The sequence below is a fragment of the Columba livia genome, chromosome 25 (genome assembly GCF_036013475.1).
Source record: "Columba livia isolate bColLiv1 breed racing homer chromosome 25, bColLiv1.pat.W.v2, whole genome shotgun sequence".
In the NCBI taxonomy this organism is placed as follows: Eukaryota; Metazoa; Chordata; class Aves; order Columbiformes; family Columbidae; genus Columba; species Columba livia.
This window is the reverse complement of record NC_088626.1, coordinates 2,647,287-2,935,644: the sequence shown is the minus strand read 5'-3', so window position 1 is coordinate 2,935,644 and position 288,358 is coordinate 2,647,287. Positions and strand designations below refer to the sequence as shown.

The 288,358-nt window shown below is 43.5% G+C and overlaps 5 protein-coding genes and 1 long non-coding RNA gene across 20 annotated transcripts in view; 2 read left to right on the top strand and 4 right to left on the bottom strand.

Annotated features, from left to right (window-relative positions):
* Window positions 1–141,661, bottom strand: part of LOC135576353 (uncharacterized) — a 148,784-nt gene extending 7,123 nt beyond the window's left edge. Inside the window, exons 1-18 of the mRNA XM_065041051.1 lie at window positions 141,475–141,661; window positions 135,692–135,748; window positions 133,359–133,544; window positions 132,366–132,489; window positions 130,689–130,945; window positions 124,427–124,584; window positions 115,000–115,127; window positions 113,359–113,592; window positions 101,238–101,399; window positions 97,401–97,537; window positions 96,364–96,575; window positions 95,396–95,522; window positions 92,169–93,607; window positions 89,369–89,491; window positions 51,264–51,415; window positions 50,204–50,306; window positions 46,322–46,426; window positions 28,355–28,472 (exon numbers count right to left, since the gene is read on the bottom strand). Of these exons, the coding sequence (XP_064897123.1) occupies window positions 28,355–28,472; window positions 46,322–46,426; window positions 50,204–50,306; window positions 51,264–51,415; window positions 89,369–89,430 (540 nt within the window). The 5' untranslated portion in view covers window positions 89,431–89,491; window positions 92,169–93,607; window positions 95,396–95,522; ... (9 more) ...; window positions 135,692–135,748; window positions 141,475–141,661. The remainder of the gene's footprint in view (window positions 1–28,354; window positions 28,473–46,321; window positions 46,427–50,203; window positions 50,307–51,263; window positions 51,416–89,368; window positions 89,492–92,168; window positions 93,608–95,395; window positions 95,523–96,363; window positions 96,576–97,400; window positions 97,538–101,237; window positions 101,400–113,358; window positions 113,593–114,999; window positions 115,128–124,426; window positions 124,585–130,688; window positions 130,946–132,365; window positions 132,490–133,358; window positions 133,545–135,691; window positions 135,749–141,474) is intronic.
* Window positions 126,226–146,810, top strand: ADRA1A (adrenoceptor alpha 1A). 2 transcript variants are annotated; one of them, XM_021280943.2, is made up of 4 exons: window positions 126,226–126,685; window positions 127,987–128,268; window positions 128,639–129,636; window positions 140,441–146,810. In XM_021280943.2, exons 3-4 carry the CDS (start codon window positions 128,754–128,756, stop codon window positions 140,950–140,952), a joined length of 1,395 nt encoding a protein of 464 aa, XP_021136618.1. In that variant the 5' UTR covers window positions 126,226–126,685; window positions 127,987–128,268; window positions 128,639–128,753; the 3' UTR covers window positions 140,953–146,810. The 2 variants fall into 2 exon arrangements, with proteins under 2 accessions (XP_021136618.1, XP_021136620.1); XM_021280945.2 differs by having other exon boundaries at window positions 126,230–126,685; window positions 129,004–129,636.
* Window positions 146,811–164,301: 17,491 nt separating this feature from the next.
* DPYSL2 (dihydropyrimidinase like 2) lies at window positions 164,302–230,776 on the bottom strand. Of its 9 annotated transcripts, XM_065041038.1 has the most exons (17): window positions 212,751–213,006; window positions 212,273–212,397; window positions 211,906–212,184; window positions 211,042–211,408; window positions 199,328–199,416; window positions 197,877–198,061; window positions 181,369–181,533; window positions 180,192–180,253; window positions 179,425–179,505; window positions 178,496–178,564; window positions 175,406–175,526; window positions 172,443–172,599; window positions 172,146–172,287; window positions 171,754–171,924; window positions 169,244–169,423; window positions 167,699–167,864; window positions 164,302–167,094 (listed from the first exon to the last, which is right to left on the bottom strand). In XM_065041038.1, the coding sequence occupies exons 4-17, from the start codon at window positions 211,387–211,389 to the stop codon at window positions 167,003–167,005; spliced, it is 2,028 nt and encodes a 675-aa protein (XP_064897110.1). In that variant the 5' UTR covers window positions 211,390–211,408; window positions 211,906–212,184; window positions 212,273–212,397; window positions 212,751–213,006; the 3' UTR covers window positions 164,302–167,002. The 9 variants fall into 9 exon arrangements, with proteins under 9 accessions (XP_064897110.1, XP_064897112.1, XP_064897111.1 ...); XM_065041040.1 differs by lacking the exons at window positions 212,273–212,397; window positions 212,751–213,006 and adding an exon at window positions 230,705–230,776; XM_065041039.1 differs by lacking the exons at window positions 212,273–212,397; window positions 212,751–213,006 and adding an exon at window positions 223,940–224,305.
* A 3,702-nt stretch (window positions 230,777–234,478) lies between these two features.
* On the bottom strand, window positions 234,479–247,579 carry BNIP3L (BCL2 interacting protein 3 like). 2 transcript variants are annotated; one of them, XM_065041052.1, is made up of 6 exons: window positions 247,362–247,579; window positions 242,751–242,937; window positions 241,157–241,229; window positions 239,636–239,739; window positions 238,737–238,886; window positions 234,479–237,227 (listed from the first exon to the last, which is right to left on the bottom strand). In XM_065041052.1, exons 1-6 carry the CDS (start codon window positions 247,444–247,446, stop codon window positions 237,179–237,181), a joined length of 648 nt encoding a protein of 215 aa, XP_064897124.1. In that variant the 5' UTR covers window positions 247,447–247,579; the 3' UTR covers window positions 234,479–237,178. The 2 variants fall into 2 exon arrangements, with proteins under 2 accessions (XP_064897124.1, XP_064897125.1); XM_065041053.1 differs by lacking the exon at window positions 247,362–247,579 and adding an exon at window positions 246,826–247,073.
* A 124-nt stretch (window positions 247,580–247,703) lies between these two features.
* Window positions 247,704–252,379, top strand: LOC135576356 (uncharacterized). Its single transcript, XR_010468058.1, has 2 exons — window positions 247,704–247,931; window positions 249,155–252,379. It is a non-coding gene; the product is annotated as an uncharacterized LOC135576356 (long non-coding RNA).
* Window positions 252,380–252,413: 34 nt separating this feature from the next.
* On the bottom strand, window positions 252,414–286,117 carry PPP2R2A (protein phosphatase 2 regulatory subunit Balpha). Of its 5 annotated transcripts, XM_021280902.2 has the most exons (11): window positions 286,092–286,117; window positions 282,905–282,968; window positions 279,411–279,485; window positions 260,926–261,023; window positions 257,775–257,940; window positions 257,128–257,240; window positions 256,693–256,870; window positions 255,691–255,855; window positions 255,012–255,181; window positions 254,233–254,324; window positions 252,514–253,509 (listed from the first exon to the last, which is right to left on the bottom strand). In XM_021280902.2, exons 1-11 carry the CDS (start codon window positions 286,098–286,100, stop codon window positions 253,230–253,232), a joined length of 1,410 nt encoding a protein of 469 aa, XP_021136577.1. In that variant the 5' UTR covers window positions 286,101–286,117; the 3' UTR covers window positions 252,514–253,229. The 5 variants fall into 5 exon arrangements, with proteins under 5 accessions (XP_013226273.1, XP_064897121.1, XP_064897122.1 ...); XM_013370819.3 differs by lacking the exons at window positions 282,905–282,968; window positions 286,092–286,117 and adding an exon at window positions 281,989–282,295 and having other exon boundaries at window positions 252,414–253,509; XM_065041049.1 differs by lacking the exons at window positions 282,905–282,968; window positions 286,092–286,117 and adding an exon at window positions 281,572–281,778 and having other exon boundaries at window positions 252,414–253,509.
* Window positions 286,118–288,358: the final 2,241 nt, after the last annotated feature.

Genomic DNA, 288,358 nt, shown 5'->3' with positions numbered 1-288,358 from the left:
CTCTGGGACAATTGGCATAAATTTAAACGAGCTTTTTCTCTCCACTGAGGTTTAAAGTATCATTTGATACAAATTGCCCTGACATTTTCGCCCTTTTCAGCAAGGTTTTAGAAGCTTAAGTGACTGCAGGATAACCAGCATTGAACCAAGAATGAGTCTGATAAATAGTTGTTCTCAAAAATTAATGAACAATGTCCCTATAACTATGCAATTTATTCAGAATGACACTGCTTCTCCTACTCCTACACTGTGCATTCTTGATACATTATTTAAAAATCAATTTTGGCTAAGAAAGTCCAGTTTACCCATTAATTTTAAAAAAGATTACAAATACTTAAGTTTCCTATTATAGCCAATTTAATTTATTACAAAAAAAAGCAACATCATATGATTTTGATCTATCATAGGTACCAAGAGATAATGGAATGCTAGAGAATATTATGACCATGAAACATGAGGGGAAAGAAGTTATTTCCATTTATAGTGGAAAGTAAATATTTGAGATAATAAACTGGCCAATGTAACTAGTATTAGAATTAGAAATGGAATAGAAGAAGGGATTCCATTTTTAAAGGCCTATTGGTTATTTACGCTCACGCTATAACTACAAGTTATAAAAGGAAGAAAAACAATCTTGTGATAAAAGCTGCTTATTGGAACTAAATCTGAATTCAGATTCTGCCTGCTCCTATATGAGATTGTGTAAGTTCTTCCAACTGCCTGTGCTAAAACTTCCCAGCCGTAAAATGGGAACAATATTTCTTTCCTGGCCTAACTTCTGTTTCTCTGGCCTATTTAAATCTGACACCTTGCACAAAAGAAGAAAAGACTCGTGCTTTCCATGAAGACAAAATAACGACATCCCAGTCTTTGGGGAAGAATTTTGCATCTCGTATGAAATGCTCTGTGCGCACAAGCACAGGCACGTCGCACGAAGAGCCAGAGGCCACGAACGCATTGCAAAGAGCAAGTTTTATTTTGGTTACCTGCCTACCGGGGGTTCTCCGTAGCTGCACCTGAGCTCCCAGGCAGAGGTGGTGGAAGTGGGGACGCAGGCGCTGGTAAGTTTAGCCCTGCTGGAAGATCGTTAGGCCGGCTACGCTCGCCTATATTTAAAGGCTTAGAGCAGATGCAGCCTCTCCTCTTGCTGTGCTCTGCTCTTTCTCCAAATAAAGCAGGAATCTCAGCCAGGATAAGGTACCGTAGGGTTTCTCTCAGGCCTATGTTATCTCACACAAAGGTTCTACTTGTCAAGCACACAAGGTCAGTAGAACAATTAGCGTGATGTATGTGCTTTCTTTATACCCCAGCTGCGGGTCACTTGAGCGCGTTTACCTTTCTCCTCCTCGCCCAATCTTCCGCAATTTGCATACATGCTCATTTGTTTCTTTTAGCAATTAACAAATGATGGTTCTCCCCAGTTTACTGCCAGTGTCTATTTAGAGCTTTTTAAAAAAATTCTCAAATAATTCCACTAGACATCAGGACAAGGCATTTCTAAGCTGGCGTCTGGTGAAGGATGAGGCCCATGGTAAACCGTCCTCCCTTTCGAGTCTTAGATTCTGTTTTGCTTTCCTCCCGTATCAATTATCGAGCTATTTTTGCTATTTGTTCTTAAATAGCTACTTCAACTCAGCTTAGAGAAAAGGATGAGTTCTATTGTGTAATCCAACACCAGGCAATTGACAAGTCATAAAAAAATATGTTCTTTGAATCAAACCACAAAGCCGAATTGAAGCCAACAGCTGTAGCAATGAAGAGAAGCTGAAAACCATTATACAATTTACCAGGCATCACTGAGCAGGCTACAACTCGGTACCGCACTCCAGCAGCTTCTTTTTTATGTTAAAAAATTCAGTGCTTCATTGCTGATGATCCAAAAATGGCAATTTGCTTTGCCTTTCTTTAAAAATTACATACTGCAAATGAAGTGGGGCAAGAAGTCAAAGACAATATCTAAATGATTGTTACAGTGGAACTAAGGAAACATCCTGTAAGCCTATTCTTCCTGATGGGTTTTCAATTAAATACAGAGCTCTGCTTATCATGGTTAATGCTCAGCCACGCTGACCAGCACCGGGCTGAAATACAATAAAACATTTATCTTGATATATTTATGTTTCTGAGTTAATTCTGTTACTGTCTAGACTTTCAAAAACATTTCTGTTCTGAACTTTAGGCTTTGAAGTAGTCTTCCGGTAGGAAAATTGGACTATTCACCCCCTTTAAGGACTCTGCATGATTGGAATATTTGAGTTATGTCATTTTAATATTATTGCCTTTCTGGATTATTACTTGGACACAGACGCCTTGTCAGTTTGAGGCTGCAAAGCACCAGGAGCTGTACAAATACAAAACAGATCAACAAGACAAATTCAGGAGCAAAGCGCTTCTAATTTTTTTTTTTTCAAGGTCATGTGGTTAAAAACTGATGGATCCCAGAAAGTCAGGGGTTGGAAGGGACCGGGAAAGCTCATCCAGTGCAATCCCCCCATGGAGCAGGAACACCCAGATGAGGTTACACAGGAAGGTGTCCAGGCGGGTTGGAATGTCTGCACAGAAGGAGACTCCACAACCCCCTGGGCAGCCTGGGCCAGGCTCTGCCACCCTCACCCCCAACAAGTTTCTTCTCAAATTTCAGTGGAACCTCCTGTGTTCCAGTTTGAACCCATCACCCCTTGTCCTGTCACTGGTTGTCACCGAGAAGAGCCTGGCTCCATCCTCCTGACACTCCCCCTTTAGATATCTGGAAACATGAATGAGTCCCCCCTCAGTCTCCTCTTGTCCAGCTCCAGAGCCCCAGCTCCCTCAGCCTTTCCTCACCCGGGAGATGCTCCACTCCCTTCAGCATCTTTGTTGCCCTGCGCTGGACTCTCTGCAGCAGTTCCCTGTCCTGCTGGAACTGAGGGGCCACAGCTGGACACAATATTCCAGATGTGGTCTCCCCAGGGCAGAGCAGAGGGGCAGGAGAACCTCTCTGACCTACTGACAACCCCATCCCCCTTTGAGTCTAGTTTAAAGCTCTCCAAATGAGCCCTGCTAATTCCTGTCCCAGCATCCTTTTGCCCCTGCAAGAGAAACCTTTCCCACGTATCACTGTTTGGACTGGTGTCTTGTAAAACCAGCCGTTACCAAAGAACCCAAAGCCCTGCCTGTAGCACCAGTCCTGTAGCCAATCGTTTACCGACTGAATTTTTCTATTCCCTCCCATATCATCACCCAAAACTGGAAGGAGGGCAGAGAAAATCACTTGAGCCCCAGACTCTTTCACCATCCATCAAGGCCTTGAAATCTCAAACCCCACTTCCACATCTCAACCATAAAAGCATCAATCCTATATGGTATTAATGGTAACAACATTATAGTTGCTTCAGTTCATTCAGCAATGAAAGGATTATGTGATTTCCGTGGATTCCGAATACAAACCCTTTGACTTCTGCAACCCTAAAATGAGACCCAGGGCCAATTGTAATCCAGGAGATGTGACACCAGAGCTGCTCTGCACAACCTCCAGCAGAAACAGATTGTCTTTGAACATCCTATGGGCTGATATTTCAATATTCCAGCTTCAATATCCATCCCCCAAGGGGTGCAAGGGCTTTCCTGAATGGAAAAGTACGTAACAATGAACCTGATTCATGACTTAGTCTGCAAAGTGCTGGAATACTGACGGTAGCTCCCTCCTCTAATAGCATGTATTTATTCAGATAAGCTGATGTTAGCATCTTCTGGGCAAGCAATCCACAGAGAATCAATACATCAAAAAAATGAATTCTTTATTTATGCAGTACAGCTTACCATAGGAGATTAATTTGACATCTCCACCTGCCATTTAAGTTAACATAACTGCACAATAATGCTGATGTCATTATCTGAAACACTAGTACTTTAGCCCTTTTTTCTATACCGTTGAAGATAATTTAGTCAATATGTTTGCTTACAGAGGGCAATTTTCCAGAGCAGGCAGAGAAATTAACCTAAAGCCAAATGTCATTCTGTAATTGTTTACATATTGTAAAACACCCATTTATTTTGTTGGCTCTTTGCGGTCCAGCCAATTTTATCATTGCCAGTTTACAGGGCCAGGTTGTCGGCAAAAATTAAGTATCTGACCAGCTGCGTTTTTTCTCCTTAAAACACTCTGACAGGTCTTTTTTTTAAAGGCAGTGACCCTTTGCCCATCCATTAATTCCACAGCAAAACAGGTTGTGGAACATTAGATGTGATATTTTGCTGTTGGTTGGACACCCTGGGGTATGAAGAGCCCGAAGGCTGCCAAGCTCTCCTCATGGGCTTCATCCAAATCCATTTTATGATCCAAGAGAGATGCAGCTTTCCATGTTGAATAGTGTCTAGCAGAACAGTAGCTGGAGCATCTAACCATTAAAATCATGATCTGTCTGTGCACGTCCCACGAGCAGAGAGCACAGAATTATTTCTCCTTCTTTAATAAGCAGCTTGGGAGTCTGTTTATCTGGACAAGCTCCTGGGAAGCATCTGAAATTATTCATCTACTCTATTAATGCCACTTGAAGAATCTTCTTTCCAGGTTCTTATGGAGTTTTTCAAGTGAACACAATCATCATTTCCTGGATCTCGGCTTTTCAAACCAGCAAACGTTCTCCTGCCAATTCAAATGAACACAACCGAGCAGCTCCCACATGGAAAACCCCCAACCCCTGGTCTGCAGACATCTCAGCTGTCATCACTTGAGGCTTTTTAATGAAACACAAATATGGAACTCAGAGATGACATCAAAATAAGGCACTGAGGTGCAAACTCTCCCGTAGCAACTCTAAGCCCTTAAAACTTATTTTCCAGTGTCATTTTAGTGATCAAACTTCAGACATGGGGGAAGAACGCAGCCAGAGGGAACCTTCACTAAATTCCACTCAGTAGCTGCAAGCAGCAGCTCCGTTTCTGACTTCCAACAGAGATTATATCAGACATTGATTTTAACTCACGCAAGAAAGTACGTGTTGAGATGCCTGCAACAAAGGCAGCTGATTGTACCTTTCGAAAAAATACCACTTGAAAGGGAGAGAGAAGAGCTTGACTTCTCAGAGACACAAGTTGTATCTATCACGCTATTAACTTAAAAGATGGAAAAATCATCTTATTGCAAAGTCGCCAACTTTAATCTTTCTGAATTGGTTGGAAATACATCTTTACAGTGAAATGAAATACGTAGCTTTGAGTATAGTAATTTCTGGACTGGGGACGGTTTCCTCCTTTCTTTGCCTTTTTTTTTTTCCCCCAATTGAACTCATTTCTGGCAATTTCCTACCGTCTCATGATTGCTGTATAAAGGGCACATCACAACATTTGCTGAGCAACCGCAATTCCGAAGAATTAAGTGCTAAAGATTTCTAAATTGTGTCTGTTTTTATCAATCACCTGTAGCTTGAATACACTGAATTGAAATGACTGCACAACATACACCAAAATTCTCCAGAAGGGCTGTGAAGATGTTATTTTACCATATAAGCCAAGGATAAGTGAGGAGGAGAGAAATAAAAACAACAGCAACACTAAGGACGGCAATGTTATACATATATGTATAGCAATATTTTCTTTTTAAACTCAAGGTATGAAAAAAGGCTACATATAGTTTCATGATCATATGGCTTGCAACACTATTGGCTATGTTCTCCATATGGATTTTTATTTAAAAAAACAAAAGCACAGATTAACATTTTAAAGTCTCAAACACCGAGCAGCAGCTGAAAAGTAATTTTGCCTAAAGCCTGTATCTTATTGATATTTTAAAATGTCGTTCAGAACCCGCACAACACATATGGAAAAATATGTGAAAGCAGGTTTTCTATTCTGGAGAAAGTAACCTAAATAAAACAAAGCAAAGGTTTTGATGATCTACTCCGTTATTTCCTCACACATAGCAGAGTTTTTTGGAACACTGACTGGCACATGCAGTAAATGGGCTTTTCTTAATTTTGCTTTTCTTGGCAATACATTAAATCCCTGATATATCCAAGTGGTCCACTAGCAGAGACCAGAGATGCTCTAATTTGGGCAGCAAGGCTCTGTGGTACCTCTGTGTTAACAGGGACATGGGGATCTTCCCATCCCAACCTGTCACCTAAGGTCCCCTCCCGCAACAACGTCATCTTCCTTCCACCTGCTTCTCACACCAGTGTTATGGATGTGGAAACTGAAGCAATTGTATCTATTGAACTGATTGCCTTCAAATTCACCAGTAGCAAAAATATGGGCAGTAACTGCTATTCTGCAGCAGCTGTTCCTAAATAAGACTTCTTTTTTGTTAAGCCCTATATGAATGTCAAATCTGCCCAAAAGATTCTTAATTTACTAACACTGGAACTAAGAAAACTCCATTTATTTACATATTTAGTGCGCTGGTTATTCTCAAAGCAAAGAAGGAAGACCAGGAAAAATTTTGCCTTGTTTTTGATGTCGAAATATCAGATCCCAAGATTTTGCTATTTCACTTTTGCTGCTGCCCTGGGAAAGGTGCCGGTTGCCATGGCAACGCCCGTCTCCATGGCGATGCACCACGCACAAGACATCGCGGTGTCAGCACCCACACGGAGCACGACGTGAAGCGAACACCCCGTGGGGCTCCGTGGAAACCACCGGGACATCTGCTGAGAAACACACCACAGGGTTCATCGGGCTCAGTCGGAAGGGCGGGATGGGATAGGAAGAAGGTGCAGTCAATAAAGCAAGGAGCCAATATATCTGCTTCCTCTCCTGCATAGTACAGATGTTCTCTTTAAATTCCAACCAATTATTTCCTTGTTTCTGCACTCCCACATCAACTGTTTGTCTCTCCTGTTCTCCTTTTCTCTTTCTTGTCCATTCCATCCCGGGCAATCTCGTTCAGAAGTACAAACCCAGCTGTGCTGTCAGCTTGCAGATCTGCCTGGGCTTCTGCCTCTCCCCTCAATGAAAATCACATTGGCTCTAAATACTAAATCACTTTTGGGATGGGATATTCAAACCTGCTTGGAAATAGATGAGCAGACACTTCCCTGCCTGTCATCCATTCCCATGTATAAATTACTAAGACTTGTTTTAAATAAATGGCTGGTAAGTACTTAATATGCAATGTAAAACCACCTGTGACATGATTCATGACTTATTAATCACCAAGCCCTAGAAATATGGACCAATTAATTTTACGAAGAGCACCTTGCATAATTTTTGTCAATTCTGAGTCTACAGACTGCATAGAAAAAAAAATTAAGATCCCCTATATATCGTGCACAAATTTGAATAAATCTAATCTCTTTCCAATACTATTTCTCTTTCTAGGCAAGGGTGACATTTATTCGCTTAAATATCGCTTGCGTTACCAGGTACCTGGCCGGTATTAGATCACAAATATAAATAAAAGTCTATGTAACATACTGCTGGAAAACACCAATAAATCTGCCATTGACTTATAACTGAGAACCATGCAGTAGAATATTGTTTTCTCCTTACATATGGAAAATCTGTTGGAACAGAGTAAGCAGGAACCAAAGGGATTAACAGAAGTTATAGAGTTCAGAAAGAAGGTGAAAGAAGATTAAAACTTGGAGGGCAGCATTTATCTTTCTTCAACATGTTAAGGAATATCATATTCATGTCCACTGTTATCATCCCTGTTGAATCAGGACAGGATTTCACCACACAACACAGAATGTGATTAATTCTACAGGCATCGAAAACAAATTGCCAAATTTAGCCTTTATTGCCTTTCTTTTCTGCATGGTAGAGCCTGCAAAAGCTACTTGAGAGGTCATAATAAAATAGTATAAAACTGAAACAGCCTAGATTTGAAGTGGTATTCAGCTTTAGATATAGACAGAAAACCTCTACATGGACTATCCTGTAGCTAACGAGTGTAACACACCCTGGTAGCATCAGGGGAGAGGATGAGTCTGGACGATGGACGAGACATGATCATCACGTTGCACCAAGTTTCCCAGGTCGTACAGACTCCCAGCTGCTTCTTAACACAGGGCAGCAGAACAGCTGGGACACTGCCAGGAGAACGGCCCTTCCTGCTGACACACCAGCTCGGTATTGAAACGGCATTAACGGCAGTGACACCGTCATTTAGCTTTCCAAGGAGGGAGACGACACAAATACCTCTTCTTGCTTCCCACTGCACTACTGCATTCTTTGAAGTTTCTCTGCTGAATGAGTCTCTATATTCAGAGCAAATATCATTGGAGGCTAATGAGCATTTGCCTGGAAAAAGGTTCAAACACCTGGGTTACTGAATTATTGGACACTGTGTTATGACTGCAACAAGGGGCCTAATTAGTGCCAATTGTAATGCCAGGCTTTGTAACTTGGACAATTGTCCAGTCGGAACTGAACTGGGGCCAAGCTCCTGACGGTCAACTACACATAATCAGGTCTGTGAACTTCACTGAAGTCTGTTCCTTGAATCCAGCCTTAGTTACACCGGCAATAAGCTGCAGTGGCAGAATGAATTTAAACCTCACTTGGCTATTTCACAAACAGAACAAGGACAAACATCCATCTAATTGAGCAGAGATACATGCATGCCCAGAATAACCAACCAGCTTTTCTGAGTTCAGACTAAACAGCACCAAGCCAGCTCCTGCGCCTACAATATTCCACTTCGGCACTACCTTGGCGGTGCAACCACCTCATATATCGCATTTTCCTATTTATTTTCACCGCTAAAGAAAATGTTTATTATTACCGTGCGAATAATCGACCCAGAAGAAGCGGAAAATAACTGCTAAAAAGAAGCAAGCAAAGTTTCCCTATAGGCCACTAACAAATGGTGTGTTAGATTTGTGATACTTCGAGGCAAATATGTGGGATTCCTGCCGGCCTTCGCACTAATTTTCAGATGCAACAGGCCTCTAGATACTTAAAATTAGATTAAAAACATGCACACATTTGAAAGTGTCCTTGTAAACATCCGCAAACCCCTCAAAATAAACGACCCAGGATGGGGAGCACAGTTCACATTTCACAGCAGCTAAAGGTACAAGTTACTATTCAACTGAAAAAAGCAATGGGAAAAGCAGCATTCAAAATTAATTCAAAAGGAGTGAGCCTAAGATTTAATCCAGTGCTTTTTACTCTCTGGAAGCTCTCAGCACACCCATGGTCTGTCTTACAGGGAATATTTTCTTACAATTTGAGGAAGCGCTGAAAATAAACACGAATATTGTGGCAGAGCTGCACTCACGCAGCACTAGAATCCGCTGCAGCCTCCGCTTTTCCCCTCAGAAGCTATTTTATCCGCAGAGCCACACGTCAATATCTGTATTTCAGTCCCTGGCTCCAGGGGTCCGTTTATTGTTTCAACATCAATCAAGTTTCTTCTCAAAAAAAAGTTAAAGCAGCTCCTGCCTCCTTATTTCTGTTTTCTCAAGCGCGCTTTCTCCCCGCTGTTCCAGCCAGAGCTCCCCAGCATCCCTCTGCTCCGCGAGCTCATTTCGGCTTCTCCAGGAGAGAAGCGGCTGATTAATCACAGCCGGTGCTGCATCCCCCTCCTCTAAACAACTACAATATGACCTGGACCAACCTGAACCACGAGGGCTGAGGAACCTTCTCCTGCAGGCGAGCTTTTACAAAACCAGCTATTGCTGCTTTCTTTGATCACTGATCAAATATCAGACTGCAGAAATCACTGGTTTCACCCAACTTTTATCCAGTACAATGTAACAAAACAACACCCTCTTTCCTTTGGGTTTGTTTTCTCCATTTCTTCCTAGGTGGCCTCTGTATTGTTTCTTTGACTTGTACACCCTGCTCAGTATTTCATGATGTACAGTTTACAACTTTTCCTCCCATTCCAGGGAACACCGATCCACTGGAAATCAGCAAGTTTGCTGATGACACCAAGCTGGGAGGAGTGGCTGACACGCCAGAGGCTGTGCTGCCAACAAGGCCTGGACAGGCTGGAGAGTTGGGCAGGGAAACATTTAATGAAATAGAACAAGGGCAAGTGTAGAGTCTTGAATCTGGGTAGAAACAACCCCAGGGTCCAGTATAAGTTGGGGAATGACCTATTAGAGAGCAGCGTAGGGGAAAGGGACCTGGGGGTCCTGGGGACAGCAGGGTGACCATGAGCCAGCACTGGGCCCTTGTGGCCAGGAAGCCAATGGTACCTGGGGTGGGTTAGAAGGGGGTGGTCAGTAGGTCAGAGAGGTTCTCCTGCCCCTCTGCTCTGCCCTGAGGAGACCACACCTGGAATATTGTGTCCAGCTGTGGCCCCTCAGTTCCAGCAGGACAGGGAACTGCTGCAGAGAGTCCAGCGCAGGGCAACAAAGATGCTGAAGGGAGTGGAGCATCTCCCGGGTGAGGAAAGGCTGAGGGAGCTGGGGCTCTGGAGCTGGACAAGAGGAGACTGAGGGGGGACTCATTCATGTTTCCAGATATCTAAAGGGGGAGTGTCAGGAGGATGGAGCCAGGCTCTTCTCGGTGACAACCAGTGACAGGACAAGGGGTAATGGGTTCAAACTGGAACACAAGAGGTTCCACTTAAATATGAGAAGAAACTTGTTCCTGGTGAGGGTGGCAGAGCCTGGCCCAGGCTGCCCAGGGGGTTGTGGAGTCTCCTTCTGTGCAGACATTCCAACCCGCCTGGACACCTTCCTGTGTAACCTCATCTGGGTGTTCCTGCTCCATGGGGGGATTGCACTGGATGAGCTTGCCAGGGCCCTTCCACCCCTGACATTCTGGGATTCTGTGAAAGCTTTCAGCCCACGTTGCAGCCGTGTCAATAGGAGGGAAAATTATAAATACTGAGAGAGTAAATCTACCTTTCAGGCTTAAGGGAGTCAACCCTTTGGTACCTTTTGAAGCCCCATGCTTTGAATTGTGAATTTAGAGCTCAAAAATCCATAGCTGAAAGATCCCAACAATAAAATTTCATAAGCAAATGGGTGAAATTGAAATAGTGCTATTAAATCTTATTACACCCCAGGTGCTTTGTGACTCAAATGGATTCTGACCCAGTGTCATATATTTACAGGACATGTCAAATATTTATTATACTTTGTCACTCAGCTTCTGCCAGGTACCACTTACACACTTCTGAGCATAACACTTTAATCACTAGTTGTTTGGTTTCATTTCCATAAACCATTCAGCATAATCTACTGCCGATGTCAGAGTAACACAAATACAAATTATAAAGGATTTCTTTTTCTTCCTTATGTACCTCCCTGTCACATACTTGAGCTTCAGAAATCTGTCCACAATTTAAATCGCTGCATCTTAAGACTGTATTAGCAAGAAGAAGCACTTTGATCCTGTAAACGTCAAGCACCCACATCTCCCTATGGCTCTTTCAAGTCAGTAAAAGAGGAAAATGAGAAAAACGCAGCTATACTTCAATATTAGATAGTCACCATTCTCTTATTTCTGTTCTGAAGTGCTGGATAGCGTAACGCCCTATGGATGGATTGACCAAAGTGACACAGGTTTCCTGCTGCACAGTAGTAGGTCCACAAGGTTTGAGGTTTGTAGGGTTTTTTTGTTTTAACCTCGGAGAATGGAGACCTTCAATTTTTACTGGAGTAAATTACAGTGGAATTTTGCATTTAAATTGCAAACCCGACATTTGATGAAATAATGTATATGCACTATAAAAAACCTAAGCAGTACAAGGCATAATTGGCATCCGGGAGTCAATTACTTTGCTCATGAAGTGGTTGGTTCTATAAAGTTAGTGACATAATTCAGGCTACAAATCAGTTACACTGCTAATCCTTGACAAGTCTCACCTGCATTATTTGGTTCAATAACTTTTATTTATTTATTTTCTAAGTGGTTTTAAAGTCAATTTCAATTAGTTCCCTACCCGGGAAATACAAACGAGGAAATGAAGAACTGGTGGGTATTCCCAAGATTTTAAAGATGTAATAAAGACATGGATTAGCAGCCTTGATCAAGTATCAGGCTCTGAAAAGGCATCAAAGCATTTTTCACAGCAGCTTTCTGAAATATTTGATGCACACAGGAGCATCCACAGACTTTTCCATGGAGACAGAAAAAGCGAGGAGTAACTCCAGCCAGCTCCGACTTACAAAGCTGAGCCCAGCCCTAAGTCTACACGATGCTCAGACTGATTTTGTAAAATAAAGTTAGTCCCACAAAGTCATTAAGCCAGTGGTTAAGCCTGAAATGGAAGAATTCTGGTACCATGCAGGTTTTCAGGCTGGTCCCATAAGGGAACATCCATTCAAATACCTGTTAGGGCACCAAGAAGCTGCGACAGTCCCGCAGTTTTAATTGTCTCCCTTCTCAATGTGCTGAGAGCAGCAGCCGCCACATGACAAAGTGCTTGTTCTGATAATTAAATTATAACAAAGAGTCGACAGATACTTGCGAAATTTACATTTTTATATCAAATATGACATTTGATAGCGACGATCCAAATGCCTGGAAATCTGTCTTTTCAGCTCTAATGACTCCTACAGTAATAAACACCTTGTGCTGTGACCCTTGCCAGGCTCTTTGTAAAGTTGAGGGGACGTTTATTGCTATGTATATGCCCATTCTATTAAAGTTATTGCCGAAAATAACCATATTCCTTCAGTTGCCTTGGTGGATTTATCCAAGTTTTCCGATTTTATACCTTTGTGGCGGAGAGACTGCTTGCATGAAAATTTAGTATGCTATATAACTCCCCATGAAAAGAGATCTTGGAACATCTGCAGATACATAACACGGAGCTTATTAGTAACACTCCTGTAGCTAAAGGCTACAGACAAAATTAGAGACCAAAATATCCAGTATTTTGCACATACGTAAGGATACTAAACAGCCATTCCTGGATATTATGCTTTTTGCTAAATTAGTTATCTGCATCATTGAGTAAGGAAAAAAGCAAAACAAGCTACGTACACACAGACAGGTCCTTATTTAAGTACATATTTCTTTTGGAAAACTGTTCCAGGAGAGAACAGAAGAATAAACTAATAACTAATAAGCCTGTTCCCAACCTCCATTCCTCAACCAATTACTACTTGGATATGAATTACTGAAAGCAATGGGATTTGGGACAAAAAGAAAGGGTAAGCCACCTAGCTTGCTAAATTCATTCTTTGCAGCCAGAGCTTTCCTGCATGTCTCTGGTGTTGTTTCTTTGCAAATCTCATGTGAAATCTCATCAAGGCGCTGAGGTTTTATTTAAGGGTGCAGGGGAAATGTGCTTAAGGACAGAGGAGCGGAGAAGGGGCGGGCATGAGGGCCAATGAACCATCAAGAAAAGGTTGTCGAGAATGGAACAAGAAAGAAATTTACTCAGAGAGCCTTAAGAAAAGGAAATAAAAACATGTCAGAAACATTACCCCAAACTGTGAAATACATAATGTCAGCAAAAGGCAGATGAGGCGGTGTTACTGTAACTGAGCCTTTATTAGTGCCGCTAGGAAAAACAAGAAATTCCACATCGGAGCACATTATTTTTCCATTGACCTTGATCATTCAATCTTAAGCTATTAGCAAATCCCATGACAAGAGCCTGATGAGCAAAAGAGCCTGGTGCAAGAGAGCCTGGGCAGCTGGGTGCTAATAAATACATTGAGAGAAAAGACTTTTTGGCAAAGCCATGAAAATAGAACATGTCAACGCACGAGGATTTGGAGTGTGGGGAGAGGAAAGCAGAGCAGAATCTCAAAAGCTGTGGTTTTTCTCCTTTCCTCACTCTTGACAGCTCCTTCTCAGTCATTTCTGTCTTCCCCATGCTTGAGCTTTGGGGAAAGAGAAAGGGATGACATGAAATTACAGCAGTTGTCTGCTGAGCCATTTCTACTGAATCTCATAGCTTCACCAGAAGCTGAGCTCTTGGCATCTTGTTGCACCAGCCGCCAAGCTTATCTTTCTTCCCATAATTTGAAATCAAGCCTAGAAAAGCCAGCGGAAAGGCCACAGCAACACCCTGAGCACCGTGTCCGTCTAGGGAATGTCAACCAGGACACCACCCTATGATACTTTTCCTTTACAACACGAAAGAAATACAATAATATAGGAAAGAAATAACAATAGGCAAAGAGCCATCACCTTTAGTTTCAATATCACACTGTCACAGCTCAAATTCTCCTGAGCTTAAAACAAATACTCCCGGGCAGAAATCAATAAAATCAAACGCAAACAGTCAACAAGGCTGATGAACACCTGTACTTCATAAGTTCTCTGTCTTATTTATTTAGCATCCAGCTAAAGCCTTTCTTCCTGAGGAAAATCAAATGGCAGAGCATTGCCCATGGGAGGTGGACTTTTTTCTCTTGCTTATGAAATATCCAACATTGCTTACACTACACAAGGAGGCATCTGTCTGTGTTACTTTTATTGACACCAATTAGTCCTTTATTACATTTCCTGAGATTTGTTATGTGCAGTAATTAATATACCAGGCTACCAATCAAATCAGCATTTGCCAATAAGGTTGGCCAGCATAAAATACATGCAGGGTTTTTCGAGTTTTTAGCCATGTAATTACTGAGCTCCAAATTACCTAATGGAAGAAAATGATCTGAAATTGTATTAACATATACATATTCTGCTGCTTTTGAAATAACTCCTGAAAATGGTTATATCTTTTCTTCCATGAGAACTGTAAACTCAGAGTGCTATTTCTCATCCATCTCTTAGATTCTGGCCTTATATACCATATACATATTTTCATGGATGACTAAATGCCTTTTAATATTCTCCATGAATAAAGCATTAAAAGCTTACTGAAATTAAGACTATTCAAGAAAGCACTGACACTTAAATGGTGAGCAGTGTTTTAAAGGTGCTTAATTACAAATTGGAAATACGTATGATAACAGAACCATTCATACTGCATATAAAAAAGATTTTGTTATGCACAGGTTCTCTCAAGCAATCGAACAGAGTCATTAAAGAACTCCCATATTTAAAGCAATGTTTTCTTAATGGAAGAAGAAATCATTATGTAACGGTTTGTTTGCCTTTTTTATTTGAATCCTAAGGCCCTGACTCTCTTCTCAATTGAGATTAAAATTCACATTTCACTTAAACACCCTACCACAATTCAATGCGAGTTTTATCTGATTTTTAAGGAATCACAGAATCCCAGAACGTCAGGGATTGGAAGGGACCTCGAAAGCTCATCCAGTGCAATCCCCCCATGGAGCAGGAACACCCAGATGCCATTGGCTTCCTGCCCACAAGGGCCCAGTGCTGGCTCATGGTCACCCTGCTGCCCCCAGGACCCCCAGGTCCCTTTCCCCTACGCTGCTCTCTAATAGGTCATTCCCCAACTTATACTGGAACCTGGGGTTGTTCCTACTCAGATTCAAGACTCTACACTTGCCCTTGTTCTATTTCATTAAATGTTTCCCTGCCCAACTCTCCAGCCTGTCCAGGTCTCTGATGGCAGCACAGCCTCTGGCGTGTCACCACTCCTCCCAGCTTGGTGTCATCAGCAAACTTGCTGACAGTCACTCTATTCCCTCGTCCAAATCATGGATGAATATATTGAATAACAGCGGCCCCAGCACTGCCCCCTGAGGCACTGCACTAGATCCAGGCCTCAACTGGACTCTGCCCATTGACCACGACTCTCTGGCTTCTTCCCTTCAGCCAGTTCGCAGTCACCTCACTACCCGCTCATCCAGACCACACTCCCTCAGTTTAGCTGTGAGGATGCTGTGGGAGACTGTGTCAAATGCCTTACTGGAGTCAAGACAGACCACATCCACCCGCCCTGCCATCATCCATCCAGCTGGCTCAGATTCCTGCATGACAAAACCTCTTTCCCCTTCAAAAACATTTTCCTTTTCCAACTCTCAGACACCTCAACCTCCTTTTGGGATGATTTAACTTACCCAAATCTCCTTTGGGGATGATTTAACTTCAATGGAGAGAGGGGAGGACAATTCTACTACTCCAGTACTCCAGACACCGCGGTAAAAGGGGCTGTGTGGCTATAGAAAGAGGGATGGTTTAGATGACCAGCCAAGCTGTTCACAGGACTTCTAAGAGCAAAGTGAACAACAGGAGTGAGAGAACACCCAAACCAGCTCCTGCATTTGCTCCTTGCAGAGCTGGTTCAGCTTGCACAGAAACAGCAGGTTCCTCACAGCTTGTTTGCTTCAAATGTTTTGCACTTTCTGGACCAAGCCTGCTGCAAGATGCAGGAATGGAACTGCTAAACGTGCTGCTTTGCAGAACGCCGTGTGTGGCCTAGCAAAACTGCAAGAAAAACTAAACCTTTATACATGTAGTTTGCTAGAAAACATAAATGTCTTCCCTGCAATTTATTCCCCTTTTCCCACTTTTAATGGCAAAATGAAGCGTTCGCCCATGTTTTCTTCATGAAAGATAAAACCCTTGCTCTTTTTGTCTGAAAAGCTGAAATTTGAAAAAAGCATCAACACAAAAATCACATAAGAGTAGCAGAAAATTAATACTGTTATCACATGCCAAAGAATAAAACACACTTAGAGTAGCTGCCAAACCATTTGCTGAGATGCAAACAATCCTGCTGCCCGCCTTTAGTGGGCTCTTTCAGCAATTTTACAGAATTGTAAACATATTCACTTAAATTGCGTTGCTTCCGATTCTGAATGGTATCACTAAAACCCCAAAGTCAGAGGAGAATACTGTTTTCTGACAGAATCTCAATTTCCTGAAAGAGAGAGAATACAAACAGCTTCATTGTGTCTCTGCCAGAGGTTCCCTTCACAAAGAGGTAAATGACTCCACTTCCTTACCTTTGGTGTTTGTGTCACCATTACTTATCTGCAAGTTTATTATTTTATATCTAGAAACAACAACTTGCCACTGTATCTTTGCCTAAATACATTCGAGCGAGATAAGAATAAGCCCACTCTAGGTGATGAAAATAAACTTGCGCATTATACTAAACAATAACATCTATGAAAAGAGAATTAAGCACATTGTGTGTATGGTAATTAACACTTGCAGCATGAAGTTAATAGCTGTAATCTTCTGACCTGTGCTATGTGGGAGGCCCAACTGTTACATTGTGTCTTTATAGACTTTATTTCACATTATACAAAGGAGAACAAACTAAACTCACTTCCCATAAACCTGAATACAGAGTGTTATTGCGAGAAAGTTCAGTGTGGTGCACACTCAATGACCAGCACACATGCAGGCTCCAGTTTTGCTAAGAATAAAATTTCTGGTGAAAACAAGGCGAAAAAGGGAAAATACCAATTGGTGCATTGGCCATCAGTAACCAGACAATTCCCCTAGCACATGAAATACAAGCAACACTTGCTACTTCTGTCCTTTCCACAGTCATTTACCACGTCCAGGTCACAGCCATGAACCAGCAGCTTATTTTCCTTTACTGGACCTCCACAACCATTTGAAGAACAAGAAGTGGAGCCTATGAAAACTCAGTGACCAAATATATTCCATCCACACCTACATGTGAACCCGGTTAAATTCAGCACATCCTGAGCCACATCCACCGCTCTGCCATCATCCATCCATCTTGTTACGTTCTCATAAAAGTCAATGAGGTTGGTCAAGCACAACTTCCCCTTGGTGAAGCCATGTTGACTGCCCCTAATGACCCTCTTATCCCTGATCTGCCTTGAGATGGCACCAAGGAGAAGTCGTTCCATCAGTTTCCCAGGGATGGAGGTGAGGCTGACCGGTCTAGAGTTACCCGGGTCCTCCCTCTTGCCCTTTTTGAAGACCGGAGTGACATTTGCTTTCCTCCAGTCCTCAGGCACCTCTCCTGTTTCCCAAGATTGGCAAAGATGATGATGCCCAGCAAGGGGATGGAAATCCCAACTTTTAATTTCTGTTAAAAGTTCCTTTTTAAGAGAAATAATCTTTGTGGTTACAATAGACAGAAACAAATTAGAACGGCTTTCTGTAAAGTATTTCAAAAAAAGCGAATCTCCCAGGTTTTATCCTCATTTCCATGATGTGATTCTTCTTCATAACTTGCATTTATTGTTGTAAGCCTGTGTCTTCCAGTATTAACATTCTCCAGGACCCATGAGGGCTGCTGGTGTCACTGAATGTATCAGAAAGAGATGGATGCCAGACAAATTATTTCTGCTCTGGGCGTCTGTACGCCAGCCACTGCCTCCTTGCAGGGATCATCGTAAGCAGAAATCTATACGAGCTGAGCTGCCAGAACCCGAACCGGCATCACGTCCAGGAGCCAAACCAAGTGACTGAAGCCCTGAGATAACATTCAGGAAGGGATCGCTCTGCTTGTTCCAAATAGGATTTGTTTGGAGGGTGTACGTGTGAGGTGAGGATTAGCTTACATTGCTTTCATGTTTATACTGTTAGGAGAGAAAAGAGAAAACAAGGAATACAAAGGGAAGCAGCAGGTGAGATGAGATCAACAAGCAGATGAAGGAGGCTGAGGACAGAGTGGAAACAATTGCAGAGAATATACTTTTGCATTCCAGCAGCACCCCCAGACCTCCAACGGGAGGAGGAATGGCCTTGTATTAAACAATCATCTTCGCCCCAATAATTAGCAGAGCCCATTCATAAGCAACAATGGAAATACTGTTAATTGCATGTGAAATTTCTTATGCCAGCCTGCGCGACCACGTTCCCCAGCAGCTGGAGACCATCCACCCTGCACAGATGGATCCTCGCTGTGCAACCAGGATAAGAGGGATCTTCAGCTTACATGTATTGCTTCCTGATATTAAAATCAGAAGCTCCCCAGTTTGTGGCAATGAAATAAGAATAGGCATAATGGCTCTGGGTGAAAAGCTGAAAGCACTATCCTCCCTCTCCAAGGCGTGTTATTTTAGTTCACATGGTGTAAAAGGGAAAGCTGGGACGAGGCAGTGGAAAACACAACCGTATCACTGGCAACCTGCTCCTCAAAGACACAGTATTCCTTCTTGGCAGCAAGTGCTTCCTACCCAACACTGCACTTAAAATTCCCTCAATATCAATGGGATGACTAGAGAATTAAAGACTTGAAGAAAAAAAGCCAAATTTACTCCCTTATTCAATTAAAAAAAAGAAAAAAAAGGCATAACATACAACATTCAGGTCCAAATTTTTAAGTGCAGCATACTCATAGCTCAGAGTAGATTTTTCACAGCTTGTTATCAATAGACTCCAGCTCTTTAATTCCAATCCTGAAGCAGAACTGAGCTCTATAGAAGCCTTGTCCAAATGTTCATTCATTTTTCATTTTCCATATTTTTCATATCAGTCAGAACCCAAGTCAGGTAAAAACAGCACATCAGTTGAAGTTACAGGGAACAAGGATAAAAACTAACTTCCAAGGCTTAAAGCCTGTTTAACCATAAAGAGATGTTTCTTGACCCCAAAAGTGAGACTAAGCCTCAGAGGGCTACCCAAATGGAATCTCGAGATGCCCTCATGATTTTCCAAACACTTTTCTAGCCAGGTTTTCTCCTCAAAAAAAAAAACCCAATCCCAGAGGTCTAAGCCTGCACTGAAGACACTGCCCATCACATAGTGATGTCTGTATCCTGTTACCTCGGCACTGGTTCTTGATGACTGCAAACTGTATTAATCAGACGGCTGCACCACAGCCAGGCATCGTATCGAAGAAATAATTAGTAATCAAAAGCTGGAAATAGAAACCGGGACATTTGAGGCAGGCTGAGAAGAAATCTCAGGACAATCGACTCTGTAATCACCTGAAATGGAGAGAGACTGAGTCTGAAAGGCTTTTTCACTTTTCTGTTCCAATGAAAAGCGAAGCGCAGAGACAAACTTGGACAAGCAGGTAAAGCCAAGAAGCTGCAGCCTGGCAGAAATAAGAACAGGAGAAACGAGGGACAATCCTGGGTTGCAGAAAGCCTCCTAAACCTGGAGGCTCTGGGACAGTAACCGAGGCAACATGCGTAGATGTCACCAGATAAGACTGCTGGCACGCAACTGCAAAGCAACTATTAATACTGTAACTTTAATAATTAACCACTTAATTGTAACAATGACAATAGTGGTGGGCATGAGCACAGACAGATGGGAACACAAGTGTCTATTCTATATGTACGAACTGACACGGGAAAGGCATCAGCAGAGTCCAGCACCAAGTTCATGGTTCCTGGCTCCAAACAGCTCCTTAATCACTCTCTCAGCAGTTATAAAGAGAGGAAAATGGCACTATGCTTAAAGCACGCAACTGGAAATACAGGAATGCCCTCTCCTGATTTGAGAATTTTATAAACACCTGGAGCTCCTACTGATTTAGGTACCTCTGGAAATCAAAACATCCCTATATTATATTCTCTCTCCTCACTCTCCTTTCCTTCTAATCTCCCTCCTTTCCAGCTCCCATAAATAACTAATCTCTTTTTCACATTTATAAAGATTTTTTTTTCCTCTTACAAAGCATGACAGCCTCTGGGATATTTCTGCTGCTAGTCCTGTAATGATGCATGACTTCCATACATCATCAAAACAATAGCACATAAATGATGTATTACGGCCATGGATTACCCAAATGATGGCAGCCTGACGACAGAATTCCACGGTGTTCATCAAGCAGCGTTGGCAGGAATATTGTGGGTGTGCCATGAGAGTTACACTTGGGTCAAAACAAGGATTAATTTTGTGATGAGGGAACGAGCTCAGAGGGGAAAAGGAATGTGGTTACAGCACACCAAACAATTACTGTACTTAGCAGGGTAATGAAATTACAATGTCTGTGTTTGCTTGGAAAATATATCACCATTGCTCCGTGCCTGGGTGCTAAGAGATAACATTGCTCAGTCACCAGTGACAACTGCTTGAAGTTTATTGGCTTAATATGTCATAGTTTGGGTTTTTTTAAAAAAAATAGCTGGAGTAAACTAATATCCAAATTTGTCGGTTTAAAGCTACAGAAGCCTACAGATTACATGCATATGTAGAGATAAAATGATAGCCTGATTCTTATCTCACTCATTTAATAGCTGTTACATTTGTCTAACATTAATGCCTTAATCTATTTTCCCAGCATTACACCACTGTAATTAAGACTACAATTAGTCCTGTCATTTATAACATTTATAACACTGTAATGGTGACTACTCACTGATTTCTTTCAGCCCATCTTTCACCTCCACGCAACTGCTGCTGTTTACGTGGCAGCGCCACGTCACCACATTTTCACTTCAGAACCTCCGATTCCAACGTAATTAGGAACTGGTGTATTGTATTAACCAGTCAAGTGGAATTTCCAGTGATCTGCACACCACAGACCCCAAGGTTTTGCTGTTTAATTCCTTTGATTCTCTCAAACAATTTAAAACATTCTTGCCACTGGAAAACCACCCAGACAAGCTCTTTTAAAGCCCTTTTAAACACTGTGCACAGGGACGGGGGTTGTTCGGTTTCTAATATTTCTAGTGCCACGTTTCAGGCATATTTTTCTCCCTACGCAGACTTCAGGTCTTTTGCTATAATAGTTTATTCTTTCCTATCCGAACAGCATGGTCTCCTCGCACAGACCCATGGACGTACCAGCTTTCTGCACTCACATTTTCGTGCTGTTGCAGCATCAATTCCGAGCACCCAACTGCCCTGGTTTTCTTGGGTGCTTTTCTCTATGGCAGCCTCTAATACCTCACCCTCTATTTTCCCCTGAAACATGCAATTTTCCAGGCTCTGCTGTCAGCTTTTAAAAAGCACAAAGATCAGAGTTCACCAAACCAGCTTTTCTGCCAAGACTACGCTGGGGAAGAACAGAACACGTACAATCAGGATTGTCTCGAGTAATCCGTGACTAACACAAAGAGAAAATAACACGGCCAAGACACTATAGTTGGAGAACAAACTGATGGTTAGAAAGGAGAAAGGCTTTCTGACTTCTGCTCACAGCAGGAGGGGTTTGGGAAGAAGCAAAATATTACAAGTAGAGATGAAATTAATGTGGAAATCAAGAATTTTGGTCTCCATTTCAGCACCCCTGGGTTACACCAAACAGGGAGCAGAGGGGCTGGGAATTGTGCAGACCCGTCACATGGATTTGGAGTCTGTCATCTGGCTGCTGGTCAAAGTATTAACGGTGGTGTTAAACGGATTTTTGCAGCTTGCTTCAGGGCATGCCTGACTTTTGATTTATGCACAGCTAAGAACAGTGCTACTACTTATTTCCAGAGAATAAAGTCACGACGGAAATGTATTTGTGAGCCTGTATCAACTCTTCCATTGCCTTCAGTTATCTTCCTTTGAACTTCTGGATTTTTCTGATAAATGGGTTGCTCAGATAAGAACTAATTCCTGACATTTAAGCAGCTGAGATGAAAAATCCTTAGCACTGCATGTTGGTTTCAGGTTTTAAAAAAAGAAAAAGAGATTTAATTCCACTATGCAAGCTTCACTTTCAGAGTTCCAGCCCCCAAGTCATCTCAAATCACTTTACAAGCTTTAATAAAGGCACAATGCTAAAGAGACTTCATCTACTCTAATTATTTTAAAATCCATTTTTACACAAAACACTTTCAATTTTGTAACCTAGTTTTTCCTCTTCCCGTCCCTTTTTAAACTTTCATTATAAGCTATTACTCAATTTGCTTTTTTGTATGCCTGCAAAGGTCTTTTCCTTTTGGCAAATCAATTTTCAAGGAAAACGGTGAAATTATTCCCAGCCATAAATTTTGTCATATACAGAACTAGAGAAAAATTGGCCGGCAATTTTATATTACAACTCAAATTTTATTAAAACTTTATGTGAGATTCTTAATGGGAGTTGTTGAGTACTAAGCACCTAGGCCCTAAATCCATTTGCTATCTCCTCATCTAAAATGATGAAAGTGATCCTTTATTTCTTCCATATACAGTCCGATTTTGCTCATTTTTAGTATCTGAGACAGGAACAATGTCACTCTGCAGTTCTGTACCATTTCCAGTATGGCAGACCTCTGATTTATTTTATTTATCTAGATGTATATATTAGTTATCATTTCCCACAGTTCAGGTGCATGTCTGCTCACTCACACACTGGGACACCAAAATCCTTGCAGCTTGTGCCACTGACCCAAAAAATGACATTTTAACTTCGCTAATTGAGTCAGATGCAAAGTGAAAGAATGAGTTAATGATGTGTTCTCGGAGCAGCTCTCTGGAGTCGCCGAGCGGTCTCATTCCTCCCCAAACAACCCCAAGCCGAGTCCATGTGTCCAGTCATGCCCCTTCTCCTTATTTACCAGCCACCTCCCCACGCAGCTGCTGAGTTCAAAAGACAAAGACAAGGAGAGACGGCCAATTGAACCAAAAGCCCTCACCTTCAATTTTCAGAGAACTGGAGACTAGCAAAAGCTTCTTGTCCTCCCAAGCTGGTTTTGCATCTCAGGATTACAGTCCTTTCATTTAACCAAACTCAGTCCTTGAAGCAAGAGACAGAAAGCACGTTCTCCTCTTTCATGGGAGCCTCCAAAACATCGCTACTTTTGGGAACAATTACTTACCGTAATATAGCTGATCTGTACCATGATATAGTTTATCTGCACTGGCATTGTGTATATATATATATTTATATATAGAGAGACAACTCTGCGTGAAAATTACACTGCATTATTTATGGCATGCTTGGAGTGAACAAAACACTCTGCATTATTGCTTTCAGCAACACCTGTATAAAACATGCTTTAATATAACACCATCACTCAACGGTTTACAGTCTTCTGGACTGTTTCTTATAATTGTAGATATAGTGGAAAATAAATTTGCAAAGCTAGTGGAAACCTGGAGCATCCTAGGTGACTTCACCACTAGCACAATGGCACAGAGATGGATTGTGAATGACCTTTTTAGCAAAACTTATTCAAGAAAACGCTACTTAATAAAGGAATATTAACACAGCAGAGACTAACAGACTGCGCAGAGCTTCGGGAATTGAACAGTACTTTACTCTAGATTTAAATTTAGCAATTGCCAATGCAGTCATGGAAAACTGTAATTTAACTTTCTAACACCATCTGTACGAGAGGTGCTTATAACCAAAGCCTGATAAAAGCTGACGCTGAGAAGCAACAGTAACACACATGCCTAATTTTATGTCTGAAGGAAAGGAGACCACTCAAGTTAATGACACAAATAAGTAAACACAGAAATGTTTACAGAATGGAGATCAATATTAGAATTATTTTGCATAATGATTCAGGTGGAGGGAAACTTGGCTCGGTCCCCCCTGTGCAGCGCTAAGGGAACAAGGAGCCAAGGGACAAATGGATTAAGCCAGGAAATAAAAAGCAGATCTCCCGAGCCACAGACCAACGCTCAATGTAAAGACTTTCTTACTTCCTCACAAGCTTACACAACCAGTAAGACTGAACACAACGCACCAAGCAAACAAAACCCTGCCAACACCTCTCCGACTGCTTCATGAATCAGGAAAGCGTTTTTCTGACAAAGTTTGAACGGAACCCAGCTTGCTAAAGCTGGAGAATCACCAACTTCAATAAGCATAACGTACATTATTAAGTTTGCTAACTGCTGTTGCATAGAAACCACTGGATGCTATTTATATTGGGGTACTATGGAAACAATAGTTACTGGGTTTTCTGTTTTTCCTACTAGTAAAGCCAGTATTATACATATTCACAATGCAGGTACTTGCTCAATACCCGGCTGTACAGATTCAATCACTTTAAGTCCAGAAGGGGTCACATCCTTCTGCTCTCCTGTAAAACACACTTATATTCAGCTCTTTGTCCTTAGTTTTTCACAGCATTTTCAGAGTCTCTCTTCTGCAGAAGCACTACATTAAGTGATCTGTCCTGCAGTCTTTCTTCCTGGGCGTATCATATCCCATCTAGCTATATTAAACACAGTAGTGTCTGGGCAAGGCAGAGGGAAGCTGGCACCTTGGTGTCGCATTCTGACAACTGTGTGACACACATCAGTCACAGGCTGGTGAAGCAACGTCCTAATTCTGTTCTCCAGTCCAGTCGAAATAACAAAAAGCACCTTGCGGGATGAAGCCTTAATACAGGAGATAACAACTGCACCCAGGATGGTTGATGCAGTCGACTGCAAAGAATCTTTCGACCTGGGCATCTAAATCAGCTTGTCACACTGGATGGTGCTGGAAATAGGACTGTGCATTTGGGCAACTTGTGTTCATCACTTTCCAAACAACCGTGACCTGAATGTTTCAGGTCAGAGAAATGAAAGACAAAGTAGTTCAGCATCAGAAAAGCAAGTTCAAGAGAGCAGGGAGACAATGCAGCTCAAGTCATCACGCTAAAGCGGTTGTGTCTCTTCAGGATACTATTACAACTGGCAGAAGCAGCTTTTGTACATGGTCATCCTTTCAGAAGTCCTGCATGAAGAACAGGATCTTTGGCTATCACAGTTCAAGTGAGCCCATCACAGTAACACACAGGTGTTACAAATCTGTAGAACCCCACTATTTCTGCTAGTAGTTTGCAAAAGACCTGTAATTTGGTTTGCAAGCATGACCTAACAGGTAAAAAAAAAGATCATCCAATAGTCACATTCCTCCTTTCTTTGATCATAGCAGCACTGTGAGACACTTGACTGTTAACACGCTGCTCTTCTGACTGGTCTTGAAAATGTCCATTTTAGCCCCCTCAGTCGGGTAAGCATCTGCATTGCTGCTCTGGTCTCACACCAAATCTGAACACTCCCTTCCGTAAAATATTAAAGCATTCATGTTTCCAACATCTGTATGTTGCAAAGAGAGAACGGAGGCAAAAAAATTATATAAAGAATGTACCTGATGCATAAAAATATTCAGCAAGGCTGAAGATTGTTTTGAGGCCACCTGTGATTTAGCGATATACCTGGAATAGAAGATTGCTCTTCTCCCATAATGCAAATGAAGAAAACCACATAATCGCACTGCAATTTTATTCAAGCCTGGCCACAGTCATTCCTCACTGCCACTACGTTTTATTCTTTTTCCTCTTCAGAACAAAAAGAAACATATATTGGGATTAAAAGGGGTAAACATTGCAAACCACATGCAGATAAACTATTCCTTAACCAGCTTTCCTGCTCTGGGACATACGACAGGACAAACCTCAACAAAGCGATGTCACTGCAGCAAGCGGGGATAAAATACCACAGTCGAGCACAACAGAGCAATGAAAAACGCCCTTTCCAGCCCACACCAACACACGCTTCCCACAGCAAAAATGAGATGATTTAAACTGATTTAACCACCACTGAAAGTAGATTAAATCAACCTGAATTACCCTGTACTCCATATGAATGGGACCATGAAACCACATATCAATTGATGCACAATAAGTTATTGCCCTGTGGGGTTTTGATCAAGTGTCGGTGCTTTGAGTCTGAAATGCATTAAAGGCCCCTTCCATCATGCCAAGGTGCCAAATACTCTTCCTCGCTACCAGATCCCAGTGCTAAACATGGAAAAGTGGGTGAAAATCTTACTATATGCTATTCTCACCTCCAGGATGGCGCCAAACTGACAAATTAAGTGAGACCCCTGCACCCTTCAAGACACCCTTCCTATAAAGCAAGAAAGTTCTTGGCATTCCCCGAGCCGCCAGCACTTCTTTTTTGCCTCTAAAATAAACAATCTACATTCATTTCTGGTTCTCTCCCCAGGGACAATGTGACGGTGTAATTAGACAAATGTGCCCACCCCAATGAAGTTGCAATACTAGTAAGCTGGAAATTAAGCATGCCCTGTTTTAACGATGGTTGGTCTCTCTGGAGATGTACACAAATCAAGTGCTGACTTCGAAAGGGGCACGGGCAGCAGATTTCATTCTAGGCATCCCATTGTGTTCAGGAGGCAAGCCGAGTTGTTAGCATCTTATTTCCTACAGGGTAAGTTTAATTAAAATATAAAATGTCAAAAGCCAGGATAAAAGATGATATCCCTGTGGGCCCTGGGAGTGAATTAAAGCATATCAGCAACTGCAGAGTGGGCTGCAACCCTCTATTTGAAGAAAAGATTTAAAGTCCTAGTCACTTGTAGCTAGAGGACGACTGTTTGCTGAGCCTTGTATCTGACTGCACTCGTCAGCCTTTTCTGTTGCATACAAGATGGAGTAATCATGTCTCTCTGTACTTTAAATGCAACCTGCAGGTCTCACACACGTGTCTATTACACCATTTCCAAACCCCTTATTTGCAGTGCTTTTCTGCATGACTATTTAGCCTCAAATCTAGCTAAAGATTTTTGTTGTTTGGAAGGGAAAACATCACTTACTGATATTGATTACTCACACGGAAAAGGAAATGCAATTAAAAGAATGGCAGAGATCCACACAATCAATGCAGTCCTATTAAGGAAAACACTTTTCAGAGTTTTTGCATGTTCCAGTGAGACTCATGGGAAACCTTTTACTGCACTAGCTGAAATCAAGCAAGCCAGAGGAGGCTGCCTTCCCCGCCTGCCCTTTCTCAGAAAGGCTCTGTGCAGGGTGATACGTTAGAAGACTAAAATACTCCAAAACGCGGTACAAAGAGCCATACGTGTGCCCTCCAGCTTGACAGGGAGAGATACTACTGCAAGTACCAAGTTCTAAAACCTTTGAGCTTTTAGCTTGAGGTTTGAAGCTCGGTCGTATCAGAGTGTAGCTTCCACTTTGAGAATTGCTGGCGTGTCTTTTAAGTTATCGGTATTTCTGGGCTCTGAGCGAGGAGGCTGGTTTGAATACAGCCGGGATCCTCACGGTCTATGTCACACAGAGCATGAACACAGCTAAGGCAATGTCAAACCCTAAATGATGTTAACTTGCATTCCCATTTTGGGTGATGGATGCTGACAGAGAAAAACCTTATTGTCTTTAGTGTTCTGGTGACCTTCTTCATCAAGCGCACAGGAAGACAGCATGGGGAGATACGCCACGCTTCAGAGCAGCACTGCAAAAGTCTACAAAGGATGCTTTTTATTTTCACATTTAGGGGTGTTTTTTAAGTAGAAAGACGCCACTCACGCGAGAAACGCAGAGGGATTGTGTGACACCTATTCTGTTGCTGTTCAGAGCAGTGAATTCCCACTAGAGAGAGCTGCAGAAAACCACAAATTAATCCAGGAGAGTAATCCCAGTGAAGCCAACGGCGTTATTGGATTAATTTAACACATTGTTTCTGTAAGCATAATACTTGATTGTCCTTTTATTTATAGTGCTGTACACTGGGGGAATGCCATCAAATCAACCAAGCGACATGGCTGCTGAGGAGAGGATAATCAACCCCTCTGCAACGTCCCATTTCTCCTTCCAAAACCCCATAGGGAACATGTAAGAGTCTCAAAGGGCACGGACAAATATTGTGATATGTAGTGTATTGTGTCGCTGAACTATTTAGTAAAAAGTCTTTTATGCTGATACCCTGTGACATAATTGTAGCTTCCAAACAATACATCATTAACATCTGAATACATAACACAGATAAAGAATGAAATACTGCTTTACATCTGCATAACACCACTCACCAGAGCCCCGTTCAAACGTCTCTGCAGCCTGAAAATAGCCAGACAAATGCTGTTGGAATTGTTGTGATTTGGAGAGAAGCAGCCAAAGGACAGACTCCCACATCCATACTGTATCCATCTGAAACCACAGAAGGAATTTAAAATACATAGCATGTAATTATGCAGATGTGATTTTAATGAGGGCTTCCCGACCATGTTTATTTTCAGATCTTGTAAGGTTGAAACCTAAGAAAAGGACCTTCATCCAGACTCAGTTCACTTGGGCTAGTGGCATCATAGTCTGCTCCGTGGTTGCCATGACACAACAGACCAGTTAACACCTGAATTCTCATCACTGCCAAGCTGAATTTAATTCACATTTATAATATCCTACCAGCAATCCACTAGCACCTCTGCAGAGAATAACTGACATCGCTTAACACAAAAAGAATAAGAAAAAAAATCAAATTACTCTTTAGAACTGTCTAATTCCATGGGATAAAGTATGTAAAGATGGATACATCTGACATCCATTTTATTAATCAGGCTATTTTAGTAGATAAAGCAGTCAGAAAACCAGCAGGAGTTTAATAAAATATACATTAGTAGAACAATTATGGAGAAGTTGCAGCAGACTGTTCCCTCTGATAGCGAGCAGTAGGAAACATTGTTCAGTTGGCACACAAGACAGCAATGCAGTATTTAAGTGAATAATACATTTCATGGAGAGTTAGCCCCTAGGTTATATTCTACAAAGCAGGTTTAGAAAAAGTTAAGGAATATCTGATATATCTCCATTTTCCACCCGCCCTTTCAATAGCACATTGAGCAGAAAGATCTCAAAAATCAACAGGTTTATAATCTTATGGCTGTATAAGTATTAATATATGTACTTTACAGACAGGGATACAGTCCGGATTTTAGGACTTAGTCAAGTAAAGCCAAAGCCAGGAACTAAGCCTGTACTTCCAGAGCTCCTTTCCTCCTATACAAACAGCCCCGACTCTACACTGAAGTTTAAGTGCCCCAGCTGACAGCAGTTCAAGAGAATAAAAACACAAAAGAATACATCAAGCATTTTTTTCAGATGCAAAATAGACCACTACATACACATCTGAAAGTCCATTTCAATATTCTATCCATTTTTACCTACTAAAGTACTAACAGAGCCACCCAATCCGTAGAAATACTGAATATGTGATAGACACCCTAGATAACTTACGTTTAAGAAACTCGTGGAAATGAGGTGCTTCCACCTTCCAAATTACAAACTGAGCCCAGGCTGAAAGTTTGAATAAATCTGCTGTTAATCCAGAAGCCCCTAAAGATAATAAATCTCCTTTCATCACATCAGCTGGTGCTGGATCAGTCCCTATGAACTCAAGTGTTAACAGATGCACAAAATGACTGTAAGAGACGAAACAAAACAGAGCTGCTCTGGCTATGACATCTCACTTTATTCCCCTTTGTCTGTACATTTTGGTAACCGCTCCCTATAATTATTGAAGCACATAAAAAATAAATTCTATACAGTAACATGCTGGCTACCACGTTTTGTTTCAAAATAACTTATGGGTACTGTATTTCCCCACTGCAATATTAGTTCATTGCAGTAATAAAGTTGTCACACACACTATGTGACAGACCACTCTGCATTGCTCTAACTGCCTTTTTTTGGGTTCATAACCGTTTGCAACTTCACGTCATCTTCCTAAACATGATCAATAGCAACAATAAAGTTACAAGACAGCTTATATTTTTTCCCCACGACCCCAAGAGTTACTTTAGTATTGGTGGCAGCTCTACTTCAATTCTCTTCTCCTCATTTTTCACTGTTGTGCTGAACTTCACACAGATCTCCCCTCAGGGTTTTGCTGCTCACAAAGCACCAAGGGGCAGAGTCTCGCCGGCCTCCTCCCCACGACACATTTGGATAAAATGCTCTATCTGTATTTGCGTAGGAAATAAAAAGCATACTTGCATTTGTTGTTGAATCAGGGCTGTAAAATTTCCCTCATAACGTTGCGCTTGAGGCCACCATGTGTGACCCTGTCACGTGGTGCCCGTCATGACACAAAATGGCCGCCCGGCCAGTTCCTGTTCCTCGGGGTCAACACAAAATGGCCGCCGCTGGTAATGGCGGAGCCTCCGCAGCAGAAAATTCAGTAAAGGAAGGAACTATGTCTATTCATACCCGTCAAAACAGTGACCAAATAGCTACACAATCCATAATTTAGAGTGGTAACTGTGCAACTGGTCTCTATCTGCTAGAGGAAAAGTTAACAACCCATAGACAGTTTGAAAAAGGAAGAAGGGGTTTGAGCAAATGAATCCATCTAACGTCTGAGGCAGACGGTAAAACTGAAGCTGAACATGTATGACTAGTTAGGCTAATCAACGCAGGTATTGCTATAACTTGAGCATTTTGAAGTTAAAGAAGCAGCATCACAGACTTGACCAAATACACGCATGTTAAAATAAACTTAAAAATGGAGAAAAAATACCTTTGGGTTTTATTTTACGTACCATTTTCTTAAATACTTTGTATAAACCACATAGTTTGGTGAACTGGAAGTGGAAAAACCTCATTTCCAACCTGCAGGTCTGTATTTATTATTCTAATGTGGGGTTGTCCTGTGCAGGGACAGGAGTTGGACTCAATGATGCTTTTGGGTCCCTCCAGCTCAGGACATTCTGGGATTTTATGATTCTATTCCAAGCACAGGAACGTTGACAGACCTGAACCATCACGGCTACAGCGCCGTGCAGCACAACACCACGAGCAATTCGGTCTTGGAAAGATCTATTGTCGTGGTGCCGCCGGCGGATGGATGGCTGCGTCTGAAAGTTCACAGGTACTTTGAGATAGTTCCTATACTGTCAGGGCTATCTGCCTCACTGTCAGTTAACCTCGATGTATGGATATATACCTTCCTAGCTGCATCCTCCTGCCTCCCTGCTCGGCTACGTGACCCTTGCTGATGAAAGCGCAGGCATCCCAAATGGCTGAGCAATCAAAGCGACATTAGGAGCTGGACATGTCAGCCTCCACATCCCCCATACGGCTTTAGCTGATCTATAACAGTTACAAATCAGTCCTGGTCCTTTAGCTCCACAACATTTCATTCGGTGTATCCTTACTGTGACCCGTTTTTCCCTGCTCCATTTTTTTCCCCAAGGCATTGAATGCTCAGTTGAAAGGTGACCCTGTTGCTCTCCTCAAAAGCAGCACATTCTCCCTGTTTTTACCATCCTTGCTTTCTTCCCCCTCCTTCTACTTTCACAATGAGTCCTTAACGAAACTGTGTTCATTATACACGCTCTGCTCATCCTGATTTGTATGGCAGCTTCTCAGAACTGAGCACCAGGGTGCATCAGCAGAAAGAAAGCTAACTGCTTCTTCAGACAAATGCTATTATTAATAAGGATTTTTTGCAATTTTCCATATATAACTCTGTCTCCCTAGGTGATGGCTGAAATGCAGCCTGTGGGTTTAATCAGATTTATGCAAAACTTGCCTTTCCACAGGTTTACGTGTACCTTGACTCAACTGGTGTTTTTAAAACAAATTTGCCAGTGTTCACATGGAGGTTTTGTGAGAGATTAGAAGAATTGTGAAAGGATACGGTGGTGCTTCATAGAAACAAAAAACAGACCAATCTTCACCCAACCACTAAATCTATTCTCCCCAAATTTACAGAAATTAAACTTTATTAGCAGCTATGGATCCCAATAAATCTGTAAGAGCTGGAGAGGTGGCCAAATGACTATAGAAAAATAGACTTGACAGAAAAGGTCTTATATAAATACTCCAAAAACATAAAAGGAAACTACAGCAAAAGGGAAAGTCACGTAGTGACAGTGTGATGGATGAGGAAAAAAACCCTTGCAGTGATCACTTTGATAATAAGGAATTTCTGAGTGCTGGGCATCAACAGCAAGTAATGTTAATTTAAGGCACAGCGTAACCTTGCCGCATGCGGGCTGACAGCACCGACTCAAGTGACAGCCCTGCAGAGCGTGGCTGTCGTTGTACTGACACCGTGAAATATAGATAATGGCAGAGCACCTTGAGCTATGGGAGAGCTGCTGAGGGCTGTTTGGCTGATGAGGGGGAAAAAAAACGAGAGAACCCACAACACAACAAGGCTCACCTACATCAAGTCAACTGTTGCTGTTATTAAAATGCAATACTTAGGTTCCAAACATGTATCAATCTTAAATGCAGGGCTGCATGGCGGGGAGAAGACAAACTACAAGGTGATTGAATTTAATTAATCATGCATGTCTAGTCCCACACTTGTTTATCCTGAAGAGCCTTTCCTGGAGACCTTCCCTGCCACAAGGATTTCCAAGGCCAAATAGTTCTGTGCAAAGCAAAAGACAAATTTGTATGCAAGTTGTTGTAATGGAGGAAGGGAATATCTACTAATTAAATGTAACCACTGCAATCAGAGTTATTTGAAAATATAGGGAAAGAAGAAAAATCTGGCTTTGGCACTTAAACTGGATTTGCAGCTTCTCCTGTCTGGTAATATAGAACCACCTTGGGTTTAGAGCAGGAGATGAGATACAAGGAGCAGAAGTGACTTCTCTAAGCTCACACAGGGATTCTATCACAGGCAGAAAATTCAACACAAAACTTTCTTGCAGGGCATCTATTCTGCCTGGGCTGGGTTGCATTCAGGTTACTATCCCAAATTTCTTCTCATTTTTGACACGGAGTCATTTTTACTGATCTCTGCCCACAGGCAGAGGATAGAGACTGCAATTATCTTCATATCTCTATTTGCCCAGTAATAATGCCATTACAGACTGTTCATTTTAATAGCAAATATTGCTGTTGTTCGGGTCATCTTTGCAGGCCACAGGAAGCATGTGTTAAGTGTTCTCCTGTGTCCCATCTAAACACGGCGTTGGTCTCAGATTGCAGCCACTCGTGCTTCTCAGATCACAAGAGCAGAACGAGTTTCCATCGTTTCATGGTGTGATGACAACGGAGCCTGTGGGGGACAGAGGTTCCACTGGGAGCCCGTGAGGTGCGTGTTGGACAAATTTGGACTAGCAATCCAAGGATAGGCAAGAAGTCATTGCAAGGAAGGGAGCAGATATTAACAAAAGGCAATTAAGAGCACAATTGAAAGCCACAGCTGCCTGGATATATGGGTCAGGTTGACCTTTTTAATGTCTTGAAAAGCAAGACCAGACCAGCCAAGACTATGGCCATGTACCTTTTCAAAGCGGCTGCTTGCCCAAAACCTGTGCCCAGTCCTTTGAGCACACTCAGATGGAGTTGTAGCTTTCTTGTGAAGTCTCTTAGTGGGACCTTTTAAAGATTTCTATAAAACATTCTATTGAACAGCTAGGAAAAATTAGCTATTAGACCACCAATGAGGGTACATGAGCAGCCTTATCGCCTTGCAGAGACCAAAGAATTGTGTCCTAAGAACACACATGCTAAAGAAAAGAAGCGCTTTGAGTTCTATATTCTCAGCTAGGTATCAAAAGAGCATTCTCCCATCACTCACGCCCAAGTTTCAAACCAGTGAACATGTGCAAGTACTTTGAAGAGGAAGAAACTGCAAGGGACCAGAAACAAATGGAAAATAGGACAATGAAGATTTTGGTTACGTGGTTTGTAAAGATGACTGCTTGGTGATGTAATTACTCACATGCACAAGACACAAAAATCAAAATAACTATGAATCAAGAGTGTGGAAGAGCTGGAAGAACCTGAACGATAAACTACTATGGAGATACATAATTTGTCAGATCTCCAGCTCTTTAAGGGAGAGTGACTGATGGACACGGTAACATCTATGTGATCAAGGTATCAAGGAATCCACCACTGTCACAGTTTGAATCAAAATGAATACTGATTATTAAAAGGTTTAGAGCTGTTAGAAGTGAAAATTATCTGACTAAAAAGCTACCAAAACAAACAGCTACAACTGTGGCACAAATCTAAATTCATCAACCGCGTGTATTCATTCTGCAAATCCTGGCTCAGAAGAGGTGAAGGGTCATGTTTAGTCGTTGAAAGAGCCCCTTCTTGAACATAATTAAGACAACAATCTTAAAATCACTACTGATTAAAACGAACTTAAAAATTGCTAATAACCTTTTAATTGTTTCTACCTCCCTGAGCTTTTTGCTTTAGAATAGAGATGCTTCACTAGGCATAACACTTGCTTTTCCAAGCAGATGTGAAGCACTAGAAAGGAAGACATTGCATTTGACCCGCAGAGATTGTGAAGATGAAGGAAAAATACTTTCTTTTTAAAATAACAATAAAAAGGACTACAAATATGGGAGCAAATTGATAGAATAATCCGCAAGCTATAATTTAGGAGAGAGCTACGTGTTTCACACTTGTCATTTAAGAGAGACAATTACGGAGCGAAGGAGCCCTGGTGCTGTGGGAGTGTGCCTTAAACTGCAAATTTATGCTTGTTTCATATGTATTAAAATGTATATGAGAGACAAACACTCTTGAGGATTTGTTGATGCCATAAATGCTTTGATGACATTTAAGAAAACAGGCTATTTACCTCAAAACATTTGTATTGCAACACATGCAGTTGCCGTCTACATTTCTGTCCGAAAACATCCTCTAAGCCTTTAGAGAAAATAAATGGAGTTTCTCTAAGTTGTAGCTGCTCTTAATAAAAGAAATTCTGCTGTGCAGTGAGCAAGACCACAAATATCTATAATTAGCATGCTTCACCGAAGTAATTAAACACTTGAATTTTCAATTTGCATAGTCTAAAATGCTCCCACATTCTCTTACCAAGGCAGAGCAGGAATAGAGCTGCATTGTACAGTAAAATGTTATAAACTTGTTATTTTACTTTACAAAAAAGTAAATGTTGTAAACTTGTTATTTCTCCCCATACTGATTTAAAATACAGAGTCTGTTTTTAAGGAGGTGCTGGGCCAAGAGAGACAATGCCTGTGTAAAATGGATCAAACCGGCAAAGGCTTTATGTCTACTTTGCTTTAGAGATCGTGGACAAAATATGGTACATGACTATGGCACGCAGGATGGCTTAGAGATGTCAGGAAGCGAGTCCTGCTCAATGAGAGCATCAGATGCGATTTTTTTAATGTAATTTGAAGTGGTTTGGCTTAAGGCTTAATGAATTAGGTGGCCTTTCAAATACCTTGGGGAAAATGCAATTACCTTTTAGAAAATATTTCTTTTATTCCATCAGCTTTAGAGATAAAGGGAAGACATAAAAAACGCAGTAATAGCCAGCAGCTGTTCTGTACAAGTCTGACTGGCTTATAATCCCCTTTTATACTCCTCTTTGTGTAAAGCAGCAAGAACAACACTATTCCAAATCGTTACCTTGTCTCTAAGACTCTAAGCACAAGGACCAGAGTCTTCAGAAAAAGGTGAAAGGATTTCCAGTCTTGTAACATTACTCCAGAGACAGCACCAGCATGCACAAGCAAACTTACCGCATTTAAGCAACTCAAGTTGGTCTTTTTTGCCAAATAGCAGAAGATACTAAATTAAGAAGAGACTTTCTTTCTCCAGTGATATTTTCTCAATTCCTCTTTCTCCAGACTAGCCGCATAATTAAGAAACGGCAAATGAAGCTCACAGTAATCACTGATGGTGCTTTTAAAGGCACTGATGCACCTTCTGGGAGGTGCAACTATTGAAGACAAAGTGAAAATTGACAAAAGCCCCAAGTGGATTATAAGTAAGATCAATATAATTACAAACAGGTGAGGCTGAAGTTGGCTGCAATTTGTGACTGTGTTATGTAATTAAGGAACAATGCCAAGGTCAGATAAATTGAGCGAAGGTTTAGTATGTACATCACAAAGAGCCAACTTAATTTATGGGCTACTTTCATATCTGAATGAGGAACTTAGGGAGAGGACTGACAGCCATCATCAGCAAATCCCAGGAAAAAATAAAGACACTTTACATTCCATGCCATAATTTTACTAGTTCTTGAATATTTGCTGCTTTTCCTCCTATCTTATTCAGAAAATTTCCTTTTACAGAAGCAGTTACACTTGTGTTTAGTGTCTCAATAAGGTGAGAGAGCTGTAACAGGGGCCGCGCTTCTGAGACCTGCTCTGAAAATAAACTCCGTAGGGAGTGCAACTGTCCTCCTCATTTCCGCCGAATTCTCTTTCAGGCAAAAGGACCTGAGCCATTTCTGCTGAACGCCGGTGCCGTCCCCTCCGCAAGCCTTCCTGTCACTGCACTTCACGCAGCTTTATTGTCCTCGCAGGGACAGGTACGATAACTCTTGAATTTTGTTAAGAGGTTAACGTCTGCCGCGCCTGCGGTGATGACAGCGCGTTCATATACATCCACATCCTTCTGTCCAAGGCTGCTGACGAGCAAATCTCCGTACAACACCTTGGGGTAGGGAAATAAGATCTTTTAATTCCTTTCTTTCCTGCCCATGACACAACACTGAGGAATATTTTAAGCATGCGCACTGGTTTTAACATCCCATGTTCTGGGAGACTGGTATAGGAACTCAATGATTATAAAAGATACAGCAGAGCCCCAAAACCATTTTTCTAATATATTTCATGCTTCCTTTTGCTGCTTGTTTGCACTACTCTGCATATCTAATGAACTGTCCTCAGGTTAACCCCAGACACAGTTGGTAATTACTTCAGGTGTCACATTCTGGCTGGGTTGAACATTTCTTATTGTGATCACCGTGTGCACGTTCACCAAGGAAAGAGGCGTTTTGACAGCAGCAAACCCTGAAATCCAATTTTACTGTCACACTGATGCTACCAAAGTTCAGTCTCAAAAGCAGAGCGCATGGGAATGAAAATTTGCCTACCAGCTGTGATACTGGAGATTCATAAAAATGACTCAAAAAAACTAGCAAATTTAGTTGATCTAGTTTTCTTTGATCAAATTGTATGGTTGAATTATATCTCTACTATAGAAATCAAAGAAATCTTGGTCTTCCTTTTAGGTACTGCAGTACACAATCTCTTCCCCAGCTACCCAATTCTGCCAGCTGGCATTGAAACGCACACTCCATTCACACTAACCAAATGAAATAAATCATTTTTCACTTTAAGTATTCAAACAAGTCCCCAAACAAAAAGCTATTCTGAGGTTGCTTGAAAAATGTTGAGTCCGTGCCTGAAGGAAAGGCAGCAGGAAAAAAAAATCCCATAGTGTTCATCTTAAATTTTGCAATTTAAAACAGAAAAGTAAATAATATATTACAGATTAAGATCCCTAGCTGGTAACCAGACCAGTTAGCTTATAACAGCCAGAGTAAAAAGACAGGAGTGTAGCTCATTTGGCTAAGTTGGGGATGGCATCTGCCATGGTGAGAAAAGGGCTTGAAGGCTCAGGTTTCTCACATCTTCCAAAAGGTGTAATTATGTCCCAAGAAATAGGCTCTCTATTCCCATCTATCCATCACAGAATCCCACAATGTCAGGGGTTGAAGGGACCTGGCAAGCTCATCCAGTGCAATCCCCCCATGGAGCAGGAACACCCAGATGAGGTTACACAGGAAGGTGTCCAGGCGGGTTGGAATGTCTGCACAGAAGGAGACTCCACAACCCCCTGGGCAGCCTGGGCCAGGCTCTGCCACCCTCACCAGGAACAAGTTTCTTCTCAAATTTAAGTGGAACCTCTTGTGTTCCAGTTTGAACCCATTACCCCTTGTCCTGTCACTGGTTGTCACCCAGAAGAGCCTGGCTCCATCCTCCTGACACTCCCCCTTTAGATATCTGGAAACATGAATGAGTCCCCCCTCAGTCTCCTCTTGTCCAGCTCCAGAGCCCCAGCTCCCTCAGCCTTTCCTCACCCGGGAGATGCTCCACTCCCTTCAGCATCTTTGTTGCCCTGCGCTGGACTCTCTGCAGCAGTTCCCTGTCCTGCTGGAACTGAGAGGCCACAACTGGACACAATATTCCAGGTGTGGTCTCCCCAGGGCAGAGCAGAGGGGCAGGAGAACCTCTCTGACCTACTGACCAACCCACTTCTAATACACCCAACTCTCCAGCCTGTCCAGGTCTCTGATGGCAGCACAGCCTCTGGCGTGTCAGCCACTCCTCCCAGCTTGGTGTCATCAGCAAACTTGCTGACAGTCACTCTATTCCCTCGTCCAAATCATTGATGAATATATTGAATAATACAGGCCCCAGCACTGCCCCCTGAGGCACTGCACTAGATACAGGCCTCAACTGGACTCCGCCTCATTGACCCCATTACTCAGTGTCCTCCTTTCCTAAAGAAAAAGGCTCCTGAATTCAGAGGCACTCAGGTCTCCACGTAATTGATTGTCTAAGAGGATTTTAAGTATTTTTTCCTCACATAAAGACATGCAGCTGCCTCAGTGTACTAGCTGATAAGAATTTCTGGTTTTCCTTAGAACTATATTTCCTTACACTCGCTTTAAAGCTCCACATTTTTAATCATACTCTAACAGGCAAGAAGCATTTGAGAAGGTTTTCAAAACCTTAGTGGCAGCTTGTGTGTCATCCTGTCACCCAGGTCTAGTTCAAAAAGAGCTCCCATTAAACTTAAGATTTTGATGACACCGCACACCAGTCGTACCAATTGTTGGGATAAAACTGACTCTAGCGAACTAGCAGCTTGATTAAAATCAATCCCAACACACCTCACTATCAAGTGTGTTAAGAATTCTGGCTGGAGATGTAGGATATCAGAGTTTGATGTTTATTTCCGTGTCACTGATACCCAGATGTGCCAGACGGGGCTGTGCTGGGTCCGTGAGGATTTCTTACAGGCAGGGCAGCTCTTGTGCTTATCTGCCGTGGCTCCCAGCAACCAGGTTTTTAATTGAATTTCATTCCCTAGTCCTCATCTTTGGATGAAAATATATAGATTAATTTCCTGTATTTATGGCAGAGCTGTGAATAACCACATGGGAACAGGTGGCATAAAACCTCAGCAACTTCCAAGCATGGTATAATACTCTGAGCAGTAATATCTCAGTGGCAGAATAACCTCAGCCTTCCTCCCCCTCCTGGCCAAGATTTAGCTATAAAAACGCTATTGTGTATTGTTTCCTTTGGGAAGGTGATGGGTTGAGAAGACTAAAAGGGATATAAACTCCCCCTATTCACAGCGTGAACCAATTATTGGAAGATAAAAAGGAAAATCTGCAGATAATTCGCCCATACCTCATCCATATAACACATGTAAAAACTGCTGCTCTTGCTGGCTTAGTATTAAAAGGACAAATACACTATATTTTTGGGGGTGTGAGTAACAGAGGCAACTTTTTTGCATTCCGTTGAATCAATTTGGTTTGGAGTGATGTTTTTTAATCACTCACCATTTGAGAGCTGACAATGCAACATTGCAGGCTGGTTTCAGGACTAACTATGGCAGATTTACAAGAGAGATACCGACGAGATCCTAACTATAAAATTGTTAATGTATTGCTACAGTAACCCCAGAAACACTGAGTGATTTTTATTGGAACACACATATTTCTTCAAGACGGTTCATGACATTTTATCAAATTTGCTTCTGTAAAGAAAGTTTTCATATTATAACTAAACCATTTTACTGTTGCTGTGGTAACTACAGTACCAGTTAAAAAAGGTAACCGCAAAATAAACGCAATTGCTATGTAAAACTCATAGCCAAGTTTTCTTTATAATGTAACCAGTCATCCTCATCTTGTTAAATCAGGAACTGGAAGAACAACTGAGACAAAATATCACATTTGAGAAGGTGCATGAGAGCGAAAAGACCCACGATCTTTCTCTAAGGACCGATTGTTTTTTGGTATGGTCTTGGCAGAAGTAAAAGGGATGGGGGTGAATGGGTAGGAGGATTGGAATGGTGACAGGCAGAGCTATCCTCTTAGAAAACCTCAAATCAGACCTAGAAGCATTTCATAATCACGCCTGCTCTCACTCAGCAAAATTCCTACTGTGGCATTAAGTTTGAGGCAGGAAAGCTGTTGAACAGCATCACCCTCCGGAACGAACATCATCTCCTTTAATCAAGGAAAATAACATTCATAAATCATTTGGTATTTTAACTTATTCGACAATGATGGTTACAGTCAGTGCATGCGGCTTTACAGCCTCCATTGACTCTCATATGCAAACGATGTTTTCTTGGAGCACATGACAATAAATATTGCATATTGAAATGAGCTATCGAACACGCTTATGCACTAATATCTGCACAACAAAGCCCTCAGGACAAATAACGTTACGTGCAAAATTCAGCCCCAGCTTTCTGTTTTCAGCCTGCCAAGAAGTTGTCATTTTCCCTTCGGTTCTGCAGGACTTCCCTGGAAGGGTTTGCACACACGTACAGTAATGACACAATTTAATTGCACAGTCTGAAATAATGCATGTGTCTCAGGGAATGAGACCCCGGAAAGGTCACAGGCTCCCTCATTATCTCTTTGCTTCCTTTTGTTTCTGTGCTCTGCCCTTTTTCATCCTGAGAAAACGCTTCTGAATGTTAATGTCACGGTGCTTGGCATCCTCTTCACCAGTCATGTCAACATAATTAATTAGGATGGTAGAACAAACACCATCTCGCACAGGTCAGGTAAACCCATTTTGACACCAAAGGAAGAGGAGACACTGCAGGATGATGCAAAGGACCTAAACACATTGCCAGGACTCAGTAAACAGTAAAATATAACAGCTGGAACTAACAGGATGAAGCAAAGAGAAGCGCAGCCTGCCTGTTGCTGGAAATGTGTTGTACCGCAGAGTCACGTCCCGCGAAAGATGTTGGAAACCAGAATAACCGGAGGTTTGAAGCTCTCCGTAGGCAAAGTGAGACCTTGCCTTTAGGCACAATGTGAGCACAGAGTAGGCTCTGAAAGCATTTATGTCTCATTTTCCCCTTTTCCTTCTGTCTTGCTGACTGTCAGCAAGATTGGCACTGAAATATTTTCCTACTGGTCTGATTGCTCCTAGACCTTATTGCCTGCAATTCTCAGTTAACTAGAACGGAAGTGTTCATTTGTTTCTCTTCATCCTTTTACACGTATGCACGTAGCCATATTGCAAAAAGGTCGTTAGAAATAATATAGCCTTTAATATTTTACAGGTGATTTTTTGCATCTCCAGTGAAGCAGTTGTGCCCCTCAAGCAGAACCTCACACACACGCCACCCGCTCTGTGATTAATCCCACGCCGCTGAGGCTACAACCTCGGAGGCAAGAAGCGTGCTGGTTCTGACAAACAGGAGCAAAACGTTATCACTGCTGACAAGATGTTTGTCATGCTGAGACGCCAGGATCCCTCCTCAGTTAACACAGGTGCCTACGAGAGCTGCCGCTGCCATAGTTTGGGCTTATAAATACAAGGAAACACTCCTCGAAGTCAGAAGTCACCCTGACAATCAGTCAGTTGCCCTGATGGGAGGATTCAGAGCAATATTCATGCAGAAAAACCTTCCCCGGTGTCTATCCAGCCATGCCGTTAGCTTGTTCTTACTGCAGTTAAGCTTAATTAAAACAGATCTTCCCCAAGACTCCACACCTTGCTCAATTTGGGTGTCAAATGGGCCATCGCTGGGACCAAGGGTAAAACACATAATAAGGAAAAGTGCCTCACCACTCTATACACACTCACCCCGGTGTTTCTTCACTATTTGCAAAGTCATTTACATTCAAGCACAACCGACTTAAAATGCTTTTAATTTGGCAGCAGTACAGATGCTCAGCGTACTAGCCCAAAACATATGGTGCCAAAGAATAACTGGTTTAAATGCAGGGTTATAAGCAACACATGAGTTTCAAGAGCTAACCTAAGGGCCAAAACCACCTCCCCAGCATGGACATAAGATTTATTTTGTCAATCTCCCTGCAGAGGGAAGGAAAATTGTTCTCACTGTATGGAAAAAGAAGCCACTAATACAAATTTCAGGTTCTCAAACGTTCTCGTTGTTAGGGGGAGGAATGCTAATTTCTGCCTATCTCATATGCCTGATCAAATCTAATTTTTTTCAATAGAAACTGTAAAATAAACAACTTCAAATGTCAAAATGTTTGCTTTGTGGGTTTAATATATTGATTCTTACATCCTCTGACACATGAAGAACGTGATTCCATTGACAGAGTGGAAAAGTACATTTCTAATTATTTTAAATGTCAATACGGTCAAAAGGCTACATCTGATGTCATGCCAAGGAAAGACATGATATTCCCTTCCCGTGCATCAAAACCAGATTGTACGTATGTAGGGGAAGGGAATACCTGCTCTTGAGACCAGCCGAAGGAAACATCTGAAACGCGGAAGCCTGAAGAGACAGCTCGGAATTCCATTGTCATTCGTTCGCTGCCTGTCGGCCTTTAACAAGTGAGGCTGAACTCGGAGCCCAAGTCCTTCAGGAGAACGAAATTGAGATTGAAGCAGAGAATGGACAAACTCGGAACTAAATTCTATTAACCCAGGGGACAACCTAAGAGAAAGGAGGAGTTAATCCTTGCAGATGGACAGAATGTTAGCGAGGGAGAGAGCTCAGTGATTTCTGCCTGCAGAGGGGTGCAGAGCAACAACAGGTGAAACCCGCCTGCTTCAACTGGCCATACGGCAAATACCAAACCCCACCATAGCTATTGGCACTCCAATTTTTAATATTGAGAGATTAATTTTGATTTTGAGCGTCAACTTTAAACACACTCATAGATCTCCCTTGGAAATCCATTATGATGTGGAGAACCTGCCAAGTATCCATGGAGTGTGCAGACACAGAATTCATGCTGCAGAACTGGAGATATTTCCATTAGCAATTGTCTTTGCTGCCGTTTCTAATGCCCTTGTTGCAGAAGTCCACGTCTCTATTTTCCACAGCTCTAACCCAGCTTCTCAATAAGCCGAGCTGCTTCCCACAAGCTCGATGGGAATTTATTTCTTCCTCTCTAAAAAGCTGCTTTTCGGTTTCAAACAAAAATGGGTTTGTCAACTGGATGGATTTGATAGTTAGATAAATGTGTTTTATCAACGGAATGGATTAGGCTGTTTGCATTTTGTCACCACAATCTCAATCCATCCTGCCAATAAAACATATTTCATCAAAGCTTTAGGCCACCATGCTAACAGAATGTGTTTTGTCAACAGCCTAAATCCATCCTGTCAACAAAATCCATTCAGAGGGAAAATAACTCAATCTCTTCTGTCAACATCAGGAGTAAAAACTTGGTTGATAGTGTATGAAAAAGAAAACCAAACACCACAGTTAACTGTCCGTATTTTCAGGCCAAAGTAAGAAAAACACAAAAGTATCCATCAACTTAGCATATATAAGTGACAACAGTGGGGAAAATTAAATAATGAGTTAATATTTCCTGGTGTGATTGGAGTGTGATCAAGCTATGGAAGCATCGAGGCTGAAACCTGAGGTTTCTCCTGCCCAGACCTCAAAATTGAATCGAACATGCAGAGATGCTGGATGCTGAGTCTCTATTTATTAAGACGATGACTCGGTACGCAAAGAATAACTGGTTTGAAAGCAGGGCTATAAGCAACACACATTTCCACTACACTGCAGCAATATGAGGGCACACAGTCCAGTTTCCTGTCCCAAATCTTGATGCGAATACAAATAAAAAGAGTAAGACCCATGTTGTGAAAGGTGCTTTTGAGTTCTGCACACTCAATGAGAAATTCATCTTGCTCAACAGAATGTCACACAGATCACTCCCCGTTAAGGCAAGGCTTGTGTCATCAAATTAACTCAATTTCTTCAGCGTTTCTCTACTTCAGGTGAAATTCCTGCTATTTAAAACTGGATTCAGCCTCTTGTTAAAAGGAGTCTTCCCTTCCTCCATATGGTCTATACTAATTATCAGCCTTTTGAACGGCGCTGTTTTGGGATCTATTGTGCAGAAAAAGCATTCATTTTAATCACACAAAGCCGAATAATAAAATGATCTCCATGTGGAATTCCACAACGGGTTTTTGCACCTACAAATCGACTTAAGCATTTGATGATTTATTGATGTCATTACTTTGGCTTCCTAAGCTTTTTAATTTTGTTTCATCTGCATACGGTCTTCCAGACCCTTGATTACACCACTCACCTTGATCATGTACAACTTCAGATCAGCTTAGCAGGCTCTTCCCCAGCTCTGTTTCATAACACTTGCCAAACAAATATCAACAACAGCAGTAGGGATTTATTTTTCCTATTAATAGAGGGCTTAGATCTTGCATTGTGACCCCTGCAAATGGGATGCTGTACCTTTAGCAGTAACAAGACTAAGTTATTTGGGACAAGGATCATCTATTAATTACCTGCACAGAAATTCATACCACTGCAGAAATGTTGTGTTCATCTGATCAAAATAAATGGCTTCTCTGCCTGCCAAATTCTCATCTGGGTCACACAAGCACTAAGCCATTGACAGCTTGGCAGAATGACTTGTCCTCTCTCTTACTAAATTCTTCTATACGTAGATTCACTCATCCTCTGGAACTTGTTAACACGGGGTATCGTTCTGATCAAACAGGTTCAGGGATATCAAAGCTGATCTGGCCACTAGGAATACAAAGCTGCTTCGGTGCAGTCAGAGCGATCAGTCACTCTGACAGCACCAACCAAAATCAGTAGTAATGCCCAGCACACTAATGAGCCGTCACTGCTGGATTAGCATCAGGGCCAGCCAAAAAACAGCAGGAGAGGTGTGTGTCCCACATCTATAGGTATGTACATATACCATCATCTACATACCGTCTACATATACCATCATTTCTACAAACAAGCAAATAATTCCAGGGGGACCGTGAAGAAGCAAATCTGTGACAGCACCAAAAAATGCCGCACTCTGAGGAGCAGTGAAAGGACGGCTGGGACAGCTGAGCATCAAACAGCTTACTAATTGAACAAGGTACTAATTGAAACCTTGATTAGCTGGGTAACCCAGCTCCAGGACGACAGGCATTTAGACAGTCCAACTGCACATCTGTTTTCTTTTACTACAAATGGATCGTCTCATTCCTGAGTCCCCCACACGGATGGATCTCACCCCACCCAATTCCAGATCAGTCCAACTTCATTTTCATAGGCTTTTCTAATAGATTTCTGGCATACATAGTTTAAAACTGGTTAGTTCTGAGGAGACATCGCTTCATCACACACAGGGAAACAAGCCACACAGTCCGTGTCCAGCTTTAACTCATGTTTGCTTCCCTGATGGAGGACAAAACAAATACATCCTCAGCTTTTGGCATCTTGCAGCACTATTTGTTTGTGGTACCTCTGAGGAACTCCAGGCTTGTTCCCTCCACAACTAGAAACGCGGGTTTCGGTCCTGTGTTGACTGCCACAGTTTTACTTTACGAGGATTTGAGTAGCACCCGAGGAAAGGAGAGTTTTTATTTCCCTGATTGACATTTGACTTCCATCCTACAGTCAAGCCCCAGGTAGCTCTGATACCTCTTGAATCACTGAAACCTCAGTTCAGTCACTGCCCTGCGGTTACTTTGGAAAGTCCTTTCATTTCCCTGTACTTACTCTTCTACTCCCCTGCTTTATTACATATTAAACACTTGGACTGTACATTTTTCCAGGCCAGAAATGTCTATGCAGAGCAACCCCTGTAATGGAGTCTTCATTTCACCTGGTCCATTTCTGGGCTGTAGCATCCTTCAAAGCGCAACCGCAATTCCCCCATGACCATATTTCCACAATATTCAGAATAAAAAGCCCCACAAAAGAGTATATTCATATTCATCATCATCGTGGCCAGAACAAGTAGATTGTTTTAAGAACTTCCTTCTAGCTCGTACTCAGCGCCTGTGCAGGATTTCTGTATTTGCATTTTTATTAAAACCTTATCAGGTCTAATGCCTCTATTTGTCATGGTACAATTATATGAAACTGGAGATTAGGCAGGGTCTTACACATCCCATTTTTTCAGGTATTTTATCATGCCCCACTAGTGGTGGTATTTATCAAGTCGACACCAAGTGGCCCCCTCTCCCATCATATGTACTAATGGTTACTTTGCTCCCACTGCCTGTTACCTCTGTTTTTTCATCGATGCTTCCTTGACAAACTGCCTCTCGATAATACCAGAGCTGCCGTGAGGGAATCGGTCGTGTGATTTGTCCTGGGCATTTGCAGAACAGCTGGGTGGAATACACTCCGATTAGAGGTGAACTCATACAGAAAACATCCAGATAAGAAACCAAAGGAATCGCTCTTAGCCTTTAATCCTAGCAATTTAAAAAATAGAAGCAGCAGGTATATAATTCATGGAAGCTTTCTCCACAAGGGCAAAGGATATTGTGTGCCCCTGCAAAATCCATAGCATTCATTCAGCTTTGAATCATCTCAGCTTAGTCAAACACCCCTTTTCTGAGAAAAAAAAGCTCCGTGATGCTCTTCGCTTTCTGGAAACCAAACACTGTATCTGTGATGCCCTCCTGGAGCGGTGATTCAGCAGCATAAATTCATCCACCACTTCCTATTAAATGTGTTGCAGTATTGCTTGTTAGACACTAAATTAAAAGCCCTTTAATTTAAACACACCAGAAGCAGTCACTAAGCTGTCTTCTCTCCAGTTCCCAAGGCAGCAGTAAACTCGGGAGGTTATTTCAGCCTTCCTAGGCCCTTCCCATCGCTTTTCTGCTCTGAAGACGCTACCAGTAACACCCCATCTTTGAAGAAGTGCAAGAGTCTACTCAGCACTGAAGCGTCCAGCTTCTGTTTGCAATCCTAATGTACTTTTTAAACCACTGTTGCATTTGTGCCAGAACAGAGTACTTCTGCGTGATGAGACGTGAAGAAGTGAGAGGGAAACGGAGCTTCTTGCCCTCCTCTCATCGCCACAGGGACTCCCGTCATTATGCACAGGCAGGCAAGCGGAGACAAAGCAACATGTAAAAAACTCCAGGCTGATTCACACGCTGATGTTTTTACGATAGAGAACGCTCCTCGCTATAGAGGACGGGTTTTGGATGGGAGGGCCGTGGTTTTCAGAAAGAAACGTGAAGAATTTGCTCGCTATGAACCTCGCCTGCTCTGCAAGGGGTGGATGAATGGAGCAGCCAGATACCATCAGCTCTGGGAAGAAGGTGTCTTGTGGTGTAAAGTGACTTTGAAAATTTACCCATTGAGACAGAAGATAAGACAGTGGCCGGGTGTCCTCGACAGGGAAACTTATGTTCAAGCCGAGGCCCTTTTCTTGAGGGTTCATGTTATTAACCTCAAAACAATTCAAAACCAAGTGCAATACCAAAAAGCCTTAACTCCCAGTGGAGTCAATGGGAAAGCTTGAACCGAAGTTATTAAAGGAAGGGCTGAGGGGGCCCAATTCTCCTTTTAGTGTGATGTGACTCTATTAGTAAGTCCCAGGTGAATGAAGAACTGTGTGTATCTGAATCCTGCCCGCCCTGCACAGCAGCTTTGTCAAAAGGAGATACAATAAGGGATGGCAGCAGTCGTCTTGTGCAGAAGCTTTACTAGCTTGCTCTCAAACTCGCTTGGTTCAGAGAGCAAAGATCCACATTACTGGTAGCTGGAAAAAAAGCTTAACACACTAAATATTTCAAAGTGGACCTCTGCAGATAGCATCATTTTTACTCCTGAATTCTCTAGAGAAGGAGACACATCTCACCTGAGCTATTACCTAAGCTTAATGAAAGAAAGAAGCAGAGGGGAAAAACCAAGAATGTTTGCCTCTAAATTTTTAAGTGTCCTTTTATCCTTCCAGTGAATCACATTACAGGCACGGGACAGAGTCACAGGAGGACACTGTAAAATGATGAACCTGCTCTCCCTACCTGCTTTGAGCTCAGAAAGCATTTATTAGGTCCATGCAGTGGATTTCAAGAGATGCAAATCGCTCCATGGCTGGCAAAGAGCTTCCAGCTGATCAGGTCGGGGAGCAGATGCAGGGTGACACGTCTACGTTCTTCTCATTTCAGTTACAAATACGCTGCTGCTGTGGTTGTAATTTATTAACCAGGGATTAATCCCCATTCCCTTGAACTGCATCTGGAAAACATCTTCCCTAATTCCTGCTCCTAACCCAAGTCTTGAGCCCTGCGAAGTTATTTTCAACATGAACAAATGCTGTTGCGTCCCCCCAGAAAATCACAACAAATCAATGAGCCGGGCTGCTGGTGCTTTGGAGCAAACAGTGGCTCAATTGTTGGGACAAATCTCGCTTGGCACAAAATATTATAAGCAGCAAAGCTGGTTTCCAGCAGCACAGAGGAAAAGAGGCTTAACAGCCCAAGCATTACATTTCCAGCACCATAAAAGCTGGTCAAATAATGGAAAAATGTATGCAAGTATAAAGTCATTTGGTGATAGATGGGGAGGATTAAGCTCTGATGAATAAGTTATTCTCTGTAGAATATATTTCAGCTTTACCATACTGCTTGACAAATAATGGACAGATTAACTGGCTACATTTTGCATAATGTATTGTTTGCTAAGGTTGTAAACTACACAAAAATATAAGGTGTTTTTTTTTTTTTAAACTTGAGACTAGTTTTCTGAATATTCCTCCCCCCATGCTTTAAAATCACTATCTTTACAAAAGAACACAATAAAACTAATCTGCATCAAGCCCAAAATGGAGTCATTAAACTGTATTAAATCCCCGTGAAGACTGTTCAGTGCAGTTTAACATCCTTTATAAATGGAGTACAATAAATTGACCTAAGGCTACACTGAACCTGGATGAGAATTAACAATGTCATTTAATTAATCCACACCAAGTTTAAAAATTTCAACTAATTAAAACAATTTAATGAGGGTGGTGATGCCCTGACCCAGGTTGCCCAGAGAGATGGTGGATGTTCCTGCCCATGTTTTTATTGGCGTATCTCACAGGACTGTACTAATGCTTATGAAACTTCAGAATATATTAACTGCAAGGCAAAATGCGTGAGTATTATTACAATTCCTGTGGCACCATGGAATATTTTCACATAGGAGTCTTTGTTATGCCACAGTAGTGTAAAAGATGCTCACAATAAATGATCTGCATGCATCTTCCTCGAGTCCTCTGGCTGCAAGTGAATACCAGGAGCATCGTTTAAATTTCCCATGAAGGAAGCAAAGCCCTTTTTTCTTACCTCCCTGTCTTTCTCCTCCCAAATCAAATAAATTTTAGATATTTAAGTGAATTAAAAGGCAATAAATCCTCACCTGAGAAATGGTAGAAGTGCATAGCGAACACTGTGCTTAAATAATTTAGAGAAATGACCTGCAGTGATATAATGCCTGCTGAAGTTCAGGTATTTATTAGATTACCTTCCTTAGTGCTTTGGTTCTTTCATGAATCTCATTACATCAAAGGTGCCCCACGCTAAGGGAACGGTTCAATGACTTAGGAAACCTTTAACAACTCCTCGTGTTCCTTTCTGATGGCATCTTGAAAGGAGAACAGCAATGTGGTCCATAAATTGCATAAGGCCCGAACAGGTCCAGAGGCAGCGAGAGGTGACGTTTCTGCTCCGCAGACTTATGAATCTCCTCAAAATCCTCCCCAAAATCTCAACCAAACCCCAGGGTTACTCAGCTTCTCCCCCATCTCCAACAGGACCACACCAGTGACAACCTGTGTCCAAAGCAAAACATCTTAAGCCTGTGTATCCATGAGGGGCCATTGTTGGTAGCTCATTTCTACAAAGTTTAGTTACAAGCGATAATAAAAACCTGATGTGTTTGCAGTGCTACAAAGGGCAGGCAGCTGCAAGGTGCTGTGGTCGTTAACAGCGTCTCTTTTCCTACCCAAATGTCCTGGCCTCCCCACTTGATACAGAACTGGATAAGAGCAAAATAAAACTGAGATTTTAGGAGATGGAAAGAAGGAGATTTCACCATTCAACCCGTTTTACTTCTGTCCCCCACCCGGAAAAATAAAAAGACTCAATAAAATTTCACGTTACCGCTTCTTTTCCTTTGACTGTGAGTTCTTTGGGGCGCCGGCGGCTCCTTGATGCTCCTCGGGATGCAGACGAGCAGAATAAGCCCCCGTCTGTGTGGCAGCATCTGTACATTAAAGGGGTGCAGGTAAGCGAGGGCACTTTCTGGAAACATCCACCCATTTTCCCACTCTCTAACTCAGTTTTTGGCACCGGAAACACACTCCTTAGCGTACCCCAAGTGAATTGTCGTGGCAGAGATGATACGAAGGTGGCCTGAGAAGCAGATGATTTGCTGGAAGAAAATAGATAAATGCAAACTGCAGCTCTTAAGACAGCACGTGAGATAGGAAAGAGCTTGTGAATTGTTGTTCTTCCCATAACATGGGAAATTGCTGGTTTTTTGAGCGGGGCCTTTGGGGCATTGGACACTTCTACCTAAGACTTGAAGGACCTTTTCGGTGCAAGACTCTGCTTGTGGCCGACAGCAGCAGCTGCACAAAGGGGCTCTCGGCTGGAACTACGGGAACAGTTTCTTCTGACAACAGGGGCGCAGGAAATAATTTGTACTTGCAGCTCACAAATCCAAAAGCAATTCTTTCCATTCCCAAATACAGTCATTTACTGCCTGAATTCGGCCCACAGTGCAGCACGATAGATGAACCCTATAGCAAGGCACCTTTTGCAGGATTTTAAGGCTTTAGATGTTATGACTGACAAGCCTTTGGAGCCAGATCCATCCTTTTAGCAGATGATCCTTCATTCAGCAAGGTTATTTAACACAGCATTTAAATATAAAGCAGTAAACATTTGCTTTAAGTTAGACTCACCCCTGTGTTTAAAATTAAGGAGCATCATTGAATGGAGAAATGGAGACAAGCCCAACTCCTTGAGGAAACATTTTGTGCACTGATGTAGCCACAAGAGGCTGATTCACTAATTGCAAATGCAAACAGGCTTTTGCTAAACTGGAGGTGATAAGAGGCTGTCGAGAGCCTTAGGTGGCATTTCCTTATCACATTATTTATTCATGTGGCTCAAATGAAAGCGAACCTGCGCGTTTGACTAGTCTGACACTTCTTACCTCGTGTACATAAGGGCATCCTAAGTAGGCAGTGAAATTCCAGGTTTTCTGCAAGTCTTTTCCTCTCCTCCACCTCCGGTTTCATTGAGAATTCAGCTCTGGTGGTTGGTGCCAGGACAGAGCAGCACTGAGACATTATCTTAGTTTGAAACCTGCAGAGACATTAACGTGAATGTAATTTAAAATTACAACCTGAAGTATTTTCAGTAAGATCTATGCACAGATTCTCATAAGAAATACCTGACACCAGTTGTTTTAACTGACTCTCATTTCTCAATGTCTCTAAGAAATAGGTCCAGTTCTTGCACTTCAAGGCTGCAGGTAAAATCTCAGCCCGTTTCCTCATGTTATGCTGCACCAGCATTTAAAAAGATATTGCATAATGATAAAGAAAACCCTTCCTATCCTGCAGCTGCACTGTTTTCTATCAGAAAAATACCCTGTCTTGTTCCACCTTTCCCAAAATTCATGTGCATCTAGAACTCAAGTGTTCCCTGAACTTGAAAAGCCAAAAACCTTAATTCTCATGAAGCCAACTTAGTGATTTCAGCGAGGAACCAAAGAATTTAGGCTCATCCAAATGCAGTTGCTTGGTTTGAATCCAGCCAGACAGTTGATAATGATGGATTAGTGGCAAACAAATACCCATTTGGGTACTTCTGATCACACCACATATCTCCTCCCTGGGCAGGAGACACCTGAACCATCACTCTATCCTCTTCTTCTCTAAGTAGCGTAATTTCAGAAGAAAACCAGAGAGAAACAATTAAAAAGCAAAGCATGAATTGAAGTATTTTTTTAACCCCCAGAAATGAAGATGTTTAAGTGAGTACCCGCCTCTCGGCAGTCATTTACACGGCAATGGATTAGGTGGGGTCTTAATATCTAATTGTTTTGTAATTCAATCCGAGCTGTTGCCATGGCAATCCTTCCATGCTATGTGAGATGTATTATTCAGTGAAGTGCCTCCTGAAAGCAAAAGCCACCTAGACACTCATTGACAGCTCCAATGAGGGACCAGAAGCCAACATGTCCTTCTAAATGTCTGCGCACTTGAGTCGTCTCCAAACCCGAGACTTGACCCGAGACTTGACCAGAACCATCAGCCACTTCTTGATTCTCTCTGCTTTACCATGAAACTCTCTCAGAACAGATGTATTTCTTGCAATGTTTTCAAGCCGGGAAGCATTCTGCAGAAAATGCTTTTGGTTTTGTGCGTGGGCTTGGTTTTGTTTGTTTGTTTAAATTAACAGCTTGACTTATGCCGTTACATAAAGAAAATTCCTTATCAACTATGACCTTTTAATCCCCAAGAGGATTAAAGTTCCCCTATCGGTTTATTAGCAGTAGCCTAGAAATGCCTGGTTTATTTTCTATCAGTCACAGACTTCCTCCACAACAGCATTTAAAATGGGTTTTTAGGTTTTTATGCTTTAGGTTTTTATGCTTTATTAGGTTTCTATGCTTTATTCACTCTTAATATTCGTCTTCCAAGACCATGAAGCAAACCTAGGCACAATATAAATACTCAATATAAACCAACATGCTGGTGGCTAAAACAATAGTAAGAGACAGAGTGATTTACTTTATAGCAGCTAGAAATATAATCTATTATCATGGGATTCAATGGGTAGGGATCATTTGGAACCTTCTGCTGCAGCCCTGGTCCACCTTCTGACTGCTGGAAAAGTTGGCAAGAGCAACCAAAATGAAACTAAATCCCTTTCTGAGGAGTGTGGCAGCTGGATGCGCATGTAAAGACACTAGCACACACTTTCATTGATACTTCTATGTGCAAATGCTCATTCTAAGTTGATTAAAAATGCTATATAAAAACAGAGTTAAGAAACCTTACCTTGGGACATGCAAGCCAATTAATCTGATACTAATTGGTGAAAGGACTTGAGCACAAGCCCTATGGGGAGAGGCTGAGGGATCTGGGCTCGTTTAGTCTGGAGAAGAGGAGGCTTAGAGGTGAGCTCAGCACTCTCTAGAACTACCTGAAGGGCAGTTCTAGCCAGGTGGGGATTGGTCTCTTCTCCCAGGCATCAGCAATAGGACAAGGGGACATGGGCTTCAACTCTGCCAGGGGAAATTTAGGCTGGATATCAGAAAGCAATTCTTTACAGAGAGAGTGGTCAGGCATTGGAATGGCTGCCCAGGGAGGTGCTGGACTCACCGGCCCTGGAGGTTTTTAAACCGAGACTGGACATGGCACTTAGTGCCATGATCTAGTGAATGGACTGGAGTTGGACCAAGGGTTGGACTTGATGATCCCTGAGGTCTTTTCCAACCCAGTCGATTCTGTGATTCTGTAATCGTTCTTCCAAATGAAGGCGACCGATCAATGCATTGAGGAGAGTTTGTGTAGTTCAGCACAGACTCGCTTCACTGAATTTCCACGTATTATCCCTGAGTTTAGCACTGCGTGTTTTCATGTTAGAGAAAGGAGAAAATGGAGATGCGCGAACAGAAATTCATCTCTGAGATTCCAGGGTTGACATAATAGAGTGGTTTGCTTTGATGTTCTGTTGTCCGGAGTAATTAAGAGTTGCCAGCACAGCCCGGAGCCCCAACACCAGAGATTTGCAGGACCACAAAGTGACATTTGTTGGACTAACGAGTTGCAGGAATGGATGACAGAAGTTGATACTGCGCAACCAGCTACATTATTTGCAAACCTGCACGTATTTATTTAAACATTTAAAAATGCATTTAACATTTGCCTTGATCTAAATAGATTGCAGTAAGTAAACAAACACTGTGCTATTATTACTAAATGTTGGTCATGTTCGTTCATCCTTAAATTCTCTTCTATACTATTTCTACAACTAGCAATTGTAATAATTTGTAGTTGGGGCCCTCTAGATTTCTTTGCTAAACTACAACAGCGTTGCTTTACAGCTCCCAATTCCCATCGCACCTTATATATCAAACTACTCTTTCAACTCCTGCACTTCCAAAGATTTTAAACACCTTAATGGCTTTTCTCACTGAACCATAAAAATTATTTATAAATTCATTTTAAGACATTCATACAACAAGAAACTCATAACATGTCGTGAAATACAAATTATGTTTACTGGAGTATAAAAAATTCTTTGGGTCTATGTATACGTAATGAAGGAAAATAAGAAACAACTGCTTCTCAAAAGTGGACTCTTATTATAAGCAACCACCAAATGCAAGGTGAGAAGGTAATGAACTATTTGCTCCAGGGTAATTTTTTAAGTAAACAGCTTAGCAGGAGAAAACAGTATCTTCTAAGACTTAATTTGAATTAAGTACATTTGGTGCAGATGCAAAGAATAATCACATTAGTTTATCCAGTATTATTCACGACTGCAGCATCTGCTTTTCTCTAAGGTTAATATTAACACCATGGGCTATTAGTCTTTGTTACCTCTCTGCAACTGAGCAAGGCAGATCACCCCGACATTGACATTCCAGAGGAAACATTTTTCATCAAGATTCATACATTATTAGGGCTCTAGAAGAAGGAGAGGTTGGGTTTTAAAGAACTAATGATATGTGAAATATGGATGGCCAGTAGTCATTCTGGAAACCTTCAGCCATTGGAGGCGTAACTACACAAATACGAGTACATTGAATCGGAGAAGTAAAACTGTAAAAAGTTAAATCTAAAACAAACTAAATTCAAACTCTTCAAAACAACCAATGATAGGACAAGGGGTAATGGGTTCAAACTGGAACACAAGAGGTTCCACTTGAATTTGAGAAGAAACTTGTTCCTGGTGAGGGTGGCAGAGCCTGGCCCAGGCTGCCCAGGGGGTTGTGGAGTCTCCTTCTGTGCAGACATTCCAACCCGCCTGGACACCTTCCTGTGTAACCTCATCTGGGTGTTCCTGCTCCATGGGGGGATTGCACTGGATGAGCTTGCCAGGGCCCTTCAACCCCTGACATTCTGGGATTCTGTGAAAACACAGCTGGCACTTTGGACCTGAGGATCATGAGCCACACTTGCTCTGTGGGTTACTATGCAGATGACTAAAAATGACTCATGCTTTGGGCGTGAAACTCTGCAGGAAAATAAAGGTTTCTGCTCCATTCCCTCTGTTCCAGACGCTCCAAAGCCCCAGGCTGCACTTCTCAGGACACTTTAAGTTGTGGTTCATCCCACAGCACAGACATCAGACTGTTCCAAAAACTCCAGTTATCACAGAATCCCAGAATGTCAGGGGTTGAAGGGCCCTGGCAAGCTCATCCAGTGCAATCCCCCATGGAGCAGGAACACCCAGATGAGGTTACACAGGAAGGTGTCCAGGCGGGTTGGAATGTCTGCACAGAAGGAGACTCCACAACCCCCCTGGGCAGCCTGGGCCAGGCTCTGCCACCCTCACCAGGAACAAGTTTCTTCTCAAATTTAAGTGGAACCTTTCTCAGATACACTTACATACCCACCTGGTCACCTTCAGGGTGTCACCTCAGCCCATTTTGTCCTTTCAGATCTTTTTTCTGGCTTTGTCCCCTGCATCACACATTCCCCTTTGCTAAGTTAAGAGCTCATCATTATCGCCAAAGGACCATTAAAGTCTGACCACTTGGAGAGAGGGACCTGGATTTTTAGCACTGATGTACTGGCGTTCTCTTCTCTGTGGCAAATGGGTCATAACATCTCTCTTTTGTCGTTTATAGCAAAGTATTTCAAAGCAAAGCTTAATCTGCCAGATCCATAATGTAGATTTTTAGTAAGATCCTTTGTGCAAGGAAAAGGACATAAACCAGCTGCCTTTGAGTTCAGATGGAAACACTGATGATCTAAATCATCCAAGCCTGGTATATAAATGAAAAGCAACAACCGGACCAGGGATTGATCCCTTGAGAACTCGCTTATGATTCACTGTGGAAGACGAAAAGCTGTCTATGTAAACAAATTGTTTATGGTCTGTTAGGCAAAAGTAAAACCAATGGAGTGCGGCAGATGCAATTCCAGCTGAGGATTCAATCTTACAGAAGCGCACGGGTCTGACCCTGCAGCCCTTTTTCTTAAGAGCAGTTTCCCTGCAGACACTCAAACAAGCAAGGACTGCGGAATTTGCCATCTGTGCCCCTTCTGTCCCCGGTGAGCAGAGTCAGAGCCCAAAGAAGCGCTTTGTGCTGCCCTTTCAGTGAACACAGAGATGCTGCAGCCCAAGGCGAGATCTGGGACGACAGTAACATCGCTCGACTCTTGACTCGTCATCATCCAGATAAACCTCAGACAGCTCTTTTCTTTTAAGTTCCAACCTTAACTCGGTTAGGAGCAGCCTTTTCATCGATTGGATGGGCACTGGAGCAAGTGCATGAGAGAACTACAAGGACAACGAGGATTTGGCTATAATTCTTACACATAACTTTACATCCCCCCTCCCTTTTTGCTCCACCCCATCCACACCACGTCACTTAAGGTTTTGGGGACACGTACAAGTGGGCAGACGATCAGATGAACACAGCTTTCCAATGATCTCATGGTGGCAGGTGTATTTAAACGCTGCTAGAGGTCCTTATGTTCTTCTTAATCAACCTTACCTAATTTTCACCTACCTGCCATTTCTAGTTTATTTTCAGACATCATTACCTTCAACCTTGGGTTTCTTTGTTAATCTAAGGAGCTGGTGTTTCCAAGGCTTGAACGGCAGCTGCACCACAGCGAGTGAAGGCGATAAAACATCTGTTTGCCGTATACACGTTTGGGCAGATTGGAGTGATGGGGATTCAGCTAATAACCCCTGATGCGCCTTCACGCTCACCTGGCCACCCGTATGGCATCCTTCGGAACGTCACCTCAGACCGCGTTTGCGCTTCGCTTTTCAAATTAACGAACCTTCGGCATCGCTTGTTTACAGGTTTGTGATAATTGGCGGTGCTATTAGGCAGCAAGAGAGGATAAATACCCTGCCTGTTGTAGCTTTAGGGAGGAAATGTGTGATTGTGTAACGGAGATTTACAGGAAAAATAGGAGAGATTTCAAGTCTGTTCTCCCACCCGTCATGTAACTGAGTTTTAGGGTTTATAACCCCACGAGTACTAATTAAACTGGACTCCGCAGCCTTACACCGCAAGAAATACCAGGTCTAACTGTAGAGGTGTTTGACACTGGGAAATATTCAAATAAAAATCTAATCAAGTGTGAAATATAGGGCACTGGCAATAGAAACACGTAACTGATGCTAAGGAGTAAATAAGAAATAAAACTAGGCAGGCATTGTTCAGCAGTCTGGATGCTGAGCCGGGAAGAGTTTACTCAACCCAGATAATTGTCCTTATAAAAAATGGCAAAGATTATGAAATCTGTAGCATTTTCCTACTTGTCTGAGATGCGCACACATAGAACAGTTGTCCTAATTACTTCTGAAGGGGATAACGTTTATCTCATTACTAAACTAATGCCAACAGCAGATAGGGAAGACACTATGGCAAACCAGCTCTTCGCCATTCTCAGATGCATCTTTAAGAACGTTGTCTAAACAGCCACATCTCCAGAAGGCAAAGACTCATAATCACAGGACAAACCTGATCTCAACAAGCAGAAAATCATAGGACCTTCCCACATCTGTTTTCCTCTTATTAGATTAGCAGTGGTGTCATATCCGATGTCATGCTGTTACGCACTGACCTTCAGCTACTTAGCAGGTTTATTGTTATTTCTAAACACCAAGAAAGCTTTTTGGAAGCTGCCTTTCTTGCCAAGGAACATCACTGTGCACAGTTCTCTCTGCCAGGCTGATTGCACTGGGATGGCATCTGGAATACAGGCAATAAGGCTTCAAACCTGCAATATTTAAGTTGCCAGACTAAGTGGTTAAAGATCAGGACTTCATCTTTTGTCTGGGAGATCTGCAGACGGCCTTTGGTCTCTTTGGAGTTCCCTTTAAGGTAGATATCTAAACACCAGTTTTCTTTTTGCACGACTTTTTGCTGCTCGTTTTAATTACATTTCAGATTTTGGCTATTCTCTCCTACTACAGCTAATGAGACACTTAAGAAAAGGATCTAGACTTTATCACTCAAAGCTATTTTATAAAGAGAGAAATTCAAAGTCTTCACAAATCTAATTCTAACAAATATTACTATAGACTTGTGTCTTTCCATTTACCACATCACAAAACATGCTGACAAATCCAACCCAGGTTTCCTCGCTCTGAACACATTGAGACTTTGCTGCGTGACAAGAACCATAAACAGTAACAGCGTTTTATTTCTTCTGCTGCTCCAAGGGTGAGCACAGAGACGAGGGCCAAGCAAACTCGCCTCCTCCAAGCACAGAGCCCTGTTTATTTGTTCTAAAGACAGAAGTTGCCATTCTGCTGGAAATAACTAAACATCCAGGCTTCAGAACATCCTCTCTTACCAAACGCAAACGTATTCTCTGTGAAACAAGCAAAACAAATAAGCCTTCAGTACTTCAGACACATGAATTCAACCTCATCTCTTCCCTATTAATTTATATAACAAAAGTTTCAATTACATTTGGAATGTAATTTGTTCAATATGACATTACTTATCCCAGAGTCCAAGAGCGCTGATTTGGCTGAGGTGACACTCCTGTGTCCTAATACTCTGGTCATTTCGCATTTTGTAAATTAAATTTATTGCAATGAACACATCATCCTCATTCACAGGATCTTAAGCAAAGGGTCAGACCATGGAAACCATTCCAGACTTCCCCCTCCAGGCAATACTCCTTTTCCTATTAAATCCCTTTTAATCCATTCTGGAACATAAGAGGTGCAGAATGAGCCGTCTCCAATTGTTTTTAACGTGGCTTTTGAACATGGATCTTTGACATAGTTTTAAAACGCATCAGTCCTTTATGTGTTTATCTATGCTGATGAGCATTACGTTCTGCTTCAAAAATATCTATTTCTGCACTTGGGTTGTTTTATTTCCCTATTGTTAAAATGAAGGATTGGCTAAAGCATTCCAGCGGTGCCTGTCAAGCGCTTCCTTCCTCCTGCAAATCCTAAAGCTCTGATTCTCATCATTAAGTCACTGACAATATAAAGACAGACCTCTTCAAATAAACCATCATCAACAAAGATAAATGCACAGAAACGATACAGAAATTGGCCTGCAGCGTCATTGCAGCACAAATAGAACTGTCGAAAGAGGAAATACATCCATATTCACTACCCAGAGTTCAACAGAGAACAATAATGACCTGCATTTTAAAAGCCTCTTGTATCAAGTGCTGTGCAAGGATTCAAAAGCTTTTCAAACTTTTCCTAGACCACGTGAAAACCCCTCCACTCCACGCAGATAGAGCCATCAGCTCCACTAGACAACAAGAACGACGTAGTTATCAACCACTTCTGCCCATGGAAAGCCCAGCTGAAGGTCAGTCCAATAGTCTGCCTTGGTGGTGGATGCTTGAAACCACCGTAATGAAAGAAAAGCTCAGGATGATTTGTTACCCAACCTCTTAACAATCAGAGTGTGGCATTTTTCTCAGAGCTGGAAGTGGCGTCTGGAGCACCGGTGAACCTGGACATCCCTTTACCCTTTTTGGAGTCAATCTGTATTTCCAGTTGCTGCAGCACCAATTGCAAGGCTCACACAATTTAATCACTTACTTTCTTAAATGTTACTTCATTTCATCTCTGAAACGCACTGCTTACTAATTTCTAGTGCCCCTCTGCTTCTTGTATTGCGAAACATCATCCCACAGCAATCACGCCCTCTGTGTCCTTAGCCATCTTGATTCTGAATTTCTATCATGTAATCTAAATGGAAAGCAAATCATCCTTCTTATGCTTTCTTAGTAGTCTGGTTTAAAGAATACCAAGCAGATCATGGCACAAGCGGCCATGGTACAGCTCGGGGAACCCGTATTTGCCCATTCCCCCATCACTGGACATTCAGTCGAGCACTTGGAGTTGACTCACAGCCTGAACTAAGCATTTGGATTCAACTGGGAGATGACAATTGCTGCAATTACTCCAAGTGTAAAAAGATTAACAGCAGTTTATCCAGCTTTTATTCTCCTGCGACTGACTGCAGTTAATTCTCCTAACACCTCACACCACACAGCCCAGGCCCAACAGCAGCTTAATTGCTCCTGCACTATCTATATTCTTTGCTCCGTCTGGAGCGGAGCCGTGGAAGCCACAGCGCTGCCAGAATATTACAATCAGAAAAAGACTCAGAAATAGAAACACAGCACTAGGCAGATGGTTGAGGTCCTTCCTTCATTTGCTTTTCAAATTAACTAAGTGTGTCCAAATGAGACACTTGATAACTGAATATCAGTTTTCCTTTTCCAAGATAGCTGCACTGTGGAACAACTTGTTTTTTTGCCTTCCTGTAGATGAACGTTAGTTGCAAACGCTCAGTTTATATTTGAGAAAGAAAAGGTAAAGGGTGCTTCTGAACCTGACTTTATGGGGCCAAGTTTTATGAAACACCAAGTCTTTTTAAAGCATTTCTCTGCAGTAAAGGCTGCTTCTTTCATATGGTATCTGGAATCACATCAGTGAGACGCTGCCGGAGATTGTGTGTGTTCTGTGCAATGACACAGGTCTAAGGGTGAAGCTGAGTGTACCCGGAGACAGGGCAATGGGCTGAGGAACCGAACCCACCGTTTGAGGAGCTGGGGAGCCACGTGTGATGGGGTGGAGGGCAGGGTAACACAAAACACCCATGACAGCAATAAAACCATCATGCAGAGCAGGTCTAATCTTCCTTTCTCCTCCAAACCGCTTCTGAGGTAAGGAAATAACACAGCAGGGGAACAACACAAGAGAAAAGCCATCCTCTTTCATTTGTGGGACCATTCAACCCATTTGTTCCAACGTCTCCTCTGTCCTCTCCGTGAATATCTGCAGTGATGGCAACTGTACAAAAGAGGATTTCTTGCCGCAAGAAGCGCTTTGTAAACAGTCACATCTTCAAGCACAACACAAGCAGACATGATTTCAAATGTTTGGCAAGGTGCAGGTACATCATGACAGCATGTTCAATGCATTATTCAACACACTACAAAGTGTAACATGTCAACGTGACAATTTATACTGTATTTACCTCCCGTCAGCAAAGGCATTAGAACAGAATGGCGGGTGCTTGAGCAACAGAACTAACAGAGTGGAAGAGAGATCCAACCCAAAACAGCAAAGAAACCAGTTTACCAAAGGTAGAGGTTTTAACCTCAAAAGGGAATTTCAGGAAATACTTTGAACCAGAACATTTTAGTGAACAAACCCATTGGTTTTAGTTTGCTGACAATAAACCTATTGCATTTAGTTTGCAGACATTGTCATGGGTAAGACAAAAAAATGCACTCAGGTTTCTAATATCCCTAAAACTTCATATCAAGGTGGGTTCCCAAATTGTATCACCTACTATTTCCTTTACATTCCTTCCTTTACATCCCAAGGGGACTTTCTGCACTTAAATCTCCTCAGGTACAGACATGGGAGATCTCATCTGAGTTCCATTTGCTGAGGGTGCAGCCAAATAAACTGGGGTTCGATAGATCCAGCCTATCTCCAAGCACTGCTGCTGTCCTGTAGGCTGAATTACAGTGAGCAGGTCAGTCTATTTGTGAACTGAGATTAACACTGATCATCACAGCAGAATTCTTCAAAATAAGTGGGAATGAAACATATTCTACTGGAACAGTCGTCATTCTTCCAGGTAGTGCCGTAATTAAGCACTAAGCCTCTCTATTTCCCTCTTCTCTCAGCTACAAGTAAGCAAAATGTTCTAAAAAACTTATGTAAGCTTCCGAGCTGGATTTGATGAACAAGAAACCTCAGTTGCCTGACTCAGGTACAGGAGCATAAGGGCAACGAGTACATTGAGAGCTTGGGTAACTCACCGTCATTGCCGGCCCGCGTTCCATAGCCCACGAGCAGCAGCAAAGGGCCACTGCTTATGTTTATTGTAAATCATTCACTAAAATGGAAGCTCCACAACATTAAAAGTACGTCGGGTGTCCGGGCGCAATAAAAAATTAATTTACCATTCACAAAGCTCCTCATTTAGTTAAATCAGCTTTGTTTCCGCTACATTATCTGTATGTTTCTAACATACTTATTCCCTATATTTTTGCAGAGCTGGCTCAAACTAAGCTTTATTTTCTTGTTATTAATTTAATGTAGTTTCTATGCATTCCTGGGAGCAGGGCATGGTGGAACAATTACACTACCACATTGCCATCTCCAGGCAAGCCAGAGAACTGTCTAAAAGCTCTTGTAGATATATGCAGCGCTCTTGCAGACACATGCAATGCTCCTGCATGTATGTAATTTTGTAGAGGAATTGCTTCTGAAAAATACTCTTTTGGAATACTCTTCTATTTCAGAGAAAGGTGTCAGTCCCATGATGGTTTACTTCTGGAATATTTCCACAGCTATAAACGCACCGAGGCAAGAGAGGCAGCTCAGCGGTGACTCTTCTGCTTGAACTTGCGCCCTCCGAAAACTGCAGTTTGGTTCTACACCAGATTTTAAACACCCACAATAACTACAACGCTCTACAGTGTCCCTAAGCTGACAAACCCAAGACAACAAGTCCATACCCTCCCATCAAGCTACTTGCAAGAGCTCTGACTGACAAGGACAAAAAGTCATTTTGTATCTACAACTTCCATTTGATTTTAACATAACCTGTCGCATTAAGGCTTCCAGCACATTTATAAGCAGCACTACTGAAGAGATGTCCAGCTGTAAATTTTGGCTGGGAAGGGACAGCTAACACCGCCCTAAGGATTTCTCAACCTCGCACATGCTCCGGCTGCGATGTGGAGAGACACAATAGCTTTGCTGCCCTGTTTTCAAGCTAATTAAGCTGTTCCAACTAATTACTCTACCCTTCAAGTATCGTGATGAGAAATGACATATGTAAAACTTCTTGGAAGCGTTGTTCACTCGCTTTAAAACAAAGGGAGCAAAGCTAATTGTTAAACCTCTTTCATTCAAACACTGATTAACGCTCTATTTCCAGTAAGATTTTGGGGAATCATCATGGCTCATAGCAGAATAAGGGCCAGGTTTGCAAGGGCACGTATGGGTGTGTAATCCGGCCCAGGTGAGATGCAAAAGGATGCTGAGAACAATGAAATTGCCACATCATCTCACATCAAGGATGGAGGTAACTCAGCACCGGTTGCAATTCGTATCTGTTCTCAGGTTCAAAGCCTGGAACTGAAATACGTCCTCAAAGAGAAAAATACTGGCAGAGAGATGGACCTTCCTGATGGAAACATCTCACCACAAGGGCTGCGGAACGGAACTAAACCTAATAATACATATGGAAAAGAGTTTGTCTAAAAAGAAAACATCTAATGTTTCGCAAGAACAGAATAACGGCAAGAAAGAAACAAATCCTGCCACAGTTGTACCAGTAGATTTATTCCTAACTGCTTCAGCTCTTACCTAAACTGGAAAAGCAGCAGTTTAGACAAATTGGGGAAAACAGAGCCTGGGCTGTCTCTTCATTGCACCTTCCTTCATAGCATTTGAAGACTTCAAGGAGAAAAACCCCCATTTATCAGATTTTAGGATTCTTTGTTTTGTTTACAGGCTCTCACAAAGGTAGAAGGTTCCATCTTGATCATATTCTGATGTACAGATCTCTTAAGACGGCTGTAAAATTTAGCTGTTTAGTCCCAAAGACCGTGGAAGTGAAAAGGATTCATTAAAAGCGCCTTGTACACGTGTGGTTTCCCCAGGAAAAGCCCGACACGCTGACCTGGCTCCATTCCCACGCAGGATGGAGAATGAGCAACATCCACCTGTGCACTAAAACAACTTGTTTCTCAGCAAGGCTTATTATCTGGTTCTGAGCTTCATGGCAACACCATTTATACATCTGTGCCAACACCAGAGTCATTAGTTCCATGCCAAAAAAGGACAAATTAATCATATTCTTATTGAAAATGATTGTACATATTTATTCACCAAACCTTGTCCACCACAGCAACAAGGAAAACAACACGAATTCTTGAAGGGATTTTGTTTGTAGCCTGCACTTTAACCGAATGATAAATCATTTAAATTCCATTGGAGGAACAAGAAGGAACAAGGGTCAGATCTCACTTCACATGCTCATCGCCTACTTAACGTCAAATCAAAACATTTTGCTTTGTTCTTCAAATTACCAAACCTGAGGACAAATTACCACAGTAAAGTCAGACTCTGCATATTAAAACTCAAGTTCAACAGTGTTTGGGTTTTTTTTTTTTACTATGATTATCAACTGATTATAGCTCTACAGATGTCAGAGACAGATTGAGAAATCCAGAGTTTAGATTGCCATTTAGAGAACAAAATTTAGAAACCATTTGGAAAAAAGCCTCTTGGATGGCGTTCTCAAACCAATCACCAATTCCCTGTGTCTCTTTCAGGGTGGTTTTGGTACCCTCTACTAATCACAAGAGCTTCATCATTTTATTTAAACCAACAAAAAAAAGACAAGTGTACCTGCTCATTTCTTCACAACTCATTTACTCCCCATTAGGAGCCTGTAGGCAGATCTGCATTTCCAGACCCCAGGCTTACTTCTTGCCCTAATCACTTTAAAACTCAGTTAAAAAGCACTTACTAAAAATCAGAGGATGCTCCCATGTGGATGTCTCCTGGATACAGGTCAGCTCTGTGTCTGCCCTTCAAGTTACTCTTATTAGCAAGTAGAAGACCAACCAGATAAAAACAGAAGGAAACATTTTATAACCAAAGGTTTGCTGAAGATTAATCTATAGCTTAAATTTTTATGGGTACCTGTCTGTTACTCGTCATTCAAATAGAAGTATGATTACAAAAAGCACAGCGAGATTTTTATACTCATAGATTTCAAGATACTACACAAGTGAGGACGGTGTCATTACAGATTTTACATATTACCCCCCTCCTTTTAATCAGAAATCATGCTATAGCCCACTGGCAGAACAAGGAACATAATCAAGATCCATATAACCATGATTTATACGAGGTTTCTGTGAACATTATACAAACAGAATCCATCTAAGCCATTTCATCCGCATGCAACATTCCCTCCCCAAGCTGCTTCCCCCCTCTCAGCCTCCAAACCACCTCAGGACGCTCTGAACCTATTTCTCCCAGTTACCTCGTGTAAAATCTCAAACGACAGGGTGCTACAGGAGGCAAACAGCCTTTTACAGCTGGGGAAACGTTCCTGAGGTTGCTGTCTGTCCGTATTTTCCAGTTGCCTGTGAACAGCACAGGAAACCCAAATTACTCGGTGACTTTTGAAAAGGAGACTTCAACACTTGAAAGTATGGTGTGTTGGGGTTTTCCCCCCCAGGAGAAGTTAATAACTCCAACCAGTTGCAGCAGAGAAGTTCTCTGCTTTTTAGAACAGCTGCTTTCTGTCCCTGCCCTGTTATCCAGAGCTGTATGTCTGACATTAATTGAAGTTATTGACAGGAGGGTTAAGTGTTAATGCAGGCTCATTAAGCAGATTTACTGTTCCCCTGCTCTCCTGTTTTCAAAGGAACCATAGAGCTACCTTGTTCTTCCTATTGAACAGCTACTTTTCTATAAACCAAGGAAATCAACTTGCAAAAAAGACCAAGAAAAGAGAAAGTAGTATGATTCTATGCAGATCTACAGGTTCGTATCAGGCTGTGTCCACAGCAAGAGAGTTCCTTTTCTCCACAGCTCGCTCCGACAGCACTAGATAAATTCAAACAGCTGTCTTAGCTAATTGGCATCTGAGCTGGCAGCCCCAGTGTTGGAGCCTCTTTAAATGAAGCTTTAATATGATGGGGACAAACCAGGATCCATGCAGGTCTCCCGCACTTCACTGGAGCCTGCAGACAGGCTTATTGACATCACTGAGAGTTGGGCCTTTGGTTCTTTCAACCCAATTAAGAGCGATTCAACTTTTTTGAGTGGTTTTCTGCCCCTGCTGAATTCCTGGATTTCCACAAGTGGTGGGCTCTAAGTCCTTAAAACAGAAGCCGTTTTTCTTCTAAATCAGCACTATGAGAATTACGAATGATGTGTTGATCACTGAGTTCTAGCTCTGGCTGTACATGCTCCAAATAAACCAGCTCTGAACAAAAAGCAGAGCCAGTCTGCAGTGCCACTGGTGTGGCTGTGGGCACATAAACTACAGAAGAACCAGCCCCTCCATCTGCAGCCTCAACCAGGCAGCAGCCCCAGCCCAAATTTTGGATGCCACCACAGAATCCAAAATGTCAGGGATTGGAAGGGACCTGGCAAGCTCATCCAGTGCAATCCCCCCATGGAGCAGGAACACCCAGATGAGGTTACACAGGAAGGTGTCCAGGCGGGTTGGAATGTCTGCACAGAAGGAGACTCCACAACCCCCTGGGCAGCCTGGGCCAGGCTCTGCCACCCTCACCATGAAGAAGTTTCTTCTCAAATTTAAGTGGAACCTCTTGTGTTCCAGTTTGAACCCATTACCCCTTGTCCTGTCACTGGTTGTCACCGAGAAGAGCCTGGCTCCATCCTCCTGACACTCCCCCTTTAGATATCTGTAAACATTAAGGAGGTCACCCCTCAGTCTCCTCTTCTGGTCAAGGTCATCCTGCTGTCCACCATGACCCCCAGGTCCCTTTCCCCTATGCTGCTCTCTAATAGGTCATTCCCCAACAGACCTCCAACTGGGCTCCGCCCCACTGACCACGACTCTCTGGCTTCTTCCCTTCAGCCAGTTCACAGTCACCTCACTACCCGCTCATCCAGACCGCACTCCCTCAGTTTAGCTGTGAGGATGCTGTGGGAGACTGTGTCAAATGCCTTACTCAAGTCAAGGTAGATCATGTCCACTGCTCTGCCATCATCCATCCATCTTGTTATGTCCTCATAAAAGTCAATGAGGTTGGTCAAGCACGACTTCCCCTTGGTGAAGCCATGTTGACTGCCCCTAATGACCCTCTTATCCCTGATATGCCTTGAGATGGCACCAAGGATAAGTCGTTCCATCAGTTTCCCAGGGATGGAGGTGAGGCTGACCGGTCTAGAGTTACCCAGGTCCTCCTTCTTTCCCTTTTTGAAGACTGGAGTGACATTTGCTTTCCTCCAGTCCTCAGGCACCTCTCCCGTTCCCCAAGACTTGGCAAAGATGATGGAGAGCGGTCCAGCAATGACCTCAGCCAGCTCCCTCAGCACCCATCCCATCCAGACCCATGGATTTGTGGATGTCCAGATTGCCCAACTGCTCCCTAACCCAGTCCTCATCAGCTGAGGCAAACTCCTCCACTGTCCTGCCTTCCTCTGGGGCCTCAGCAGTACAGGGCTCCTCAGGACATAAAACTACTCAGACATAAAACACCCTCAGTCATAAAACTACTTTCCACACTCCACACAAATACCAGATGCTCAAGTCATGCAGATAAAGCACACACCTGAATTTCCCCAAAATACACATATTACTCAGTGCAATCATCTGTACTTCAATTGGCACATGTTCATTAGAAGAGAACTGGTCTTGGATTGAGCAGCTCACTCTTCTTCCGGTAAGGGTTAAAATACAGTGGCTATTAAGAATTGCATCATATTTTTCAATATGAATTTATCTACCTTTCACTTTTCAGCCATTTAACTGTGTTATGCATTAGTCTTTAAGATTAAGAGCAGAGCTCTGTGTTTACTGATTGTTGCTGCTGAACCTGCATACATATATTATTAGTATTTTTCTTCTCACAAAGAATGCAAACTTCAATAATTCAAAAAAAAAAAAGCCTTTGCCAGCAGGTAAAATATGCTTGCTTGAACAATAGCTCGAGAAATACCTTAATCATGGTCTTCCTGTGTTCTATCCCTCCTGCCAAGTCAATTCCATTGAAGAACAGAGTTTCTGAGAGAGAAATGGGGTTTGGCTCTTCATCTGCTCTGCATCATGCACGAGCATTTGCATTACTGTAGAAACACTGTTTTTCAACACAATATCGGGTTTCTATTCCCAAAAAAGAGCCTACTTTTGGCAGAGGAATTTACATTTCCACTTGGGAGGAATCAGACTGACAAGCTGAAAGGTACATATGTCTACACGCACATTCAAAAGCATCACTGCAGTATCTCTGGACTTCTATTCCCTAAGGCATGTCTAAATTAAATTTCCAAATTAAATCTCTCTTGATTTACTTTGGCAAAATGTAACAGCATTACACCAGAGCAGCTCAGCAAAAAGGACAGTGTGATATATCACAAGTGCTTAGCCAAAGAACTGGGCCATCAGAGGAGAATATATCCAACGAATAACAAACTACAGCACACATGTACAAACCAGAGGAGCATTTGTAAGTTTAAAGTGTCCGTTTCCAGCCTGAAGAGTCTTTTTCTCTCCCATATTAAGCATAACTTTTCTGCCAAAGCAAACAGTTGAAAATATTATTAAACACTTCTAACCGAGAAGTTCATAACCATGGAATATGAATACAAAGTGATGGCAAACATGATGAAGGTCAAAACAGCGTAAGATTTGATCCATTCTAGGGTTTCATTTCCTTAGGCAAATTTTGAACATCCAGTCCTTGATAGCATCTCTACAAATGACAGATTTCTACTGTTTGGGGTTTTTTTTAAAGCCTTTTTCCAATGGCAAATCATCAGTAAAACACAGATTACAAACAGAAAAGAGTCACCACCGAAAGCCCGTTTAAGGCAGAACGGCAGTGAGATGTGACCTGCTTTACCAATGCTCTGTTTCCACAGGACACCAAGAGGCTGAGGGAAACTACAAATTAATTCAGGTATCATTTTCAAGCTCATTCCTCATCTGGTGGAAAAATGTATGTGGCAGAGAAACAAACAGTTACATGCTTCCGAGCATATTCAATGAGACCCGTTGACACAACAGTGTGGCCGAGGCCATCCAGGCCTATTTATCCTGGCTAATTTCCATAAGCTATTGTGCCTGCATCTGCAGGCATTTGATTCAAACCGCTTTCAGAAGCGGCTCGGTTTTCCAGACCTTTTATTTTCCATTCCGCTTCAATAAATGCCTTTCCCCCCCCCCTATTTTCACTCAATTGTATTACGTCTTCACGTGAAGAATTCCCTTTGGATCGCTTGGGAAAGAATATAACAGTCCAGAGGGAACCTAGAGTTGCAATTTACTTGGGGATCCTTCTCATGATGGCAGCTAACCTAATCCATAAATATTAATTACTGCAATATGTAAGGAATAAGCTAAGAGAAGCCTTCTTATAGCATTTATCAAAGCCTAACACTACTCAAACACACTGAAACAACATGGGTTTTATCTTCTTTTTCCAGAAGGACCAACCGTGCTGCTTTTGCACTGCTGGGATAACAGTCTCAGGTATTTGTACTGATAACAATAACCTAATGTTTAAGTGCCTTGCAACCCCTATAGCATTTATGGGAGACATTCCCATTCTGCTAAGGAGGATACGAAGCAGCATACAGTGATTTTTCCAGGTATTGAAACGTGCTAAAGAAAACCCCTCATATTTTAAGTTACAGCACTGCTTCCTGCAGAGTTATTTATTTTAATTTGAATTTATCTGCACTTCTGCAGGTGGATGACAATTCTTAGAACAATTTTACCGTCTCGGAGAATCCAGTAAAACTAAGGAAGAAAATCAAACACAAGCTTTGAAGATGTAGCAGGATACAGGAGCAAACAGACAGATTGCTATTGTCTTGCCCACTTTAGATCCAGAAACAAATTGCCCGGCAATGTCGGCACAGCGTTTCGGTGCAGCTAATAACCTACATTGCTTTCGGCCCCAAGGAAATCATCTCTGCACGGCACCATCTTGTGCCCCCAGGTGAAAGGATGGTCCGTGTCCATCTTCCAGGGCCTGGCAAGTGGAACACAAGCTCTTCTCTGCCACACCGATCCACCCCAGCACAGCAGAGACATGTAGAAAATCCCCACATTAAGCACGATAGCAATTAAAATATGCATCTCTAAGGAAACAGCCTTGTTCTGGGGAATGAGCATCCTGGAGCAGCAATAGGCTCGCTCTTGAAGAGGCGTATGAGTCAGATAAACAGGTGATGGAGCCTAGAACTGTTTTCATGACTCTGCAGAAAATCGGTTGTAATTCTCCCATCTGTAAAACAGAGAAACCTAAAAGTGCTCCGAGTTCTCTAAGTGAACAGTGTTAAGTATATTATTATTATTATTCATGGCCATCAATCAGCCACCTCTCGGCAGCACTACAAATTCAGCCAAAGCAGCTCTCCGCAGAATTGATCCAGAACAGGCTGGGCTGCATAATGAGGATTCTCAATTTCAGGACTGCTTGGCTGATACAACATGTACCAGCCCTAGCTCAGCACACTGCTCTGCTGATGCTTCCCCATGTACCCCATTACACTCTTGTATTTGTTAATGTTACATGAGGAATCTTTACAATTACGGTAAATCACCCACTATGAATCCCGGAGCTAAAACCTGACGGGCTGCACGAGATGGGTCTGGTTTCTAACCAGGATTGCAGATTTCTTATTTAGGTTCCTGCCCGAGATGCATCATCTTTGTCATCACAATAAAGAAGCCAGGTTTGCAAAGAGCACCATGACAAAACGCCCCATCGTTATTCCGCTGGGGTTGAGCTCAGCAAAGGACTAAAATCCACCAATGACGGGTCCTGCCAATTCACAGAGGGAAACAAAAAAACCTGCCCAAAAATGGTTATTAAACTTTCCTTGGTGGCTTGGGAGGCGGGGGAGAAATGACACCGAGGTCATTTTATAAGACCTTGAATATTTTTAATTCAAAATTTGTATCACATTTTAATCAAACCAGCTCTGTGCTATTTCTATCCAAGTCATTTGCATTCTGGCTGCGTCATGGGGGGAGTTCTGAGTCAGCTAAGCTCTCTAATATAACAACTATCAGAAAATTGTCTTGCATTATTCATGTTAATTATGCTGAACCAAACACTGCGGACAGGAAAACGTATTTGCCATCACAATGTTTGTTGCCTCATAGAGATTTGAAGAATTGGTTGGACCGAGTTTCTTTCTCAAGATTAAACCTTCAGACAACAAGGATGTCAAATACGCACGTGCTTTGGCCAACAACAGGAGTTCTGCCTCTGGATTTTCATTACCTATGTCTAAAGTGTGCAGATTCTGTTTCTCCACAAACGGCTAAAACACAAATAAAACCCAATGCACTGAATTAGCAGCACACTCCAACATTTACAGATGCCTGGATCACCCAAAGAAAGCATCTGTTAACAAGAATGGTCATTTTCCTTGTTTGCCTCTATTCCAGTCAGTATTTCAACTTTTGACTTAACATTTTAAAAAGCAACTTGCTTTCTCACAAGTAGGCTTATTAAATACCCCATCCCACCCTTTAACACAAAAATACAGCATTTAGAGCTGTTTCTGCTTCTCCAATTCAAACAACCACAACTAGTGTGAGACAAGTTTGTGTCATCTGCACCTATAACACATCTCTCCTGGGAAAACCTATGGAAAATATCTATACATCCACCCATTCTACCTGCATTGAGACGATGCTCTGCCAGCAGCCAAACCCAAAACTTCAGAAGATGTTGGAAATCACCTCACTGTTCATCACTGTATTGCCTGCAAGTGTTAGAAACAAGTATCCGGGTACTATCCGCCAAAGTCATTAATTTCCCTATTCAGATTTGGTTTGTTTTGTTTTTTATATCAACTCTGAGCAATTTGATTTTATGTTTTCATTACATTTAACAGACAAATTAATCGAGCTCACTAGGTCGCCTGCAGGTACAGAAATTCCCCTTCAAATGGCTAAAGAAAGCACCTATAAAAGTAACCTGGTCTCAGTAGCAGAACTAGAACCAGCTCATGTTTAAGGTGACGTTTGTGTTCTTGTTGTCAAAACCTCATAGAAGTGACTGTCTGGAATGGCCGGGGAATTAACGGGCCCATGAGGACGTGGGAGGAGAAGGGAAGAAAGAAAGCGAGGGATTTTAACCCTCGCCTTGTTTGTCCCACGGGTCACACACCTCAACGAAGGAGCTGGTTGACAAACATTAAGGTGCAAGGGCCGAGCTGGGGGAGCCGTTTTTATTTCCAGAACGTTAAGGAGCTTATGTACCTTTTTCATGCCAATCTATCAACAGCGAGTAAAATGAAAATAAATTTATGAACACCGAGCCAGCCAGTTCACATCCATTTTGCTCCGCAGATTCTCAACGGCTCTCTCGAACCCCATTATCTCTGTATCCTTGAGGATGTCTAACATAAAAGGCTATTAACTCCCCTTGTAGGTGGAGACCTGAACATCACCGCTGGCAGATTTACGCTACTGCAAATACAAACGCTTGATCAAATTAGCCTGTGATCAGTAAAATGGATTGATAGTCTGAGCACACTTAACCCTAAAAGGCAGAGTGATAATACTTTGTCTTTATTGCAGTAATTCAAAAGGTATGTTTCAGATAATTACAATCAGAGGTTTGACCTAATTATAATTCAAGTTTTGGTAAGTTTATCAGGTATGTGCGGACCCAGCAAGATAACGTAGAGGCAATCTGCAGGATTTCTACAGAACGTGCGCTAAAGGATGATCCTATAAGTACCTTCAAATATGTCAGCAAGTTTTCTTTGCACAGGACAAAGCGATAAGATACCACCACTTTCTGTAGCCTGATGCAAAAGAGACCGTATAAGAAATGGAAGAGATCTGTGGTTTAGATCTTGATTCAAGAAGCTTATGTTTTCCCATGGCTTTCACCAAGGAAAATTGCAAAAAAACAAGCTCAACATTACGAACTTGTCTCTGAATCAGGTTCTAATGATTGCCTATTATTCTCATTTTACAGGCTTTGGGGACAGCAGGCAATTCCAAGTGCAGCAAACATGCCTATTTGTTTTTAACAGATGCAAACTGAGGTTAATAAAAGAACTTTACTATTTCCTAACTTTGTGTCTTGACCCTTGATAGCGAACGACACAGGTTTATACCTTCAGTTCTCCGTGCACCGTATGTACCTGTATGCACAGACTTCATGAGCCTGAAAATCAGCCAGAACAATTACCCCCAGCAACAACATCCCAATTACCAGGTCAACTATAGACGTAGTAATTCTTCTTAAGGACTTACATAACCTTTTCACCAGCTAAATAAAAAAGGTCAGCCAATGCTAATTATATACAATGCTGCTTTGTACAGCAAAGGCAAAATATGAAGCAAGCCCATTAATGAGCTAAGAAAATAAAAATTAACGGTTTTATGTAACAGACTCTATCAATTATTTCACAATAAGGATGTCAGGCAGCATACAGTAAGTTAAACAGGCTGAAGTTTACCATGCTGTTCCTCCTACTGCACAGGCTGAACTTCCATCCTCAATGATAATTACAATTAAGAGGGCCAAGTAGTGAGGGTGTCAAGTGGGGACCAGCACACAGTCCCCTCTCCAGTGAAGAGCATCGTCTGGGACCTTTGGTGTTGCCACTCCAGCAGAATCCTCTACAAGAGGATGCAATTTGCGACAAGAGTTGGGCAGGGAAAAATTAAATGAAATAGAACAAGGGCAAGTGTAGAGTCTTGATCTGGGCAGGAACAACCCCAGGTTCCAGTATAAGTTGGGGAATGACCTATTAGAGAGCAGCGTAGGGGAAAGGGACCTGGGGGTCCTGGGGACAGCAGGGTGACCATGAGCCAGCACTGGGCCCTTGTGGCCAGGAAGCCAATGGTACCTGGGGTGGGTTAGAAGGGGGTGGTCAGTAGGTCAGGGAGGTTCTCCTGCCCCTCTGCTCTGCCCTGGGGAGACCACACCTGGAATATTGTGTCCAGTTGTGGCCCCTCAGTTCCAGCAGGACAGGGAACTGCTGCAGAGAGTCCAGCGCAGGGCAACAAAGATGCTGAAGGGAGTGGAGCATCTCCCGGGTGAGGAAAGGCTGAGGGAGCTGGGGCTCTGGAGCTGGACAAGAGGAGACTGAGGGGGGACTCATTCATGTTTCCAGATATCTAAAGGGGGAGTGTCAGGAGGATGGAGCCAGGCTCTTCTCGGTGACAACCAGTGATAGGACAAGGGGTAATGGGTTCAAACTGGAACACAAGAGGTTCCACTTAAATCTGAGAAGAAACTTGTTCCTGGTGAGGGTGGCAGAGCCTGGCCCAGGCTGCCCAGGGGGTTGTGGAGTCTCCTTCTGTGCAGACATTCCAACCCGCCTGGACACCTTCCTGTGTAACCTCATCTGGGTGTTCCTGCTCCATGGGGGGATTGCACTGATGAGCTTTCCAGGTCCCTTCCAATCCCTGACATTCTGTGATTCTGTGAAGTTGACCCTGCTGGCCTACAAACACATCTAAGTGGGGTTTCTTTATCTATTTTCATTATTTAAGGGAAAAATATCCTAGTCAAAAAGGCTGCTTGATTTTTCAGTGGGATCTAACCCTCCTTATAAAAGAGAAAGAAACTCTTGTCTACATGATGAAGAATTTACTATAGGAAACTATAAATCAATCTTTGGGTACTGACGGCAGTGCAAAAAATAAAACTTATAAATCAGTCTTAGTTCCCAAAGACTACGTTCACTGCATCTATCTCCACTCATTGTTTTCTCTATAAATCTCTTTAGCTAAGAGCGATATCAGGTTTCCCAGAGGCATCACTCACAGTTACAAGCTCCATTCTTCAGCAGATTTTGAACACAAAATTATTCCAATTTAGGAAGTAATTTTTTAAAAGTTTGCAGCTCTAGTTTTTCAAATAAATCAACCAAAGCTTTAAACAAATTGGACTTGGAAATCCAGCCTCAACATCCCATTTGTGTTTCTGAAAAAACCCTCAGACTTCCTTTCCCTCCTCTGTGTTTCCTTCTGTTATTTACCAAATGGAGAGTCACGCTCTAAATGATATTTTAAACAGATCTCTTACAGATCATGAGCATGGTTATATCTACAGCAACAAGAGATGAGGAGGCAGCGCAGAGCTTAGAGCTAAATCCCCAACTCACCAGTGCTCAAACCCAGTGTTTATTTCCCCCTTTTAGAGCTGACGCTCGCAGCTGCAAACTCTATTTCAAGACCTCACTAAAGTTCTCCAAAAATAACGTTTGAAGTCTTAGGCTAGAAATGGATGTGAGCCAGGGAAAAAACCTTAAGGGATTTCATTCATATCACACTTAATGTCCACCTATGAACAGGTTGATTTTGGTACCCAGCTTGCCTGGGTGTCTCTACATCCCTGTTCCTTGGGCAGTTTTAAGATGTATAACTTCAACCCAAAGCTCCTGTGGTGTGAACTCTTTATTTAGGTCATAAACTTTGAAGCAGAAGCCATCCCGCATTTTATAATTGCTCGTCCAGCCATGCCCAGATGTGACAAACATGTGAATTCCACCAGACTAAAATGGCTAAATACCAGGCAAAAATTTCTTTACGTTTCATCCTGTGTGTTTCATTACAGCCGAGTTCTCAACGCACTGGTGGATGCCTTGGATGAATTGCAGCGCAAAGTTTGCTTTCCCATCACAGCAAACTGAAAACGTGTGATTTTCCTTTTGGGCTGTAACGGTGTAAACACATGATCGCTGCCGACAGCAGCTCGGAGCCGAATCACACGCTCCTTTACCTCCCCACATTGCACTGGTGCCTGTTTTGATGGGGGTACAGTGAGCACTGCATTGCACCTGTCTAGACAAAAATAAAGATTAAAAAATAGTACTTGTTTCTAAATCCTAGAATACCGAATTGGAAGGAACCACAATTCAGAAAGCCCAACAGCATTTTCAAAAAGCAAGGTTCATTGCAGGAGACAAAGATGAGATGTGACAATTACTGCAGAACCATCCATCGCAAGGAACGCTCAACAACCTAAAAACGTCAGCTCTTGTCATGTTCCTGACACTGCTGGTGATTTTAATTGCCTTTCGTCCTTCTCAAGTGAACGATAGAAAGGACAGGTGGAATATTAGATTTTAAACCTCTGGAAGTTCAGTCCAACAAACATAAAACAAATGTAAAACCCTTGTCATGTCCTCTGCAGCAGAGTGAGGCTGCTGGAGAGCAGCTTCACAAACACGGAGCCGAGAGAACTTTTAACGGGACAGCTTTGTCCAAACCCCATGGAGATTATAACACCGTTGTGTCTGTTCTGCTTCCCAAGCCTTAGCCACTTGTACTTGTAAAACATGAGCCAAAGAAACTGCTCTAAAAAGCTTGTTCCTGAAGCTTAACACATCACAAAATGCCATGGCATAAGCCAGGGGACAGCAAAGGATAAACCAGGAGATGCTGCTGTGGGAGAACAAGGTTCCCCTCTAAGACCCAAGTGGAAGAAGAGATCTGGAGGTGGAATGAAGGTGCAAACTGCATTAGAAATCTCATTATGTCATTGAGGACAACATAAACCAGCATTAAATTCACCATCACTCTACAGAAATCAGCCAAAAATCCAAATAAACCCATTCCAACGCACACAGTTCCCTTGCTGGCAGCAGATGACTGCTGTCCTCTGAAGAATCCAGTGGGACATCTGACACTCGCCATGCAATGGGTCACATATAGTCTTGGGATGAACGGCTCATTTCTTTGACGTTTATTACTAAAAAACAGTAGCAACAACCTAATTTCTTTTCCCTGTTTCACTCCTACACACATGCCGAGAACTTCTCCAAAGTTACTCATGCAATATATTTGTGGAGGTTAATTCAGGACAAAGATCCCAGGAAGAAAATAGCACAGAAACTACCAACATATTCTCTTTTTTATTGTTTCTGACAATCAGTAGTAAAATGTGTTGCTGCTACCAAGGGAGCCAGTTCTAACATTACTCATTTTACATTAGGGTCCGGAAGAATAAATCCTTCCAGAGCTCTTGCTGGCGTTAAGCTAAAACATAAGTCTAGATTTGTAAAGGAAATGTATTAAACAGATGAGGCAGCAGTAGAATACAGATTCAAAGGAGAAGAAAGATATTGTATCTTCCTTCCCTATGTACTATTAAAGAACAAACAGAAGGCAACCACATGGAAACACCTGAACCGCAAATAACTTCATCAACTAATATAGAGATGTACAGTCTTAACTACAAGTAGTAAATCACTGTATTCCACTGTGTTCTAGTTAGACTCTGGAGATTTCTGCAATTGTAGGTAAAGTGACCTCTAAGAAAAATAACTAATGAGAAGATGGGCCACAAATGCCTTTTTTGCTAGGTTCACTCCACATATAAAGGCAGCTGGTTTTGCCACAGTGCATTCATTCAGATAACAATACATATTAAATCAGGATACACACCTTTTTCCATGAAGACAAAGCTCAAATGGCTGCTATGCTATGCTTGCATACAAACAGGCACAGAGTATGACAGCAAAGAACAGAAATGGCTTCACTCCTGATCCACAACCAAGAGAGCAGAAAGTAACCCAGCCAGGGACAAAGGAAAGTCCTCCTTGTGTTTAAAAAAAATCAGCACATCTTTTGGGCCTGATTAAAACTCAGCTCAGATGCTGCATCATTTCCTTGCCTGTCACACAAGGCTGCTCAACACAGCTGTTCGAGCAGGAGAACAAAATCAAATTGGCTGCACTCACCAGACAAAGGGAGTGAAAAACCACCCTGGCTGTCAAGGTAGAAGAAAGATCCAGGCCATGATGTGCCAAAGGCTGGAGCAATCATCGGAAGCATCAAGCGTAGAGGAGCAATCACAGCATGACAGATAACGTGTTGATATTGCACCCCACAAAGCAAGAGGTGGGAACTGAACGCTGGGGGAAGAAGTTGGCTTGGTTTCCATCATGTGCTTCAACAGACCACCTGGGTGTATGGTGAGAGGAATCTCCCGTGACAGTGCGCATATAGGAAGCAAGGAACCATCAGAAGGTTTGCGAGTCACACAGACATCCCAGATCAGGCCTTGTTGTGACAATATCATTTAGGTTTGTCAAGGAAGGCTGCTCAAGGCTGAAAATTGATCTGCAAACCGTCACTGCATCAAATTAATTGCTCTTTGTAAGGCCTTTGTCCAGCCCTCCTTAAATATTTGATTGTTTTCTGCTGTTAACAGAGACAACATTATCTGCAAAGAAAGATAGGGCTTCTCTTGGACAGCTGCCCATCAAGCCCTTCCAAAAGCTTTATAAAACAGCCAGACAAGCCAAGCGAGCATATGGGAAGCAGTGACTGAAACACAGATCCAGGGAGCCCAGGACCAACGAGCCAACCACAGCTAGAAGCATGCAGACCAAGGATGTCTTATTTTAATAGGTGTTTTCACAGGCAGCACTTGTCTACTGTGAATATTCAAGACAACAATGTCCTATCTGGGATGTCACAGGCATCAAAAGACACAACAGCCAGTGACACAGGACTCTGTATCAAGACCCGAAGCTCTCACCAAGCCATCACCACCCACACATGGTTTGTGCGCCCAGTTTCACTGCCCTCATTCCAAGAGTAACACAAGTAATTAAGCATTCACCCCAGATCCTGCAAGAAAGGTGCTTTTCACATGGTTTCTACTATGAAATTATGTCTTCATTCACATTTAAACACAAGGCTTGCTCATCGCACAAGATGTCCGCGTAGGTGAGAAATACTTGGTCATTTCTACCACCCGCTCTTGCAGGCCTCACCTGGTGGTGGATCCTGAATACAGCAAGAGCAGCTCAAGGTCTTTATGTGATCTTTGGCAAATCTCACCACCTTGTCCATCAGCAGCGTAACACAGACAACGCCAACTTCATCTGTGTGCCCTGTAGGAAGGCGCAACACTCCCCTATAGAGCAGTTTCTAAACTACAAAGTCTCATCAACTATTAATTAATAGTCAAGTCTCATTCAATGTGAAAGAAATTGTCTGTGAAACATAATTTGATGCTGTGTACCTGGGCAAGGCAGACCTGAGCAGGAGGCTATTCTCATCAGTGCGCTCCTCCAACAGTTGTTTGCAACAGCTGTATTCTCTTTATGTTCCTCTCTTGTATGAAAAAAGCCAAATTTCAAAAATCACAATATTTGGGACTGTATTATAAGAACCAATACAGGTCTATTAATACAGGAAAGAGAAATGTTCTATCGAATTTAATCGAAATTATACGAGTTGAAGAGGGGACACTTTGAACAGTGCAGAGAACACAGGCAAACCAAAGAAGACCAATAAAACCTAAACAGCACCACTCATGTGTTGCAGAAAAAAGTAAAAATTCTGCTCAAGAGGGAAATTAGAAGCCCAAACACTATGGTTAGTGTTAGCAGAAACACTCATATTTTAGTCCAAACTTAGTTTATTTCCAGCTACTGAACTATGTTGTACATAATTATAGGGCAGAGATTCAAACACACTGTATTTGCTTCACTTAATACTACATAACATTACTGTGGCCCAACACACAACACAGTTATATGGGCAGAAAACAGATTAGGAGTCCCCTGCTACAGTATTTTTCCAAACAACAGTGGTGTTTTACCATGACTCTGAATGAATAGCACCCATGGGTGATCATAAAGAAGATTTGCAGGGATGAATGGGTGACCATTACATCTGCATACAGCATAAAGACTAGAAGGGCAGGACTATTGAAGGTATCAAAGCTCTAGATAGGAATGGGGTTTTATTTTCCCCACTAGGAATAATCATTTGCAGCTTAATGGAAAATCGTATTCATACCAAAATAAAATAGTTTATTTCCATTTGAGTTGGAGAAGGTTGCATTTGTTAGTTAAGCAAAGCTTGAAGATCAGTTATTTTAATTGAAATGCTTCTTATAATCATAAAACAGAGAAATAATGTTGGCAGGAAAAAGATAACCAGCCTCGACTTGTGTCAAAGCCTGCTGAAAGATGAGTCATTGACTCAAAATACAGGCCATGTTACCAAATTCACTCATTATTTAAATAAATACTTCTGCACTACTCAGCTGCCAGCATTCATACTTCACTAGCTTTTTTAATCAAGTCTTCTTCCAAGTCTTGACACAACAGATTATTCTTTGATAGGACAAATTAAGGCCTGTACAGGCTTCTGAAGCAGCGCGGTAAATGACTTGCTTTATTTTTTGAGTCATGTTTGTAAATTGTTATATTTTAGAACTGATACAGTCATGCTGCTAGAGAACTCTGAGATATTCTCCTTAATAGCACAGCAGCATTTCTTTGAACCTGCTTGGTTACGCTTATTTATGCCTTTGACTCACCAACTGTGCTTCCCTTACAGGCCTTTGAAATAAATTAAATGGTTGCTCTGGATAAAGAGGGCACAGCTGTGGGCTGCAGCCCTCAGATACCTGGGAGCATATTTTGACTTCCAATTCATTTATTTCTGATTGAAGCTGCTGACATCCTGCTTGTGATGGAAACCTGTGTATAGCGTGTCCCTGTTCTAAAAGCTCCAGCAGACCTTGAAAACATCTTGTACCGAACACGGGCGCTTACAGCTTCAGAAAGCTGTTTGTGCCCTCTGCGACTCGGTCGTAGAGGAAATTTCATGTGCAGCATTACCAAAATCACGGCGGGGGAGGCTCCAGCCATTCTCTTCAGCTGGCATTTTCCGCTTTTATCTGCAGCTATAGTTGTTTGCATTACAACGTCTACAGTTTAAGTATCTGCACAAAGCTTTCCAGCGGTAAGAATAAACGGTGTGCAGGTGCTTTATCTCCCGTTCTCTCCCCTGCTATCTGACAATATTGCCGAGGATAAAAGGATTAATGCACAACTACCTCTGACATAAAGAGATGGGAAAAGGGCCCAGATCCTCTGCTTGCAGCGAGCAACACCCAATTTGAGGGCTACTAAAACCACCAGCAATCCTCCTCCTGAGCTCGGAGGACACATGGTGTTAAAAACCAAGCTATTAAACATCTCCATCCCCTGGTCAATGCACAAAGCGTGCGCACAAAGCCAGATCTAGCCATGCTGGGCAGGATAAACTCAAAACCAAGGTTTATTGCTGGGCTGCATACAAGCCGCAGTGCAAAACAATTGTAGGACAAGCAGATCTTGATCTCTGCAGCAACACCAGAGCTGGTGGAGCATTTTACAGCCTGCTAATAGATTCTAGAAACAGGAACAGGTTAGCAGGTTTTTTCCTTTGACTCACTCTACTATGAATTAATACAATTTAATGAAGCCGGTGATGTGGTGTAGCAGATGGGTTGTATTTAAAGTTCAGCTCTCTGTAGCCCTTGGTTCAGCTATGGCCGTGAGAACACAGCAGATTTGAAGCAGACTGAGCGGCTAGCACGGTTTCTGCGGTGCCAGGCCTTCCCAATTCACCTTTATATATGAAAATAATAATAAAGTATTGAATGCATCCCCAGCCTTGACAAAATGTGGTGAATGGGGTGATAAATGTTAATGGAAGTAGCTGTGCTGCTTACAATGGTTTCATTATTAGCATCAAACAATGCATTAACATTTGTTTTATTAATGGAAAAATACAGCTTAATAACCTAATCCACTGCTAGCAGCGCGATGCGGAGCTTAATCACAACTGTGTTCCTCTGGCTTGGTTTTTTTAATCAGCAATGCAGACCCTCCTGTACTTGGGCTAAACAATTGTATCTGCAATCACCAAAATTTACTATATCCCCTGCATTACATGCTTTCCACCCAAAGTAATACCTCTGCAATGTTTAATTATGCAGTACATTACAGATCCATCAACTTTACAGCAGAAACAAGTACATATAAAGAAATCTTTCCATTACGAGCGAGAATATTTTTTTATTGCGTACAACCTAAATAATGTAACATTATTTGGGTTAGTTACCCAGCAAGACATAGATTTCAAGACTCATTTCTTTTAGGAAGGCTCTGTCTTTTAAAGCTAGTCTTGCATTAAAGATACACAAATATATACCCGGCACTGACAGCCACATTTATGTCTACTCCCATACCCACAATATGAAGTGACACTTGCATCTAGCAGTTTTATTGGCATCCAAAAGTCAACGTATGCAGGCAACAAGCTCCAAGGAGACTTTAGCCAGAAACATTTAGCAAAGAAACCAACCAGAAAGGGGGTTTATCCAAAATTATTCAGCACTCCGACAACGTTATAAAACACAGGTTCAGATGCCAGTCAGAAGTTCATTGTATGGACTGAGCTGCCTCTCAATGGTCCTCAGAAGCCGGGAAAAACTAGAGACATATAGAAAATGAGCATGCTAGCCAGCCTAATTTCTTAGCCCTTTCGTAAGGTCTAGCTTAATTCTGAAACTCAACCAGAACTACTTCTACAAAGTGCATTTGAGTTTCAACATCTTACTACACACACCTCCTCCTTGGAAGCCAATTTTACAAAGAATATAAAGAAGCTGTTTTAACACAGGGCCCAATAACATGTCTCAGTCAAGTCCAGAGCTATAATTAAAACTTGCATGGGAGGCAGGGAGGTGGCGTCAGGTTTCCTGCCGCTCTTTTTAATGTGTTGCTCCTGCCTGTCTAACGGCAAAGCCAGCGGACGATCCGAACAGCGTGTTCCTCCTCACCCTTCGCCTTTTTAAAAGGAACGTCCGCTAATTGGTGATTAATCACCTTCCTCAATGTTGCAGATAGCAAGCGGAAATTTGATTGCTACCCTAACGATAACGAAAGCGTTATTTCTGCTGGAAATCTCGCAAGCCTGTTTTGCACAGCCGGAGGGAACGGTTTGGGGCCTTGGTACCATGCACTTCATTTGCACCGACTCAGGGTGTTTCTGGGTTCGGTAAGGTTGCCAGCTTTTGCAATTACAGCCTTTTTTGTTCTGGATGCAAAGAATCAATGCTTGCTACCCATTTATAAAGGTTTCAAGCCCTTAATGTTTGGAAAGAAAAGGATGAAGGGAGGTAAAGACTGGAGCTTTTGCACAAACACAAGAGAAAAGAAGCTCCTGATGCCCATAAACATCTCAATCCCACAGTCTCAAGATGGACAAAAGAAGGTGAATATCACACGCCAACAATGACACCTGGATCAGCTGCAGCAAAAAGAACATAAAGCTGAAGCTGCCTCAGCACCATCCTGAATTAAATTATAATTGCGCCTTCTGCTATTATTTGACACTTAAGCACTTGTGCAACAAACAAGTGAGCAAAAAACAGGACCTCCTGCCGCCAGAAGGTTTAAAATACAATAAATGATACAACCGGAGCGGATTATCTCTCACCAGGTACATGAAGCATTTCAAATTAAATGGTTTGGGTGTGTTTTCTCACGTTTACATCCCGAAGCAATTTGAGATTGGCCCAGAACTGACAGCAGGAAAATATCCTTTGCGTCATACCAATCATTCAACATAAAGCAATTTCATTAAGTGTTCCCACACTTGTAGAGCAAATGAGAAAACAGTAAAACTGAGCAGCCAGCTGAAATCTTTGCTTGCACACACAAACAGATCCTAACGCTCGAGTTAATAGGGGCAAAACTGGTACAGCAGCAGATCTTTACAATAGGATTGATAAGGATAGTTAAGATCCTTAACTGTGACAGCCAAAGGATATTGTGTTTGAGAACAAAGTGCGCTATTTCCCTGTTTTATCTGATAACCAACGCATCTTTTGCTTGCATGGGACATCAGGTGAAATTCCAGTTAATAACCACCTAAATAGGAGAAGATTTCTTGTGCATTTTGAAAGCCAATTTTCTCTTAGATCTATAAGCAGCAACATTAATAAATAAATAAATAAACTAACCCAATAACACACTGAAAGCAGAGCAGAATAATCTGTTTTCCCTTCCACAAACCCAGCTCTTTCCACCGAGCACCGTGATCTCACGGTGCTTTTCCCCTATTCTGCAGGGCTGAGGAGCGCTCGAAGGTCCTTTGTCACACATGGGGTTAAAAAAGCTGTTTGCAAGCGAGTTATGCTGGATGAGCGTGACTGCTTAAAGCGGCCTCGGAAGGGCTGGCACCTCATCCCATCCTTAAACCTGTCTCTGGCCTTCCAGAAGTGCTGACAAACCAATACCCTCCGTGTCAGCTCCTGTTTGCTTTTCTATCACAAAGACGAGTGAGTGAAGGGACTTCAATAGCATCGATTGGCTCTGCAGGCTCGTCCCTCTTGTTTGCCAGGGCATGGCTGGGGGTTTCCATATGCCTGGGCTTAGCCATCGCTTTTGCGCTTCTTGTTCGGTCCCTTAGCCCCATCTAGCGCCAAAGAAAAAGCCTAAAAATAATCAAACCAGAGCGCAACTCCTTTGCTTCATGGTGAATTCTGAGACACGTGTCCCTGCCAAGGGATTTCTGCTAAATGCCCCAGCCAAAAAGGTTTTGCAGCCTGTGCTTCGAAAAACGCATCGGGCAAAACAACATTATCGGGTGTTCTCAAGTCAGTTTGCGAGAAGGAAGATTCAGAAAGCCAGTCTGAACGATATCCACATGATAGAAGGATAAACTGTTACGAGGGAAAATTATTTCCCATAACAAAGTCTTATTCTTGTAGCTTTCCTTCTCTTTCTATGCTGTTTGCAGTGGGATAAGGGGGAACTACCTTGTGCTTTTAAAGCTATTATATTATATAATAAGATACAGTCACAATTAATTATTCCCTTTTGACAGGGACTTCAACATTTCTGTTGCAAAACTTCCCCGGAGATTCTCCCTGATACAAATTATTATTAAACAGGTGTTTGAAACAACCTCATAGGCGATGAGCGGTTTTTAGTCGTTTCCTGACCTATTTTCTAGTGGCACTGTCTGGCAATCCATACAAACATATTCTAAATTCTACCTTCTGCAAAATTTATGAAATATTTCCCTGAAGCCTTAAATACAAACTACTTGGAAGTATTGCGATTTCCTCTGGTGCTAATTAAGGTGGAAGAAAACCTGTGCTCCCCTTGTCCCTGTAAAAGTGTCTTCTGGTAGAAATGTTATTCTCTCAATGGAAGATTTGAAACACAATGCTTTATAGAAGTCAGGTTTTCTGTTCTCTTTCCCATCATTTTTCCCTAAATGCAAATAAAGCAAGCTCAAGAGACAAATACATTGCATTTAAATGCTATTAAACTAGGATAACGCTAAAGCGTTACTGAGCAATGGCTACCACAAGAACAGAAACGCTTCCTTTCGACCTTACAAAAGCCCTGATTTTATTTTCCTGCCATGTACACCAGATGAGATCATCTATTATCACCCTCCATGGCGACACAGATTTGTCAGGGCTTCTATGGCAAATATCCACTGCAGCAAAGCAGGGAAGGGAACTCCAGGGAAAAAAGCCTTTTGTGATTTACATTCCCAACACATGAATTTGGGCTTTTCATTTGGGCAAATCGGGAGGTCCTTACCTGGCATTTGAGCTCTAACTAGTCCATGGTTTGAGTCTTGTAGACCTTTGGGCTGCACGCTACTCTGTTATTATATCAAACTTCCCATATCCACACTGACTTGCAATTACCCACTGTGGAAACAAAGGGACTGTGCTTTGGCTAGTGCCCAGCATAATTTAAGCACTAAATAAACAACATGGATTTTTATCATGGTTCTTAAATATTTACCCAGCGTAAGAAGCATCTCCTAAGAACAGAAACTCCACCAGACACTCATTTAGGAACATGAAATGGATACAGTATTATGCATTCCTTCATTTAATGCAAGAGAAAGGACCATACTGCTCAGGGAGTAAGTACATGCAAAACAACTTGCATTTTATCAAATTAATTAGTTATTTTTCTAACTGGCCAAGTTAATCCTTTCAAATTGACCCAAGACAGATGAATGTGAGAAGGACAGACAGATATTTGGTAGAGTGCTGCCCACAACTGTCATCAATACAATCCTGAACTTGGAAAGGTTCAGAGAAGATGATCACCACAACGCCACGGAAAAGTTAGATTAGACCAAACATAAATTGCATAAAGAGTATTTTATCATGATAAAAACCCCTACCTTTCTACTGGAGTCACAGGTAACCTCTGTATCCCACCAGGCCAAGCTGATAATAGGCCAAGCTTCCTCTCCCCACCCTGTATTTAAAACCTATCATCACCACCTGTCCACCCACTAATTGCTCCTAATCTTCCCCAGGTAGAGTCAGATTACTTTTTCACCTCTTTATGCCAATTTGGGTGATTCCACCCCAAATTCTTTCAGTGGAGCAATATGGAAAAAACTTTCCAGTAGTTTGGGTGATCTGTTGATGTTTATGACTCTGCTTACAGAAAATAAGACTTGAGATTCACTTAGAGAACTGCCCTGTAGAAAACCATGGTTACCGTGTAAGCTGAAGCTTCATTTTTCAGTCCTCATTTGCCACATATTTAGGGGTTTAATCAGAACATGTTTCCTCAAGCCTTGTGCCCAGATCTGTTGCCCACAAAAGCCACCACTGCTGCACCATTCACTGCAGAGCAAGACTTAAGGTTTGCCGTGTGAAGATTAAGGATTATTAGGAAACCAGCCAATTCCTATGTAGCTTTGTTTGCCAAAACCTACTCCACATTGTAAACATGTTAATATTTGATAACATTTAATGCAAAATCCACTTGTGTGGTCTCTGTTATAGTGAGCTAATATGTTAACTCTGACAGTGAAGATTTCCAAGAGCCTTTCCAACAAAGAGAATCAGCACTGCTGTGGCATAGCTTAAAAATTGGAATAGCTGTTAGCAGGAAAGGAGACGAGCATATGCATGAGTGCCAAAGTACATAAAGAAAAAAGGACATCAAGGTAAACAAGCTTCCTAAGGGTAATAAAAATGCTATTTTAGGCAATTGTTAACACCAGTATCAAGAACAGCAGATAAAACCTTAAGGACCACTCAAAGGACATCAACTACCTGAAAGAAGAAATCTCAAAGACTGAATTGAAACCCACGAGAGAGGCTCATGCCCCATGTAAATTCAACCTATTCTATATATTGGTATTTACGCAATTCGCAAGCCTGATGTGTTCTCTCTGAGTCAATACAGAAAGAGTCAAATGGAGCTATGCACTGAAGCAGATTTTCAAAGCAGAATCACAGCCTCTGCTGTTAGTTTTATCTGCCACCTATTGGAAAAAGCTTTTCCTGTTGTCCTTGACCCCTCTCGCCAGGTTTAATTCTAAGGAGGCCTTAGCTTTCCTAGTTGCCTCCCTACACCCTCTGACAGCAGCCTGATATTCCCCCCAAGTGGCCAGCCCATCATGGAAGGGGTTCCATGAGCTATAAACTCTCCTCCCGGAGAGGAGGCTTTTCCAAAAAAAGGCTTCTCTGCACCTTGAAGATCTCAGTGATCACATTGAGCAACTTTGTTGATTCTCACTTATACACAGAACTGTGTATTCTTATATTCCCATGCCTGGCACATTAACTACCTAAACATACACAGATATATCCCTTGTGGGGCCTTTCAAAACTCTGGGTTAAAAACGTGAAGCGAAACAATGAAACTACGGCTGAATAAAAGAACAAGAATAAAAATCTGAACTGGAAATAAATTATGCTATAAAAGGCGAGCAAAACCCCCACTAGAATTCCCGTAAGGCACACTGCAATTTTGAATAGTGGATAAAAGCATGTGCAGGTGCCTCTTTTCATGTGTGTACAAATATCCTGTGTTTAAACAGATTCTTAAGTGAACACAGGTTGTGCTGGAGGTTTCTAAGTCAGGCACAGGGAAATAGAGACAATAAAATACAGAAAAAAAAAAGAGATAAATCGTTTGACTTTGAAGACATTTAATGAATCAATCAGTGCTTAAACCCCAGTGTTTAAAAAGATTGAAGGGCAAGAAATTGATGTATGCCATGGACTCCTCAGTCAGAAACAACTTGAGAGCGTAATACCAGATGACAAGATAAAACTGGCTTATAAAGTGAATGATATTGTGATTTGGAGTGACCTCCAGCCTCCCTAATCTTTAATAGCAAAACCTTTTTGACACCAAGGAAAGCATGATGGATCTTTTATGGCATTCAGAGGCTTCCTCAACGACCTCAAAGCCTACCTGAGATAGTTTATCTAACTCTGGTCTTGAGCGATCAGAGGAGCTGAGGGGATTAAGGAGCCAATCTGATGCAGCCAGAGGTGCTACATTTTGGGAAGATAAACTGGACATCAAGAGCAGTGATTTAAAATCATTAAAGAGAATGAGAGTGACCATTAAAGCAATCTGAGAGGGAAGGAAAAGGAAAGGCTTGTTCCACAGCCAGAACAGACAGTGGATTATAAAGTACATAAAGAAAAATCCCCATGGCTAAGGTGACAGCTGAGGACTCTGCTGCAAGTACCAAACACACCGCTTGACCTTGCATGGTGTAGCTGGATGGGATCTCAGCCCCATGTATGAAATACAGATATAATTTATCAAACCTACTTATTACATAAAACATCACAAATGTGCATCTCAAAGGATTTTATAAAGGAGATAAGCACCATTACCCCAGCTGGGCAGATAAACTGGGCCTTGCTGAACAGCAGTTATTTGCTATTTGTCCAGCAATGCCCAGATGTACTCACAAGATACAGCTTCTTAAATCAAGATCCTAAATTCACCGGAGCTCCTAGGAATAAATGGAGGCAGCGCAACGGCCTCGTTACTCTAGTCCTTAAGACGCTGCCATTTATTTATTCACCTTTAGAACAGTTACATCTGTTCAGTCAAAAATCAAGCTCCAAATTATTCAGGCTCTTTGAGAATCGGCACAAAGTTCCGAGGCAAACAGACCTGTCCATCCCTCAGCACTCGTGCAGCAGTGAGAATGCCTGCAAAACTTCATATTTCCAAGTGCTAATCACAAGAATGTGATGGATGTGCCGCCTGAATTAAATTTACAGGAACAAGAGAATATGGAAGGGAAAACAAACAGAAACGAGAAGGAGGAATTAATGATGCATTTAATGAAGAGAAATCAAAACTCATTTGTTGTTTTGGGAGGGGAAGGCAACTTTTACGACATTGCGGTACTAACTGAACACTATCGAATTGATGTCTAGCCTGTCAGAACAAGAGTAATAAATTATTATTTTCCATGATTTAATTTTCCCTTTTGAAGCAAATACTTGACTCTGTTCAGCTTTAAAGAGAAAACCACATCATTTAAAATGACTTAAAAATATCAACCTAGTGAGCTATAACATAGACATTTATAAAATTCAATGTGTTTTTGTGACGAGGTATTGAGCTGCTTCTAAGTAGCAAGGAGCAACATTTTTTACTGGGAGGTGTATTTCCCGAGCAATTAGGCACAAGAGCCTAATTAAAAATTAAGTCAATGTTCAAATAAGCATAATAGAATAATATCTGTAACCTGCAGAAATACAGGAACAGCTGGAACGTTACCTGGTTTTACTGCTTCCTTGAAGAACGATGGGAAGTTCAGGGGCACATTCCAAAAGGTGCATTTCCAAGGTCACTTTTGGTGAGAACTGATTGAGTTGGTGGGAACAAACCGCAGTGACAGGGCTGGTATATGCACACATACAGACACAATTTAGATATACATATACATACATACACATATATATGTACACACATATACACACAGAGAGAGAAATCTGGCTATTAAGCTCAGTCTAAAAAAGCAAACAGATTTATGTTTTGCACCTTTTTTGCCGTCTGAGATTCAGGTAATATAACTAGAGTGATGCTGAGACAGCTTTCCAAAACGCGAAGGTAAAAACCCAAGGTGATAAACTTTAATACCACACTATAAGCTACGCAAATATTTACCACAATTAAAAAATAAAATCAAAAAAAGACTAAAGCATGCAAACAGACAGTTATCTGTCAGCTGCAGGAGGGAGGTCTCCTCCAGAGATTCGCAGAATGAAGCTGCTGTTGGAAGTTTGACATCCACAGCTTTTCCCAATGTCACCCTCCAGGTCCCCACACCTACATATATATATACATTCTTTTAAACAGGGACCCCTGGATAATTATAATCACAGAATCATAGAATGATAGGGATTGGAAGGGCCCTGGAAAGCTCATGCAGTGCAATCCCCCCATGGAGCAGGAACACCCAGATGAGGTTACACAGGAAGGTGTCCAGGTGGGTTGGAATGTCTGCACAGAAGGAGACTCCACAACCCCCTGGGCAGCCTGGGCCAGGCTCTGCCACCCTCACCAGGAACAAGTTTCTTCTCAAATTTAAGTGGAACCTCTTGTGTTCCAGTTTGAACCCATTACCCCTTGTCCTATCACTGGTTGTCACCGAGAAGAGCCGGGCTCCATCCTCCTGACACTCCCCCTTTAGATATCTGGAAACATGAATGAGTCCCCCCTCAGTCTCCTCTTGTCCAGCTCCAGAGCCCCAGCTCCCTCAGCCTTTCCTCACCCGGGAGATGCTCCACTCCCTTCAGCATCTTTGTTGCCCTGCGCTGGACTCTCTGCAGCAGTTCCCTGTCCTGCTGGAACTGAGGGGCCACAACTGGACACAATATTCCAGGTGTGGTCTCCCCAGGGCAGAGCAGAGGGGCAGGAGAACCTCTCTGACCTACTGACCACCCCCTTCTAACCCACCCCAGGTACCATTGGCTTCCTGGCCACAAGGCCCCGTGCTGGCTCATGGTCACCCTGCTGTCCCCAGGACCCCCAGGTCCCTTTCCCCTCCTCCCAGCTTGGTGTCATCAGCAAATGTGCTGATAGTCACTCTATTCCCTCGCCCATTGATTAATATATTGAATAACACCGGCCCCAGCACTGCCCCCTGAGGCACTGCACTAGATCCAGGCCTCAACTGGACTCTGCCCATTGACCACGACTCTCTGGCTTCTTCCCTTCAGCCAGTTCACAGTCACCTCACTACCCGCTCATCCAGACCACACTCCCTCAGTTTAGCTGTGAGGATGCTGTGGGAGACTGTGTCAAATGCCTTACTAGAGTCAGGGTAGATCACGTCCACCACCCTGCCATCTGAGCTCTAGGTTTCTATCACCTATAGGTAATGTCAGTGCACATAGAGAATATTCAGCTCAATATATTCTGCACATCTGACTTTGCTTGCAGCGGATAAACGTAACAAGAGACAGGATTTAAGAGCAAATTCAACGTTCTTTCCTGAATTCCTGCAATCGGTTCAGAGAGACCCTCATAAACCTCCCAACAAAATAATTGTAGTCACCAGGCTGCCTGCTCACCTGTTCTCTGCTTTCATGTTTGGCATCTCTATTGCTAAGTGTGGTCTGCCTGGAGATTTTAATTATCTTTGAATGAAATATTGTTCCTTAATAAAACCTCAGGACAGTAAAACACTTGACAGTCAGTTCAGGGCGCGGAGGGGAATGATACAAACTGCTTGCAAATAGGAGCGTTCCTTATTTTTAGACCAGAATGCATTATGCATATGGAGCCTTCTTTCGTTTAGATATTAGGAGAAAAAATACGCAGAGCACGTCTTTGTACCTTTTTCGTAAAATTTCTTGTCTAAAATATAGAAAACATGGAATATTTAACACCACGAGAGGGAGCCCAGGAACCACCGCCAGACACCAGCACCAGTTGCTCACCCCTTAGGAATTACAGCCTATTTATCCTCATAAAGAAGTTCCAATTTTCACCGAAAAGAAAGAGCGACAGCAGCCAGAAAGACCAGGTCTAAGCATAATAAGACACTTGTTGGTGTTAATGCTCCAACAAAGACTTTGTAATGCCCACTCTGTGAATTAATAAAAAGGGTTTTGTTTAGCAAAGCTTTGGGTTTGTGTGTATGTGGCAGTGATAAGATAGATGGTGCTTTATTTGTCAGCCTGACGCTAGCTTTCCTTTGTTCACTTTCTACATTATCCATTCTCTCAGGACCACCTGAATGTTTTCATTATTAGGATTTCCTTTTAGGGCTGTTTGGGGGGATTATATCTTTAAGATTTTGATAGAAAAACATATTACCTCCAAAATGTCATTAATGTCAGGGGTGTTACTCCTAACTCACGCATTTGCAGTTCAAATAAGAATCTTAGCGATGCTAATTTTCTGATTACATTGATGTTGCTTTCCTTTTAATTGAATCTAATTTTCTGCAACTTGTTGTGATTTAACAGCAGCAACAGCCAAATAAAAATACAGCCCTTCTAGAACCCAGCAGCGCTTTTCAAATTCATGCCAGGTGGGAAAACAGTATTTTTAAAAACCTAATTCTTACCTGTGGTGAGGTTACTATGGGCTGGAATTCTTGAGGCACTTCAAAGTTCTCCTGAATTTATAAGTTATTATAGCGAAACACACCAGATGTCTATTTTGTTTCTGTCACTGTTGCAGCAAGAGCATCCCCAGGCTTTGATTCCTACCCATCCAGCTCTCGGGAGAGTGGTTCATTTTGCTTTCGGAATAGCTAACAACATTTTCAAGTCAAATCAGACGTGAAGCTTCTCAGCATTACTTCAGACTTTGAACAAGCAGCAGTTTGTGCAGCAACGAGTAGAAATAGAAACTCCTGGCATGATGACTGAGCAAATATGTTCTCTGTTCATGCTTCGCAATTGGCATCTTCGCAGCTTTAGCAGAAGTCACATTTTCAAATGTAAGAAGCTCTAAACTTCACAGATCTGTCGAGAAATCCTCCTTAGCATCTTGGAGCTGGATGTGGGAAAGATAGAAATGAAAAGAAAGGGAGAATTTATATCCCCAACGGCTCAGGAGGAACCCAGGCCAGACACAGAGTTCCCACCTCAGCTGCACCAGATCATTAACACGGGATTAGAACCGGCCAAATTGCCATTCGGTGAAATACAAACTGCAACATCATGCTGGCTCCACACGTAAAAATACAGTATGTTTTTTAAAGCATTTGACTGAAACCTGAGATTCCCTTCACCCCAAAGAACACTTTCATCTTTAAACATCCATGGTTTAGCCTGGATTATTTTTGTTCAGTGTCTGTATAGCTCAAAACAGTGGGATTCCAGTCTAGAATTAGTGTTGTCCCAACCCCACCATAAACATAAATTACCAGTTGTCAAGAGCTGAATTATTGAGGCAACACAGTGAAGCAAACTTGCTCTAACAATGCGACAAATTAACATGAGATGTATCAAAACTCCTTCATACCAGAAATAAAGTTGTATTGGTGCAAAACACAGGGAACGAAACTGAGCCAAAAATATGTGTGCGGCCTCTTCAGTCTCTAACTTGACCCAAAACACAAGTCAGGCCTTAAGAACTTTCAGAAATCAAATCAAAGCACTGAGCTTGTAGTATAAATTGTGTTGTGCGTGTAGACAAGCGGACAGCACATGGAATTAGAAGAGCTCCCAAATTCATGTCTCTGTTGAATTTAAGTAGCACGGAAAGCCTTGGGCTGGCTCTATCGCCAGAGGTTGAATTAAAAGATTTTAAGAGATTATCCAGGGGAAATTCAGCTCAGCCGGGGCACATAATGAATTCTGGTACAGAATAGGCCATTTCTTTGTGTGAGCCAGAGTAACGTGCTTTTCTCCCTAGCATCAATTCTGAATACTTTCCGTAAATCGCGGAGCTCTGCTGAAGTCAGGGGAGTTACACCTTTTGGCAACAGATCCGCTTGGCTGGGTAGGAGCTGTTTTCCCTCTAGAGAATCTCCTCTGTTCAGCTGCTTTGGAAGCCCTGGGGGAAAACGATAAGACATTATGCAACCGGCATAATTTTATTATGATCATTATTATTTATATTAAATCATGTTTATTTGGAATGCAGAAATTTCCCCCCCCCCCCAAAAAAAAAAAGACACTGCTGTAAAGCAATGCATTAAAATTGCAATTCACATTAAAAATTCAGGGATCATTACAAGCCAGGTTAATTTGGTTCCTTCTCTCTTTTCACTGTCAGGATACAGCACTGGCTTTGCACAGGCAGTCAAATAACAGCACCGTAACTTTCTGTGTGTTCAGCTAAGCTGTTTTGTAAGCTCCAGAAGAGCATCTGTAATTTGAAGACTATTCTAATTTGTACTTCTACTTGGACATTAAAATAACAGGGTATGAAAATTTCAGCAAAAAATGGGTGAGTCATTTATTTCCCATTCAATGTACGTAGAATTTTGCATTGTAAAAACAGTAGGATGTTCAGAAAGAACTAGTAGGGATTCTTGGAGAAACACAGGTGGAACCATCTTCCATTGTACTATGCTCTTTCTTCATAATAACATGGCAGAACAATGAACATATTTTGGTAGAATGTTGCTTCGTGATTGGGGGAGTTGTGATGAAGGGGCAGCATCCCCTTTTTATATTTTCAATCAAAAGTATTTGGGAGCTTTTGATTGGCTTCGTCATAACTTAATATATTGCAGTCTCAGGCAAAAGAGAAGTTGCAACGAAATGTTTCTTCCAAAGAAGAAATCAAATCAGAACTTTGCCGGTGTGGAAGGTCCCGTCTCACTTATTAACCAGCGAATAAGTCTTGAACTGTGCGTATGCTTATAAGTTCTACACTTTCCTAGCTAGTTTTCTGCTGGTTGAGTCATATAGTGAAGGTTTCTGCAGTGAGTTTGGATTCTGTTGTTGGTTCTGTTTAGGAAACATATCTGACCCTTCTGAGCCATCTCTGAGCAGGCAGAACAAAGCTGAGGAGGCAGCAACATGCGTCCAAGGGCTATTGGAGCAGGAAATGTTCATTATTGTGTTATTATTATTATTTTAAAAAGAAGATGACTTCATCTTCCATCTGCCTTAAATCTGTTGCATGCTCTTAGCTTGTATTTTTAAGCCCATTTACTTGTGGCTGTGCTTATTTTTACACAGAGCAAGCTGCTAAGTGCCATTTGCAGCTTGCATTTCTCATTCTTATCGAACTTGTCTGCCTTTTGCAGTGACATCCTCTTCAGCGTATGCACAGAAACATGTTGAAAGAAGGCACGAAGCGCTGGTGAGTAAGAGAGCATGTTTTATAACTTGACCTCCTGTGACTTAGAAGGAAAAATGCTTGGACTCGAGGGACGTGCCTGCTGAAAGCTGCCTGGGTGACCTTAGCCCAGCTCGGTGACATTCCTGCTCTTCACACTTTGTCAGTGCAGTGGGACTGACGGAACTGTACTTTTCCCTCCCTGCACTTGAGTTGCTGAGGGTTTTTAGGAGCGGGTCTCTTGCTGTGTCTTTGCACAGCAGCGTCTGGAAGTGCCACAATGCACTTAGTGAAGGGGAGTTGCAAAGACTGATTATTGTTGTAGGATAGTGCTGCTCTTTTTCTCTAACTTACCTTTATACGTTGCATCTGACCGCACCTAGAAAACATAACATCGTTAGGCACCAGGGTCTCCTTTCCTGCTTGTAGCAGAGAGATGAAAACTGAGGTCTTCATTGTCCAAAAGGAAAAAATTCATTCTGAATCATCCTCCTGATGGCAATGGACCAGATTTCAGAAGTCACAAACAGATTGAATTCCCCCCAAACCTACCCTTAGGATGCTGTAGGATGCCTTGGAAGTCTCCCGACTCATCACCTTCCTCCCATCCCTGAGTCAAAGCTCCATCCAAACATTGAACTGATGATAAGAGCAACCCCAGAAAATCCCGTCGGCCTTGCTGCAAACACAAGAGAAGATGAGTAAGTCACGGCTGGTAAATAATTGATTCCCTGTTCAGATTAGTTGAGGCTGGATCCAGCCCCTCAATGACTTGTTCCCTTTGTTAAAATACTTTTTTGAGGGTAGAGAACCAAAACAACACAATGACAAAGGAAAAGCCTGGAGACCCAACCAATTCTGCTGCCCAGCGTAGCGCTTCTACTTGGTAATTTGGCTTTCCTTGTGCTGCGCCATGAGGAAGAAATAGAAATCCATTTTATTACTTGTCTGCAGAGTCCTTATAGTCTCATTCTGAACTATTCTGGATGTACCCCAAGGGCCAAGACAGGTAAAATGAGGCCAAAAATCCCCATCAGGCCCATTTCTCCCACATGTGTTTTCATTCCCACACTAAAGAAAGCTCAGTCTATTTCCTGGTGCACTTTCTGCTTCTTCTCAGTGTGGCTCAAAATTAAATTAGTCACTTCACTCCACCACAAGTATGTGATCTGGTTATAGTATTGGCTCGTGTTTACTTTAGCAAGCAAATCACAGGGACACTCTAATCCTTTAGTGCTCCCATCAACATTTTTCATGTCAGAGTAAAAAATTAACCTCTAGACTTTTAAAATGGGTAAATATACATAGTGCACAACATGTGCTGTTCCAAAAGGTTGAGAGCCATATGACTGATAGATATTACTGTGCTTTTCCTGTTCCAGTTCTGTACTATGAAAAACTAAAACATTTGAAAGAGAATTATTCCTATTTGTAATGTAGTAGCATGGAGTAAGCTCAGTCTTTGTTAAACTTAGCTTTCTACATGTACCTAGGCTGGCTTTGTCCAGCAAAGTACTTACACTTGTGTTTGACTTTGACTTCCAAGTACTTCAAGTCTACTTCACATCTGAATATTTGCCAAACCACAGCCCAAATAAATAGGTCTGGGATGATGAGCAGAGTTCATCGGAGGGGAAATGTGTTCTCCTTGGTGATTTGCAGAGAACAGCTTGCTGGATGTGGATAAGAGCATCATTTCCCTTTAAGAATATCGAGCATTAAGGAAACAATCCTGATCAGAATCAGAAGAAAATGAAATGTGGATGACTCTAGGGAAAAATGGTACACATCAATCAAACCATGTTTGCCTTTTAAACGTATTTAACTATATTTACCCTACGACTCTAAAGAAATACCACTCTGATATTTGCCTTCAATCTCATAATAGCGAAGCCATATAGAATTTTTTGCTGACAAAATGTAGAGACCAGAAATTTAGCAAAAGTCCTGCCATTCTTGCAGACTTTTGCATATATATCATTTTTCTCTCTCAGAATCTTGTGCTGAAAATTTCTAGACAATGAAGGGAAAGCATTTGCTGTGCACTGATGGCAATTTCTGTCTTTTCTTCTATTTTCTGCCTGTAAAGCGTGTGTCTGCTGACCAAGAGCAACCTGAAATCTGGCTTTGCTACAGTGCACACTCGCTATTAGAAAATAAAGCATGTTGCGGGAAACTGAAGAATCAATGCAATCCATAGAGCAGACTGCCCTCCGTAAAGTCAGAAGCTGTGCCGCAAATATCGGATCGAAATTCATCCCACTTAATTTAATTCAGATGAAATATTGTCTTCCCAAAGCCGCACAGCAGTTTTATCGCTACATGTTCTTCTGTCCTTAAATTGTTAAGAATGAGCCAAAGATGCCTACAGTCCTCAACTCCCTTATCTTTGCTCAAAGTCATCTAATTAGCTTAAAAATGGAGGGACTAACAGCTGGCCAAGCGTGGCTTGTGTACATGGTTTGTATTCAGCAGCAATGTCGCCGTTCTCTGTGGCAAAGTCCTGCTACCCTCACTAATTCTATAATTGATTTAATTGTATAGGAAGCCAAATTACCTTCAGGAGCACTTGGAAGGAATTTGCTGCTCTCTGCTCTGAGCTGAGACTCTGATCTGAGTTCTCAGGGGAAGAACGCTAGCAGGAATTGTCAGTAAAACCGAAATAACCCCTTTTCCAGGTTGGTTTCTTTATACCTGTATCCATGGGGAAAGAAGAGATTTATTATAAATCAGGTGGTACTCCCTGGCTGCACAGGGAGAGCATTGTAGCACCCTGGAGTTAGGTAGAAATGTAGATAATAATATTCTCTAGAGGAGCAGGTTGAGCTGTAGATCACTTGTGAAGGCCACCAAAGCCTAAACTGGATTGTGGATACCTCTGCAGGAGGTATTTGCTTAATCAGAACTTAATACAAGGATGTATATGATGCCTGGTTGAAAAGAGCTGGTAGCAATATGTTTGCAGAACCCAATAACATCCATCCAGTGGGTAATTTCTGCTCTCAGGCTCTCTCTGGTGAGGCCCATGGAATGAGCTTTGTTGATACTTGTGTGATTGCTGCTGGATCTGGGCCCACGAAAAACACACTGGATGTAGTTAGAGAAGGAGCCGGTTGGAGATTTTTCTCATGAGAGGGGTTTCCGTTGGAAATTGTCAGCTTCTCAAAACCCAAACTCTTCGTGGGAACACACGGACCACGTGCAACAAAAATGGTATTCCTGGTCACAGTAGAAGAGAGGGGGGAAAAGACAAATAAAGAAAGAAGGGAAAAAATTCTTCACTATCCCAGAACTAGAAGTATGAGCGCTAATTATATTTACATGAGATGCTGGAGTCCTGTTCCAGTAGTTATTTCACTGCAAAGAGAAATAACTGATAGGATGCTGTGGTGTCTTTTGAGTATTTGAGAGGTACAAGATGAGCCTCCAGTCCTTCAACAAACTAGGAAAATAAGTTTTCTGTTGCTTATACTAATGTTTCTGTATCGTCTTCTCCCCATTACACGTTTTTTTCACAAGCATATCAAACTGCTTGTTTGGTCCTGGGGGTCCTGGTGCACAGCAGGGTGAGCATGAGCCAGCACTGGGCCCTTGTGGCCAGGAAGCCAATGGTACCTGGGGTGGGTTAGAAGGGGGTGGTCAGTAGGTCAGAGAGGTTCTCCTGCCCCTCTGCTCTGCCCTGGGGAGACCACACCTGGAATATTGTGTCCAGTTGTGGCCCCTCAGTTCCAGCAGGACAGGGAACTGCTGCAGAGAGTCCAGCGCAGGGCAACAAAGATGCTGAAGGGAGTGGAGCATCTCCCAGGTGAGGAAAGGCTGAGGGAGCTGGGGCTCTGGAGCTGGACAAGAGGAGACTGAGGGGGGACTCATTCATGTTTCCAGATATCTAAAGGGGGAGTGTCAGGAGGATGGAGCCAGGCTCTTCTCGGTGACAACCAGTGATAGGACAAGGGGTAATGGGTTCAAACTGGAACACAGGAGGTTCCACTTAAATTTGAGAAGAAACTTCTTCTCAGTGAGGGTGGCAGAGCCTGGCCCAGGCTGCCCAGGGGGTTGTGGAGTCTCCTTCTGTGCAGACATTCCAACCCGCCTGGACACCTTCCTGTGTAACCTCATCTGGGTGTTCCTGCTCCATGGGGGGATTGCACTGGATGAGCTTGCCAGGTCCCTTCCAACCCCTGACATTCTGGGATTCTGTGAGAAGCTGGCTCCCCTGCTTATATAGGGACAGAAACAAGAATTAGCACATTAAAGACACATGGAGTAAAATTACTGACTAACATGTGCTGTCACCTACAGCACATGGACTTTTATGGACTCCTAAAATCAGTAGATTTGGTATCTTTCAATACTTGCAGGTTTGGGCTCAACTTCTTTAGTGTTGATTAATCCCCACCTAAAATATTAGATAACTTGGTTACAACACATGCATAGCGGAATAGGAATGAAAAGAACACAGGTTCTATGTGTAGTCACCCACAGCCATTAATTTCATATAATAACAAGGCTTAAATTGCCCAAAACAAGGGTTCCCCTTAGTGTTGTGAGGATGCCCACATCAGCTATGTACCTAGAAGACAGAATGAGCAATTTCAGGACGGTATTTAAAAGTTACTAGTTACTGTATAAAGCCAAAACCAAAGTGTTTTGAGGGATACTTATAGCTCAAAAAAAGGCTATCTTGTGGCAGAGCTCCCCAGGGCTTTAAAAATAGCACGTCTTGTTCCCAGACACAGTTTCTTACGTATTTACATGCTGATTAGATATCTGATCTGTTACGCGTTTAATTCTGGCAACTGCTTTGCAAAATTTAGGTGTGTGAGTTAAGCACTCATTAAAACACATATGGACGTTGTTGTACATCACACACTGTGTATGCCAGGCAAAAAATTAACATAACTAGATTGTTGTTGTCTCCAAGCAAAAGGTATTATTAACACAACTGGAACGTCTCCAGTTCTCTAACCAATCAAGCTCAGTTCCCATTGCTAATAGGATTTTGCTCGTTATAGAATCCAGAAGCAAGACATGTCACCATGCCGAGACAATGCACACAGGTCTGATACCGAGAGAATGGCTTAGCTGTGTAAATGCCAGATATCAAATCCTTACCATCCCAGCAGGATTTGCTAGGAAGTCTTCATCGGTTTTGGGTAGATATAACAGAATAACCACGGCAACCAAGACTATCTTGATGATATTATCCTCCTCAAATGCATTTTAGTGTCAGAAAATAATGCTGGAGATAGTTAACTCCATTGCACTGCAGTCACAGTTTGCTGTAATGTCTGAGTCCACGCTACATTGTTCACGGCTTTTAATTGTCTTGAGCTGTCATAAACTGGTAGTATGTATTACTGGAAGATATATTAATGGGATAAAGATTTTCAGAGGGAGTTTGAGCAAGTTACGTGGAGAAATTCAGAGAGAGAGGATCAATGCTACTTTCAACAAACAGCTTTTTTATACTATTGGTCTGGTTTTCCTTCTTTCTGTCCTTCTGCTGTCTGTCTCAGCATGTTTAGTTGTAATTTGTACTGGACAGTAAAACTGAAGGATGCTATGGAGAGTCCTTTTATTCCATAGCACTGCAATAACTGTGATCAAGGCATTGCTGTCTCCAAATGCAGACCGAAAAGAATATCAATGGCCACCACACCAATACGCTTCCTTCTCTTAAAGCCCTTTACAACCTCCAAAAAGCTGCATGATTTTCTCCATTAGCAGCCTCTAACCTTCTTTGATTTCTTAACTCCTTGGTTTTTGAGTGGTATGAGGAGGAATTTTGTCTTGTCACAGGCTTCTCTTCCTTATGTTTCGCCATGATCGAGCAGTGAACAAGCCATGCCATCAAATATACAAATGCTTTAGCCAAAATGTAATTAATATTGCATTTTTCCTGAAAGTCAGTTAAAATATCAGTGAGGAACACAGTGGTCAGCAGGCTATGGTCAGTTGAAAGGAATCCCAGGACCGTTTGGAAGGTTCTGGTCTTGGAAATATTGGACTCTCTCTCATTTTTCCTGATTTAATCACACAGTAGAAAATCACATGTCAATCTGTGAACAATATAGTTGGCAGTTCCCCGCTAGCGCAGTTACAATACACTGGGAGAATAATAAAATATGGTTAATAAAATACGGTTCAGAGATGAGCATAATTATAATTCAAAAGACAAAATCCTCCACTCATACTGTTATTTATGAAGAGCCAAACTGTGAGACTGTGTTTCAATTATCCCTCAGTGCCAACGAGATAGGAAATAAATGAGACTTTGTCTTAGCAATGCAGAGTAACGGCATCATCCGTCCCACTGAAATCACTGCTGCAAAAGACGAGCCAGAGACCGAATGACGTGAAATCCAATGTGGGAGACTCTGCCAGGGGAACTAACCTGGATTTTGGGAACCAACAGGGTGAGGTGCTCCTGGCCATTCCTCTGTCATTTCTACATGCGTCCAGGATGCTTTGGCTCTTCTTCTCCCAGATTTAGCCAGGTTGAGGGCAGTAATATGAGAAATTCTGCTTTATCCAGGTTAAAAACATCAATCTCAACCTGTTGAGTGAAACAACGTCATGAAAGTTATAAACTTTGACGAAGGATTTGATCTTGGACCGCTTGGTCCAAAAATATCAATCTCGACCTGTTCAATGAAACATCAGTGTGTTCATTCCAGGGAACACAGTAGATCACAAGATACACAACTCCTTAGCTAGTCCTAAATAAGTGATTCTAAGCCTCAAAATAGTCAATATTAACAAGAAGCCCAGCAAACATTTTCTTTCCACCTGTGGCTGAGTCTCAGTGACAACCTTAAAGTAGCCAGAAGTTTTGCCCTCTTCCATCACTTCGAATCCAGCATTCGGTTTCATTTTCTTTTTGACTTTGTTGTTTCCCCAGGCTGCATGTCACACACTCCCAGAATTTCTATCAGACCCAGGATTTGGGAATTGGGTTTGTAAGGGAACAGCTGCTTTCAGTGAGAAGTCTGGGCAAGCTGGGACAGATGCCACTTTGTTCACAGAGCTGATGTTGTGCTGGCACCAGGCAGATGTTCCCACCTTCACAGACGGTCACACTAAGTGACATCTCATCCTCCTGAGGTCTGTGGGAACTCTGCCACGGACTTCTGTGAAATCAGGTTTGTTCTCCATAGTGCTCTGGTGCTTAATCACGGGGCCCCTTCTGCATAAAGAGTGCACTCAATCCATTAGCTTCCTATAGACATTTTATTTAATATTGCAAACGCAGCCAAATATTTATGATGATTTTGCAGTGGTGATTGCATAGACGACTCCTCTGTGGCCTAGGAGGAGCCTGCCAAAATATCATTATTGTTAATTAATCAAGTCTAGTTTGAGCCAGCTTCTGCTCCCACTGAAATTAATTGCACACATTTCAATGAATCCAGGTTCTTTAGAATCTGGCCTTCTTTAATGCTAAACTCTGTATTACTTTGGTTTCATTAAGCAAGGTTGCCTTTCCAGCAATTCCTAGGATTTCTGCTTTATTTTAGCAAGTTTCAGCAGGTCAGCTGTGAAAATCGGAGGCTAAGTTCAGTAAAGCAGGATGGGGTTACTTTCATGTATCAGATCTAAAGGGTTTTTATAACATACCAGCCACAACAGGGTTTTGTTTCACCCATTTTGAACTTGCTACGGAAAGATGCAGATATCAAAAAGTGCAATATATTACAGACTTGGGCCCCACTCAGTTAAAGAGTTGGGTCTGTTCCTGAATTTGGGCATTTAAGGTATAAATACCAATGCTTTTGGCCTCTGAGTTATTACTAATTGTTTTGGTCAAATGCTCTCGGTGTTGCTACTGAAGAATTTTGCTTAAGTCTTGTGAGTGCCACATTGTACCTCATTTCTAAACACAGCATTTGCAATCGCAAAATTTTGCCAACATAGCTATTCCTCACGTGTATTAGAACACTAGAAACTACAAACATTGAACACCCTAGTTCAGAATACAGTTGTTAAAAGCTTTCCATGGACTGAGGGAGCTGACTGAGGTCATTGCTGGACCGCTCTCCATCATCTTTGCCAAGTCTTGGGAAATGGGAGAGGTGCCTGAGGACTGGAGGAAAGCAAATGTCACTCCAGTCTTCAAAAAGGGCAAGAGGGAGGACCCGACTAACTCTAGACCGGTCAGCCTCACCTCCATCCCTGGTAAACTGATGGAACGACTTCTCCTGGGTGCCATCTCAAGGCATATCAAGGATAAGAGGGTCATTAGGGGCAGTCAACATGGCTTCACCAAGGGGAAGCCGTGCTTGACCAACCTCATTGACTTTTATGAGGACATAACAAGATGGATGGATGATGGCAGAGCAGTGCATGTGGTCTGTCTTGACTCCAGTAAGGCATTTGACACAGTCTCCCACAGCATCCTCACAGCTAAACTGAGGGAGTGCGGTCTGGATGAGCGGGTAGTGAGGTGACTGTGAACTGGCTGAAGGGAAGAAGCCAGAGACTTCTTCTCATTGAGGGTGGCAGAGCCTGGCCCAGGCTGCCCAGGGGGGTTGTGGAGTCTCCTTCTCTGCAGACATTCCAACCCGCCTGGACACCTTCCTGTGTAACCTCATCTGGGTGTTCCTGCTCCATGGGGGGATTGCACTGGATGAGCTTGCCAGGGCCCTTCCAATCCCAAACATACTGTGATACTGTGAAACCCTCAATGGACAAGGCAGGAAATCTGAAGACTAAAAGATATCAAGCTGAATAAACATAAAGGATGTTGATACAAGAAGACGCTTCACTTCATGTTGATGGAAGCAATGGGCTGTGGTTTAGCACACTGACACTGATTTATTCCTTACCTCATTTCATTGACACATGTATAATTACACAAATTGCTCTTGGAGGAAGAGAAGAGATTTCTCCCTGTCAGGGTTGAACAGATTGGCTCAATCACTGTCAATGAAATTGTTTCATTAATGTAATGACGTGAGAATTTTTCACAACCTACCGCTAACTCGATAGCTGTGAGTTAGGACCATGAGTGCTGTTAAGTGTGTAGCCTGTGCTCCCCTTACATGATTCTGTCACCCTCTAGTGACTGAAGTCTTTGAGACGGTATAAACAGCTCAATCTTTTACTGCAGATGTAAAGCTTTGTTGTTTAAATTAGAAGGTCCAAGGTTAAATCCCTGCTACAAAAGAAATCTGCTGCACAGAGACATAGGAAATTATAGAAACATTAAAAACAAGCAGACCTCTTCCAGCAGAAGTAAATACCGTGGCTGTCAGGTACCCTGTATTCACAACTCCTGAGGGATTCAAATGTCCTATTGCTCAGACTACCTGGAATTGAACTGAGGAATCTACCACAGGGAAGAAATTCTGCACGTGTTGCTTTAACATGCCCTTGGCGTGCATTTCTCAGTCCTCTGCATACATAACAAGGACTAAATATTTAATTGTCATGCTCATCCTTTTGTCCAGCTGTGTTAGGAGGAAAAACCTACACACCTTGAGCACTGAGTGAGCTGCTTGTAGGGAACAAGTGGGTCTATGTACCTCCCTTTTCAAATGACCACGTGCAGACTTTGATTTTGAAAGACGTAACTGCTTTGAGATCACATAATCATAACCTATTCCTTGCAGAGTCAGCCCTGGCAACTGGTTGGTCACAAACCATCTATTGTAGCCACTTTAAGGCCTCACTATTCATATTTCACGCTTCAGCTCAGAGACCTTTGGGGATTGTATCTGTTGCCTGGATGACCCACGTTCTCCCGACGGCATTAGCACAATGCAGAAATACATTCTATATTTGACACGCTCTCTCTTTTTCCTTTTTACTGTCTTTCTTGGAAAAGCAAATACGTTTGGAAAGCAAACAAAAACTACTACCAGTGCCATGCAGCATACTGGCATTTTTCTCTGTCAGTTGTTGCTAATGCATTGATTTTCCATAGCACACACTGCTACCCTCCCAAAAGCAGCACGCACCTGGGTACCACAGATTGAAACACTGAGGGTAGAAGAGTGCAGCCAGAGCCCTGCGGTCTTCGAGGTGCTTTGCACCCACCCAGTTGAGCTCTTTTGAAATAAATGTCCTCTTTTATTTATAAAGCACCTCTCCTGCAGAGAACAGCAAGTGCAAGGAATTACTATTAAATCTTATATTTAAACGCCAAGGCATTCCTGGATTGTACTGAATTATTTTAACGTTTCAGTAATTTATTGAAGAAGTTACTTCTTGAGGATTTTACTGTCAAGCAGCCAGCAGGCCATAAGTTTTCTATGGTTCCCTTCATGCCAAAAGAGCCAGGGGGGGTGGGGGTGTTATGTATACATTTCCTCTTGTTTTATGGTAAATAATGTAGCTCACATATTTGCAAGCGCTCAGATCTGGCTGAGTAATGTAATATTCTGAAAAGCCAAGGCAAGGTCTGACTACACAGGCACTGCAGCTTTGCTCTATCAGAAAAGGGAGCATGAAATTGTTAAAAACCCCTACAGATCACAGAAATAGAAAGAGTGAAGTTCGCCCGTGGTCTCTTGGCTCCAGCGAGCGTCCGGTGATGCCAAAGACTTGTCATCAGAACCAGTGAGAAGACATGGGAAGAGGACGCTGCTCTCGCCGCCGCTCCAGCTCCCGCTGTTTGTGTCACTAACTTCTCCTGGGAATTCGGACCGATAAGAAAAGTCGTCATGGTGCTGACACACAGCTCGTGCAAGTAAAATTAAATACCTGTTGGCGATTTAAGAGTAGATTTCCTCCACATGACAAACTACAAGTGAGTGGTCTCTTTAAGAATCACAGATTAATACAGTGAAATCATTTTAAAAGGGATTAGTAAATATTTTCACTCTCTGTTGTTCATGGAATCACAGGAACCAGTGCCTGAAGGCGCATGGTTTATTTTCCTTGTTCCCTTTATGCTTTGCTTTTTTGTGAGAATATTTGCACAATTCCCAGCTGAAATGGACTTTGACACCAAAGTTTATTTTTCCAGTTTCATGATTTCTCACTGACGCCTTGATTTAGTTCTTATTCAACAACAGCCCAATTATAAAAACTCCACTGCAGTCAATGAATTGACATCAATGCAAAGCTCAGTAGAACTGAGCCAGAACTGGGTTTTAAGGACCTCACATGGCAGTCGCTGAAGTCCATGGGAAAAGATGCTGGTTGGCTTTGACATGTTTTAGGTCAGGCTCAAAAAAAAGCAAGTTAGGCCTGCCTAGAAGGGGGCTTGGGGACAGCTAGAGAAGTAATACACTGCAGCCTGAGGCAGAACAGAATGGGAAACTGGAGATGAATGGATGAGCGACCTTTGTTTGAAGGAGTAGGGAAAAGAGTTGCCTTATTTTCCTATCTATTCCAATGTACTCTGTCTCTCCACGCAGCTCTTCGGCTTCTCATATTAAAACCTTTTAAGACACTGTTCAATGACGAGGGCCTGGTTCTCATGCTGGTAGTATTGAAGAATGATAAAGTGCCTTTATATTTACTTAAACCTCTTCCTGCCAAAAACCCTTTGGTGTAACACAAATATCCCTTCAGTAGCTCTTTCTTCTGCTCTGTCAATTCAAAGTCTATTCCATTCTTTCATCTCATACGACCCCTGACCATAGACTTTTAACTGCATTTCATTCAAAGCTCTTCTGCTCAGGGGCTTGAGAGAAACTGAGTGCGAGGAACTTCATTTTACAACTTAGATATATTAATGGGTCATGCTGTGATGAAGACTGTGAAATATTAGAGACTAAAACAGCTCCTATGATGATCTTTTGTGATGCCTTGAAGTTACTTTGCCATAAACATACGCTTTCTGAATACTATTGAAACAGTTTACTGCTGGCTCGCTCTTACTGTGTGTCAATTTTGCATCTTTTGCAGAGAAAAACTTCTGGTTTCTTCCTTTGCAAATGGAAGAATTTCTGGACATTGTTTAATTTAAGTCAGTAGATAAATGATTCAATTTTCAAGTTGCCTTCCTTCATTTAGCCACGACTCTTAAAAGATGACAGAAATCTCTTAGACTCATGCCAAAGTGCAGAGTTAGAAGAATGAAGTGAGATAACCGCCTCGTTTCGAACCTTCTAATGGATTTCTCAAGCCTTCATATTCATCTAGTTGACAATTTATTCCAAATAACAAGAAAAACTTCCCTGCCAGTTTTCTATTTGAGACAACGCGTTTTCCAGCCACTGCAGTTCCCAAAGACCAACAGGAATAATTGTGAATTAATGGTTCTATTATTGTTCTTGAAATGGGCTTCCTGCTCCTCTCTAGAACAGGACAAGCTGTGGGATGTCTCCGAGAAGATGATTAAAGCATCTTCATATGTTTGCACTTAGACTTGCCAAAGAATTTGTAGAAGAGGTGTTGCATATGCCCTGGGAGGAATGGAATAGTTAATTCAAATACTTTTTAAAGAGCTGTGTAGAGATACAAATGGAACCGGTTAGGTTGCATGGATCTTTTTTCCCGTATTTACAGATACTGCTAACAACATATGGGAAAAAATGGGGTGTAACTCCTAGTAGTGCAGACTGGCCATAAGACCGGGCAATATAATGGAAACATGCCGGAGCTTCTCTCTTCTTCTGTCTAAGTTGTAGTCTTGCCAGAGCAAGGTCATTATCATTTGTTTTTAAAATATCTAATATAGAGACAGTAGCTCTCAAATAACGGTATATATGGTGAGTACCACTTATTTTAGAACTCCATGCTTCTGGGACCATATAACCCCTATGAAAACAGCAAAACACAGTGGCAAGCTTTGGATGAGGCTGAATGTTTAGCATCAAAAGACAGATTCCCTGGATTTAAAGAGAACCACGTATATTGCAATAAGGGACAGGATTCAGAGTCCCATCTGTGTTGCACTCTGATTACAGCAGATGTCTCTTTGCCTCCAAAGAAAACCTCTTTGTTGGTTCTGCGTGCTCTTAGGGTGACAGTGTTTGTTTGGTGAAAGCTCAGAGGATATGAATCATTTGGTCTCTGCAGCTTTTGGCTCCGTTGGTTTATTAGAATTAAAGCCTCGTGGGTCACACTTCTAATCTGGCCCAACCAGCTGTTCACAGCGTGGTATTAACTGATCAATAGTGAGTGACCCAGGAGAGCCGCGGGCATTCAGTGCTTTACACAGCGGCTGGAAGCATCTGCTGGTCCCACACGCACTATTGTGAAAGCTCTTTCTATAAATAATATAGATGAGCATCGTTACATCTCATTGTTAGCAGTGGCAAAATAGATGAACAGCTCCATCTGGGTTTTAGCATCTTCTCATATGAAAACAAGAGCTCTGAGGTCCCAAAGTACTCCAGAGAATCCTGAGGAACAACATGCTGTGGAAATTGAAATGTGGCACTGGGGGTGAAGCTGAATTTCCTTCCTGCTTTGCTGCAGAAAGCCTGCGGTTCTACAGAGGGTTCTGAGCCATTTCCCCACCATCACAAAGTTCTTCGTTTCACAACTGAACCATTGGCCTCTATCATTTTGGTTACTAGTGGCTGATAATCCCTTCTTATGCTTATTTTATTTACATTGTATATGAGTTTACGTATAGCTTGACGTTAAGCAAATTACTGATAAAAGATGTTTTTTACACTTAGACCACTAACGTAGAATTAGCTATAGTTACCTCACTGATTTGCTTTAACTTCCAAGGTGAAGTCTACATACACACACCAACAGAGGACAATTACTCAAATGCAATCATAAGCACTAAGAATATAACAAAAGCTCATCTGAGTGCAGGTAGCAATTAAATGGAAGAGAATATAATCATGTTTGTCAGAAATATTGAAAAACTTGTTAAAGGTCAAATAATTTGCTAAAGACTTCTTTTGTGATTCAATTAGAAGGAATTTAAATGGTCACTTTAGGATCTTTACTTTCAATCTTTCACTGAGTGCAAATAATTGCACCGGGCTGAACAATTTCCATCTGCTTTCAGATATACTTACTATCCAGTTACTAAGAGGTAGCACAGCACTGTATGATACCAAACAGCATTATTTGCATTGCTAAACGCATTATTTAATTAACTATATTAACTATATTTTTACTGAAAACTGAGTTTATAACATATTCAGATACACCACATCTATAGGAAGGAAACTTATACATGGGTATTTTACTAAATACTTTCCATGAGCAGCGATGTAGTAAGAGCAGAGCTGTCTTCATTAGAAGTGTAGATTGGAGCTACTCGCATGAGTAGGATAGGCTAAATCACTCATTTTTACTCGGTGACCACCAGTGGTGTGACATTATCACCCCAGCTCTGTCCTGGGACACACAGTTGATGCACTTGAGGCATAAGATTGGTAAAACATGCAAGTACCTGCCCTTTGTGACTTCAGCTGGAACGTGGCTGGAGGAATCGTGTGATCCACTGGCTCATAAAATATTGAAACACAAGTTTGGAAAGCACAGAAGAAAATAGTTGGCTTCCTATAGTATCTCAAGTTTTCTTGCTAGGGAATCAGAACCAAATGGAATTCCAGCCGTTAACAAAATCTATACTCTTTTTATCGGATGCTTCAGGCAACACCATTTTATCTAATTAGTTGAAAGAAGATGAGGCCAACAAACTTGCTTAAGAAGTTGGCGTTGGTGTTGCAAACCAGCTCAGGAGAGTTAGCAAAACCAAGAGACATGCAGCTATCCTTTCAATAATCTTTGTGTTCCTGGAAGCTCTTTTGCTAGCACAATAAACAAGAAACGCGGTGCCTCTCCCTGCTCAGATAATGGATACGAGTTTAAAACATCATTTCACGGTGGATGAACAGCCAACTTCTTTGTAGCTGTGCTATCATAGAGACACTGTAAACTGGGAATCGAAATGGGGAGAGAAACAAATGAACGCCTGGACAGCTTGTGCTTCTGTATTTGTTGCTTCTTCCGCAGACTTGGCAAGAATTTGGGAGGAGCCTGCAACAAAAGTGCAGGTTTCTATTTCAGCGGCCAATGAATATTTACCCCAATAAAGGGTCAAGTTAACGCAGTGTGTTTCGGGTTGGTTTCTGACAGGTTTAACCTGTCAGGAGTATAATTCTGTCATCTTCTCTCTTCACCCGCCTGTCTTTCAAATTCAATGAGACTGACTTTTGCTAAAAGTGGGTCATTCGGATCCCTAACTACAACCATTTTGCAGACATAACTATACTTAAAGCTCGTCTTAAGGCAGAATTAAATAGCGATTCTGGCTTGTGCATCCTTTGACCTCTTCCTTTATAACAGATATATACTTTTCTGCAGATAGGAGATCTAAACACTCAAATCCTACGTAACAAGAAACTCCGAGTCAGCTGTTGGCTGCTTATCACTGCCTAGGGAAATATTTTAATCAACATTAAATCTGTTGGTTTTGAAAGCACCTTGTCTTAGCACGGCAGTGAATTAACTTCATTGAACGGGTTTAATTATTAAAGCCCAGAGGGAGAACTGTTGAGGGCTTTGAGTAGCCATCCAACAGTAATCTCTTTGTTTCCAATCTAATAAGGCGACAAAGGGAAAAATATCACAGCCTAATTCATTTCAATCTGTTACATTTTGGGGCTGAATACAAACAATCAGCTTTGGGACCCAGCTATAAGAATCTGAATTGTTATTTGTTGCTTGTGTCTCTGTACTTTTGTGCCTTATCTCATTTCTTCCTTGCTTGGATGCTTGAGGTTCTTCCCTGAGGTTTACTTTACACTGGAATTTGGGGGTAGCAACAAGGTAAGAGAAAACTCATAAGACTGTGGGATACACTTAGTAAATATTGTCTTCTGGCCTTTGTCAATCAAACAGAATGCACCTACAATCTATTCTGCCCAAATAGGTGGCCTAGTTTAATAGATATTATTAATAAATACTTTGGAGTTGTCCAACCTCAATCCTTTGATTATCAAGTCTTGAAAATCTTGAGTTTATCAAGATCATTTTGGTAAGAGAAATAACCAACCCTCTCAAACCTGAGTGCCGCTAGCTCTGTTAATGCTGAGGGTGATTAGCACCGGCCATCAGAGACATTCGCATTTGGGATAATTGGATGATTGGGACCTTGCCATGGCAGAAAGATATTGGAAGCAAAGCTATAAAACACAGTTGCTGTGACAACCTCTGTGCAAGATTGGAGAGTGCTGGGATGGCCACATTTCAGTCATTAGTCCACTAGAGCCATCTGGGTTTTATGCTGATAAATGAAAATAACTTCATCCCTCTCTGATAGAAAAAAGACCTTAATCATACAGAAGAGCAAAGAAGGATTTCTGTTGTCATGACAACATCAAGGCAACACAACTTATTTGTTTTAAAACTCAACAATGAATATATGGTGTTTAGGTAAGCGTGCAGGATAGTCTGCCAAGATAAGACTGATGTGTCACGATTTGTTAGGCTGATAGAAGCTGATGACACACAGCAGTGACACATCAACCAGAAATACTTCTGAAGACGCATTTGCCTGAAAAACGACATCATACTGTTGTTAGCGGAATGTAACTCATTAATATGTACATCATGCACCCATGAGTCAATGCAGAGTAGAGCTATTAAGAGCTAAATATATTTTACTATGAATAGAAGACTGATCCACACCGCTCTCTCTGATACAGCAATAGTTGTTATCCTATTCTGGTCGCATGTTGCCATTTGACGTTCACAGCAGCAGGTGTGTGAGTGACAGATTGAGTGGCCATAACTTTTAGTCTTCTCCAGAACTACTAATGAGCTCATTAATATAGTGAAGTGGCTGACAAAAGACTCATGGTAAGAATCTAAAGATCACAGCATCACAGCATCCCAGAATGTCAGGGGTTGGAAGGGCCCTGGCAAGCTCATCCAGTGCAATCCCCCCATGGAGCAGGAACACCCAGATGAGGTTACACAGGAAGGTGTCCAGGCGGGTTGGAATGTCTGCACAGAAGGAGACTCCACAACCCCCTGGGCAGCCTGGGCCAGGCTCTGCCACCCTCACCGGGAACAAGTTTCTTCTCAAATTTAAGTGGAACCTCTTGTGTTCCAGTTTGAACCCATTACCCCTTGTCCTGTCACTGGTTGTCACCAAGAAGAGCCTGGCTCCATCCTCCTGACACTCCCCCTTTAGATATCTGGAAACATGAATGAGTCCCCCCTCAGTCTCCTCTTGTCCAGCTCCAGAGCCCCAGCTCCCTCAGCCTTTCCTCACCCGGGAGATGCTCCACTCCCTCCAGCATCTTTGTTGCCCTGCGCTGGACTCTCTGCAGCAGTTCCCTGTCCTGCTGGAACTGAGGGGCCACAACTGGACACAATATTCCAGGTGTGGTCTCCCCAGGGCAGAGCAGAGGGGCAGGAGAACCTCTCTGACCTACTGACCACCCCCTTCTAACCCACCCCAGGTACCATTGGCTTCCTGGCCACAAGGGCCCAGTGCTGGCTCATGGTCACCCTGCTGTGCCCAGGACCCCCAGGTCCCTTTCCCCTACACTGCTCTCTAATAGGTCATTCCCCAACTTATACTGGACCCTGGGGTTGTTCCTGCCCAGATACAAGACTCTACACTTGCCCTTGTTATATTTCATTGAATTTTTCCCTGCCCAACTCTCCAGCCTGTCCAGGTCTCGCTGGATGGCAGCATGGTTGATTTGTTTGTATCAAATAGCTTAGCTTGAATGTATCAGCTTCTAGTACTGTTGAGCAAACACAACAAGCATTTACTGTAACTGATTGGAAAAGGCGACTGCATGAGAAAATTGAGGAAGAAAATATTCCAGCACCACCAAGCAGGCAGAAAGGCAACAATCCAAACTCAATTTCAACAGCCACAAAACCTCAAATGTGAGAAGTGGGACTTGTAAGAGTTTCTCCTCCCCTTAACACCGTTTAATCTCCTGTCCTGGTGGTTCTGTCCCCAGAATCCCATCTCCGTGAGATGGTTTCTGTGGCCAGTAACTGCACAATATCTGCAGTACTAGCAGCTCCAGGTCAAAGAAATACAGCTCTGCCTTTTAAACGAGAGATCGGTCAAGTCAGCATTAACCTTTGCAGATGTTTTTCTGTTTTTCTTACACATAGATTTAATAACCGTTTTTAAAAAAATGATCTGTGGCCTTTGAAGAAAAGGCCTGGTGAGACAATTACGTTAAAATAGAACAAAAATGTTTCCATCTTTCCCATGCTCTAATTGAGGTCATCAGAGATCCCCATAGCCAGGAAATTGTTTTTTCCTTTATTATCTTCCCACAGAGTGGGACAGATAATATAAGTTGTAGGACCTTCCATTTTGAGACAAGTTAGAGTTCTTCACTTTTTGTCTGTTTGTGCATCTTTATCTATTGATCACAAAGGGTACCAAAGTCACCAGGTCAGATATGAGCATGTACATTGCAGAGATATGTGCAATGACTTGGACGAATATCCTAATTAGCATTTACCTGCCTGGGAAAGAACAAAGAGCGGAGCTTACTACATTTCGTTGAACCAAACCTTTTCCTGTGAATTTGCCGGCTTAATGTGTTAGCACTTGGAAGCGGCACAGGAAACCAAATAATTTACAGTTCATTAATAACTGTAAGTACCTTCTGCCGTGGGTCTGCTTTCTTTCATGTCCTGCTCAACACCGGCTTGGTTCTGTTGTGAAAGAAGCTCGCATTTCTCGGCAGTGATTTTCAAGCCTCTAGAGCTTTGCTGTAGGAGGTCTCACGTCAGCCCCGCATCCGAGGGAAACAGCAGGAGGTCTGTAAGTCTTCAATCCTCTGATTTTACTACTTCATTCTCTCTGAATGGCTCTGGTTGCAACTATTGAGCATAAACTTAAAAATGGATCTTGTTTAGGAGAAACGCACTTAGTCTAATTCATTATTCAACTCAGTGCAGTGTTAGCTGTGTTGTCCCCTAAAGAGTTCCTTGCTGAAACAGCTTAAAGAACCATGTAAGAAAGAGTTAAACCACCCACTTAGACATTAGCAGTAGCCTCTAAGTGCAAGAATAGATTTGCAATAGATTCTTTTTTTCTCATTCATGCATTTAAAATAAATATTCCTTTGTCATCTCTGCTCATCACCGCTGCCTTACAGCTAAATCAAGTGCTGCCTTCTTACTGTTGAATCTCCAAAGATATATAAGTTGCTTGAACAGTCCTCTCCTCTGCAGCTGCCTCATCTGCAATAGCATTTATCCATCCTCTCAGCTATCTCCCTACCTGATAGGGAGTTTTCTGGTAAAAACAAAGAGAAAGCTGCAACTTCAGCTATATCAGAGCAGATTTTGTAGTGGACTGGGGTTTGTTTCCCTTTAAACAAACTCAGTTTTGTAAGGCAGAGAGAATTCCAATTACAAGAACATAGAGAAAATCCGCAGGCTCTCAACAAAACCAGTGAGGTTTACAGGTGCTACTGAGAATGCTTCGATTAAATAGGATCTTTTCAGCCCCTGAGATTTTTCTGCACTGATTACACCCATCCCTATGAAATCTAATGGACTGCGCAATATGTAAAGTGGCACAGTAGTATCTAAGAGTATGTGTCTGGCATTTAAAACATAATTTCCCACTTCTTACTTCAGGTTACTGCCTCCTCATTTCACTTTGTCATACTATGGGGCTCTAGTGTTCATGATGATGATAAAGTATCTCATCCAAGAGGCTGCCAAGTGAAATTTTAATCAAAGGCCTTTTGTAGCTGAACGACTGGCTTTGTTAAGTGATCAATATCTATTGATTGAGAGAGCCCAGAAGAAAAACGCGTCTCTTTGCTTTCACAAAGGAAGAAGTTATTAAAAGTTATTAGAACATGGGCCAGTTTGCCCCTCCAAGGAATCTGGATCCAAACTGAAATAGAGACATTGGCTGAAATCACCACGCACCCATTTTCAGACCTCTTCTTAGCTGTACTGCTAATTAGGACCTGAATATGAACAGCCTGCTGATATCTGATACCTCGGGAAGGAAAAAGCTCCCATAATTACAATTATGTGTACCACATAACTTGTTCTCTTTCTTAAAGCTGCATTGCTATGCAATGGGCTAAAGAGAGACCAGGCTAAAAGCATCTGTGGAAATCCAACAGACGGGTAGAACGGTGAAAGCACTAATTAATATGCTTGTTTGGCAACGTAATAATCAAGATGCACCACCAGTAAGTAGGAATCTGGAACCAGATCGCAACAGAATAGGCAAGGGAGGGATGCTGAGAGCAGGAATGGGCTATAGAGGGTCTTACTGGAGCTAACTGGGAGGTGATGCCAAAGGAATGTCCCCTCAGCGCTGAAAGCGCCATGTTCTGCAACTTCATTTTGTGGAACAGGTTCCTGACCCCTGTCCCCTTCAAGGATGCCCCTTCCGGAAATACTGTTTGCGAGGAAAATAATAAAGACCAGTTAATGCATTTCAGAGCATGGAAGAAATCAGTAACAGAGAAATCTGGGGGGTGTTATTCCCTTCTGTGCCTCTCCAAGATCCCTGTTCTCTCTGTTTTTAAGTGGATGAGGAAAATAGCAAAATTCATGTATGTACAAGTTTCTCCTTCGACATATTTCTGATGTTATATGCATATTTACATGCATCACATATGCAATTAAACACTCTTCCTCAAGGAATCTCTATTCATTCTCCATCAGCACAAAGAATTCAGCGTATCTTTCCTATCCTCCTCTTTAAAATATTGACAATTCCTCCTAAGGCAGCGTGGTGTCCTTCACCATGCATATGTAGCACATCAGAACACCAGAAACTCAAGGAAGACAATCTGTTCAGTCACAGGAAGACGTAAAGATCTGAGATGTGACCCAGCCAGACCTTCCCTTGAGAGCTCCGGTAAATATTACTGAGGTTTGCAGCTTTTTGCTGGACCCCACTCCAGCAGCACCATCCAATATCCTATTTCTAATATTTTGGGGGATGGCAGGACATTTTTACTGAGTAGCAGGTTGATACAGCAGCCAAGTTATTTTACAGAGAACAAAAGCCCAGTATTGCTGAAGCCGCATTTATGTACTTTGCCAACAAATTAACTAAAGGATCCTTAGATATATCGTACATACTATATAATTTTGCTACAAATCGCTCTGTAGGCAGAAAAGCTTCAGTTTTTCACAGTTCTGTTCCATTTAACATCAGCTTCTAAAAACATAAATTTGAACCAGAGAACCAAGCGAGCGATGGGTAACGTTGCTTTAGAAATCCATAGTTATTTTGTGCAAACTGCTGGTTTTTGGCAATCCAGCCTGCTCCTCTTGCTCCAGGATTTTCAAGCCTGCCTGGGTTTTCCATTTGCTCAGCAAACAACGGCTCTCCCTCCTCCTTGCCTCAGGGTAGGCTGGAGGCAGAGCTCAGGACTCCATAGAGCCTGCCCGTGTTAGCACCATTTGGGATTTGGGAGCATCGCTGCTGCATGGCAATGAGGTTTGCTTTTGAAGAATGCTCACAAGAACTGAATTCACCCAAGGTTAAACCACAGGCTTTCCAAAACTCAAACTAAACAGCCCTTGCTGACCCTGTGCCCTATTACGCTTTCTCACTGTCTCATATTAATAAAAACCGAACCGCTCTGTGCTCCGTCCAAGACGGGAGTCCTCGGGGTAAATGAAAACCAAGCCAGCAATGTACATCTTAGCTAAACTCTGGAACAAGTTATTTTCCCTTAGATCTAAAAACACATAACTAGAGTTGACCACATTGTGCTTTGACGATCCGCTCTCCCCGTGCTGTCAGCAGAACCCGTTTTGACATCAAGGTGTCGATCACCAGCGTGTGAGCCAGTGCTGGGCGAGTAGCAATTCCCCTTGTTCCACCAGCCATCTCACCACTCATTATTTTCTGGGGTTTCTGGCCAAACTGAGCCTGGGCAGGTCTTGATAACCATCTCACTCATGCTCTTTCTGACCCCGATGCTTTGAGTCATGGGCGGACTCTGAGTCAGATAAGTCAGCGTTAGGAAATATCTATGAATGTGGAACAAAATACTGGGACAAGCCTAAACCGCTGCTTTCCTGGTAAGGCAGACTGATGTGAGTTTGCTGCTGCGTATGGCTACTAACCAGAAACCCCATAATTCCCAAATATACCAGTGCCGTGAGAGGGTCTTTAAAGCAGCAATAAACTCATGAAAATGGAAAACAGATGCATTGCTTTTCTCTCTTATATGCCTCATGGACATCATTTAATCCATTTCCTACAGTGACACCTGCACTACAAAACCAGAGGAATTCAAAGCAAATGAATGGATTCATCCCCTGTGTGACTGCAGAGCGTTCATATTTGTGCTTAGCTCCCCGCTTAGATTGTTTTTCACTTAAGGAGATACTGACTGTAATACCCAAACGCTGTTTCAAAGCAGGCGAGGAGCATTCCTACGGATGAATCGCAATCTCGCGGATCACCACCAAAGGAGGCAGACTTCCTAAGAAGGAGATTTGCAGACGCGCTACCTTGTTGTGGCAGGCTACATGCTCAGGATGGCCAACGTCCTAGTCGACAATGAAGAGAAACGTCCTATTTTAGATGATGAGATCGGCTCCCGTTGGGAGTCATTGAACTCTCTAGATGCTTTGTAACCAGCAGCAAAATAGAGGATAAACCGGAGGGAATAATGCTGTAAGCAGAGCTGGGAGATGCCATTGGTGCTCTCCATCTGTGCTTTTTGTGAACAAACCAGCAGCTGTAATCCTTCGTGACGATGTTGCCATCAGGATGGCTCTTTGGGCAAAAGGACTGATTTTTCCCTTCGGTCGCAATTTCAGGCTGCCGTTCCCAGCGCCTGTCTGATGGTTTGCAGCAGGAAAACCATTTGGGAACGTCTGCGGAGCCAGACATGTCCCTGCTACCCACAGCTGGGCACAAAAACAGCGTACCAGAGAATTCAGAAGCCACCACGAGCTCTAATGGGTTTTTTCTTCCAGACAGACTTCTCATTTGTACCAAATATTACAAACTGAAGTGAATGGGTAAACCTGAAAGCACTCGCATTGGTATTGCCCTTCCATTTTAGCACGTCGGAAGTATTTTAATTGTTTCCCCTTTTCCACGTTGCTCTTTTCTTAATGAAGTTATATAGAAATTTTAGCTAACCGCAAACGACCAGGTTTTTTAATGCTAAAGCCTTGCAATGGCCTTGCCAGCTAAACGCGAGCGTAACGTTGTTTAAAGCAAAGAGATTCCCGCTACGCCACTTTGCATATAACAAGCCGGCTTGCTAAAAATACAGACATTTCAGAATTACGGGCGCTTGGTTCCCTGCTCTGTGCAAATGGAGCGAGTCAACAGAACCAAGCTCAGCGCCTGGGCACGGACCTGCAGGTCTGGGCAGCAGAGCCATAAGAGTGGCTGCTGGCACGTGGGGGTGAAGCAGCCAATAACCTATGGGGAGAGGCTGAGGGAGCTGGGCTTGTTTAGTCTGGAGAAGAGGAGGCTTAGAGGTGAGCTCAGCACTCTCTAGAACTACCTGAAGGGCAGTTCTAGCCAGGTGGGGATTGGTCTCTTCTCCCAGGCATCAGCAATAGGACAAGGGGCCATGGGCTTCAACTCTGCCAGGGGAAATTTAGGCTGGAGATGAGAAAGCAATTCTTTGCAGAGAGAGTGGTCAGGCATTGGAATGGCTGCCCAGGGAGGTGCTGGACTCACCGGCCCTGGAGGTTTTTAAACTGAGATTGGACATGGCGCTTAGTGCCATGATCTAGTAAACGGACTGGAGTTGGACCAAGGGTTGGACTCGATGATCTCTGAGGTCTTTTCCAACCCAGTCCATTCTGTGATTCTGTGAGATGCATGATAGAAATAAAATATTACAAAGCAGTCCTGAGTATTATAATATATTGCCGGCTTTGTTATGATAATAACACCATGCAGATACTTAGTCTAGTTTAAGAGTAGCCCTAAAGATAATTTTAGCTCCGTTTTACAACCAGTGCAGATAACTTAGTCAAAACAGATAGCTCTGCTCTCCCCATCCCCAGCCCTGCACCTAAGCCATAAATCTTTTTCTTCCTATACGGCTGTAGCATTATTTTATCTTGATCTCTAAGAAACGCCACGTTTGTGAAATATGTTATAGCATATGGGGAGAAATAAATACAAGTATATATCCAAAGAGTAAGTCTAGCAGCAAATGTCCCTTGTACATTGCCAGTGTTCCTCAGCACTGAATTTAAAGGCACCACATTGACTGTGACAGGTCATCGGTCTGCACGGACCAGCTGCTCCCGGTCTTGCTGAGAACCCAAAGCAGCAGCAGTTTTATACACGACCATGGACACGTGGCATTAACAAGAAAGAAAAAGCCAAGGGGATGGAGCAGAAGGTTGTTTGGGATGTCATTATTTAATCTCTGCGACCCTGGTTCCCTCCCCCAGTGAAATAACAACGCTTTCCTACTTCACAGGGGCTGTTTGGCTTCATATTCTCTGTTTCTCTAATACGTCTTTTCCAGCACAAATGTTTGGATCCATGCTGCTGTCTGTGCTTTAACCTCACAGCTCAGTCTATTAGGTAATTCCCAGATGCCCAGTACATACCGGTCTGCCCTCAAGAGCTCAGTTCTACAGGCATATCAAGTGCCAATAAACAGGAGAAGTTTTACAGCATGAAAACATGAATCCCGTGTTTGCTCAATGAGAGAAGGCATAAGAGCTTGGGAACCATGTGAACACTGACCTGGCTGTTTGTTCAAAGCATCCGTGGAGCTTGAAGGGAACAAAAAGTCAATGCTACAGCAGAAGGGCTTTGGTTTGCCTTGTATAGAAGTAAAAGGAGGACGTTTCCCAACGCGGCTGGATCTCTGGCTGGCACAGAAATGGAGGGGTTGGCAAAAGAAAAGCAACTAACATCAGATCCATCTGCTTAGAATTAGCTTCTGAGTTTACGCAACCCGCTGGGCAGCCGTAATGCACAACAGGAGAATGAAACCAGGGGAAACATGAATTGCAGCTGATCAGAACATTTTCGGCTCAATGGTATTTTGAAAGTGAACTCTCTTGCAATGAGGTTGTAGTTTTAGCAGGTTTTGTCAAGCAGAAGCTTTTGTCCAGAGCTTTGTATTTGGTTATGATTTCTGACCAAGTGGGTGGACCAGCATCAAAGAAGAGCAAGGATAGATCCGCATGAAAACGCGTTTTGTCATCGCGAAGCAGACAGGCTGATGTAATTCGTTTTTGGAGAAACATTTTCCTCCTGCTCTAATGTGGGTTGAAAATGAAATATGAAAGCTATAACAAAACGGATTTATCCTCCTCCACTTGGCTCTAATGAGAATCTGTTTGGACAGAGGTCAGGAAGGGGGTGACATATGCGCACAGGTCCATTTGAAGTCTTCAAAGAGCGAATTCCAGTGAATTCCGCTCAACGTTAGCGACTGAGGGTCCCAATCTAAAGCCTCCAATGATTCAGAACGTACTTTTTGGACCAAAGAAGAAATTAGCAGAGCTTTATTCCTGCGAGAGGGGTCACTGCACAAATGGCCCTGAGGTTGGGGAGGTTCCTCTGACGCTGACTCACTCCTGTGTCAAGTCGCTCTAGCGAAAGCCTTTCTGCCTGAATGTCCCTTGACGTTACACACGGATGCTGCACATCTTTCCAGTTCAGCGACCCATTCCTTTCTTAAGGGCTCCCTGCAAGGTGTCTTAAAATACCCTTCATACAGGTTTGGAATTGGCACCATGCAAAAAAACCCCATATTTGCTGCTTAGTATTAATTTTTTATTATGTTTTTAAGACCATACATCACTCCAGACACTCAGTTTCGGAGAGAATTGCTGCAGTTCTGGCCAATTCTGATGACTGGAGAATTTTGTGGTCGGGTGTGTTGTCAAGAGTGGGAGGACAATACTGCAAGGAACAACAGTTCGTTTCTGCTTTCTCCATCATCAAAACATCTATAGCTCAGTTCGCCAAGACAGTCTCCTACATCATGCTGAACCAAAGGAGGAAAATCCAGTTCTACAGTTCTTTTCATTTAAAAGAAAATGTGGCTTTCACAACTGATTTTTAAGGTGCATTTTTCCTGCGGTAGAACAAGAACCCCTGCAGGAAGCGATCAAGTGCAGATAATACGCACGAAGAAGTGCTGTTCCAGCCCCTGAGATGTGGATTATTTAACATGATTTTTAATGTATTCCAAGGTAATACTACTTGGTTAGTGTTAACACTGAGAAATCAGCATGGTCTTTTATTATGATCCTGAATATTGGTTTTGTAAGGAAGTTCATCTGCAGAAAAGCGCGCTGTGAGATGTTACTGATTCTTTACCTGATTAACTGAATTAATGAACAGATTTTCTTTCCCCATTTATCTGCTCTTCCTTTCTCGCTTTCATCTCTTTGCTTGAATGAATCACTGTTTGAGCCCCAGTATGTTAGAGCACTGTGAAGATAAGGTTCAGCAATAGTGTGCCCCAGGTACTGGGAACTCTATTATTATCATTATTATTATTCTCCTGAGCAAACCTGGCTCCAGTATTAGGCAAGAGGGACATTCTTTCCCCTCAGGATCTGCTAAATCAACAGGCAAATAAGCAGTAAAAGAACCAACTCTCCCTATACACACTTACAGAACCACACACCTACTTTCTAAACTCAAATCTCTCCTGCATCATTGTTCTTTGCACGGGATTTTTCCAGCCTAAGAGATAAGAACTTAAATTAGTCAGCAGTTAGTCTCCTAATTTAGGTACTTAGGCCTGTGAAATACTTGTTTCTATTGCCAAGAAGCAGTAGTAATTTTACTAGTAATTTTACTAGTAATTTTACTATTATCCTCCTACATTAAAAATGAACACTGAGTCACGGAAAAAAGCATTTAAAGAATATAAATATTTTCATTTATGTTCCCCCCCGTTGTTGAACATGAGTATAAAAGACTTTTCTAATTTGTATACAAGTTTTCCAGCGACACAGGCTCTGGACATAAATAAAATGTTGAAATAAAGTCCTTCACATGTACAAATATTTTGCTTTGCCGATCTAATTACCATTCTTGCCTGCTGGTGTTTTAAGTAGAGTTTTAAAATGTCAGGCAGCCGGTTTGTTTGGGTTTTTGGGCTTCGTGTCGTTTCTTTGTTTTCCATGAGATGCTAATTTGCGGTAATTGTATTACGCACTCGTAAGAGCCTGGCTCTGAGGAAGAGAATTATTGGTGTGTGTATTTTAGTAATAACAATTAGAGAGGCAGAATAAGAGAGAGGAGAAAGAACACATTACTAAAGCGCTCGTGTGCTTAGGGAGAATGCTACAGCTTGCTGTATAGGGGAATCAAACTCTGTCCATTATCTTCAAACACCTTTGAGATACAAACTATACATCTCTACAGACAGCATTAATCTGAGGCAATATATGGATTTAAAGTAAGAAACAGGTGGTGATTTTTGTTGTACTAGGCACATGGAAGCTCTTAACTCCTTTTGTTATTGGAGGTTCTTAAGAGAGAGACCCAACAGGAGAGGAAAGAAATGAAGATCTTTGTTGTTAATCTTACAGCAATACCTTGATACCTTAATTAGGAACACAGTGTGTTCCTGAACTAAACTAAAAGGCAGCCCCGACCCCATGTTGCTTAAGACATAACACAGCAGATGGGTAAAGGAGCAAACAGGTGCATCAGGAGAAGGGAGCGAGTTTAGGCCAGGCAAAAGAAGCCACGGACACGGCTCATCATCTGTCTGGCCAAAATCTTCAGCTGAGGAGGCAGCTTGGCAGGGCTTGGAAAAGGTTAAAGCTGATCTTGCACAGGTGTGACGTTGATTGTCTGCTCATCCCTAGATTCGCGGCCTTGCACTACAAATGTCTGTCCCCCTAGAACACGCCGTGCTGGCCACTGCATGACAGGCTCCTAAATTAGATGGAGCACTGATTTATTCTGGCGCGGTAGTTTCTGCCCCGAAGAAAAAGGGCCAGTAAGCTCAGCAGTCAGGTTTCTGGAGCTGCAGCTACTGAGGTTGACTGGAGGGGTTTTGGATGCCGTCTCTGCCCATGTCGGTGCTGCCAGCAAGAACGCGGCTGCCTGGAACACGCTGCCAAAAGCACTCGCTGTTGCCACATCTCTTTCAAAGCTGCTGACTTCTGCTGCCATCAGCTTGGGCCCCTTCCATTGCAAGGGGATCTCAGACAAAACGCAGCGATAGCAAATAGTGGGTAAACACCTACAGAAATTCCGATATATTATTAACATAGTACACCCTTGCCCTAAAGCATTTTCTCTAGCTGGAGATGGCAGTGGATGAAATGAGCTTTACATTTACAGTCTCAAAGCACCACAGGCTCCTTGTAGATGAGAGGCTCCATATATCAAATGTAACTTATCGTTATGCTCTAAGCTGCTTGGAAGATTACCTGGACAAAAGCTGCTGTTTGAGCACAGTAGGGAGGTGGAGGCTTAGCAGAGATTAAAGAATTATATACAAACTCACACGGCAAGAGAAATCTAGCATGGCCAACGCAAGACGCCCTAAGCTTGGACAACCAGCTCACAGCAGGATGGGGAGACAAATAAAGCTCACAGTGACTTCAAGAGAACATTTCTGAATAAAGACAGAATTTCTTCCCCAGGGTTTTTCAGAGTCAAGCTTCTCTAAAGCGGTCAAGGAATTCACCGCACTGTGCGCTTTGGGTGGAAAAAGAAAGCTCGCAGGCCCGCCGTCAATGCTGAGGCACAAGACTAAGCCTAAATCTAGTTGAGATCTGGGAAAGATAAAGCAGCGCACTGGTTTTATTTCTGTACCGGTGATGTTATAGGGATTGCAGTCAGGGCTGCTGGACAAAGACGTGCCACGCAGAGCTGTGGCCCTAATGACAGTCCTGCCTTGCCAGAGAAAAGCTGGAAGGAGAAAGGGAGATGCTTTGGGGAGACAAACCAAGTCGGTAGCACAAAGGCAGGTGTTGCAGTACATTGGATCTCATTGCTTTTCACACGGGGGCGGGCAGCAAATAAAAATCTGGATGAAGTTTCTAAACAAGACAGCCATGATTTAGACACAACTTCAACTCCCTCAAACTATTTTACATTATGAAGATTAATGTCGAGCTAAAGCAGAAAGAAATGGCATAAATTCACAAGAGAAAAGCACCAGTAACATAACGGGAAAGGACCCCGTTAGACACAGGAGGTAAACAAGAAAGGGGGCAGGATGAAAACAGAAGTAGGCACTCACCTCTGGATAGATTCATTTCAGCAGTAGGGAAAATGAATCTTCCCGAAGCGAGAAAATAGCACTGTCCTCCGTATGTGGTTAGACTTTATCAGATCGTCCAGGTAATAAATCAAACTAGGAAATTCTTCATGAGTTACATGGAAATGAACGTTCAACAGCAGCTCTGTGTAACCAGGCAGCCTGCAGCTGTACACAAAATCACTGACCCACATTATTACCTATTGTGAGTTAAGAAAGTGGTCTTTTAGCCTTAATGAAGCTGTCTTGATTTATGCAGAAGCATGCTATCTAGATAGAGTAGATAGAACCCTCACTCCAAAAGGATTACAGTCCAGGCGAAAGACAGAAGGGAGAGAAAAGCTTCACTTCCTCTGCTTTGCAGACAGGGAAGATACACTTAGAAATAGACTTGCCAAAGGTCACCAGAGAAGGTTGCAGAAGAAACAAGGACATGTCCAGGACTCTTGTTCCTTCCATCGCCTGAATACAGAGACCTGTTTTCTTCAGATCTTACCTGTACAAAACCATGTTGGGTGGGACTCTACAGGACATTTAATCCTCTCTCAACAGGGAAAGAAAGCTCAGTTAAACACCGTGACAGATCTTTCCCTAATCTGGTCTTGCAATCTTCCAATGATGGATATTCACAGCCTCTCCAGGCAGTTCTTTCACCTGTGTGCAGAGATGCAAAGTCTGAGATCAAACAGCTCCCCTTCCAACTTCACAGGTCATGCTTTCTAGTTTGTACCATTCTCACTGCTTTCTCCTGAATTTTCTTAAGTCTAAAACTTTTAAATTGGATACACGCAGCTCCATCATGTCTCGCCAGAGCTATGTAAGAGATCACTTCATAAAACTTAGCTGTGACAGCTATCCTGTCCATCTTTACCTGATAACACACTGTACTTTGTTCAGTGCCCCTTCTGACCTTGGACTGTTCGTGGTCTCCAGGTGAAGGAGTTTTTCACTGCAATGCATTAATTTTCCTCTGAGGATTTGAGGGAAAAACCTACTGTCTGGCACTTGCTTCTGCTTCCCTCCACTCCAGAATGCTGCCCTCTAACAAGGGGATTACTCATAGATGAGCTGATACTTTGAGTACAGTGCTAATGACTGAAGCTGTGAATATATTTCCACTGTGCATTTAAGAGCTTGGAACAAGCCACCAGTATGGAGAGGTCATACGTATCATTAGAAATAAAACCCTGGGTGGGATTCCTCTCTCTTCCCTCCCCTGAGTCATTTAAACTCATCTTCCAATTGATCACGTGAAATAGAGTTGCCTCATCCTAAGGCATCTAAAATAGGTCTGCTGAATCATGGTCTGTAAAGGTCTGTAGTAATTCAAGCTTTCTTTTATTAATTTAGCTTTCACTCTCTCCCAACATCCTTTTGGACTCAGGGAGGACCGAGATCCAGCCCAACATTCCCATCGGTGCAGGGGCTCAGTGGTGGCTCCAGAGCTCTCAGCATCCATCAGAAACAAGGGTTACATCCATAGGCCAAGCAGCACAGGTGCTGAGAAAACTGCGGAGAAAGGGAAGCTGAGCATTCACAAATCACCGCTCGGTTTTGCAGTTTGCGAAGTTCTCAAAATTAACTTGAATTCTCATTTCTTCCCTTCAAAGCCCTTGGGATTTCCTCTCATAGGGTCTTTTGTTCTAAAACAAAGTCTGCAAGCGATACAGGAGCTGGAACTGTCATAAGGTCAAGATGACTATGCTTTCTCAAACTCTTTGCCTGATCTACACAACTTGCACACTCCTGTTACCTGCTTTTATATTTTCCTCCCATTAGCAATGACTGTCCAAGAAGAAAGCAGGCTGAAGTTGTTGGGACAGTGATTAAGCTACTGCCAAGCCCAGCTCTGCATTCCGTGCTCTCCTGGGGCAATCTGAGCATCACTTTTAGAGGTGTCTCTGTTCGTGAATCCAGCTAAAACTTGCCCTCTCAAGGCTGCTGCCCAGAGGAGGAGGTGGAGAATCTGTGCATGGGCAGGCACTGGTTCATCTGCTTCTCTGTGGCTGTAGAAATTGCTTTTCCTTGGCTGTAAAAGCCCAAGCCGTGTTCTTTCACTTCAGAACATCATTTTTACATTCATCTGCTCACCACCAGCCATGTGAAAAATCAACTGAAAAATCAACCTCACCTTAACAGCACATTCTGGTCGAGGTATTTAATATTTAAACCCCCGTCTCCGGGTAGTTGTGCTGCACTTTGTCGCAGATTGCATGGTCAGTGTGTCTGTCTCCCCGTGTTATTTCCTTCAAGCTCAGTTAGCCTGGCAGGCAATTCTCTTTTTATATCTCAAGAACTACTTGTTAGACTATAAACAAGAGCTTATTAGCTGGCTTCTACTTTCTGATCTCTGCAGGAACTGGGGGAAAAAAAGAAGACATTAAAACAGAACTTGTCATCAGACCGAGTGCTCTTCCATTCTGAGCAATACGGGACTGGCAGGGGATTACGGTAATGGCAAGGACATTGCCTGCTACATCAGCAGAGCAGGAAAGTTACTGCTGCTCCTTGACAGTGTGGAGCTGAGCTCTGCAACTGGGGACGTGCTGGAGTCCAGCCCGACAGCCCTGGGATACAGGGGATCCACTGCCCCTGTGAGCCATCAATATACTAGTGGGGAAATAAAGAGAGCAAAGCATGGATTTTCAGGCACAGAGTCCTGTCTCTGCGTGAAGAGAGGAGCCTGCTGTGCTGTGCTGTGAATCGCCTTCCCAGATGCTCAGAGAAGCTGTGCTGCCTTCTGGAGACTGGAGAGGTGAGTGAGGTTTGGGGCAAACAAGGGGCCGGGGTGTGTTCTTCCCCAAAGCAGCTCTCTCCACAGGCTGAGGGTTATCTGGTTGATTTTGAGCGTGAATATCTGTCAGTTCTTTCTGCTGCATCTGCTTGACTTACTGGGAATCATGTGCTTAAAAATCAAGTTTGATGATTTATTATTTTCTAGTCCACCATCAACTCTCTAATGACCACAGAGATGCTGGATGCTACAGTCACTTTGCATCGATGTGCTTAGTAAAATCCGTCCTTTTCTTTCTTGGAATTATTCTTCAACTTGTTCCCTCTTGCAGGGAAGAAAATATAAAGATGCAATTTCATTTTGGTGCACAAAATGCGAACTCCCACAGTGTAATACCTTTTTATGTCCCCTCTCCCAGCCTCCCTGCTTTTGAACCGGGCTTTTGGGGGGTGGTTCAGATTAAGAGGAGTTATAAACATACTTGTCTGCGGGAAAACTCAGTTTTGGGAATCAACTGTGTGACAGTTCTTGCTGCTCAGTGTCTGTGTGAAGTGTGACTTGAAGAACCCATCTGAGAGACCTCATGTTAGGATGCTTAGAGACTCTTATCTCAGATTTAACAGGAGTAGTCTCAGTGGTTATTTTTCATAGCACTGATCAATATTTTGGATACGAACACTATATCCACAACTAGGTGCTGGGTTTTCAGCGCACACTTGTAGCTTTCCCCTTTGTGCTCCCTATATCTCAGTTAGGCTTATCCTCACTTTTCCATCTGATGTACCTTTTCTCCATATTTAGTCAGCTAAGGCTGAGCTTGGCTTCCAGATACTGTGAAACCTTGTGTCACTCAGTAGGAAACTTGTTCCTTGCAACATCTTCCACTTGGCAGGCATTGCTTTTCCCTATAGATTTCTCAAACGGGCAGTTTAGTAGGTGAAGGAGTCACTTAATAAAGCTTAGACTAAATTCTGGACTTATAAATCTCCTTCGCAGTTTGGAGTCCTGAATTGCATCCCGCAGGTTTCTATCTCTCCTAGAACTGGTCTCAGCAGGTGAACTGCTGATTGGCTTTGATTGGTGTCCCTAAAGGAGAGCGGGCTGCTGAGAACACAGCGAGAGAAATCAGGCAACAAAACCCACGTTGGTATCTTAGTTGTTGTTAAACAATACTGAGCCGAAAAATGTTAGTTCCACCGGCTGGAGCCAGCCTGAGGAAGGCTCCCTAAAATAGCCTCCTGCTCTATTCTTATATGGGAACCATGGCAGTAAGTGAACGCTGCTTCTGGGAATCATATTGTTTGTCTCTTTGTCTCCTTCAGGGGGGTGACGATCTCCAAAGAGCTCAACAACGTGCAGCATTGACACGGCAAACCTCATTCTCCCCTTCAGAACGAGCCAGAAGTTGATGTAAACCACCTCGAATTCGCAGTCCAAGAGCCCCAGTGACAACTGCTCCACAGCTGGATGTTAGAAAATAGATGGAGAAGCTATAATTGACACTTCAGACCCTCAAGTGACATTGCTGAGCAGACACAGCAGCAGCCGCCTCCACCTCGTTAGTTTCTAAGACAGTTATAAGGCACAATCAGGACTAACACAAGGTAATTAAAAGCAGCCGTGATTTCCTCTTGGGAGAAACCTAAATTTGAGACCCTTTGGAATATATATATATATATTATTAAAATCTCAAATCTTGCCAAAAAGGCAGAAATGATTTTAACCTGCAGTTCCTTTACTTCTCATCATGTAATCCTGCCAAGTAGGATAAGTAGCCTCAGTTTTGCATAGCCTCACTTCTGCACCCAAAAAAATGCAGAAGGAGTCAAATCTGTCTTGGAAATGGTGGTTATTAACTGTGCTATAACAGTAAAAACTTGGGGAGAAAGGCAGATTTTCTAATATGTTTCTAGATCCTTCCCATTGTTCCTGGTGCTGCGCTTCTAAGACGTTCTTAAAAACTCTTTTCCCCAGCAAAGCCAGGCAAATGTTGCCAGTAGAACCTTCTGAGAACTGATCTCACCACTCTTTCTACCTGAAAAGGGAGCGAAGCACAAGAGCCGCGCATGAACTTCCTCAGCTCCTCGCCATGGCTTTCCTCCCTGGAAACTCCTCCGACTGCTCCAACTGCACCCACTCCGTGGGGCCTGTGAACATTTCCAAAGCCATTTTACTGGGGGTTATTCTAGGGGGGCTGATAGTTTTTGGGGTTTTGGGTAATATTCTGGTTATCCTCTCTGTAGCCTGCCACAGACATCTCCAGAGCGTTACCCACTATTATATAATTAACCTGGCTGTAGCTGACCTCCTCTTGACTTCCACTGTTCTGCCCTTCTCAGCTACTATGGAGATTTTGGGCTACTGGGCCTTTGGGAGGATCTTCTGCAACATCTGGGCAGCTGTTGACGTCCTTTGCTGCACCGCGTCCATCATGAGCCTGTGTATCATCTCGATAGACAGATACATCGGGGTGAGCTACCCGCTGAGATACCCGAGCATAGTGACAGAGAAGAGGGGCCTCCTGGCGTTACTGTGCGTTTGGGCTTTGTCACTGGTGATCTCCATCGGGCCTCTTTTTGGCTGGAAGGAACCGGCGCCAGAAGACGAGACCATCTGTCAGATCACCGAGGAGCCCGGCTACGTGTTGTTCTCCGCCCTGGGCTCCTTCTACCTCCCCCTGACCATTATCTTGGTGATGTATTGCCGGGTGTACGTGGTGGCCAAAAGGGAAAACAAAGGTCTGAGTTCTGGGCTGAAGACGGAGAGATCTCATTCAGAACAAGTGACCCTACGGATCCATCGCAAAAACGCTCCTGGAGCGAGCGGGTCGGCGTCCAACCCCAAGAGCAAACATCATTTCTCAGTGCGTCTCCTCAAGTTCTCCAGGGAAAAGAAAGCGGCCAAGACCCTGGGGATAGTTGTGGGATGCTTCGTTCTGTGCTGGCTTCCATTTTTTGTAGTAATGCCTCTTGGTAAGTAAAGCAAAACCTTTCTCAGCACCTTCCCTGGAGAGAGGGCAATGCTTGTGTACTGTGATGCTGCTAGAAAAGCTCTGAGGGCCTAATTCCCTATTGGAAAGCTGTCAGCATCAAAACACCATCACAAAGCGGGGAATGTAAAAAAATGACAGTCTTAAATGAAACAAAACATCTTTGGTTCAAAGAGAAGCGTAAAATTCTGAAAATGATTGGCAGGATTGAGTATTCTTCTTTCCATACAGAAAATACTCTTTCAGAACCACGACTGTTATTTCTGACCAACTCTGCTATAGGAACAATATATCTAGATGTGTGTGTGCTTATATCTGAGTTTGCAACCAATTCTTCAGGTGATATAAATATATTAAAGCTCGAGATATAAATGCATGCAGGGTCAAAGCAGCTGTGGCCAGACCTCCTGGAGTGCTCAGCACCTATTAATTCCCTCTATAAGGGGAAAATATCAGCTTTCTATCAGGAAATTCACACTGTGAGGTAGCATATTCCAAATGAAATGGGTATATTTTTTTAATTAATTGTATGACCAGTCAAGAGACAGCAGTGAGGATCATTCAAACTAATTTTATACTTCTCTGGCTTGTATCTCTTGTGGAAACCCACTAAGTCACACACTGGTTTCAACCATCACGCTGAATACGAATATGTATTCACCAGTTGTCATTCTAAAGGGGAGAGAAGTCAGGGATTTGTTCTGCTTTGCTATCAGTGAAATATAAAGAAGTAATTAGAATTTTAATTAAACCTTGTTCAGGCACCTTTGGTGCAATTTCAGGATCTAAAAGCAGAATACTAATTTCATAGCTAGAGCTGAGGGTGAGGTACGTGGCACATCACACTGAACTTTGCTCTGCACCAGCCGTGCTAAATATTAGTTTTTGAAACACACAACCATAAATCCCTGATTTGTTCAATTTCAGTAGCTTGTCTTACGGAAAGGGCTTGTGCTATATAGGAAAAATAAAGATTGTGTTCAAGTTTTAGCTCGTAGCAGAACAACAGGTACAACTAAGAAAAACCAGCCTTACCTGAACACAAAGCTTATAAAAGCCGTTCCTTTTCCAATTAACCTCTGCTGGATTTCCCCGGATTACAAGGCTGCTTCCCAAAAACCTGCCACTAAAGTTGCCATGTGATAAAAGCAAAAGTAGAGAATGTTTTCTGCTGGTCGATACTGGGAAGCGACAGGATGAGAGATGCGGGTGTTGGACGAGGAGGAGCCCTGCAAGGTCTGGCTCGTGCCATCCAGGATCTCAGCACGTTGGAATGCTGGTTGCCAAGATGTCTGAAACATACCCAAAAAGGGTTTGCGAGGACACACTAAACACACTTCTTTTCATCTGCAAACGGCTTTGCCCACACAGAGCTGTTATTAATTAATTTGCTTTGGATTTAAGAAATTTTCTGGACTCGAGGCTCGCTTTGCATCTTTCTTTGATCCCTTAGAAGGAAAGTTTCTTGAGGTTAGTTTTGCTGTCTTTGCGGGGTTACTACGTTATTTTTAAAGCATCTAATAAGCCTTTCAGAACCTATTTGTTGCTTTTGTTTCAAGACAAAAAAAAATATTAAACAGACAAGTGGCCCAAAAAAAACAAGGAAACACGTCTTGAGGACGACTGTCCCACCCAGAGATGATTGCACATGGCACTCACAGAATCCGAGAATGTCAGGGGTTGGAAGGGCCCTGGCAAGCTCATCCAGTGCAATCCCCCCATGGAGCAGGAACACCCAGATGAGGTTACACAGGAAGGTGTCCAGGCAGGTTGGAATGTCTGCACAGAAGGAGACTCCACAACCCCCCTGGGCAGCCTGGGCCAGGCTCTGCCACCCTCACCGGGAACAAGTTTCTTCTCAAATTTAAGTGGAACCTCCTGTGTTCCAGTTTGCACCCATTACCCCTTGTCCTATCACTGGTTGTCACCAAGAAGAGCCTGGGTCCATCCTCCTGACACTCCCCCTTTAGATATCTGGAAACATGAATGAGTCCCCCCTCAGTCTCCTCTTGTCCAGCTCCAGAGCCCCAGCTCCCTCAGCCTTTCCTCACCCGGGAGATGCTCCACTCCCTTCAGCATCTTTGTTGCCCTGCGCTGGACTCTCTCCAGCAGTTCCCTGTCCTGCTGGAACTGAGGGGCCACAGCTGGACACAATATTCCAGGTGTGGTCTCCCCAGGGCAGAGCAGAGGGGCAGGAGAACCTCTCTGACCTACGTGCAGAACACTTTCTAAAAGGCAGGAACCATTTCCAGAGCTGTTCTGCAGACAAGTGAAGGCAGGACCGTGAGACACACATTCTGAAATTGTGCTACACAAACCACTTCAGACAGCTGGCGGGTGTTGCCACTCTACGCAGCTGATGTTCCCAAAACTTCAGTTTATTTTACTGTGATCTACTTCACCTTCAAGATCCCCAGATCTATTAACATCAACTCTACCAGCCAAGAACTAATTGTAAACAAGAAACACCAGGCTCGTTAAAGTGCACAACAAATGAAATGAGGGTAGAAACTTTCGGGGTGTAGGTATGGGAAGGACAAGAGTGATAGTAGGATATCAAGAAAGGCATGAAATCAAGATACCCGTATCAGTAGATGTTGCTGCAAATAACTGGAGAATCAGTTTGAGTATCCCTGCCATAAGACAACAACTTAATTGGAACTGGTGTGTAAAGTTGCCAGTTACAACCTGTGTAAGTTATGTCTTTCTTACCTTCTCAATTCAGGGGTTTCATTCCAAGCAAAGGGTTTCTGCAAAGCCTTTTAGTCCAAAAGTCCAATCCACCTTCTTCTCGCTTGGCTTTGACGTTTGTAGAGTAAGCCAGGGAATGATAATCCTGTTGCATAAAGAAAATGATGTTAAGATTCGGGTTTTCTCTGCATGCTGGAGTGCAAACCTACACGTCAAAAAGCTTCTGTAAAATGGCAGTGTGTTAAACAGCCTAATTCCCTTGGGAGAAGTCAGGTTTTCGTTTCTACATGCACTTCCTCGCCCTCTATAGAGGTGACCAGTGGCTCCACTCCTCGCTCTCTACATTTCCTTCCCAAGCAGAAGATCTTCAGATAGAATCATAGAATAGTTTGGGTTCACGTGTCCAAACTTTCCTTATTCTACACTAGGCATCCACCTTTCTATAAGCAGACGGGGGTTATATTCAGCAGGAAGAAATGTTAAACTTCTGAATAGATTACTTGCCTCTTTCAATAGAGAGGACGTCTCTCTGTCCACTTTAGAGATTTTACTCCATGTATCATCTTCTACACGTGTTGCATCATTTCCTTTCTCTCTTATTTTTCTTTCGTGGCACCTAATCAACCAACTGCTTATGAATCCCTTGAACTTGCCCATTTTACAAGCTTTCATGTTAATTGCATGGCGAGAACAGCTCTAAAAGCTTCTAAGTGCTGACCTTGACACTTGGGTCACCTCATGCTTGGCTTCTTTCTCAAAACATAACTGCACTAAAGCACTCAGTTCAGATCCTTAGGAGGAGTGCAAAGTAGGTGTCACGAACAGGGGATTACGCCCCATGCGCTCTTTTACATGAACAAGAACCCACTGCTTTGCTGAACAAATTAAAATCTAGGATCTAGCCAAGAGAATTAGCAAGTGATGGAGGTGGCATCTGGACCAGGTTCAGCTGATAATCCAGTAACCACCAGACAAACACAACACAGAAACAGGAGAAAACAAACCCGAGCTTACCTGCATCACCCAAAGAGGATTAAAAAGAAGGGCCTGAGTTTATCTACAGCTCCTGGGCCAAACTGCAGAGGGTTTGTGGGTAGAAGCCACAGGTGAGGCTCATCTGGGTAATTAAGACTCATTAGGCCCTGGCACTTTGTTGCCACATAGTGTGTTTCTTCCATTTCTGGTTTTTGTTTGCGATTGCTAGAAAGGGATATGGGGAGATGTAGAAAGAAATATTCAGAGCTAGAGGAGTCTGAAAATGCAGTGCAAGTCCATAGTGATGTAACCTCACCCTCAACGCCCCCTTGGAAACCGGTGCCAAAGGACAGAGCAGACCTTTTCCTGTACTGGGAAACTTTCAGGAGATTTATTTTCAACAACATAGATGACAGTGCTTGGAGATCATTTTGAGGTGAAACATGCACAAAACTGATGGGAAAAAAAAAAAAGAAAGAAAAAGGATTTGGGTGTGACAAAAATGGTCCTAAGTTGGGATTGATGGTTCGTTTTAACAAAAGCTCGGAAGGAAATAAACACACAGAGCGTGCTATGGCAAACTGGCTTAAATCTGGCCGGTTGTAGATGTTAATCTGAGAAGTAGAAAGAAGAAAAGAGGGAAAGTCTGAGCCAGGATGACACGGGACAAAAATCAGACAACTAAACTGGGCAAGGGAGGGGAAGGATGTTGGCATTGGTCAATCATTCTCCTGATAAAGAGAGAAGGAAACAGGATACGCTGGAGGGTATTTGTATTTGGAGTAGTAAATTAGTCTTGTGAATTGACACAAACACTGTCAAGGGAATCCACTAATCCTGTCTATTTGCCCATCTGCAGCTGGTTTCTAATGACTGTTTTGTGGTTATTTTTTAAATGGAGTCCAAAGGGAATGACTCTGCTTTCACTAGAGGTAAACCAGGAAAATCAAATGTGGGGGTTTGTCTATGCCACTGATACAACATCTCAGGAGGTCACAAGGTTAAAGGAAAGCTAAGATTTGGCTATAAGCGCATGATTCCAAGGCTTTGGGATGAATAGCAAATATCTTAAAAATGTGAGCAACGACATCCAGACTGATTCCACGGCAGCAACAGCAGGGAAGCTGGGATTTCAATGACAATTAAGTTGATTTGTAAAACAATGTGATTATTTGAGTTTACACGGGTAACAAAACCTCAGTTTACCTTCCCATGGGTTTTTATCGGCTTTCTAAATCTGCAGCTGCCTACAGTGAATCTGGAAATAGTTGCTTGCTGAGATGTTTGCTCTTTGCCAGAAATATCATCCATCATAAGTGGGTACAATGTGAAACAGAGCATAAATTAGGTCTGAAAAAATCCAAGTAATCAGAGCACTGTTCCCAGACGGACCCATTGCTGCTGTTTGTCCTTTTCACCTCTCACCTGTGTCCAAACACCCGCACCCTCCTGATGCCCCAGAGATCTGAACTCAGGCCCTTGTGAAGAGAAACACGCTCTCGCTCCTCTTTCTATGTCTGTTTATTACAGGTCAGGGATATCTAGGCACAAAGTCACTCTCATTTTCCCCCAGGATCAGCCACAATATTCCAGGCCTGGGACAGGCACAGCTGTGAATGTGCAAGACTTGCCAGATGCAGGCTTTACCCTTCCTCACATCTATGAACTGTTGCATTAATCTGATAGCACAAAACCCAGAAGCGTTTCCTACTCTTCAAGGGTTCTTTGGTCCCATTATTGTTCCCATAGAACATAACTTTCCATAAGGAGCAGCAGGGTGAGACGTGCTGGGAGAGCATATATGTACAGGGTGGAGCTATTGCATGTCTGCAGCAACACACACACAAATATAGTTATATGTATATACATATATATAAAAATATACTTTCCGGGGGTGGTTTGTGTTTGACTCGAGATGCAGTATAGAATGCCAGTCTTATGGAATAAAGTTCAGAGCTAAAATTGAGCCTGGGAACACAAGTTGTGACACATTTCTCAATGTTTGTAGAGCAAACTGCCTCACGAGAGACCCGGACTGCCCCTGTACGGAGTGAATGTGTGTGGGCACATCAGTGCTCCTCTGTGCTTCCCCCTCCGGGTTTTTAGGGCGATTGCTCTGGAATAGCTGCTGCCCTCTAGTTTGACCCCTTTTGGGCAGATCCCAGGACTTGAGTTTTAAGCTTTGCCTCTCCATAAATCACTATCCCTGTTTCCAGTTCGCTGTGATTCCAGAGGAGTCTTTGCTACGTGTCGGAGGCAAGACAGGGTAGGATTTTTGTTTGATTCCTGTGCAAGGTTTAAAATAGGTGCTTGTGGTTCCCTACGACACTTCAAGCCCTGATAACATGATATAAAATAACACTAACAAATACCGTTTTGTTGTCTGCTCACAAGGTGCACAAGCACTGCTGTCGTCTTCCCACTGGAATCTGTAACACAGAAAATAAAAAGGGAAAAAGAGTAGTGAATCTAAACAGAGCCGTAGCGGAGATGGATTTTAATTGGTCCATGGGTCATAAAAATGTATGGGAGCGTATTCCCATGGTGCTGACAGAGATGATACAGAGTAAACAAGTAACACAAGTTTTTGCACCCTGTCCATCTGGGAAACCGCGCACGACATCGGCGCTGGTATTTAAACAACCTATAATCAAGCAGCTCTATAACTTCTGACAAATGACGCAGTCAAATTACATCTTTGTGACTGAATTGGCACTTACTCACCAGGAGGCCCATGGAAAACGTGTCTCTCAGATCTGAAGAAACTTCGAGTTGACAAACAGGGAAATAAATGATGAGGGAAGAGAACGCAACCCTGATCTTTTCAGGGGGGAGTGATGAAATACCTAATGGAAAAGGATCTCAGGAGGCTAACAGTACATTTTATTTTCTTTAATTTCCATACAACAAGCAATTGAATGGTGCTATTGACACTGAGAGTCCTCAGCCTTTTGAAAGTGTAGCAGGAACTCAAGCATCGTTTAGTCAATCTACAATTCAAAGGCATTAAAAGATAAGTAGCATTTTTCTTTCCTGTTCTTCAGCACAGGCTGCAGGGAGACAATGGAAGATGAAGCCTCTAAACTGTCATCCGTTTTGCCACTGTTGACCATTTTATTCCTGACAATATACTGGGGAAGACATTAAGGCTTGTGAATAGAATAGAGAATTAGTTTTAAGCAAGAAAACTTTCCACTGTCCAAGTCTATCAGAGGATACCCGGATGGCAGCACTTTATTCATCTATGATTACACCTAACCTAGAATGAGAGGATTGGAAAAGCTTGCTCTAGAGATTTAGGTGTAACTGTTTTCTCAGTCCTGGCTGCTAATAGACAAGTGTCCACATCCAAATTGACTAATTGGCAGCTGCCAAGCTGCTATGTAGGAAAGAGAGTCTTTACTGTGTACTTTAAAGCGCGACCTCACCACTCTGGTTGTTGTTTTATTCTCATGGTTAATTACAGTCATCGGGTTCTTTGTTTTTGGTTTAAAGCCTATGTTTTATTTCTATTTGAACTCATGGTTTGAGCTGCCAGCCCCTGCCTGCTTCAATGGTCCAGCACACTCAACAAAACACTTTATCACCGCCTTAGCAGCACTGTTTGAAAATTCCTCCCGCTTGCTACCAGATACATCAACTCCTGATATTAATCATGCCAGCAGCAGCACTGAATATTAAAGGCCCGGAAGAAAAGAATCAATTCTTAGTATTCTGTGGGGAGAGACACGGTTCCCCAAAGACCTGGAGAATATGATCTTCTTCCCCTTTTGCCAGATGCTCAGGTAGAAGAAACGATGAGGAAAAGTTTGTGAATACAGAGGTAACCAGACGGTTACCTTCTGCAACATGCAGAAGGATGTTGTTCATTATACAGTGAAAATGTGGGAGGTCAAACACTTTCTGCACCCTACACAATAAACCAGTGGCTCAATCAGTGGCAGGTCTTGATTTCTATCACTATGGAAGCTGAATAAGCTGTCGGCACAAGTAGGAAGAGGGTCCAAATTATTTCTACTTCGATTTTACATCTCGCTCTGTTACGTATTGTGTCCATTGACCATCAGTTCTGGCTTCAGCCCTTCCAAAATGCTACAGGCAATATTGCTGCCTATTGATGTTTGCATTGTGCCATTCACAGGACAACATGTAGCAAAACCTCTAGGCAGAGCTTTAGCTGGTTTAAACTCATGCAACATCACTGACTAGCACAACCCAGCAGAGCAAATCTTCCGTCCTAAAGCCCAAGTTGTAGCCACCATTGGAAAGAAAACGTGAATGCCAGCACGTGTCGGGGTCTCCAAACAGCAAAGTTTGTGCCCTGTTAAAGCTACTTCATTTTCTTTTCACTGTGAGTTGGTCCAAGGCAACGAGGCTCTACACTGATGAACCAAAAAAGGTTACATTAATAAATTAGCATGCAGATCCCCACCCCAAAGAAAGAGCAAGAGGCAGACTCTGGCACTGGCTGTCTTCTATTTTTAACAGGCTTTGGCAAGGCACGAGCATTCCGTTCAAAGCGAGCCAGAAGTTGCAGCAAACAGGAATTGTTATTGTTTACCCATTTTTACACTCAGCCTCACAGCTGATTCCCCACACTGAGATTTGTTTCACCTTTTGTCTCAACACTAAATGGGGAAGCATTAGATACGCTGCAATTAAATGAGGAAATAGAGAAAAAATTGAGCGTGATTCGAGCATTTAGAAGCCTTTCTTTATTTTTCATCCGCCAACGACTTCAGCCAGCAAGTTCTTTGAGAACATTGTTTTGTTGTTTTTCACTCAAGGAAAGCAGCATTAATTTGCTGAGAAACATTTTAGTTGTGTGGATATGCCAGCTCGCTCATGCTTAACTGCAAAACAGCATTTGCTTTCTTTAGCAAAACATTTTTGGTCTTAAAAGCTGGTTGATATTGAAACTGGTAGCAAAGCTGCTCTACCTGGGTAGCTTGGAGCAATGGAGGAGAAATCCCAGAGGCAGCGAGACCTGTTCATGATACCAGGTTGTGATTGGGGTTGGAATCGGAGGTTCAGCTGCTCCAACACAAAGACCAAACTCCTGTGGCACGTTTTGCACATTCTGCACCACCTTTGGGTGTCTTAGGGGACCTCTCCCCAACCTGAGATAACTGGAAGGCATCTCACCCTCCCACACCCCCCAGTTCTTCGCTGATGGATCCTCTGGGCCCATTGGCTCCACTCAACGGTGCCGCGGCAAGACGACATCGCTCCGCATTTCGCAGCAGAGACCATGTTGAGCAGAATGAGCAGGTCATTAATCACCCTGCACTATTTGTGTCTCTGGTTCGTATTTTGATACGTTCTCACACAGGCAAAAACACCCTGAGAATTTCTTTCTGGCTTCTGCCGCTTGAAAGCATTTGCTGCACTTGCTGTAGCTTTGTTTGATGAAAATAGGAAGAAAAAGATTAAAAGCGGTGTTTGGCAGCTCTCAGAATTAAATTAGAACACCCTCTAATTGCATTATTAGCTTTTCCTAAGTCAGGGGAGGTGCAGGGAACAGATCGATCCCTGTGAAGCCGAGGAGCTGCTCACAGATGCAGTCGAAATGCAGAGGATGACGAACACATTGATGCCCGAAGCCTCCACAGTGTTTCTTTCAACAGGCAGATGCTTCAGATTTTTCTGGGGTGAAGCAGGAAGACGAACATTTGTCAGCGCTGAAAGTTCTGTTTATTACAAACCCGACTATAAAGCCCAAAACAAGCCAATTATGTTTTCTGGGAAATCATTTTTCTTCCTGTGCCCTAACTAATTACTGACACTGGTCTGATAGGAACACTTTTCTTTTGTTTAAAGGGGGCAAGAAACAGCCCTTTTCCTTCACAGGATACAGAAAATATGTTTCTCTTTCTCTGGTTCTAGACTAATTGGTCTTAGAATTGCTGTTGTCACTCCTGTCCACCCCAACATCACACAGACTTTAGGTTTCTAGTTCATTCACATTGAGCCAATATTGATTTGATTTTTAAGCAACGAGAAGTGCCAAATAAGAGAATGAGGGGATCTTGTTACAATGGCCACTTTCCAGTGTCATTCAAGAAAAACAACAGATTTCAAAGAATTCTCCATAAGCATCACTGTTGACTCTTTGACATCTTACATATGTCTCTATAGTTTTATAATAAACCTCCCCATGAGTAAATCTCTTCAGCATTTACTGACATCCTATTCAAATCATTTAAAAACTTGCTTATAAAAGCAGTAAGGAGATCAAGACATAGTTAAAAACCCAAAGGTTTGGCATTAGGAACAATGTTGCCAAGATTATAAATCAGCAGATAACTCATCATTAAATCCTATGTTAACACATACCATAATCTATTTTTTAAAAGGATATTAGTAACGCTATTTAATTTTCAATTCTCATGGTCACTTGTAGTTGACTGTACTAATAAATGCACAATTTATGGCTCTGTCATTGATATGCTGAATTATCTTCAGCAAAAGATTTCAAATGTTTTGAATATTATCCTGCCTTCTACAGAATAAAAAGTCCCATAGGACTTGCCTTACTAAGTAGCCATCCAAGTTCTTGCTCTTGGAATAATTTCTGGGGGGTAAGCTTGCAACTGTATATCGGTTTATAGATATATATATATATATATATCTATAATGGCTGCATGTGAGACCCTCTCCAGTGTTCATTCACATAAGAAGGAACCTTTCCTTTCAATCCTCTGAATTTTAGGTGCATTCTATGAGACAGAACACGTGGAAAGTTACATTTTCTAAAGGATTCAAGGCAAATGAGCCCCCGATACTGTTCTTTGGCTCACTAATCTTGAATTGGATGTCCTGGAGGCAATTTGCCTCTCCCACTTGATACCAGTCCTATGGTTGCCTCTCTGGATGCAAATGAGAATACAACACTTGTGTAATAAACTAGATGTCTTGAATCCATCTCTGATAGAATATCCATGTAATCTTACAACACCATATATTCTGCAAGACTCGTTCCTACAGGAGTTGGGCTTTGAGTCATAAATTTTCCAAGACAGAACAGATTCTTATTTATTTTTCCCAGTGTTTAAGTTTCTTTGGTTACCTGCAATTTCTCACTGCCCCTGCCTTAACACTCTGTGTATTTTCCATTTTAGGTTCTTTCTTTCCTGCAGTCAAACCCCCGGACACACTTTTTAAAATAACATTTTGGCTTGGATACCTAAACAGCTGCATCAACCCCATAATCTATCCGTGCTCGAGTCAAGAGTTTAAGAAAGCGTTCCAAAACGTCCTGAGAGTGCAGTGCCTCCCAAGGAAGCAAGCGGCGAAGAAGCAGTCCCCAAGTTTCAACCTCAACCATCCCGCCAGCCCAAGTATGGAGAGCAGCAGAGGCGTCGTCCGGATCCCCGTCGGCTCGGGAGAAACCTTCTATAAGATTTCCAAGTCGGACGGGGTCTGCGAATGGAAGATCTTCTCCGCCGTGCAAAGCATGCCTGCCAAAACCGCCGTTTCTAAAGACTGTACTGCTGCCAAAGTGAAAAGTAAAGGTTTCCTCCAGGAATGCTGCTGTGCAGGCACTTCAGGGAACCTTGGCCATGAAAACTGTAAAGTGCCAACGATTAAAATCCACACCATCTCCCTCAGTGAAAGCGGGGAGGACGTCTAAAGGACCGAGTGCGTCCAGCTGGCCAGCTCGTGGCTCTGCTAACGGGATGTTGCTCTTTTGATTGGGAAGCAGGACAAGATGCTACAACAGTTGAAGGGATCTGGGTGAAGCAAACAGAGTAGTGTCCAACAGGGCCAGGCTGTGGAGGTGGGATGTCTCTGAGTGCTGGTAGCCTGAACGATGCCCCTTAAAGATGTCAGTGGATGGTGAGCACCCTACGGTCTTCCAAGAAACTGGCCTCTGCAAGTCATTTGCCTGACAGTTAAAGGCTTTATTTCTCACTGTATTCCCCTGTTTCAAAGTTCCTACTGCTCTAATTTAGGTGCAACGGAAGGGGAAAGTGCAAACTGCATAGACCCCATGCTGATTTCCGCATGGACGCTTTCAGACAGCTCCACGTTTAAAACCATTTTGTGATTCTGTCCAGGAGAGCTAAGGTTGGGAGGCTGGGGTCTTGGGACAGTGTTTACAGATCTCTACCTACTTTTCATTTAGGGACAGTGGACAAGAATGTTTTCCTACCATGTCTTGCCTCTTTTGCTCATGTCCAGCGGGAGCTTGGTCAGGTCCTGCACGCCTTGTCGAAGGGAACAGGCAGCTCTTTGGATTTGCATCTTCAGCTGGGCAGGCTTGTTGGTCCTCATTCCTGGGCTGCATCGGGTGGGGATTTGTTCTTCTGTAATGCCCACAGGGCCGCTTGTCCTTGACCTGTCTGGAAAAGCAGCAACTTCAGCTCACAGGGCATAACAAAATCACTCTCTCGGCTCTTGCCCTGCTTGGAGTCACTCTAAGCTCCCCTTTGTGCTGTGGATTTCAGTGAACTCCACTGCACTCCCCCCGGCTTCTGAGACCAACCAGAACTTCTCTTGTTTGTACAACCAGCCTCCCGAACCTCCAAACAACACCAAGTGAAAACCTGCATGCGTCCTGGGTTTGTTTGGATGGTCTCTGCGCTTTGATGCGGGTCTGATTAAATTCAAAGCTAGAGAAGCCAGCATCAAATAAGGCTCAAAGAGGTCCATTTGTCAGGAACTTTACCCTCATTTTGAGCAGTGGGGGTTTAGCACATTAAATGACTTCAGGACATCCATCTCCCATGAGAAAGGGCCACCCTTTGGGAATTTGGGAGAAAAGCATTTGGAAGCATGTTATATTTTGGTATAGCTAATCCAAATAAATAAATAAATGGGCTGCTTAGCATCTGGAAGAAATAGTGGGAGGAATTCTCTGTACAATATTAGAAATAAGCAGCTCTTGACATAACTCTTCCTGAGCCTGCCAAGTAAGAATGCAGCGTCTTGAAACAACACATAAGCCTTCGCTCATGTCTCAATGTCAGGTCTGTGCTGAATATCTCCTGGCTTGAAGAGAAAGGGCTTAAGATAAGGCTGGTTTTTAACGGATAGGGCCTTGAAAGGACACCTTGGTATTATTGATGAGGAATCACTCTTTATTCATCTCTCATTGGGTACGAAGTCCCCAATGTCAAGAGAATTTCAGTCTTCTGTGTCTTTTATTTATGCGTGAATGAGATTTCTTTCCTCCCGCAAACGTATTTGCAGCTACAACATTATCAGACAATCTGCGAAAGTAAAATCTGATCCTTGGACCTTCTTGCGATACTATTGCTTTGCACAGGGAATGGCACCGTCTACCTGTTGTTGTGCTTGGAAAAGCAGCTCAGCTCATTAGCTGAAGCAAATGGTTATTTGTTCTCCCATACCAATGCTGCATAAGAAAGATACAGAATGTCCTAAGCAGGTTAAAATTAGAGGAGAATTCAAATCAAATCCCTGGGCCCTACCCCTTATTTATTTCCAAAACCCACACATTACTGGACAGCAGATCTGTAGCATTGTCCCATTTTTAGTTTAAATAAGAAACCCAGCCTACCCCTTAAAGCTTTTCTTAGGGTTTTTCCAAAAAGTCTAGAATTTGAAACTAGAAGTGTTGAAATACCATGAAAAAAACATTCTCATGGTACTTCAAGCCAAGACTAGAAGCAGAAAAGCTGGAAATCTCATAAGAAAGTCACATGAGACTCGTGGCCAAGGTTTCAGTCTCATGGGGTTCGAATACGTGGGACATTTATTTGAACAGAACCTGAACTCTGAAACATTTTGAAAAACACCCATTAAATCGAGCAGGACTATCAAGATTTTAAAACTTCACTGCAAACACTTGCTGCCCAACCCTCTTTGGATACTTATTTATAACTCATGCCCATGAGGTCATTTGTGCCATCTCTCCTTTGGAGCTGCGAGATTTACAGAGGCTCTCTCCAGTCATTTTAGATTTGTTGAGGTCTCGTGGTGTCAGGCAAGGGGTTGTGGAGCTACACACTGGTGAATTAGTCCTTTAATTCCAGAGCAATTCTGACTTAACAGAATGATATGAATCTGTAAGATAAATAAGGATAGACATGGAGAGTCACCTCTGTGGCACAGCACTCCTGCTTGGGAGAGACGGAGGCTGGAATGATGAATCGGAGTGAATTTCTCTACATGCTACCACTGATCCCCTGGTGCTTTACTGGCCCACAGGAGCCACTAACAGCCCGTAAACCTAAGCCAACTTTTGCACTATTGCCATTTATTATGAAGCAGAAGGCAGATTCAGGATCAGTGGCATTCGGCAGCCACCCTTGTCCCTTTCCTGACCTGTAACACATGATTGTGATTGTAGCCATGAACGTGCCACAGCGCTTGGAGGCAGCACAGGCTGGTGATCGGTTGTGTTTCACAGTGTACAAATGCTTTATGCCAAATGACAGTCCCACGAGCTGTTGTGTTTCGTGACTTTTTGAACCACTGGGCTGTCAGTGCATCAAGACTAGTGCCACTGGTGAGAAAACGTCCCTGTTAGATTTGGAGAGAGATTCATTTACTTAACGAGAGTAAAGCAGCTGCCCTGGAAAAGGCTCTCTGAGTTCCTTCTTGTGCATGCACACTCATACCCATGCACACAGGTGAATAGATATTTCGGTGCAAAGTTGATCTGTTTGTGTGGGAAGAGTTCAGTAACTTCAGTGAACACTTAGAAACGTCTTTGTCCTTTTGTCCCTGTCTCCCTGTCCAGAAGCGCTCAGAGCTCAGCGTCGGGCCAGCCTGGTCCCAGCCACCCCTCTGCTGCTCTCACACACGCCAGCAAAAACACACACACAATTTATTTGGCTCACTCGGAGAATTTCTACATGAAAACTGCCCCGTTCCCTTGCTGCAAGCAGGGTCAGAGGCACTCGTCATCTTGACGGACATTTGGGCTGATGAATGTCAGAAACCATAGAAGGAACTTCTGGAAGAAAAAAAAAGGAGAAAAATAGCGTAGATTTAAGCAGCCCATATTTTTGTGTTATTTCAATGAACTTGGCACTGGTACAAGAGCTGAAGCCACAGAGGTTGAATGTATTTGTCTGTCGAAAAAGCACCAGCAGAACAAGAGGTTCCCCACTGGCTTGCCCCCTATCACAGCACGTAAAACCCTTCTGCGATCAGGGTGCTGCCATCTGAAATACCGCAGGGGCACAGAAGAGAGCAGGCGCTGGCCAGATGGGAACAAGAACACAGTGGAGTGCTGTGATTTTCCCCTCCAAGCCGCATCCACTGGCCCACACTGACCTGCCCACTGCTGTGTCCTGACCGAAATGCTTGAGGGACGAGTATGACATCCCACCGTCCTCTCTGTTCTGTGTTTTCAGCCAAGATTTCCATCTCGAGTCTCTGCTGCAGGGAGCTGGGAGGTGTCAGCACCATATAGATGACTTTCCATTTTCACAGGCTGAGGCCAAGCAGATCACTCATCTCTCTTCCTCGTAGACAAGGAAAGTTCAGTATTCCAGTTTCCACAGTTAATGTTCATTCAGACTTACTGTCTTCTGGTTTTGAGGCTTCATGTACTCCCCAAGGTTATTCAAAATCCAAATACTTAAGATCTGCCTATTATCCAAATAAATGTCTCCTCTATTTTTTTAATTTTGCTCTGCCAAGTCCAAGGAGAAATTATACATTGTGTAAAAGAATATTTTCCTTTGCCAGTCTCTAATGTCCTGAACATCCATGGCATTGAAAAGAGGAAAGATTAAGCTAAGAATATTTCTTGCTCTTCTCTTCATCAGGCTCAGCAAATGGATTTCACAAAGCCTCTTCAGTCTTCTTGCAAAATTTCCCTGCCTGACTTGTTCAATTTTCTGAAAGGTAATGACAGACTGGAGCATCATATACTGATGATCGAAGTCAGTTAAAAAAGACCTTATTGCTTTACTGAAGTGGAAGCCGCTCAGTTCTAGGTGTGCCTGTTGGCCGCGTGTTAACTAATGCTCATGTCGAACGGGGTTTTGATTAGGATCTCCATTTTAAGGTAAATCTACCAAGGCACAAAGTGAATCGGTGATTCGCTCAGGGAAGATTTCAGCTGTCCCACGTTGAATCTGTGCTTGGTAATTAACTCCACATCCTGCTCAGAGATACCCTCACCCTCTTTCCTGTCTTAACATGGTTTGGTTAAGCAAGACGAGGCTGAAAACCCCTCGCATTGCTCGTACCTGCTCTCAGCCGCCTGCTCCGCGGAGTCTCACCAGTGTATCACCCTTCAGTTTATTTCCCAAGAAGCCCAGGAGTCAGTCAGCACTTTCTATGAAAGAATCCATCCAATATTTATTCTGTTTCTTGCCTAATTATGACAGGGAGAAGGTTAAACCGTCTGGCCAGACTAATCCTGTCTTTTCCTATCACTGCACATAAGTAAACTAAACTTTCTCCATCTGGAAAAGGGAGCTAATCCATAAGCATCATCAACTCCTTTTTGAAAGTATTCCCAAGCAGACTCTTTAATATATGACAGTATTATGAAAATCCAAGGCGCTACAGAGATAGATTGTGGTGCATTAAAACAAAGATCTTCCACCCAGCTTGATAAATGTAATTGAATCATTTATTTCTCAGGAGGAGATTAAGCATTTGTATTAGGGATTTGAGTGAAATGTCATGCCTTCTACACAAAGCATGCTGCATATTTCTCATACTGACAGAGAATAGCAAGCGTGAGCTAAGGGGAAATGAATTGCTAAAGAGGAGAACTACATATTGCAAGCAGCTATCACGTAAGAAATAACACATCTTTCAGTTCCACAACGGGCTCGAAGATTTAGTTAATGCAGATTATTGTTTGTTATACTGAGCTAAAACCCAGGCTGAGAAATATCCCCATTCAGCACCACAATGACATTAAGATCTTCTTCACATTTGAAAACATCTAAGTGTTAATATTGAAAAGCAAAGCTGATTTTCCAGTCCTGATTGTCTCGGGCTGGATGACAAGACCCGCTGGTATCGATCCAAATTTCTTCTATGATCTGCAAAACCTCGGCCCTTTCAAATTGTTTTCTGCAGTAAGAAAACAAATCCATGCAGCATTTCAGCAGTTTCCCACTCAAAAGGCAATTCCACTCAGCTCACGATCGTTGTTTTGTGATACAAACCCTTGCAGAATATCGCTGAATACTCAGTTCTACTTCCTGACATAACGACTGTGGGAATTGTACACAAGCCGGTTCGGGCTTTTATTTGCTTTGCTGGTCTTTGGTTGCAAAACTGCTTTATTTTGCTTCTGTCTGCATGTTGGACAAATCTGGCTGCCAGTGGTTTTTAAAGGCATTTCTTGAAATGGGCACTGCGTTTTCGGAACCTGGTATCTGATGCCATTGAATTCTCTATGTGCTCTTTTTAAAGGCCCGTTGGTTATCATGCGACATGTTTGAACAGTCATGCTGGTCATTTTCTTGAACAAAACTGAATGTACATGAAATATTGCTAGGTGAACAAATAAATTATTGGGGGAAATGTGCACTTTGTGACATGTGAGCTACAAGTCTATTCGCCTCTTTTTTCCCAAAACAAGTAAACCTGGGAGCTTCAGCTAAGGACTGAGATTTGGTCCTTAACTGATACAGACCTTGCTTTAAAGATGGACAGGAAAAATGTTGCAACTCTAAGTAATAACTTTGAGTGTCAGAATAGATTTACTGACAGCTAAAAGAAGTAGAGTTATTTTTAATCTACAGTAGGAAAGTTGTGCAGGAAATGCACGTTTTTGCTTGGCTTTATAAAATAAATCCTGTCCAGATTACGTAGGGCTACGTCCGTCTGTCTTAGTAACGTGGTTATAGGTCCTTCCTCTGCTAAAGCGCACAGTCCTTTATTGTGAACCTGCCAGGTGAGGAGAGGAATGAATTATTTGACGTACTGGATCAGGATTGTATTTTCCTAACCAGGTCATGATTTTCTGACCTTAGATAAGTCACTGTGTCCAAACTCCCCTCTGCACAATGGACGTGATACATCCCAACTGTCCCAGGAATGCTGAGCCTCATAAAATACCATCCATGATTCTGAAAAGCTGACATATGACAGGAAAGAAACAAAAACCTGTTGGTGCATTTGTTTCATTTCATTACAAGTACATGAATTTGGCAAATTCTGCCTCTGCTTTTTCCGGGATAAACTTCCCAGCCCTTTCCAGGTCCTCAGATGTTTTGGCGAGTATCTCAGCAGCTTCTGTCCACTCAATCCCATCAGCAAACTGCCCCGTCACATCCTTTTTGTAATACCCAAGGTAGGACAGAGGTCTTGCTGCTCTGCTGATGCCGCAGTGGAAATGAGACAGTAGTTTTCTACCTCTGCCTGTCTTAAACGCGAAGACAAAAGGTGCAGCTTTCGCTTAAGCCCAGACCATGGGCCAGCATAGCTGAACACTGCTCAGGGCCATTCCTGAAGCTACTAAGGATTCTTTCCCTGACTTGAGCCATCAGGGTGAAATAACACACACAGGAAGCTCCGAGACGTCCTCGATTTCCTCCAAAAGTGCATAATCAAGAGAAAAAGCAACATTTCCATTTTTCCTACCTCTGTTCCACGCACTGATTTCAACAATAACTTCTATGCTCAGTGCTACAAGTAAGCTTAAACAAATAGGGTGAAACGATTCTGGTTTGTATGAAATCCACCAACAAATCGCAGAGTAGCCCTTGATTTTCTCACCATTACAAGATACAGTGGTATAGATGTCACAGTACTTAAAATCCCCTAAACTATCCATGCAGTACATGTCGGGCAAGTATCTTTGAGTGCTTTTAGAAGCAATCCTTAATGAGGCCTTTCCAATAGAGAAACTGCATTATACATATCCCCTTAAAGGCTCCCAAGCTGTTTCACACACTTTAACTGAAAATCACTTTAACTCTATGAAAAGGTAAAGTCGTCCTCCACTCTGGGGTGAAAGGAAATGTGTGGTTGAGTATCTACATGATTCTACATGATTCCTTTGATAAGGAAACAGCTACTTCCTTCAACCATGGAGAACTTCAAGGGAAATGCAAGAGCATTACAGCCTAATTATGACTTTGGCCAAAGCACCACAGTCAACACAAGTGTATTTTTCTGTCTGAATGGCCTATTTAATAACCCACGGATGGGTGATGCTAATGGGGCTGCTTCATCTCCCGGAGAAACTCTGCTCATGCTCTCAAGACCTATTGAGATCTTTTTTTCATAAAGATTAAGGTCCTGCAAGAAATTTCGTGACAGTTTTAATCACGGTCCCCCGCAGGATACAAATCTTAGCGCTACGGGTTTGGTTTTGTTCATTTGGCTGCAGGCGAAGGTCGAAGCGGTCAGGAGCTGTATGGAGGTTCAAACACTTGTATGGCGATAAGTGACACTGGGCTGGCAATTACAGGAGAAGCCGGAGACAGAAAACATCGAGTTTTTCTATCAGTTTGCTATCAGCCTAATGCAATCATAGTTCTTACAACTTCTGCTCATTGCAGTGGTACATGAGCCAGGTATTCGTTTAAATCCACTGGTTCACTTAATGCAATTACCAGCCTGTGATCTTTATCAGAAAGCTGAACGACTTTGGGGAAAGGGCTTTTTTCTCCCCAATACTAAGCCTAATGCCGTTCTCCAGATTGGGCCTGGGCGTGCGGTTGAAATTATCTTTAGTATGGAGCAAATTGACTCAGAGCAGCTATACGGACAGGCTGCTGTTGCTGCTGGCTTAGTTTATCACTGTAATGATTAGCTCTATAAGGGGTAGATTCCCAGATATAATTAAAAGTGGTCCTGTTAATACAATCATCTGTCTCCCAAAGCAAGGAGAACCTGCAGACGATGCAGCGGGGAGATGGGTAAGAAATTCCACATAAACATTCCTAAGGGTTTAACTGAAATCATGGCTTGGGCTTGTACACAGCACAAGAGATGTAACAAGTCACAAGTGGGACTGAATTTCAGCTGAGGATCGTACCCAAACACACTCCCACACCAGAGCACAACTTTGAGCTTTTACGGTTTGTTATAATTGAAGTGCTCTGTTTTGTTTTGAATAAAACACAGTACATGATGGATAGAAGCTTTCTGGGTATGTTTTCTTTCTCTCTTGCATTTTCTTCCTGACATTTTGGCAGAAAAGAGAAAAAAACCCTAGAAAAAAATTAATGCCTCCCATATCCAAAAGAAATGAAGGACTCATCCTGATTTCTCTCAACCCAATTAAAAATATATATTGAAGTAGATCTAATGTTCCTTACCCATAACTAAGCAGTCACCAAGGAACCCCAGTAGCAGGACGGTTGGCCAATGGGTCACCTTTGGCTCCTTAACCTGCGGCAGAAATAAGCCAAGAAGTAACAATCTGTCTGCTGATCTAAAGGTTTATTTTAGAAACTTGAGCTCTGTGGGAGATTTGTTCTCAAATAGAAAAACCCGCCCTGAATTTCTCGTCGCATACCTGATTTTGCAGATTCTTAACTTGCTTTCTCACTCCTTCACTCTGTTGCAAATCAAAGGGAAAGAAGTGTTAGAGGGCTTCATAAACTAGCTCATTTGGCACTTGTTTCCTCACATTTGCACATGGGTTTGCATTTTCCCCTCCACTGCCCCAGCACACACCTGATTTTCCGTTCGGCAGCTGATGGAACTGGCCAGGGCTGTGGAAAATGGGCCTTTTTGCAGCTGCGTCCTGTTTCCTGACTGAGTGGCAGGTCCCCTGCTGACTAACGCTGAGGAGACAGCATTTCTTCTCACATTTCATTTCTCTTCATCAGTCACACATGCTTAAACTCAGAGAAAACGGGCTTTGCCAGGAGAGCATCTAGGGCTAGGCAGGCTTAGTTATATAGAACATATATAGTGTTAGTCTTAAGCTATATGGCGGGGAGTTGACAGCTGGGAAGTAACAACCCTTGCTGATCAATGTTGAATGCGGCTTCTGTCCTATTTTCATGTTAACCAACCCAGGAACGATGATTTAGAGGAGTGAAGTGTATACTAACACAACACCACATTCTGTGGCTAGCGCAGCATTTCCCTCCCCTCAAATATCTCCCAAACACTGAGGAGTTTTTAACCATAACACACCAGCTCCTCAAGGGGGGAATCTGGAGAAATTCTTCTTGCACTAAATGAAATCTGCATTATTTCATAGAATCATAGAACCACTTAGGTTGGAAAAGACCTTTAAGATCATCGAGTCCAACTGCAAACCATCGCCAAGTCCATCATTTCAGCCCAGCTAAGGCTCTGCTATACTAGAGGTTTGTGTTTCACTGCTTGTCTTTGGTTTTTAACCATTAAATAGTCCTTTTTATTAAAAATCATAATTGTATGGTGTTGTTGGCTGTCGACACCAAGCTGAAAAGCTGTTCCTTTACTGGTCTTTTTTGTTTTCTCATTACAGCTGCTGGCAGCAAACGAAGCCTTCATGATAAGTCAGTTTTTCACTGACATTACCTACCTTCAGTCGTGATGCTTCTTTACCATCAAATTGCTGCTGGAAACCACACCGAGCTACTTTGAGATAAAACATTTGCTATTTATTAGTGAATCAAGTATTGACGTTTATTGGCCCCGTGCCTCTTAAACCAAATACGCCATATGTTGGCAGCTCCCATGATTTCTCCTTGAGAGAGACGGTGCTAGCGGAGCTCCAGCTCGGGGATGCCAAAATGCTACTTCAGTTTCAGGAATGTTCTGCGTTTCCCTTGAGAGTCATAAAAATCTCCAGCTAATGGTGCTATATCCGGAGATGTAGCGGAGGAGGGAGCACGTAGGAAGAATATTACCGGGGAATTTTAGGTTTTAAAGGCAACTCTTTCCTCAAGCGCTTGTAAAAGGGAGGACAACCCATCTGGTTTTTATAGACACTACTGTTAAATTCCGCGGTCACTAATTACCCCTCCAAAAGTATCAAAACCCAACCGCCTCCTACTATTTTATTTATTTAATTTTAATCCTAAGAATTGGAGAAAATCAGCTATTTTGGAGAAGGGAAGAACCTCTTCTAGTGGCTTGTCCAGTTTTGGGGTGCCCAGCCCAGCAATGTCCCATACCTGAACTCCAAGGGGATAATGTAAAGGTGATCTCATCCTCTCCTGAAAAGTGTTTGTTCTGAAGGTGTTCTGGAACACAGGGAGAAGACAGCCAACGCTATAAAGAACAACCTTTTCCTAAACCATACATAAAACAGGCAGCTTCTTGTTTGTATTCACGCTTTTAAGTCCTCATATCCATGAGGGATTTTTTAATACATTGAGCATTTTTTACAGAAACAGCCTTTTCATCATATATGATGTTAACCAGTGTGGCAACCCAAACTCAAAAATCCTGAGAGATCTATTTCAGAGATAGATGAAGTTTAGGTTTGGGTATTGTTCTTATTATTACTATTATTATTATTATTATTATTATTATTATTATTATTATTATTATTATTATTATTACTATTCCATTGGCCTTACATTTCTCTACACTCTTAAATAACCAACCTTCTTTTCCACTTTCGACATTCCTCCTTCAAAATCCCCTTTCAGCATAATTACATGGAAAAATAACTCTTCAGTCTGGTATTTTGTAATTATTTTTTAATTTTAATTATTTCTAATAGTTTTTTAATTAATCCAGGCACTGCTGCATGGTGGCCTGTACTGGGGCAGATGCATTTCATCACCAGCCTCTGTGTTTCTGCCATTCTCCTTGTCTTTCCTCCCCTCCAGATTCAATTTCTTATTACTTACCTGCTTCAAGAAAAGCATTTTGCTGCTACCAAATATCACAAAATGTGGAGGTAACAAACTAAGATTGTTGTTTGCTTTAACTTCGCTGCTGCTGCTGCCATTGAGGAAAAGAATAACTAGAACTGGTTCAGTAGAACAAGCAGTTTGGTTGGTCTGGGGATGTGAAAGCAGAATAGGAAGACTTTGAGTAATGAGTCCAGGAGGAATTTCCTTGCAAGGTTAACAGAGAACTTGTGTCAGACAGTTCAAATGGGTTAAATTCATGTCCCCCAAAAAATGCCTGTGCATTCCCATCTAAATATGAGAATTTATAAAGTGCTTGGCAAATCCAAAAAGCCAAAAACATGCCAATGCAAAGAAAAAGGAATATGTACTTATTTCTGAGCACTGAGTCCCAGACCCATAAATTGCCACCTCCTTTTGCCAAAAGAATAGGTTCCATGTGGTTGTTAGCAAGCTATTTTAAGACTCTCCTACGCCTTTCACTGTGTTGTTATATGCAAAGAACATTTGATTGGGAATTCAGTCGTCTCATTCTGAATGCATGACACATACTCAAAAAGAGGCAGTTAAATTAAATTACAAGGCTTGGTTGGGTTGTTGTTTCATTTGTAACATGCCTGGAGTGTCTGCTGGCTTCACCGGGAAATGCTGAATATAAATCTCATCTCAAGCTATATTTACATATGGATCCGGGCATATTGAAAGGCTCCAGAGGACTCATAAGAATCACACACCCCTTCCCGGTGCTGCAAAGGGATCGTGCCCAAATATTCCAGAACCCAGTGTTCACATCACAGGGGACATTTGTTTGGCTGGAAGCTACGTATAAAAACACAATTCAGTTGCTCTCGAAGCAGGTGGCAAACAGCAAATTGGCCTCTAAACACCTGGCGCAGCGGCGGCGGCTGCTGCGGCGTGTTCGGTGCAGCTTTGCCATCTCGTGGGCTGCAAGTTTGAAAGCAAAGCTGGGGTTCCCCACATCCTTTCGGGTTAATTTTGCTTATTCCGACAGAGCAAACCCCACTCGTGAGGTTTTTTGGGGTTTTTTGGGAGCAATTTGTCAGCGGGGTACGTGTTTAGCTGCTGTAAATGGGTTAATGCTGGAATGCAGGAGCCGGTAAAGCGATGTACAGCTGAAGGATTTCTGCTGATCTTCTGCATTCTTCTCCCATGAACTCTTTAGAACCGCATTAGCCTAATTGGTGTCATTAATCTAGCTAGAGTTCTATCATCTTAATTCGTATTGAGGTTAATTTTTGTTTAAGAAAAAATATGGCTAGGCCTTTGTGTAATGTAGCCATGCATGCCTTTAAAACCAGGTATTTTACTCTAAATGACGAATTAGAGGTATAATTTCCTTTCAGGCTTTGAAAATTAACATCTAATTATTCTTAACCTAAGGGATATTAGCATTTCTTATGAAACAGAATAACACTCTAAATTGAGAAGAGAGAATTCAGTAAATGACAAGGCTGGAATTATTCGAAGGCCAAAGAATCAAGCCAGAATCAGAAGGTTGTAAGACAAGCAAAGAAAAAGGAATCTGCCTTTCAGATCTGTAATATTAATATTACCCAGCTGCTTTCAACCCCGCAGCTTGAGAACAGCTCAGCATCAGCAGCATGATCCAGCAATGGGATTTCCATTCTCCTTGGGACCGCTAAGATCTCTGAAGGAACCAAGATGATCCTTCTGCTTCATTTAAACAAGTTGGTGTCTGGAAGGACAATTAGAAACCGGATGCATTGTTTTTAATTGGTGAGAGCAAAACACCATCAGGACAGATTACCAAGCAACGTGATACATTCTCCATCTCTGAAAGGCTTTTAATAAGACTAAATGAGCCTTTAAAGAATGTGATAGTTCAGCCTCAAACTCTTCAGCCTGATCCTGGAAGGAATGAAGAATTAACCAAAGAATCATAGCTTAAAAAAAGACTTAATATTTAGGAATCTAAGGGTCTTTGCTAGCTACAAAACTGCAAATGCTTGTCTTCTCCCTAAGTGCACAAAGGCACAAATCATTTTTCTGGCAGATATTTCATTCTTTCAGACCGTCTCTTCTAATAAGAAGCAGCATTTTGTTTTCCTCTTTATTCTTAAAGTGCAGATTGATGCAGAGAGAACTGCAGCAGCCAGAGCCGGGCCTGGATGTAGCCTGACAACTCATTCCTTGTACCTAATGAATTAAAGCTCTTTGGAGAAGGGAGGCAGCACAAGAAGGGCACTTTCCTGGTAGGATCGTCTTATGTTTCAGCCGACACTTGTGTCCTCACTGTCTCTACTGAAGGTTCCCCAGTGAAATGTCGTTAGCTCATTAATTCTCAAGCCAGAAAGGAAGCTCTTCCCTTCCTCTCCTAGGGCTTTAGATGATTTTCTCTCCCTTTGGATGTCAGGCTCAGTCATTCTTGCATCCTTCCATGGTGAGGGCTGGTCACTGGGAACACTTCAATGCAACACAAAGCCGGTGGGTGAATAATTTCTGGCCCAGAGCAAACACAGATCCATGACTATGGCATCTGCATTTCGCCTTCGTTCTAAATTGAACTCCTAGGGCCAGGCCTGATGCCAAGAGGTTTTTCTCAAAATAGGAGTTTCCACTCTCCCCTGATATGGGGCAGCAAACTGCACTTCCAAACTGGGAGACGTGCTAATATTATCTTCTCCGATGTTCCTCAGCTTTCTCCTAAGCTCTTTTGGTGTTCAAATTATGTAGTTTCAGTGCTAGTGTGAGTTTTGGCAGCCCTGAGGGCTGAAATAATGTCTGCACAAAACAGCGGGTGGCCAGGGTAACCAGCGTGTTTCCAGCCCTTGGCCTTTGGTGACCACCATATGTACGTTGGCCAGCGGGACCAGGCGGTGGGGTGGCCACATGGGCTCACTGGGGAACCTTCTGGAAACAAAGACTTCAACACAGGTCTTTGTGTTAAGAGTTTGGGCACACTCCTCGTTCCTGCTTTCTTGATAAACTGGAAACGATTCCTCCTCCACCCCCAGAGTCCTCTTCACCTCTACTACATGGTGTAGATGACGAGTTTCCCTGTGCAAACAAGGTCTTGGTGGTCCCCAGGGCTCTTCCGAACTGGCTTTACACCCTGCTGTAGCATCCTCAAGAACCAGGGGTGAGGAAAGATGCTTTAAAGTCAGTCTAATCTTCCCACGTACGCTTCAGGTCCAATTTTCCTGCGAGCAGTAATGCTGAAGGAGGCAGTTTGTCTTTTCAGCACAGCCACGCTCAGGGAAGGCGTAATTACAGGAGTTTATCTTTTCACTCCACACCAAATTATTCAAAAGGGCAAGATATTTGCCTAGAAACAGTGCAGTAGGAGGCAGGGAAAACTTCCAGCCAACACTGTGCACTTCAATAGCATCTTTCAGCAGAGAACGTGAAAGGGCTTTATAAACATTATTGGGGATATGTTTTTCTAAGCATTTTGCATTGGCCCAAGCTCTTTACCCACTGAATTTAATATATAATTCCTGCTGCCCTTCCTTGGAGGAGCTGGGCCACTTTGAGATGCTGTCTATGCCCTATGAAAGGTTTTTAATGTCCATTTTTCCAGCTTTAAAATTAGAAAACGTGCCCTTCGTACAATGGGTCAGCGAGGGATTTAGTGTGTTGAACCCAGGAGCTTTTTACATGTACACTTATGGAAGATATAGGTTCAGATATAGTCAGGAGAAAACTGAATCTAGTTCTTTTCAAGTGAGGAGATGCGAATTGTGTGGTTGGGGTCACGTCCATCGCTCCCTCCTGCTTGTCACGGGCGCTGTGTGGAGATCTGGCCTCTGGGATTAGGACTGTGGGTTTTCATCTATGAAGAAGATCAGGATTTCAAACCTCAGGCTTCACCAGTTCCCACTGCAGTGAGCGGGTACCATGCCTATAGCCAAGCACTGCCAACATACTCTGCTGAATTATGGCCTAAATCTGCCTTATAGGCATTTACTTTTTAATGTGAGCATTAATGAGCACTGATAACCCTATTACAACACCAAGAGGATTTCAAACAAAAGTTGCAGGGGTTTGGATTGCATCCCCTCTGTTGCTGTGGCTTGTTCATAACATGGGTATTTAAGACATAAACTTATTATAAATAAAGAGCACCATTTAACATCCAAGTGACAAGTTACAGTGAAACCCAAAGAGTATAAATGCCAGGGGCTTTTTGCAGTTTATAAAATCTTGTTTCTAAGTTTATATAAAACATCTTGCTGGTTTTGCTGGGGATTTTTCTTTAACACTGAAAGAACTCTAGGACCAAATCCAAAGACCACTGACGTGGCTGGAAGTGCTCTCATTGATCTGAGTTTGGCTCAGCCTGTTTTTAATAGGGGATGGCTGCAGGGAGAGGTTTCTCCAGCACAGGATGGGGGACTCTTGCCCTCTGGTGGCTGTTGCTTTCTCTAGAAACAAACTACCAGCAAAAACTGCTTTAGAGCTGCATTAGGGAAAGAAAAAGAAAGGAAAATAATGATAAAAAACCCCACCAAACATGTGGTGGGAAGGGCAAAGTCTGCAGTAACAGAGAGTGAGTGTCTGTTAACACCAGAGTAGCAAAAACCTGTTTGTTAATTGTTCCCCTCTGCTGTTTCCAGATTTCGTTCGTTTGGCTGCACAAAGCGGGGCCAGAGGAGGATTTTTCAGAGCTGTGCTAACGAGTTCTCCATTGTTCATCACATCGGAAGGCCGTGCCCAATAAAACTCAGCACCATCCATACACGCGTGTTTAATCAAGGCTCCTTGCCAGCAAACCACTAAGACAGTTGCCCAAAAGACCATAGGGCCCCTGTTGCCACTGGGTTCCTCCCACTGCAGCCCTGGGTCTGCTCAGGGATGCTCTGAGGGTTCATAGACCATGTCAGGGTTAAGGGAACTGCTCTACTCAGTAATTTTTCAATGTTGGAGAAACACGGAGCGGTTTGGTGGTAAAGGATACACTCTTTATTGCTGAAATCATCACTGAACCATCAGAAGAGAGAGGAAAATGGATCTGAGCTGAAAAATTTTGAGCCCAAGGGTTTGTTTGTTGGGGTTTTTTTGCTTCTGAGGATCGGATTTATTGCTCTGGTATAAGAATAAATGTAAGCATATTTAACCTAATAAAATAGTTTCTGTGTGACAGCTTTAAACAGGAGAACTGCAAGCTGCCTACAAAGGTGCTCAGAATTGTATTTCTCTTTTATGGGAGGTAAACTGAGGCACGAAGCCAGCCCCAAGACCAAAAGCAGACATAAGCATGGCACCAATTTCAAGCACCTTCAGTGCAGGCATCCCCAAGTGAATTAGTAGAGACTCTTCCTACTCAGTACAGGGCAAGGAGGACTCTTAGGCTTGTTGCAGCTTGTCCTGGGAGAGAAACGTTTCCCTCTCGCCTGGTCCATGGAGAAAAAGGCTTTAAATGATGATCGAACAGATGGAATCACAAATCGGCCCTAGGGTTCTATTTGAGCTCTAAGTAGCACCTTTGGGGCTGTTTTCCTTATTCTTTCTATTGAGGCAAGAAGCTGCTGGCTAAGTCATTTGTACAATAACATGAATCCCAAAATATATTCTTTCCACTCCTATAAATGGAACCTGAAGTGGTCCTACAGGCACTGTAAAATCATTGCATAAGCAGCAACGCACAATAAAGGAACAGTCCAAAGCCAGATGTGTGGCTGCAGCGTGGGATGAACTGGAAAGGCCCCTCTGCCATGGCACGTTGTTTCCCCTTGATTTTTTAGCATGGCATGTTTCTAAGAGCACCTATGCTGAAGCTAAGGATAGCTCACCTCCCATCTGGATCCGGTCCTCGGGAAGGCACAATGTTGCCTCTGTCTCAACTACTGCGTCGTCTCCTGACCTGCGGGGCTGCCAGGAACACTCGCCCGGGTGACTCATTGCTGTCCACTAAACAGGTGATGCTCTGGGCGCTAATGTGGAGATGAGTGAAATCTGGAGGAGGGAAAGCGATGATTTTAGCAGGGAAAAGATTCATTATTATTCATAGGGGTGTCTCTCTATCTGCACTGTCTAACTGAAAAAACAAACTGTTCGGAATTATTTTGAGCTGATCTGTTCTAGCTGAAGTTCCCAGCACAATTGTTTAGCCAGAGCTGGAGGAAGGAGATGCTATAAGCCAGAATCTGATCTCAATTACCAGCCTGTGAAGCTCATTCTAACTCTTTCCATGCCAAGGATGATTTATACATCCTAATCTCAGACCCAAACCCAGCCTGGTTATGCAGGAATACTGAAAACAGAAACACTGCAATCAGAATCTCATATGACTCCCAAGTAGCTCTACTAAAAGAAAACAGAAAGATTTATACAAATTAAATAGAGCTGAACATACGCCTTTTGGGCCTAGGTTGCTTACAATACAAAACTTCTCACATGTAAGCAGTTGGTCAAATCCATAGATCACCCAGTCTATGCTGGTGCAGTCTAGCGATGGTGAAAAAACAGCTTAATGACATCCCAAGGCCTGGAGAGCCCATTACCACTACTGGATTCACAGCTGAAAAAAAAAATGAAAATAAGCCTGCTCTGAGTTTCCCAGCAAAGGTGCTTCCTAAAATATTGATTCTAGCACTTTGGGGAATGGTGAAGTCATAAGTCATGTCTTGCGAACGTAAGAATCAGACCTGTGCTTTCCCTGAAGGAAAGCTGGGTTGGGCTTCCCCAGTAAGGACCAGTCCCCCCAAGGCTGAACCCTGAGCACAGGCTTAACATTACCAAGCCACAAGTGTCAGAGTGGCGCACTGGCAATGGGCAGGTCAGAATTAACTTTATACTTATAATTAAAGGACAGTTTTCTGCACAGATGCTTTCCCAGTGCCAGTGCGCAGTCTCAGCAGAGACACTGATGCTCTGTCATCTCTACCTTCACTGAGTGGTAAAGAGACTCGATATTTCTGCCATATCGTTCATGTCAACCCAAATTACCCCGCTGGGATGCACGGTTGCCCTTTAATGGTTCGGGCATGATATATCCCATTATCTGCAAATTGATAGGGTTGGACCTTTAATTTGAGTGTTGATCCAGGTGTCTCTGAGCTAAACCCATCTCCAGAGCTATGGCCGAGCAATGAGGTGACAAGGAAGCCAGCAAGGCAGTGCTCTGGGGACACACTCCCGACCCCGCGAGACTGTGCTCTGCTAGATTGGTAGCACAGGGCTGACAGCATATGCTACTTTCAAATGTGGGGAATCGACGTGTGCTGAGACCAGGCAGATAATTCAATATTTACCCAGGATTTCAACAGTAAAAGGATGTTGTTGTGCCTTCAAAGCTTCCGGAGGATGAGATCCATGGAACAGCTCCAGCCTCTGTTTCTTTGTGAATTTGTCAAAATGAGGTGTTGACTCTGTATGTCGCCCAGCGAGGAGGTGTTGCCCCATTCACAAGGCCAAAGCTCCCATAGCCCTCCAGCTCGGGCTGCCCCGTGTGCCTTTGACCTTGTGCTTCAGGAGACACAGCAGAGGAACCAAGTTTAGGCTGGGGAGTCAGACTTAACTGTTAGAGCAGCCACTCGACCTGTGCTCGGCAGCCCAGCGCTGGGCTGGGATCAGCACATTGACTCAGCTCCTGGTTCCAATTCCTGCAGAACTCACTTCATCACTCTGGATCTCTGTTCTCCGGCTTTTGGACGAAGAGCATCATAGGCAATAACACACCCCTTTATCCACCTTGAGCATGAATGCTCCGCATGGTCATGTTTGCCTCAGACAATGCAGAGCCCCAGTTTTGGCAGGATGCTCCTCTACTACCACCGTGCCACGGTAATAGCATGAATTTATAATAACCACGTTGTGATTCTTTTCTTACATATACCGCAGGAGCCCCTTTCTTTATTCCAATCATTGAATCCAGAGGCAGTTACACAAAATCAGTGCTAGAAGATGTTGTATGACACACCTTTGAAATCTGCCATTAAGCTGCTATTATTCTTGCAAATAATGGACTTAGAGAGATGAAAACAAGTGAAGGGTTTTAATCTGCAGCCAAAACCATGGGAAGCAACACAACTGTCTTTACCTGGCTCTGCAAGCTGAACAGGTAGACAGCAGCCTCGCTCCTTCCGTGCTGCTCGCCTCACCAGCTGTGTTTGTCCCCTGGCTTTGCTTTCCCCATCCCTCTCCACTTGAATTTCAATCAGAAGCAGCAGCTGAACAGAAGGTGCCATTTCCATAGCTACAGAAGAGGCAGCGACAGCGAGAGGTGATGGAGAGGCTCTTACCCAGATGCAGTCATCATTAACATTCACCATAATAACCTCGCCTGCAAGCACAGCCCTACTATGGCAATAAGACGCTTGGGCTGTAAATCCTTGGCTGGGCTCGTCTTTCAGCACAGAGAACAATACCTTTTGGGGCCACGTTTCTAATCTGCCAATTAATCATTTTTATACGTGGCAATGTTTACATATAAGCAGAGACCACTTAAAACCACACCTTGGCTTAGGCACGGGTTGGACAAGAATTGCCCTTTCAGAGGTATCGTGCAGCATCTCCCAGCTGTGTCTTGCTCCTCCCATTGGGCTGGTTCTCGCCTCTTGAAACGACACTGTTAAACAAAAACAGTCTCTCTGGAGTTCTGGCTGTCCCACTGAGTTATTTTGAGACGCTGGGAGGACCTTTCACCTCCATTGTCACTGTTTAGCTCGTGTTTTGCTTGTTTTAAACCTTCTGTTTGCCCTTCTCAAGAGTCTAAATCAGAAATATTCCGTCCCTTCAAGTCCTTGAACTGAGAGGCTGCGGCGTCTTTGGGGACAAATGACTGTGCCTGTTACACTGGACATCACCCCTGTTGAGCTCCAGCCTTGTCCTTTTAGTGCTTCCTACCCCAGCTTCCCACATGGGTGAGGAACAGAATGAATAAAATTGAATTTGAACATGAGGGAGGGCATGTGGGTAGGAGAAAATAACCCTCGGAGTAATTCATGAGGCACGCTTATGGCTGTTATTTATAGATCTCTATGGGGGATTTATATTGTTCTCTACCATCTGACATTATTTGGCAGCTTAGCGGTGCCTGCAAAAAAAACCCACCCCAAACCCAAAAAAACCCCTCCTCCAATACCACATTTTTGATTAATAATCTTGAAAGCTCAGGGTGTCAGCAAGTCCTGTCCCCGCTCTCCTCTAATAACTTATGGCTTAAAGGTACAAGGGCTTGATTAAAACTCTCATCACAGTAAATCAATGGTAGCTGAGGGAAAAGAGGTCCTTTCCCTGCCCATTCTCAGGGCAAGTTTACTCACTTGTGCTTTTCTGGCATTTGATATTGCGGGCATGCAAAAATACTCGGTAAAGGGCTCACTGGGGTGCTGAGTCCTGTCCACGGTGAACTGGAAGCACATTTGTCATGGAATCATAGAATCACTAAATCTGTTTGGAAGAGACCCTCAGGACCATCAAGTCCAACCACAACCTAAATCTGGCACTAAACCATGACCCTAAGGGGCCTTGTGTAAGAACCTGTGAAAGCATGTCATAGATATACAAATGCCAAGCCCTGTGTACTTCGTATTTAAGCAGGTCCATATCTGTTTGTGGAAGAAGCAAATGCAAATAAGAGGGAGAAAAAGCTTCATGAAACTAAGAGAAATTCAGCTTAAAGACGTGTGTCTGGTGCCCTCTTGTGGAAACGAGCAAATCCTCGGTGGTTTTAATGAGCAGAATGATCTCTGGGGTAGGGATTTTCTTTTTGGACTTAGAATACGACTAAGAATGACAGAAACGAGAGCTGGGGTAGCAATTTAACCAGTCATTGTCAAAAAACCTACTGGATGATTTCCTGGGCTAAGAGCTGAAAGAGTTCTACATATTTTATTATAGGAGGGTGTCTTGTTAGGCTTAAACTGTAACAGAATACACTCAAATAGTTCATATCTTTCAAACATTGAAATACTATCCAATATATTAATATAACAGGCTATATGTATGTGTCATCTCTCTGTCCCAGTAATCATAAGCCCTGTGCATGTTCTACATTTATTACATCCTACATCATTCTTCAAACGATCCATGTGCCTCAAGGGACTTTGGCATTTTCATTTAAACGAGTCCTGCTGCCACCTAATGGCAGAGAGCTCAACTTTCACCTTTTGTGCTAAAAAAAAGGGGTGAAAAGCGGTTCTGACGCTTCCATCTGTACAGAGCAAGCAGCTAAAAGTAGTAAAAGCTTTAATTCTTAGAGTCATATAAACCTTGGGAAATTTAAGTTAATTAAACTTAGTATTAATTAACAGGATTTTTGCCACGCACAACCTATCTAGAGTCATATTTCGTACCTTAGTTAGGGGTATAACACCATGTTCCCAGCCCACGTGATGGTGGCACTTCTGGTAACGCACACTAAGGGTGACCCAAGTGGGTTCTTTTGAAGTGCAAAGCAACTGGGTCCATATTGCCCAGGAGCCCTGGGGGTCTGTGCACTCAGACACCCTCAAATTACCGTGGTGGAAGGTATTAAGCTGCAGAAACGCTGGTTTGAGCTTGTGGGACATGCAAAACGGTGCAAATGAATCCTTGTCTGCTGCAAAACCGGTTGGGTTGGACAGAGGCACATGTACATGTGCTTATATATATATAAATATAGTTATAGATATGAATGAACCCTCGGTCAGAGAAGCCTTGGCTTTTAAAATCCTTCCACTAAGGAATAAATCGAGACACGTTGTCCTCAGCTGATAACCCAGCTCTCCTCATGAGCTGACAGCTACTGTTCAAATTCATCATTGACTTTCTTTGCCTTTTAGCCATTAATCATGTATTAACATTAAGGTCAGATTAAATCTATACTGAGTCTTAGAAATGTGCCACAGACCAGTCAATGGAAGGCCTGCATGGAACCAAATCAGCACATAACTAACGAGCCATGAGCTGCGCCTCATTGCTGTCAGCGTGAGGAATTACCTGGATTAATGGGTTGATAAAATACAGATATTCATATGCTCTTCTGTAGCAGCAGAACAGCACTGCCCCACTGACCTGAACATCTTCCTGACATTTCTCGCTGGTTCCGCTCCTCAGTACATGTTAAGTTTAGATCTGGCTGTTATTTCTTTCTGATCTCAAAACCTTCTATATGCTTCAGGTGTTATTTTTTGGCCTGTTCCAGCACGGACCAGGTTCACGGAGTCCCTGGAACTGATTTCCTGGGGAAGAGGTTTCTCTCTTTCCAATTTAGACACTGGAGGAAGAAATAATGATAAAATAAAGATAAATGGATGCTCTGCAGATGTTAACTAAACCCCAGTGCTTTAGGTTGAATGTATCTTTTGCTGTGATATTGTTGGGACAAGTCAATGAATCCTATATACAGTGACCCCCTAGCCCTGCTCTATGGGATTTGATTGCATATATGCTAGTATCTAAGTTGCCAGTAGCCAAATAACTGCATGTCATTGGTGACAGAGCCAGGATCCCCACATTGACCAGAAATCTTTTAATCATTGGATGATCGTTGCCCCTTCTGAACAGGCAGAAAGTAAACCCTCGTCAAACTTCCCACTGGATGGGGCTGCCAGGTTTAAAGTTGTGTGGGGAAAGATAATTGCATTTCACCGAGCACCTAAACCTTTGGGCTCGTTCAAATGGGGAACAAGAACATAACATCATTGCAAAACCAGCTGCAAAGTCCAGCTGTGCTGGGATTCGGGGGCAGATCACCGCGGGGGATGCTCTGGAGGATGCGGGGATGCAGCAACCAACAGGCTGAGCAGCCAACAGCAACGCTGCCCCTTCCCGAGCCCTTCCCAGGATCCGCTGCCATCTCACCGTGTCCCTGCCACGCGGTAAAACCCAACCAGCACCACCACGAGCTTCACCGGCAGTTCTCCAGCCAGCTCCAACACTCCCCATTCCGTCATGTGTATGGGGCTCCTGTTTATGGCTGTTTATGTCTCTCCCATTCTGTGCCACCATTAGGAGGATCCAAGTGCAAACAAATTGGACAGCTGAGGGCTATACCAATAGTTTTACCTTCTTCTGCTCGCATTTCTTCAGCAATGTGGAGCCAGGAGTTTTTGGGCAGATGTCTCTGCTTCGGCAAATACTGTTTTAAACAGACAACCGCCCTGAGAAGCAGCTCAGGAAATTACGCCTGGACCACTGAATCCTCTTTAGCATCACCATCCTCCAAGGAATCCTGTGCATTTTGCTCCTACACGGCACTACCATCACCTGCATCAGCACCGAGATCCGAGCTCAGACAGGTTTTATCTGTTGAAGGCCCCGGTACGCGGTTACACAGAACACGCATCGCCTTGAGACACAGATGCACCTAGTGAAACAACAACATTTTGTCTTTATTAGGAGTTCCCATGGTAATATAACACAGAGTTCTTAAGGAATAAAACACAAGACTTGGGGTTGGGGTGGGGGATTTTTTGCCATTGAGACAATGGTCAAATATCAGTACTTCTTTTTGTCTACACACATGATCAGCTTTAGCACTTACAGCTCCTCCACTCATGGTTCACAATCACAAATCCAAGGGTTAAATCCAGCTAGTATTAAATCCTACTTCTTTTTTTATTTTTAGAGCTTCAAGTCACTGCGGTTAATTAATTAACTCATCGTCTTGTTTTTTCTTTAAGCATTTACATATGACATTCATTAAACAGACACAAAGCGGACGAGCTCTCACAGGAAAAAACATGCTTACATAGCCTGCAAAAAGCTTTTTTTGTGATTTTTTTTTGCTTTTGAAGAACAAATTAAAACTCAAAAGTCATCATGAGTCAGTGAAGGAAAAAAAAGGAAGACTTAAGTGAATACTGAAGAGCTGCAAGTGTTTCGGAGAATTGAAACGGATCTGCAATTCTTTCTTTTTCTCCCCAACTCGTTCAAATAGCTGCAATATATATTAAGTTCACGGACTACTTAACAAACAAAGTGCAAACTCTTTTATGCAAAACTAAAAGACTCAAGAGTTAAACCTAAATGCAAAATGCTTGGATGAATATGGCAATGTTTTTCTTACTTCGGTATCCAAAAGGGCCTAAAGGAATGAGGTGCTGAAGCTGGGAGGGTTTGGGTACCTACAGAGCTTCCAGATCCTTTGCGAATCCCAGCATTGATACTTCATATCAACAAATTTGGTATTTGTTTCTTAAAAGCCTTCATATAGTTGTTTTTTTCCCTAAAGGAACCTGTAAACACCATTTAAGAAAATACAAACATGGAAAAACGAGGTCGATGTACATGGCAAAGTACAAATAGAAGAGACAGCAGAAGATGCAGCCAAGTGGCAGGGTGTACGGACAGCGGGTGACACGGGGCAGAACCCCGGCTGCAAAAGCTCTGTGCTAAGGACAGGCCGAGTTCTGGGGACCATTGAGCCCTCCAGCTGAGCGGGAACCTAACGGCACAGGTTTATTCTCCATGCCCTGAAAATAATGAGCCTAAAGGATAAAAGACCTTCAGCCCTCGAAGACACTTAAACGCCCAGATCCCACCGACAGTCGGAGAAGCTGGGGCTCCTAAATTCATTTCAAGATCACTCGTGGCCTCTGGTTTCTCAAATCTGAGGAGGGTGGGGAATCACCAGGCGTCCTCATGAATATTTGCACAAAGGCAGATTCCTGAAGGAACGAGAGACTGAAATTCGCGCCATGTACGAGAGATTCTCAGCTGCTGTTGACCCTGTTGCTCTGAGGCTCCCAGCTCCAACAGCTGGGCATCTGGACTTGAGCTGGAATCGCCACAGATGCTCAGGCACACGCTCAACTGATCGGCCTTTCAATGGGAGCTAAAGATAAACTCTCATAAAGTTTTAAATAACCATTCATCGATGGCCAGGAAGGGGGAACGTGGCTGCTATAGAAACCTTTCAAGCAACATATTGCTCTTTGCGCTTGGCCCCCTGCTCATCGGTTTCCACCTCCAGGAATGAAAGACAAACTAACTACTAAAAACTTCTCAAGGGATTCCACCCCAGCTCCTCAGCTGGCATCCAGCCCTTTGTTTGCACCAGCTCAAGACCTAGTAGTGAAGTGAAGTGAAGTGAAGTGAAGATCATAGCTTATGAACCTGCTCCGCGGCCTCCTGTTGCAGTTAAGTGGCAAGTGCTGGCTGGAACGATGCAACCCAGGAACACCCCAAGTACCAGGGGGACAGTGACACGAGCAGGAGTCTGTCACTTGGATGAGGTTTGGGAAGGACCGAGAAGAACGGGGAGATCCCCCAGTTCTGAGATAAGGCTTCGTAAACACAATGATACAAACATATTAAAAACACACACACAAACGTGAAGAACGAAAAATTTCCTCAAGGACCTAATTTGCAGCAAAATCCAGAAGGAATAATAAAAAATAATGGAAAAACAAACCAACAGAACCGAAGTCCCCAAGGATTCTAGCTCACCCGGCGGCTTTGTCAGCTCCTAGTGCTGGGTCCTGCTCCTCTCCTGGCAGCACAGCTACTCAGCGGCCCCAAAGGCGGCGGTGGGGATGGTGACACACAGGCCGGGATGGGTGTCCCTCTGCGCTTCTCTAGCTATTCTGCTGGAACACAGAACCCTACGGAATATCCAGTTTTAAACCCTTGAACTACTCTTCTGCTTGACATTTAAAAAAAAAAAAAAAAAGCTATTTTAAACATTTATTATTTCTTTATTCCTTTTTTTTTGTGTGTGTCTTAAAGGCAGCTCCCGGGAAATTCACTTTGTCCTTCCTTTATTAAAAGAAAGATGCTGAATGGGACAGAGGCCACATACCTCAAACATCCTCTTTACATTTACTTTTGCGTGTCAGAGGTGTCAAAACGGGGTTTATTTCCTTAAATGTGTAGTGGCTGAGGGGGGGAAAAGTGAGAGGGGTTGGTGAAGATGAGGAGGGAATCTGAGGGGACTGAAAGAGGCGCCTTACTTCAGCCCCCCTCACTGGTTGCCCGCAGTAACTGTCACAGGCTCTAAAAGAATCAATAAAGGGTCTCCCGGTGCCCCCGTCCCCCGGTCCGCTAGGCGGGCACAGAAGGGGTCGGTCCTTAGCCCAAGCTGGTGATGTTGGCACGTCCGCCGGGCGGCGCCACGATGCGCTGGGTCGTGCGGCGGGGGATGTTGTCATCGATCTGTGCCCCTGCGGGAAGGAAAAGCAACGTCAGGTCCGCCCCATGCACTGACAGTTTGATGTGAGTGAGTCAGGAAGGACGGCTGCACTGAAACCCATCGAGTCCTCTCAGGCCAGGTTTAATGGTGTGCATCAAAACGCAGCATCTCGGGAGGAAAAGGCCTCAGTGCCCTCTACAGCGCTTTAATTCTGCTGAAACCTGTTCTGCGTGAATAGCTCCAAACATCTGAGCCACCCAGCCCTGCGCAGATAGCAGCTGGCTGAATGGTTTTCCCTTAGCGATTCTTTTTTGTTCTTCTTTTATAGTTCTAGTGCACTGAAATGGCACGCTGAGAAATCAAATCTGCCGCATACCAGAGCCACAGCTGGGCTGAGCTGGCAAAGCTCTGCTGAAGCTGGTGCCAGCTGCCCTCTGCAGACCCCCGGCCGAGGGCTGTGCGACAGCTCCTATCCTGCTCTTCTTCCTTTCTAAATGGATAAGCTCCGAGCTAAAATACGCACCACAGTCTCTCTCATCGCCTTGCAATTTCAGCAGAATTAATTCAGAGCATGGCAGCATAAACAAGCTGTGATTTCAAAGCACTAAATAATTTAGCCCCGTCAAAATGCGTACCAGACAAGCTGAACCCAGACTGGTGCAGGTTCCTCACGGGTGGCGCCTGCTGTTTGGCAGGAGACGTCTTAGCTGAAGATGCTGGTGTGACGGTCTTGGGTGTCACTGACACTTCGCAGACGGGTCCGTCGTAGAGGCCTCGAGGGACACCCCGCAGCTCGGCCAGCTGCAAAACACACAGACAGGGAGCCTGCGGGGTCAAACCAGCCTTCACAACAGACCAAAACAGCTGGCCAGATGTCACTAAGCCAAAGAGACACATTTCTGTGCTGATCCCGGGGCAGTCGCTGCTCTCTGAAGCAGCACGGATAAAAGGAAAGACACTCGGGGCTGCTGCGGATCCAGCTCTTTGCTGGTTGGTGTGAGCAGCCTGGAGAAAACAGACGGTTTGACCCTTGCACCACGAGTTCTGTCCTTTAATGAGCTCAACCCATTTGTTGTAGACTCCTGGCAACTCTCAAATAAACTTATTACTCAGCCCCAAAAAGCAAAACACCACCAAGACAGAGGTAGGGCTACTTAAAGAGGAGCCTGGCGAGCTTCACAGCGCCAGCTTGGGAGCTTCAGGCTGGCTTAAATGCAATTATTCCAGTTGAGATGCTGCCCAATTGGATTTATAGGTCAGACATATTTCTGTGTTAACACCAGAACATAACAGAAACCACAGATCTGTCCTCCACGGTCCTAAATTATTTGAGGCTGTAATATTGATAGCTTGCAATTCCTTCAAAAGAATAATTAAGGGAAGAGCATTTGCAAGGAATGTGAAGATTACCTGTGGCCAGCAGAACCAACACAGCTCTGTTTTTATCTGGGAGAAGGCAGCACTTCAAACATGAAGATGCTTTTCTTCTCAGAAGTCTGACTTCTAGAAACAGACTTCTTAAAGTCTCAGCAACTAAGTTGCAGCAGAGTTCAGTGTCATCTCCATCAGCTTTTACCAACTGAAGTCATATCAAAAGGCAGTTTCTGCTCTGCATGGGTGTATTGTACAAAAACACTTTCCCAACTATTTTAGCCTCTTATAAATAGGAAATTCTCACTTTTCAGCAGTCAGTAGGCTGTGCCTGTGACTCACCAGTCACCAGACAAGAGCATCTGATCATATCTGACAGAAGGGAAAGCAGAATAATGCATCTAGAACAATAAATTAGAAATCTAAACTGTTGCTGAAAGGTTTGATCTATAAATGCTATCAATAACTCTTGGTACTCCTGTGACAGGAGAAGCCTGCTGGGTTATTCGCAGATTGACTCATGTCCAAACTGGATAGTCCCTGGTCTAGATGTCCCAAAACACAGAATTAAAGAGCAGAAAAACAAAATTTGCAGAAAATCCAAGCTCAAGCCAAAGCATATTCCCGTCATGACTCAAGTGACGAGCAAAAATGAAAGAGGAATGAGATAACTAGGGCTCCTATCCAGGGAACGCTTTCTGCTGCAGAAGTGTGTGTTTGCGAGCCAGGGGACAGCATCTGTTTTCCACCCGCTTTAACCCGGGAGGTTCGGTCGGAGAACAAATGCGCGTCCAGCCGTGTCTACCCACCCTGCTCCTCGCTTTGATGCGCTTGTAAACGAAGTCAGGGAAGGGTTTCCTGGGGATATACCGTCCGGATCCCTCGGTGACGTGGAGATTCCCGTCCTCCAGCACGATCTTGCCCTGGCTGATCACCACCAGCGGAGACCCACGGCACTCCATGCCCTCAAAGATATTGTACTCCAGAGACTACGACAAACAAGAAGACAACGTGAAGCAAATATGTTCATCCCAGCAACGCCTGCTGGGCGTTAATTAGCTTTTGCTAATTGCCAAAGTTTTCAGGTCAGATGGAAAGAAACCTGACAGCGTTCACCTGCATCGCATATGCTGTGGTTTAATAGAAAGGCTGGTCTTTACTATCAGCCTAAATTTACTGAGCATTTGAGGAAATACAGTTTCAAATGAGAATATCTCAAAGCCTACCTGCTTGAATGCATTTAGGCACCTCTCTCTTCTGAATTGTGGGGGATTTAAGAGCCAAATGAAGTTTTAACTGAGTTTCATACTAAAAGTAATGTTAATTTTGGAAAGCCGTATTTCAAAGCAGTGTTTTGGTTGATGGGTGAGGGACCAGGGCAATCTTGTTTTACTCTTAATGGGATTGCTCATCCTCAATTAACAGGATTGGAAACATTACACCATGGAAAAAAGACAAGTTCTAAAGGAATTACTGAGAAACGTCCCACCCATGAAACCTCCTGAAACAACCATGTTATTTGGGGACTGTTACTCTAGTGACCATCTCTGAGACAAATCCAAGTCTTTTTTACGGAGCTAATAACAGAGTTTGTTCCTGAAGTGTGTTATAAGTATGGGTAGGCTTGACTGCAGATGTACAATTAGCTAGAACGGCGGTTAAACCAACACTGAACTGGGTCCAGTGCGAAAAAGAGCCATGGGGGCAAAGAAGGAGGCTGGTTTAGAAGCTTGTGAATTAGGTTGGTTCCAAGAACAACATCATCTCCCTCTCCAGCTCCTCATGTTTCCTTGCCAGACAGTGGCAAGAGCAGTGTGAATTCTTGGAAAAACATCCGTATGTTGCTCTAGCATTTAAAAATGTAACGATCATCTGATGCCACATAATCACTACGTCTCCCTGTGTCGCAGCAACTGTTCTGCCTGACTTTCAAAGGGGCTTTTGTTTTCTACTTGACCAAACTAGGATGCCTTGGCTCTAAAGGCATCACTCGTATCCATGAGGAAATTTAGAGTCCAATTAATTTCCTAGCGACAACAGCCATTAAATGGCAATAAGTGTCAAATACCCAATCCAGCAAGCTGCTTTCAGCTCTTTGAGACGCTCATAAGCACAAACCGAGGTTCAAACCACCAAATTCAGCACCTAACAGTGGTACAACCCTGGGTCCCTGCTCTAAGTCATTCCTCTCCAGATTGGAGGTGTGATGTGTCTGGAAGCTCCTCTACGGTGATGGAAGCGATTGATCCAGACTTCTGAGTCCGGACGCCTCTGCTGGACACCCAAGCAGAGGCAGGATGGATCCAGGCCATCTGTGACCAATTCTGACACAGAGTGAAATCACGGGGAAGTGAACCAAACCTTTCAAAAAAGTTTCTTTGTGAATGTGCCCAGGGATCCAAGCGTGGAAGAAAATTTTGCTCCTTCAGCTCCAGAGTGAATGAAAGCATTCACGGAAAAAAAGAACAAGGAGTTTTTTCCAGGGAAACATTCCATAGGTTCATCGCCAGCAGTGAAATAAGTCATCAACAAATGCAAACAGTGGTTGCTTTCTCTGAGACAGTACTCAAATGTCACAGGGAGACTCCAACCAGCCCTTTGCACTGGGACCGTTCTGCAGTTTCCCACGGGGTGAGACAGATTTTTCACTGTAGGGGCCAGGTGTAAGATATGGGACAGGGCTGTAGGACATAGGTTAACAGTGTCCCTAATGGTGCCACCACAAAGAAATGGGAGGAAGGTCTGGTTAGTCTGGGTGCTGCCTTATGCTTCCCTGTGCCAGCTAACATTGGGATGATCAACAGTAAAATCACATCTGACTCCACACACACGTGTGCCAGATCAGTACATGGTGTAAATCCACTCAGACTCGTAGATCTGGATCAGATCTCCAAGGTGTCCACGAGCTGATGAGCTTCACTGACCCCAACTAGAAAAGGGGGAGTTCACATTCCCACTGCTAGCGAGCCAGATGGTCATAAATGACACACTGTGATAAGAGGCCTTTTGGTATTTTAGAGGACTTAAAGAGCCTTCTGTGCGCTCAGATCCAAACATCCAACACTCAGAAAGAGCAGACAGTCTCTCTGCTCCAAGGGGAGTCTCTGGGGATTCATGTGATTTCAGATTTGGACTCAGTCGTCTTCCCTTGTGCTCACACAACAGAGCTGTACTGGGTGTAAGACAGAGAGGGCTTGGGGCATGGAGAAAACAAAGCCCTGAGTTGTCATGAGCTCTAGTTCTTGGCAGCACGATCTGGCATTACAGGAAGACAGAAGGAAATGAGCAGCAGAGCTCACATTGTAGAAAATATCCTTACTATGTTATGAGTCTTGGCAGAGATTGTCTTGACGCTGTCAGGATCCCAGATAACCAGATCAGCATCCGAGCCCACTGCAATACGGCCCTTCCGCGGGTACAGGTTGAAGATTTTGGCTGCGTTTGTGCTGGTCACGGCCACAAACTGGTTCTCATCCATCTTACCAGTCACCTGCGGAAAGACAAAAGGAGTCACTGCATTAGCCAGGTGGGGAATACTTCAAACTGCAAAGAGCTGACAGCACAGAGGATTCCAAATGATCTCTGCAGGGGCAAAAACCTCAAGTGGAAGGACCATAACAAGTGTCTGGGAGGAGATGATAATATAGAGCTGCAGCTCTTTCAGCTCTGAATGTCTAGTTGCGGCCTAAGCCTAGGACGTGTGTGACATACCACAGCCTTATCCCAGATGATGGACATCCTCTCTTCAGTCCCATTGGTTCCTTCAGGGATCAGGGTGAAGTTGTCCTTCCCAACAGCTTTCTGAGCAGTGTTGAAGGTGCAGTGGCCACTGCCAGTAACTTGGAGGTCTCCGCTGGAAAAGACAATGATAAGTATTTAAGATATTTTATTGTCACAGGTTCACTCCTAAAGGTAAAACAGCCTTTTGCTTGCCGGCAAAACCAGCTATTAACCACCCACTTGTCTCGTGATAAAGCACACGGTGTATGAACACAGAGCTCTACTCACCAGGCCAGTAGCGAGTTGAGAAAATCAGGAGTGGTTGGGTCAGGACTCAGTGGTGGGGAAGTAACAAAAGCTGCTGCCTTGGCCCAGTTCTTGCTCCAGTAGTGAGATCCATCGGTACCCAAGCTGGCTGTGATGGGCTCTCCGTACACCACGGTGCCTACAGGACAGGGACACAGACAAATCCTGTTCAACACTCCGCAGAAATCGTGTTATGTTACTAGGGGCACGTTTTCACATGCAAGCTCTGAATTTTACTTGCCTATCTAGAGATATCTATAGAAACACTGAGGATTTTCCAAAAATCAGTCTCTCAGACAAAGTATCGAAACAACTAAATACCTGATTTAATAATGAAGATACTGTTACTGATAAGAGCTTGGAGCAGTAAAATGTGCACAATGCCTTTTCACAATTGCTGAGGTCAGTGCTGATTCATTGTGCTTGAAAGGGTTATAGTAAAGATTCATTGTATTATATCCTGCACCAAGAACCTTAGGAAAGATGGTGATGGGAACTGTAAGAGTGTGAGGAGATCCAGTCTGACCCAGAAGGGATGTGGAAGAAAAAGAATGAACAAAAATAGCGCCTGCAATATTTTTATAGATGTGTACGTGTTAAAGATCTAACAAGGCTGCGTTTCTTGGAGCAGATAAGAAAAAGCTCCGATCAGGAAAGTTTCCTGCCAACAGAGAAGCCCATCGCAGACCAAGTATTCCTGGTTGACAAATGCAGTGATTCCCCCAAGGGTACACAGCAAATCTGTGGCAGAACTAGGAAATTAAACTGGATCTTGTGCCTCTCCGTCCAGCGCACCAACCACCAGTGCATCCTTCCTCCTCATTAACGTTTTTGGAACCACATGAAGGAACAGCAGATCCTTAAGGCCACGATACTTTGCAAGCTGGAACGCAGCAGCAACATCTGCACACCAAGCAGATGCAAGATGCTGCGACTTCAAAAGCGGCGCAAGCCGGTAGCCCCACAGATCTGCTCACCAAATGCAATCTTCCCAAAATCTCTGGGCCTATCCATCTGGTTCCCGAGCCCAGACACTTCATGTATTTGTATCTGCCTGCGAAAGACGTGGGGAGTTAAAATATTAACCCTGAACACTTCAATCAGAAAAGAGTAGCAAAGGCGATGCCAGAAGTGGTCAGAGGGTCTTACACACCTCACCATGCAGATTACAATACAAAAGATATTATTTGAGCTCTCAGGGAGCTGGGAAAGATGCATTAGCTGAGGCAGAACGACGCATTAACTGGGTTCACGCTGCTTCCAGGACCACACTGGAAGGTGTAGGAACACACTGGGTGTAGGAACAGCCTTTGTCGGGGGGATCCAGCAGCAGAGGAAGCGGCCGGCTGACATCACTTGCCACAAATAGGGTTATGAAATCAGAACAAGGCAAAACACACGCTGGCTATTAATGGGAGGCCTGTTGTGGGCCAATACATTGGGAGGATTGTTTGAGCTCCCCAATCTGCCAGCGACAGAGTCTGCAGGGAATCTCCTCCATACAAATGCCACTGGGAACATCTGGCTTTAAATAACATTCGTTCTTTTCCATTTAGCAAATCAATTCTGGTTTGTTTTTGCCTTGGATAGTCTTCAGTTGTGTTTCCTCTGTTGCTTGGGAGGGCAAGGCTAATGTGTGTGGCCCTCCCGGGTTACCCAGTTGGGTAACTGCACATCATTTAAATTGAATTATTTAAATTAAGGAACAGAGAACGGCATGCCGTTTATACCCCAAATTCTCCTTATAAGGAGAAAACGCAATCTGAATGAAAACTGTGTATGCTGGTTCACTCAGGAGGCCCGGTAAAGTGAGTTCTGTGGATCATTCACTTGGGACAATCCAGAGTAACATCCAGCCAAGTCGGGGTGCGTTTTACAGCTCCTGCAATGTAAGTGTATGATCCCTCACCCCAATGTTCCTGTCTGCTTGCCAGCTAGTGGTCAAGGGGTCAGCGAGCGTGGCAAGAAGGTGGTTTTCTTGCTGTTGCATCTCTGTGGTGTGCGTGTCTCCAGTACTTCACCTAGAAAAAGGCAGAGATGCTTCCCTGGCTTATAGGATTGAGTTGCGCAGCCATATCAAGTTGTTTTCTGGGGTAATGCAACACATACCCAATTCTGCATGTCAACACATCCCATGTCAGCATCGCCTCCACTAATGGAACTAGGAGAGGAAGGTTCATCCCAAACAGCTTGAGCTGCTTCCATACCACGAACAGGAAGAGATGCCTTGGAAATCAGTGCTCCTCACCAACTCTGAACTCGTTTAACAAGAATCATGGGACCAAAACACTTCTGAGCCAATACACACACACAAATCTGTTTGCTGCGGTAGGAAATCAGCTCTTCTCACACCAAACACCCAGATGGAAAGTGATGTCATTTGTATATCCATTCAGGTTTATTTAGACTGCATAGAATTAAATCCAACTTTTCTGAGGAAAGAAGGAGGAAAATCATCCTTCCTGCTTATTCACCCACCCAGAACTGCTTTAAATAGAAATGAAGGGTTTAGTCACAGAACAAAGCAGGGAGCCAGGCGCTTGTAACCCTTGCTCCTTGGGGGCAAGACAGCAGGGTGAGGACTTGGGAGAAGCTACCACATCTCTGAGAGCAGCTCAGTTCCCTCACAGGCCTCAGATTAATTAAATGGAGACAGCATGGAATCACTCTGTGATAACATGAAGGCATGTGGTTTAATGTGGTAGGATGAGTGGGGAGAAAGAGGCTCTAGGCCGAACAGAAGAAACATCTTCTGGCACTGATACGACCCCTGAATACTTGTCTGTGGGAGATGAGACACAAGCAGTTGCTTGGGACGTTTTAAAAAAGAGCCTGGACAATAACACTGGAAAAAGAAACCCTTTCTGTAGAGATGAAGCTTATGCTGGCAAGGAGTTGAACTGCATGAGCTAATAGGGTGTTGCTATCCAAGGGAAATAACTTACCCTTTTTCCTGGCTTGAGCAATGACATCAGCGGCACTTTTGCTCATCACCTTGGTGATATAAAGGGGGCAGTTGGTTTGGTTGGCGATGGTTATTGCCCGGTTCACAGCCTCTGCCTCCACCTGAGAAATAAAGTCAGCGGCAAGTTAGTACAGTAACATCCCAGTGTGGCAGCGCATCCCGTTCACCTTTGGAGGGTCACAGCCCCGGCTTTCACAGCAAAACAGGCTGTGCAGGGACAACAGGAGAGACTTTCCACCTCTCTGATTGTGAGCCAGAAAAATGTACAGTGTAATCACGATAATTAAAACATCATCGAGCTGCAGCCTCCTCTCACTACTATGTTTTCTCCTAGGCTGCTTCAAAGTTTCTCTGCAAGTAGACTACGTTCTGAAATAACAGTCCAGGTGCTCAAGGTCAGAGTGATTAAGCCCCTTCTTTAACCTAGACAAAAATAACCAACTAAACGTTGACTCAACAAAACTATTCATGTCCCAGCCCACGCAGAAGAGAGATGCTGAAGCCACATACTCTGGTAAGCCACGTTTGCAAAGCAGCCTCCTAAATTGTACCCTCCACTACAACATCTGGCTTGAGATCTGACAGAGTGTGAACCACCCCATAAATCAACTACTTTTTGTTGCATGCGTGGAGAGAGAACCTCAGCAAGACGAAGGGTCACTTTACAGCCTTAGAATGAACATCATCACTGCAGACTTTTGCAGATCACACATCTTTAGGAAAGCCGTCCAGATAACAGATAAAACAACAGGGCAATGCTCACAGTGCCTATCACGCTGTACCTGAGGTTTCCCACTTGCAAAGCAGGGATAAAGCAACACACATCACCAGATTTTTGACCAAAACACATTAGAGCAACTGCTAAGCAGGAGGAGAAGATTTTCTGCACAAGGCTGCTGAATTCCTGCCTTGTGCCCAGATGCTATGGTGACAGGCACATAACAATAACCCAACGACTAGTCCAAAGGGGAATGTTTGCAATTACCAGTACGTATTGGAAGCCCTAGCACAGCAGTTCTATTGGAAAAAAGAAAGACAGACATTTCCTGGAGCACTTGGACTGCTCTTGCTTTTGGCGTTTTTGTGGCTACAAGAAAAACAAAAAGTGATGGATTGCTCTGAAAAGTCATCGCAGAATGATCTGAGCTATGAGGGGGAGTTTTCCAGAAAGTGATGGGTGATGCTGACCTGGGATGGTGGTGCCTTAATTAAGGATCCCTTTGCTGGCTGGAACAACATGCTGAATACCATCACCTTGGCTTAGCCCGGGTTATTGAGGTTAACGAGTTAAAGCCACGAGTCAGCGGTGAAATTCATCCCTTCTGCTCCACCTGGGAACTGAGAAGATGTGGATGCTCCGAGCAAGACACAAACGCACATGGCCAGACCCTGAATGCTCCGCTCTGAGGCAAGTCTCACTGAATTGAGTGGGAGCTTTGATTTAGCCTTGCTCAACAACTCCTGCTAGTCCGTTGTAGACAGAGGTCTGAATTAAGCGGCTGTTCAGTGAGATGACAACCATCCTAAGTCCTCAGGGCAGACTGTACACTCTGTAAGGGGCTGTGTGAAAAGCCAGTTTTAGCGTTAACAGCACCCCAGAGGGACACCAAGAAACGTCCACTCCTACTGAATTCAACAGGAATTGCGGATCTGCTGCCCCCTCAGAATCTGGCCTTTGTCACCTGCCAGCTCCAAGGGAGTTGTGTGTTTTTAAAAACACTAAGTTACACCCACATTGGAGATAAGGGGAGGGAACCAGATGACATCGTTTCCTGCTCTGTTTCCTATGACTTTCAGGGAGGAAAATTTTGGACCAAACGCTTCCGCCTGGGGCAGACAGCGCAGCTGAGTTCAGCTGCACAGAGCTGCCCAGCGACGCTGGGAAAAGGCTTTACTGGTCCCCATTTGAGCCAGGCACGTGTCCTCACGCAGCCTTCCTTGCTGTATTGAGAAAGAACACATTTCCGCACAGATGTAACAAACCCCCCAAGCCAGGGAGCCACGGAGTTCACGCTTTAAAGCTGCTGCTGCGCTAAGGATGAGCTTTGAAGTAGCCAGACAAGACTTGGCCAGTTTGATGGCCAGACCCTTCAATTTAAGGAGCAGCCTTCCTTTGAAGTCAACAGAAGTTTAGGGGTGCTCCACAGATGAGCCCCAAGTGTCATGTCGGCATCTGTTCCCGTTTGTCCTGATGCAAGCCAAAAAATATGTCAAACCAACCCAAAAATGCAGGAGTGAGTGGGCGGAAAGCTCAGTGCAAGTGTTTGCTCACAACGTGCAGGAAGCACAAAATCCCAGCTCCCGGAGCCAAACACAAATTCTGCGAGGATTCACATAATGCCCAAGTCAAGCGTTTTGTTTTCCCCTTCTGCATTAAGCAACTGAGTGATTTATGTTCCTACTGAAATGTCTCTGGATGCTGCTTCTCTGAACCAAGGGGAAGAAACAGAGAGGGAGCGCGAGGAGCACGTGTGGATGATCTCACACCCCCAGCTGCCACATCTGGCAGTCAGCAAAGCCCCGATATCTTTCTTGCAGGAACAAAAAGAACAGCTTGTACGTAACGGATGGACTTCTGGAAGCCAGAATGCCATAGTGAGATGTCCAGCGTAGAGACACTGAAAGACTGGAAATGAAGAATTCAATGGGAACCAACCAGAAAAGCAAAATGTTAAGGTTCTTTATTTGATTCTCTCTTTAGATATCTGGTATTTGGGCAGGGACTTGATAGACCAACTCAGATAATCAACAGAAAGAGATGAGCTTTACCAGAGGGTGAATCACATCTTAGGCTGGGTTAATTACTCTCTGGAGATGTCCCCTTCTCCAGTACAGAAGATGAGGGGGCTCCTCAGTTCCTCATAAGTACTCATAGCAGTTAGTTTCTAGAAGGGACTAGTTACTAGTTAGTTCCTAGAAGCATGTTATCCTCTTCCCATGCAGCAATAACCTTTACAGCCAGGATAAAATTGTGTTTCTGGCCGCATTCATCCCAATATGAAGGTACCTGATGGCAACACAGAAATCTTATAAACTGGGGGTGTAAATGCAGAGGCAGTAAAGTCCTCACCTCTTCGGGTCTGCTCAGCACATGCCCTTCAGGACCTGTGATCCCCAGTTCCAGGATCCTTTGCTGCTCCTGAGGCCGAGAGAAAAAAGAGCAGGAAAAGGATTTAAAGCAACATGCGTTTTTCTTGCAAACACAGCTGTTTGACAGAGGTACAAGTGAGATCCGAAGCATTCATGCAAGCTAATCATCACAAGGGGCTTTACAGAAGGGCCTTACAACCAGAGTCCCGTCCAACTTCCCCGGCTGAGAATAACCAGAGCTCACAAAGCCCTTGCTGATTTGTTCACAGGAGGTCAGGGAAACCTTGTATTTTGATTTGCTCCCCACTGGGTTCATAACCCCTCAACTTTCACTACACATTTGCGTCTATAAAATCATCTCTAAGATGTGGCAAAAGGGTATCTCATGAAAAAATCATCCTGCAAGTGCAGCCAACTGGGCTCAAAGACTCAGGTGGGCTCTTCCCCAGCCAGGCAATGCAGAAATCCTCCGCAACACCAAGTTTTCATGTATAAAACGAGCTGGAGATGAGATTAAATCCAAATACATTATTAACATTTCTTTGTTGCTGTTTAAAGGATGTACAGATCCCAAACGTCAGCATCCCAGGTACTGTATGAAGGGATTTCCTTTCCCTTCCCTGCGCTCAAGTTACCGCTGAACATTTTACTGGACACAGCGACAGTCCCACCCAGACACAGTCTTATGGGGAAAAAGGCAAAGAAGGCCATGAAAGCTGCCACAAAAACCTGCTTTATCAGTGGCAATGAAGGGGATAACACTTGACATACAGCTCTGCTTGCATCCTTGATACAGCTATGCTATACTTGTAGAAGTCTTGGTGATTTTCTGTTTGCAAAGAAGGAATTGGAGTTTAAATCCCTCCCAGCATTTTGAAGTTAATAATCCACAGAATAAACACAACATACCTCAGCGATAATGTCACCATTTTCAGCGTGCACTTGTGCTGTTGCACCAATATCCCGGATTACACTCAGGACCTCGTATATCTGGAAGAACGAAAACACACGTTACAATATCCCCTGAGTGGACACTCAGATACACACACCTATTATATAGTATATGCTCCAGTCTCCTTCAGCACCCAGAATTTTGCAGAACGGCGATAACTGCCGTACACCACTGCCTCCCACACTGTTCCAAATGACTCCCAGGCATTCCTCTCCTCCCACCACATACAAACCGCCCATCCCAACAATTAAATGTACCCAAACATCTCCACCAGAATAGCAAATGGGAGGGCAATTCCTTTTTAAGGTCCCAACGCCAGAAACCCACTTCTGGATCCGGATCCGCTTGAGCTGATGAACGCACAGCAGAGTTATGCCAGAGATCTCACTGTCCTGCCCTAAGCAGAAAGCAGCAATTTATAAAACTGCCACTGCTTCCACACCAAAGGAGTTGGAATAAAACCTTAGATCTCTCAAAATGAGCGCTTTGCCATTGCTTCCCCCAGCCAAGCGTTTCAGGGTTTGTTGTTGGGTTTATTTTAAATTTAAAAAAATATCTTCAAACCAGAGCTCTGGGTACTGTTGCAGATCTTGGGTACTGTTACACATAAAAAGATTGAAACCAGAACAGAATGTCAGATCCAAGCGTATTAAAATTAAACCCGTATAAGAGACTAACACACAGTTTACAGTGACAAAAGCACGTGAACATTAAGCCTTCCTACCTGAGAATCAGTTAGCTGAAAGCGATCTTTGAAAGCCATGTAAACCAAGAAGGAGTTCACACCTGGCAGAAAGCAAGCAAAGGGATTATGTTTGACACACCAACTGCATGCACAGACAAAGCTACGAAACACACCGTTCCTTAAAGAGAGATGTCCCCCTCAATCAGCCCCCCAGCACTAATGATGGGTGGACACATAAATTACTCGAACCCGCTGTGAAATGTGGACACACGAGTGCGTGCGCACCGGCACATGCGCTTTTACCAGACCACAGCGTAAAGCCGGGATCTCCGCAGCCATGTGGCATTTATTAGCGCAACTGATGAGAAGGGAGCAGCCTGCGCTCCAGCCGTGGGGACGGCCAAAGCCCTCGGCTCCCACTTCACAGGGAAATTAAGAATAATTCTGTGGATTCAGCACTGCAGGAGGTTGAGTGAAAAAATAAGCAAAATGCATCGCACACAAAAGCAGAGACCAGGCCTGGCTGCCCGATCCCTCGCTCCCTCCTGCGAGGGCAATGGGAAATCTGTGTCTGTCTGTGTGTCCTCCTGCACCGTGTCTGTACTGACCGACACACAGGGAGGTCTCCTAACTCAGCTTTCCCTCTCCTGCCTTCTGAACTAATTACCCGGCACCTACGGGAAAACACTCATTAGGATGTAAGAGGTTGGGTTTTTTACATTACAAACAGGATGGAAAATTGCTCTAGTTTAAGGATGAAACGTCGAGAAAATTTAAAGCGGGGAAAAACCTATGAGGTCATTCTATTCAGTTCTTCCCCACTTTTAGCAACTAGTGCTGGATTGTTTCTTCCAAGTCTGATTCTTCCCTTGCTTGCAACAGTGTAATGGTCAAATCAACCACCTACCTGCACTAATGAAAATAAAAGGACCTCCACTGAACCAATGTGCTTCTCTGCCTGGCAGCAGTGAGAGATTCACCTCTGCAAATCAATGCTCACCCACCTCACACATTGCAACACCACCAGTGACACCAATCCCCTGAGCCCTCTCCAGCAGCGACTGGCCAAACCTCCACCAGAAGCCAGAATGGGCCAAGTTAATGTCAGCGCCAAGAACAGCTTTATTCAGATGTAAAAGTAAAAATTTCCACAAGAGCCTGCCCTGAAAAATAAAGAGGGGAAAGGCTTCTTTGAGTTTGGGTTAACTGAACTTACCATGGTCTTTAACCAGAGCTTCCATCTCCTCCTGGACACCTTTATGCCACTCGGTGATATCCACGTGCAGAGAGTAGTCGCAGCAGGATTTGCTGTCTGCCCATTCTCGCCACTGGTCGAACGCAGTCAGCAAACTGGTCCCTGGCTCAGGAACTACGTGATCAACTGGGAAAGACAACCGAAGCGTTAGTCAATGGCTGGCGCTGTAGCTTTCCTGGATGTCCAAGACAGAAAGCACACTTTGCAGAGGCTGCCGCAAAAACACGACATCACCTTCCCCTGAAAATATTTGGGTTTGAAAGACCTGGTTTCTGAAGCCCCACATGTGATTACGGAGCAGAAGCTGAAGGAAATACTTCAATTAGTACAGCCTGTTTATTGCAATTGTTTGTGGAGGAAGCAAATGAAATTCCTGGAGCAGCAAAACCAAACCACTGCAGAGAGCTCTATAAACACCGCTCCCCTGTTTGGTGACAAATAAACAATGTCACAGGCAAGATCCCCTGTGAGCATCAGTCAGCAGCTTTCAGGGCTCAGCACCTTGTGTTGCAGCAGTGTCTTTGTGCCTCTGGACACGCTAGAAATGCGTCCAAAGAGTGTAAAGATGTTATTACTGCTGGCACGTACATGGTGACAACCAAGGAGTCCATGCATGGATCGGAGCTGCTTCGTGCTGCACATCCCAACCAAGAGAACCCTCCAGAGACACCAGCTCAGTCTGATTGTCCTTCTAACCTAACGCGTTCGGTCCAGCAGCAACTGTGTTCCCAGGCAGCTACAGGACATTCCACCAGTGCTGGAGATGCAGAACAGCCTCAAAGGGTAACAGAGAGATTCGGATCTGAAGGTCTAGCGGTCCTCCCAGTAATTTGAACGGCATTCCATGTTTTATTTGAACGCGCGGCATCTCTAAGATCTTCACTACGCACACTGAAATTAAAGACGCAAGCCAGCATCTCAGAAACTGAACTGCTGCTGAGAGAGCAGGAAAAGCCTGTGGGACTTCGGGGTCACAAACTCGGCAGGCACTGTTGGGGAGGAGGAGAGCGGCCTGGCTTGATCTTACATCAAATCGCACACACACACAAAAATTGCTTCAATTATCAGCAGATAAATTCAAGCCGGTTATTTTTAACTTCGCTGGTGAGTATCTGGGCTGCCATCGGCTCAGCAGCGAGCTCTAAATCACAGCTGGGATAAGAGACCAAGTCCTTGGGCCCGACTCTCAGTGAAGTACAAAGCTTTGCTTCACCCCCCAGATTCAGCAGCCTAGATTTACTGCTTTTGCACTGCCTTAAGAACTAGATTTACACCAGGAGCTCCCGACCCGCTGCAAAAGCAATACTGCTCTCCTGAACAACAGCCGAGTCGGTAATGACATCCCCAACGTCTGAGATGTGCAAACGCTGCAAAGAGCCAAGAGGTTTTACCCAAAACGACGTTGTTCCTGCAAAGCCCTGCTCACCCCCTCTCCCTTCTGCAAAGGTGGCTATGGGATAGATATCAAAACAGTAATTAAAATGTACTTTTCCAAAAGGCTTGTGTTTGCCCCTTGAAGGATGAGGCCAGCAGAGGCCGTGGGGCTCAGAAGGGGCTGGTGGCTGCTCCGATTGCTGTGTCCTGCCCATGAGAGCAATCCGCACTACGAGAGAAAGCTCCGAAATCTGCGCAGTGGCTGGAATCTGATCAATAACGTGCTTTTCGGCACCCTCGGGAAAGGCGACCCCAGCTTCATCAGCTGAAAAACTGCCCTGTCTTTTCAAAACAATCATCCCATTCCTGTTCCACGAGCTCTTCCTCCCCAGTGGTCAGCAACGTACCACTGGTTTCCAGACCGCATTGTTTCTTGGCCAGTACGTAGCCCCGTGTCACTCTGCCAGAGTTGATCTTTAGCTTAAATAGTATGAACAACAAGGAGGAAAATAACATTCTCTCTGCATTACCAATGGGATATGGAGAAAACCAAGGTTTTCACAAATGGCCAGCGCCTTAACGCAAGAGTTGTCTTCCTCAGCCTACTAATTAAAAAGCAAAAAAAGCTCATTTAATCTCTTACACATCACCATAACAAATCCATCTCTACTTAGACCAAAGGTGGCCTAAGAGCTCTACCAACCCCGAGATGATACGTGGCTTACGGGCATTAGGAAATTCTGCCTGGAGACACCAAGGGGTTAACACCGCAGAGTCTTCACAGCCCAGCACGGAGCCCCCAGGAATGACTCTGGTGTCTCGCATCGGAGCTTTATCACCAGTTTATTTCATGCGCTGCCCAAGTCTGACTAACGGAGTTTGTGGAGGGAGTGGGAGAGGGGGCAAGGGAGCTCGATCGGATCGTTGACAAAGCCAAACCACAGCTGGTTGCAATAAGGGTAAGGGATGGAGGTAGCGGTGCATATGTGCATGAAAATCAGCTCCGGGGATTAGGGGTATCTTACATGGAAGCTGTGCTGCTGACACATCTCATAGCAGCTCCCCTGAGCTCACCGACAGCCAAATCACCCATCATCCCCACCAAAGCGGAACAGTTTGTTTCCATAGCAGCGCTCTGCCAGGCGAATATTACTGACCAACGACTTCGTTATATTCACATGGAAGAAGAGGGCAAGCAGGCAGTGTCAATGTGCAAGGCAAGCCAAGAGCCTTCAAAGTCTGGTGATTTAACCAGTCCAAAGAGAATCGGTGAAGGAGCAACACAGAGAACATCCCATGGGATGCCCGACATGCAGCATCCTGAAGCGGGTAACAAGCTGTGTGGCCACAGCTGAGGCAGCAGAAGCAGTAGATGCTGCACATAAGGAAGGTGGATGTAACCCTAAGTGCTAGTCTAGAGGTAATTCAGATACAAATGCAAACGTCTCTTCAGTTCTACCATCCCTTGTTATGGAAGGGGCTGACTACATGGCAAGATCATGGCCTACATCCCTACCTGCTAGGCCTCATGGAAGTGTTGGGGTTTTGGTTGTTATTGCAGTAAATTGTTGTTATTTTTAAGTAAAAACATAAGTGAGAAGGAGCATAGATGCTTTAAAGGAGAAGAGCCAAGACTGATTCTCTGCCTGATGTTAGAAGGACTGAGCATCGCAACTACTCCTGCCTATTGCTATGGACAGGAATCACCCACACGCAGCTCCAGAGAAGTTCTTCCAGCCCTTAGCACAGCTCGAGAGCTCAGAATAGAACAACAAGCTCTTTCTTTAAGGTCCCTGTGCTTCAGAGCAGCCCAAAGCAGCTGATGAAAGCTCCAGCCGCTGTGTTCCCACAGCCCCGGCTTCCCAAGATGACCCTTGGGTATGATGTGCCGCAGGACCACGGACACAAGGTCTTCTGACCCACCGGAGCACGCAGCAAAGCCAACCGTGGAGGCTTCCCATGCGAAAAGCAGCGTCCTGACCTCACTGAACCACAGCTCTCTAGGGAACCCGACAGCTTACGGCTCCATCTTTCCTTCCTTCATCTCAGAAATCAGGAATGTTCAGTTCCTGGAGCGGCCTCACGCCCACAGGACGCGCTCAGGACAAACTGTTGTAATGTCGACTGTTGTCACCCCTTCGTTGTCTAGACCACGACAGCCTTGATCTCTTTGTGCTTCCGAGCCTGGATGTTTTCTTCCTGTTGCTGATTATTGCTGTAGAAATCATGTCAGCTGCTGAGGTCTGCAAAGGAAGTTGCCAGCTCCATTTAAGCTCAAAGCTTGCTCCGAAAACAGAAACAAAAGGAAAAAATCATTAAAGTATCACTTCATCAGTACTGAAACCTTCAAAGGAGGAATTAAAGAGCTTGTGGTCCTGTAGTGGCTCCCTGAATCAGAGCGAATTTCAGGCCTAATCCTAATGTTTCTCTTTATTTAATATACACTCTCAGCAAGTTACACGGCAAAGCCAAAGTTAGGATGACAGTGGTTTCTCAGTTATGAACAGAAAACATTCTGCAGATTTATCTTTTAACCTTCGGAGATGCAGAATCCAAAAATGTAGCGGCCTGGTTTACAAGCTGGTTTACATTAGCCAAGCAACTGCTTTTTAAAAAGAAATACTTTTAAAGGATTTTGTATTATACAAATCAGCTAATTTTTCCCTTGATAAAATACTGAGATTCCAAAATTACTGGATAGTCTGTTTGTCTTTATCTCAGACAAACCGAGCGTTCACCTCCCTCTGGAAGGCAGTCGGATCTCAGCACCTGCGCACCCACATGCCGTGATTGTTCCAGCCACCATCACTAAGGCTCTTAATTACCCCTCCGACGTGCCTGGTTCTGCTCTCCCGTCATTACACACGGTTTTACGTCGCTTACAAGGTGCATCTGCTCTTTCTTCTGAGTATTTCAGCTCCCTCCCACCCACCATCCAGGGCTGGTTTTCTGCCTGTCTCGCTCATGATCCTTCGCTCCTCCTTGGCCAGATTAATCGGCTCAAGATTAAAGGCAGACAATAAGCCGGAGTGAGACAACAACACTAACCACTGTGAGCTTATCTGTGTGGCTTTAATATAACAGAGCTGGCCCTCAGCCACCCTGAAATGTTATGTGTCCTGTGAGCCGAGATGGTTGAATGCTGTGGGGGAGAGATAACAACCATCAGTGCATCCGTGTTAAATGAAAGGGGAAGGCAAAAACTTAGAGGAATTGATTTTAAGGCAACTTTCCAAGTATGGAGGAAGATAAAGTAGTATTGTTTTAACACAAGCGTAAAAATATCTAAGTAGGGCAGGAGAAGCGACAGCATCAGCTTATAAAGCAGCAGCGTTTACTATTCACGTCGCTGATCAGCGTGCGTATTAAGGGTTGGCTTTGAGCATCTCTTGGTTCTTCATGCAGCCGCTCTATCTTCTCAGGTACTTCAAACCCACACGGACCCACTGGCTGCACAGTCCACTCAAAACGGTGCCAATCTCAGCTCTAAACAGCGGCTTTGTAAAGCCCTGTATCACAAATTGGCTCCCTCTTAAAACCTGGGTACACTGTGCCCTTCTGGTCCTCAGGAGCTTTTCTGCAGCCGGGTGATATCTGCTCTGAACAAGCACCCGGTTTGAGAACGGAGCAAGTTATTGTGCATGGGCACAGGGAACACACACAGGAGGCTGGGGAATTTAACTTTGAGACTGAAACCATAAAACAATCCCATCTAATCTCTCCCTGGCACTTGGAAGCTCTCACAAAAATGCACTTGAAGAGCCATGCCTTCATATTTTTGACCTCTCGCTAAGCTCAAGAGAAATTATTGCTGCAGTGGGAGAGCTGAACTCAGCTCTTAGGCTTGCCTTGAAAACAAAACTTAGCTTTTTGGATGGATGTCCTCGTGGGTGGGGATTAATGGGGTTTATAGCTTCCTGGTATTGTAGCATGTTCCATTTTTTGCTCTTTTGCATCCTGCCTCCTCTGAGCAGGCTCTGCCTTGTTAAAGCCCTTCCTGGCTTTGCTAGAAATAGCCCTTGGTTCCAGCTTTCTCCTGTACAGGTTTAATTACGTATTGTCTGAAGCATGAATTTCTTCTTGCTCTTCAGCTGATGAACACCACTACCAGGAAGGAGAAAAACGGTTTGATATGGACAATATAAACGTGAATTAGGGTCAGATGTTACCAAAATTGTGTATGTAATAAAATCATGGATGAAGGGTTCCAGTTGCTATTATAAACTGCAGTTTTACGCGTTATTTCCTGCTCCTACGAGCATTAAATGTGCCTATTGTTTAAGAGGAGTTTATAAGGTGAAAATCCTTAACGTTTTGGCTTAACTGCTAGCAGGCAGATTTCTCCTACCCCAAACTTTAAATAGCAGCTTGATCACTATAAACACATCTGCCTTTTTCATACTACTTAATCTTCACAGCAACTGCATGTGATGAAATCTGGTGAATTTATTGAGTTGTACATTTTGTCACAAGCCATTTTATTGAAAGGTTGTAATTAAATTCAGCCCTGGCAATTGCACAGCTCCCTACTTAGAAGTCTGGAGTAGCTGCTGGTCTGCGGCTGCAGGATTCTCTGGGCACTGGTGTGAACTGGGAGTGATGCTGGGAAAGCAAGTGGAATACGTGATATGTATACGATATACGTCGATATACGTGAACTGAAAGTCAGGCCTTTAACTCACCCAAGAAGTTTCACAGCAGATAATCCCATAATCACAGACCTTATTTCATCCAGAACTTTCAAACTCTCAGCTAGTAAAATCCCTTTTACTATTGGTTATATATCATTATGACCGTTTTGTATGTCAAGAAATGAAACTACCAAAAGCTGCCTTGCCCAGTAACAAAGTTTCGCCCAAGTCAAGCCTTCCAGCAACAAGATTCCTGCTTGAGTATTGAACCACAACTGCCGGCTCACCGGCTCTGCAGCAACTGAGGCAAGAAAGAGACCTCGGCAATTCTTCTGACCTCAAAAATCCCCAATCAAGACACCTAGAAGAGCCTCACACCTCCCACGTTCTGATTTCATAGCCTGTTCTTCCTCTAAACCACACTCCAGGTCATGCTTTTGATCTAGGACAAGAAAGGATAACGACAAGACGGCTTTTAAGGTCACCGTTTCATGTATCTGACATACCTGAGCTGATACACTTGAAGGTAACGAAAAGTCAAATGAAGAATTTTCTTAACAGTCTCATTCCCACATTGTTTTATCATTGTTTGTGTTTCTCCTCCAAGATACCGAAATAAAGAGATTATTTTGAAGGGTAACAACAGTTTGCACAGAATAGTATTTACAGCGCTAATACAACTACGCAAGGACTGTTCGCTTGTCTGCGTCTGCCAAACCAAGGGAAGAAAAGGCTGAACAACACCGCATGTTGTTTTCTGTCAGTTTAGACCCAGCTTATTGGACTCAGTGCAGAGAATCAGAAGTTGGACCAGGCTCAGAAGAATTAGCCACATCCATGCTCCACTGATTACATTTGCAGCCTGCAATGCTCTGTTATTCCCTCACTGATGTCATACAGATATTTCACTTGTCTTCTGAGCTGATTAGATCCAAAATATGATTAATAAGTTCATGCCAGCTGGACACAAATGTAAAGAATAGGGATCTGTATGTCCAAATTAATTAATAACCCACTTCAACAGCTGGAATGACTACATATTTAGATCAGATCAAAAGAGGCTCAATTTCTTTACAGAACAGGTTTATTGTACATCCAAGCTACGCTTGTGTCTCAGGAGGTCACCATGATGGAGGAGGTAGGAGCCAAGTTCAAAAGAGATATATTTAAGTGATTCCAAGATTTATTCTTCCTTTTAGGCTTACTCCACACTTGAAGCCCGCGAGGAAAGTACACAGGACTTCAAAGACTTCCATATAAATTGACCTGTAAACCTTGATGGAATGGGACTGGGAAAAATCTCAACTCGTAGCCATGGATTTCGAGTCAAAGCAAAACACAACTACAACACCACATCCAAGGGGCAAAAGTTTGATCAGAAACAAGAGGACAAAAGATGAAGCGCCGTAAGGCAGTTGTGTCCCTCTCAGGTCAGTGGAGATGTCCCCTGCCTGTCAGGCTTTTTCCACTAGCCAGGAAGCTGGAACAATTCTAGATTTGCATCATTGTCACCAAGACCAGACTTGGGCCTCTCGGCCTCACTTTGTTGCCCACAGTCATCTCAGGGGGGAGTTGGAGATGAAGAAGAACAGAACTGCTGAACGGGAACTTTTACTATGGGAATTTGTGATGGTTCTGGGAGGGCTTTATGTTTTCAGGACCGGAAAGATGAATTTTCAATCTGGGTATTTGCCATATAACCATCTCCCCTCGCTGGACAAGGGCCAGATGCTTTGAGGCAGAGGTTTCCATCAATCACCATCATCCCACTTCCACTCTGCTAAGACTCTAAGAGCCCCCATTCTGCTCTCAGTTAAACCACTGGCTTGACGACTGTCAGACAGAACTACAGACGAGGAAGCAAGGACTGATCCCGACCTGAATGTGCACGTGTCCACAGGGAACACCGTGGTGGGATCTGATGCGAAGGTGCAGCAAATCCTATTTTCTAACAAACCTGTTGCAGGACGGAGATCAAGCAGCACATGTCCATTTTCTGACTACACTGACACTTCTAGTTTTCTATCAACTTTGTAAGGCTAATATTGCCTGCAAAAACAGCTATTGAGATTGCTGTAATAACAACCTGTAGCAGGTCCTAACTGGATGAGTTTAAATAAGAATTCTGTGACACAACCCCCGGTGCTGAATTTCCTTCGTCCAGGTCTGAAAGAGCCCTGGTCCAGCGTCTCGAGCACTCCGGTATCTCCTCAGGTCCATGAGACCCCCACAAAGCACCAAGTCTGAGGGAGAAAAGGATGCGCTGCTGGGCATCACTTGATTTGGCCAACCCAAAGATGGACACTAAGCCTGGGGCTCTTCCAACCCAGGAACTGCTTAGGAAGACTCGTACATACAAGACATCACCTTTTACAAAGACTTTACAAAGCTTTTCCAGTTCCCAGTGGATAAGGAGTCTCTGCACATCAGTCTGAAAAGTCCTTTGTACCCCATCAGTAGCTGAACTCTTCAAACACTGATACAAATCCTGAGAAATCTTATCTGAAATAAAGAAAAGTCCATTGGGGCGGTATCGTTAACTGACAGGTATTTCTGGAATGAGATTTTTGATGTAATATTGGGTTACATTATCTGTTGTTGTGCGATGCTTTGGGAACGTTCCTCCTTCTTTTCCTCTGCACAAAAGCAGCGCTGTGCAATAATACAGGATGGTTCTCAAGGAACTCCTGTACCAGCTCACATTGCCTGCAGGCTGTGCCAGGGAATTTCATTCATATGTAAAACAACACAGAGTCCCCCAGATTCCAAAAATACACACACTGCACATATGTAACTGCTTCCAGGAGCAAAGCAATCTGGCGAAAATCTGCCCTGCAAGCGGTCAGGAAGGGAAACTTCCAAAGCATGGCCCTTTTTGATGGGCTTTGAAAATTCACCGAGAGATCTCCCAGTTAGCATTTGCATGCTAAAGTCCAATGGTTCCTCCTGTTACTTTTAGGATGCAGGAAGCCAAAATCATTTTAGACACACAGGGCTCACCTCTTCCTCCATCACAAAGGGGTTTTCCTTGTATTCCTGTCCTGGTAGTAACCAGAGCATCATGAGCTGCATGGACCAGCATCGGTGGCATCCCATGTTTCACTCCTGAGGGTCTAGGTGAACTTAATTAACTCAAATTAAAGCTCGCAACCCCTCAGCAACAAAGTCGCCCCCCATTATGGACAGCTAGCAACTAGCATGGAGAAACTAAATGACAAAGGTAGTCCTGACACTAACTGTTGTGTATGAAGGGAAGAAAAGAGTTTCACGAAGCTGTAATTCTGAAGTGCATCACTGCATTTCTTCCAATAGGAGTTGGGGTTGTGCAAAGATGCAGGCACAGCCCCAAGCTGGTAACAACTGGCAATTTAAAAGCATGATTAAAGTACGCTAGACAGGAGGGGCTAATTGGTATTCCTTAAACACTTCTCCCTCTCACCAGAAAGATTAAAGAACAATCCGGTTTCTAAGAAACAGATGGGATCTATGAACTGAAGGCACAGCGGCCGAGGGAAAGATGAAAAAGACTCCACTGACCCCAGACGCCAACAGACGGCACTCACCCGAATCCAGAGCGGGAAACACTGCCTTAGTTTTAGCCATCGCTTAGTTTTAGCCATCGCTTCTTTCAGGCATCACTTGCTTCCTCCCCCTGACACGCAAAGCTAAGTCCCAGCGTGGAAACTTAAGAGTTCCTGTCTGACAAGGAAGGTTTTGCTGAGTCAAGCTCATGGGGAGGTAAAAGCGACTGAACACTGGTAGGAAGGCAAAAATCCATGCCCAGAAAAACAAGCCAAGAAAAGAGCTGGAGGCGCCGTTTCCTGCTGGTTCTTTTGAGACCTTGTCTCAACTTGAAGGTGATTAAGACAGGTTATCTAGCAAGACTTAACACACATGCCCTGAAAACCCATCACAGGCAGCAAGCGATATTACATTAACAGAGCTTGATAATCGTATTTTATTTGTTAAGAGTACTTTCCAATCTACAGCAGACAGGTTTTAGCTGGAGGAACCAACTTTTACATCTGCACAGTTGAAAGCATCCCGTGCATTCTCCATTGATGCAAGGGGCTAGGGAAAACACAACATATTGGTGATATTTGTTAGCTCTCTACTTCTGTGTGTCATCCATAAGGCAGGGGATTGGGGATAATAGTATTGGACACATGGAAGCTAGAAGAGCATTTAAAAGCAGCTCTTCAAACAAAAGAACATGAACTCTCCTCCATTCAGTGGGAAAGCAGCACTACTGATCCCAACCATTACATGGAACAAGAGGGATTAAGTGCTATTGCCTGAACTGACAACATTGCTTATTTCTCCTGAGCGGGTGCCAAATCCCTCTTTTTGGATGCATGGAAAAATCTAGGTCAGTCACATCTGCAGGAAGACGGCTGCTCTGTCAGTGGCGTTGCCGCTTCAACATCCATTTGTTCACAACTAAATCAGAGTCTCCAGGCTCCATCCGCTCCTTCCTCCCAGTAACGGGTCCAGAGGAGAGCTGGCTAAAACAAATGGAGCAAGGGCCTCGCTCGCCTGCTCTTTAAAATAATCAGTGTTGCCAAAGGGGCAGAAGAGCGAGGGCCGGGATGCAGAGCAGCTCTGGGGAAGGCAGAAGATGGGAAAATAGGGAAAAAACCTACTGACTTACAACAAGTGGACTGCAGTGATTTCAAAGACTCCAGCCCAAAACCAGACGCTGCGGATTCCACCTTTCAGCACTAAGGAGGAAAGATGGTCCATCTGGTAAGCAGCTATTAGCCTGAATATCTGACAGCCAGGGTTAAAGACACCATCACACCACCGGCCTCCTGCATCACCTCGGGCAAAGCTACGCAGCTCCTCATCTGTTCCTCACAGGAGCCTCTTGTCTCAGCAGCAAAAGGATGAGAAACAATAGTTGCAGCCCAAAGGGGAAAAATTAAAACACAACGCACACAATAACACACAACGTGCGCTGAGGACGAACAGCTGTTTCCTTCTGTGCGAACTGGCAAGAGACACGGAGGGCTTGGCAGATCCGCTGCCTTCGCTTCCAAGGAGACCCCTTTGGAAACCATCAGAACAATAGCGGGGATCCCGTCCAGCACAACGTCGGCATCGCGGGGACGGCTGGAAGCGCTGCCGTCCCCGCGGTAGCTGCAGACACCACCGCGGGGAGAGATTCCTAATGGACTTAGAGGGGTTTAAAAGCTTGAGAAGAGTCGCTCGCAACGGGGGAGTGCCCATCTCTGTTTACGGACCGACTTTCTCATTAAGGATTTTAAGCCCGCTCTGAATGAAAGCAACGAACACATCAGCAGGAAGCTGGGAGTCAGTGAAGCGAATAAGATGTAGCGTGAATCGGTGCGGAGGCTGAAGAGAGACGGGGTATAAAAGGCACCGAGGGGAGTGGGAGAGAGGAAAGAAAGGGCCGGAGGGACTCGGCACTCCCGTGTGGTAATGTCATTATCTTCAGAACACAGTTCAAGGAAGCCTCTACCCATATAAATCACCTATCGTCTTTTATACAAGCAAGTGGACATTTTTATTACATTTCTAGAGAATTAAACATCTCTTTGCTGCAGAAGCATCACCGCCAGCTGCCAGGAAGTGGAAGGAGCCCTAGAGCCCAGCGCGGGCTCTCTGAAGCGCCGGCGCCCAGCCGCACAGTTCCTCTTTCATCTCTGCTACTGGGTGCAAAAAGAAACAAGATTCAGGCTGGTGTCTGCGGAACAATGCAGAGCTGTGTACACACAGCCGCAGAGACTTGGGGAGACACTGCAGCGCTGTGGTCACCGCCCTGGGACTCACAACGCTTGGGTTTATCCTTCCAGCTCCACCACGAGTTGCTGCGTGACCAGTGCTGTCACCTCCTTTCTTGGCTCCCTTTCCAGCCTCCTCCTTTGCTCACCATGTAGACTCTTGCTAACTTAGACGGCTAAACCTTGGAATACAAAATAGCAGCACCCAGTAGGGTAGAATGTAAGGTTGTCTTCACTGCTGGGTCTAAATATCACCCCGTGCCCCAGAACACTGCCTGGTCTTTTCCAAACCTCGCTCAAAGCTCACGCTGTGGTGGTTTTGACTCTGATCACCTTTGGGGCAGCTCCATGTTCTCAAGACATGCTTACTTCAAAAACGGAGACTGGAAACATTTCCATCTTCAGGATGATCTAGGAGACCTGGTGTCAACGCATTACAAATGTCAGTGTAGCCGAGCAGCCAACGCATTCCCAAAAAGCCCTGCCAGCCTGCACACGAGCTCTTTAATAGCAGGGAAAGCATTAAGAAGCAGACTGCAGCCCATGGGAAGCTCCCTTTTATTTTCTGAACCTCCCAAGATCCCCAGCGTACATTCTCCATGTTATTAGGATAACTGCTAGTCAAGTTCAAAAGGCAGCTGGCTTCCAAGTCACCAAAGAGCTATAATTTCTCTCACTATAATTTCTCTCTATGATTATAACCGTGGTTAACTGAGTCAACACAGGCAATATCCATAAGCCATCTCACTCCAGGACAGCAGATAGCCAGGAAGAAGCAGAGTCTTTGGGAGGGGGGTGAAATGTGTGTGGGAGCTGGTCTGGATAGACACAGCTCTCACTGGGACATTAAACAGGCTAGAGGATCAGAGAGCCAGTAAATATTAATATACACAGCTTAGCTTTGTCTTTTCTGAAGGGTTAGGAGCAGAGAAAGGCAATCCTGCCTCTAATGAAATCAGGGGGAGTTTTACCATTGATTTGGATGGGGATTTCACCCATCACAGTTAATAAGAGACCAAAAGATCCCCAGACTTGGAGAGACCACCCTGTTCTGTGCAGTGATGTCTTCCTTCTCTAATAGCTCCAGGGACTGCTCTAGGGCAGAGTGCCTCAAGCTGGGCAACAGGGCTGCAAAAGTGCCGTCTTCAGCTCAACAAAACTGTGGCTCCATAGGTGAGAAAGTGCCCCTTGTAAAGGGCAACTCCGCACCAAGTCCTTTTCCAAAACTCCGGAGGACTGTTCCCCTTCCATGGGGTACAGGGGATTTTAGGGAAGCTACACTGAACGAACTGGAGCCGATCTAATACTCCTCTCTCCTCCAAAGTCTTATGCAGATCATCCCAGAATCCTCCCTTCAACTTAATGCCCAAACACCGCATTCTGACGTTTTAAAAGGGCGATAATCCAAGTTTTTTCCAGAGCAATGTTATCGTCAAACATGTGCAGCGCTGTCTGCCCTTGGCTGACATAGCCACACTAATATTGTTTTGAGGTAGGGACTGAGAACGGATCGTTTCAGAAAGACAATCATATCACAACCCCTCATTTCACCTCTCAGCTCTGCGCTGCAAAACCAACCACATTTTTGTCATATGTCCGCAGAGGCAGCTGGAGTCTTGCCTTTGGCACTGGAGAAGGTAGAGACAGAAGGATCATAGCTGGAATTCCTGTCCCGATGGCCTCCGAGGAACAAGTAGCTAGAAAAAGAAATCAGCCCTAACTCCTGGGTGTAGGAACCCAGAGGAAAGCTTGGGAAAGCAAGGACTGGAGAGCTGTATGGGAACGTGGGTGATGCAGAGCATAAAGGGGCTAATTCAGATCATCATCGCTCTCCCTCATTCCAGCTGGCCAGGGGATAAACTGGGAAGCACTGGATTGGAGCCACATCTGCTTCCCACCGGGATAAATCATCGGTCCTGCACAGAGAAGAGGCTGCTGCATTTGGTACCAGTTGAGAGCCGGATTCTCCTCTCTCTGATGCCGCAGTCATGAATTTACTTTAAAGAGGAACGGAAATAAATGAAGAACAGGGCTTGGAAACAATAGGTTACATTCTTGAACTCCTGTGTGCTTCCCTTGGATGGGTTCGCCATGAGAATTAAAGGAACAACATTGAATTTGAGCTGAGCTGAAAATGAAGATCACTGAAACCAAAGCAGACATGCAGGGTGAATTCCTGGCACTGCTGAGGTCAATGGCAAAACCCTCCACTACTTTGCCAAAGCCAGGATTTCATCTACTGTTTTTATAAAACCAACAATCAATAGAAACCTATGCAAGATTTTCATTTTAATTTCACTGAAGAATGTATATAAACCAAATATTTCCCTACAATGATTGTAAAGCGAACAGCCTTAAAGTGCCCTCCTGCCTGAAAATAAGAACAAACTGAAGTACGAAGCAAACTAAACCATTTCTTGCCCCAAATAGGGCTATGTATAAAAGAAATAAAACAGATGAAGGTATTTGTAAATATATAACGCAAAGCTTAAAGCACAGATGAAGAAACATGGTTTATTCCCACAAAGCTCCCATCCATGAGGCGAGCTCTTCCAAAAAAGCTTGAAGAATGGAGGCATTTAAAAAATACGATTACAAACACTCCTGTGTCATTTGCAGGCTGCGCTTTGTTAGAGATATTATTAATCTAGCTCACCAAACACTGTCCTATTTATCATAAAAGGAAAAAACGCCGCAATCAACCACAACTCCCACCTGCTTAGGGAAAAACCAAAGGCCACCCACCAAGCGTATGTTCCTGAGGCAGTTTTGCACGCTTCCTTGTGGAAAAACGTCTTTGCAAACGGTATAATTTTGCTAAGAAGAGACCAGCTGAGCTGACACAGGGCAGAGTCTCCAAAGCTTTGAAGTCTAGTTGGATTATTTTCCCTGCTTCCCACCGTTCAGTTGCCAATAGCCGCCCATCAGAAACATCCCTCCATCATCCTAAGCGGTTTAATTACTGTTCTTGCTGCTGTGCATTAGGAAGACGGTTTTTGTTCAAAGGTGGGAGTGTATTTTTATCCTAACATGAGACACTCGGGAAGGCGGTAACGCCAAGTTGAGCCATCGGCCTCCTCTACATGGTTTGTCCACAGTCATGATCTACATTGTACCACTTTTTCACATCTGTAAAATGAGACGTTATAAAATGGGGGACTCTCCAAGATGTGTTATGGACACCATTGGTGAGATATTCAGATACTACAGTCATAAAGGCAATGCACATCTACAAGCATACAGAGAGGTCCAAGCACCTCTAAGTACAAGATAGAGTTGGACAACCATGGTAAAAAGCCACCTTAGAAAATATTGTCTTAGCAATCCCTGCTTCAAATGTTTTGAACAGTGTCATTGTGGGAAATAATGCTGGTAAAAGCTCAGCACAGATGACAAAGAATGTTATTTTCACCTAATACAACAAGCAAGAACAAACCGGTAATTCAAGTGTGAACCAGGTGCACTAGTAACAAAGGAACAACCAGTGAAACAAAGTCAATGAACTGAAGCTGAAAATACTGTTTCAGTGAAACTGATTTAAATTGACGCAAAGACTGGAAGCAAAACTGGATATTAGTACGCACAATGAGACCATCCACAGCTACTTTATGTTCTCTATAAGTGTAGGTTATCTTCATACTGTAAAGTGATAACATGATGAAAGATAATTTCCCAGGTTATTTGAAACATTAGACCAAGTTCATAGGCCAGACACAACCTCTTGGCAAGGTCCAGACCCAGAAAAAGATTTGTTTCAGAAACGCCGGCTCCTAGTCCCAACCTCCATGTCAATGAGTCCACCAGGCCAGGGATCAAAGCCAGCTCAGAACCAGCCTCTAAGAGATGAGGATGTTCCAGTCCGTAAGCACCAGGTTTGAACTGAGGCTGATTCCTGGCTGTGCCTAAGATCTCTTTATATCCCTGGATGGGACAATAGACACCAGTACCTGTTCTGAACCACACTCTCTTATTTCTCTGTACCTTAAGTCCCCTCCTGTGAAGTGGCAGCACCTCGCTGTACATCAAACAATGTAAGATGCTCAGAGACTGTATCACTTGACACCTTTCTCCTTGATTCCCATATGCAGCAACAGACTCCAGGACGCTGTGTTAGAGTTTATACGTGATCGACTGCATTGTAACTGAGGTTTTATTTTTCTTCTCTAGCTCAAACCAGGTTAACAACAATGACTTACAGAATGTTAAGGTCCTGGCTCTGATAAGCCAAGCATTTGTAGCCAACCTAATTGAGGACAGATAGCCTGGAAGTCATTCATGAGGCATTTTAGAGCCCGAGGGGAACACCACGAGTGTCTAATCCTGGTGTCAGCACAACAGTCTGTCTGTCTGCCTTTTTATTTTGAGATTATTTTCATTTCCCAATTTCTCTCTTCCTCCAAAAGAGGATGTGAGTACAAAAAGAACAACGCTAATGAAAACCCTGGTGCTAAAGCTGCGCACGTAAGCGGGCATGCGCAAATCCTTCAGTTTCAGTGGCCCAGTTTTCAAAGACACGTAGTACACTGGCACCAACACTGACTGCCTGTTCCCACCCCTGCACAAGCTTTTCTCAGCAACCTGGACAGACATCTGAAATCTCCCACTGCTGGCACCTGGTCCAAAATACCAGTCGTGTGACTTACACAGCCCACAGTTTCTGTGCTTATCTGAGAAAGAGAAAAGAAAAGCTTTCTTGGAAGAGAAAAACCAGGCAGCTTACTGATCATGGTGGTGCCCCCAGCCAGCGCAGCCTTGGTCCCTTGGAAGAAGTCATCTGCAGATGTCATCCCCTGCTCCGGCATCTGGAAGCGGGTGTGAACGTCAATGCCTCCCGGAATCACCATCCTGCCGTGGGCTTCAATAGTTTTCACTCCCCCTGGCACAATCAGATTCTCTCCTATTTGCCTGGGTAAAGGGGTTTCAAACAGCAAGTCAGACACAAGCAACAGACAAGGCAAACAGCCTGTAAACATACGCCCTAGTGCCATTTAACCTGGCTAGTGTGTTCTTTTTCCATAGAAAGCAATGTATGGGATTAGTGCACATAGCTGGTAATGTTTTATGCTTCCCCTTGAAGCAGTAGCACAATCAACAGCAAAGTGTGCAATTGCTTCAGGGCAATATTAGGCTGAAGAGGAAGGAAAAGAAGGAGCCGTGGTGCCAGACAGATGGAGAAGGGACCGGTCGATCATCAGATGGTGGATGCAGCAAACAGCCTTGTTACTGCGACTGGACCGGGGGTGCCAAGCGGCAGTTCAACACTAACAGCATTTTTTGCCTCTATATTGTCTACTTTCATACATAGATGTTATGTAGTCCCTGCAGAAATATAAACCCAAGCAGATCATGGTCACCAAATTCCTGGTGAGACCCTCCAAGGTCTGTCCAGTCCAGCTCTTCACTGGCGTATTTTTAGAAGCGCAATAGTGGCTGACACTTCGCAATTAATGAGCTGTCTTTGGCTGGCTCCTTTAACTTTTAACCTTGATTAACAAAGCACATGTGCTGACTGTTTAGCCAGAACAGGAAGATTCCTTGTTTGTAATCTCTGGCTTGTTCATTTTTTCCTAAGAGTAATTTTCCAAAGAAATCTTTAATATATTTAACATGCCAGAAATGTGTGTTTCAGGACTGAAAACACAAAAAAGTGCTGGAAAGAGGTGTGAACCCCAATCCTTAAACGACAGGGTCATTATTAAATTTAAGGGGGTTTAGATTGGTCCTTGCATCACAGAATCATAGCAGACAGTGCTGCAAGAGACCTCAAGAGGCCACTTAAGTCCAGCCTCCCACCCTAGACCAGCATTAACTGTATTAGAATGCTGAACTCTGGATTCAAAGTATCTTAAGTCATGACTCAGTAAAACGTTACAACACAGATAACTTCAAACACATGTGTCATCTCAGCACGGGGCTGTTGACATGGCTAAAATTAAGCATGTGTAAGTACCTCGTTTGACCTACGCTTTAATAACAATGGGGTTTTGGCCCACTTGTTTATCTCATTTAACATCTTGTTTCTAAAGTTCCACCATCAAACACCAGGATATACAAGAAATACTCATTTTGTCATTGCAATCTAATACAGTTCACTGATCAAGTTATTCCTTGCTAATCTGCAGGACTTTTCTGCACATTTCCAATCGTAACACGGTAGCAGGTTCCACTTACTTTATCAAGCCATCTTCCATATAAATGTCTGCATAGAAAGACTGGTCGTCATTAACTATTTTACCACCTTTGATCAAGAGGCGATCACTCTGCAAGAAAGAAGGACACAACAACCCATCATTATTGTGTGAGAAAGCTGACAGTCTGCAGTGTCACTTCAGAGATAAAAGAGACGGAATCAACCTCTGCATTATTCAGAAGCGCGTGTCAAAACACAAGTCAACCGCCGCGCTTTCAACTGGAAAGATAAAATACTTTATTTCATCTGCAAGTCCTTTCATCACGCTAATGATCCAAAAAGATCAGGAGCTGGGATCCAGCGGGCTTGTCTACTCGGCAGCTTCACTCGTACCTGCCGTCCGCCACCATCACCTACAACAAAAGCATTCAATAATACTTTGATGGATGCGTAATAGCCGCAATTGTATTTTTCTCTGCCTTGGTCGTATGTAAAGTTTCCTATGTGCGCCCACGCACTGGAGCCACGACTTGGCCAAGCGTGAGTCAACTGCTGTCAGGGAAATGGAGCAAAAGTCTGTTGCCAGGGGCTACACAACACAAACAAACTCATTTTGTCCAACTTAGCGATGTTTAGATGCGGTGGATACTTCTACCGCCTCTCCAGAGCACTACCGCGTAATCAGATGGAAGTTAGCACGTATTAGCAAATGAAGCTTAAGAGAAGGATTTCAAAACAGTTATTAACATTTCCTCAAATTAGAAGACACTTTGGCAGGAACAGAACGGTAATTATAACAAGGCAGCTATCAGGCAACGTGTTTTTATTGCAGACCAGGTTACATCTTGTTTTTGTGAGATTTTGAGGCCAAAAATCCAATGTATCTTTTTTTGCAGTAGCCATAAGTGATTGAAACACACTCTGCAGTGCTCTGGATTGGAAGTTAAAAGTGACTGCTATGTTCCTCCGGTTCCTTCATTCCCTACATTACAGATATGTATAGTCAAAGCAAAGCACACTTATTTTATGCAGCATTCAGTTTAAAATACACCTTGGCCCTTATGTCTGCACTTGTACTCACTCTGATTCTCTTTCCCCCTCCCCAAATTGTCTTTGTAAGAGAACAAAGTACAGCCAAGGGCTGGTGAAACCAAGAGCCGCCTTCAAGAAGGGGTGGAAAGCAGGACGTGAACTTGGTGGCGCCTTGAAGTTACAGCAAAGACATAAGAGCCAGAAAGAGTGATGCTCAGGGCCCTTATTTCCAGCTGGAGCTTCACTGGTCGAACCAAAGAACAGAATCAGGCGTTTTCCCAAAGGGCTTCTAGTCAAACTGAAGATTCTCAACTGACACAAGCTGACACGGCTCTTTCAACACCAAAACAGCTCCATGAATTGCATCAGCCACCGATTTATACCGTTATATCCATCTTTTATATAACTGCTAACGATCTACGAGATGTTAAGTGTCTCTCGTTCCCCCTCCTTTTTTCCATCTCCTTCCTCCTACTGCTGCAATGGAGAGTTTCCCTGAACAACGCCACCAATTTAAGAAACAAAGAAAGAAAACCCCAAGATTTAAATTTAGGATCTGCTGTGAATGCCAATAAGCCTGGATGAATTAACTCGGGGCGTGAATGTCTTTCAATGCCAGGCGCTACAGCAAACTGTCCTACATGTTTACCATGGCCAGAAACACTGCAGTATTTATGGCCACCTCTAGTGCAGACGCCTTGTGCTATTAAAAAGGCCGCCGACTACTGAAATCCGCTAGTTTGGCCATCGATGCCACTGACAGCCCAAGTCTGAATGCACTGGGCATCAATTGGGAGAGAGGAAAAAATATATATACATAGTGACCAACAAAAATGCAGCCTGCACCGTTTTAATGATGCTCTGAACGTTTCGAGAATCCTTCTGCTGGTTTCAACCACCTTGAAGACAAAAGCACACACAGTTTGCAGCCGTGCGGGGGCCTGCCACTAAATCTGAATCTATTTACCCTACTAATGCAGACAAAACAGGACAGCTAGACGTTGATCATCCTTTTTCTTCAAGCATTCGTCTCAGTAGATCAATTCTGGGTTTATACAACAGCAAATAAGACCAGGAACTGATTTTTCTCTATTCCTCTACAGGGGAATTGCATTGGATGCACACAACGTAAATCAGAGCATTCAGTCATAAGAAAAATGCGTCATCCTACTTTTGGCCCATGACAGCGGTTCAGCAGTAACCTGAATCGTTATTAAATCGTAGGTATCTTTTTAAACTCTCTGCCATTGGACTCTTGGAGAGCAACTATTCCCCCCGCCAAAAAAAGGAGGATGCTCCATTTATCACATACCAATTTTGTGCATCCCCTGCATTTTCTAAACATCTTTCAAAACGTAACTGTACAGCCCAGCGGCTCCTGCACAAATGGCACAGTTCAAAGCTCCATTTCAGAGCTCACTTTTCTGCCTCCGAGGCTGAGGAAGGACTAGGATGGGTGTGTCCGTGGGGCTGAGAGAAGGAGCCGCCGCCAATAATGAAAAACGGTGTCAAAAAAATTAATAATAAATGGCTGTAACAGTCTGTTAGATGCGAATATCTTGCCTTACGTAATGAAAAGTTAGAACCCTTGGATCTGCAATACCTGCCCTAAATCGGCTCCCCCAAGAACGACATCAAGGGAGGGGTTTATATAACGGCTCCTTCCCTTTTCCCCCAGGATCGCATGGAGCAGCGGGGAATGAAACGTGCGCGTTGCGAGAAGCTTCTCGGGGAAGAAAAGGAAACGCTGCTCCATCCCCAGCCCGCCGGGCAGGGGGTCCGGCCGATCCCCCCCAACCCGGGCTGGGGCAGGAAGGCGGCGGGGGCTCCATCCCCAGCCCCCCCGGGCGGAGGTACCGCTGTCCCCGCTGCTCTCCGGGGGTTGGGGGGGGTGACACCGCGCTCCGCTCCCCGAACGATGCTGCTGGAACCCGCGCAGCATCCCGCGGATCCTCGACCCCGCTTAAAGCACCGCGCACCCCTCAGTGCCCCCCCCCCCGGGGGTCCAGCCGCGCTGCAGCGCAGGAAGCGCCGCATTAGACCCTGATCTTATTATCCTGCCACAACCCCCGGCCATCGCTCTCCCAGCACACAAAGGGCTTAATCCCCGCGCACCCCGCCCCCTTCCCCGCTTTTATTCCCGTGCACTCCACTCACCGTGATCCGTGGAATATTTTTCTTCCCCTGATAAGACATCTTGGGAAATCACTCCCCAATTTATTTATATAATAATGTATTTTTTTTTAAAGAGAAGCGGGGCGGCTGTTGTATCTCTATTGTCTCCCGTGCAGCAACTGCTCCCCGACCGCCCCTCCACCGGAAAAAAAAAAATATATAACAAACCAGAATATAAATAAATCCCCCAAGCCCAAATCAATGCGATCACTAGGAGGGCCAGCCAAGGGGGGTTCCGCCGGGGAGGGCGCGGCGGGGAGGCGAGCCCTGCTCTCCGCAATGGCAGGAAAAGGAGAAGCAGCCACCCCTGCGCGTTTCCCTTTCTTCCCTCTGCCCGGAGCCCAGCCCCGCGCAGCCCAGCCTAAGCCTAAACCCAGCCCAGCCCAGCCCAGCCCCGGCCGTGCGGGGGGGGGGGCGAGCGCCGCCAGCAACAGCGGCGGACACAGCGGCGCATGCGCCCCGGGCCGCTCCCGTCCCTCCCTCCGACGGGGGGCCGCCTAACTCGGAGTGCCATTGGCTGAGCGCCTGGCGGGGATGCAAATGAGACGCGGTCACCGCCCAATGGGGAGAGGGAAAGGGGCTGATATGCAAAGTGGCGCAATGGGGACGTCAGTGCGCGCTCCCGAGGGCGGGAGGGACCAGTGCGCGCTCCCGAGGGCGGGAGGGGCCGGGCACCACCCCCGGCGCGTCGCACCCGCCCGGGTTTTTTCCCCCCGGTTGTTCCCGAACCGCCGCCCTTTCCCCGCCCGTTTCTCCCGCGCCAGGCTGCTGCAAAGCGGCGGGTTAGCGGAGCTGCTGCACCGGTGGGAAGGGGGGACGCGGCGGGCGCCGCCCAGCACCTGCGGGGCGCTGCGCAACGAGCCCCGGCGGGGGCTGCGGTCACCCGTGTGTCGCCCAGGGGAGGGGAGGAGGCTGCCCGGGGAGCCGGGTCGTCGGAAAACACTTCGCCGCCCTCCATCTTCTTTGTCCCACCCCGCCCTTCGTGGCGCTACCGGAGCAGAAAGCTGTTCGGAAGCATTAGCAAATTGGGAGGTGCGGGGGGGAAGGAATAAAATAAGGTTGAAGCCACTCCCGGCCCTTTGCATTGCCAGCGTGTCTGCCGTGCCTTCTGCGCGCCTTCTCCCGCACCTCGGCCTGAAAATGCAGCCCGGGGTCAAGCCCCGCTCCTGCGGACACTAACCTGAAGCTTTAGTGCAATGTGGAATCAGAGCAACACGCCCGGCCAGCGTTGTCCTCTGCAGCCGCTCTGGCCATTTCTCACTACTCCAGTGTTGCAAACTTCATGTTCAATGCTTCAATCACACTTGGAGACTTAAATTTCTCAGTCCCTGAACTCCATAAGCTGGTACTTCAAGGAAAGAAATGCATTAATGGCATAAATATTTCCTCATCATTTAGAGCGCGCTTGCAGCAGTGCAATGCGGAGATTCACGGCCAGAGTGTGGATAACCGTTCAGAATTATCTGTTTAGACCAGTTCCTCTTACACATCGGTTGCTCTGGGGGAAGGTACAAAGCTCCTTTTGGACAACCCAAAATACCACAAGTCCACTTCCACTTGAAGGTTGTAACAGACAATTAACGACTGGCAATGACTTACCTCCTTCTCTCAGTCACGAGTGAATCTCGCATCACGCAAAGTCAACTACAAGCTTCTCCTATCACAAAATACAGGGAGATATTTACATACCCAAGTAGTTCCATGAAACGCAACGTGCCCAACCCCTAAGAAATTCAAGCCTTCAGTATTTTACTGCAGGAAATCATTATAAAGGCAACATCTGTTCAAACAGGTGACTACCGGGACTTTTTATGTACATTAGTTCACAGGAGGCTATAAGGAAGGAGTAGAAGAGCTTTTTCTGGGTAGAGGTAGGGCATCAGGCAATGTTTAAGTGATTAATATGCCAATCAGTTAATATCCAATTAGTAACAAATGAAAAAGTGGCTGATTATGACAGTAGCAAAATGATTAATTTGTTAGCCTGTAGGGTTTTATTTTGATTTAATGATTAAAATAGACAATACTAAACGAGTTATCCTGCCCCTCTCTGATCTGTGCTGGAAGAAGTTTTGAAACCTCAGCATATTTTTGCTCAGAACATGGAAGAAAGCGTCTACACCAGATTTCTAAATTTAGACAGCGCAACTGTTCCTTTTTTCTCTTTAATGCCAGCTTTCCTGCTCAACTGTAGATCTGAATAGTTTCTTGCCTTTGCTTGCCAGGTAAAAGAGCACCTAGAGCTACCAAAGGGCAAAGAAGCAAACCCAGCCTAAGGGTTTGGGAGACACGTCAGGCTGATCTGATCTGTGCTTAGGCCAGCCACCATTTCAAGATCCTGCCCTGGCAACAGCAACGCAATTAAGGAGGAAAGATGACAAACGTGGGTGTGGAAAACCATGTCCAACACTGACTTGCCTCCCTGACCTTGCTCAGGTCATTTCTCCACGTTATCATCAAAGCTGTGGAACAGCAGTGTTGGTATAGAAGAAATAGAAGCACCTTTAACGAGATGGTGTCATCAGCACACTCATTTCTAAAGCTATTCTCATCTGCTCAAAGATAGCTGTTTAAAATATATATTTTAAAGGCAACCCTTACTGCACATGGGCCTAACTCAGAGCAGCTCTTGAACTTGGTATGCATTCCATAACTCGAATCCCATAGTGACTAGGTTCAGAAAGTAAGAACGAATCTTCAGATGACACTTAGTTTTCCTTCCCATCACCAAGTTGCAAGAACCTGAGCAGCACAGAATAAAACAAACGAAGAGATTAAAGGATTGAAAAGCACGGTTGTTCAATATCCAACATCCACACAGCACCAAATTTTAAAGACTTCCGTATGATTTAGCACGTACCCAAAGGGCCAGAACTGAGCTCCCGGGTGTAGCTCCATTATAACAACTGCTAATACGGCCCGATTTTCTTTTCTTGTAATGACGAGCTAAGAGCTTGTCCAGATAAATAATTTAAAAATTATTAATGTAGTTGCAAACTGGCTTATTTAGCCTAGCTAAACAAAGGCACGGAATGGCTATTATCTACTGTATAAACACACATGAGGGGAGGTGATCAGGAGGGAAGGAGAAGAGCTATTGAAGCTAAAGGACAATGTTGGGATGAGAACAAGAATGAACAGAGCCAGAAAACACCGAGATGTACACCTGCACGTTTGGGTTGTTTTACAAACCCTGGTTCATCCCCTTGGTAAAGCTACAGTTTATGTATAAATTCCCCCTCTAAGTTAAATGAAGAAAGACAACCCAGGGGCAGGAGTCAGGTCACAGGTTAAAAGAAGCGAGTTGAACATGCTGCTTAAATCCTTGCAGGTTTGTCCCCAGCAGTGCCGTTACCTGCCAAGGGATTGCGGGAAGTGATGGGCTTTCTAGATCGTGTCCGTGCACTTTGTCTTCCACAGGTCAAGTAATGCACACAGCCGGCTAAAATTAGAAGGTGCTATAGAGAACGAGCACTGCCGAGGCTTCCTTGCCAAATTTTGACGAAGGGAAGCGATGAAGGACGGGCTGGTGAGCCCAGCCCAGCGCCCGACTGCAGCCGCTACGGCAGGAGCAGCGAGGTACTGCGGCCGAGTCACAACGGTGGTAAAGGGACAGCAAAACAACAGAAATACCTTCAATTATGCTACAACAGCACTTCTCAGGGCCCTGACGACATTCCCCAAATGGCAGAATGGGAGGAAATGCACAAAATTGAGAACTACACCCATATTTGCACAGGGGATACACAGAGTGACCGTCAGCCGCTCCTGCACGGGTACCAGCTGCTGCGGGACATCTTGTGCAGGCTCTTTGCAGCAGAAACACGTTTCACATTAAAGGGATGTCTACGTCTAATTTTGTCTTTCGGAAAGGTCTAGAGGGAAAATGGCACAAGAATATGAGAATCTGTGTCCAGCGATAATCTGTGCTAAAATAAATCCTTTTCCATCAGCTCAGAATTGTAACTTCACAGATTCTGTGGACTGCCACAATGCACTTAGCAAGGAATTTTATTCCCAGTGTGGAGTTAGTGGATGGTTGGGAAAGAAACTACTAAAATAGTCTCTTTCTCTGGGGAATTTTAGTGTAATTGCAGCAAACCCCACAGAATTTCTACGACACCCAAGTGATTTTACTCCTACTGAATTCTTAAAGGTTTATCCACAAGGACATCTGGCTATGAAATTATAAAACCTGCAAATGGAAATATATATTTTAAAATGCAATGGAAAGAGGTATCGGAGATGAATCTCTGTCACGATTCTGCTCATGCCAATTGCTGCATCGGCTCCAAGTCTCAATGAGTTGAGTTTCCCATGGATCCTGCGAGCCCCTGCACCTTATGGAGTGTTGGGAGGATTAAATACAAGCTGGTACATGGCAGAAGAAATTAATCTGTCCTTCCCAAAAGGTGATGAAAGAACTATTCATTATTAATCACTATAAATTAAATTACAAAGATTAAATTAAATTAAATTACAAAGATGCCAAAGGGCATCTTTGGTTTGTTTTATTATCTTACAGGAGGAAATTAAGTGTCATTATATGGAAATGACCATAGAGGTCAAATGTGAGGAGGTAAAATCATTGAAGTTCTCATAGAAGCAGCCTAAGTTCTGAACACACACTGAGATCATGAAGGACGAGAGTGACTTTCCAGCTGCACAAACAGGTCGATAAAAATGTCCGTTTGATTTGCAAATTAAAATTAACCTTCCAATTGATTTTATTTCCTTTAAAATCTCAGGAAACCTTTATTACATTCAGAAATAACCTTCTAAGAAGACTGTTGCTCTTACAGTGTGTTTCTCAGAGGAAATGTCCTGACCGTTTCAGGTGCATCACAATCTTAACTTATAGAAGCCCAAGCTGCTGCTCCACTGTTAATTTACTACCGTGGCATTTTATCAGGAAAGAGACAGCCCCCTTTAGGGTTCTAGACAGGGATTGCTCTGTCATGGGCTGTACAATACACGGCAAAAACGTGCTCTCCTCTCTTAACAGCTCACAGCCTCCACTGTGACCTTCACTACAGTCAAACACAGCACTTCTGGAACACAGATAAGGGACATTCGGGCATCCTTGTCATTGCTCCTCCCTTTCATCCAGTGGAGAGAGTTTAGCATCTCATAGAAACCATGGCTAGGGTCTAAGAAATGGCTACTTTCAGTGATTTGCACTGTTTCTTAATATTATAAGCCCTGTTCCTTCCCAAGAACCTACATGGCAAAGGATCGGGCTCTCAGCTATCGACCAGCTCCGTTGCTTTAGACCAGTAGTCCACACTTAGTGCCCTGCGCCTTCCAAAGGCCCATGAATTGTCTCTAAGGGATGCAAAAGAGGTATATAAAGGTGAGTGCTTGTTGCACGGGTGGGGGAACCAGCTGAATCACTGCAGCAATGGCAAGAATAGCAATGGGAACTGAACTTGTCGGTCCACAGCGATGGCCCAGCGGAGGTCGGGGCCTCCAAGCACTAAGCCGTGCTCAGACATCGAACAAGGAGCTCCAGGACCAGGCAATTCACAGTCTAAACAGGGAAGATGACAAAGTTGAAGATGGGAAATGTAATTCTCCAAGGCCTGGCAGCTGGGAAGCAGCAGAGCTTGCCTTAGATCTGCTGAGTTGCAGACCTGTTGAACAGGTCATGCTGCCTCCAGAGGCTTCACTGTAAAGAGCTACTTAAATGGAGATAGAGAACCTTCCTGGTGCCTCTAGAGATGATCTTAACCCTGAATTATGAGGCAGCATGGCCCAGAGGCAATAAAGCCAGGCCATGATAAATGCCTATAGAATACCCTAGACAAGACAGACACAAAGAGATTTGATTACCCTTATCTTTGCCTGCAGAACAATATATTGCAATTTAATGTGAAATAATTACATGCCTTTTTTTATCCTCTGGACAGTGAAGACCTCGGAAAAATAAAAAAGAGCTTGTCCATCTAGTTTTGTTAATTATTTCAGTGGAGATTAATACAAGATCTTTCTATACGGTGACAGAAAGGACGAGTGTTTTAAAGGCACTTTGGAGACAGTCACTGGCTAAAATACTTGCAGCTCTCTCCATTTCTCCAGCTGATGGGCACCCATTCCCATCAGCTCCCGATATGGTCCTTTGGTTGCTGAAACAGAGCATGGACCATGCTGTACATTGTTACACCTACTGATAAAAATTGCATCTATTGTCAGCCTCAAGCTAAAGAAAAAGCAGCAGCAAGACTTCTGGCCTATCGTGAAATAATTTATGCAACTTATAAATTCAAGATCATGTAAATTAGCGTACTGTTTCTTCGCACTATAATTCAGATTCCTCTCACATGGAAACAGGGTACAGTCTATCCAGGGAGAACCTATTTCAGATGTGTTATTAAGGCAGAGGTTTGAAAATAATGGGCCAAATTCAGTTGCAAAACATCAGAAGCCTTTTAACTCCTATCTGGAATTATTTCAATGCACTGTTTCCTTTAACGCCACTTCCTGCAACATTATTTTTCTTTGCCTTTTTCTTTTTTTTTAAATACATTGAGCTTTGATTATCATCACAAATGCATTTCTATTAACTACACTACAGTAAAGCCACTTTCACCTGCTGAGGATCTAACCATTGATCCAAGCTATAGACGCAGTCAGCCGGAAAACCATCACAGCTGAAACGCTCCCGCAATAAAGTGCCAATCCATAGCAAGACATTTATAATAAAAGGCTGCACTTACCGAAATGCTCACAACCCCTTACGACACAATCCATTGGCACCAGTGTTATGGAAAGCTAATGAGAAATAACTCAAATGGTTTGCACTATCCCATTATTTCATACCCTCAGTTAACATTTATACAACAACCTTGAAAAACAGAGTGAAAAACCACACCTTTTCAAAAATGTGATTAACACTCAGTGTGGACTTCTGATTTTTCACCATATTGTACTTACGTTTTTTTATTATATTGGTACCCTTCAATCACAAAATAATTCATCTTTTTGAATTACCATGTCACCCATTTATACTCATGTTCTGCAGGACATCACCACATCAAAGTGTCTGAAATTAGTCCAGAAAATGTCTTGAATTGCAAAGCCTTTGCCTCCCCAAGCTGAAAAGCTGCGTGCTCTTTACTCTTGAGATGCACCTTAGTTAGTCCAACAAGACTAATAAATCACAGAATGTTACTCAATTAGCAGGCACTTCAACACGGTCAAATCAAACCACAGGCATCTGTAGTGGCAAACTTTTGTTTGGGTTTGGCAAACGAGGTTTGAAGCAGCGTGGAGCATATCCCACTCCTAATTAAAGGTTGGTGCGAAGCACTTCCGAAAATCAGGGCCTACCTTTGTGTTCTCACCATAAGCAGCAGTTGTTCTCACATGTAAGTATGGCTGGATGGAGCTCTTAGGTTACTGTGGTAGGAAAAAGCCGAGTAAGGTCTGATTTGGGGAGGATCAGCCCCCAGTAACACTCCTAGTAATATTTCACATTTCTCAAAGCAGGAGAAAGCAGTGAGTAAGCCCATATTATAAATTCCAGGCAGACTTCTGCCTCGTATATGCAATGCGTACCACTAGTAAAAATCAGGAGGCACATCCTAGCAACAGCTTCCAGAAGCAAGGATTGCTCTGTAAACTCACTGGGGGATCACTCGCAGGAACTCCTTCCCAGTATCCTAGAAGTTTATCAGTTTGCTGGTTGGTGCTTCATTCATTTCTGCTCTTCCAGCCTACACATAGGAGTCAGCACTGTCAGACAAGCACCCAGAGCATTTCATGGCTCAGATGTGAATAAAGTTTGCTTAAATCTGTCGAGGAAAGTAAATGTGCGTGGTCAGCGAGACCTATGGGTTGAATGGGTTTTGCCGCAGGAAGAGGATAGGCTTTATTATACCCTGACATATACAGAGAGTAAACAGCTTATAAGACTGGGAGCAGTTCAGTGGGTTTCTAAGAGAATGCTACATTTCTATGAAAGTCCTAGACCTTCCTAAGGCAAAAATTCCCCCTGTAGCCAAAGGCCTTGATCCAAATTGGTATTAATACAGCTGCCAGGGCACTCTGGTCCGTCCTCCCCTGGGAGGAGGGGGTAGGAGTTTCTCCTGGAAGAAGCCTGCAGGGATTTGATCCCTGTAGGTGGAGGCTCATTGATGCTCTTTTGCTAACAATTGCATTTCTGTTCCCGTGAGCTGCATTCACGAGCTGGGTGGGGCATTTTGCTACCGTTGTGCTGGGGGGAATCGTCTAAGAAGCAAAAAAGTCTGTCTCTATCACCAAATAGGAAAGCAGGGTGGGGAAAGGGAGGGTGTTTGTGGGTGCAGGGGATCCTTTCTTCTTCTGCCCTCCCTGTGCACATACACACACCTGCAGAGAGCACGCGGACAACAGCAGAGGTCTGGCAAGAAGGCTCTAGGAGAGATGCTGCTTCTTAGAGGAAGACACTGACTGCCACACACATGCAAGTGACATAAAAGCAAGAAACTGCTGGGTGGAAAGGATACATCCCTTCTGCAGCCTGTTCACGTTGGATCTCTCAGACACACACACACATATATGCACCCACCTTGTCATTCAGATTCTGCAGCGCCTCCTTCCCAGTGGCAGTCCTGATCTCCACCTTTCTCCCGAAATCAACAGATGGTTCCCCTCCCTTCGCGCTCTGCCTGGAATAGACGGATTGAGCATCCGGACCCAGGTGGGCAACATCCTTCTGCTTTGCCACGACTTTGTTAGATCCGCGGCCCACTGAGAGGGAGTCGAAGTCGATGGTCTTGTTCTCCAGGGAGCCTTCCACCGGGCAGAACATGCCACAGAATTTCTGTCGGGGTTTGGGACTGCCCGAGCCCAGGTTTTTGAAGAAGGCTGGCACTTCTTCCTCGCCTTGCTGGCCAGACTGCTTCCTTTCAGCCATGGCTTGTGTGGTCTCCCTGCTAAGGGAAAATAACAGCGGTAACCAGGAGGACCCTTCACACACTCACACACACACACAAAAAGAGAGAGGAAAAAAAGAAAGAGAGGTTGCTCTGGGTCCTAGAGATACGGCAACATCAATTGCGAAGGGCTGTGCCTGGCAAAGCCCCTGCCCCCATCGGTACAATATAGCCTGTGGCTCGCTCTGTTTTCTTTGATGCAGTGCAAAGTTGAGGGAAGGTTGGGGCAGATCCTGCTGCAATCAAGGGAGGAGGTTTCAAGTTCCCAGCATCCAGATGGGGAGGGAGGGAAAAGGAGAGGAAAAAAAAATCCTCACTCTGCAGCAGAAACTGAGGACTGATCCGGAAGTGATGCGAGTGGTGAATTGGCAAATGGACTCGATCAGGTTGGAGCAACAGCCCCCATCACACACACCCTTTCCCCCCTCCCCTTCCCCAGCGTGCTGCTATTGCTACAAGTTGCAGAGAGGCTGATGGGCACCGAGCACCCTCCTCACCTCTGGCTGCTCCGGAGGCGTGTTCCGAAGGCAGGGGAGAAAGGATCCTTCCCCCCCTAGCCCCGCAATGGTGGAGTCAGGGAGTGCTCTGGGAATGCTATTGTTCCTCACTTTTCTCCAGGCAGCAGAGACGGAGGGCGGAGAGCAGATGAGATCGCGGTTGGGTTAGTGGGGCGAGTGGGTGGCAAAATGCTGACTCATGTTTCTGGGTTTTGGGGCATCGCTGGTGCCGTGACTCGGGTAGACCCTCTTCAGGGGGAAAAAGGTTGATTGATGGCACTGGAGAGAGAATGAGAAAGAGAGACAGATGGGAGAGGGGTGTGGGAACCAAGGGAGAGTGGAAAATGAGCCGTTAACCAGGACTTACCTCCAGGAGCCGAAATTAGTGACCTTGCTAGTCAATTAAGTCTGTGCAATGCCAGAAGCCCCCAGTCTCTCCCCGCGGGGGATCAGGGGATGCAGCCAAAGGCGGCTCCGGCTGAATGCGGGTTTCTAGAGGAGGAGACAGAGCAGCAGCCCCTCGTCTCTCCGCTCTTCCCCGTGCTCACAGCAGATGAGACAAGGGGACAGAGAGCGAGGGCTGGGGGGCCGGGGGAGCCTCTGGGGTTGGGATGGAGGAGCCGGAACCGGGACCCCCCGGGTTGGGACAGAGGAGCTGGAACCAGGACCCCCCGGGCTGGGACAGAGGAGCCGGCGCTGTCCCTTCAGCACCACCCAGCACCCAGCCTGGGGGTGTCAGAGCCAACCCGGGGGGTCAGAGTCACGTCCAGGCACTCACACCCCACCCCGACCCCCCCCTTTTCCACCAGGCAGGTCCTTGCAAGAGCTGCTGTGCTCTAACACACCCTCCTGCTCCTCGTGGCTGGTACGGCTGCGGCAGGGATCCTTTTTTACTGATTCTCTTGGGTTTGTACCTAAAAAAATCCACTCCAGCAGGGCAGAGGGAGGGTTGCCTTGCTCATTCCCCAAGGGCTTTTTCCTGCGAGTCTGGCTGAGGCTGCGTACATGGGAGGAGAGACATTTTTATCACAAAGGTAAGCGGTGCAGCACACAATAGGTGTAGCTCGGCTGTCTCCACCCGGTACACGTTATTGCCACCGCTGATCTGGGTCCTTAAGGCTAATCCATATGCAATATCGCTCTGAACCAAACCAAATCACCAAGCTGTTTATTGCCATGCATTATTCATTGATACGCGTCTTTGCGCACGCATACATTAAATGTTAATTTGGAGGCATCTGTGTCCGAATGGCTACCAAGCACCTTCATGAGACTCAGGCCAAAGAAAACAAACCAAACAACAAAAAAACCACCACACCAAAAGCAATAAATAAGTAGTAATAATAATAATAATAATAATAATAATAATAATAATAAATAATAATAATAATAAATAATAATAATAATAATAATAATAATAAAAGCTCAGAGCCCTCTCTCCCTGCAAACCACACCCAAATCAACGCATTTTCACTCAAAAGTGGAAAAAACCCAAGGTCGCAGCCAAGCAAATCCCTGTAATAAATGCACAGTGCAGTGATAAAAGACTCCAGACTAAAAAGAAAAGAAATAAGCCTGCAGCTTGGCCCCGAAGGATGAAGATGATGTGCTCTGGTAACTAATGAAGGAGGGACAGACCCAAAGAGAAGCTCTCCAGGGGAAAAGCTCCACCTCCTTCCCCTTCTGAGACTGTAAGGGTGGATCAGCCAGGGCTGCAGCCACACTGATCTCAGGTGCTTCCTTGGGGGTTGGAGGCCAACATATGGTCTCCCAGGTACACTGAAGTCCTGTATTATTAAAGGTTTATAAATATTAATAGTCAGAGCATTGCTGATCAGGCAGCCCACAGAAACTGCAGAGTGCTGACGGAGGCTCCAGCAAGCTGAACGCCTCGAGACGATTGCGTTGACACGTTCTGCAGTTTGCCAGAGTGTAATGCAGTGGCTTTCAGGCATAGCCTTAAATAAAGCTCATTCGTCACTTGGCACATCCTTGGAAGATGCTCAGATGGCCACGGCCACAGGCGTCTGTGGAGGGATGGAAAGAGAACGATCTGCCAATACGCTAGTGTAGAGTCTATGACCTCAGCGAGACGAGAATGAAATCCTGCAGATAAGAATGCAGCTCCAAATATTTCCCACCTGCTAAAGAGTACGCCCAAAGGATGAGGTTTCCTACCATACAGATGTGACTCTCTTCCAATAAACCCTCAAAACAGAGGCACCAAACACATATTGAACAGCCATCTCCAAGTATCTCCCCTTCCCACAGGCACTTGAGGACACGCTCAGCATCGTCTTCAGTTTTGTGTTTGTATTTCCAGTTGTGCTCATGGGAAGCCTATCAAAGACACCTGACCACAGGCTGAGCTGTTGAGTGTCTGACCAGCCTCATATATCAAACTAAAGATCATTCCCATCACCCATGTGGAAATTCAGCCACTCCAAAAGAATCATGGAACTAGTAACTGGCATCCTCCTTTGACTACAATCTCCTTTTTGGGTATTTCACAGGGTGTTTGTATAGTAGTCCCTCCGTCTTCATGGTCCTTTTATAGGCACTGAAAAGAAATGGGGTAATTCCAAAAGTTTTTATTCCCTGTGGAAATCAAGCATCAGATCTTGAGAAATGCCCACACTGCAGCAAGTTCTAGTCATTCTTTTTTGTTATACTTGCACCGAAACATTTTGATGAGCCTACCTAATTCCACAACCTTATTCCTAAGATACTCGTATTCCTATAGAAAGAGTATGATCATGAATAAAGCTCAACCAGCCACACTGCACTGGGAATTTAGGTCCCCAAAATCACCCTGACTTTGGGACCAGCCATAGAAACTTATTGTCTACATGAGTCCACTTGAGCCTCTATAATGTCTGACACACAGGTCTTGTTTAAGATCCCAGAATTCCCAGGCAGATCAGATTCCTCACCAACTTCACCATAAAAAGAGTAAAAGCTGATACAACTTACATTTCAGTTTCAGTTTGATGTGCCCTTGCTTTAAGCATGGAAATAACCAAATTTTGCTGAAAAATCACTGGGAGCTGATAATCCGTGTGCTTAATAATCCCATAGGGTATCTATTTTCACTTAGAACCACATAAATTACTTTGAAAATGACACCGACCCTCATCTGAATTTCATAAACCTGGCATCAATGAGAGGAATTCCTCAGATAACAGCTCATATTTAGCCTCACCAACAACAGAGGTGGAGAAACACGGAACAGCGACATAAACACAACCTGAGAAAGGCATCAGGGCAGCGGGAGTTACAGGGGCAGCCTTCAGTCCCCACGCAGCACGTTTCATGTTCTGATCCTTTAATGAGTGATAACCGGTCCTTGCAGAGCACAGGGATACAGGTGGAGAATAACTCAATTGAACGCTTATTTGCAGATAGATTATTTAGCAATACATTAAAAAAGCAGTTAATTTTATGAGTTAGTATTATCCACACACCATGTCATAAAAGGAACGAAAGAGGGAAGCTGAGTGGAATCAAACCATTAGGGTTTTTTAACATCATAATGCTCTGGACACTTCTGGGTGAGTGACTGTAGTAATAATATCTCAACATTGCAAAGAAGTCAAGTGATGAATCGAGAGCTTGCACAGCCTGCCAGACACTGCAGAGGCAAGCAGTGGCAGAACTGGCTTAATTTAAGATGTCTTTTATGCTAGTGGACAAAAGTGCTAAGCGACATCAGTACTCACTACCTTAGGCTCTGCAGCACCACATGACAAAAGACAATCCCTGCCGGGGGATTTGTCCTGGCAAAGATGAGAAAAAAGGCTGCATGAAGAGCACGAGGATTTCACAAGGATCCTTTTGCAAAAAGAAAAAAAAACCATAATAATATAGACACAAAAATGTGAGCACAAAGATATGAAGTAGGCAGGTTCCTTGTCAAACAAGTGGAAAATGTGGTCTCTTTACTTACGTACTACAACTCCCTCTGGGTTACAGTGCGCTGGTGTCCGTGGCCTGCCTAGAAAAACTCAGGAGCACAGGACTCCTCTGTGAACAGAAAGGCTGAACAATCCAACTTATATTGTGTTATTTCTAACTCAAATCAAGCTCTGTGTTGCTTTATTTGCCCACCGTCCTTAGGTGAGACAATTGCTGCAAAGCTACAGTTTTCTTCTTTGTTTCAAGATGAAGAACCCAGCCAGAAATTACAGCGGTATGTTCCACCATTAAAATGCCATCATTAAAATAAATGACAGCAACTACTTCCAAATCTGAGGTTCTTCCTATTGCAGGTAATTAATTATTAATACTTCCAGTGGGTGCAAAATTTATCACACAAGGCAGGATCCCACTGAAATGTGGGTATTTGCAAAAGTAGAACTCCACAAAACGTACGTTCTCCAGTGAAAATGAGCAAAGTATGAGGCACCGTGCCATCTTAAGGCCTGGCTTACAGAGTTCTAGCCTGAATCCTCCACAGGACCCTGTCATTGCCATTTTCTGAGGTGCAGGCTCAGTATCAAGAGGTGGCAGTGAATAACTGTATTTCCAGAATATTCCTCGAACATTAAGAATCAACCCAAGTCCTAAAGTGCTTCGTTGGGTTGGAATTGTTCTGGCATAGCACAAAAACTGAAAGCCCAAGTTGTCTACAGAGAAATCATTAACCAGCTCCCCTTGGGGAGATGATAATTGCTGGAGTGGTTGACAGCTTTTCTTGGCGTTGAGCACTCAAAGACGAGACACATTATTTCAGAAACATTAGAGCCCAGAAGAAAGTCTTTTGATAAATGAGTGAAGTCCATTCAAATGATGAAACAAAGCTCATTTATTTCCATGGACCTTTTTATTTCTCCTTATCCTATGCCTCTCTTTTCCTTTCTGGTTTTGTCCTCAGCAACCTCAACTCACGTAAACCAGCCCTGGCGACTTCCTGCCAATCAAGGTCTGTTGCCAGTGGGTTTTAGCCCATGAGAACAGATGGTGTGAAAGCCACATTGTGCCACCGTGCCCACAGCCAATAGTACAAATATTTAGTCAATTAGAAGGGGATTTTCCAAAGGCACAAATGGAAATTGGGCACACAACTCCCATGGGCTTCCAGAGGGAGCGGAGAGCCTCACTGCCCTCCAAATCTCTGCTTACTAATTCAGTCTTCATAAGATAAACGGATGTGAAAGGTACCCGCCTGCTCCGAAATCAGACATTCTTCAGCTATTCCCAGGATGATAATCATGGAGAGAAGCAACAGGAATCTCTCGGAAGTGTTCAGATAAAAGTTCGAGCAAACCTGCTGATTTCATTCAGGTCTGTAAATGTCCTGTCCCTGCAATAGGCTGTGTGGATTGATTAGGGCTGAGGACCGAGGTGTGCGTCGTCCAGACAGCGTCATTAAGAGAACTCACCCATCTTAACCACAAAAAGGCATCATTAAATATTAACATTTCCTCTGAACACCTCTCTAAGAATATGACAGCTACTTGCTTACCGCTGCTAAAAATCTGTATGGAAATGGGACTCAACGGGAAATATTGATTTTTGAACTGGAAGTTATTGAAAATTTTGCTAGTATTTTCACAAAAGGACCCAAAATGGACAATGACAATCTTTACTATTGCAATATGGCTTAAAATAGGGATCTTGCAAGTCAGGCAGCTCTGGTCAAAAAGCAAAAGAGAAGAATGGGTGAATATTACTGTTACCGTGCTGTCACTGGGATCTCTCACACTGCTCTCCATCTCTCCAGATAAGATCTTTCCACCGCAAACACGCCAGAGCTGTGATCCACACTGCTTCACACACCTTCTAAGCACTGCGCTAATAAATAACGATGACAACAATAACAGTAAGGGTCATAAAGCATATCGCGCTCTATGAATGATTCATTCATTTGACTTTGAGTGTTACAGCTCTCTGGCTTATTTTAAGACAGGACACAGCAGCACTAAAACTAAAAGTCAGCAGTAAACTTGACATGAGAATTATCCCAGACTCACGATAAATACTTCTTGGCCTAACATGCCGCTATAATATCAAAGAGGTGGTCCAGCTTCACCTTCCCTTTCAGCTGCTCTAGAGTCGCACTCTCCTGTCCCTCCTATTTCATGGCAATTCCTGCAGCACTTCCCACTAAGTGGAACTGTCTCCCCTTTTATTGGAATGGAAACAACTCTACAGAATATCCTGGGACATCATCTGCTTTGTTGCACTCATAATATAGGACAATGGGCTCAGAAAAGGCTTCCTTGGACAATGAAACCAGTTTTCTGCACTCACAGGCAGTGATGTAACCAACATTTGGATCAAAACTGTGCTTAGAATATTCATCACGCATGCACGCAGGTCCCACCAGCACAGAAATGCTTCCCCTGCCCCTTAGCAGACACCCAAGACTTTTCACTAGAGAGATCTGAGCTTTGCAAGTGAAAAGAGAAGAGAGGGAGGGCACATCCAGGGTCCTGGTAAAGAAGAGAAGCTGGAGGAGAATGCCCAGGCAAGTTTAGAAGCACATGTTGCTTATGCTGATGGTTCTGTTTAGCAACATCACTGCATGAAAGCTCTGCCAGCTCATAGCACAAAAGCATCTTACCCTTAAGCTGCACTAAGCAGCTTCACCTCATGGGCTCTGTGTTTGGTGATGGCTTTGGAGCCTATTTTAAACACATCGCACCAGTTTGCACAGGTAGGCATTTAGAATACAGCTCTGGATACACTGTTAATCGTGTTTACACACACACAATGACTTACTTGGTGAACCCAAGGAGAGAGAAAGGGAAAGTATCTTGAGTCCATTGGTAAAGGTAAATTATTCTGCAATAAAAATGCCAACCAGAGACAATAATACAGAAGAGATAATCACTACACTGGATAGCTAATGAACATTATGGCTTAGCTGGGCCATCGTACCACATGGATACCACTTCCAGCTGCAAAACCAGGGAAGACCCCGATAAAGCAAACAGATTTCCAATTAGTGCAACACTTCAAATGCAACAGATAGAACTAAAGCTTTCCAGTATGTTCCATGTTGCTATTGCAGCATGCCACGTGCTATATTATGAAGCTACACAAAAGACACAGTCTTTTCCAAAGGTCTCAAGCAAAGATTTTCTCAACCGCCAGTGTTTGCAGGGATATGCTGAACTGGGATTTGGTTCAATAACAGAAAGAAGAATGTGAAAGACAAATAGTTAAACAAAAATTTCACGCTGGAAATGATAAAGCAAAAATCAAATAATTAAAGCCCATAATTTGGAAAGCAAGAAAAAGAAAAAAACACTTTTCTTCCCTATTTTTACAAGCGTTTCTCTTCTCTCCAAGCTTAATGTCTGGGAGAATAAATCTAACTGTTAAGACACATGGGTGTTGCTGAATTTAAAAGTTAAGCTAAGAAGCAAAAGCTTCAAGCAGAAACCTGCACTGGGCTGTCTCTGCACTGCTCAGTTTCCTCTTTTTGCTGACACAGCATGAAAAGCTCACCAGGCCACTCAACCCAGCAGGAGCGTTCAGTCACCTCTGAAGACGCCTTCAGCTCAGCGCCCATACGAGGCACCGAGAAACATTTGTCATTTCTGAAAATCTCATCTCATTACATTATACACAGACAGGACAGACAAAGGCAGCATTATTAGCCTCAGCGTACACATGGGAAATGAGGCATGGAAATTCAAACAGGGCACCTCACACGGCAGAAGCGGCCTGTCACATGGAGCAATGGCAAGATGCTGGACCAGGCTCTTGTTTGTCTGTAGTCAGGATTATTTGGGGATCCTCCAACCACCCCCACTGCTCTGTTCACTCTGTCTCCAGAGTTTTCAGCCCTTCTTTCTAGGCAGGGGCAGAAAAATAACTGTGGTAGTAAGAAAGAAGCAATGGCAAAACCAGAGCTCTTTGTGCTGCTCTGTAGAACCCATTAAGCGTGGGGGCACTGCAGTTGCTGCTAACATGAACTAACATCCTCATGTTGCACTTATTAAATAAATCTAATCTTATTAAACTGCATTACAAGCTTTTATTTCATAAATCTGCGTGCCTCCCAGATCACCCAGAGAATTAACTCCTGAGTGGCCGATGCCTTTCCTCCCCACATCTTGCAGAACGCACTCTGGACCAAACCGTCATCTCTGCCCATCACATCGCTCCCGAGGACCAGGGCTGGCTCTGATCTCTTTGCAGGTATCGCAGCCTCGAGACCTACACGCAGCTGCAACTGTCAGGATGGGGAAACCCCAGCAAGCACCAATGGGTTCCCCTGAATCAGGGAGGTGACAGCACAGAGGGTGCTCTGGTGAGGGGACGGGAGAGCCCTTTGCCTCTTCTGCCATCTGTAGTGTAATCAGAGGGCTGCCAGCTGCTGCTTTTGGAAGGAACAGTGATGTGTCACCAGCGCAGCCCCCTCATTCTGTGCCAGGGTATCCCTGCACAGCCAGGGACTTGTGCCACTGTCACACGCCACTTGCCCTGGGCAGGATGAGCAGTGACACACAGGGTGACCATTTCCCCCACCAGTGAAATACATCCTCAATTTTAACAGTAAGGGAGGATGGGAGCATCCAAGATGCTGCTGCAACACCCACATAAATTTAGTAGCAGCGTTTCAGAAAGAGAACCAGTTGCATACCTTTCAATACAGGCTGTGTACGTGGGACTTTTTGTTTTAAATAACCCAAAGAGCCAGTTGTAATTCAGAGAAAACGCAGGGGATTCCTAACTCTTCCAGAAGAGCAGCACCAAGAGGTCAGGCCCAGTGCCACATTCTGTGCAGAACAGCCTTTCCTCCCCCTTGTGTGCTGGGAGCTCGTTTCAATGATCTGAGGTCAACATGAAACAATTTGTTAAACAAACTTCAGTGAATCACAATGTAACATTTCGGGCTGACCTGCCTTCTATCTGATACCAAATAGCTCATTTAGGGGCTACAATATTTTTTTTAAGGCTGAGTTGTACGTTTGGTAGGATCAAAGCAAATGTTTGCTTAGAAAGACATTGTAATTTCAAAAAGAACCTCAGTTTTTCAAGAACTAGCGTGAATATTTTAACCCTCTGAAGAGGAAAAGACAAAAAAAGGAAAGAAATCATCTCTCAATTTGATGCAATGTTTGAATCCACATGGCTCAATAGATTTGATAAGGCAGAATTCCCCCCAGGTCCAACAGTGCCCAATTAGTTTTTAATGTGGATCAGTTTTTCCAGCCTTACAGAGGAAAAACAAACAAACAATCTCCCTCAAATTACTCACCATTTTCTTTCCTAAACAGAAGCCAACAAATTAGCATTACAGTGGGAAATATGCACTGGCTGCTCTACAGTTGCCTATTTGCTTTGCTAATGTGTGCAAATGCAGGAGTGAGGCAGAGGACTCGAATCTGCGAGGTACCCACTGAAATAAACCCACATACGTGAGTCTTTACAAGCAATCCAGCCTACTTTAGCACGGCTGCTTCTCTGTTCTACACCGCGTAGCAAAACCTGCATTGTTAGTTACCTGCTGGGCCAAGGGAAAATGAAAACTCAGGCTCCTCGCTTGGCTCTGCAACCGCCTCACTTTGTGACCTTGGGCATGTCACTGCATCCACCTGGCTCTGGGAAGTGGCAATAATACTCATTATCTGCAAAGACGATAGATTAATTCTTCAGTGAGGACAAAATTCTTTCAGTCACAAAGGTAAATTACTTAAGAGGTCCGCTGTATTCTACACTAATTAACTAGCATCTCAAAAACCCGGTTTGAGAAAAGATAGTGTTAAGTAAGCGGTTATTTTCTAATAGGAACATCTGCACGACTTAGCAGAAAGAGTATACCCATCATCTGAAAATCCATGAAAGTCCTGTCATTTCGGAGGAGCGGGATTTTAAAGCACATCATTTTTCAAAGGATCTCTTCTCTTTCAATTCAAGGTAGGCCGGATTCTGTGAGCCTAAAATATATTCGCACCCTAGAACATGAGCAAGCAGCAAAATTCAAGTTAAGGCAAATCTTGAAAAGTGTTCCAACAGCATCGTGGGCAGCATAGGGGGATACATTTCTCGGTCATGCAGAACAGATGCTCTAACTGAAGATAAATTGCAGGGTCCTGGGTGGAAATGGTTACCAGTGTCTCTAGGAACAATAAATAAGTTGGAAACTGGGTTTGATTCCTGTATGAGAACACAAGGAGCTCTGCCTCTAGAAACCTGGCTCCTCGTTGGCGATAATGATTCAGTCTTTCGTCTATGCCTGTGTCCTGCATCATCCTTTTCTTGGTAGCCACCTGTACTTGTACAGTCTCTAGCACTGGGTCATTTTCAAGGTCACATCGTTTCAGTACTGTTCTAAAATAAAATTCATGTGCCAGAAAAACCAATTCCTGAACTCTTTCCACAGTTCTGATGGTCATTCTTTCGCCCTGAGCAAGACACGGCCCTACTGTAGGATCCATCTACACATTTGTTAATTGGCAGTGATCATACCGACCTGCTGCTCACAACTGGTTAAAGAATAGATTCACTGTGCTTTATGCTGTTTGCCATGGCAGCAGCAGGTCTCAGAGGGAGAGCGTGCTGGCAGAAGGAAAAGAGCTGCATTGTGTCTGGAAAGGGGATGCCTGGGTCGTGATAAAGACAAGAATCAGCCTTCCGAGCTCAGCACTGGTAGCTGCTGCACCCAACTGGTTCTTGTTCATCTCCCAAAAATACCACTATAAACCACCATCTCCCAAAAAATGCCCAGCACTCACTCCTCCAAACACCCAGCCTGTATAAATCTGCTCACTCCACATTTCTCCTCTATATGTGCAATGGACATATGGTGTGTTGTTGAATGCACAGAGACAAAAGGAAGGAAACACAGGCTGACAAAGGAACCGCCAGCTAAAAAGCACCATCCGTTCATGGGTTAAAAATGAAAGCAAGGCTGGAGGATGTCTGAAACAGCAGGGTATCAGCTGGAGCTTGTATGGAGGCTTTTCCCATTGCCATTCATAACAAAATCAGGAGGCAGAAAGTTACTATAGCAATGGCAGCAGAATGCAGAACGGGTGTTTTTCAGAAGGCAGAAGAGCTCCCAAAGAAACGCAGAGGTCTGCTCCTCTTCAGGCTGCAGGGCTGCCCAACACAGATCAGCTTCATTTCACCAATACACCCCCTCTCTATATAGTGTTTATTGTAGACCACTGAATTTTAGCTTCAACAGCTTAAACAACACTGGACTCGGCGACTGCCTTAACCACTACAACAAGATTCAACACAACTGTGGCTTAAGCAGCATGTGAGTCCTGGATGCGGCTCATCAGAAATGAAGACGATATTGTTGGTTTAGCTCTAAGGATCAAAGTTTTCATTTGTGCTCAGGCAAAACTAAGCTCATCTCTTAGCAGATCCAATCATCCAGACACGAATACGGAAAAGTCCGGGGGAACACCGGACCAGAAGGACCAACGGGGACAGAGACCAGCCCCTGCAATCGCAAGGAAGAGGTCTGGTGCACGTGATCCATCCAAGATTCTCTCCCTGCGCCACAGATCATTTCCTAAGGACTAAAATCACAACTTTAATATTGACCAGGAGACACGCGGGCATGCTGAAGGGCTATTAAGTGAAAAGAAAGAGACTATCAGCAGAAGAACATTACATTATGAATGTAAATTAAAGCGGCCACAATACCCCAGGTCTTTTAGCAGATGATGGGAGCACAAAAGTGGCTTAAAACAGTCACTTGTGTCTGCCTTCCATTTATCCCCACGTCACATCAAGCAATTAAAATCAGACCTGTAGGAGTTTGCCCATTCAGTGGAGGCTTTGGGCTACACTTGCACCCCCTATTACAACAGTTGCAGTCTGAGTTCTGCCACAGATTTACAACGTAAAAAAAAAGAGAAAAAGCAGACTGCTGCCACTTTCACATGAAAACTTTTCCTTACAATCTATATTTTCATTTCTTGATTAGCAGTAGCAGTCTCTTTACCCATTCGCAAGGCAGTGGACGTTTGTCCCCACATGGCGCCTGCTTTGATTCAGTCAGCTAGATGGCAGGCACTTCTGACCGCCCATCTGACGGCTTTGTTTGCCCAATAGATCTTACCTTGTCTTCTCTGATTTTTAATGCTGGCCAGTTCTCCGCACAAAATGGGGGTCTGCAGCAAGCACTTATTTCAAAAGAGGCCTTGTTGCCGTGGTTACCAATCACCAAGCCCAGGCCTTTGCAAGCGCTCTCAAATCCACCTTCGCCTTGGTTTTGTGCTGGTTCTACTACTGAGAGGCTTCTGCTCCCAGTCCGGGAAGCTGGACTTAAATTAATATATTAAATAAATTAAAAAATGGAGGGATGCGCATCGTTCTTGTATAAACCACAAGGTCAGGGAGAAACACAAACAGCGGTGGAAGACACACCACGCTATCAGCACCAGGTCCACAAATGAGCCTCCCGCTCTGAGCAGCCTCCTCTTCCTCACCAGGTAACCGCTGACATGGCATTTCTGTTCTCTCCAGAGGGGCCAACACATTGCAACCTACTCGAAAAAGCCTGTAAATCAGATCTGAAGGATACCCGCAGGCTCCAGGCGAGGGGGAACGTGTGTTTATTTGGCCTGTGTGCTCAAACCAAACGGGATTAAAAGTGCTGAGCGCTCATCAACACAGCGCAGACCAAAATTTACAGAGAGATAAATCAGTGGGTGCTTTTGATAAACAGACACGTTGAGAAAAAACTTTGATGCGTCAGTGGATAAATCTCAAGAAGAAAATGAAGCCAAATGCAAGGAAAACAAGGCTTACTGTTTCTGTTAATGATCCTCCTGTTCCTAGACACCAGCTATTTTCTACACAGTTAAAAATAACATCTGATTTTATTTTCTAGCACTGGCTGGGAGAATTGATTCAGAGCCCACTAAAATGTTAATAGATACTGAGAAAGGTCTCTGCAATCTTCTGCATAGAGAGCAAGTTATATTTGGTTAATCCCGTTTTTGGGAAGTACAGGCCCCCTTCTCAGCACTGTAAATCAACGCGACTCCATTAAACAATCATTCCTATCTCTGTTTATGGTATTTCAAGTTGTCACATCAAGTGCAAATTATATAAGAATATTAAATAAACACCACGCAGCTCTCATGCTCCACCTATATTGAATTGAAAAGGCCACCTCTAACTCTTTACTGTCTCTTTCAGCGTTGCAAGCTTAATTAGATCTTCCAGACAGAAACAATCCACTCTACACACAGGAGTGCCAGAAAGGAAAAGGCAATGGCACAAGGAATTTTAATTGCACTGTAATCCTTTCAGCTAGGTTTCTTCAAGCACTACATTTCAGGGACCTAACAGACTAGAACCAAAAGCCAAATTCACTATGAACCTTTAAAAAGAAAACGCATTAATAAAACAAATGTGATCTTCAAGATCCATAGACTGTATGAACCTCCAGGCAGCTGGCCATGCTGTAGTTTAATGTAAGGAAGTAATGGAAATTAAAGCATTTGTCAGTCCTAACTGAAAGGAAAAGGCTCATTTGTCAGTGGACTTTGCCTCCATCATAACTGCTATATCCATCTTTCCTGTCCGTCTGTCCCTACCAGCACCGGCCGCAGTCCAAGCTGTCAACAGCTCTCACACGATTCCTCAGATCATTGCTGAGAAGATTTTTACTCTATAGTTCATATATCTTGATGAGAGGCCTATAAATAGGCACTATTTTCTACCCTTGTTACCGCGCTGTGTTCATCACCGTAACAGCAAAACGACCTTTCAGCACTGCATTAAGTCAATGGTTCTCTAACTACAAAGCACAAATGTCTATGAGGCCACGGGAAATGGTCCACGGAGCCACACTGCACGCTGAAATAAAGCACATTTTCATTACGAGTTCCATTATGATAACAAAAGAAGTCCCAATCTCCGCTAAACGTTCAAGGTTGACAACAGACTGCCAACCCAGTTCCTGACAACAGAGCCAAAGATTTGCCAAGAGGACTTAAGATCCAGCTCCCATTTTGGGTTTGGTTTTGGGTTTTTTTTTAGGTTTTACCATAAAGATATCAAAGCAAAAGTCCCAATAACTTCCAGACGGGATCCTGCCAGGCCAGCTGCAAGACACCCAGTACTAGGTGGAGCAGTTTAGCTGTGCCGCTCTTCCAGGATGATGGATGTGGTGACTTGGGACTTCAGAGGGGTTTTGCGCGTACGTGAGGGTGGTTTGCAACCCTTGAGAACATCACATTGCATGTGCTCGTTGTGCTTGTCCCGGATTGCCCTAGTTAATGAGTTTTTAGTGCACTGAACCCTACTTAATACATCGCTTAATAACAGGAGAGCAATTAATCAATTATCCAAAGGGCCCAGCTTATGATCATTCTTACGCACTTATCACACAAGCCAAAGGCCATTCCCCACTGTCCTCAGCATCGCAAATCACCTCTTTTTGATGCCTGCCCTCTCTCCTCCAGGACAGTTGCAGGCCCCATGGTATAACGTGGCTGCTGGCCACGCTTTGTCCCTGTTGTGGGGACAAACACTCGACTGTCCTGCCAGTTGTCCCTTGCCACGCTGCTCCCAAGCGAGCACGACTGCTCCAAAGTCCCAGCCCAGAGAAAGCAGTTCTACATCTCCACTCTGTGACGGAGGCCAGATCTTTACCAAAACTGAGCTTTGCCAGGCTGGCCATGCTACTACTAGTTTGATAGTAACGTTTTCATCGCAATTGTTTGTATTCTAGTTGTGAAGTACAAACCTATTGCACTGGGTGCTAGACAGCCCCTGCTGGCAGACTGAGCCCGCTCCAAACTCCTCGTCACCTAAAATGATCATTCGCTTCAATACATAAAATTGCCATTGCTGACAGAGCTCCAGATGGTTGTGCTGTTTCCACCTGACTCTTTCTTCAGACTATCATGCAGGTTTTTTTGCAGGAGGACAAGGCAGCACCTGCATGGCCATCTAACCTTGACACTCGGGGGGCGGGAGGGGAGCAAGCCTTGGATAGAGCAAAGAAACAGAAGGGACTTAAATATCAGACTTGCATCGGAAAAAAACAAACCAAACCAAACCAAACCACACACCCTAATTTAGGCAAAGATCAACACAGAACTTCAGACCATTACATTTCATTCAGCTACGCCTGGACACATCTGAATACACCAGGGTCATGCCCTGTCAGAACAATTCATCCAGTCTCTGATTCATTCTGCACTGCTCTCCTTCCCTTCGCTCGCTCCGACACGGGCAGAGGAGACGGCTGGGCAAGTCCTTCTGTCAGCTCATCCCTGTCAAATGAGATGGGGAGGCATTGGAACCTGCGGTTCTTAATAATTCCATGGGGTTCTATGTAGAGCTGAACAACAACAAAAAATCCTTCACCCCTGAATTAACACATAAACCCAAATAAATTCAACAAGAGCACAGCAGCGGATACGAGTCTGATCAAGGAGTACGTGGCAGAACGTGCAAGCCAGTGCAAACAGACCCACATACCAGAATGGGTGGATCTACTGTGACTCTTTGGAAATATTGGGTCTGACAGCCAGGCTGCAGCGCTGGAGGGCAGCAGCTTCCTGCGTGCTCTTTGTTTCTCTTACGATTTCTGAACCAGGAAAGCTCATTCTAGAAAAAGCAGCTGGGAGCAGCCCAATGCTCAACACCATTGTCATGAACAGCTCTTCTGAAGATCCTGATGTTAACGGGAGGGTGCAGAATAGAATCCACTGGCCAGATGCCCATCCCGACAGGAAAAACCCCAAAGTGTTTGCAGCAAGGATTTCAAAAGTGCTTAGCAATTAAGATTCCCAACTTGAGAAGGTCTTACAGAGGCCTAGACTATGAGCGCACCAGCCTCCAGCAAACTGTGCATCAGTTTTCCTGGCACATGGGAACAGAGGGATGTTCTCATCTCTTTTCCAAGGCAAGGAAATAGAGATGAGAATCAGGGAAAGAAGTAGTAGTGCTCTTTTATTTGTATTCATTTGTCAGACAGAGACCTTGAAAGAGGTAGGAGAAGCCCACTAAACAGGGGCCCCAGCTGCAGGGAGCTTTAAAACCCTGGAGACAACCTTAAATGGTGGCAAGTCTGTGTGGCTTTACTAATACAGCAAGCAGAGAGCAGCCTGTGTGCTGGCCAGGCACATGGCCTACCTTTGCCACTGCCCTCTGAAAGAGATCAGCTTCTTCAGTAAACCCAAGGTCTCCTAAAATTACTACCTAGGGCATAACGGGTTCTAATATGTACAATTTCTCCTATGAAGTTCTTGGAAAATTAGCTTTCTGAATCAGAGATATTTTAGTAGTCAACCAGCGCAAGAACAGCCTACAGCAAGATCAGGGCATTAATTGACACAACAGTTAAGAGATGTTGTTCAGGCTGGAGTCATTCGCAAGCACCTGTGAAAGCACAGAAATGAAAAGCTGTTGATTGCTTAAATCTGGGGAACTCTACGTCCCTCTTGGAAAGGACACAATGCAGGCGCTTGGAGAGACAGGGATGGGAGGATAAAAACAGCTGGAACTCAGGGAAGACAAACAGCGATCTATTCTGCAACACACACACATTGCTTGATTGCTACCTGGCCAGGCAAAAATAAAGGGAGAGCATTGGCAATACATGTCGCTGTACTTAACTAGTTATCAAGAAACTGGCTGAAGGGAAGAAAACAAATGCTCCCCAGTGGACGGACAAGAAGGACAGAAACTCAGCTGCATGTGTGCTGTGGTTTTACCTGCCTGCATCCACTGCTCTGACAAGCCAGAGAGCGGCGGAGGCCAGTCTGCCTTCGCTCGCGCCTGCAATTAGGCTGGCCATCGCTTTCTCGTCAGATTAATCCAGAATTATGAGTCTACCAGGACTCTCTGAGAGACTACGGCTCAGCACAGAGAAGCTGTTACAAGCTTTATACTCAGCTGAAGTATAAAGTGCCTTGCAAAAATTGGTGTTATCGCACCCTGATATGTTTAGAGAGGAAAAATATGCACAGATAGAAAAGATACAACCTCATGAGTAAAACATAAGGCTGTCCAGGCTGCTGTGATTAAATGCTTTACAGAAGCATCTTTAGGCTAAATCCTTATTTCCCTGTCTGATCCTAATACTACAAATGTTTATAACACCTCCTTTGCTCATATGACCACTCAAATAGATGCAGATTTTACTCATTTTGTTCCCCTTCATCTTGGGTCAAATCTCCTTGTGTTTATCCTCAAAGTGAAACACAATGTAATTTATGCATTGAGTGAAACTTTTATGTCAAAGAAGCATCCCGCCACTCAAGAGGAAAAAAAAGATTGTAGATTTACTTTAAAACATTCGAAATAGCAAGAGAAAAATATCACTATAGTTTTGAGTAAATACGGCATCAGCTCTACCTAGATTACAGGTGATTGGGTTTTTTAAAGCTTTCAAAATGATAATCTGCTCTAGCCAAAAGGCAGATGCTGGGTTTTCTTCATGTTTCACGGGACCAACACACACAAAGGTCACATGATTAAAAAAATCAGTGTCCATTGATTTAATTTAAAACAAAATAATCAAGTCTGGTTTTCTAGGAAGTTGTTGCTTTACCAGGGTAGGCTGCAAGAGCTCCTGGTTAATCAAGCTGCTGAAAGGTTAATTATCTCTCCGAATACACATGGGGTGGGGAAGAAATCATTGTGAGGCACTGAGTTGCTAGGGAATAGAGGTTTCGGGAACAAAAGGCAAACGGGTGCTTGGGACAAGGAATCTCCATCCCTCTCTTTGCAAAGCATCATACACATCTGCAGCGCGGTATTACGGATGGCTAATAATAACCCGTAGTGCTGGGCACCTGCTAGACTAATTGCAGCACAGCACGTTCGAGCGCTGCGTGGAGAGCGTCTGGAGACAGAACCGCGCTCAACGCAGCGTAAGAGCTCGCAGAAAGCAGCGTGTTTGCTCCCGAGTGCTCAATCTCTGCTCGGGGCTGGGGAATGCAGATCACTTGAACAAGACGACAGGAGGAGTTGCCGTCAGTTGGGGCTCGTGTGCTCCATCCCTCGCTCTGAAGCCTGCAGAGGCCGGTGGAAGTGCTCACCCTGGCTTGGAATCAGCTCTCTGCAACTAATATGCTGCGTGGCCATGGCAACCCAGAACCGCTTGGGAGGTCACAACACTGGAGAAGAGCTTTGCATTTGCTTCACAAGAGGTCTGAGGGAGGTTCTCTTCTGAGCAGAGATCTGGCGTAAGGCCTGGGCAGCACTTAGGTCCCACAAAAGAAGGTCTGTACACGGGGAACTTGACCCACGTCTCTTATCGGTACAGCTGATGAACTAGAGCTGCTTATATTTCATATAGTCACTCTTCAGAAAATAAGCCTTTGCTTGGTACTTTCCCCACCCCGGCCCTCTTTGCCACCGCTTTTCCCAACAGCTCAGGTGCGTGACCCAACTCCAGCACCCTCTTTGTCCCCTGACAGCACAACGGTGTCACAGAGCAGGTCCCCACCACAGTCCTGCATGGGACAGGACACCTCATCCATCTGAAAGCTGTTGTTCCAGCCTGCTGGCAAATTCTGGCAGAGGTGATAAACCCAAATATATTCAGCCAGCTTTTAGAAGCTTGGCCAAAAAGACATGTAAACTTCATGAAAAGGAAAAAGCAGCTGATGATTGAACATAATCATGGTTCTAAGGAAGAAACCAGTGGTGCCAGCACAGTACATTTGACTGTTAATCAAGCCCCACTTCTCTTAAAAGAGGAAGATATTTAATGGTGCATTGGAGAAGAGCATTCAGGAGGTTTCAATTATTCTGTCCAACCAATATTCTAATCGCTCTGCCTAACCTCTAGAGATCATCATTAGGTTTCTGGCTCACTGCCCCACTGCATGTGATAAAAGCATTTCAGGCTTACCAATGAGGTTTTCATCGCACACCACAGGAGGTCTGGGAAGGCCGCTGGGTTCTGCCTGGAGAACAATGCAGATTTCCTGGCCGATAAAAACGATGGGGAATTGATTATTTAACAGGCTCTGTGTAGGCACGGCGAGAGATGGGACCTTAACAGGGCAGCATCAGTCACCCCACTTGGTACTGTCTACGTTCTCATGCACAAGTATGCCTGGAGGCTTCAGCTGTGCCACACAACAGAATTTGCCATAACCCCCCAGTTTGGTTCACAGAAATCAGTCGATACTCACAGACACCAAACACAGGCCCATTGCTCCCCAGTGAGGCTCCACGTGTATTAACTGGTTGCTGAAACAAGGCGATAGATTTTCAGATCCTGACCCTCATGGTACAGTTCATACGGCAATCACATTGCCTGATCACACTGACCAAATACAGCATTGTACTGGATATGAACGTGAAATATTCACATTACAGTTTATCTGCCAAAAATAGAGATTAAAACCACACTTACTGAGTCAGCATGCTAACATGTGAGTCCAGTTCAGTAATTTCAGATTCAAACCTTTCAAGGCATTACTTCATTACAATATAGCCCACAAGAAATGCTCACCAAAAATCATCAGGTTCCACACAAATTCGAGTCTCACGGGAATATTATTCTATAGGAATATAAATTTAGTAATTGCTTCATGGATCATCATATCTGGCCTTATAAGCAAAGACAGACATACCATATAATCAAAAAACAAATCAAACCAGAAGAGGTCAGAGAGCACACACCAGCATACGATTTGCTGACACTAAAATTATCTCCGCTGGCTGAGAATCTGGAAAAAAATATATCATTGGTGTTTGAGATCTTTACACAATATAGAAATCCTTTGCTTTTAAATGATGTCATTAACACCTTTCTACAGTTGACCAATATTTTACAGATGAGGATCAAGTCACAATATTAAGTCAGTGGCATAAAAATGGCTCCTCCTTCAAGGACACACCTTGGAAAACAGAACTACAAGTCCTATTTCTAGCCCAATCAGAAAAAAAATCCTTAACCCTTGGAAAAAAAAAAAATGAAGTAAACCAGATATAAAAAGAAGCCTCTCACATTCACCAGGAGGAGAAAACAGTCAAATAAGCTGCTAAGAACAAGGTGTAAAACTGGAGTTGTACAGCTGGTGCTGCTTTGGCTTTCAGTGGGCGTGTCAATTATGCATGCAAATTTGCGTGCTTAACGAGGTGTGTACATCAAGAGCAACATACAAGCGCTTTGGGGCAAAAAAAGACATCTTCCCATGTTTGTAGGATTCCGTATCACAAAACTCGAGTCAGAGGGTTCCGAGAGACACAGGCTGGGAAGAAAATCTCTTGTGTCTTTTCTCCTTTGTTACACTCATCCAGTTCCCTATTCATAAATACTCACAACTAACATAATACTTCCAGTGCTGCTGCATTTGTCTTCCTCATGCCTTCATCAGCACATTTCCAGCAGCTCTTCGCCTGCTCTTTGGAAACCCATAACTCTTGTGCAGTTAAGTACTCAAATCTAATTCCCCCCCAAACTAATTTTACATTAACTTTGACTACACTCCTAAGAGGAACAGTAATGATTTATAAGCGCATCTCACTTGAGCAGAAGGAAATGGAACACAGCGCCTTCCAGCACCGTTCCCTCTCTCTCACGCACACATTTCTGCTGAGAAATAAAAGCCTAAGCCTGAAAAGCGCCAAACCAGGATGTTGCGAGCAGGCCTGCCGGGTGACATCACTTATCATACCACCGAGTTCCCAGCCAATTGGGGAGGTTTCTCACCCAGACGTTAATTCTCACCTAGCAGGGAAGCCTACGGGACAGTGTCACAGCCCAGGGAAAGGACTCACTTGTATTGTCGATGCTTATCGTGCCACAACTCCTCTCTTTCCCCTTCCCACTCCAGCGTGTACAGGCGCACACACACACACACACACACACACACAGAGGGAACACAGCAGAGGCAAAACAACCACACACAGCAAAACTCCTTTTCTGAGCATTAGGCTTTTGGCAGTGATTCTACCTGAGAATTTCCTGCTGCCGCTGGAGATTCATATTTTTGTTCAGCAATTTGAGGGGGCGGAAGAAGCTTCCTCTTCCGAGCCACTGATCACTTTAACTCATTGTTACAACACTGTGCAGCTAACCGACTTTGTATTTCTACCCCAAATATACTAAAAGCAATTAAATCTCCAGCCGGATAGCCCAATCATGCCTGTAACCCTTTGAAGACAGATGAGAATTTAAAGCTGGGTTTATGTTCCGACTTTCCTCAGATATCTGGTAACTTAACTAGACAAGACCTAAATCTTAGCACACAGAAGCAAAGCCCAACATCAGATCAGGGTCAGCTGCAGTGCAAACCAAAGCTTGCAAGTGCACACTGTTTACACCAGAGATACTTCACTGCAGCTGCCATCTAGCAGGAGAATGGGGATGTAATATTGTCATGGAATGAAGCAAGCTATTAAAATAACTGGTAGGAACCCCAGAGTTCTCTTTTACCTATCAGACAGTGCTTTTAAAGATGCAGCTGTAATTGTCAATTGCTTCTCACACTGAAATAAAATGATAATCGGTACATCAAGTAAGCAAGTCTGTACAGTCCTCTGGTACTGGTACAGCCTACTCATGCAAGAGGAAAGAATACAGGACCTGTCTCTGGGAGAATGCAGGAGGCTGTAGTTTGTACTCTAGGCACACAGCGTTAAATCCAACTAACTCAGCAGCACCTAAAAAGCAGAAGGATACAAATAGATTTTTACACCACACTCCCTGCAAAAATATTTGAGCACTGCTCCCACTCTGGATAGCGTAGTCACACACACTACAAAGCTTTACTTTTGAGTTTGCCAAGATCAAGCTGAAAAATCCAACTCCAGTATCCCTCTTGCTCTTATTGACTCTGATATGAACAATTGTTCCTACCTTATCAGTATTTACAAAAATACCTGTACTTTTGAAGAGCAGAATCCTGCAACCAGAGCTGGTTGTAGATAACCCCAGGAAAAGGAAGGCTGTTGTTTCCCAGCGCTGGGCAGCACAGCCGTGCCAAACCGTGCTGTGCCAAACCGTGCTGTGCCAAACCGTGCTGTGCCCAACCCTGCCGCGCTGTGCCAGGCCAGTTTCTGCAGCTCCATCGGGCTCCAGCTGTTCTCCTGCGCTGCCAGGACTGTCACAGACCACTACCCGCACGGAGTGCAGAGCACCAGGCACACAACCGGGACTTTTGTCACTGATTCATTACTCTCTCACCAACTCAGAAAAGTTTCAGTGCTCTTGAACCAAGAATATGGAGGCAGATTAATAATTAGGGTTTATGTCCCTTATTCTTTAATCTGCAAATTTAACAGATTAAGGAAACAGAAGAGAAACATAAGGAGTACAGAAGAGTTGACCCATTATACAAAATCTCATCAATTCCACTTCACATTTCATGTGCCACGACATTATTTTGCTTTCAAGGTTTTCCTTGACAAGGCGCTAGAGGAGCTGGCGCAGGTATACAATGCTGACAATGGAAATACTTTTATTAAGAGCTTCAGGAAAAGAAGCGGATGATCCCAAGTCACTAAAAAACCCCCCAAACAATCAAGAACTTATTCCAGTCTACAGTTTCAACGCTCATACAACCCAGAGCACAACAGTTTCATAAAACATTATACAAAGCGGTCCTGTAAAAAAAGAAAAGACAAGAACAAGTGAAGAAAGGCGCAGCATGAAGTAATTTCAGACAACCGGTTTTGTGAGAGCTTTAATGGCACAAAATGTTTATAAGCTACAACTTATACATGTACTGTAAACTGTATATAATGTTACAAAGTGCTAACTAATTTATGAAGAATGCATAATCACTTTGGCTCAGATAACTCCAATAGTTCATCAAATGTCAATTAAAAAATTTGAATTCTAACGATCTTCAGCTTTCAGTTTTTAAAAGAGTAAGTAAATATGCATTTGCTGCAGTTAAGTTAGCCTGCTGCATTTTTAATGTGCGAGTTTATGCATTTATTCCTTGATTCTATTTACAAATATTCTAGGCCAGTTTTCACTGAATGTAAGAAAAATGAAGCCTGCATTTTTTTTCCAAAACTGTAAACAGGTATAAAGCTTTTTAAAACAACATTTATCTTAACAAAACTTCAACTATCAATAGTTGAAACCCCTTGCAAATTATACAACAATCTGTTTCTGTTCATTGTAAAACTAGAAGTTGTAGACTTCCATCCAAAGCTTATAGTAGGGTATCAATAAATACTGCATCGCATCATAGCAAGTGTTACAGTGATCACGTAGCCATTCCTCATCCACAGTTTGCACAATCTTTACTTCACGGCTCCTTCAAATATTATAAGCTGTGTTGATACTCTAGCCACAAGCTTGCAATATTATATATCAGATGCTCTTAAGAAGAATTACCTTTTAATTCAGAAAGGGGTAACATTTTTTTTTTTTTAAAAAAAAGGTACTCCCTACTTAATAAAAATCTATTTTTCCACTATTCCAATTTCCATACAAAACAAGGTGCTGTAATTAGAACTGAAAGTGTTTCAGCCTTTCCCCCATCCCCTCGGTTTTCAGGACTGTAAAAGGATGTACTTGGTACTATCTAAAGCACCCCTCACCACTTCCCCCTTCCCTCCCCACCTTTGGGTGAAAACCAATATCCACGCTTGAAACAAATCTGCGGCCGTGGGCAGCTCAAGTGCCTCTAACATTCACGACTAGAAGGAAAAAGACATCTCCAAAAGATGTTTTTTGTCACCCTGAAAGCATTCTCCAACAGCATTCAGAAGGAGAGAACAACTTTTCTTCCTTCCTAGGAGCTAAGTTGTTTTAAACCAAATCTCAATTGGGATTTAGGTTCTATGCATCAAATGGTTCAAGCGATCACTGCTCTATCAAATAATCAGCTCTATAAAGTCTGATGCAAGCAAACAATTACAGGTAGCTGGTCTCTCCAAACTGGCTGACTATATTATCATTTTCTGCAAGTCAGCCTACTAAAGTTTGTATTTAAATGAGATTTTTTCTAGTCTTATAATTAGCATTGGTTCCCTAAGTACTTAGTATTAAAGTCTATATCATTTTTTTTAATATATTCATATATATATATATAAAAGAGTATCCTGTCCTTCAGAGTCATGCTACATGTTCTGAAATCCAATAAAATCTATTTAAGGACATGACTGTCCCAACGCTTTGTAACAATTTGGTACTAAAGCTTCACATTTTGAAAAGAAGTGTCACTGAAGGAGGACAAGGCTTAATGTTCCCTAAGATAAAAGTTCAACAACATCAGTGAGAAGTCTATCTAACATGAGACATCACGAGTGACTTTCAGATTCCATGTATCCCCAAAGGAGATTGTACAGTAAACAGTGAGATAGGAATATTGAAAACTCATTTGCAGAAGACATTCTAGAGCTTCGCAACTTCTGAATCTCTACGCACCTGCAAGATTGTCCCTCTTAACAATAAGTCAAACACTTTACCTTCTGAAACTGCCGTTTCATAGTAATTGTAAATGGTTCCACAACAAACAGAATCCTACCATTTTATACAGAGTCTAACTCTACCTACAGCTGTTGGGATTTTCCTTAATTTAAAACTACTTTTAGAAGGAAAATTTCACATTTAAAATTTTCCCTTAAGAAAACAGGTAAGGAAAATAAAAGCTTCTTCACATGCAAACAATGCAGTTTTTCTAATATTTTCTAGGCATCAGACAGGTTTTCCTACAAGGAATAAGGAGCTGACTTCATAGAAAAGACAAGATTACAACAACTACCTACTATTAAAATATGCTGATGGATTTAGTTATCCTACTTTAAAATCTATGCAGTCTTTGCCTCCTGCAAATCAAAGGGTGTTAGCCAATACAAGGGGCCAAGTAAATTCCCCCAAAAGCTGATTTAAACTGTTTTTTATTGCCAGTGATTTCTTAGTTTATTTCACAACCAGCCTGTTTTTCAAAAGAGAAATTCATTTTCACTCCAATCAATAATTTTCTTCCAAAGAGACTGTTAATTTTATCACCATAATACAGTCAACATTTATACCATGCACAACTGCAATTTAAGTCAGGTTGCACTAAGGAGGCAACAGCATCACTGATAAAATTAAAACTTGCTGGTGGCATTTTGCATTGAGAGAAGCCCTTGCAACATATAGACAGTTGTAAACTCCGTTCAGCAACTCTGACGTGTCTTGCAGGCCAAGAGGCAGGGGAATGGGAGGAGAGGGGGAAAGAATGTGGATAGCGAAACACCTCAACAGAGTTCCAACACAATACTGAATTCCAGAGTTAGCGAAAACCTGGATATGTAAGGAAAGGGTGAAGTCAGGGTCATGCTTAAAATGGTCTCAAGTCAAATGTACTAAATGAGACAGTAACACCTTCACAGGTCACGTGGATTTCCAGGTTTTGCACTCCATCTTTCAGTAAGTGCTGGCTGAAGGTGTGGTCAGTCGTTTTCCAATGTAGATGCTGAAATAAAAAGTATAAGGCATATCGTATTTCACAGAAATAGTCCATTTCCCAAACAGTCCTCGCGCACTCAGCTACTCTAATTGTCTCTCGAGTCTGATGAGATTCTTCCAAGGACTTCTCTCCTATAAAACTACTTAATGGGTGAGATTTGCAGATGAGCCTAGAAAGACCGACGCTGTCAACATTCAGTAAAAGCAGATTTCTTCAAGTCCCAAGCTCATTTGAAAATCCCACTCCAAAAGCTTTTGTGTTGTTTGTAGCGCACCTGACGCTGGGGCTCCTGAACAGCCGAGCAACGCTCCCAGACTGTGGTAAAACAAAAAAGTACTGCCTATAAAGGGAGCTGGTGAGATTTAAAACACGGAGCATTGAGGATCTACGCAAGCACTGACCTCTAACAAATACATCCATTCAAGATGTAATTCGTCGCATAAATACGCAATTTTGCTACATTTCAAATATCTTACAATATATTCACATATATTCTATCCTCCTCATTCAACTGATAGCTTACAAGAATTTAAAGAGACACTGAACTACTCCCCCCACAAAAAAAGCATGAAGCTAATTAAAAACTTATTTTGAGTACGTCTTTGCCCCATCACTGAAGAACATAAGGTGGATAAACATAATGTAAGGACTTCAGCAAACTGAGAAATTATGTCAGATTACACAAGCAATGAAACCATCACTGAGCAGCATCATAGCTGATCTTGCAGGACGCATCCAGTATTTCATGCATCCTTCTTTAACTATTCAAAGCTTGACTTTCAGTAATATCACACAACTGCAGCATTAGACATTGCAAATTACAGAGTATGTGGGACAGGAATTAGCAGGGCTCATTTGGAGAGCTTTAAACTAGACTCGAAGGGGGATGGGGTTGCAGCTGGGCTTGCATCAGTGGGGCAGCACTCTAGAGTTGCTGAAGGCTGGGAGGCCTCCCATACCCCTGGGGTGAAATGGGTGTGCTCAGCTCACTCTGAAATGCCTGCACACCAATGTGCGCAGCATGGGGAATAAACAGGAGTTAGAAACCTGTGTTCAGGCAGGAGACTATGACCTGGTATTATTTTTACAACATGTTTTTGTAACGGTTAGCAAAATTTACAGCAGTCTTCCATCTATTCTAGTCTTACGTTCCCTACGCTATAAGCCAAAGCATTTAAGTAGAAGGCGAGAATAATCAAATGGCACATGTTGCAATTGCAAAGGTTATTTGCAAATTCATGATAATCCATGTAAGAAACTTCAATCCATGTAAGAAAATTCAATGTAAGAAACTTCATCTGTTCTAGAAATAAAACATATTAATGCCTTCAAAATTTTAACGGCTGCAAAGTTTTCCTGCATTTCAGAAAGTGCACCGCGTGTGTCTTGAGCAAGGTGCAATAATACTCTGGTTATTCTAGATAAAGACCTTTCCTGCAGGCACCTGCCATACAAGTAGAGCACAAAAGCAAAGCCTGATGCAAAAGCTGAAGTGAGAATTAGGTTCATACTTACCCTAGTCCCAAAGCCAAAACATGAGATATGAACAGAGATGGAATGAAAACCTTAAGAAATTCTGCAGAGAAAATGCCACCTTTTTTCATTGCTCCACTTTTTCTCATACTTAAAGACACTGAACGCTTAGGATGTCTGAAATGGAATTCCCTGAAAGAAGAAGGGGAGGGGGGAGAAATTCAACAAGATTTTTTTTCCACTTCTTCACATAAATGGACAGATCTCGGTAGGAACATGTTTTACAAGGTACAAAGAGCTAGAGATCAAAGCAAGAGATCCCTTACCCAGAGTAAGGAATCAAAGAGACCACTTACACAGACAGGATAGAGACAAAGGGAGCAGTAGCTGAAGAGAGAGGTAGGTCCGAGAGAGGGAATTTCAGGATGTGATTTGTTAGCAAGAGCCTCATTTTTTGTTCCAAACAGAGATACAGAAGTCTGCCCGATTTAGACAGCATCCTCTATTTTAATAAAAATGCTTTGCATTCAAGGATCTCAACGTTTCCCCTTCCGTGGATGAACATTACATATTTTACATAGAAAGAAAAAAAGGTAGAGAATTTAGGAGACTTGCTCAACACTATTCCATTTAGTAAGCCAAAACTAAACCCCATGAATCCCAGCTCCAAGTACCCAGCTCTCCCAATAATTATGTCAGAAATCTTGTAATCAGATTGCTGTGGATATATATTACTTTCAATAAGTAATTTCGTTGCTATTAAGATTTACATACTTCATTGTTTTGACTTTTTGTAGCCTCCCCAAAGAGAAATTCATCTTTTTCTAAGATGATCCTATTTGGAGAGCCAGAGTAATTCCATGCAATTGTGACCTATGATTCTTCTCTCCTTCATATAAAAGAATATTCATTAAAAAAAAATAAAAGAGAGTTTAACTTACTTGGGAGGAATGTTTTCAGGCCTACTTGACCAGTCTGACACCCAGTCAGCACTCTTCTTCAAAACTTCCAACTCTTTCTCTACTTCTACTGCTTCTTCTTCAGACTGAAAATACACACAGGACAAGCCTTGCAACACTCAATTAGCTCCTCCTTATGGTGTTAAATTGAGAGCGACAACAACAGGGGTAAAACGATAAACACCAAATGGTGGCACCTGATAAACGAGCAAGTGTTCCTGGACTACTGATTATTTAGAAGAGATTTTATTATGCTAAAAGGAGGATCTGCACAAGTCAGTAAACCACAAAGTTCATTACTACATCCAGGACTTCAACAGGGAAAAAAATAGAAAGGCTAGAGAGTGACTTCAGTACAAACTCCTCCTTAGCATTAAAACAATTTCCTGAGCGACCCTAGTAAAAGAAGATAAACCACTTACAACATTCAAGTGGGAACCACACCAAAAGCAGAAGCAATCAGACAGGACAGTCCCAACAGAGAGATGGCAGAACTAACCAACAACTTCATTCAGATTGTTCTGGCTCTATAGGGCAGAACCGCAACAGTCCTGCTGTTCAGCCAGGTCTTTGACAAAACTGAATGCAAGGTTTCACTCTTCCAGGAGTGCTTTTTATTTATACTGCTGAAGACAGCAAATTGTATTAAATGACTGAACTAAGAGTTCAGCATTAATCTCCTCTCAGTTCGTATGATGGAGATTACTCACTGTCATGTGAGTTGACTATCTGTAGAGCAATAAACTGAACACCCTGAAATCTTGTGCAGAAATATAAACATTTCAAAACCAAAACAGGTTTGATACACAAGCACTGTTAAACAATAATATAACTGCTATTAAACAGGGCATTTCTCAGCATTACAGATGGAGCCTCATTTTTCCCCTCACTCCAAGGCTATTAACCTCTACCAGTCAAATTTCAATTAATACAGAATGTAACCCTAAACAAAGTTTACTAACCCTGCCTAGTTGTTTAAAATAATTGTTCTGGAATGCGTTTTAATTTAATAAAACTTGATTCTGAAAGCAAGCCCTTAAAAGAAAGGATAATTTAGTTAAACTGACATAAGCTTGAGTGCAAAAAATTATTTACTATAGCTATTTACAGGGAGGTACTATGTAAAGTTCTAATAAAACAGACTGAGGAAAAACCTGCAAGAACAAAGTACAAGAGAAGTAAACAGCCTTACCCAAATGACTAAGGGACACCTCCAAATTTTAAGTAAGGTGTAGATAATCTATTTGCTTGTACTGCAGCTAACAGCCAAGGCTAGGATCTCAGAATGAAAAAAAAAATTGCTGGCAAGCAGTAGTTTAATGCATTTTTTGACATTTAAAATATATAATATTTTAGACCTTTTGATATGACAGAGAGCTTGCTCTGCCCCTCAAGTACTCCCAATACTGATCTATATAAACATATCATTTATATGCAATATCCACAACTTGAAAATATATATTTTTTAAGTTAATGTATTTTAAAGGTTAATGAAGAAAATACCTGAGAACTACTGTCTTTACTTGTGTGCATTTCCACATCAAAAGTTATCTGTCCATCTTCTTGAGGTGAAGGGCTAAAGAAAAAATGATTTCATTATGTCATTTTGTCATACTATACCATCACCTAAAGAATCATTAGTGTAAAGAGCATCTCAGCTGAATCATTTCCACATGTACACTACCGAGATGAGTTACACACTACGCAGATCACAAACACCAGTATTAGAAAGCCTTCCAAAACCTCTCATCTTTTCAATTTGTTTTTCCATTTATAATCCAACCTTTCTCAAGAGAGTTGACCATCCTTCCACTGAAAAAAGAAAGCATTGCCCAAAACTTCAACTGCTACACAAAACACGTAAATCCTATCCTTCTTTTAGATACCTTTTAGATAAGCAGGAGGAGTTCGAAACCTGTGTTAGGGCAGGAGATTACGATCTGGTGGCAATCACGTCTGGCAATTATGGACATGGTGGGACAGCACACATGAGTGGAATGTGGTCATGGATGGCTATGTCCTTTTCAGGAAAGACAGGCCAGCCAGGCGTGGTGGTGGAGTTGCTCTTTATGTGAGAGAGCAACTACGATGTATTGAGTATTGTCCAGGCACGGAGGAGGAACAAGTTGAGAGTCTATGGGTGAAAGTTAAGGCGCAGGCTGGCAAGGGTGATACTATTGTGGGGGTCTATTTTAGGCCACCAGATCAGGGTGAGGAAGTTGAAGAGGCCTCTACAGACAGCTGAGAGCAGCCTCACAATCACAGGCCCTGGCTGTGGTGGGGGATTTGAACTTCCCTGATGTTTGTTGGAAGGACTACTCATCCAGCCAGCCACAGTCTAGGAGGTTCCTCCAGTGCCTATATTATTCAATATATTCATCAATGATTTGGACGAGGGAATAGAGTGACTGTCAGCAAGTTTGCTGATGACACCAAGCTGGGAGCAGCGGCTGACACGCCAGAGGCTGTGCTGCCATCAGAGACCTGGACAGGCTGGAGAGTTGGGCAGGGAAACATTTAATGAAATAGAACAAGGGCAAGTGTAGAGTATTGAATCTGGGTAGGAACAACCCCAGGTTCCAGTATAAGTTGGGGAATGACCTATTAGAGAGCAGCGTAGGGGAAAGGGACCTGGGGGTCCTGGGGACAGCAGGGTGACCATGAGCCAGCACTGGGCCCTTGTGGCCAGGAAGGCCAATGGCATCCTGGAGTGTATTAGAATGGGGTGGTCAGTAGGTCGAGAGAGGTTCTCCTGCCCCTCTGCTCTGCCCTGGGGAGACCACACCTGGAATATTGTGTCCAGTTGTGGCCCCTCAGTTCCAGCAGGACAGGGAACTGCTGGAGAGAGTCCAGCGCAGGGCAACAAAGATGCTGAAGGGAGTGGAGTGTCTCCCTTATGAGGAAAGGCTGAAGGGAGCTGGGGCTCTTGAGCCTGGAGGAGACTGAGGGGGTATTGGACTAGATGATCTTTCAAGGTCCCTTCCAATCCCTAACATTCTGTGATGACGCTGACAGTATTGGGAATTACACCTCTTTTTGTATCATTACAAGTGGAAACACCACACAACTGTACATAGGACAGCAAACATTTCTTTACCTGTCACAGTGGGAACTACCTCTTGAGCTGCTCTGCCCTGATTCATGCTGGGCGTCCAGGAGGATTTTTTCCATGTCTCCATTGTGGATGGAGGATGATGAAGGGACATGTTCCAAACCTCCGTTTTTCCCATTGCCGTTATCGTTGCTATTGCCATTGCCATTCATCTGTAACTCCACCCAGGAACCTGTTGGGCCAGCCAGACGTCACTTCATTAAAAGCAGTGGAACTGAAACCCATCTTAAGTTTATCAATTACACACAGAAAAAAACATGAACATGGTGAATTCAGATAACATACACTGCTGCTGGGAGAAAGCTCACAAACATGTACTGGAGACAAGAGTGACATGTTTCTTCCTCTTTCATGAACAAAAACACACCTAAAATGTTATGTTTTGTTGCTACCTAGCCCTGAAGCTAGTCGAATAAAATATCCCCTCTCTCCTCAACTATTAATACTTTAACAGGCCACATTTCTCTCTGCAGTTTGAAGCTTCAGTATGTATCACTCAATTACACTAGTCACCTCGCTTCCATGTTCATTCCTTTTTGAAAGAAAATGTTCAACACCTAGCCCCCTATTATACAACTCCCCCATCCGGAATGTTATACTCTCCTTCTTCCCTCTACTTTCAAAGGCTCTGACTCAAACTCTGATTTTTATACATGTCAGGCAGGCTGCCATTCTCAGGCAAAAAAATGGGTTTTGAAAATATTCTAAATTCATAAACATACCATTTAATGTCCTGAGGGGTAAAGATAGAATAGACTTCTACTGCTTTATCTGCTTCAAATATCTGAATACATTCCCTATCCAAATGCAATTCCCCCCTTCTCACTAAGGCATTTAACAAGAATCACTTGACCATATTAGCCATGATTATGGAGGAAAAGATCTCTAATTTCTCAAAAGTACACTGTTTTCAATGAAACATTATTTCCCATTATCAGCCAGATGATTTCACAGACGTCCAGTTATGGCATCACAACTCCTCTGTAATTTAATTTATGTCACCTGAAGGAAAGCACTTTCAGATTTTTTGTTGATTCTTGTTTTTTAAAGTTTTGACATCTTCACCACTGAGGTAAAAATATTCAAGAAAGAAAAGACAGTCTAAAGATATTAAAACAACAGCTAAGACTCCTTTTTAAATATTCATAACGTTCATCAACTCTGTACTACACACTGGGCTTTTCAGATAATGAAGTTTTAACTGGGAAAAGGCAGCCTTTGCTCAGAGTAGTCAGTATGAGACACAGAGACCATCCTATTCCAGATTTGTGATCACTGCTGGTGTCTAAATTTCTAAAGAAAAAGGCCTCAGTGTGAGAACTACATCAGAAAGGCAGATTTGCCTTGCAGCAACACCTTTACAGCAAGAGGCCCCACCTGCAGAAAAGCACATGGCAACCGCAGTTAGATGTCAGGCCAGAGAGCTATACATTCTCCAAGAACCATCTTGGAGTATAGAGCACCTACCAGGAGAATTCTAACACTCAGGATCTGCAAAGATATATCTTATTAAAAAATCAGCAGTGAGTGTCCAACTGTGAAAAAAGCAGAGGGCAGAAGTACAAGTAGGTGTCTTCCTCTGACACCAAGCACGGGCAGAGAAAAGCTCAGCGAAAGATGATCAGAACTGGTTGCTCTAGAACGCAGCTACTTAAACACACGTCTGCAGCATTTCATCTCATGTACAAATAAAATCTTCTATTAACATTTATCCTGGACTGACAAAACCTGCTGTTTATCTAAGATGTGTTGTGGTCATAAGAGGAAGAACACTCAAATTAAACCGTGAGTAAAGAGTCCCAACAAGTCGAGCAGTAGTTTACATGACATGCAGCACGTTCTCCATCTGACCTCACTCTTAATGAGCCCAAATACATTCACGAAGGCGTAATCTGACATCAAGCTAAAACATGCTGCACACTCCCACTGGCAGTCACAACCAGTTCGGGAAAGAGCAGGAGCCCTTGGAGTTATACAGGCTGATTAGAGGCTGCTGCTTTAAACAGATGCACAGGAATATATTTGAGAATAAACTGCCCAAGTAATAACAGAGAGTGATTTCTGCCCCAAGCTTGCTTCAAAAATAAGATAGATATGTTAATCACCCACATGAGAACTCTTAATTTTACCATGTTTCCAACTCGACAGTACAACAGGAAATACAGTAGAATTAAGAAATATGGTAGAATTCTCCTCCCTTCACAAATAACATAACACGTACTTCAAGGAAAAAAAACCACAAAAACCAAACAAAACCACAACCCCCCCCAAAACACAAGACAAAACAGAACACCACACAACTGTTTATAGGAATGATATTTTTCTCCAAAATTGTCTGAATTTTGGCCATGGTCTAAGGTTAATTATTTCACTGTGGACTGATATACTTTAATTACATGTTTTTCCATAATTGGTGGTCCTTTTAAACAACAGTAGCTAAATGTGTGTGGCAAAGGGGGGAGTCTCATTTCATTTATTCACTCTGTGATTTCAGTTGGGTAGGTTGGGGGGAGATACCAAGGACAATATATAAATTATACACGCGTAAACATTTTATATATATAAAAATACTTCAAACTAGTAGCTCACAGCAAGTCTGAGCTATGGCCAACTTGAATAAACTAAGAAATATCACTTTTACAGTGAAGTACGCCATAAAATAAGATAGAAAGACAAAAGGAAAAGAAAAGAAAGCTGTTCAGATTCCCATAATGGTAATTATGAAGCAAATTTTCCATGACAGAGCTAGATGGGTTCCTGCTGGCATTTCTCCTTTTTGTCAATGTGTAACAGAGCTTTATAATAATTAAAGTATATGACGCATCTAGAATTCCCAGAGCCAGCAAATCCTTTTTTTTCGGTGAACCCAACAAAGCACAGGTTCAGTTACCCGTTTTATTCCCAGGTCTTCTGACCTTTGCTTCAAGTGCTAAGGAATCTCTGAATGAAAGGCTCTAAACACGCACAAATGACACACAGAACAAAATGAATAAGTGTCTAAGCGCATTAGCTTGAAAAGGCTCACTGAAAAGCTTATATAGTAGCAGAAAATGTACATATAACACGAAAGCATTGTGGAGCAGCTGAATATCTGAAAGCAGCACTAAGCCTACGTGGAGCCGATTGGTTGCGTTTGTTTTGTTCATGGAGCACAGACTATCAAACATTTCCTCTCATATGCTGTGCTCACCACCTCCTGTAATCACATTGATTTTTGCTAAGCCTTTGTGTGCTGATCCAGCAATAAGATCTACGTGGGCAGATCCAGCACAGGCTCACAGTGCACTCATCTCTTGTTGCTTCTACGTTACAGCAGAATAACATGTCCCACAGTGTAAGTTAACACGCTAACAGAAAAACAAAAGGAAATATTAAAATACAGATGCACCAAAGATCACAATTTCTGAAGTAAGCACTGAGTTAGGCACTACGTACATCACAACTTTAAGACAGCATAATTGTTATTCAAGTACGCTAACAGCCCTGAATAATTTGCTAAAATACCTGTTTGACTCAAGTGAACACTGCTGCAAACTGCAACCCTTATCACAATATGTAGTGTTACCGTAACACAATAGCAGTGTTATGAAACAGGCATAGTTTATTCTTCTTCGATACAATTCCCATTGAGTTACAGCAGATCAACCAACCAATATATTTCGTGGTCAGTTTAACTTCATTGTAAACCACGAAGCTAACAGTTAATCATTAATGCAATTTATTCATCTCTTCAACTGCAGTATCCTTAATAATTACAAACAAACGAAAGGACAAGCTGAAGTAGCTGTTTAAAACAAGGGAAAAGCATCTGCCGACTAAGTATGAGAGCCGACATGAGACACCGATGTTCCTTACTACTGTTATGCTGGGAACAAAAGGATGCAGCAGAGCAGCTGACAGAGATGCCGGATATAGAGGAAAATAGCTCACGTCAGTCCTATTGACTCAGCCACTGAATAAACTAATTCCCACAGTCACGCTCCTCCCCCTTCCCGGCTGTATCCCCATTTAGCTGTTAACACCAGCCACCGAATAAACTCGGTTTAACCGCGGAACAAACCTGCTCCTGTTCTTCTCGGCTCGCCCCGAACCCCGGAGCCAGTTCATTTCTTTGGCCGGTTCTCCTTAGACCCGCCGCTCCCGTGAGGAGCAGCCGGGGCGCGAACCCGCGGCCACGAGCTCCCCACAGCCCCCGAGCGCTCTGGGGTGCCCCCCGTCCGCCTTCCTCGCCCCGCAGCCAGCAGCTCCCGCAGCGCCCCAGGCTCTGCGGACACCCCAACATCCCTCTCCCCGGTACGAAGCCCCCATGATGCGTTACACCCCCCATAACCCGCCCCGTGAGGCGCTGCCCCCACCCCGATCCCCTCAGGCCGCGCCACCCGCCTCTTCCCCACAGGCCCCGCCGGCGGCCGCCACCGAACCAATTACACCCGTTCCGCCGCCAATTGGCCCCCGGGGCTCTCGCGGCTCCGTCCTCCGCCAATCCCGGCCCGGAAAAGGGGAGAAGGGAGTCGCGGCCCCCGGGGTTTTCCTCACAGTCCCTCCCGGTCACCCCCCGCCCCATTTGCGCTCGTTTCCACACGTTCCCGCACTCACTGTTGAGCCCCGGCTCGGTGTGCGTCCCCTCAGCCGGCGGGTTGTTGTTGTTGTTGTGTTGCGGCGGCTCCTGAGAGCTGGACATGGCGGCGGGCAGGAGCGGGGCGGCTGAGGAGACCGAGGAGCCGCTTTGGGGCTGGGACAACAACAACAAACCCGGACTCCGCTCCGGGCCCGGCCGCCCCGCCCTCCCCGTGGAACTGCGCAGGCGCGGCCGCGCGCCGCTCCCGCCTTTCCGCCGCCGCGCAAGCGCCGCCCGCCCCGGGGCGCGTGCCGCGGCACCATGGCGCTCCCCGGGCTCGCGCACGTCCCGCCGCCGTCGCCGCGCATGCGCAAGGGGGCGGGGCCCGCTGTGAGGGGGGCAAAAAGCGCGGGAGGGCGGTGAAGTGGGAGGGCGGCGGTTCCCCCCGCCTCCACAGCCAAAAACCACCGGGAAACGCGGGCTGCAGGGGCCTGGCCCTCCCCCGCACGGCTCGCTGGAGCTGTTGGAGATCGCCCTCCTGCGCTGCTTCCGGAGAGGACGAGATGAGCCCTCACAACCCTGTGGTGTCCACCGAGCCCCCGGCTCAGGTGTGTTTCCACATGAGACTGCAGCAGCAGCTGTGAGAGAACCTGCCAGACCTGCACAGTGCAATGATACAAGTCTTCTAATCCTTCTTTCTCCTCTCAGTTAAGCCAAGTTGTAGGTCTGTGAAATATAGTTGAGGCAATGGTTTTCAAGATTAATACCAATCTGATATGATAACATTTAGCAGACAAACCAGCTGCATGCAGGGAAGATTTTTTAATTACTGTCAGTTAAGATAGAGAAGATGGCATCTGTGTGACAAAATTGGACTTGTACTTTACAGGGATGCAAACATATAGCTACAAAAAGTGGAATTATTAGTGTCCACCACACGTAGTTTAATAAGACAGCTGTTTACAGGTAGAGGGGCTGCAGATACATTCTAGATTGCAATCAGAACAAGGAGCTACTTATGATTTTGAATAGAAAACCTGCCTAGGTAACCCTATCCTACTTAGCCACCCTAACACTCACAGGCTAACATCGCAAGTGTTTGTCATCTCCATCATTCAGGAAGCATTTGCCATAATAGTTGTGGCATGAATATTTATCAGTAAAGTGGGCCTATTAACATCTCTGAGTCAGAAATAAATTGATCAAGATTATAGAGTGAGTCAGTGCAGAGCCAGAAATAGCATTTGCAAGGCCTGACTTTCAGCCCTGTGCTCTAACCACTACACAGGTTCCTTAAGGCAGCTGAATGATGTAACTGATGTTTGTAAAGTAATTTGAATCCTTGGATGGAAAATGCTATGACAATAGCAAGGTTGGAAGGACAGAAAACCACATGTTAATAGAAGAGAAACAATGGTCATAAACTTCTGGGAAAGGCCTTTTGTACTGAAGTGCAAAACAAAAGGTTTTTCTTCTCAAAACTTATAAAAAGCCTTTAAGTTGAAGGAAATTAAACAAGTCATAAACCACCTGATTTCTCTCAAAGAGCTGAACCAAGCTAATCCCACTGCTTAATTCTCATGGTTCCAAGGTGTTTGAAGCAATTTAAGAATGATCTCAAGTCTTAAACATGCTGGGATTACTTTTATTGTCTTCATTTTGTGCTTCTATACCCCAAATCTGAGAACAATGCTAACCTGTTAAGATGGGTGCCACGCAAAAACCACCTTGGCTGGTTTCTTTATCCTGGAGGTAGTCATGCTGCGTACTGGAAATGCTTTTCTTGTATTTCGTGTTTAGCAACATCTAATCAAACACACGGTCCTTGCAGACGACCGGCGATTCCAAAGATGACTTCAAGGGACAGTTGCAACATCTCACCTCAATCTCTTTTTGGAGTACCGGCCTCTCTTTGGTCACATTTTGCCTCCTAGTGGAAAGAACACCGACACAGGAAAACCTGCATCAGAAAAAAACCCGTGAGTGCTGTTTTCTTGTAAGAGAGAAACAATAATTGTTTGCAAACAGTTGAGATTATTAAAATTGAAGGGTAGATTGCCTAGAGAAATGGAATTCAGAGTTTCTTAGTCTCTCATCTGAATCACAGTAGAAAAAAACGCTCACTGTTTTTATTCCAGCCACTGCTATTGCTTTCTTCCACTGCTCATTTTCACAAGACCAAACCAGGTTAAATAAAAACAAACATATACAAATCATTTAAGCCACCCATAGTCACTACACAGCAACCTCACTTCTAGCACACCTCTCCCCACCCCAATTCAGTACATCAATCCTTCAGTTTGTAACAGGTAATTACATAGGAAAGGGCAAAAGGAAACATCTCCTGTTTGATTGAAATCAGAAGTGTTTGTCCTGTATTGGGAGACTATACCTTCTTTACCGCCCAAGATGAAAAGCTGAAGACCAGTGCACAGGAAATTATTTCATAGCTATGTAACATCCAAGAACAACCAGTTCCAGAGCCAGACAAACAAAAAAAGCACCAAGAAAAACTAACCCCCTCAAAATATTAGTATTCTATCATCCCACAGCCCCTCTCCAAGAGGAGGAAAAACACAAGTTTCTGCTTATGAACCCTGAACTTTTTCCAATTAGGCTGAGAAGGAAAGATTATTTAAATAATAAATGCTGGAATAGAAATTACAGTCCTGCCTCAACAGAACACCAAAGCAAAGCAGAATGTTGCAGCGTATTTGACATGTTTTCAAGGCATTTCTCAGCAGAAAAATGATGAAGAGACTTCGGCCACAGAACTTGCCTTCACCTCAGCATTGTACCAGCCAGGTAGCCCCATTCCACTGCACCTTACCTGTTGACAGTACTACCACTGTGCTTCGGAGCACGGTTGTAATTTTGCAGAAACTAACTGCATACGTGGTAGCTGTTGGCATTTAGGCAGCGTCACTGGCTTCAAGACAAGACACTAGAGAACACAATTCCTTTTAGTCCAGTATTCAAGAGCTGAGAATGGAGGATTTGCATTGGTTTGGGTACACTGCAGGAGACCACTCAAATGGAACGGCTGCTTTTCCATGACTGTGTTGGCAGAGGTCAGAACTACCCCGACGCCCACCCTGCCTGGGACAAGGCCTGGAAACCACAGCACAGCAGCTACCAGAAAGGGGCACCCTTCAACATGCAGCAGGGAAGAGAGCAGTAGCTTCAAAAATACCTGTAAATGAAGAGGGAAAGACGATAAAAAGCAACCTGACAAAGTGTATTCTATGCATAATTTTATTAATAAAATATAAGATTTACAGAATATGTCAATAGACAGTGTGCTTAGAGAATTATCTAGTTGGATAGTATGACACCAAAGTCAGTAGCTGGTCTTAGTGAGGATAAATTAAACCTCAGATGACATGCCAGGGATCACCGCTACCGACAAAACAAAAAAACTTTCCCCAGACTAGCTTTAAACCCCTAATTCCATCCCAACATGCACAGCTGAGGTCCGAGAGGCAGTTTCGCTTGAATGGAGTATTGCTAGAAGGCTGCACTTTGTTCTATGTGAAATCTACCTGTCTGGTTCTTCACATCCTCACTTCCTTTGTGTCTGTGCTAAGCAACTTCTCAGGTATTTAGTGCATCATTCGGGATACAGGTACACACAAGAGCAGCAGTCTTAATGCCACGACCCTCAGTCTTCCCAAAATAGCAGTCATTACACCTACCCGTCCTTCACAAAACAGAGATGAATTTTACCAGCTCCGATGCAAAAGCAGCATCTAATTACCTCTTTGCCCGTGTGATAAGAATAAACCTCGGCCCTGATGCTGTAAACACCTATACACATGATTAACATTACTCAACAAGTTGCTTCCTTAACAATTAGCAAGTATAGTCACATTTGAGTAAAATTAGTCACATGCTATGTAAGTAGTAGTAGGGCCTACTAGTTCATTCACCCACTGGAAAACAGTTGCTGTCCCTGGGGCAGTTTATTTTTACAAGGCTAACAGGTGAAGGAAAAAAGTTAAAATCCTTACAAAGGCTCATGGTCAGGCATGCATGGTACAAGACAAATACTGTATTTAAGAGAACCAGATCTAATAAATATTAGAATTTTTACATTTTCAAACCACTGCACAAGGACTTAAAGAAATTAAAGTATGATTGCAATAGTAGTCTTGTTAACAACCTCTAACCCAGCCATAATTTTACAGCAGAAACACTATCACAGTTGATCAAATAATAGAGGCATTATAATAACTACCTATAACTAAGCCACAGAAATAATTTAAATATAGGTAACTAAAAAGTGAAAATTCTCCCAAGTCAAGGTAAGTTCACTACAACTTTAAACTTCATTCTGAACACTTCTGTGAAGGAAGAGTAAACCTAAAAGCACAATTAGCAAAAAATATCTGGAGGTAAAAACTCATGAGCCTTATAAAGCATCAATATCTAGTTCATCTTTGGATAAGCCTTATTTGCTGAAGAGTTTAAATCTCTCAAATAACTATGAACACTTATTTCATGCAGCTTCTGTACGCCACGTATTTTCTGATTGTTGCACCATTTAACATTTCTGTAAGTGCAATAACTTTGCAAAGCCAAAAGCCGGAAGAAATACTTGCGTGGTAAAACTACATTTCCACTCAGATACCGATAGCAATAAAATACAGAAAATAGAGCATCTCAGAATGCAGTGATTATCTCTGTAATCACTTGGTATTTTGTACTACATAACATCATACTGCCAGACAAGAATTCAGACAACTTTTTAAAAAGCCACAGGGGACTTCGTACTCTAAACAAGGCATTAAAGGTATTGTCTCTTAAACAAGGCATTAAGGAAACCAGGACAAAACTCAACATTAAGACGTTAGTCCCATTATATGGATTTTAAAACCTGAAAACTCTATTCCTGTTCCAAATTAAGGAATAGTTTTTTAAAAAGGAGCCTTCAAGGATACTGGAGCAGTAACTGACCTGTTCAGATTATGGTTTCGAAGTGGAAGTGGTCACTGCACACTACAGTTGGTATTCTCGTCATTCATGAATGAATGCAGACACTTATGAAATCCCTCCCTCTCTTCATTCCCATGAAAAATAATTAATACTGGTTAAAATCATTACAAAAAACATCATTTTATTTCCATGCATCTAAGGTAAAACACAGAGTATTTGTATAAAGAGGTAGATTAAAAAAAAAAAGAAAACAGATTCTCCATTCTTTGTCACTTTTATTCAGTAGTTTGTTTGTTTTTTTTTCCTTATTTTCTCTTTTTTTTGGTGCCAGACATGGCAAGGAGTGATTACAGTCAACTGTTTATTAAAACATTTGTTGCAACACAGACCCCCTTTACCACTGACCCCAAACGGACCCATTTCATGTGCTTTATTTTGTATTTTCTATACACCACCACCAAGGTGAGGTGGAGGGGGATGAAAGGGAAAGGGGGAGTCCAGGAGGCCAGAAGGAGGAGGAATGCTACAAGCCACAGCAAGAATGAGCTGTATTTAATAAAAAAAAGGGGCCACGAATGATACAGTAATGAGGTTACACAATTAAATCCCATAGCATGATTGAAGGCTTTCCCTGTGTTTGACGTCATCACAATGGAAGGCATAAAAAGTGGAGTAAACCGATGTTGATACAGTCCAATCTAGTCCATTAGGCAAGATGGTGCAAGTAGTCATTTAAATTAAAAAGTGCCCTATCCTCACCTAAATGGCTAGCAGACATGAAGAACGCAGTGACGGATCAACAGAGCTTTCTCCATGTAGCTATAAAAGTGTGTTGTCATATGGCACGTTTTTAAACACTGGAAAGGGGTGCCATAATGGACCTCTCATTCTCTTTCATTTACAGGTACAAATGCTAGATTCAACTATTTCAACTATGGAGGAAGTGGACTCTTCAGTTAGGAATGCCAACCCTAATTCATTTTGTCTTGAAATATATACAAGTTGTTTGTAGTAGCTACAGCGATGATGTTTTCCTTGGGATGCCAGGCTGTGTGTAGAATCTTCTTGTTGAAGTCTAGGCTGTCGACGCTGATTTCATCCTTCTTTCGCTTACCACTCGCGCATACTTTGCGGGGCTTCAAAACCGTACGGGGTTTATTGTTTTCCCGGGATGCCTCTAGGGTGATGTCTCGCTTTGTGTTTCTGTCAAACATTCTGAAGAAGTTGTTGTAAGATCCTGTCATGACAATGCTGCAGAGAGGGGGAAGGAAGAAAAAGAGTTCACCTCTGCTTTTACTAAGCCTGGAGGTCTCAACTAAGACCACACCATATGATAAAAGCAGAAAGCAGGCATCCTGGCCCATAACTTATACAACCTTAAGTGAAACCAAGACATTTTAATGTTTTTTATATATATATATATATATATATCTGTGTGTGTATTTTTAAAAGGTATCTTTTTCCTTAACTGAACCTTTTAAGGTACACACTGTTATCTAAGTACTTCAGTTTGAATGTGCCTTATAGGAGATCCTTACTCTATATCAGCTTTTCACTAAGACAAGTACACTTAAAAGTTTCCCTGGCCTTCATTTGCCTCAAAAAATATTTAAGCAGATAGTAAGTCTAAAAAAAAACCACCCACAACTATGTCTGACAATACTGATAGGGATACAATGAGCTGATGTAGATGTAGCAAATAAACAGTTAATCACAGAAGCACAGTATGTTTGGGATTGGAAGGGACCTCAAAAGATCATCTAGTCCAATCCCCCTGCCGGAGCAGGAACACCCAGATGATGCTACAATATCAAGGGTTAAGAGCTCATATAAGTTGAAGTCTACTGAAGTACTGTAATATTATCCAAGCCAGTCCATGAATAAAACCAGACATATTTGAGGTCATGCTTTACGTTGCCCACTTTAAGAACTTGGAAAGGTCTTAAGTGCATATTGTAGAAGAATTAAACTTGCCTGTCTGATCCGTTCCAACAGCATTCAAATTTGTCAAAAATGCAATCATTCTCATACAGTGAACAAAGTTTACTTCTGAGGTATTCATGCACCTGGAAAAAAACATTCAGATACACTTAATATTAAACTCGCATACCTGTATTCTGCTCGACAAACATTTCAAATGAACTCAAATACCAGCAGGTCACTTGGGGTGGGGTAAGAGACATCTACCAGAGCCTGGCAGTTCTTCAGAATGCTTTCCCTCTCACAGCAGCTGTCATACTCTCACTACCTTTTCAGATACCTGAAAGGATTTATCAGACTTTGCATATGTCTAAAAATCACGCTTTGGTGACTGATCTTCCTCCTAGATATGATGAAGAGGATCCCTTCACAAATTTTCTTATTAAAAAAATCACAGCAATTTTCAGTGCTGGCTAAGAACTTTTTTTCCCCAAAGGAAATGGATTACATTCCATTTTCTCCAGGAAAGAACAGAATATAAAGTCAACTGAAGACTAAGAGAGATGTGCTATCTCACAGCTGACAATTACCTTTCCACATTGCCACTGTGTAAGAGGGAGGCTTTTTCATACCCAAATACGGGTTTGGGTTCTACAATCAGCCTGCAAACAGCAAGATCCTTTAGCAGGTGTGTGGAACCCAAAAATCTCATTGATGCTTTCCCTGGATACAATGATCTATAGACAAAAATTTAACTGCCACATCAAGACTATGATTAAGACTCCACATCCTTCAATGTTTTAATTTCTAGCCCACATATCTTCACCAAATACCTGGTATGTTTCCACAGGTCTATTTTCCATATTTAAATCCCAGATCTTCACTGACAGATAATCTCTAGTCATCATATATCGACCACTATGGCTAAATTTGACATCAGATATGGAAGAGATGATTTCAGAGAAAAATGATCTGTTGCTAGGATCTTCTGGCTCTTCAAACACTGTATAAAAATAAGACAGGCATTTCAAGAAGTAAGTTTGTGTCCTTTCTGATACAGGATACACCCAAATTAGGTTAACATTTTCTCAATAAACTTGCCACATTGGGTACTCTGCTGGCATCATACCACATAACTTTCCACTAGAAAGCCTAATCAGTTGCCATACTCTGAAATATTCCATTTCTGTAGCATGGCAAGGTCAGATTCTAAGTGGACTACTCGCTAATATCTGGAGTCTTCATTCACACAGGCAAGATTTCTAGCATCAAGTACAGACCAAACTAGGATTTGACCTCCTGAAGTCTGCAGAAAGCCATTCCCAGTCCTATAGTCTAGGCAGACGCCCCTGCTTAAGCCGCAAATAGTTTTATTCTCTACTTTAGCAAGATATAAACCTAATTTAAGATTACTTAGGGTTTAGATCTGTTCAATACACTACAGAATCCAATACAAATACACACACACAATATTCAGTGTTCAATACAGACAATGCCCAACTCAGAACTTACATTTTGAATGCCTGTCACAGAGTGCTGATGCTCTCATGTCGCAGAGACGAATCGTTCCTTTACTGCTGCTGTATACAAACGTATTACAGCTGTTTGGGTGGAACTCGGCAGCTGTTATCACCTCTGTGAGCTCTTCCATGTTGGCAGGCTTAATATCTACAATATCTACAGCATTTTGTTAAGAAATTTCCTCCAGTTTTCACACTGTATTTTTCAACTTCACTGCATTCAGCCATGCTTTTTCAGGACTTTGGGACACAGTCACAAACCGGATAAGAGTTACAATCAAGTCCCACAATACTTACAGAAATCAACTGCAACGTTTCTTTCTGTATCAGTTTGAAGTTGATTCTTGTAACAGCAAAAGTCTGCTTAATTTTTAGCTCCACTTCAGCAGTAATTAATTCTATACTACATATATACCACCCAAGCTTTTTCATGCCCAACTTTGTTTTGCTTAAATTCTAATTCGTCTACTGCGTTATAAAGAAGGCATGTGTGATTTCTGCTCAGCATCCTGCCGATTTGTCCACAGATCTCTGCTCCCCGCAACGAACCGAACACATTCCTGTGATCCTACTGCCTGCAACATTTGTAGGTGCACTTGCAAGAGGAGCTGACAGTTAGAATGAGAAAAAGCACAAACATTTTCAAGATAAGGATGGTACTTCTGACCTTACTTCTTACTGCAATTCAAGACAATTTTCACGAGATAGTTTGCTATAATGCTGCTTTCCAGAACTGCTCATCTCATTTGAAACCTTAAGCTTGTTTTTACTCTCCCTAAAGAGTGTGGTTTTCACCACGCAAATGACAACTACTCATACTGCTAAATGCTGAGCTACCTCTCGAGAGCTAAAAGCCTTTACAACTACTAGGGAGAAATAACCGGGATACAGAGAAACATGCTACACAAATTGCTTTTTGCGAAAGGAAATAAAATCCAACATTTTTGTTGTAACCAAACTGTTCCCATAATACAAAACACTGCAAAAAAGATACTAAAACTTCTGTCTGTAATTTCTAGGTGCCACAGGTTAATCCGCAAGTCATCTGCAGATAAGTACGTTTCATAATCGCTATTAATGGAGATGGAATTGATGTGATACGTGTGAGCATTGGCAAATATTCTTCGTGGACTAGCTTCAACCATGAGGTCCATGGGCCTGAATACTGGCACCTGCAAAATATAAAGCAAAAGAAGTTTGAGACAAACATATTAACACTCAATCACAGTCCTTCAATACACCAAGCCCATTAAAACATCTCAAAATCACCTCAGAAGTAACTGAGTCTGCTAAGTGGCATCACAGAAAATGCAAAGTTAATCATCTGATGAGGCAGCTACTGCGCCACAGGCTGATCTGCGTGCAGGATGGGGGGCGGCGAGAGGAGAAACCACTGAAATGTGGCTAATTCAGAGAGGGAACTACTCACCCGTAGTGTTGTAACTGTAGTAGGATCCCTATACCGTCCATCTTCTTCCTTTAAATTATAACCTTCTGGTCTTTTGTCCCTTTCACTGATTTTCCATAACTTTATTGTTTTATCTGTAAATAAAACAGCCAGAGTTTAAAATCCAAGCTGTAGCAACAATACTAGTTTTCACAGTTGATGCGCTTCACCACGAAGCCTTCGAACAAGACAAGACACCTACATGTATCAAAAAAGACAAAAAAAACTGCTTGGCTAAAATAAGGTGAGATAAAAAGCATTTAAAAGACCTCCTCCACAGTTTCTTTTTATAAAAGTTATATAGCAAGTTTGTTAGAATCAGGATCATTATGAATGACTAATATAAGCTCTCACAGTTATACACATAGGAAGGTAATGAATGACAGCTTAGCTGTGCTATAAAGCAACTACATAAAAAATGACTAATATACCACCCCACACTGTGGGACTTCTCTATCCAGGTAAGAATGAACAGCAGGAGAGTTGAGCAACATAACTCTCATGTAGCCGCATCCCTAGGTAGGTGCATTTAAAACCAACTTGCTTCCAGCCTTTTGCAAGTGGCGAGGATTAGACAAAATCCTAATTTATGTCTTGTTACATAGGTCAGCTATTAAGTCGGAACTTACCATTTGTAGACAATAAAAACTGAGCAGCATTTTTCTGGGGTAACCACCTAATTTTGTTGATCTTCTCTTCAATTTCTAAACTTTTCAAGTAGTCGAACTCTGGTTCATGGCTTTGAAAGGTACTGTAAACATTGTATTCTCCTCTACTGTGAGACTGGGTTTTGTTCTAAAAAGAGAAATAAATGATCAAGATATGTATGCAATGTACAGAATGCTTTTCAAGGCTGCAGGCAGAAGCCAAAACTATACATTTATGCAGCAAGATATACAGATGGAATGCTAATGAGCATAAGAATAGGTTATCGTTGCCCAGGCCAGATTTGCTCACGAGTACCCTTTGGTGTACAACTTGCCTTATTAAAATAAGCCTGTGGAATAGACAAAATGAGGATCATCCCTTTTACAAGAGCTTGATTACAGTTTCTGGCTAATAAAGCATCAGAGAAGAGACAGTTATCGCAGCAGCTTCTGATCACTAACGTCTCCAGAAACTCCCCTCAGCTGTGTCATTAATATCTTCAGCAAGTTCTCATATTAATTCTGAGCAGCTGAACTTAAAAACTAACATTTTGCCTAAATATTCTAGGCATGGTAAGTTAAAAAAAAAAAAACACACACCACACCCACACAACTCAAAAATATTCATCATTGTCTCATCTTTAATTTTTCCACCTTTTTTGGGTTTTTTTTTAAGGAGAATATTCCCCTACACAGCCACACATATGGCAAATCTACTCTGTGGGTAAGTTTGGCGTGCTGGGCATAAGATGGGAATCCCACATATGACCTTTAAATTTACACAAGCAGCTCCACTATTCTGGTTTATAATCTCCTCATTCCCTGAGAGCTTCTAAACTGCTTAAGAAGCTTTTGCTTCCTCATTCTGGAGAGGATGGCGCAAAAAAGCTTAACGTCTCTTCTGAACACATCTTGGACATTAAGTCACACCTGCAGTTAAGCTTGTTCAGGGCAGAACTGTTTGGAAAACTCAAAAACCTCCAAACTTGCACGATTCCTCTTTCTAAAAGCTCCTTTTAGGCAGGGGCTTCAAAGCACTAACATTGCACTGTGTGGACTGAACATTACGTTTCCTCCAATGAGTAAGGTGGCAGAAAACTGAAACCATTTCTGAAATAGTGCTCACTAGGTGTAATTCAAGCTCAATTTTGTGATATATTCCTGTTCCACCCATTTCAAGAGGTTGCACCATCAGATGCCTTTCCTGTGATATGTTCTTGACTGGGGGCACTGCTCCTTCCTTCTCCTGTCTCATGGCCATCCCTTAATATTATCACTAAAATACACTTCTTGATATGATCCCTGCTAGACCACATTTCTCACATTCCTTGCACCATTGTATCTTGCTGGCAGAAATTCTCACATTTTACAATAAGCTGAGGGGCGGGGGGGAAGTGGACAAAATGCTTAGAAATAAAATTTGGCTCTGGAATGTTGTACCACACCTATCACTTATATCGGCTTTCCCATCCTCGAGAACGGAAGGAACTTTGTTCTCATTTTCAGTTAGACCTAACAAGTTGGGCAGTTTAAGTAAATCTATTGTGCTTTAGGAAACGCTGGTCATGATTCAGGGAACTTTCCTTCAATTCCTTAATGACTGAGCCTTAAAAATACTTCTTGTGTATTCTAGTTAAACTCTACAGGACTGGAGTAACATATACAACCAATAGTATATGAAATCCATCCTTGGAATAAAAGCAACGTTTAAAACAGACCATCTCATGGTACCCAAGGTGGGGGGATCAAAACAAAAGGTGTTGGCCCCAGTGCTTTATGTTAAATTCCAATTTAGGTAATTACAGGCTGCCTACGCAAATTCCTCCTTGGGTTTCAATGAGATACAGCGTTCATTTCCTGCCCGATCCTTACGCAATGTCACTCACTCCACATTGCGGAAGGGCTGCCACATTCCAACCCAGAGGCGGCAGCATTTTGGCAGTGGGTAAAGTTACACAAGCTTGTAGAACCCTATACAGGGCACTTGTGTTTCAGTGGTTTTCCTCCTATATGAACAGGGTCTGTACAGCACCCTGGAATACAGTGTGATAGAAGGTGGTACTTAAATCCAGCCAAAATATTTTAAAAAATTGTCTTTTAGATGTTCTTGCATATAAAACTTGGTCTAGACAGTAGTGCCTATGGTGTAACTAACTACTAATGCGTTAGGGAACCCAGACTGTCATTCATTCCCTAAACACCAAGGAGTGAAATCATGCCAAAACCAATTCTGTGCAACTTAATCTGATAATCCAGGTTGTTCTTACTATACCCAGATTCACAGATCGTAAGGATATGAGTCATGGGTTACGCATCAAAAACAAAAGTAGTCATTAAAGACAACTCGGTTGAAAAAGGCAATTAGCTAGTTAAGCTTTAAGCTCCATTAAAGGATGCAGCTAAAACTCTGAGTGCAGGGCACCCCAGGAGTTAGTGCATGAAACTACAGGCCAGGGGAGAGCTGAGGCACCGAGAACCCCCCAGCAGGTGGCACCAACTGACCACAGGGATCTACTCATAACCAGATGTTAGCACTGAAATGGAACAAAACACTAAGGGAACAAGTAACAACATGGATTTTCTTGGCAGAGCAATGACAGAACTGCCTTTTTACCCTCACCATGACAAAGTCTAACTATGGCCTTGGTTAAAAATCAAGCACTCCACATCAGCTTGCCCACCTTTCATGTGAGGGCAGAGGCCCCTTCAGAGCATTACAAGATTGGTCTGTAAAATTCTGCAACAACCAAAAGAACAAAAATAAAACTAAAAGATATCTTTGCTACTATGGTTCTATTTTACCTGATTGATATCAGAATGGAAAAGGACATCTTAGGTCACAATTACATGCTCACTTAAGGGAAACTTTTATTTCCCCAACTACAGTGAAATTTGAAATCATAATCACAGCCAAGTATAATCACTGTAAAACAACCAACTTCAGCCTCCTCAAGGTCCTTGTGTCCTACCTCCCCTTTCTGTTTCCACTTTACACACAATTTAGACCACAGCTAAAGACTGTTTAAATATTAGTTCCTTTTTAACAGTGTCCAAATTCTCAATAATTATATCACTCTTGAATTTCATTAATCACTTATTACACAGGCATGCAATTTAAGCAGTTGGCACTCACCTCCTGCTCCTGTTGAAAGATGACAACTCTACCTCCTTTGTCTCCTGTTGCTAACAACTCTCCAGAATGGTTAAATTCTACTGTAGAAATTATATCCGCTGCATGGGAACAAAAATAAACCCCACAAGTTACTAATTCTGCTAAATATTAAGTGGCCAAGAAATCTATTACAAGTAAAAAGAAAATGCGTACTTCAATTCAGTCTAAGTACACTTATAAAATACAAGTAGGGATGTCTTCAAAAATATGCAAATCATTTTTTAAAGATGTACATTTGAAAACCAGTAACTAGTTCACTGTGCCAGAGTTATGTGCATCTGAACCAGGGCAACAAAGATGCTGAAGGGAGTGGAGCATCTCCCGGGTGAGGAAAGGCTGAGGGAGCTGGGGCTCTGGAGCTGGACAAGAGGAGACTGAGGGGGGACTCATTCATGTTTCCAGATATCTAAAGGGGGAGTGTCAGGAGGATGGAGCCAGGCTCTTCTCGGTGACAACCAGTGATAGGACAAGGGGTAATGGGTTCAAACTGGAACACAGGAGGTTCCACTTAAATTTGAGAAGAAGCTTCTTCCTGGTGAGGGTGGCAGAGCCTGGCCCAGGCTGCCCAGGGGGTTGTGGAGTCTCCTTCTGTGCAGACATTCCAACCCGCCTGGACACCTTCCTGTGTAACCTCATCTGGGTGTTCCTGCTCCATGGGGGGATTGCACTGGATGAGCTTGCCAGGGCCCTTCAACCCCTGACATTCTGTGTGAAACCATACTTGGGCAGACATGCTCAGACATCAGTGTCTACGGATGGAGAAGAAAAACAGCTACAGAAAATTAGGAAATAAATTCAAGAGACCATATCTAAAAAACTTCAGTATCTCTTCTGGATGAGGATGGTTTACATTACCACACGTATTTTTAAATGGAGTGCTAAAATTAAATTGTGGATATACAGTGACAAAAGAAGTCACGCCTAGTATCAAACAGATCTGTTTATACAGCAAAAGGAAAAAGGATAAATTACCATGTAAGCTCAAGCACAACAATTCACATTTTCAAACGCACACATGTCCCTCATACTATCAAACAGTAGAATCGGAAGCCAAACACCACTTTGAACACCAACTTCAAATTGCAAAACAACTACACAAATCTAATTTTCTGCAGAGAAAGTACCTCAGTTTTTTACATATGCAAGTCACCTTCATGTCAGTCTAATATAGATAAACAACATCTCCATATTTTCTATTACATGGTGTCTTCATTCTCTGTTTTAGAGTTAAATATTGGGTACCTGCTCTACAGACTGAAAGCTACTGCTAAACAAAAGCTCCCCAGTCTGAGTTTAGACACTACTGTACACGTATCACAGAAGCGATCTTATCCTGGACAGCTACAGGGTTATTTCATTTTGAACAAGTAAAACATGCAGGATTTTCTTATTCATTTTAATGCCAAAATACAACTTGCATCATTCTCGGTTTGTCCCGAACACCCGGGCGGTGGCCTCCGAGGACGCGAGCAAGCTGTTCTTTAATAACTGCATCACCCAGCAGCCACGAGCAGGCAGCAAATCTGTCTGCAACCAGCACGATGCAACCACAGCCCAGCCGAGCAGGCCCTGCAAACCCCTCACCCAGCCGCCAAAGATGCAGAGTCAGGGGTACCTGCAGCTCGGCTGTGTTTTCTACACAGCCAGCACAAACTGCCCTGGGACAAAGGATAAACACAGGATTATCCCGTCTCCACCGGCCTCCCGTGCCGTGATTATCTGGCACCGCTGACACGCAAACAGACTGAAATGTCTCAAGAACACTCTGTTAAGGACATAAAGATGACGTAAGGGTGTATGTGATAAACCAGGATCCAGATCACACACAGAAAAACCTTGATTTGAGTACACATATTTTTCTCCCTGGAATGCAAGTTACTTCAGCTATTAATTTAATCTTGTTCCCCAACATGAGTGATTTATCTCGCATCTGTAAGACTTAATACTGCACATCATTCTGATGTAGATACAGCATTCAATATGTGCCTTTCAGAAGTGAGCAGGGCACAAAGGTAACATACAATTAATCAACTCAAGTATACAGAAAAAGCGAAGGGCAAACCAAGCTGACTATTCCATACAATGCAAACCACATTTTTCTAATATTCTGATAAGACCTTACGGAAGTTATCAATTAATTGAAGAAAAACATGGTCACTCACCTCTCAATAGTGAGCAGTATACAGAATAATTACTATTTTGTACACTACTGAGAGCTTTAATACTGCAAGCTATGCTAGTCTTAAAACAGAGGAGACAATACAGCAAGTTATCAGCAGATCTCAATGTGTACACATAGGTGGAAGGAGAACAGCAAAGAAAGTTGCCTTAAAAATATCTTATCTATCCATCTAAGAATAGATAGAGAAGTTCATCATAATACTTATTGGTGACAGTCACTGAAAAGTTTTACAAGGTCACAAGCCTTAGGTTTGAAGACTTATTACTGTAACAGGCAGCAACAACAGTGAGAAAAGCCTAAAATTAAGGGATAAAACCTCCATTTTCTTGGGTCTGCTGATGTAATATATATGATATTTAATAATTACCCAAGTCTCACATGTAGCAGAAAGCTAACCACTTTTCTATAACCACTCTAGACATTCTCACTGTTTGCATTCATTTTAACTTGCAAGATCATCCCAGCCTGACAGTGATGTCCAAACTGGTCCAGGTCCTGCTTTGTCTCTGGGTTCAACTGTGTGAACGGAATTCCAGGACTAAGACCCCCTCACCTCCAAAAGCCCAGCTCAGCCAGCAGTACCAGGGTCCTCAGAACTCTCCAGCGCCTGATCAACACTAAGCAGACGAGCTTTTCAAGTACTCAGATCAATTTTAAATTAGAAACAAAATGCATTCCTTAGCAGCAATCCCAACAGAAAAATCACTAATCTTTAAACTAATAATTCTATAGAATACAATGTGCCTTCTACACTGTGATCTTGGACTGTTCCCTTTCCAAGGACAAAACAAACGTGCTGAAGAAGTCAGCAGAAAAAAATATTTCTGCTTAAACAGTCCCAAACCAGGGCCAAGATGCACATTTTATATAAAAATCCGTACTGGAAAGCAAAGCATCCAATCATACACATTAAATCAAATAACTCACCGTTAAGAATATCGTATTCCCATACCTTGGTCAAAGAAAGAGACCGACATCAAGGCACTGGTGTTGAACTGGGCGGATTTAATAGTGTTTGAGAACTGACAGGGGAAGCATTTCATCTTCCGCAGTGCACTGATTCGCTTGTGTATTTTCATCTATATTAACACCCTCGTTGCCAAAAAAAAATAAAAATAAAATAAAACCCAATCTTATCCTTTTCAAATGGTAACTCTAATTCCCATGATAGTTACGTGTAGGGTTATTTTAGTCCTTCAGCACCGCAGCGGGCAAAAGAGCATCTACAGAACGCGCTGCCTTCTCTGTGCCTCCTCCCTTCTGTGCGTGCGGTTCTGGCTCCAGTCTCTAGGTGGGAGCCTTGCAAGCACCGAGAGCTGCTCTGAGCGCTGCTCTGAGCGCCCAGGAGCTGGGAAATGATCCTTCTATTCGCAGAGAGCACCAGGGAGCGATGGCTGAGGGACAAGGGGATGCACAGCGCTCTGTGTCACCAACACCGCGGCTTTTCGGAATATGATGCATTCTGTTGGTTACTGCTGAGCTCATTTCAATGCTTCCTCTTCAAATGCCAGTATCAGAGAGAAATAGCCACCAAAAGCTTATCTGCTGACCATACCCCTTCACAGGAAGCAGTCAAACAGCGTTATCTGTTCCAGACTTCCACAAAGTTCCCCACGCCCTGGAGATCACATTTCTCTCTCTGCTTCCCCAGGCACCTTGAGACATCTTGGCCACCAAGATGCAGAGTGACGCTTCAAGTGCTGAGATTTTAAAATACTGCAGGGCAACATCAAACACATCATTCCGACAACAGCAAAAAACAGGACAGAAACAGGTATCTCCGCTCCTGTAGCATATCTGCAGTACCTGTACTAAGTTCTCCTCTTGGGACAGACGGCTCAGGGGTCACTATAGTGTTTAAATAGAAGTATTTCTTTGTACAGATGGATACAGTGGTCCTTGAGTGCCATTTAAATATCCCTTCATAGACACCGCCAACATTGTAGAAACACCATAAAGACTATTAAATACTCCCAAAGAACAGAAGTACTTTGCTTGAAGTTCTGTGTTCACAGTTCACCATGCCAGAGGGAGACACCAGAAGCTCCCAAGCAATTCTTAACCAGTGGCAGACACACACTTGTGCAGAATAATCATCTCCCAAGACATCAGCCACCCAACATAAACCCAACTTATCTTGAGCTCGGAAACAAGTCACAACTTCATAGTTTTTTCACCAGTATTTATTACACCAACTTTTGCTATTGGGAGTAATTCCCTGTCGTGTCAGGCCGGATTCAAATGGTTTACAAAACAGAGGAAACACTGAGGCTCTGGGCCAGTGCACTTAGGAAAGGTGAGGTCAAAACAGGCACATCACACTGGTCAAAGCCAGATCAATAAAGGCACTGACACAGCTCAAATGCTTTTTCCCTCTTTAAGGAAAGCAATGTTTAAAATATTAGAGAAGGGGTTGTGCTGAAGTTTTACCACTCTCTACAAGTCTATGGAATAAGTGAATAAAATAGCTTTATCAATCCAAACAAGAAAAACAACGCTGTAATCCAATGTCTCAGTTCCAGAAGGCCCATTGTGAACCCTGCAAGGCAATTCTGTAACATATTTGCTTCCAATAAGAGAATAAAAGGTGTTTTATTAGCAGAAGAGGCTATCTATTTTAATATACCATGAACTTTATATAAACTCTGCTTATAAAACATGCTTGGTAGGCAAAACATGTCACCTACTCCACAGCAGCAAGTCAATCAGGGCAGTGAACAAAGAGTGTCTTTATTTCACCAGACCTAAAATGTTCCTGTGCGAGTTTTTGGAATCGGGTTGATCTGCTGCCTAAGCAGAGAGAGCAAGTAAATCAGTCTGTTTACACAAGTGGAGCAATCTCCTGATGTTTTCAAGGGCTGAACAAAGAATTGTAGTATTTAGAAAGAATTTTGGTACTTCTTCATTGTTTATATACTTTCCCAGTGGCTCAAATGACCATTTCTGGAATTTTCCAAGAGAGCAACTTGGACAAATCTCATCTGTAATGGAGAGCAGGTTACTTGTAGGCTGGTAATTCTGTCCTAAGGAGTAAAAAGGCAATTTATTGACCAAATTGGAGCCCACTTCCTCAGTTTGCCAGCCTTAGGTAAAGAAGAAGCTGTTTTGATCAAACTAAACATCAACTGATCATTCCAAGGACACCTCAAACCATCTGGAACAGGAAACATCAAGAAACCAACTCCTAGTTTATTACTAAAATCAAAAGCAGCAGCAAAGGAATAAACAAACATAATTAGGCATAAAGACCATGAAATATTTGAATTGAACACAATTACTGAGCATACCTGACCCATTCTTGCTAGATTATCTCTAAAGATCAAGTCAGCATGCCCAAAACTGATCAAGAGTGTCTGTCCAGGACAACTTGCAGACCTTAAGTGTCTGGATATAATTTGTGAATTGCTTGGTCCTTTCTAACCCAGGGCTGAAGCAAACCCTTCCTGCTTCAGATTACTAAACAGATGCAACTTCCAAAAACTCAAGCTCGAGTCACAGCTGCTGATGGAAAACTGTGACTTTTTATTGGACTGAGTCATCCCATCATCAACCCATTGTTGGCATGATCTTGATTTACCACACTTAGAGTCCTAATATATGAAGTCTCGGAAGCCAGATAGTAAAGTGTTAACAGTAAAGTGTAAAGGCTGTTTAAATCAGATTAAGAAGTGACTCTACATGTGTGTTCGCAGAGTGTCCAACACAGGATTCCACAACTGCACGCCCAGGGAAAGAACAAGGGAGCAAAATGGTAAGCGCTATTTAGTACTGATGGTATAAAACACCCTCTGCATTCCAGCCTCATCCCTAATTCATGTGTGTAGAGGGGGAAGGGAACACAAGGATTCTATGCTTTAAAGTTACCATGACCCATTTTACTATTGACTTCATTTCCCTTTTCTTCATTCACTTTCAAGAGCGACTCTCTGCATTCATCCCGGCTCTCAGAAGTGACCAGGCAACAAAGCCAAAGGCAGCTGGGCTGAGGCATTCCTACTGTTCAAGTGACTTCAAGGGGCATTCCAGAACTCATTTCAATAGATTTGGGAGATGGCATCCAAAATATATTAATTCCTCAGAAATACAGGGACAGGATTAGACACATGCAACACAGAGGTGAAAAAAAGGGGTTATGCTCATGGCAAAAATTCTCACTACACACTACAGTGTTCTCCAGCATTCACATTCATTCCGAGTGCTCCATGCCCTGTGATGCTGAAAATAAAAAACATGCTGTCATTGTGAACTCGGCATTTTCTCCACTGATTTTGGAAGCGTTTTAGTTCTGTTTGTGAAGATGTATTGAAGTGTTGAGCCTCTCCACTCCTATTTATATGTGTGTGTGTGTAACATACACACAAACCCAGCCTGCAAATAGTGAATACATGTAGTACTTCTCATCTGAAGTCCACTGCATAAACTACTCACCCTAAGCAAAACAGCCAATGTTAGACGTCTTGGCAAGCAGTCCTAAAACTCCAGACTTTCCCTCTGTTTCTTGGACTTGGCTGTACTCCCATTACCTTTATTCACTCTCTTTTCTCCCCTTCTTTCTCTGACTTTGCCAATCTTTGAGGAAAACCAGCGTTTTCTACACCAGGCAAGTCCCGGTTCAACTAGGAATTCAACTTGAGATTTGAAAGTGATATACTTATTAATAATAATACACATCTGATTTAACTTTCTATTCAACTCCCTAAAATAAAGGTTGGATCCCTAAGTTAGATCACCACGACCATTTCTGTCTGTATGTAGATCTCCACAGGCTTACACGCAAAACGGTTCCCTGAACAAGGTCAGAATTTGGCATTGCTAGAAAAGAAAGGAAATTGATTTAAACCTCAGACCACTGGTTTCCTGTTTCCATCTATAGTAGGAAATCCAGAGTCCCCAGTATACAGGACTCCAAGACACCTGTGGTGCCCCAGAGAAAACAGATAAAAAGGGCAGCGAGTCCAGGCCCTCTGAAAACAGCTGTGTCACAAACTAATGGGAACTGATTGGTCCATACTTCCTACCACTGAAAATGACATAAACGAGCTCTTAAGTTTGACCTTTGTGAAAGGAATCACAGCAGTCACATCGAAAAACACCGTGAGCTTTGGGAATGAGCTTTTACACTTTAAATGGCTATAACATCGTGATCCACCGTGGAGCTGGTGAAGCAGAACCTGGAGCACAATGACTGTAACCACAGGGCCACATCTGGCTGGCCAGGTGTTGTTTTGCTCACCTAACCTGGCACTGCACTTGAACTCCAATGCAAACTTCACTGCAAACCTACAGAACAACCAAACCTATAGGGCTGGTGGGTGTTAGCAGAAAACAGTCATGAACTGGTGCCTTGAAACCACTTAATCTGATGAAAGAATTAAATAGCTTTGGGGTGGTGTTCTTATTTTCTTAAATTACTAATAAAAAGCTTGAAAAATTTCTTTGAAAACCCTTACATATTAAACTCATAACAACAGCAGATAGAAGAATGGTCTCCCTATACAAACAAATGCAAAGCTGTTTGGTTTCAAATAGAAACCATTAACCCTCATCACCCTGATTAATTACCTTCTATTTTTAAATCGTAAGACTTTTTTTTTTCCTTTCAGAACACACACACAAGAAACCAAGAGGCAAATCCCCTTCTTCCAGTAGGGGAAAAAGAATCAATTCACCACAGCACTGTCTTTGGTTCACAAGAACACACATACATACACAGGGAATATTTTACTAGGGAAAAAAGCAAAAGATGAGCTTCTAGTTTAAACCTTTTAATACACACGCTTCCCCCAAACTCAAGTATTCCTTCAAACAGGAGAGGAAGTGCCTATTTGCTTTTCCTATTCACACTAGTTCAGGTCTATTGTTGGCTGAAACAAAGGTCTTTCAACCTGCAGCCCCCGTTCCCAGGACATTTGACACCAGTTTATTAATATCATAAACATAAGAGGCATAAGTGGCAGAAATCCAGGCCCACTCCTGGTACCCATCTTAAATAACCTTAGAAAGGCGGGTGAAGAATCTCACAGGTTGTGGAACTACAACATTTACTCGCAAGTAGGAAGGAGCAGTTATGGGTCACAGCTTCTCCTTTGCAGCCACTGCGATACCATATAACCCAAAAATCTAAAAAGGGCTCGAGTCCACCCATAAGCTTTTCTCCCTCCAACCAGAACGGTTCTGATTTTAAACAAATTGATGAATGTCTAACAGGAGTAATAGGAATAGTTGAAAGATTTGCATTTGGAGAATCTACTAGCGAGCTCCCCAGGCCCCGCCACCCTGTTCTGTGCCACCACCCTCACTGTGTGACAGCCGATGAACATGTCTGTTTGGTAACTGTGGACACCGAAGAGTCTGCCACTCAGAGCACGGATCTCACAAACGCCCAAGTTATTTTCATGCCCTTTGATTTCCTTCAAAAGGAGATTTCTGCATTGCTAAGAAAATATTTAGTAGGAACAGGACCAGAATAAAATCATCCCTGTGAACTAGACACACCACAGAAGTATTTACTCACATCATCTTCTGATTCACAGAATGTTTACAAATCCTCAAGACTACAAATCACCTTCCTCGAGATCGTTTACACCAATTAGAACTGAACATATCCACACAAAAGCTGCCCCTGTACTACTTATCCAAGAGGATGCCCGCCTCTGTGGCACTAATAAACCTGCACCACAAAACGAGCTGCATATTCATTTACAGAACCAAACATCCCATCAGGAAAAATTTTAAAGGATGCTTTAATGTTCATTGAAATATTTTACATAGTACTTACTTGAACCACTACCTAATCCATCCAGCGAGACCTGGACAGCCTAGAGAGTTGGGCAGGGAAAAATTTAAATAAATAAAACAAAGGCAAGTGTAGAGTCTTGTATCTGGGTAGGAACAACCCCAGGTTCCAGTATAAGTTGGGGAATGACCATTAGAGAGCAGTGTAGGGGAAAGGGACCTGGGGGTCCTGGGGACAGCAGGGTGACCATGAGCCAGCACTGGGCCCTTGTGGCCAGGAAGCCAATGGTACCTGGGGTGGGTTAGAAGGGGGTGGTCAGTAGGTCAGAGAGGTTCTCCTGCCCCTCTGCTCTGCCCTGGGGAGACCACACCTGGAATCTTGTGTCCAGTTGTGGCCCCTCAGTTCCAGCAGGACAGGGAACTGCTGCAGAGAGTCCAGCGCAGGGCAACAAAGATGCTGAAGGGAGTGGAGCATCTCCCGGGTGAGGAAAGGCTGAGGGAGCTGGGGCTCTGGAGCTGGACAAGAGGAGACTGAGGGGGGACTCATTCATGTTTACAGATATCTAAAGGGGGAGTGTCAGGAGGATGGAGCCAGGCTCTTCTGGGTGACAACCAGTGACAGGACAAGGGGTAATTGGTTCAAACTGCAACACAAGAGGCTCCACTTAAATTTGAGAAGAAACTTGTTCCTGGTGAGGGTGGCAGAGCCTGGCCCAGGCTGCCCAGGGGGTTGTGGAGTCTCCTTCTGTGCAGACATTCCAACCCGCCTGGACACCTTCCTGTGTAACCTCATCTGGGTGTTCCTGCTCCATGGGGGGATTGCACTGCATGAGCTTGCCAGGTCCCTTCCAACCCCTGGCATTCTGGGATTCTGTGATGCCTCAAGCCATTACCAAATGGCTACCAACTTCAATCCTAAGAGGAAACCATACCTGCTTCTGCTTACATCTGTTCATTTTTCTTATGCTTTTATTTGCTATGCTCAAAACAGGTGATTCAGGAGTCCTCAAGGACTCATTTGAATATTTAGTTCTCAATTCCTGCTGACAGCCCCACTTCACCCTACAGAACCATTCCCCACATCCACCAGAGCACACGCTGATAACCGGGCAGAACTGTCCTCTCAGAAATCCTTATTTTAGATCTTGTCAGGGGCTTGTTTGTGTTCTGAAGTAGTGCAGAGCTATTTATGGAAAAATCTCTGCTGGAATCGCAGCCAGAATTTCAATAGGCTGCACAGCACAGAAAAGCCAGTGGTTAGGGTTTTGTTTGCAAATAACAATCTATTTGGAAATAACATACTGTGCTATTGTTTTGCATGTACATAACAGAAGCCTTCAGGCAATGCCTTTGTCACCGGGAGCGCTCCAGACTGAGAGCACTCAAATATCTTGATTTTCTCTTTTTGCTGAAGCCATTCCAGAACACATGCTGCGAGTTAAAAATTAGTAGCAGTATTCGAGAAAAATACCGTGGTTTGGCAATGCCTTTCAAAACCAGCTACTAGAGTTCTGTGACTTGGTGCGCAAAAAAAATCAACTCCTAGGAACTATCGTGCTGTTTCAGACCCTTCTCATGCATTTTTTGAGCAGAGCTTTTATTCCAGGTGCAAATCCTAAGGCAAACCATTTCAGTGGCTTTTAATCTTCATGTGTAGAAGGCAAGAGACCGTTGTACCTCAGCCAAGGTGTAAAGTGCCTCCTCCTAAGGCAGGAAAATGAAAGCAAAAACCACTGTTCGCTGCCATAAAGGGAGGGAGGGGAGAAGGGGAGGACACTCCTGGATGGATTTCAGGCAGCGCCTGTGAAGGTCACAAGTACAAGTGAAGTTTCCAGCAGAGATGAATACACAGTTCAGACTATTAAGCGACTGGGGAATAAAAAATCCCGACGACTTAACTCACTCTGAGCATTCACTCCTTTATCACTTCATTTTAATACTTAATGCATTGTTAGTGGTGCTTGGAACCTGAATAAACTGTCTTCCCTCCACCTCTTCTGGTTGGGTTTGATTTTCCCCCCCACTTGGCAAGTATTGTCCTGTGTTTCTATTCTGGCCCAAGCACACATGCCTCAGCTTCTGAAAATTATTAACCAGAGGCCAACACTTGTCTCTGGCCTGGACCTTCGGAGGTTCTTAACACTCCTCTAAACGATGCAAAATGGATCCACAGATCTGGACAACTCTGTAAGGCAAACACCTGTATTTATAACATCTTAAAAATACATATAGTCTACTAACCTGACTAAAATACTGAACTTTAAGTTTGCTGTTTCGCATCTCTCATCTTCTCTATTTATATTCTCTATTCTGAATTTGGAAGGGCTGTATAACAGCTGAAAACAAGACAAGAGTATTTAGTATTGCTGACCTGCAATGATCCCCATGCTCCTTGCAATAACTTTTACAAGTTTGGGAAGTTCAATATGGGAACCCGGCACATTAGTGTTACCCACGGGGACTGAGCCAGGATGCAGCATCTACACACAGTCATGTCTTTTTTATAACATGCTCAATAACCCTTGTGCAGGAACACGGAGCAACAGAACAGAGATGACCCAGTAGCACAGTTGTAGATGACAATTCAGAACGTACCTTCCCTATTTTCATAAACAGCAGAAAGATGAGAGCGCTACAGAAACAATAAATGTCTGTTCTTCCCAGGTTTGGTACAAACCGCTTCGGGTCAAATCAAGGAAAATAATCCACAAGCTCCAGGGAGTCAACGACCTGAGGTGCAGAATCTGCAGGGGGTTTGGTTTAAATGCTCCCTGTCTTCCTGCTGCTCTTTCAACATGTGTTCTGCTCCAGTAACGGAACTGGTACGTTACCAACCCCACCACTTGCATGAGGTGGTTATCACTTCCTAAAGGGTCTGGAGTAAAAGGGAAGATCCTGGATTTTTCTTGAAAACAAATATTTGAGTAAAACAAAATGAAACCAAACAAACACACATCCCCAAACATGCATCTCAGTTCACTGAAAGCAGAGTTTTCCATAAGACAGGCAGTGTCCCAACAAGCACACAGCAACGAGCAGCACAAAACGGCTGAGAAGAGGCTAAAAAAATTCACCTGACCACAAATAACACCAGACTTGTAATTTTCATGCAGGTTTCCCAACGTGATCACTCTGCAGCTACAAAGCGCGAGGAAGGAGCGTCTCTTCCCGAAACAGCAGCTGCTTCAATGACAATGAACCCACAGGCAAGTCGGGTGCAGCCTCAATTCTAATTCCTCTTCCCACACCAAGGCCGCGCTTCACTCTACACCAAGCTCAGCGGGGCAATTATTAAAAGATAATGCAAGTACATGAAAAGTTAGGTTTTTGTTATGTAATTCCATTGGAAAAAATGTCCAGGAATTCTCAAGTGTTTTAAGAATCATTATATATTTATGAGAGTCGAAGCCGATTTCTATATGTAGCTCTTCTCTGCTGCACCAAGTTGCTTTTAAGAATCAAAAGAATGGACTCTGGAAAATGCAAAGAGAAACATTTCCACACCAAACACATCCTATATACCTGGGAAATCCACCTTTCTTGCAAGACAACTCTCTTAAACTCTCTTTTCCTGACCCTAAAATTTTCTTCCCAAATGAGCTGCAAGCAGAACCGCCGGAGGGGTTCAACGTGTGACCTAAATCTGCTGCTTTTTTAGTGCTATCACTTGTAGATCGCCACGAGGAAAATCCGTTTTTATAAAGAATGGCTGACCAAATTAATAATTTCTCCTCCAGTGCTTAACAAAAGCACGACAAGTTAGAAGAGAGAAGCTTGCAGCGACTTGTTCTGTAACTGAATCACAGTTACCCACAGAAGCCTCAAATAATGATTTTCAGTAACATTATCAGCTCGCAGTAGCAACACCCTACTTGATCTCATTTGCCGGCGTCTTCGTTTTAAAAGCAAACATAACCACCCAATTCATTTCAACCATTTTTAGAAGGGTAAACTCCAGTTTCACACAATTACTGAACATTGACCTATTCTACAAACTCTCCACTCCATACTGAACAAATTGTTACAGTATTGTGTATGGTAGAGCAGTGAAAATGTTTAAAAAAGGTCTAGAAAATACCCTTAGGGCAGTTATAAAAGCATCTTATACTAATGACATTGCTTCGGGAGCACAGTGTTTCCTAAAGAGGAAAGAACAAATGGCAGCCTTAATTTGGTACCATCGGTAATTGATGTTTTTACTACAGCACATGGCAGATTTAATTGTATGTACACTTAAAGAGCATCTAACACAAAGGCAGCCTAATTCTACAGCATCTAAATATGAGACAACACATTAGTTTAGGTGAGTCCAAACCCCAAACAAGGGATCAATTTTTCAAATTATATTAAGAGTGATTAAGACACGATAAGAGAAGATTATCGTTTGTCAGATTATCTTTGTAAAGTGCTTTACAGCAAAACAAGCAGTAAGTAATCCATCTCCCAATTAAGTGGTTATTCTTTTCTACAACAGCTTCCAAGAGACTGAACCGTACTGATACTAACACAGCTCGGAACCAAGCTGAACAAACCTTCTTTCTGCACAGCGGACACCGAAGCAAGGAAACCTATTCCCATGTATAGTTTTGCGTGTGTCCCCACATGGGTTCATGTCTACAAGATCACCAGGGTCTTGTAGGACCCCTCAGAATCAACCAGGCACTGGATCCTTCTCTATACTCCGCTGACACCAGCGCCCACCACCAGACCAGGCTTCAATTCAGCTGAAAAATAATCCAGTGGAAACCACAATTCTCAGTGTTTTTCAGCTGGATCAGCTTCCCAGACAAGCTCATTGTGCAGCTCTGCAAACAGCTGTGCCAGGGTGGGAAGGAGTGGAAGGAGTTGCCTCTTTAAGCAGAAATGCTGCCAAACATGTAGCCATGGCCTAAATAGGCAAGTCAGAAGAGAACAGAAAGAAGGGGAGAAAAAAAAGGAGACAGAGCTAGAACAGCCAGCTCTTAACTCTTACTTCAGCACTAGGAGTTTTATTCTTCATTTTAGTTCCCCCAAGACACATTCTACAAAGCCACGGCTACCACAGAGACATTTCTAAGGTGGAAATACCCAAACCAGAACCACTTTGGTAGCACCTTTGAAATTAAAAGCTACAACGTTTCACAAAACTGATGAAGAGCTGTGATCTGCCAGGACTGCAGCTTGGCTCTCAGTGGCATTCATTTGTCTTGATACTATAACTGCCAGATTTACGACAAGAAAAGCCTCTTTTTCTTCGACTCATTTGTCATTTTAGTACAAAAAGGTCCCAAGAACAGCAAAGCATCACAGAAGTGACAGTGTTGTGCTGGTCAGCATGACTGACAAGCTGAAGTGCCCTGTCCAGAAAGAGCACTGGAGCTCAACAGCCACTTATTATTTGCTGTTTGCCAAATGCTCTTTGTTTTGGGAACTTCCAACTTTAAATACACGCTTTAGTCAATCTAGAGCGGCCGTTCCTAGAACGCAGGAGCCTGTTTCTCTCTCTAGATACAGACAGTCATTCTACAAACGGCTGAAGACGAAGGAGCAGACTTAAGAATACAGGCTAGGACTATAACCATGGGTCTTTTACATCTGCAGTGTATTTCAATTCCTATTGAAAAGGAAAAGCTTTCTGGTGAGGCAAGAGGAGATTGTGGGCTCCAGCTGGTGGTAAACTGCTTTTTGCAGCAGTCTTCATTCCTGGCTTCAGTTTTCCTTACTCTGAGATAACTATTTTTGTGCACTGAAGACATCACCATCACTGAAGCAACAACAGTTCCCATAGCTGCTCTGCAGTTTTGAAGTCTGCCAAAAATAAACGTGAAACTACACTTGAAATTAAAAAAATATACCTAGAATCAAATACAGAAAGCATTCCTGAACAAGAGGAGAGTCAAATGTTGATTATTAGCTCTGACAACACACATGAACGGGCTGGGGATGGAAATGTAAGAGACTTCACATGTTCACCTGCACAAACTGCAAGAGACTATGGCAATGTTTGAGCTATAAACACAAAACAAGCCATAGATTACTAACAAAGCAGCACAGAATAGTCAAGCATCAGACTTAAAAACTCGATCAGTAATTGGCATTCACAGCAGATATTCCAGTACTTCTTCCAGAGACAATTTGGGCAGGAAATACTTAAAGGGTTGTCAAAGCTGAGTGGGGATCACGCAGGGTTAAAGCTTCAGACTTGGGTTCCTGGCTCCCAGCCTTGGACCCGGACTATCAGACTCCTACGTATCTTTGGATTACACTCGAAAGAACATTTAGATACAGCAGCTTGACTCTTTTCCTTCTGCCAAGTAATTAAACAAATTTGACTTAATTTGTTCTGAAGTACAAACTCATTCCATTAAGTGAGTGTCTAGTTTTCAGAGACAGTTTATATTCACAATTCTTCGTTGTTTCCAACTGGAGTTGCCATTATGCCACATCTTGGAGAATGTAACAGCACAAGAGTAAAAACAAGCCCCAAAACAACGAAACTGCTGCAAAAAATTCCCTGTAATCCTTTTCTATAATCATTTCTATCAAGGAAACTTCCACTAAGAAAACATGGTAATGACTTCTCTCAAGTATTTCGGGGTAGATGAGTCTTATTGCAATGAAACAGTGATGGCACAAAGGAAAAAAGTTCCATGTATTACAGATGCTTTTGCTAAGCTGATGATTCAACTTAAAGAACGATGACTGCAGGTTCTCCCCGGAGAAGTCCTGTCCAATCCAACATCCTGGCTCTGGATCCTCCAGAGTACACAGAACAGGTTAAACGCGGGTATGTTGTAGGACTGGGCTCCAGAAAGACAAATACAACATTAGGAAGGGAGGAAAACTTGTGCTGAGCAAAGAATCAGCTGTTTCAGCCAGAGGCAGACACGCTACAACACCCTTGCCCTTATGCAATGGGCTGCTACATCACCAAAAGGCCAACTTTCGCCATCAGTTACAATTAAAGACTGAAATTATAATGAAGCTGACACCCACATTTCAATTTATAACCTCATGCCCGTGCTTAACTTTGTGATCTGATCAGGCCACAGCATACAACCAAGGATAAATTCCATCCATACCAGGAGAGGCCAGTTCTGCTCCTCAGGTTAGAAAAGCTCCAACAGGCTCCTCACCATCTCCTGCCCTCCAACCTTCCTCCTCTCCCTCCCACCCTCGTGAGCTCTGGAACACCCACAGGGCTCAGAACAATTAAAAACTACAGTATCAGAGTTCATGTTTCAGGCAAAGCCACCAAACATTGACTTTGTAATGATGGCCATTCCAGCCCAAGTATCGAAAGAACTAGAGGTATTGTATAGGATGCGAAGGTTACGAGGTCAGATCTGACCTCAAAGACACTAGAATCTCTATACTACATTCCTAGAGAGCTTTTTAGTTACTGCCACTCTTACTGTACTAAAAATGTTATTCCCCAGTGGCCTGTTCTATAGGCAATACTGTAGAGACCACTGGATTTGCATTCTACTCATTAATGCAATGAAATGATGCAGTTTTCTTGGTTAACAGGTCTATTAGTTTAGTTCAAGTCAGTTTCCAATATAAATATTGCAACATTGTATCACAAAGAGGAAGAAAGCAGAGGGTGAAACCTCCCACTTCCATCAGGTTTGTTTATTTTGTTTTTAGCGAATTTCGCCATTCCACAACAAAAGTTAGATTGAAAAATTTGAGCTCTAAAGCCATTCAACCTCAAAACCCCACCCCTTGGGTACTACTGGACAAAAACTGGTACTATCTTCAGCCACAGACTGGAGTCTGTACTTTAAGCTTGGCTTGCACACCACGGCACTTAAACAACCATTCAAGTTTCGGACCACAAGATTTTCTTCAGCCTTCACCATGGCGCAAAAACCAGGAGCAGCTCGATACGTTATCAGCTCCCCCAAGAGCATCACAGACAGACATCCAGTTCAATACAGCACCAACCTCGGGACCTCTCGCCACAACATCGACACTTGAATTTCAGGATCTCTGGCAGTATATCTGGGGTTTGCACATTGAGACCCATCCTAAGTCAGATAGAGCCACCAGTGAGCAGAACTTCTCTACACCTTCTGTAAAATCAGGAATGGACATTCTTACGGTGTTTTGGAAACCATCCCGACTGGTTTGCTCAAAGTGAAGCTGGTGATTCACTCTGCACACCGTGATTTCTGTATTTCCACATCCCTCTAAAAGCCACTTTACCTGTATATATATAAAGTTCATTGCTATCACATGCATGTTAACAGGTCTATTTTAATGAAGAATTATTTGCAAGCACCTGCCACACAACCACAACTTCTTCAATATTTGTACTCAAGCATTTGGTGTCACAGGTCATTAAAATAAAACTTACAGAATTTAAAGTCTGCCAGGGAAAAAATTACACTACACTTAATAGTAGTTTGAGTTCAAGCTTTAAAATAGACTTACTGAAGAAATTAGAATTGAACTTGAGCAAAATGGCTACAGGTTTCTTGTATGTAAAAGCCATCTTTCAGCTAATAGATGACAGCAGTCTTTGTAATTGCATTGTTTGCCACACGCTGCAGCTAATAAACAAAAACAAGACACTTATGTTTATGCTGCTTTCTTGGCCTTTGGAAGTTAATTTGAACCACATGTCAAACGGGGAAATAGTGGAAACTGTAGTTACCACTTTTCTAAATACAACATTAATCTCACTTGTAAGTCAGAGCATCCGAGACACGTACAGAAAAAAGGAAAAACCCCATGGAATTCCACAAGCGACAAGGCCAACTGCTCGCCAAGGAAAAGGTTTAACTCCCCATCTCACAGGCTGCGTCGTGCAAACAGGACGGGGTGCCCACAGCAATTCAGAAGCCGAGGGGAGTTTCCTCAGCGCAGAGATGTTGCTCCCCAGCGCGGCCACTGAGCTGCACAGAGAAAGTTTCCTTCCCCTCGTAATCTCCAGTCCGAGGAAAGGAAAACAAGCACCTTTCGTGCAGTCAATCTGCAGCAACCATCTTAGCGTAAGGTGACATTTGTCATCGCCAGCTTAGGAAAACGTTAGGCAACTTCCAGTATGATTTCAAATGCAACCCCCCCTTTTCTTGATAAGTAAGAACGCATCAACTCAGATTTCTTCCCCTTCTGGTTAGCAGAAGCTGGAAAGATTGGGAAAATTACTTGATCGTTATCTAGTACTTAGATCTTCAAAAGAGTACAAACATTAATTAATTCTCATAACACCTCACTGTGGAACGCGAGTATCACATTCCTCATTTGCAGATTGGGAGAAAACATAAATCAAAAGCTGAGTGACAGGAAAAATCTTAACAATCCTGGAAAACAATTCCAGCAGCCTGAACTCAGCCCTTCTCAGACGCGTGCCAACAGCGCTCTCAGAACTGAGCTTAATCCTGAATCTGAGTATCCAAATGCACCATTAAATGTCTATTTGCTTTGCTCCAGTTCTACACAGTAACATGGAGTATTTTAGCGAGGTTGCATTCACATCTCCTACCGAAGGAGTAGCCAAGAAGTCAAAACGCATTCAGTAAAGAAATAATCTTGCTCTTACCTTCTGCTACATCATCATCTACAGCGCCTTTCACCTGAGAAAAACACCACTGAATGTCATTTCCTCCTCCAGCTCCTGCAAAACACAATCAGAAGAATGAGATCCCCGCAGCCGCACAAAGCCAGGGAACGTTTCGGGTCCCGCTGCCCACGCCTCCTTCCTCACATCGCCACTCCCCACCTTCTTCCTCTACCGATGTTGTTTGGGTCAGTCGTGCTTTGTCAAAGCGGGGTGAGCACAAGGGATAAAAATAAAAGCCTGTATCACCGACACGGCTCGTCCCGACTTTAACCGCGCGTTTAAAACACCCCATTTCACACACAGCTACTTCAGAAGTCAGAACCCTCCAACAACACACGCAACTTCAACAGGAATTGTCAAGAAAAGCTGTACATTTCTGGAAAATCTCGATACAAACCAAGCGTGCTATTCGTGTCCTTCTCTCGCCAAAGCACTGAGCTGAACCTACGTACCAAAGGCTAAAATAAAAATCAATTTTACCACAGTTTTAGAGTCTCTTCGCAGAAGTAATGAAAGCAAATTATCAGCCTTAAAAACAAAACAGCAGCAAATCGGAGCAGAAAAGCAAACAAGCGATCTGAGGGTAACGAGTTTACTACCATAGAAAACGGATCGGAGGGAAAACTTGAGGAACATTCCTGCCCCGGCGGAAGGCAGTGATTCATTTGAACCCCGTCACCAAAACACACCAAAAAATCACCACCCATTTCTTTTGCATTTCATCCTGAGCAAATCACTGCAGGGCTGAGTCCATACAGGAAGAGACTGAAATGGGCTTGCCTCCCCTTTTTTTTTTCCTTGTTTTCCTGAAAGCCACTGTCAAAATGGAACTTTTCTTCAACAATTCGAGCAGGCTGAGCAACAGATGGCATTGCCACACGAACCCAGAGGTCTGCTACGGCTTTGGGGAGAGCAAGTAACGCAGACGGGACTTTCTCCCTCTTCTGTGCTAAGTTAAGGGGGAAAAGCCAAGGACAAGGAGCCCAGTTTGCATTTTTCACTTGCGTTAATTTCTCTTCTGAAGGATCACAGACATGCAAGCCACACAACCCAACAAGGCGAAGGTGAGCACCCATGCATGAGATGTTCAAACGCTTTTTGCAGGCACATTGGAAAGGTTTGTCACACACATTCCCCCAGACCCCTACAACCCATTTTCCTCCCCATCTCCAACCTCTCCATTATGCAGCAGCTGGCACCATGGAAGCATTTAAAGAGCACAGCCTGGAAGAAAAACCACTGCTCTTTCTACTCTAGGCTAAAATTCGCTTTTCCACCCAGTTTACTTGAACCAAGTCGGCACTTCCCCTCCGCCCCCGCCTAAAACAAAAAGCGGAGGGTGGAGCACGGGCGTGGGGGGGGGGGGAAAGGCCAAGCACAAACCCAGCACAGCCTCCCATGCTCGCTCCTCCAACCGCGAAGCCCTGAAAAGACAATCCATTTGCAGAGAAAAGGAACCAATATATTTCCAAACGACGAAATCACAAGGAAAAGTAATAAGAGATACCTTATGCGCACACACTTTTAACCTCCTAAGAGCACTTCGGGATGCAAAATGGGGAGCAGGCACAGGAAAGAAAACACAGTAAGACCTGTATTATTTAATTACATCCTGTAGCCGATTCTACTCTCGTTTGGAGCTGCTGCACCCCACGGAAGGTGCGATGGGGCTCTGGACACCAGCACGGCTGCACTAACCCCTGTGCACACAGCGGCTCCGCACAGCCCTCTCCAGCTACAGGCACCAATGCACACACAGGCACGTCTGCGAACCCCAGAGCCTGGAGGGGGAAAAGCACAAGAAAAGGCCAAAGACCCACCCTGTCTGCCAGCCTCCTGCACACCAACTCCAAAATAGCATGGAAGCCCCTCCACCTTGCTGCTTCATTTTTTTCCCGCCCCCCCCCGATGAGGGAAAGGAGGAAGGGGTGGGTGGGAAGCACGATTTCCCAGAAGGGGGGAAAATCAATTACAAAATAAAGAAATGCGAAAGGCGCAGGCGGGGGGAACGGGAGCGCAGGGCCGGGGGCTGCGGGCACCCCCGGAGGCGGCGCCGCCCGCTCCCCCGTTGGCGGCCTCAGCTGCACCCCCGCCCGCCGGCGGCAGGGGCCGGTGCCCCGCGGGGGCAGCCTCCCCTTACCTGCCATGTTGGGCTGGCGATAGCGGCCGCGGCGGGTCGGGCGGTCTCGGCGCTGCGCGGCGGAGCCGCCGGTGCCGGGCGGGGGGCGGCGGCGGGGGGCGGATGGCGGCGGATGGCGGCGGGGGTGCGGCCGGCTGCGCTGCTGGGGCGGCCCCCGCTCCGCGCCGCGCTCCGGCCCCCCCCGAACGCTCCACTTTCAAAATGGCGCCGGGCGAGCTGGGGGTGACGTCACCCGGCGGGGGGGCGGGCGGGGCGGGGCTGCGGAGCGGGCGGGGCCCTCGGCGCCCCCCGCGGGGCCGGTGGGATGGCGGGGCCGCCGCTCCGCACCCCGCCCGCCGCACCGCGCGTGTGTCCCGCCTCCCCAGGGGCTCGGGCCCCGGCTCCCGGCCTGCTCGGCAGGATGCTTTGCAGACTCACCCTTCACTTCAGTCATTCACCGAATCTCGCCCCGGCTTGTCTTCCTTGTTTGGTTTTGGTTCTTTCCTCCACTCCCTCGCTTCCTCCTCCTGCCGTTTCCTCACGCAGCAGCTCCTCGGCGGAGCCACAGAACCTGTTTGCTGCGCGTTTGCCACCCTCTTGGATGTTTTCCATCAGCCTCCGTCTCAGATTTCAGCGGAGAACCCAAGTGTGGCTGTGCGATTCTCATTGCTATTCCCTGCACGCACCCGGCCATGCTCCTGAGCCGTTTTTAGCTCCCGTCCGCCTTCCACACTGACAGCCAGCGAGATCTACGCAGACAGTTGAGCCCGGCCTGGCTCAGCTCCGAGTGGATCACGGCTCTGCTTGAGCTCACCAGGGCCCAGCTCAGTTCCCATCCAGCACCTGGATAGTTGATTCGGTGCCATCTCCTGAAGATCTTGTGAAAGTCGTCAGTTTCCCTTCACAGGTGTTGGTGCAAACGTTTGCTTTCTTCTCGGGCCGGGCAGAGCTCGCTAATCCAGATTTCACTTGGAGATTCACGAGCTCGTCCTGCAAACCCAGCGCGGCCACAAAATCGTAACGTACCGTGAAACAAGTCATCATGTACACCAATCTTGCATTTTCAGCTCAAAAACAAATCTAAGAGGCTGCTTTTCTTAAACGAAACACCACTGAATTACTCGTATAGAACTGACCACCTCTAAACAGACACAGACCAGCCAGGCTCCCAGGGTTTGACAGTAAACACCTCAACTGACCTGGATTATTGGCTACTTTGGACAAATTCAGGTTTCTCTCTACGTCCCCGATAAAGATCGCACATGCAACTAGCATAATTCTTGAAAACAACAATACATTAATGTTCGAAAGAGCACTCAACACAAAGGGGGCATTCCAAAGAGCTGCGACTCACCTAAGTTGGGGAATATCTGGAGCCAAGTGTTTTGCTTAGTCCATTTGGAGAGCAATCCACAAATCTAAAAGCAAACACAGCGCGAGTTTGAAAACATGCACAGTCAGGGCAGACTCTGTTTGGGTCACGACACGAGGCCCCTCTCAACACCCGGCTCCACGTTTCCCAGAGCTCAAGGACAACTTTGCTCAATTCTACAAATCCGTGTTCATGTTTAGTCAATATAATCGATGCCAAATTCATTCTGAAAGCTGGCGTGCCTCTTTTTTCATGATTCCTTAAAAACATCCTTTTCAACCCTAAACAGAATTGTCCTGCAACCACTGAGGAGGAAAATTTGCAAATCAAGTTCAATTCATCCACTGATTTCTGTGCAATTACTGCAGAATTTGGCCCTTGTAGTAGAATGAGCATTGTTTCAAGAGCTTCTGTTGAAAAAAAATGCAATTAGTTCTGTAATATAAATGAATAAAGCCTTAGTACGTACCTTATAATTAAAACAAAATCTCTCAGAAAATATTTAATATCACGGTGCCAGAAGGACGGATCGTAATTCCAACATTTCAGGTTTTTGTTTTGAACTAACTGAGCTACAGAACGTAATGAAGTATAATAAATAATGAACATTAAATCACAGCCGGAGTAATTAGCAAGACATCTTGGGAATCCCAATCTTTGCCTGGGTGTTCACTTGCCGGTTAATTCAGACACCACCAGTATGAATGGCTGGTGCAAATTGCTGAGCTCTGATTCAAAGTTCGCGAGCACGTACTTACAGCCCTTTGATTTCACTGCAGTTTATGCATTCGTTCAGGTGCTCTGGGGAGACGGCAACTGTGTGACGTTATATTTGTACACAATCAACATTCATATATTCCAATCACGCTTTAATTACTAATTCTTACTCTACAGACAAACCCATCAGCTCAGAGTAAAGAACATCTCCAGGAAATGGGAGGGACACACAGAAACGCGTTTCTGGTTGGATTCGTTAAAGGCCAGTGAAGCACATACAGAGCAGCCAGGTCACAGCAGCGTAAATCGGGAATGCAAAATGTGACTGGCAGCCAATAGGAATCAATATATTAATGTCAATTCCCTGATCAAACAACCAAGGCCCCAAAGAAGGACTCTTTTCAGCAGCTCATTTTGTATCTGCTTTAGTTTCCCAGTAATTTGACCCGTTAGACAAGACTATAAAGAATTACAACAATCCAGTTTAGAAATAAAGGGGGTAATTATTACCAAAATTATCACTGGAATTTAGTAATAGCCGAGCCATCCGAGGTCACGGGCAGGTTAACATCAGGGTAATTCCCTACAGCGTCTCCTCTGTACTTCATTCTGTCTGGCGTGAAGTGGCTCAGCAAGAGGTTTCCTTTGCTTTTGGGGCGAGCGTTTCACAGCCTACCAGCCTTAACTCCTAGAAAATGTTTGCTAATATTCACCCCGTGTTTCCCCATTCTTAATTTCACGTAATCATCTCTATGTGTGTAGCCACTTAATTAAGAACCATTATCAAAATAGTGCTGAGTCGCATCTTAATAACGCCAGATGGAAGTTCCACTCGACACAAGGTCAGGCAGCCCCTGGGTTTGCAGCGAGTTTCAGGAGAATCCACAGGGTAAAGTGCCTGTGGGGCCAGTCCTGGCCCATCCAACCTCTGCACCATCAGGATTCACTCAGCCCAAGTTCATTTTAACCAATTCCCGCCTGGAAAGCCCCAGCGCCACTGGCTGGAGATTTTCAGCTAAAAAACAAGGTTTAAACGAAGTTTAAGCACTTCCAGTTCCTGCCTTATTATTGTAAACTCGAACATATATCGTGCCCTACTTGACTAGAGCAGTTCCATTGAAGTCACTGGGTTTTATTTTTGGAAAGGGGAGAAATGAAGTTGAAGTTTCTAGCAGTTCTGAGCATCTGTGCTCTTGGGGAAATACTCCCAAGCGGCGTAAAATGCCACCCTCCCCAATCAGTCACTGCGCAGTTTAGTTTAAGTATTAATAATGACAGAAAGCAGAAGAGGATGGGACATAAGTTTCAGTTCACTTTGCAAGTGTAAGTCATTTTCTAGAGAGCCATTTCCCAAACAAAACAACCTAACAGCACAATCTAATGGCTCTGGAACGGAGCGTCCCAAACTACTCATCACTGAGCAAACTTACACAACAAAAACTCGCTAATTCTGGTAAACAAGCGGTTTGTGTCATCTCAAAAGTGTGACATTCATTGGATTAAAACTCTTATTACAAGGGGAAGCCTCGGCATTTTTTTGTCAGGAATTAGTAAGGCTTGTTTTTCTCTTTAGCCTGGTACAAGCAAACAGAAAAGGTAATTAGGCTTGGAAAGAATGTCATACATTCATTAAAGCGGTACTTTGCAAGGCAGGTTTAAAACCAGCTCAAAAGTTGGTTTGCTTCGAGCAGGTCTAAATTACAATGATTGAAGCCACAATTTGCAAAATATTACATGAACGGATTATTTAAGCACAATTTGTACAGGATTAATGTGCCTGAATTTTGGCAGGAGTTCTATTTTAAAACAAGACTCACTAGACCTGGGTTTAGCCCTTCCTGTAGCTTCAAAACACGTAGTTCAGGATACCCTGACACTCTGGCTCTTCCACCTCAAGATCATTTGGCCATAACTCGGAACTCTGAGACCTACAAGCAGTATGAAAAACCAAAGGATGGAACAGACTGAGAACAGTCATCCTAAACCAAGCACCGCAGACACAAGGCAGCACGCTCCAGCAGTGGTTTTACCCTAACAAGAATGATTAAACGCTGAACTATGTTGCCAAAAGAATCTGCAGCACATCCACTACCAGGCACTTTTAAGAGCAGATCAGAGAACATCTGCTGGGAATAGTTTAAGTAGAGCTGCTCCTGCCTAAGGGTAAGAGATGCCTTAGTCCCTTCCAGCACCAGTTCTCACCATTCTACAGAGAAACCACAGCTTCTTTGTGCCAGTATCAAAATCACACCGCACCAAAACCAATAAATCCATGCTCAGAGAACCCTTTAAAAAGCATAAAGTTTTCTATTAGTCTTTAGAAAGGGGATAATTAACGCTCCTCAGTCTCCTTGAATGCATCAAGATAAACAAAAAGAACAGCAATACCAACAATTGTAACAACAAAAAGTTATTTTTTGAAAGGAAAACCCACTTCATGCATGGACTTAACTGATAACATGCTGCATGTCAAGGAGGTGCAGCAGAACTCCAGGTGAGAAGAGCTGCAGTGCTCAGCACCTTTAGGAGGCACGTTGCAGGAAGGGGAGGAGCCGAGAGCCACAACTGCAAAGGGCCTTCAATGGTCTTCACCTGGGTTTGGTTCCTTTGGTTGTGCGTGTGTTGCTTATTTAGTTTCCAAACTCTCATGATCTATACATGGGAATGTTTCTTTTTGGGGAAGGGTTGCAGTGTTATTGAGGGAACAGAAATGTTTTCCTTACTAATAAACCTACACAGGTGATCTCAACTGAGTGAAAGAGAAGCCTGAGCGATTTTCATGAAATGATTTTTGCCCAACAAAAGCAGGAAGTTGAAAGTAAGGGTGTTAAAACCACTGCTGTCTATAGGGGTTTCCCTGTTAATTTTAACATTGCGTTTAGCATCTCCTATTTAGATCTTTACTAAGGCAAAGTTCTTTTAGGCGTTAATTAAGTTAACAAGCTATTATCCTTCACTTACACTTGCACAGGTTTATTTCAAAAGGGATATGTAAATATAAGTCTTTGCTCAAGCCCTGTAGTTATCTTGTATGTACCATGAAGCCATTGTTATTAAAACATACATTAAAAGATCTAAAAAGAGCAGGATGAGCTCCTTGGAATCATGTTTCTGTACTTTGAAGAAGCCTGTAATTTTACACGCATTTTGCAGTAAGAAGTTAATTGCAAGCTCTGTGTGCTGCTTGCGGGGTATACGAACTTATCACATCGGTGATCTGACTTTGCCAGGAGAAATGTTCCTTAAAAACCACGGATTGTGGGAAGCGATGATTAAATATAGCATTTGGAATAAAATGCCGGTGTAGGCTTTGAACTCCAGCATTCTTGCTCTTGATCCCAGGCTCTAGTCAACTCTGGCGCATTCAGTCAGCCTGGTGTCGCTAACTTCTCGTGGGAGGTAAAGGGTGTGGATGGATGGATGGATGGATGGATGGATGGATGGACGGACGGACTAAGCCCTGGAATCAAAGAAAGACATAAGAAATTCAGCTGGTATTTTTCAAGGTGTTTTCAGCTTTGGATTCCAGAGGGAAAGGTGAAAATGTGACTTCTAAACCAAACAAAACTAAAAGCAAATGCAAAGAGTCTACACATATTAGCTCTTTAAAACTCTCTTTGATTCTTAAGCCATACTGGAACTATTAGTAGCAACTTACTCTGAGTAGTAACACTACCACTCTAGTATTGCTCAAGCCATGTATGCAAAAAATGACATGTGCAAGTAACAAGCACGATCGGCTTTCATCATTCATTAACTTACTCCTTGCTGTATGGGTTAATTTACCTTTTGGTTTCATTTTTCATTAACAAGAGCACAATATTTCTAGGGTGTTTTTAAAAGCGTTTCAACCTGTCTTTAATTTAGCAAACATTGTTCAGGTATGTGCAGCTGAAGCTGTTCTGAAACGTTGTTTGCTTGCTGTGCTTTGTCCCGCAGTTCTGGTAACAGGTCTGTAAGGACCCGAAGGTAATGCCAGGAATGAACTGTGAAGGGAAGGAAGGGAGGCCGAAATAGCAGAATGAATTGTTCCATTCACAGGGCTTTTCTGCTAGGGAATAAGTTAACATTGTAAACAGGAGAGAGGTGTGGTTTGCAGATCGGACAGGAAATCCTTAGTTCTAATCCTTGCTGTGTTGCTGATTCCCTTGGAGACCTTGAGCAAATGCTTTCTGTTCCTATTTTTTCAATTTGAAATAAACTGGGGACGATAACACTGAACTAGCTCATAGGTTCGGTCTTTCAGGGAAAACATTTATAACATGCTTTAAAACCAGCTTATAACACACAGGCTTGAAATCTATGTGGCTACTTTTCTGAGGCTATTTCCTTACCCTGCTCTGAGGACCAGGGACCCTTGGGGGCCCAAGTCACCAGCGTGCACGTATAGGCTTTGTTTTTGTCTCTTGTAAAAACGCAAAGCAGATGGTTTAGCAGGGATGTAAGGAAATGCAGCCCCACAACCCACAGCCATTGTCTGGTGTGAGTTGTGGTCAGTCTGCCCTGCCGTCCCTGGTACACACTGTGGCTGCAGGCAGCCCTGCTCTAAGCAGATTACCTTTGTTTCCTTGGGTTGCAGGGAGGACACCTGGGAGTGAAGATGTGTGAGAAGGGTTATGGACAGTATGTTGAGGCTCTTCTTCCTCCACAAAGTGCAGAAAAACCCACTCTGGTTCTTCCGATCACTCCAGGGCAGCCCAGATTCAGCAGATGGGCGGC

What these genes read in the sequence shown, in the direction of transcription:
- ADRA1A (XM_021280943.2), top strand. Translation starts at nt 128,754, where the DNA reads ATGGCTTTCCTCCCTGGAAACTCCTCCGACTGCTCCAACTGCACCCAC. An exon ending in TTTTGTAGTAATGCCTCTTG is followed by an intron (nt 129,637 to 140,440) that starts GTAAGTAAAGCA and finishes TTTCCATTTTAG; the next exon opens with GTTCTTTCTTTCCTGCAGTC.
- DPYSL2 (XM_065041040.1), bottom strand. Translation starts at nt 211,389, where the DNA reads ATGGCTGAAAGGAAGCAGTCTGGCCAGCAAGGCGAGGAAGAAGTGCCA. An exon ending in TTCAGCTAACTGATTCTCAG is followed by an intron (nt 179,506 to 180,191) that starts GTAGGAAGGCTT and finishes TCGTTCTTCCAG; the next exon opens with ATATACGAGGTCCTGAGTGT. An exon ending in CTCAACTCGCTACTGGCCTG is followed by an intron (nt 172,288 to 172,442) that starts GTGAGTAGAGCT and finishes TGTCTTTTCCAG; the next exon opens with CGGAGACCTCCAAGTTACTG.
- BNIP3L (XM_065041052.1), bottom strand. Translation starts at nt 247,446, where the DNA reads ATGTCCAGCTCTCAGGAGCCGCCGCAACACAACAACAACAACAACCCG. An exon ending in GGTAGTTCCCACTGTGACAG is followed by an intron (nt 241,230 to 242,750) that starts GTAAAGAAATGT and finishes TTTTTTCTTTAG; the next exon opens with CCCTTCACCTCAAGAAGATG. An exon ending in CCTGAAAACATTCCTCCCAA is followed by an intron (nt 238,887 to 239,635) that starts GTAAGTTAAACT and finishes TTCTTCTTTCAG; the next exon opens with GGAATTCCATTTCAGACATC.
- PPP2R2A (XM_021280902.2), bottom strand. An exon ending in TCTTTCAACAGGAGCAGGAG is followed by an intron (nt 257,941 to 260,925) that starts GTGAGTGCCAAC and finishes TTCTCTTTTTAG; the next exon opens with AACAAAACCCAGTCTCACAG. An exon ending in CTGTGACAGGCATTCAAAAT is followed by an intron (nt 255,182 to 255,690) that starts GTAAGTTCTGAG and finishes ATTTTTATACAG; the next exon opens with TGTTTGAAGAGCCAGAAGAT.